Raw genomic sequence first — 288,358 nt, forward strand, 5'->3', positions numbered from 1 at the left:
TGAACCCTAGATATCAAGGGATGAACAGCATTGGGTAAGGAGAAAAAGGGAGGCCCATGGCAGATATTGAGGGCTCAAAAGAGCAGAAGCCCTTGAGCCCATACAGAATGTGCAAAAGAGAACTTAAAAAGGAAATTAGGAGAACAAAAAGGGAGCATCAAAGGATACCAGTAGGTAAAACAAAGGAAAATCCTAAGTTGTTTTACAATTACATTAAGGGTAAAAGAATAACACTAGGGAAAGAGTAGGGCCCATTAAGGACCACAGCAGCAATTTGTGTGTGGAGGTGAAAGATGTAGGTAGGGTTCTAAATGAATACTTTGCGTCGGTGTTCACTTGTCAGAGGGACGGTGTGGGTATAGAAATCAGCAAGAAGGACTACAATAAAATTAAACAAATTAGCTTAGGCAGAGAGGAGGTTCTGAGTGGTCTAGCACACTTAAAAGTAGACAAACCTCCAGGGCCAGATGAAATGTATCCCCAGGCTTTTGAGTGAGGCTCTTGAGGGAGGAAGTAGCAGGGGCGCTGGCAATAATTTTCAATTCCTCTGGCCACAGGAGAATTAGAGGGTAGCCAATGTTGTACCTTTATTCAAGAAGGTAGGAAGAGATAAACCAGGAAATTACAGGCCAGTCAGTCGAACCTCAGCGGTGGGGAAACTATTGGAAGCAATTCTGAGAGTCAGAATTAAGCTGCATTTTGAGAGGCAGGGATTAATCAAGAACAGTCAGCATGGTTTTGTTAAGGGGCGGTCACTTCTGACCAACTTGATTGAATTTTTCGAAGAGGTGACCAGATGTATCGATGAGAGAATGCATTTGACATAGTCTATTTGGACTTCAGCAAAGCGTTTGATAATGTCCCCCATGGGAGACTGATAGCGAAGGCAAGAACCCATGGGATCCTAGGAAATTTGGCAAATTGAATCCAGAATTGGCTGAGTGGCAGGAAGCAGAGTGTGATTAATGGTCAAGGGGTGTTCTTCTGACTGGAACCCTGTGTCCAGTGGGGTGCAACAGGGATCTGTGTTGTGGCCCTTGCTGTTTGCGGTTTATATAAACGATTTTGACCTGAATGTAGGAGGGTTGATCAGTAAGTTTGCAAATGATACAAAAATTGGTGCAGTGGTAAATAGTGAGGAGGATAGCCTTAGATTACAGTGAGACATAGATGGGTTGGTCAGATGGGCTGATCAATGGCAAATGGGTTTCAATTCAGACAAGTATAATATGATGCACTTGGGCTGGACAAACAACGCAAGGGAATACATGATAAATGGCAAGGGCCAGGGAAGCACCGAGGATCAAAGGGACCTTGGTGTGCATGTACACCAGTCCCTTAAAGTCGCAGAGCAGGTGGATACAGTGGTTAAGAAGGCACATGATATACTTGTCTTTATTAGCCAAGGCATAGAGTTTAAGAGCAGGGAGGTTATGCTGGAATTGTATAAAATGTTCGGACACAGCTAGAGTATTGTGTGCAGTTCTGGAATTCACATTACCGGAGAGATGTGCTAGCACTGGAAAGGGTGCAAAGGAGATTTACCAGGATGTTGCCTGGGCTGGAGAGTTTTAGCTATGTAAAGAGATTGGATAGACCTGTGGTTGTTTTCCTTGGAGCAGAGGAGACTGAGGGGGGACATAATTGAGATGTATAAAATTATGAGGGGCATAGACAGAGTAGAGGAACAAACCTTTCCCCTTGGTGAAGGGATCAATGACCAGGGAGTCATAGCTTTAAGGTAAGGGGCAGGAGATTTACAGGGGATTTGAGGAAAAACCTTTTCACTCAGAGGGTGGTGGGAGTCTGGAACTCACTGCCTGAACGGGTGGCAGAGGCAGAGACCCTCATAACATTTAAGAAGTACTTACTATGCCGAGGCATACAAGACTATGGGCCAAGTGTTGGAAAATAGAATTAGAATAGTTCAGTGGTTATTTTTGACTAGCGCAAATGAGATGGGCCGAAAGGCCTTTTCTGTGCTGTAGACTTTTATGACTGTATGACAAGTAGCAGATAATAATTTATCTTCAATAAGCGAGAATCTAAGCACCTCCTCATCACTCAGTGGCATTACAATTGGCAAATACCCCATCAATCTTCCATGGGTCACTTTTGATCAGGAATTAAACTGAACAGACCATGTATATATGGTAGCTTTCCGAGGCCGTGTATTCTGCGACAGCTGACTCATCACCTGACTCCCCAAAGTTTCTCCACCACCTACAAGACCATGGGTGAGATTCTCCGGTCGCTGACGCTGAAATCGCCTTCGCCGATCATCCGGAGAATCAATGTTCACGCCTAAATCGGGGGCCTAAATCGGGGGCGGCGTTGCTTTTGCGATGCGGCGTCTCCTCCAAAGCGCCGTACTCCGCAGACCGTATTGATGGCCTTAGGACATTGCCTGAGGCCCTTCCCCCGATGCTCCGTTCCCCCACCAGCCGAGTTCCCGATGGCGTGGGTCTCTCATGGTATTACTTGTTGGGAACTCGGTGTGGCAGCTGTGGACTCAGTCCAGCCCCGCCATAGTCGGGGGACGGCAGGTGTGCGGGCAGGAGAGACTTTGGCAAGGGCTGGGGGCACTGTTGGGGGGGTGGTCTGAGGGCCACGAGCCAGCCAAAGGGCGCCACTATTTGGCAAGCCAGGTCCATGCGCGGCCGCTGCAGGCCGCCGCCTTGCGCACGTGCGACCACGGACCCGGCAATTCTCCGGCCATATCGGCAACTGGAGCCGGGTGCTCTACGCTGCCCGCATGCTAGCCCCCAGCCAAACAGAGGATTGGTGGCCGTTTTGCGCCGAATTGCCGGTCGTAAAAGGCCACCGTTCCCACACCGACGTCAGGACATAGCCTGAAAATCGGAGAATCCAGCCCCATGAGTCACAAGTGTAATTGAATACTCTCCAACTACTAGATGGATGAAGCTGCAACAACTCTGAAGATTGACACCATCTGGGACAAAGCAGTCGCTTGATCAGCAGCGCACCGCCACCTCAAATGTGCACCGGCCACAAGTAGCATCTTATAGATGCGGTATAATACCTACAAGGTACACTGTTGAATTGTGGCAATACATCTTAAACAACACCTCTCACCCAAGAGGAAAAGGGCAGCAAATGAATGGAAATGCCATCACCTAAGTTTCCATCCAAGCCATACTGTTATAACCCACACAGATCTTGCGGGGTAAGGATGATCCATTACCCGTGGAGCTTGCAGAATTCGAGCTCTCCCAATTAGTGGGTGGGTGACCCTTAACTAAGTTCATGTGCCTTTGTATAAATAGAGTCAGACAGTCAGGCACCGAGAAGTTCCAGTAGGTAATGACTGGAGCTGTATATAATAATTAACGTGTTAAATAAAATACATTTTGTTTTTCTCTACAACGTGGTGGGGACTCCTTTCGTTACCCCTTACAAAACATACCATCCTTATTTTGAGAGATTGTCATGAGAATGTCACTTTAAGAAATGTTTGTCTGCTCATGTTATTGCAGTGATGTCAGAGTGTGGTGGAGCTGGGCTGTCTGTCAGTTTCAAAGTTTCACTTTGAGTAAAGCTTGGGTGTGTCTGTGTTTTTTTGGTTTTGTTTCAGTGTTGGAGCTGCAGCCAGCCAGAGAAGGTGTAATATTGTTCTCTCTGCCATGTAAAGACTATCTCTTGATCATTTGGTGAATTCAGAGTGATAACTGCTCTCAGTAGTGAATTTAAACCAGATGTGCTTCTGTTAAACGTTTTTTTTAATGTCTTATGGATGTTAAAAGGAAAGTAAGGATTATTTAGTGTTCTATTCTTTGCGGGTTGTATTTGAATTGATGGTTGCTAAGATGTTCACTGTATGTTTTAAAAAAGGTCAACTTGAGTTCATAGAATAAACATTGATTTGCTTAAAAAAGTACTATTCGATTTCTACTGTACCACACCTGTAGAGTGGGCCGTGTACTCCCCATATCACAATCTAGTAAAGGTTGTGGGTCAAGTGAACTCCATGTTACACTTTGGCGTTGTCTAAACCCTGGCCCATAACAATATAGTGCCAATCCACTGTCATCATTGGGTCACAATCCTTGCCTTCCTTCCCTCAGTGCTATGGGTATACCACATGGACTACAGTGATTCAAGACAGGCATAGAAATGGGCAATAAATAGTGGCCTTGTGAACTATGTCCTGTCCAAATCAATCAATGTTATTGATTGTGAACTATTTCCTGTCCAAATCAATCAATGTTATTAAATAAATCCTACAGTGTCCATTTTGAGATGTGAGATACTGAGGAAAGTAGGAAGATTTCAAATCGTTAAACATTTCACATCAGTACTTGCACCAACGCAGTACAGGTAAAGTCCGGTGATTTGCATCTATTAGCTGATTCGGGCTGAGGAATATTCAAACCTAACTCATAAAGGTTCCAAAAGAGGATTCTGTCAAAAACGTGAATTAGGCACCTGCCCACCACTTTGACAATGACCTGGCTTCACTGCTGAAATTAAGGAAATATCTTGCCCCTGAACAGCGTGCACAGTACTTGCATACTAAAGTCAAATGTAGTAGAATCCAACTTCAGAAACCAAGAGTGTTGCTGGCTTTGCAATTGTGTTGTAAGAGTCCAGTGACCATACTTCTGCCTGGATCTTCCACCCGATTGAATGTACAGCCCTTTATCCCCTTGGAGTATGGTGACACTAGAAAGTCCACCATTTACTGCCCATCCCTAGTTGTCCTTGTGTATGTCCAGAATCCATGTGATGAATTTATCTCCATAATGTTGATATGGATTTTGGCATAACTGACATAGAAAGAACAACAATGTATTCCTAATTCAAGATGTTTGACTTTATAGGGAAGTGGTGGAATAGTGATATTATCACTGGGCTAGTAATCCAGAAATCAGAGCAGTGCTGAGTCGTAATATAAAGGCAGTGGATAGTAATATAGAATCAGTTTAGGTTGAAATCATGAATAGCAGGGGAAGGAAGTCAAGAGTAGGAGTAGTCTATAGACCCTCAGCATGTGGCCTCTCAAGAGGTCAGAGCATAAATGTGGAAATATCAAGAGCATGTTTGAAAGGAATTGCAATCATCATGGGAGATTTTAACCTGTACATTGATTGGAAAAACCAAACCGGCAAGGATAGCAAAGAAGAAAAAATTGTGGAGTGCATCAGGGATTGCTTTTTATGGGCAGCACAGTAGCACAGTGATTAACACAGTGGCTCTACAGCACCAGGGTCCCAGGTTCGATTCCCGGCTTGGGTCACTGCCTGTGCGGAGTCTGCACGTTCTCCCTGTGTGTGCATGGGTTTCCTCCGGGTGCTCTGGGTTCCTCTCACAAGTCCCGAAAGACATGCTGTTAGGTAATTTGGACATTCTGAAATTCCCCCTCCATGTACCTGAACAGGCACCAGAATGTGGCGACGAGGGGATTTTCACAGTAACTTCATTACAGTGTTAATGTAAGCCTACTTGTGACAATAAAGATTATTATAATTATTAGAGCAGTACTTTGTGGGGCCTACCCAGGAACGGGTTATTTTAGATTTGGTTTTGTGTAGTGAAGAAGGATTAATAAGGAATCTTGTGGTTAAGGATCGCCTAGGGGGTAGTGACCACAATATGATAGAATTCCAAATACAGTTTGAGGGTGAATGGATGTGTATCAAAACTTGTGGCTTACCCCTTTCCCACTGCAGGATATTTTGCACTCCCTCCATGATCTCCTTTATCCTGGCACAACAGAGGCAAAGTACTAAGAAGAAGAAAATGTCTTTCTTTCTTTCAAATTTAAATCATTATCCCTTTGGCAAGATTGTAATAAGAAATCTGGAATCTTACAAATCTACAAACAAGACTCTGAATTTATAATTCCCATGAAGTTATATCTCACATGAAAATCTAAGAAAACATCTGGTGATTAATATTGGAGACCAACATAGGGTTGCCAACCCTCCAGGATTGGCCTGGATGCTCCAGTGGTTGAGGATCAGTCTCCAGGACACTGCTGTTTGCAGCCCTGGAGAAAAATCATCAGGACATTAAAAGCTTTTTTGGCATTTTCTTCAAACATTTATTGGGCAGCATGGTAGCACAGTGGTTAGCACAATTGCTTCACAGCTCCAGGGTCCCAGGTTCGATTCCTGGCTTCGGTCACTGTCTGTGCGGAGTCTGAACATTCTCCCCATGTGTGCATGGGTTTCCTTCTGGTGCTCCGGTTTCCTCCCACAGTCCAAAGGTGTGCAGGTTAGGTGGATTGGCCGTGCCATATTGCTCTGAGTGTCCAAAATTGCCCTTAAGTGTTGGGTGGGGTGACTGGGTTATGGGGATAGGGTGGAGCTGTGGGCTTGGGTAGGGTGCTCGTTCCAAGAGCTGGTGCAAACTTGATGGGCCGAATGGCCTCCTTCTGCACTGTAAATTCTATGATCTTTTTCAGCTATAAAAATATGGAAAATTGGTGGTGGGTGGTGTTTCCAATGTGGCAATGAGTATTTTTAGGATGTTTTGTGGCACAAGCGGCCCTGCCTTGGAGCTAGGAGCCCTGAGTTCGAATCTCATCCCAGGACTTGATGGGCAAGGAAGGTAACGCAGGCAAACAGGTTGAGGGTGACAACTTGCAAATCCTCCTGAATACACCAACGGCTGATGGTAAGAGCAGAGGAACACCTGGTCAGCCACGCTTTATGTGGAGTGGCGCCCCTCAAGCTATAAGCCCCTGGTGACAGACTGGTGAAACAGGCAAAAGCCTGAGTGCAGCACTAGGTGTAGGATCATTGAAATTTGTAAGAGTCATTTTGGTTTCCAATTGGCTAAGCAAGGCAGCATTTCAGAAGGATGGCTGGAGCAGAGGAACAAGTCATGTGACGTAACCTCCAGGGATGCATTTAATTACAGTTGGCAACTCTAGTCCAACTAATCAAGTGAAAATAGTAAAAGATCAGTGGAGCCTAATGGGACAATCAGAATCTCTTACAAATGAGCAACAGGAACCGATGATTGTAGTGAGGCTAATGATATCCATCTTCATTAAGCACCAATTGAACATATCGAGAAGGTTATTGGAATAAGGAGACACAAGATGACCAATTAATTTTTTTTGGGGGGGGAGGAAAAACGATAAAGTAGCATGGTTCGTGTCATTTAGGTTGATCAGAGAAGGGAGGGAGGAAATACAAATTCCGCGTATTTGGCCATCCCGGAGCAGTTCCAGGTTTTGGATTGCCGCCTTGGCTCATGCTATGATTCCCTTCCATTTGATTGTGTTACTGTTCGCATTATGTTCGTATTCGCCCACCGATGTAAAGGGTGAGTAATGTGACTTTATGCTAAATATTAATTTACAAAAAATGAAAATAACTTCTGCGTGAACGCCACTGAATAAATGACGAAACTATGGGGCAAACGCTTTTTCATTGATTGTCCAAGTACACGGCTAACCGCAAGCGTTTACCCCTAGGCAGGGAGATTTTCTTACGAGACAGGCTGCTTTGAGTGAAGCTTGGTGCCTCTGTTTTCTAAGATAACCTGTTTGTGAAGTAGTTATACTTTTATTCATATTGATCACTTGATTCAGAATTATCTAAGCTTCCAGATGCCAGACAAGTGAGTAGAGTAGAGGGCTGATGGAGATAACGTCTCACACACCTTGCTTTTCTGATCTCTTGCAACAGAAACTATACTATATTTTTGTAACTGATATCATATTTTGGGAGGGTTGGACCAGCAAACGGCTTAACCCTTAAATAAGCCTGTTGCCTTTCGATTTGATCATGGCTAATTCCTGACCCTGTCTCAGATACTGTCCTATCGTTGGGATATCTTAACCACTGTGGCAATGTTGGCTGCAAGGGTGTCAACCCTCTCCCTGTTGCATGTAGGAATGTTTCCTAATTTCATTCCTTTGACTATTGTGAGATTCCCCAACCAGCTCCAATGTTGTTTTTCTCTATCTGCTCTTGAAGAGCTTTAATCCAACCCCCCTCTAATCTTCTAGGGACTACAGCCACCGTTTGTGTAATTTAACCTTGGGGTCGAGGTACCATTGTCATATGTGATGGGATGGCACAGTGGTCAGCACTGCTGCCTCCATAGTGCCAGTGACCTGAGTGCAATTCTCGCCTTGGATGTCATGTGGAGTTTGAACTTTCTCCCTGTGCCTGTGTGGGTTTCCTCCAGGTCTCTCTCTCTCTCTCTCTCCCTGAATGGCCTCCTTCTGCAATGTAAATATTCTATGATGCACTCCTTCCAAGCCCAATATAATCCAACATTGGATGTGCTGCCCAGACTTGCTTGCTGTATCCAGGTGTGGTTTAACCAAGGCTTTGTATATTTGAGGCATGGCTTCTACTCTTTTGCTTTCTAGTTGTCTGTAGTGTCATGTGAGAGTGCCTTTAAGAAATGGATGTTTAAGCAATGTACCTTTTAAGAAATGCAGTGGGGTGGAGCTGGGCTTTAGATCAGCCATTTTGCAGATTTTAGTTTTAGTTTGAAAAAGAGCTTGGTGTGTCTGTGTTTGCAGTGAGCTTGATCTGCTGTGATCTCTTTCATGAAAGACTCTGGATCATTTGGGTGATTTTAAACTCCTAATAATAAAGCCTTTAACCTGATATGTTTCTGTTTAAAGGTGTGAAGTCTCATGGATGTTGAAAGGAATAACTGAAGGATTATTTAGTGTTGTAATATTTTCGGGGTTATCTTTTGAAGTAAGGGGTGTTAAGTGATCCAATGTTTATTTGAGCGGTTAAGTTGAATTCATGGAATAAACATTGTTTTGTGTTTAAAAACCCACGTGTCCATAATTGTAATCCCATACCTAGGGAACAAGCTCTGTGCTCGGAAAAACAACAAATCCATTAAAGGGGGAGGTTGGTTTAACTCTATGATACATTTTGGGGTTCTGAAAACTCCTCTCCCATAACAGTAGCTGTAAATGCCAACATTCCTTTCGGTTTTCTGATTACTTTTCTTCCTCTTTGGGACTCCAATGTTTCTGGAACTTTATGTTTAGACAGGGTACTTCCATCCTTTTTCTACCAAAATTAGATTAACTAACTTGTCAAAGTTCCTGTGCCAGCCTTCCCGAACAGGTGCCGGAATGTGGTGACTAGGGGCTTTTCACAGTAACTTCATTTGAAGCCTACTTGTGACAATAAGTGATTTTCATTTCAAGTTTTCCCATTCATGCAATCCATTGATATCTCCACCTAGGCGGTGAAGAATTCTATGTACTCTTTGCATTTGGTGTACCCAGCCAAAAACTAGGCGAAGGATGGTATGGGTCAAGAAAGGGAGGAGCCTTGGATTAACAAACCGAAATATGAACAAGATCAACTGAGCAAGTTCTAAACCATGGTGATGCAACAGGCTGGTGTCATTCCTTGAGAATTGCTTTGTCATCGGAGCTCAATTTGCAATTCCGACGCAAACTAGATGGATAAAATGTAATGTCACTTCAGGGGGAAAAAATGACAAGTCATGCAGAAGTAGTGCTGCAAATAATCTTGGTTGTAACTCTTGTTTTCAGGCATGAACACTTGTCAAGCCAATGAAATACCTTGTAGTTCTGGAATTTTTCAATGTATTCCTGTCTCTTGGAGATGTGATGGTGTAAAAGACTGTCAAGATGGTGGTGATGAGGAGAACTGTGGTAGGTAGCTTGAGGACACCTGTTCAGTTTAACTAATAGTTGCCAAGACCTCATAGTTGTAAAATAAGGGCTGAACACTATAAACTTTGTTCATTTCCTTTGCCTGATATAGCTTGAGGAAAAACCACAACCTTTTACAAGAATAGAGAACATGGTCTGCCAGCAACCAGTAGGAGAGAACCAGTTAATGGTTTGAGTCCTTTGACTCTTCCTCCGAACTGGAGGGAGGGAGGATGTGCTAGAGCTGTAGACTGCAAAAAGAAAAGTAGCAAATTGAGGCAGGTGCCTGACGAGGGGCAGGGGTGCAGCACATGTATGGTACATATTTTTTTTAAAAGGGGGTTTAAGATGGAAAAAAAGTGGAAAATTAAGTTGCTGAACACGAGTCCTGGGGACTGCCCAACCAGAAGATGAGATGCTCCTTCCAGCTTGTGCCAAGCTTCACTGGAGCAATGCATCAGGCCAAGGTTGGATATGTGGGGTGGGCATGACTGCGCGGTGTTGATTGTAAAAACCTTTTACTTTGGTGTCAAATTAACTAGAATGCATTTTTTAAAAAAAACAGTAAGATCCTGATATTTGTATCTCATTTATTTTTCCCTTTGTGTTGGGCCCTTGTACTATTATGGAATTTCATGCAGGAGGGGCTCTACTTCAAAATCCTGGTGTCATTCTATGATCGTGAACTGTTTGTTTTATCACTAGTCCATGGTGACTGATCTTGAATTTACAAGGACTGAAAGGTACTTGGCCTCAAGTACCTGTGGTCCATAGTTTAAAGCACATGAATAGATAATGAGACTGTTTTTCTTTTTCAGGTAAACTTTCTTGTAATCCATTAGAATTTACTTGTGCCAGTGGTAGATGCATTTCCAAGAACTTTTTCTGCAATGGTGCAGATGATTGTGGGGATGGAAGTGATGAAAAGGACTGTGAGTCACATACCTGTGGCCCTCATGAGTTTCGGTGCAATAGTTCTGAATGCATCCCCTTGAATTGGCTGTGTGATGCCAATGCTGACTGTGCTGATAAATCTGATGAATCTCCAAGCCGATGTGGGGATACGCTTTCAACTGTGACCTGTTCTCCGAATGAGTTTTTGTGTAATTCTGGTGAATGCATTAACCATAACTGGTACTGTGACGGAGACAAGGACTGCAAAGATGAAAGTGATGAAGCCAAATGCTGTAAGTGTACAATTTCTTGTCTGTAGGATTTAATTTGATGATTTTTAGTTATCTATCTCCCTCACTGACTGTAGCCAAGCAGTGCTAAAATTCTGTACAGCCTCTAACCCAATAGACTGCTCTTGTATGGAGACATAATACCAGAATTGGTAATAGGATGCAATTGACAGTAGGAATCAATAAGCCAGTGATAACCAACATCTATCTATCCCATAACATCTATCAAGTGCACAAGAATGCTTGACACAACTTGTTCTTTGCATCCCCAAAATACAGTTTGTTGTGGCTGAGTGGGCACTCCAGGGACCTTGGGCAACCCAATCTAGGCAGACACACCTAAACTAAATTGATTCCATTCTACACCTTAATTTTCACTCTTCACTTTCCATGTTGGAGTTTCTAGCCTCTAGGATTGGTCAGGAGACTGCAGGTTTTGAAGATCGGGCTCCAGGACCCTGCTGTATAATTCTGGAGGACAATTATACAATTATTTAATTTTTGTTTGTAAATGTTTTGAAGATTTCTCTTGCTGTATATCAAATGGGCGGGGTGGGGTGGGGGGGGGCACTTTCCAATTCGGGAATGAGTCTTTTTCAACTTGGAAAGAAAAGGCAGTGTCTCAAAGGGATGGATGTGTTGGCTGAAATGGAGAATCATGCAATGACACCTTCAGAGGCACACTTATATTTTACATTATGATTGTGACCCTAAGTTGGTATTAGAACATTTTGGGTGTATTACAGTTACATTAACTGTTTGCATACATGATTCCTGTTTCTTAAATTTTGAATATCATTTTCAGCAGCTGAAGTATGCAAGTTTGGTCATTTCAAATGTGGCGATAATTGTATTCCTGAGAGCAAGAAATGTGATGGAGTTATTGATTGTACTGATGGTAGCGATGAGCACAACTGTAAAAGTAAGTACAAGTTTGAGTAACGTGAGGATATTTTTATTGAACTCCTTGGTTGACACTCTTGCAATGTTTTTTCTCTACCAGCTGTGGCATGTGCAGGGCCTTCTGTTTTCAAATGCCAAACTGGAGAATGTATCAACATGACCCAAGTGTGCAATCGGCAACAAGACTGCAAAGACTGGAGTGATGAACCCGTAAAAGAATGCTGTATGTATCTTGGCAATTCTATTTGTTCCATGAATCTGTACCTGTCTCAGAAGGATTAGTAAACAGAAAGCATTTTTTAAAAACAAGCTACTTTCTAAATCCCTTCAATAAGGGGGGGGGGGGGGGGGGTTTACGCTATTATCACAACCAGGGGCGTCATTCTCCGACCCCCCCCCCGGCCGGGTCGGAGAATGGCCGTTGGCCGTCGTGAATCCCACCCCCGCCGAAGTCTCCGGTACCGGAGATTGGGCGGGGGCAGGAATCGGGCCGCGCCGGTTGGCGGGACCCCCCCGCTCAATTCTCCGGCCTGAATGGGCCGAAGTCCCGCCCAGAAATTGCCTGTCCCGCTGGCGTAAATTAAACCTGGTATTTACCGGCGGGACAAGGCGGCGTGGGGGGAGGTGCGGGACGATCTGACCCCGGGGGGTGCCCCCACTGTGGCCTGGCCCGCGATCGGGGCCCACCAATCCACGGGCGGGCCTGTGCCATGGGGGCACTTTCCCTTCCGCCTCCACCATGGCGGAGGCGGAAGTGACTCTCCCAACTGCGCATGCGCGGGAAACTTTCAGTGGCCGCTGACGCTCCTGCGCATGCGCCGGGAAACTCAGTGGCTGCTGACGCTCCCGCGCATGCGCCGCATTTCCGTGCCAGCTGGCGGGGGAAAATCCCTCCGGCGCCGGCCTAGCCCCTCAATGTTGGGGCTAGGCCGCCAAAGATGTGGAGCATTCCGCACCTTTGGGGTGGCGCGATGCCTGTCTGATTGGCGCCAATTTGGGCGCCAGTCGGCGGACATCGCGCCGTTGGGGGAGAATTTCGCCCCTGGTTTTTCAATTGTGAAAATTTGAATTGTTTTGCTTGCAATAAAGTTCTCAACTCTTGATTTCCACCCTGGGCACTTTAACAGACTGTTCTTAATCACTTTCCTCCAATGTACCAGCAAATAATGTCATAATTGGCCTTGTAATCCAATAATTAGATTAGACCAAGTATCCAGAGAATATTGCTTATTAAAATTAGTTTGGTTAAATGTGGAATATAATGTAGGAAAGTGTGAATTTCACTTGGTAAGAATATACATTTTTAGTATAGAAATTGTGATCTGGGTGTTCTGGTGCAGGAGTCGTATGCAAGTGACTAGGAAGGCAATGCTTGCCTTTATTGCAAAGGGAATGGAATTTAAGTGGGTTTTTCTATGATTGGGGCATCGGTGAGACCACATCTAGAGCACTCTGTACAGTTTTGGTCATCTCTAGTTCTAGGTTAGATAATCTATCTGCTGGAGTTTAGAGAGGTCCTCTTACTGAAACAAGCTGGGTGGATGCTTTTTCCTTGCAGACTAAAATTCCCATCTGCAGAAGATGGTGCCCCAAAATGAAGGCCTTTAATCTTTAGTTATTTTCTACATAGGGAGCAGCACTACAGAGAGGGTCATTAAGGCAGAGTTCATAAGATATAGGAGCAGAAGTAGGCCATTTGTCTAATAGTCTTCTCTGCCATATGAACATGGCTGACCTCATCCTGGCATTAACTCCACTGCCCTACCCATTCTCCATAACCCTTCAACCCCTTGTTGCTAACTTTTGGTTGGTTCAATTGGCTCTGTTTTATAACCTTTGCTCTAGAGTCGCCAGGTATCTTAATGATACTGCCACGAGGTTCAAGTAATGATCAATAACTCAACACACCAATTAGTAAGGTTCAAATCAATACACCTTTATTATACATAGTAAATCGCTACTCGTGCATAAACTCTACTTTCTAGGCTATTTCTACAACTAACAGGCCTATACTTAGCTTCAGACTGGCCCACCAGGTCAGGGGAACAAATGGCCTTTGTTTGGGTTCTGAAACTGTGGGATTCAAAGCTGGTATGGACTGGTAGCTAGGAGCGCCTATCTTGTAGCGAGTGTTGACTTAAGACTTCGTTGGAGCGGCAGCTGGACAGGTCACTCGAGGGTTGTTTCGCGTTGCTGAGTGACCCTGTCAAGAAGGACGATTTGAACTTGGGGGCTGTACTTTTTAGTCCCAATGGGGGCTTCTCACCTTTCGGGGCGGACCCGTGCTTGGTTTCAAGTGATTGGACTTTGTTCCAATCGTTTGGTCCGATTTCTCCAATGCTGGAGCGGTTCCGTGATCGTTGGGCGGTCTTTAGGTGTCCGTTAACCTCTTTTGTGTTGGCTCCTGCTGGCGCCGAGGAGTCGGGCTTGGCCTTGTATACCTTAAATGTTTCGATTGTTCCTGGGGATCGCTCATTAGTATGTAGATGGCTGCTTGTATCAATGCTGTCTGGGCTTTTGCAGAGTCTAATACACAGTAAACTTACACCTGCTAGTTTTTGCCTGTGTTGGCTGAATTTCCCTTCAGCCTTTGCTGTTCTCCATTTTACGTCGGCAACTGGCCAACCCAGGTGGCTACACCCTTGCCAAATAAAAAATCTATCCACTCAAATTTATCGCTGTCCAGCATCCATAGCACTTGGGGTAGCGAATTCCACAGATTCACAACTCTTTGGAAGAAGTAGTTTCTCCTCTACCGTTTTAATTTTGCTACCCCATATCCTGAGACTATAACCTCCTGTTCTACAATGCCCCACAAGAGACCCCATATCCTGAGACTATAACCTCCTGTTCTACAATGCCCTACAAGAGGAAGCATCCACTGCATGTCTACTTTACTTTATCCATACCTTGCATAATTGGAAGCCTTGAGGGGCCAGGAAGTTAAGCCGCAATCTGATCAGCCATGACCTTATCAAATGGCGGAGAACGCTTGCGGAGCTGAAGGCCTACCTCCTGACGTGTGCACATTTGTACAAAGAACAAAAACGTATGCCACAGGAACAGGCCCTTCAGCCCTCTTAAGCCTGCCCTGACCATGCTGCCTGTCTAGCTTCACTTTCTACACTTCCAGGGTTTGTATTCTTCTATGTATGTATTTGTGAAGACCCCCCCCCCCCCCGCCCCTTAAAACATCTATCCTACCTGCTCCCACCATTCCCTCCAGCAGCAAGTTCCAGGCACCCACTACCCTCGTGTTTATTTTTTAAAAAAATGTCTTGCTCATCTCCTCAACTTTGCCCCTCACACCTTTTATGTTCTCTAGCAATTGTCTCTTCCACCTTGGGGTGGGGAAAAGGATCAATTATGACTATTAGACATGTCAAAGGTTTGAATGATCTCCCTGGTCATCCATGTATTATTCAATTGTACACTGCATATTGGAAATGACATCAATTGTCTAGTAATAACCTCAAACCAGAAGAATATCAATGTGAAATGCAAATTCCAATTTGTTTTACAGATATGAATGAATGCCTGGTGAACAATGGTGGTTGTTCTCATATCTGCAGGGATCTTGCCATTGGCTATGAATGTGAATGTCCACCTGGCTTTGAACTGGTCAGTGGGCAATTCTGTGCAGGCAAGTTTCAGTTAACTTTCTCCTTCAAAATATGCCCAGATCATGATTTTGAAGGAATATTTGTTTTTCTTTGCAGATATTGATGAATGTCAAAATCCAGGAACCTGTAGTCAAATTTGCTTCAATTTAAATGGAAGTTATCACTGCGACTGTCACAAAGGATATCATATTGACCCAATCAATGGGGAGTGCAAAGCTGTAGGCAAGTAAATATTTGAAAATACCTGTATTCAATTGGTGAGACTTGAACTAAATTGGTTATACACAACATGCACATAGTTATTTAACCTAACTTGTCCCTGAAGGTAAATTACAAAACCCTACAAATCTCCATAAATTAGTCCTGACTGATCTCTACATGCCACCTTTTGGCTAATAGCCTACTCCTCAGCAAAATTGGGCCTCTGCTTCCCACACCTAGTTGGAGGAAAGGGTGAGGTGGTGGTAGGAGGAAAATTGATCTGCTAACTGATGCAAAGCTTGTATATGTGGAGGATATTTATCGCTTACAACTTTTGGTCGATGAGCACTACTAGCTATGTAAAGTTTTAAATTTGGGCTGACACTTGGTAAAGGGTTACGGTCTGTTTTAGGTGAATTCATAGAATCATAGAATTTACAATGGGCCATTTGGCCCATCGAGTCGGCGCTGGCCCTCTGAAAGAGAGCCCTGCCTAAGCACATGCTTCTACCCTATCCCATAAGCCAGTAGCCCCACTAACCTTTTGGACATGGGCAATTTAGCATGGCCAATCCATCTAACCTGCATATCTTTGGACTGTGGGAGGAAACCCACACAGACACTGGGAGAAAGTGCCAGCTCCACACAGGCTGAAATTGAACCCGGGACCCTGGAGCTGTGAAGCAGCAGTGCTTGCCACTGTGCCACCCCTGTTAAAAATGTCACTGCCTGGTGCATTAAGCTGCATACAGACCTTGACTAGGGGCAGGGGGGCTGGATGCACTAGTTACAATATACTGAGTTGCATGAACATAGATTGAGAGGTGGTAGATCTATAATGGAGGTGAGGATGAACTACTTGAGGGTGGTGAATTTGTGGAACTCACTGCCCCATGGTGTGGTGGAATCAGTAATTAAGTAGTTTTAAGAAGGAGATAGATTTATTTCTGTCTGACTTTTTAAAAGATAGAATATGGAGAACAAGTGGGAAGGTGGATTTGAGACCAGGAAGTGATCAGCCATGATCTGATTAAATGGCAGAGAAGGCTCGAAGGGTAGAATTGCCTACTTCTGCTCCAAGTTCCTATGCATCTCTTGCACAGAAAGCTTGTAATGTCATGTTAGTACTTCATCTCCATAAACTGAAGTGTATCCCTTTTGTAAACTGGTATTTACTGTCACCATCCCCTCCCCCCTCAAAAACCTTTATCTCCTACCAACAAAGGGGAAGTGGGAGACATTTTTAGAAAGGAGATTCCATAAGGGGTCTTGTTCTGTGATTCCCGAGGTGACCATTGTTCATCAATTGGTTTTCTTCATACAGGAGAAGAGCCCTGTTTGATTTTCGCTAATCGTCACGATATTCGGAAAATTGGACTGCATCGCTTGGAATACACTCAGATAATTGATGAGCTAAGAAATGTTGTAGCACTTGATGCTGACATCACATTGCAGAAAATCTTCTGGGCTGACCTGGGACAACATGCAATTTTCAGGTATTCTGGAACCTCAACAAATTCCTGTACATAATTTAACCTCTTGCCTTCAGTTCCATATGGGGCTGGTTTAGCACACTGGGCTAAATCGCTGGCTTTTAAAGCAGGCCAGCAGCACTGTTCAATTCCTGTACCAGCCTCCCCGAACAGGTGCTGGAATGTGGCGACTAGGGGCTTTTCACAGTAACCTCATTGTGACAATAAGTGATTTTCATTCATTCATTTTCGTTTCAATATTTATTCGTACATTTTTTTTAAGCAACCTCTGAGTACAGCCAATATATCAAATAACTCTACTGGCTGGATTTTGCTCTTCTGGCAGGTTGCAAACCTCTTCGTTGGTCTCTAGATATAGGACTTCCAGGGGTTGAGGTTTTAATTGGCTTTGGAGACGGGTCTGTAGCTCAAATAAGTGTACCTGAGGTGGGCTGACTGTGGTGCAGGCAGGTTAAATGCCTGCCTCTGATGCATCCTGATTCCAGATGGGAGAATGCAGCAAGGTATCAAGTATTCGTACAGCATTAAAATTTGGAGATTGATGTAGCCTAGGAAGCAATTATTCAAATGCAAAAGATGGAGCAGGAGAAAGTGAAAGGATGGGATATCCTATATTTGGAAGGGAAATGAAAGGTTGAATGCTATAAAGCTTGTAGAGTCACAAGAAAGCATTTCTTTTGAATGGGATAACTGGGTGAAAATTTCAAACTAGTCCTGTGATCAAAAGGCCAAGTGCCATAAAAGGAGAATTGTGATGGGCCTATTTCCAAGTCGCCCCACAATTTCACCCAAAGAGAAAGGAATCTGGGCTGAGATAGTCAGTAGGATTTGAAGCTGTTAAATTGAAGTTTAAGAATGAATCTTTGGAGAACCTCCACTCCGCACCCCTCGGGTGAGCGTTTTGAGAATTGTAAATGGGAGTCAAAAGGTGTCAACCATATGGCTGAATTCCAGTGTCGGAAACCAAAGCTGGTTATACAACTACAGATAATAAAGTAAAAGACAGTAGATCCCATGTTTTCTTAATATTTCATAGAAAAGAGATACAGCTGTTTAAAGCATGGTTCTTGAAATAAATATTTTTTCCTGCTTCCATTGTTTTTGCCTCCATTCAGCTGATATGGTTGCTGTGGCAGCCAATGATCAATAGGCTTGTGTCGGGGCCTGCTCCCTCCAATAAGCGGGTGGAAACGGCCTGGACCTGGCCACATGGTTCAGTAGCCAATGTTTTCTCGCACTCTTGTTTCTGTCCAAATGGGGGCTGTAAAATCCCTATTCTTTCTGAAAACTATTTGAATTATCATACCAAATCAATTTTAATTGTATGGAGTGTTGGTGAGACCACATCTGGAGTATTTTCTAGTTTTGGTCTGCTTATTTGAGGAAGGATGTGGTGGCATTGCAGTGCTGGAGTTTGGAAGGATGCGGGGATCTGATCGAGGTATGTAAAATACTAAAAGGGTATATAAAATACTAAGGGATCGTAAAGTAAAAATAGACCAAATGTTCCCCTTGGGGAATCTAGAACGAGAGGTCACAGATATAGGTAGAGAGGCAGTAGATGTAGAACGGAGATGAGGAAGAACAACTTCTCGGAGGGTGGCAATTTGTGGAACCATAGTGCGGTGGAATCTAGCCATTAAATATTTTCAAGAAAGAGATAGATATATTTTTGTTAAAGGGTATGGGCAATAGGTGGGTGGTACATTTGAGACCAGGAAGAGATCAGCCATGATCTGAATGAATGTCAGAGCAGACTCAAAAGGGCTGAATTGCCGACTTCTGCTCCTAATTCCTATGTCCCAAATGAAATGTATACATTCTCTGAATTTTTAATATTTGTTTGCCACCTATGGGTGTTTCTGTAGCACTGCTACGAACCCAGTTGGTGGTGTTACTGGATGGCAAGGATGTTCTAATTTTAAAGAAAAAATGGAACAGTCACAGGACTGCTGATTTTTTTAAACCAGAAAAATAAAACATTCACTAAACACTAAATTTGATATTCTCCCACAAATGTATACCATTTTTAGCACTACTCTATCTTCCATGGATTTCTCCAAGATTGTCATGTGTTTGCTCCCATAAAAGGCATGCTTTAAAATCTTTCAACAATTCTTTCCATCAGATGTTGGTACAAATGTCTGCTCCAGATTGTCTAGCTACCTTGTCAAACATAGCTTCCTTTCCACTAAATAAGGAATTCAGTTCCAGGTTTTTCACTTCTCCTTTCATGCTTCCTTATCTTGAATTTCAACACCCATCCAATTCTACACACACTCGGGTGCTCTGTCCCCAAAAGAACACTCTTGCTTTAAAAACTGGAAGTAAGGACACCAAACCTTGCGGTTGCTTCTGCTATGCATTTGGCTGTAGCCAACCTCATCTACTCTCCATAAACCATATCATCTTCCAAAGGCAGTTCCTCTTCAATTTTCCTGAAGCTGCTTTTCCATTCCCTTTCCATAGAACTAACTGTCCTTTAGTTCCACTTGGGACTTGATTTTATGTACCCTGTGACATTGTGTTGTCTCTTCTACTTCTAGCACAGCTGCAAGCTGTTCAATCCTCTTGCTTCCTAATCCAGCTACTAAACTCAAAAGCCTTCCTACCCTAAAGGTGCCCCTGGTTGTTGAGCAACAATGCTGCTCTTGCACAGAACCACTAAATTAAACCCACTTAAATCTATCTTATTTCTAATATTTAATAATACAAAAAGTTCATCTAATACTACCTCTGCTTTCCTGATGGCACACATTTCTAATTGGTTTAAATGTCAAGGTTCTGGTTAAGGAGAAAATTCAATTGCATGCTCTTCATGACTACTTTTATGCTACAGTTTGTGAGCAAAGTTGGACTTTGGAGCTAAACATTGTTTGGTAGAGTTCTGAGGGCTGTAAGGGAATATACTAATGTAAACTCCAGTTCTGACTATTTTGTCATTTGCATTGAGAATATTTTGTATTAACGACTGACTTCATTGCAGTAAATCAATAGATGACCAAGTTGGTACAACGGAGATTGCCAGAGTCATCAATGATGTGTACCTTCCTTTGGGACTTGCAGTCGATTGGATCCACAAGAACATTTATTGGACAGATGCAGGCCCTAAAACACTTTCGGTGGGCAACTTCGATGGAACTAAAAGGAAGATCCTCTTTAATACCAATCTAAAGGAACCAGCATCAATAGTAGCTGATCCACTAACTGGGTATTAGTTTTTTTACTTAATCAGGTATCCGCATGCCAGCACTTGATTGTGGCAGACCTTTGGCAGTAATTCACAATACGTTCGTTGGCTTGGCAGCGGTCAGTTTAATAGCAAATACGTGAGATAATTGGGTAATTTTTATTTAATTGTCTATAATGAGCAAGACCATGAGCATTGAGTTATTATAAAGAGCCAAGAGTGGTCAGATTGCTATAATTAACTGTACACTTCTATTTTTCAGTAATTCTCATGACTGGCTAATATTGGGCACTATTCTCTTGGCCTTTTTGTGCTCCAGTGAGTGTGAGGCCAGTGAATAGCAGGAGAGGTCAAAAATTAAAACTCTGCTGGTGGGCAAACAGTTTGTGATGCAACTTGCCTGTCCCTGTAGCTGAAATCTGGATCCTGCTATAGTGTGGAAAGAAGCCATAATCATCACTTGAGCTCAATTTCCATACAATTAACAGGAGCCACCCTGTATTCAGTGGCCTCCCCAGCAAGTGGTCATGCTTGAACCGAACAGTACTCTTTTTGAAAAATGTGAACCTGGCGGAGGGAGCAGAGGTGATGAGTAGCCATCTTCGCTCACCGGCAAAGATCCCAGGAGCTTGCTGCCTCGAGGGGGGAGGGAGAGGGGTGGGGGGGGGGTGGGGGGGGGGGGGGGGGGAGGAGGAGGAGGAGGAGAAGAGGAGGAGAGAGAAAGTGGCTTGGCTGGGGTGCTCTGACATGGGAAGGGGGGGTGACTGCTGTGTGGATCTGCCATGCGAACCCCTGCATCATTTACCTGTTCCAAGGCAACTATCATTTCTGCCCTGCCAGCCACTTGTAACCCTCCATAACTGCTGAGGCCTCCAGCCATGTGGTTGAAGGCTGTTGCTGAATTGGCAATTGTAGTTCAGTGAGCACTTCACACAGGGTGGGTTAACAGGTGATGTAGCACAGTCATTGCCTAGCATTCCAATCACACCTTGATGCCTGAATACTGCGGGAGGCAACACTACATTCAGCAGCCAACATTTGAAGCTCTAGCTCCAGAAGGGAGATGAGCGCAACGGGGAGGGGGGACTGCCAGAGAGATGGGTCAAGGGCTTGGGGGTCGGTTCGCATTATTGAAGTCCGAGGCATCCTACTGGTTGTGGTGAAGGGTTTTAATGTTGAGTATCTAACAATGCCCCCTCTCCCAATGGTGCTGCCCCCATCTCCCCCTTGCCCACCCTCCTCTCTAGTGCCCTCAGTGATCCTCTACATGCTTGGCCTTCCTTTCTATGCATAGCAGTGTCCACAGGCAGCCAGCTGCTTAGCACATCCTGTGGCCTTTGATGCCACTGGCAGGCATCCTCTTGGTTAGGACTTGGTGGCACAGCTGTGCACATGCTACCAAGTCCCATGTGCTGACTGATGTGGCCAACATCCCCACAATGTATTGAGTCCAGGTTAGCACCCAGCAACCCCTTCTCCCAGTCGGTGCCCAAAGGGCCCTGGAATTAACAATCTGGATGGAGGGGTAGCCAGATGGAGCCCCTGTCATCTGGCTCTGCCAGCCCTCCTGGCTCCCCAATGTCTGCACCATGGTGTTGATGCCCTCAGTGATGCTCCTCTTGTGATTGAGCCATGCTCTGCAACACTTTTTGGCAATACCCTCCTGTGATTGGGATAAGCTTCACTGCATCTCGGCCATTCCCATCTGAGACTGGGACATGTCCTGCATCACCAAGGTCAGCCTGGTACTGGGTCATGTTCCCCATTGTTAGTCATTCTGCCAAGGCCCTTGGCCATGGCTGTCACTGACTGTGCCACACCTTGGACACCTCCACTAAAGCTGCAGATGTTGTGCAGCAGGCTCTCCACTGCAATCGCCACCCTAGCAGTGTTGGCCATGGTGCCACAGCTGGTGACACTGTGCCCATAGCCTCTGGCACTCTTCCAATTGGCTATGGACCTGCTGGATGTCACTGGCATCTCCCTCTGAATGGCCTGGCTGCCCACTAATGTCTCCATCAGCTCCAGGTATACTTTGTTCATAGGCTTGGCATCTGGCTGGAATCCAGCAGATCTCAGACTGCTGACTTGCCTGGGCATTACACCCTCCTCCTGATGTGCATCAACTGTGGTGCTCACCAGATTGTGTCCCAGATGCCTGTCCACTAACGTTGCCCACCAAGGTGTGAGTCTCTGTACTTGTGGAGGGTGGGATGACAGCTGTGATATTGACTGTGGCATCATCTGAGCTCTCCGAAGTGGTCTCCTGGAGGGCAGGGGAGGGGGGCACCTCCGATGGGCTGGTACTGTCAGCTGGAGGACCTTGGGGAGAATGGACATGTGGTCAGTGAGGGGGATGGGTCAGTCTGTTATGACCTGGAACGACTCCTGTTTGACAGGCCGTCTGGATGGGGCCCGGTGGATCCTCACCTCTGCAGCATGTGCCAATCTCTGCATTGGTGACCACTCTATCGTCTACCACCCGTCACCTCCAGGGCCTGTTCCACAAAGGTCTTGAGGATTCTAGTGTCTGGCACCAGTCCACCAGTCTGGGCCTTCTCTTGGCGAATGTGGGAGAGCTTCTCCTGCGGAGACTGAGCGCATCGTTAACTACATGCATGGTGAAGGAAGGGGGGGTGGGTGGGGGGGTGGGGGGGGGGGGGGTTGTTGCTTGTGTGGGGGTAGGAAGGTTTCTGGGGCAGGTGTTGTCAACTCTCCCTTGCTGCTTGGTGAAGGTCGTTGACCTCCTTGCAGCACTGGAGGACAGTCCTCCTGGTCACATTGCCCGAGCTGACGGCTGCTGCCACTTCATCCAGGTGGCACTGGCTGCACTCTGGCTCCCATGCTCCTGGCCTCGACTGCATCTAGGAGCCTTCGAGGTTTGTGTCCCCAAACCTTGGGGCCGGGTGTCTCGCCGCCAATGCCTGTGAGCTGAGTGGGGTTGGCTATGCAAGTGCTGTAAGTACTGCTCGACTTTGTTAGCGGGGGCTGGTGAGTGTGGTCTCGGCAAATTAGTTGGCGAGCCTTCATTTGTGGTGTGAAGCTCATGGGGCCTCGCTCAGTGGACCAATTAACATTGTGTTGCCCTGCCAGGCTGAGTGCCAGGACTCTGCAGTTCCTGTTTGCTACCAGACTTGGACATTTTTGGAGAATCGCCCCCATTGTGTTGGCATATGATGTGATAACTTGTCAAACTGAAAGCAGTTTACTGGCATTATATGAAGTTGACTTTTTCTATTTTGGGTTGTTAGGTTTATATACTGGTCAGATTGGGGTGCGCCAGCAAAGATTGAAAAAGCAGGAATGAATGGTGCTGACCGCCAGCTTTTTGTTAGCAGAGAGATATATTGGCCAAATGGCATTGCACTCGGTAAGTGAACAGCTAAAACCTGTTTTGCAGCACTCTCATTAGGGTCTTATTTATTCATTACATTTATCATTACTTCAAATCTGTTCATAGATCTTGTGAAAAGCCGCCTCTATTGGGTTGATTCAAAACTGCACACACTGTCAAGTATAGATCTAAATGGTCAGGACAGGAGAACGGTATTACAGTCAGAAGAATTCCTTGCTCATCCCCTTGCCGTGTCCATGTTTGAGGTAAGATGCATTGCTAAATATTGACAGCATTGCTTAATGCAAGTAGAGCTGAACTAAGCAACTGTTTGTGAACTTGTTTAACTAAATTAGTGCTATTTGAAGTTTCGATGTATGAGTTTGATCTAATGTTCTAAATGGTGAACTTGCAAGCAATGGAGTGGTAACATTGTCTAAAAGCTGCTAATGGCTAGGCCATGTTGAATAGGACTCCCAGTAGACTTGGGTTTGCTGCCTCCAGAATATGCAAGGAGCAAATTTATTTGATCTATGATCTTCTCTAGTGTGCAGAACTTGAATGAGCATACTTTTTATTATGGCTGTTGACTAAAACATACAAATAACTGGCAGGTGCTAGTAAAGAAGTTCAGCTGAGGTTGAGGAGAAAAGTATCCATATGTTGACTGCACAAAAGGCATTGTTCATGACTGATTGCATTATGTAATTTGTAACTTTATTTTGTGATACTTGCCAAGTGGTACTTGCAATCCTTTTGCTAAAAGTCAAGGTAGCAGTGGTTAGCACTGTGGCCTCAGTGCCAGGATCCCAGGTTTGATTCCTGGCTGGGTCACTGTCTGTGCGGAGTCTGTACATTCTCCCCGTGTCTGTGGGTTTCCTCCGGGTGCTCCGGTTTCCTCGCTCTCGTCACGAAAGACATGCTGTTACGTAATTTGGATATTCTGAATTCTCCCTCGGTGTACCTGAACCGGTGCTGGAATGTGGCGACTAGGGGCTTGTCACAGTAACTTCATTGCAATGAAAGCCTACTTGTGACAATAAAGATTATAATTCTTATTGGTCAGTGTCAAGTAAAGTTTACCAAGAATGGCATCAACTATGTATTTCCCTGTCTGTCTGACATCAAGTCTGAGACTAAAGGGTGTTTGTTGAACTATGCATTCGAGTGAGAGATCATGGTGTAGCTTTCGAGTGAGAGATCATGGTGTAGCTGTGTTAGCATCAAAAATAATTTGGGTGAATGCCTAAATTGAATTATATAATTTTGTTGAAGGATCATATCTTTTGGATTGATGCCGAGAACGATATAATTTATAGTGCCAATAAGTTCACAGGAGCCAATGTGGTGACCTTGGCCTCCAATCTCGATGAACCTCATGATCTTATTGCTTATCACAAATTGTTACAGCCATCAGGTAGGAAGTCTGTTCTTTTCGAGGTAAGACTTTCCAATTATGAAATCATTTACTGCACTTCACTATGGATACACTGCAGTTCTCATGAGCTGTACAACCAAGCAATTACTTCCTTGCTGAAATATTTTTCTGTAACTGGTGCGAAGATGTTCTTTCTATTGTCTGATTGCAGTAATGATAAGTTTACCCTAAGCTACTTCCTCGTCACCCCATGAGAACAATTTGTTCTTTGGCTAAAGTTGACTGACATGATATCAATTACCAACTTTATTTTTCATCACTTGATTGCAAGAACTATTTTGGCGACTAATGTTGACATTTTTGAAATTTAGCTACTGAATTGACAAATCTGTAATCTTGAATGATCATGTTTTTAAATTTTCAACAGGCAAAAACTGGTGTAATAAGAGTTTGAATGGAGGCTGTGAATTCATGTGTCTTCCTGCTCCTCGAATAGCCATTCATTCACTAACACACACTTGCGTCTGTCCAGCTGGCATGGAACTGAATAAAGATGGAAAGTGCATGACAAGTAAGAACAATTTACTTGTCCGAGATTCATATTTCATGCTATAGCCTGAAGTTAGTCTAGGTGCATAATCAGGATGGCAAAATTGAGCTACATTGCTGCCCAACTCTGTTTACACAAGCTCAATAACCCATGGATCACTGACTGTTGACTGATCAAAATTGCTGCAATTGAAGTAGTCTGAGTTCAGTCGATTGGTCATTGCACTGAGTAATTCATTTCAAAGTACCATCCACATGAAAAATTCCTGAGGAGTCTTGGTTGACTGGTTGTTGTAGGTCATTAACAATGGGTTAGTGTCACCACCGGTTGCATGTGTGACTAAATTTCTAGCCACTATTTTTCATGATGTGGGAGTCCCTGGTTAGGCCAGCAACTATTGCCCACCCCTAGTTGCCCTTCAGAAGGTGGTGATGAATTGCCTTGAACCAATACAGTCCCTGAGGTGTAGGTACACCCACAGTGCTCTTGGGGATGGAGTACCAGGATTTTGACCAGCGATGGTGGTGATATTAAAGGGGCTGTTTAGCGCAGGGCTAAATCGCTGGCTTTGAAAGCAGACTGAGGCAGGCCAGCAGCACGGTTCAATTCCTGTAACAGCCTCCCCGAACAGGCGCCGGAATGTGGCGACTAGGGGCTTTTCACAGTAACTTCATTGAAGCCTACGACAATAAGCGATTTTCATTTCATTAAGTGACTTGGAGGTATTGGCTGCTCTTTTGTCCTTCCAGACAGTAGTGGCCATGGGTTTGGAAGGCGCTGCCTAAGAAATCTTGGTGAGTTCCTGCAGTGCATTTGTAAATGGTATACACTGCTGTTATTGTGCTGTTGTTGGGAGGAATATTTGTGGAAGGGATGCCAATCGAGTGGGCTGCTTTGTCTTGGATTCTGATGGTAATGCCATTGAATGTCAAGGGGCAATGGTTAGATCCTCCTTGAGATGGTGATGCAAATGTGCTTCGCCACTTGTCGGCCCAAGCATTCGGACATGGGCTGCTACATTATCCGAGGAGTCGCGAATGATGTTGAACATAGTGTAGTCACCTGCGAACATCCCCATTTCTGACCTATGATGGGAGGGAGGTCGAGGCAGCTGAAGATGGTTGGGCCTGAGGAACTTCCGCAGTGATGTCCTGGAGCGGAGATGATTGACTGCCAACCATCTTCCTTTGTGCCAGGCATGACTCCAACGAGCAGAGTTTTCCCCCTGATTCCCACTGACTCATTTTGGCTAGGGTTCCTTGATGCCATACTCCATCAAATGCTGCCTTGGATGTCAAGGGCAGTCACCCTCACATCTGGCATTCTGATCTCATGTCCATGTTGAACCAAGGCCATAGCTGAGTCACCGTGACAGAACCCAAACTGAGCATCTGGGAGCAGGTTATTGCCCCATAGCCTTTGCAGTATCCAGTGCCTGTGTCTTGATATCACACTGAAGACTGACACCTGTGATGCTGGGGACCACCTGGAGCAGACCAGGATGGATCATCCACTCACCACTTCTGGCAGAAGATTGCTGTGAATACTTCAGCCTCTTTTGTAATGTGCTGGGCTCCTCAATCATTGATGGGGATATTTGTGGAGCTGATGGGGATATTTGTGGAGCTGCCTCCTCCAGTGAGTTGTCCACCATTCACGGCTGGATGTGGCAGGACTCCTTCGATCTGGTGCACTCATGGAATTGCTTAGCTCTGTCTATTACTTGCTGCTTATGCAGTTTGACAGAAATCCTGCATTGTAGTTTCATCAGGTTGACACTTCCATTTAGGTATGCCTGATGTTGCTCCTGGCATGCTCTTCTGTACATTCATTGAACCAGGGTTGATTCCCTGGCTTGATGGTAGTGGTAGAATGGGAGATTTTTCAGACTGAGGTTGCAGATTGTGGTAGAGTACAATTCTGCTGCAGATGGCCCACAGTGCCTCATGAATGGCTTGTCCTCTAGTTGATAGATCTGTTTGAAAGTCTATTCCATTTAGCATGGGTGGTAGTCCCACAAGACCAGTCATCCTCCATGTGAAGATGGGACTTCATCTCCCCAGGGACTGTGTGGTGGTCACTGTGATGGACAGATGCATCTGCAGCGAGCAAGTTGGTGAGGATGGGTGGCAGCCATTCATTGACTTCAAGGAAAACTGACAGTCAGCAGAAGGGAGAGGGGAAATGGTGGAGCAGAAAGGAGGGGGAATGGGGGGGGTGGAAGGGGGACATCATGGAAGATAAGGGCAGGGAATCTAATATATGGATAGCTAGGAGTTGGGGCAAGTTGGGTATGTTACTGGGGGGGTTTGTGTGTGTCGGACCGTTCTGTTATTCAGAATGTTAAAATTATAAATGCCTCAATAAAATGTTTCCTGAAAAGAAAATGTTGGTCAGGATGAGGTCAAATATGTTTTCCCTCGCTGGAGTCCCAGTTTAGCAGCTATATTCCTTGGGACCCGGCCACAGCCAGCTTGGTCTGTGGTGATACTACAGAGCTGCCCTTGATGATCATGGAAGTCCCCCACCCAAATGTATATTCTGCACCCATGCCACCCTCAGTGCTTCCTCCCAGGTGGTGTTCGACCAAGAGTATTTATTCAGCTGATGGACAGTACAAGGTTTCCTTGCACATGTTTAACCTGAAGCCATGAGTTGATATTTTGAAGACTCAAGACTACTTCCTCACTACTATACCACTGTGCTGCCACCACCTCTGCTGGGTCTGTCCTGCAGGTGACACAGGACATACCAAGAATAGTGATTGTGGTTGATCAGTATGACTGGCTGTTGGTTGACTAGTTGAGACCACTCTTCCCAACTTGGCATAAAGTTAGTAAGGAGGACTTTGTGGGGTCTGTGGGGGTAGGTTTGGTCGATGTCTGTCTGGTTTCATTTTATTTTTTTGTGAATTTGTAGTGGTTGAATACAATAGTGGCTTGCTAGGGCATTTGAGTCAACCATACTGGAGCCACATGTAGTCCAGGCCAGGTTTCCTTCTCCAGTATTTGCTTTTAAATGCTTTTCATTTACCATGATTGCATAATATCTTACTCCATCACGTAGGGAAGCTAAACTGAGATCTGAAATACTTTGGTATCTGGAAACAGACTGAGGTCCCCATATGGTATTCTGATCCCTGGTTGCAGGATAGTTTGTAGGACTCCTTCCTGTTTCTCAAGAATAGATTGTCATTGATCAGTGTTGGAATGTGAATTTGGAACTACAATTAAGACCGCCATGACGTATATAAACTTCCAAAGACCTCTTGGGGAAATGTTCCTTGCACAGTATCCCTATTGCAAGTTCAGGAAAAATGGCGAGCAAACTATGATGGAAAGGCAAAAATCCAGTGACCCACCAGTGCCGATAGAAAGATTTGGGATGTTCCATTAGAAAGCCAGAACTTATGCAATTGGAAGTCTTGACCTTTCAAAGCGCAGCAAATAGTGAATTACCAATTTTCTTTCCTAAACTGTGATGTTGCAATCAAATTCTAATGTTTGATTTTTCTTGGTCAGTTCAATCTTGACTTCCTTTCTAGGTTGCTCAGAATAGGGCATACTGGACTATTGATCCACTCTTGTCTTAAAGTTGAGGTGGACTAAGAGCAAAGGAATAAATCTCTGGTAGGATGGCCCATGTTGGCCAGGTACACCTAGCTGGAGCTAATGCAACTAGGTGTAGTGCAGCTGCATATGAATCTTTGGCAGCTTAAACCATTGTTTCTTACTGGATTGCCCATTGTCTCACTGGGCTGTATGATCGTAATACTGCGAGTGGAACTTATTTTAATTGGCTGCTTCATTTGGTAGTTAACGCAACAGCCTGTGAAGCATCGAACTTTGTGTGCCACAATGGACAATGCATACCCAGTAAACTGAAATGTGATGGCCATGCTGACTGTGAAGATGGATCTGATGAAAACTTAAAACTGTGCTGTAAGTATTTACTCTTGCATATAAATGTTCAGTTTTGTCACCCTTGAATAGGTGATTTTTATTTGTGGTGGAAGATGTTTGCAAAGAACCTATCCCTCTAGCAAGTGTAAATTAACTGTTATGAACTCTTAAATTGGTGGTTCATGTCACACTATTTAGCACTTTGTTCAAGTGCTGCCCAATTGTGGAATCGCAGTATAAAATAGTTGAGTACAGTCTGTACTGTGCATTCAAAATATCATCTCACAACATTGAATTTGTCTGTGTTTGTCGAGCCCATCTCTCCACTCCCCTGATGAAGGAGCAGTGCTCCAAAAGCTAGTGATTCAAAACAAACCTGTTGGGGTATTGTAAAACTTCTTCCTGTGCCCACACCAGTCCAATGCTGGCACCTCCATCTTGTATAGTAGCAGCATGAAACTGGTTCCTTAACCTGTTCAAATTGTTTTGATTTTCTAGGGTTTCAAATTGTTTGATTTTCTAGGGTAAGTGAGGTAGACTGCAGTTTTTTCAGGTCAGAAAGTGGCAGCCTTTATTCCAAGAATTTGAGATAGTAAACAATTATCAGATCAGGAGGCCTGCAGGGCAGCTGTGCTCCATTGTGTCAAGCTTGCAAGGGAAGTAAATGGCTAGGCTTTTTACAGGATTGCTGGAGAGGCCATCTTCAATCCTCTACATTTGAGAAGCTTATTTATAAATTTGCTGAAGGAGACCATTGACATTATTAAAGGAACTTATGCAGTTACCTTAACTCCTAGCTGTTATGCTTGCCAACATGGTTCTACTTCTGATGGAATGAGTCCATCCACACCATTCCCAGTACATAGATAATTCATCTCGATCTTTGACTCTGCAGCCACAGTGTAAGGATTCCCTAATTTTTGAGATTGAGCAGTCTAATGTGTAGTTGAGAAATCTGGAAAAGGTTGAACATGGGTTCTCCACTCCTGTCTATTGCAATATATGTACACAATTGTTAGCAAGATTGATCGGATTGGCAAATTTATGAATGGGCATATCGGGTGAAGAACAAGGCTATCCTAGATCCGGGTTGTGCTGTGTATTGTGTATAAAACTCATTTCCACCAAGGATGTCACTTTCTGACCCAAGGGCCTGATCTACCTCCAACGCAAAATTGAGTAATAGATGGAATCGGTTTCTTGCTGTTGCTGTACAATGGTTAGCTGTGGGGTATTTTCTCTTGGGGTGCTGTTTTTCTGGCTACCACACAGCGGTCATATATGAATTTCGGTGCTGGTGCAATGTCTGGTACGCAATCACATTTGCTGCTCTAATTCGCCTCTACACTGCCCAAAATCAGGGTCTTCATTTATTTATTCTGCCCTAATGTTGGTACGTAATGACTTGTTTTGCATATAGGTAGGTTTAATGTCTTTTTCTTTCAGACATGAGCACCTGTGCTTTTGATGAAATAAGCTGTGGCCCTGGGTCACTAAAATGTGTTCCAGTTTTTTGGAAATGTGATGGAGTAGAGGACTGTGATACTGGCAATGATGAGGATGATTGTGGTAAGTAGATGCCAGGCTCATTATTTGAAAGCTGTTGAAGTGTTACAGAATGGTTTGCTTCATATCCTGATGAAATATTTTCCTTTTAAACTATTGTGGATTATGCTACCACCATAGAATGTCTTCCGAATACTAACTTAATGTCAACCTCATTTGGAATCTATGATCTTATGTCTCTGTAGTCTCTGATCCCTCTATTTTCTGGTATCTTCCTGTCACTTCTAAAATAAAATGCAATGTTCTAATTCTGGCATAACAAGATTTTGATTAACGTTTTTGCAATGAATTGCCCCTCAAAGAAATTCAGCTGTTGAATTTGCTTGCCTCTAGGTTTGCCAAAATATTGAAAGCTTGTTTGTAATAATAACCTTATTTTTCCAGAGAACCTTGTTTGCAGTGCAGAAGAGTTTACCTGTGCCAATGCCAGATGCATTTCCATGGCATTTGTTTGTAATGGTGATGATGATTGCGGTGATGCAAGTGATGAGAGAAACTGTGCACCAGCCTCCTGTGGCCCTCATGAGTTTCGGTGTAATAACTCTGAATGTATCCCTTTGAGCTGGGTATGTGACACTAATGTTGACTGTACTGACCGATCAGATGAATCTCCAGGACGCTGTGGACATATGCTTCCATCTGCCACCTGTTCACCTAATGAAATGCAGTGCAACTCTGGTGAATGCATCCATGGTCAATGGTACTGTGATGGAGATACTGACTGTAAAGATGGAAGTGATGAAGCCAACTGCCGTAAGTGGTCTATGCTTTTTTAAATTAGTACCACCGATTTTAGTTAAGTGCCTTTAAAATTTATATAAAGTAAATGGTGTACAATGGACAAAACCTAGTGGTGACATATTTTAGACTACCACAGGCAGTCCTTTCAATTTACACCGGTTGTCAAATGGGCCTTCTATTTCAATTTTTGCATGTAACTGAAATCCAATGACATTATATGGTGATGTTTGACCACTAATAAGATGGGAATTGAGGGATATATGGACCGGAGAAGTGGAGAAGGTTTAGTTTAGACAGATTTTTATTGAAGCATACTGTACAGGAAATGATTGAAACAGTTATTGTTCACAATTTACATGCTGTTCCTTTTCAATGTGGCACCCCCTCCACTTTCCTACTCTTTTTGGGCCATGTATTTAGGCTCTTCCTCTGTCATAGATGGATTATGTATCACTCTTTTGCTCTTGTATCTGTGAGGCCCCCTTGTCAGTGTCTCTCTGGGTACCCTTCTATCATTTCCTTGGGTGTCACCCCTGTTCCTGTCTACTTTCTGTGGCCCTGGTATATGTCCTCCTGCCCCCCCCTTTGCTATCCATTATTGGCTTCAAACGGGTCCCGGAACAGGCTAATGAATAGCTTTGTGGAAGCAGACGTCCAACCCTCTGAAGGTATATTTGATCTTTTCCAGAGGGAGCAATTGTGACAGGTCTGCAGCTGTGGGTGGTGCCGTTGATCGCCGTTGATCGCCAGCTGAGCAAAATTCTCCAGCGGATGATTAGAAGCAAGGGCGTCGGCCATCTCTTCCCAAGTTCTGGCTGGTCCGATACCCTGAAGACTGCCACTCTTGGCACAACTCCACACTCGCCCCCACAACAAATGACATTGCCTCGAAGGAGACTGTCTGAAACCCACCAAGCCTGGGGCATGCCAGAACATGTGGATGTGGTTGGCTGGGCCTTGCTGGCACTGATCACACTTGTCCTCTACTCCTGGGAAGAACCTGTTCATTTGGCTTCTGGTTTGTGTGCTCTGCACCACTTTAAAGTGCATTAGGCTTAGCCTTGCTCAAGAGGTGGTGGAGTTGGCCCTACTTGGTTCTTTGCTCGAGTCCCCACCTACTTCCATCCCTAGTTCATCCTCCCACTTCAGCTTGTTCCATTCAGTGGTTCTCTCGCCCTTTCCAAGTCATCCCTATCCGTCCATGCAGTTCCCTCTTTCCATTGTCAATGTTCGGTAGCTAACATTGTCTCTCTCCTGGCTCGAAAGTTTTTGACTTATAAATGTCGAAGTTCCTGTCCGTTCAGTAGTTCCAGGCTCTTCCCCCATGTAGAAGTCCCTGATTGCTAGCGGTTTCTTCTCTCTCCTTTACTGTCCACTGCGTAAATGTGGTGTCTAGCGTGGCTGGTGGGAAGATATGGTTTCCACAGATGGGGGCCATGGTGGACGCCTCTGTTAACCTGTTGTCTCCTCTGGTTCCAGTTTCTTCGCGTTTCTAACATCCCTGGGCTGGATGTGTGTTTTGCAGGTGGGGATGGGAGTGCTGTAAGAGCTCAGAGGGTCGTTCCATGCAAGATGACCCCAACATCGCCATTCAGTGTTCGGTTCAGTGCATGTTCATCCCCTCACTCTCTCTGCTGTGGCTGCCCAGTGGTAGTATTGCAAGTTCAGGAGGGCCAGGTGCCCATGCTGCTGCTTCTCTGCAATGTTGTCTTTGGGATTTGTGGATTCTTCCCCCACCCCCATACATACGGCATTATCATTTTACTTATTCTTTGGAAAAAGCCCTGATGAAGATCAGTATGGATCTGAACAGGATCCTTGGCATTGCGTGCATCTCATCTGCACCAGTGGGAGTGCATCCCATCTCTGCAGGTCCTTTTTAACTATCTCTGCCAGACTGCTCGGATCCCACTGGTGGATCAGTGTCCAGTCGTGGGCTTTCTGGATTCCCAGGTAGCACAATTTGTTTCAGGCTATTGTAAATGTGAGACCATCCAGCTCTGCCCCTCCCCTGTTCACGTTCATCAGGAAAACCTCATTTTTCCCAGGTTTGTAGCCCGAGAAGGCCCCGAACTCTTCCAGGAGCTTCATGATTTCTTTCAAGCTGTTGTGCATGTCCAAGATGTAGAGGAGCAGCTCATCCACATAGTGAGGCTCTCTGCCTCCTCTTTGGGTACCCTTCCAGAGCCTTGTCTTACAGGGCAATTGCCAGGGTGAACGGGAGTAGGATCAGTGGGCATCCTTGCCTGCTGCCTCTGTGCAACTGGAAGTATTCCGAGTTGGTGGTGTTGGTCTGAGTGCGTGCCTTGAGGTCATCGTACAGGAGTTTTACCCACCAGGTGAACCCTGTCCCCAGCCCAACTGTTCCAGTACCTTGGAGGTACTTCCATTCAACTCTGTCAAAGGCCTTTTCTGTGAGCAGGGAGACCATCACCTCTGGTGTTCTCACCCTAGGTAAGGTCAGGATCACATTCAGCCACTGTCTACAATTGACAATGCCCATCTAGTCCTGTGTGACCATCTGGGTCTGTCTTTTTTGTGTCAGCGATATGGTGGCCTGTGTTGGCGTTGGTGGCAGGGTGCTTTTTGGCCGTCTGCTGGGAGCTTGCACCTTCCTCTGCCTGCATGGAGTTGATGCACTCTATGACCTCACCTAGTCCTTTTGGTGCTTTCAGTTCCCTCCGTCCATCGTCCCCAATAACTGGCATGTCCAATCCATTTAGGAACCGTTTCATCTAAGTCCCCGTCGGGGAGCTCTAGAGGTGTACAGTCCCCAGTAGAAGGCCTCCAATGTTTTGTTGACCATTTTTCGTTCAGCTACTGGTCCACTTCTGCTGTCCTTGACTTTTTTTTTCTCTTGTGGCTGCTTGCTTTCTCAGCTGGTGAGCCAGCAGGTGGCTAGCCATGCTTCCATGCTCATAGAAGGTCCCCTGTGTTGGTGCACTGCCTTCCCTGTGGATAGCAAGTTAAAGTCCATTTGTAGCTTTTATGTTCTCTCCCTCCTCTCCACGCCCCCCCCCCCCCCGGGGCAGAAGTTCTACAATCGAGGCCTCGGAATATCTTCTCTCAACCTCTCCTCCGCCCTGGAGGTCATCAGTTGCTGCCTAGCCACCTTCTCTCCTCTTGTCTGTTATAATCTCTCAATCACCACCTTCAGTGCCTCCCAGAACATGGAAGGTGAGAGTGCACTGTCCTATGGCCTGTGACGTTTTCTGGCAGAAGACCTTGTGGGCCAAGTGTCCAATCTCCACCTGAGGTGTATAGCGAGGCCTGTCTTCAACCTCCTATCCATGTCATGTGATGACTATTCTGCTCTGACTATCTGTGGAAACACTGATTTTCCCCAGTGCAAAGAAGCCGATACAGATGTATACCTTGTGTACCCAGTGAGGAGACCAAGAATTCCTTCTCACCTGGATATAGGAACTAGTCATGGGTCCACTGCCCCCACATGCTCCATGAACGTTCCCAGTTCCCTTGTCATGCCTGTCTGTCTTCACTGTTCTGGGATCTGATCGATCTGTCAATAGGTCCCGTACGCAGTTAGTGTTTTTCCCCCCTCCCCCGAACTCCCATATGCTCAGTGTGTCGCTGTGTGGGATTTCCGGCATGATCTTCTCTGTAAATCCATGTCGGCCCAGTTGGTCGTGTAAATGTTTACCAGGATTACCAGAGCCTGGTCTGGGACACTGCTCATCATGACGCACCATCCCAGTTTGTCAGTAACAGTCTTTGGTGCTGTAAACACTGTCCTCTTATCAAAGTAGCTACACCCACCCCAGCCCTTGTGGTAGGTCTGTCCCATCCAGCCCTTCCCACAGTCTGTACTATCCCCTCAGACACATCTCTTGGAGGAATACTGTTGGCTTTCAAACTTCTCAGATGAGCGAAGATTCTGACCTTTTTCACTAGGCTGAGTCCCCTGCTTTTCCAGGTGATAATCCTGGTGGGGGGGCTTTTGGTTTCTTCCCACCCTTCCTCTGGGTTCAACCATACCTATGTGGTGGATGTGCCCCTGCACTCCAGGGTTTCCCTCTGTTTGGGGGGCCATCCAAAATGGCCACTGTCACTGTTCTCACCATGAGGCCGGGCCTCTGCACTCTAGGGTTTCCCTTTGTCTAGGGAACACCCAACATGACCACCATTGCGTGTACATCACATGGGTGTGCCCCTGCACTCTGGGGGTTCCCTTTGTTCAGGGACCCTCAAGTGGCTGCTTACGGTGCCATTTTGCTCCTTCAACCTGATCCTTACCTGCTGAAGCCAATCTGAAACCATTGTTATCATTGTGGCACCTCGCCTTGCCAGATGCTCCCCCTCCATTGGGAGGTGTGCTGCGGTTCCCCTTTCATGCTTCCTTGTGCTAGCTTTCCCTGCTAATGCGGTGGCCGCACTCCTGGGCGGATCTTGCCCATTCAATAGCTGTTCCCTCTGTTGCTTCTTGCCCCTTCCTGTGCTCTGCTGTCCTCTTCCTTTCCTGTGAGCTGGTGCTTTTGCTCACAGTGAAGCAACATTGTCCCGTGTAAATGCTGTTCATCACTTTCTCTCTTCTGCCTCTTCCTCAATGCTGCTTTGGCTGCCCCTTGTCCAGGCTGTTCATCCGCACAAACCCATCTGCCTCTGCTGGGGTGTTTAAAATTTTCCTTCGCTTTGGAATGTTGCTCCTAGCCTGGCTGGGAATAGCATTCCAAAATTTACTCCACTTTGTACAGGGCCAATTTCACATGGTTACACTTGGCCCTGTGCTTCGCCAGGTCTGCCCCAATGTCCTGTGTCCTTCCCAGCTACTCACGTTTGTCTGTCTTGCAGGTTCTTCTCCTGATCCTGGTATCTGTGCAGTTTAGCGATTATCACCCTTCGTTGCTGTCTGGTCTGGGTTTCCTTGGCTGACCTGTTGATGCATGATCAATTAAACTCTCAGACGAGGAAGGCTTTAATAGACTAGATCTGTTCCCCAGCAGCTTCGGTACAGAATGAGGGCTGATGGGACGGCACCTGTTCTTATACCCTGTCTGTCAGGGCAGAGCCACATACCAAACAGCCAATGGTAAGCTGCCAAGCTTACCCAATGGTCTACAGCCTCTCGGGTACTGCAATACCTGACACTACCACACCTGTGTGCCCTGTCAATCTCTGGCTTGGAAGCTGTCCCTCCCGCCTAGGTGCCTAGCATCTGGGCAACATGGTCTGTCGGGTCGCTGCCCTCGATCCCCTCGGTCAGGCCCACGGTTTAATGTTTCGGCACCAAGACCGATTCTCCTGATATCGTCTTTCTCCTCCAGGCTCCCTGGGTTGCCACCAACCTCTTTTTGGCCTCCAGAGCAACAATCCTGTCGCTCTTCTCCGCTAATGCCTTTTCAAGCTCTAATCTTGTGTCTCCAATTCCGTCAATCGTCGTCTGCATGGTGACCAGCATCTCTGTCACCACCACCTTGACTGCCCTATGGATCTCTACTTTGATCGCCTCCTTCATCAGGAATACCTTACTTCCATCTCTAGATGGAGGGAGGCTGTTGTTCGGGTCATCTGTCTCCCCCTCTCAGTGGTGGCTGGGGATGCCTCGTTCTGCTGATTCGCTTGCTCCTGACCTTTTTTCTTATTCGTCTTGCTCTGTGGCCTCTTGAGCTCCCATTTGCTGGCACACTGCACCTTTCCTCTTCCTTTCTTGTTTGGGGTAAGTCTGAATTTTCAGGCAACATTTCATCCAAAAGTGCCTTGTATTCTGCTTTTATCTTGCTTGTTTATGTTAATTTGTGTATACTGTAGCTTTTCAGTAAATCCAGATGGTCATTGATTTTTTTTCCAGCTCCTCGAGCATGTCAACCAGATTACTTCCCATGTGGCAATGGTAGTTGCATTCCAGCAAGTAAGCAATGTAATGGGTTTAAAGACTGCACGGATGGCCGTGATGAGTTTAACTGCAAGAATGGTAAGTGTCCATGTTCACCGGATCAGAATTAAGTCACCATTTCAAAGTTGCTAACCTGGTTTGTTCCTTCCCTAGAGTGTGCAGGACTAAACGACTTCAAATGTCAAAGTGGAGAGTGCATAGCTAAAGTCCAAGTATGTGATCGGCACCAGGATTGTAAGGACTGGAGTGATGAGCCCATCAAATATTGCCGTAAGTGGCTTTGTATTTTATAGCCAAATTATTTTGAGAACTTAATTTCTAATTGTTGCCTGTTCATCCCAACCATGATGATGTTTAAATCTCTCCTCCCTCGCTCCCTCTTTTTTTTCCCTCGCTCCCTCTTTTTTTTCCCTCGCTCTTTTTTCCCTCGCTCCCTCTTTTTTTTCCCTCGCTCTTTTTTCCCTCGCTCTTTTTTCCCTCGCTCCCCCTCTTTTTTTTCCCTCGCTCCCTCTCTTTCCCCCCCCCCCCCCCCCCCCAACTGAGTTTGTATCCTCAGCAATGTATTTTGTTCTGTCCCTGCCATTGGGAATATCTGAAATGGAAAAGCTCAGATTACTGCCCTTTGTTTTTTTTTTTCTGATGAAGCCCCTCGCTGCCTTGTGCAACTCTCTTGTGACATGCAATCTGGGATGAACTGAAATCTTCATGTGAGACCTTTTTTAAGCTTCTGCCACAATCTGTACCTGTTTTACTGCTGTCCTCTGATATTGCCTCAAGTTCACAACTTCTGCATCCTATTAACCCTAAGCTGCATTTCTGGCCCAACATCCTTTCCATCACCTGAGCACTTTTTTGCCTTAAACATTTGATCACCTCTGCCCTGCTTCAACCCATCTGCAAATATCATCCAGTTACAATATTTGCTTGATCAACTTCTTGTCTTCGTCCCTTTTTGGAGCATCCAGAACCTGCACAAATCTCTTCCTGCTGTAGTGATATCATGATGTGGAGATGCCGGCGTTGGACTGGGGTGAGCACAGTACGAAGTCTTACAACACCAGGTTAAAGTCCAACAGGTTTGTTTCGATGTCACTAGCTTTCGGAGCGCTGCTCCTTCCTCAGGTGAATGAAGAGGTCTGTTCCAGAAACACATATATAGACAAATTCAAAGATGCCAAACAATGCTTGGAATGCGAGCATTAGCAGGTGATTAAATCTTTACAGATCCAGAGATGGGGTAACCCCAGGTTAAAGAGGTGTGAATTGTACCAAGCCAGGACAGTTGGTAGGATTTCGCAGACCAGATGGTGGGGGATGTCCCGAAGCGTGGTACATTGGCGAGACCATGCAGACGCTGCGACAACGAATGAACGGACATCGCGCAACAATCACCAGGCAGGAATGTTCCCTTCCAGTTGGGGAACACTTCAGCAGTCAAGGGCATTCAGCCTCTGATCTCCGGGTAAGCGTTCTCCAAGGCGGCCTTCAGGACCCGCGACAACGCAGAATCGCCGAGCAGAAACTTATAGCCAAGTTCCGCACACATGAGTGCAGCCTCAACCGGGACCTGGGATTCATGTCACATTACATTCATCCCCCACCATCTGGCCTGCGACATCCTACCAACTGTCCTGGCTAGTGACATCGAAACAAACCTGTTGGACTTTAACCTGGTGTTGTAAGACTTCGTACTGTAGTGATATCATGGTTGTGTTGTAATTCACCGACTGACCACTAGGAGTCTCATTAGTATATAAGTGAATGTTAGTCAGGTGACCGCAGACTGACCAGGAAGCTGGCGAGAAGTTGCTTATGCTTGATATTGTTCATCTGTTTTATATATAGTTTACCCAGTTAATGTTAATAAATTGTTTATAGCTTTAAAAGTTTTTGTAATATAAATCAGGCCATCTGACAATATTGTTGTTCTCACTGATTTGCTTTCTCAAAACCTTGATTCATTTTTTTGCCTCTATATAACCACTTATTCCCTTTACCCTCTAGCCCTCTCCCTCTCCCTCTCCCTCTCCCTCTCCCTCTCCCTCTCCCTCTCCCTCTCCCTCTCCCTCTCCCTCTCCCTCTCCCTCTCCCTCTCCCTCTCCCTCTCCCTCTCCCTCTCCCTCTCCCTCTCCCTCTCCCTCTCCCTCTCCCTCTCCCTCTCCCTCTCCCTCTCCCTCTCCCTCTCCCTCTCCCTCTCCCTCTCCCTCTCTGATCACTGACCCCTCTCCCTCTCCCTCTCTGATCACTGACCCCTCTCCCTCTCTGATCACTGACCCCTCTCCCTCTCTGATCACTGACCCCTCTCCCTCTCTGATCACTGACCCCTCTCCCTCTCTGATCACTGACCCCTCTCCCTCTCTGATCACTGACCCCTCTACATAATCGTCCTCTTTTGTACAAGTAGCTGGAACTGATTTTTGGTGGTAAATCTAAATATAGCTAGTGATATATCTAGCGACACCTTCTACAAAAATTTTCTAGTTTTAAATTTCTAAAGGGAAAGGTTAGCCTGGGAGATTCAATTATTCTTTCTCTCTGCAGATCTAAATGAATGCCGAGTGAACAATGGAGGTTGTTCTCACATCTGCCGGGATCTTGCCATTGGTTATGAATGTGACTGTCCTGCTGGCTTTGAGTTGATCAATGTGACAACTTGTGAAGGTAATTGAGTTGTTGACGTAATACAGGCTTTGTTGACATAACGTAGGCTTTTTTTGGGAGGTGGGGGAAGGGAGAGATGATGGGCGAAGAGTGCTCTGACTCCCAAATGCCAGGCAATGGTCTACATTTCGATGGTTGATTGATCTTCCACCAATGACCAACTGCAGCAAGTAAAGTTTTAAGACAGATAAGATATTTCTTCTGGGGATTGTATCTGTGGAATTTTTGCTCCTGAGGCCAGGGTGGTGAGTGGTCGAAGTTACAGATTTTTAACCAATAAGAGAATTGAGGGTTATATTGGGCATAGCATGGGATTGAGGATTGTCAGATCAGTCATGGTCTTATCAAATGGTGAATTAGACTCTGGTGGCCTATGTCCTGCTGGGGTACAACAGCGAATGACTGACTTTCCAAGGCCTCCACCACAGCTTGTAGTTGTAAGACACAGTAGCTACTTGCCGAGGCTTCTTGGGCAGTAGTTGCAAACTTATTTTTTTACTCTGGGATCAAGCCAACAGGGAAATGTAATAGATTTTGCCAATGTACAATTCTGACTTGGACACTGCTTCACTGGTCAAAATTCTGGAACTTCCTACCTATTTAACATTATTGGAAGTGTACCTTCTGCAGTGATTCAAGAAAGTTGGGCACCAATATTTTGCCAAAGTTAGTCACAATTGGGACATGTCCAACTATGTAGGTTGCAGTTTCATTGATCTCTGGGTAATCTTTATTGTCACAAGTAAGCTTACATTAACACTGCAATTCAGTTAGTGAAAAGCCCCTAGTCGCCACATTCCGGCGCCTGTTTGGGTACACTATCACTCGAGTAAAAACATAGAAATGATCTGAATATGTTGGGAGGTAGCGACAGTCACTTTCTGAAACCATGTATTGGTTGGATACCCAGATTCACTAGTTAGAAATCTGCTGGTCAAAATCTTTGCCTCATTTGCACAAATAAGAACCTTGATTTTTAATTGTTTTAGATACTGATGAGTGTCAGAATCCTGGTGCCTGCAGTCAAATTTGCATTAATATAAAAGGAAGCTTTAAATGTGAGTGCTTTGCAGGATATCGTATGGATGCAACCAATCACGCCTGCAAAGCAGTAGGAGGTAAGTAGAACAAAAATGACTTCCCAACATTTGGGGTGCAGCTTTCTAACAGTAGATTAATTTGATGTCCAAGTAGGAAATTTACAAGTCTTGAGATGTGGGAGTAAATTATTTTGATGCTAAGTAAGCTTTTGTTCCTTCAAATTGGTAACTTTGGATGTGAGATTACCGAAGGTTGATGGTCCAGCTACCCTCTGTTTATACATTTTAGAAAAATGTAGGGGGGGGGGGGGGGGGGGTGGTTCAATCCCTACAAACAAGAAATGCCCCACCAATCCAGATATTTTTGATTTCATGGGTTAACTAGACTAAGAAGCTGGGATTTGAGATCCAAGAGCAGAATGTGTTGATGTCTCTAAAATGCACTAAACAAATCTACGTGTTGGCAATCTTGTCATTTGGGGCATGCATGGAAACCAGATCTCACTATGGAATTTAGTCTGAATTTGGGACTCCCAAGTAAAAGCTGTTACGAGTTGATTTCATAAATGTTTGACTGATTTTGTCCTCTAATATAAATGCGATATTTGTCCTCTAATGCAAATGTCATACTTTCTAGGCAAAGAGCCTTATTTGATCTTCACAAATCGCCATGATATCCGGAAGCTAGGACTGCATCACCAAGAGTATACCCAGGTAGTTGCACAGCTGAGAAATGCTGTAGCACTGGATGCAGATATTGCAGAGCAGAGAATATTCTGGGCTGACTTGGGTCAGCAAGCAATTTTCAGGTAATGAATAGTGAAGTAATTTTAATGTATTTTATTCCAAACTTCTAAACAATTCGGGGAAATAAACTTTTAAACGCAACTATACTGTTTGTAGAATTTTTTTCTCCCTTTTTTCGCCCCCCCCCCCCCCCCCCCGTCCTCCCGAGATAAACAACTCCTCAAACACAAGAACATACCCCACCTTGGCCTTGCAACCCTCTGCTGAACCCCTTAACTCTTATTTGATCTTTTCCAGCGGCTACCCCCGCTGGCGTTGTTGACTGCCACTCCAATAAAATTCGGCACCGGCCAATCCGAGACTAAGGCCACAACGTCTGCCTTCCTCCCCTCCATCAGCTCTGGCTTCTCCAAATATCCCAAATATTGCTACCAAAGGGTTCAACACAACTGCCTCCCCCACTATCCTTGCTCGTGCCACAAACACCTGCCCAGAATCTCCAGCCCCTGAACATGTGCGTATTCACTGGTCCCTGCCCACACTTCTCTCATTTGTCTGCCGCCCCTGAAAGAACCCACTCATTCATTTTTTTTTTAATAAATATTTTATTGAAATTTTTGGTCAACCAACACAGTACATTGTGCATCCTTTACACAACATTATAACAACACCGATAACAATGACCTATTTTATATAAACAAAAAACAAAAAATAAATAAATATTAAATAACAAAAATGAAAACTAGCCCTAATTGGCAACTGCCTTGTCACAGGCTACACCCCCCCCCCCCCCCCCCCCCAAAATCCTGGGCTGCTGCTGCTGCCTTCTTTTTCCCCCCCATCTATCTATCCGCAAGATATTCGACGAACGGTTGCCACCGCCTGGTGAACCCTTGAGCCGACCCCCTTAGGACGAACTTAATCCGCTCTAGCTTTATGAACCCCGCCATGTCATTTATCCAGGTCTCCACCCCCGGGGGCTTGGCTTCTTTCCACATTAATAATATCCTGCGCCGGGCTACTAGGGACGCAAAGGCCAAAACATCGGCCTCTCTCGCCTCCTGCACTCCCGGCTCTTGTGCAACCCCAAATATAGCCAACCCCCAGCTTGGTTCGACCCGGACTCTTACTACTTTTGAAAGCGCCTTTGTCACCCCCATCCAAAACCCCTGTAGTGCCGGGCATGACCAAAACATATGGGTATGATTCGCTGGGCTTCTCGAGCACCTCGCACACCTATCCTCCACCCCAAAAAAGTTACTGATCCGTGTTCCAGTCATATGTGCCCTGTGTAATACCTTAAACTGAATTAGGCTTAGCCTGGCACACGAGGACGACGAGTTTACCCTGCTTAGGGCATCTGCCCACAGCCCCTCCCCCAGCTCTTCTTCCCATTTCCCTTTTAGTTCATCCACCATAGTCTCCCCTTCGTCCCTCATTTCCCTATATATATCTGACACCTTACCATCCCCCACCCATTTCTTTGAGATCACTCTGTCCTGCACCTCTTGTGTCGGGAGCTGCGGAAATTCCCTCACCTGTTGCCTCGCAAAAGCCCTCAATTGCATATACCTGAATGCATTCCCTTGGGGCAACCCGTATTTCTCGGTCAGCGCTCCCAGACTCGCGAACTTCCCATCCACAAACAGATCTTTCAGTTGCGTTATTCCTGCTCTTTGCCATATTCCATATCCCCCATCCATTCCCCCCGGGGCAAACCTATGGTTGTTTCTTATCGGGGACCCCCCCAATGCTCCAGTCTTTCCCCTGTGTCGTCTCCACTGTCCCTAAATCTTCAGTGTAGCTACCACCACCGGGCTTGTGGCGTAGTTCCTCGGTGAGAACGGCAATGGGGCTGTCACCATAGCCTGCAGGCTAGTCCCCCTCCAGGACGCCCTCTCTAATCTCTTCCACGCCGCTCCCTCCTCCTCTCCCATCCACTTACTCACCATTGAAATATTAGCGGCCCAGTAGTACTCACTTAGGCTCGGTAGTGCCAGCCCCCCCCTATCCCTACTGCGCTGTAAGAATCCCTTCCTCACTCTCGGAGTCTTCCCGGCCCAAACAAAACCCATGATGCTCTTTTCTATCCTTTTTAAAAAAAGCCTTCGTGATCACCACCGGGAGGCACTGAAACACAAAGAGGAATCTCGGGAGGACCACCATCGAAACCGCCTGCACCCTCCCTGCCATTGACAGGGCTACCATATCCCATCTCTTGAAATCCTCCTCCATCTGTTCCACCAACCGCGTTAAATTTAGCCTGTGCAATGTGCCCCAATTCTTAGCTATCTGGATCCCCAGGTAACGAAAGTCTCTTGTTACCTTCCTCAACGGTAGGTCCTCTATTTCTCTACTCTGCTCCCCTGGATGCACCACAAACAGCTCACTCTTCCCCATGTTCAATTTATACCCTGAGAAATCCCCAAACTCCCCAAGTATCCGCATTATTTCTGGCATCCCCTCCGCCGGATCCGCCACATATAGTAGCAAATCATCCGCATACAAAGATACCCGGTGTTCCTCTCCTCCCCTAAGTACTCCCCTCCATCTCTTGGAACCCCTCGGCGCTATCGCCAGGGGCTCAATCGCCAGTGCAAACAGTAATGGGGACAGAGAACATCCCTGCCTTGTCCCTCTATGGAGCCGAAAATATGCCGATCCCCGTCCATTCGTGACCACACTCGCCACTGGGGCCCTAAACAATAGCTACACCCATCTAACATGCCCCTCTCCAAAACCAAATCTACTCAACACCTCCCACAAATAATCCCATTCCACTCTATCGAATGCTTTCTCTGCATCCATCGCCACTACTATCTCCGTTTCACCCTCTGGTGGGGCCATCATCATTACCCCTAACAGCCTCCGTATATTAGTGTTCAGCTGTCTCCCCTTCACAAACCCAGTTTGGTCCTCGTGAACCACCCCCGGGACACATTCCTCTATTCTCATTGCCATTACCTTGGCCAGGACCTTGGCATCCACATTTAGGAGGGAAATTGGTCTGTAGGACCTGCATTGTAGCGGGTCCTTTTCCTTCTTTAAGAGAAGCGATATCGTTGCTTCAGACATAGTCGGGGGCAGTTGTCCCCTTTCCTTTGCCTCGTTAAAGGTCCTCGTCAGTACCGGGGCGAGCAAGTCCAAATATTTTCTGTTGAATTCAACTGGGAATCCGTCCGGTCCCGGGGCCTTTCCCGTCTGCATATTCCTAATTCCTTTCACCACTTCTTCTACCTCGATCTGTGCTCCCAGTCCCACCCTTTCCTGCTCTTTCACCTTGGGAATTTCCAGCCGATCCAAAAAGTCCATCATTCTCTCCCTCCCATCCGGGGGTTGAGCTTCATATAATTTTTTATAAAATGTCTTGAACACTTCATTCACTCTCTCCGCTCCCCGCTCCATCTCTCCTTCCTCGTCCCTCACTCCCCCTATTTCCCTCGCTGCTCCCCTTTTCCTCAATTGGTGTGCCAGCAATCTGCTCGCCTTCTCCCCATATTCATACTGTACACCCTGCGCCTTCCTCCATTGTGCCTCTGCAGTGCCTGTAGTCAGCAAGTCAAATTCCACATGCAGCCTTTGCCTTTCCCTGTACAGTCCCTCCTCCGGTGCTTCCGCATATTGTCTGTCCACCCTCAAGTTCTTGCAGCAACCGCTCCTGTTCCTTACACTCCTGCTTCCCTTTATGTGCCCTTATTGATATCAGCTCCCCCCTAACCACCGCCTTCAATGCCTCCCAGACCACTCCCACCTGGACCTCCCCATTGTCATTGAGTTCCAAGTACTTTTCAATACATCCCCTCACCCTTAGACACACCCCCTCATCCGCCATTAGTCCCATGTCCATTCTCCAGGGTGGGCGCCCTCCTGCTTCCTCCCCTATCTCCAAGTCCACCCAATGTGGGGCATGATCCGAAATGGCTATAGCCGTATATTCCGTTCCCCTCACCTTCGGGATCAATGCCCTACCCAGCACAAAAAAGTCTATGCGCGAATAGACTTTATGGACATAGGAGAAAAACGAGAACTCCTTACTCCTAGGTCTACTGAATCTCCACGGGTCCACCCCTCCCATCTGCTCCATAAAATCTTTAAGCACCTTGGCTGCTGCCGGCCTCCTACCAGTCCTGGACTTCGACCTATCCAGCCCTGGTTCCAACACCGTGTTAAAGTCTCCCCCCATTATCAGCTTTCCCGTCACTAGGTCCGGAATGCGTCCTAGCATTCGCCTCATAAAATTGGCATCATCCCAGTTCGGGGCATACACGTTTACCAAAACCACCATCTCTCCCTGTAGTTTGCCACTCACCATCACGTATCTGCCCCCGCTATCCGCCACTATAGTCTTTGCCTCGAACATTACCCGCTTCCCCACTAATATAGCCACCCCCCTGTTTTTCGCATCCAGCCCCGAATGGAACACCTGCCCCACCCATCCTTTGCGCAGCCTAACCTGGTCTATCAGTTTCAGGTGCGTTTCCTGTAACATAACCACATCTGCTTTAAGTTTCTTAAGGTGTGCGAGTACCCGTGCCCTCTTTATCGGCCCGTTGAGCCCTCTCACGTTCCACGTGATCAGCCGAGTTGGGGGGCTTCCCACCCCCCCCCCCCTTGCCGATTAGCCATCATCTTTTTCCAGCTTCTCACCCAGTTCCCACACAGCTGTATCTCCCCCAGGCGGTGCCCCCCCCGCCCATCTTCTCCCGTACCCACTCCCCCCTTTCCCCAGCAGCAGCAACCCAGTTATTCCCCCCTCCCACCCCCCCGCCAGACCCCCCGCTAGCGTAATTACTCCCCCCATGTTGCTCCCAGAAGTCAGCAAACTCTGGCTGACCTCGGCTTCCCCCCGTGACCACGGCTCGCACCGTGCGACGCCCCCTCCTTCCTGCTTCTCTATTCCCGCCATAATTATCATAGCGCGGGCACCAAGCCCGCGCTTCTCCGTTGGCCCCGCCCCCCATGGCCAACGCCCCATCTCCTCTCCCTCCCCACCTCCCCCCATCACCACCTGTGGGAGAGAGAAAAGTTACCATACCGCAGGATTAGAACATAAAACCCCTCTTCGCCCCCCACATTCGCCCCACCACTTTGTCCAAACGTTCTTTTTAATAATCCACTCATTCCAGTTTTTCTTCTACAATAAAAGTCCACGCTTCATCCGCCGTCTCAAAGTAGTGGTGCCTCCCTCGATATGTGACCCATAGTCTTGCCGGTTGCAGCATTCCAAATTTTATCTTCCTTTTATGAAGCACCGCCTTGGCCCGATTAAAGCTCGCCCTCCTTCTCGCCACCTCCGCACTCCAGTCTTGATAAACGCGGATCACAGTGTTCTCCCATTTACTGCTCTGAGTTTTCTTTGCCCATCTAAGGACCATTTCTCTATCCTTGAAACGGAGGAATCTCACCACTATAGCTCTGGGAGTTTCTCCTGCTCTCGATCCTCGCGCCATAACTCGGTACGCTCCCTCCACCTCCAACGGACCCGTCGGGGCCTCCGCTCCCATTACCGAGTGCAGCATCGTGCTCACATATGCCCCGACGTCCGCCCCCTCCACACCTTCAGGAAGACCAAGAATCCTCAGGTTGTTCCTCCTTGCGTTGTTTTCCAGTGCCTCCAACCTCTCCACACATCGTTTCTGATGTGCCTCCTGTATCCCCGTCTTCACCACCAGGCCCTGTATATCGTCCTCATTCTCGGCTGCCTTCGCCTTCACGACCCGAAGCTCCTGCTCCTGGGTCTTTTGTTCCTCCTTTAGCCCTTCGATCGCCTGTAGTATCGGGGCCAACAGTTCTTTCTTCTTTTCCTTTTTTATCTCCTCCACGCAGCATTTCAAGAACTCTTGTTGTTCAGGGCCCCATATGAAACTGCCACCTTCCGACGCCATCTTGGTTTTAGCTTGCCTTCCTTGCCGCTGTTCCAAAGGATCCACTGCAATCCGGCCACTTTCCGCTCCTTTTTCCATCCGTGTCCAGGGGGCATTCCCTTCTGGTTTACCGCACGGTGTTTTTTGCCGTTAAAATTGCTGTTGGGGCTCCTGTCAAGAGCCCAAAAGTCCGTTCCACCGGGAGCTGCCGAAACGTGCGACTTAGCTGGTCATCGCCGCACCCGGAAGTCGAAACCCACTCATTCTTGCCCATGTCATATGTACCCTGTGTATGACCTTGAACTGCATCAGGCTCATCCTTGCACACGTGTAGGTCGCATTTGCCTTTGTAGCGCCACACTCCAGTTTATCTCCCTTTCCCACTTCTCCACCTGCTCACCTCTGTTCTCCCAGCCACCTGTATATATGTCTCTGATCCTGCTTGCCCTTCCACATCCAGAACTAACAGTTGCTCCAACAGGGTATACCTGGTGAATTCTTTCCAAACCTCTTGCGTGAAGCTGCTTACCTGCAGGTACCTAAACTCCATTCCTCTCAAGCTCCCCTCTCCTTCAATTCATCTATACTGGAAAACCCTTCTTCCAGATAAAAATTAATTAGCTTAACCAGCTCCACTTCCTATACATGCCATCTATCATCTTTCTCTTTCTCCGCCTCCCCCACCCAACCACCTGGCACAAAACTGTGGTTTTCACAACTGCATTAAACTTGACCCTCCTACTCTAGTGCCTCCTCAGCTGGTTCCGGATCTTCACCGAGGACTGCACCACTTGGCTCTTATCTGCTTGGTGCCATTGGCAGCCCTTAAGCTGGACCCCCTACAGGATTTCTACCTCCTCTTCCCACCATCGCCTCGCCACAATGTTTGCTGCCCAATAGTAATGTAGCAGATTTGACACCTCCCTGTTTGCTGCCCAATAGTAATGTAGCAGATTTGAAAATGCCAACTCTCCCTGCTGCCTCTAACGGGGTTCTCTTAACCCTTGGCACCTTCTCTGCCCATACAATGTCTGAGATAATTGTATCCAGTTTCTGATGGAAGGCCTTCGCTACAAAGATCAGGAGTATCTCGAATATGAACAAGAACCTCGAGAGAATGTTCATCTTCACCACTTGGACCCGCCCTGCCAAAGTCAAGTGCAGTGTGTCCCACCTCTTGAGATCCTCCCTAACCACCTCCACCAGTTTTGTTAAATTCCATTTGTGAAGCATCGCCCATTCCCTTGCTACCTGACTCCCCCAGTATCTAAACCTGTCTCTAGCCACCTCAAATGACATTGCCCCTAAATTGGCTCGCCAACCCAACTCATTCACCAGGAACACTTCACACTTTCCCTACATTTAACTTTATCCTGAGTGCGCCCTGAACTTCCCCAACCGACCCATGATCTTCTTCTTGCTCTCCAGCGGGTCCAAAACATACAATAGTAGGTCGTCAGCATAAAGTGACACCCGATTATCCCTTTGTCCCTCATAATCCCTCGTCACTCTGCTGACCCCCTAAGCCATTGCCAGCGCAAACCGCAGTGGTGACAGTGGGCACCTCTGCCTTCCCCTGTGTAGTTCAAAGGTCTGTGAACTCATTGTCATTGGTTTGCACACTCTCCCTCAGTGCCACATATATAACGGGTGCACCCATGCCACAAACTTCGGCCCAAACCAGAACCTTCCCAGGACCTCAACAGGTACCCCGCCACTCTACCCGGTCGAATAACTTCTCCACATCCATGGACAGCACTACCTCTAATCATCCCAAAATCTTAATTTATCTTCCCTAGCTCCGACACCACATTCCCAGTCCGTATCTTCAATATTTCCCTGGATGCAACTTGCCTCCGAAGCTGATGCGCTAGCATTCGACTCTGCTTCTGTCCGTATTTGTACTGCACCCCTCTTGCCCTGTGCAGCTGTCCTACTGCCCCCCTGTTGTCAAGCCTATCAAATTTTCTCTTCGCCAATCCCTCCTTAATAGGCACCCTAGAGTACTCCCTATCTACTTCCACTATCTCATTCATTAGCCACTCTTATTCCTCCCTCCTTTGCTTATCCACATGTTCCTTGAACGAGAATGTCCTCTTGGACCACTGCTTTTAGCACTTCCCAAAAAGTGGCAACTGACACCTCTCCATTTTGGTTCAATTCTACATTACCTTAATCACTGCTCGCACTTTGTCACAAAAGCCTCGATCTGCCAACAACCCTGAATCGAGCCTCCACCGTGGCTCAATCTAAGTCAAATCTTCAGCCAATTGTGCGCGTGGTCAAAGATTATTTCCCCCCCCCCCTCTCCCCAACCAAAATCATCAATTCTGGAATATACCCTGTACAGAGATTACTATTCTCTCCCCCGCCCCACCACCACCACGAGTTATTGAAGTGCCAAAGGTCCGCCATGCCCATCTTTTCCATAAACCAAACCAGCTCCTTTGTTATTCGTATCTTACACATTGACCTGGGGCTCGATCTATCTACCCTCAGCTCTTGGACACAATTACAATCTCCCATCAACTGTGCATGGCCAAGTCTAGGATTGCTGCCAGCAACCCCCTCTCAAAACCTACATCGTCCCGGTGTCTCTTCTAATACCCCACTCACAATCACATCTCCTGCCCCGGGTCCTTCACTTCCCTCGCACTCCTAAACCCCGTTTTCTTGCTCATCAGAATTGCCACTGCCTACAACTTTGCATCAAACCCTGAGTGGAAGACCTGACCCACCCACCCCTTCCTTGGCCTAACCTTGTCCTTCACGCTGAGGTGTGTCACCTGCAGAAAGACCACCTCCACTGTCGAGCTCCAGGTGCGCAAAGACCCTGCGGATCTTTATCTTTTGACTGGTCCATTAAGCCTTCGCATGTTCCACATTGAGTCTTATCAGGGGTTTATGCCTCCATTTCCTTCAACGTGCTCCATCCTCCCCTTTTTGGCCCTGTTAATTTCACCCTTCCCCTGGCCCATCCAAGATGGCCCCTTTATCCGCTCCGACCATGTTTCTTCTCTAACCTGTTGCATCAACACCCCCACCCCAGCCACTGCTCTTGGCCTTCTCTCACACCTCATTTCCATTCGCCAGCATTACCTGCCAGTGTGGCAACTCCTGCCCAAAGGCTTCTCCCACTGACACCTGCCCTCTTTCCTTTACTGTGAAGAAGGCTCCCTGCTGACCTCTCCCTCCTACCCAAACAAAGACTCTTCTCAAACCACAGGTCACCTTCCCAAGAACAAACGGGGAGCAAAAACAGCCCCAAGGCAGCAGGAGGGGTGATGGGGACAGCTGCCCCCTTACAAACTTTTCACCCGTACTACCCTTTGTCAATCCAACAGTTTAAAAAAAAAAAAAAAGAATCTCCACATCGGAAGAATAGGACCCCCCCCCCTCCAACACTCCCTCCAACCCCTACTCAATTACAAGTGCCAGCACCTCCATCTTCCAGAATTGTTCAGTTCTCCCCCAGTTTATGCTCCTTGATAAAGTCATTGGCTGCTTCTGGGGTCTCCATATTCTTCCCGGTCTTCATACGTCACGCAAAGCTTTGCTGGGTAGAGCATCCCAAACCTTATCTGATGTCTATACTGCACTGCCTTGGCTTTGTTGAACCCTGCATGCTGTTTGCTGTCTCTGCTCCATTTGCTGTCTCTGCTCCAATGTATAGTCGGACCTTGTTCCACTCCCATTCGCAGTCCCTGGCCCACTGAAGAATCTTCTCTTTCTCCGCAAACTTATAGAGCCTCCCGATAATGGCCTGTGGCAGCTCTCCTGTTCTAGACTTCTGCCTAGAGGCCGGTGTGCTCTGCTCACTTCTGCAGGGGCCTTATCCAACATTCCACCACAAGCATCCTCAGATGTACCTTGTGGCACCTGGCACCTTCCACTCCTTCAGGCAGACTCACTAGCTGCAGATTCCGCCTTATCTATTTTTCTGCTCCTTCACCTTTACACAATGTTTTGCAAAGGCCACCTCCTTTACACTCAACGTCTTGCAAAGGTCTCCCAAGAGGCACACCTCTGCCTCCAATGCCACCACTCGATCGCTGAGGTCCGACATCACCACCCCCTCCATATCTCTGGTTTGCAACCCCTGCACCTCCAGACATTTCTCCCCTCCATTGAGCCTTTCTGAGGTGCCACAGCCCCTTCGATGGCCTTAGAGTGATCCTCTTGCATCTCATTCCTCTGCTGGCAGAACACTTCTTTGATGGCCATCAATTGTTCCACCTTGGGCTTTGTTACTTGCACTAGCCCTTCCCCCTCCACCATCCTTCCACTGGCTGCTGCACCACTGGTTTCTTCCAACTCCTTGGCCAGGTCTTTCATCTTCCGCCAGGTTTGATGACCAGCGGACATACACTGGGGGAACTTCTCCCCCGACCTTCAGCTACACTTTTCTGTCGAAGTTGCACCCAATTTCGGGTAAAAAGAGCTGATTTCTACGCCTTCCAAGCAGGAGCTGCCCTGGGTGTGACCACTCAACATGGTTGCCACCGGAAGTTCCATGAATAGTGAAGTAATAATTTGATACAGCACTGAAGGTTTTGCCTTTCAGAAATCCTTTTTTGTTGATGCTAGACTGGCCCTGCTTTAAATGTTCATGTTGACCATAGCAAGAACCTGATGGCAGTCATTCTAAGAACTATATTCAGCTGCTTCAACGCTTTGCTGAACTGCATGATTTTTTTTTTTTGTCTAGGTCCTGTGAAATCCTTCACTCTTCAGTGCATTCAGCATATCTGCCTGCTGTATTTAATTTCAGATGCCCTTACAATATTTCACCCCTTTTATGCATGTTGAAGGGAGTTTGTTAAATAAGGGTACATTTTGGTAGTAAGCATTTCCAAGTGCTAAGGCTCATTTAGTACAGTTCATGTAACCACATTTGGCATTGTGTTCTCTCCTTAGTTTATTAATGTTTCAAAAGAAAAGCAAAACTGGCGTATCTAGAGTTCTTAAAGATATAGATGCTCCTATGGGGATTGCTGTGGATTGGATCTACAAGCATATTTACTGGACGGATCGTGGTACTAAAACTATCTCTGTGGCTACGTATAATGGATCTGAAAGGAAGACCCTGTTTGACCTTGACTTGAGGGAACCAGCTTCTGTGGCAGTTGATCCACTAAATGGGTACTGAACTTTTTTCACTGATGTTGCTGTAAAATAATTCACTCGTATTGTTCAAATCTGTCTTATTTTGGGATGGCTGAGTGATGTATGAAATTGAGGTAGCTAGCTTCTCAAGCAGAGATGTACAAAAGTTTTTTAACGTGTTGTTTACAGGATGTGGACTCTGCCTTTGGTGCCTTTCCCTAATTTTCCTTTGAGGTGATGGTGAGCTGCTGCCTTAAACCATTGCAGTCCCCGAGGTGTAATGGTGTAGGTACACCCTAGTGCTGTTGGGGAGGGAGTTCTGGGAATTTGACTTGACTGTGACAGAACGGTGATCTAGTCGTCAAGGTGGTGAGTGACTTGGAGGTGAACTTCCAGATTGTGCTGTTCCCAGGTACCTGCTGTCTTCTAGATGGTGGTAGTTGTGGGTTTGGAAGGTGCTGCCTAAGGAGCCTTGGTGAGTTCCTGCAGTGTAATCTTGTAGATGGTATACACTGCTATGGTGCATCGGTAGTGGAGGGAGTGAATTTTTGTGTGAGGGATGCCAATAAAATGCACTACTTTTGTCCTGGGTGGCATTGGTGCTGCACTCATCCAGGCAAGTGGGAGTATTCGATCACACTCCTTGTGCCTTGTAGGTGGTGGACAGGCTTCAGAGAGAGGTGAGCTACTTGCGTCAGGATTCCTAGCCTCTGATCTGCACTGTAGCCACAGTATTTGTATGACTATCCAGTTTGTTTCTGATCAATGGTAACCACCAGGATGTTGGAAGGATCTTTCCTATTGGTTCCCTTAGTCCCCTTCTGCTGTTTTCATTTTGGTCCATAGATGCTTAATGGATCTGTATCTTTAAGTCAAGCCATATGGTGCTGGCTTTTCAAACAGGGCAACTTCGACTTCTTGGCAGGTGAGATGGGGTGGAACCGGTTGGTTGGTGGCCAATGAATTGGCTAGAAGGTTGCCTTCTGCCTAATAGCTGGGTGGTGATTGGGTCCTACTCTAGTGGAATATATTTCAGAGACCCGAAAGAGCTCAGTTTAAATCCTGGACACAGGCTCTCAATTGGCTATAAGTTGCTGTATTCCTGCACCTTCGGTGACCTGAATGAATCCAGTGAAAACCTTGAAGCAAAGCAACAGGAAAAAGGTGCTTGAAACACCACCCAACAATATTTTTACTTTTCATCTTTCTTTTCTCCCCACTGTCTGTCTGTGCACTCACTCTGTCATAAACACTGTGCACATTGAGGGGTGGGGGCAAGTCAAAGGGATTAAGAATTGGATGATTTATTCCAAAATTGTTTACATTTACAAACCTGGTGACTGGCCTAATTATTGGGCAGCCAAGGACCAAAGACTTTGGGTACTTTCTAAAAATTATTGGTTAATTCAATTGTGTTGCAACTTCAGGTCAAGTGGGGTTGGAGTTGACCATGAACTAGCCCAGGGTGTAGTGTCAAAAGTGAGGGATTTGGTGGTGTTGCCATTGAAGGGGCAGTGCTTTGATTCTCTTTATTGGCGATGGTCACTGTTCAGTTACCTTCAAATTGAGGACCAGAATTGGCCATACAGTGCACCAGCCATTTCTAAGATAAAGGGGATTCCAGAGGATCTGTGTAACTTCGACCAATGGGAGTAGAGCTAGGCAGGTTCTAGAGAAGTACATCTTGAGTAGGAGCTGCTGTCTGATGCGAACTAATGGTTAATTCCTTGAAGAAATGGAGCTGTAATTCTACCTGAGGGAATTAATTGTCTTGAGGATTAAGTGAGCTGTCTGAAGAACACAATTTTTGTATCTATTAATTTAATTTCTAATGCCTAATTTGCCTGTTTGTTCATGTTTAATACTATTTTTAGTTGAATAGAATACTGTTTAGTTGAAGTAATAAATGTAAAGTTGCAAGCTTGTCTGGATTTTTTAGGTTGGCAAATTCAGTTCTTTTGGTTTGATCTCCACGGTTTGTAAAATCTCCAAGAAATATTGAATAGAGTCTAAAAGATCAGTGTGTTTGAGATTCTTGAGCTGCCTTTTTAACTAATTGATATCCTTCCATGTTTCCAAGGTTAATTTACTGGTCAGATCTGGGTGAACCTGCCATGATAGGAAAAGCAGGAATGAATGGTGCCAACAGGCAACCTCTAGTTAACACAGAGATTCCGTCACCAAATGGCATTGCACTTGGTAAGTGGGCTTGTAAAATCTTGTCCCCTTTTTGTTTAACCCCCCCAAATTGAGCTTGGTTAATCCTTCAATTTTGTTCACAGATCTTGTGAAGAGCCGGCTCTATTGGGTTGATTCGAAACTGCATATGTTGTCCAGTGTAGACTTCAGTGGACAAGACAGGAGAACAGTCCTTTTTTCACATGAATTCCTTGCTCATCCTTGTGCTGTCTCGATATTTGAGGTAGTGAAACCACAATATATTTTGCTTGGAGCGCACGGTTGGGATTTGAACGTGCTCTGCAATTTGGTTGAATCACTGCTTCTCGAAAGCATTGTTTTTTGTTTCTTGAGTGGTTGTCACAGCAACCCAGCCATATTTGAAAAATCTACCCAGGCAATGGTCAATTCCTCTACATAGGTTTTAGGAAAAAAAAAATCAAATGTAACATTGACTTGAGTTTTGCATTCCTACTGAAGTATTCAAGTTCTAGAAGTTAAAATTGCCACAGTCTCAGATACCATAGGCTACTTTCCCCTTTGAGGGGGAGAGTGGACTGGCGGTGATTTTAACCTGAGGATCACCACACCTGGGGCAAGGTTGAGAAGGCAGGGCCTTCATGAATATACTTAGTCGGTACGGGAATTGAACCAGTGCTGCTGGCCTTGCCCTGCATCATGAACCAATTGTCTAGCCAAGTGAGTTAAACCAGCCCCTGAAGATTAAAGTTCTGTATTTTGAATCTGTCTTTGTTTTTAAAAAAAAAAAAACAATGCCCCAATGCTATTTTGCATGATCTATTTTGGACATGAAGTTTCAGTAGTAAATGAGCTAGCTTTTAATACTTTGAAAATTTGGGTCTGACAGTCGAGGGGGGTGGGAGGGAAGGAGGGGGGGAAAAAAAGGTGAATGGGTCTGTATCCTTGGCCCAGTCCCAAGAACTCCTTTATGGGATAAAAGTGTGAGTAGGACCCTACACCCTGATCTAGCCCTAGAGTCTTGGCTGACAGCTTGACTCCCATAAAATGTTTTACTTTGACACACTGGTGATTCATGGTTGTGTTGTAATTCATTAACTTGACTGCTCCAAATCTCATAGTGTATATAAGTAAATGTTAGTCAGGTGACCTCAGACTGGCTGAAGGGAGCTGGAGAGAGGTTGCATGTGCTTGACCATACCGTTCATCTGTTTTGTATATAGTTTACACATAGTAAATGTTAAAAATCATTTATAGCTTTAGCTACAAGTATTCTTGTAATATAAATCAGGCCATCTGACAAGAACATTGCTGCTAATTGACACTTATGGTATAATCTATTTTTATATAATCTGTTTTGTCAATGGCTCAATTCTTTGTTTGTGCAAGATAGAGGTGTCAAGTGCTTGTAGCTTCTGTTTTTAGCACTTCAACTTGGTTGATTGACACAGGGCTCGATGTAGTGGATGGGCATGAATTGTGGAGTTACCAATCTCCATTCCAAGGCAAGTGGGCAGGTGAATGATGGGGCGTATTGAGGTGTGAGGGAAAGAGCATAAGATATAAGCAAACAGTTGGGTCACAACCTGCCTCCTGCTCTACTGCCTTCATCTGCTTCGAGGGGTGGTCCACTTGACTCCATCCAGCTGTTGCTCCTGAAGCCAAAATTGGGTCTGACTTGGCACTTTCTAATCCGATTGATCTATTTCTTGACTGACACAAATTTGCTGGATTATGACCTAAAGCTGTGTTCTACAGTGGCTGGCTAATGGTGATTTAGTAGCAGAGCCTTTGGTATACAAGTATCCCCCTAAAGGACTGAACAGTGGATAAGAAATAAATAAGATTTAGTACCTGTAGGTTTGAAGTATAGTGGGTAGAAATATGGACCAGGTTGGAATGGTGATTAGGAACTCTTGAGAGCCAAGTTCCTCCTTGGACAAAAATGGTTTGGGGGAATAAAAATGGGTAAGTATGAGGCAGATCAGGCAGAATATCAGCCATGTGCATACCACAATGGTTTTTGTTTCCATTATCTGCAACTAAGGGGATACTTCTGGATTTTTTATTGCAGTAAGCATGAAACATCTTGCAAAGATTATAAGTTATTTATGCCTTTATGGTCACAAATTATTTTGTTCCCATTATTTCAGGATCATGTATTCTGGTCAGATGAAATGAGCAAAGCCATTTATGCAGCCAACAAGTATACTGGATCAGATGTGATTGCCTTAGTTTCCAATCTTCATCAACCTAAAGATGTTATTATTTATCACACTTTAATGCAGCCATTGGGTAGGAAATTTGAAATTTGATATTTGGAATTATTATTGGCTTTGTGTTTCTCTTTCTAACAATAGACTGTAGGGTGGTGCTACCATGCAGGCTATTAAGTCAGTACATTCAGTGCTATTGAACTATGTTCAGAGTATGCCAATATATAGAATGAATATTTTTCTTTTTTAAGCAATTATTCTTGTCTAGTTTTATTTGACAATCCAGATAGTGACTCAGTTGCAAATGCTTTTAGTCCTAAGATAGCTGACAATTGTTGACTTTAACCACACTGGTAAAGTTTTGAATGCTATACCTCTTGCAGTAAATAATTTGAGGGCCACTAACCTGTCTTTTTCCTTTTTCAATCTGGATAATGACTTTGAAACTTTATTTGGTCTCAAAACAGGCACAAACTGGTGCAATGAGAAGCTGAAAAATGGCGGCTGTACATACCTATGCCTCCCTAGCCCTCCGATTGATCAGTTGCCAAGATATACCTGCGTTTGTCCATCTGGAATGAAACTGAAGGATGGAAGACACTGTGAATTGGGTAAATATTGCCTCTGAAGTTTGTTCAATGAGGGCCCTATGGAGGTGAGGATATAACCAGCTAAGAGATCGTGGCAGGTTTTACCAAGTAGATCAAAATAGGCAAGCTTTGCATGAAAGATTGGAAACTTTACTGCGCAATTTGGGAATGTGCAGCAATCTGATGACTTAACGGTTCAGTGATCACTTCGAATATTGTTCCATTCATCTCACTGGTTATCCTTGCTTTATATAGAGCCTTCATTGCATTAGTTACAGTAGTTTATTGTGGTATTTACTGTTGGCTTTGAATGCTGCAAGTAGGTGATTGACATGGTGACCAGATTCCAAGTGGGATGTATCTGAGTAGTTGGATATATGGAAAACCTCCCAGAAAATGTGCAATAGTTTCATGTAAGAGTTGCTTGGGGGATAGGGGGAGAAATAATAATCATAAATTGGGGAAAATGCATATTAAGTAAATAGCCTGTTTGGGCAGGGGGCATCGCAATGCAAATTCCCCCAAAGGGATTCACTACTTTTTTGAGGATATAGTATCAAAAAAATGCCAAAGGTTTACGAAGTAGAAGTGATGGGCTTTGAATCTCAAATTGTGGATACTATTGAGGAATGAGTTGCATGTTGTGCCAATCTGAAGGTGGGTGTAGTGTTTTGGATTTGTCAGGAAGTCAGCAGTTTCATCAGATGGACTATAGAACCATGTAAAATCCTATCAGCTGAGAAACCGTTTGAAGCTCAGGTTTTGCATAATCCCGGCTAAATTGTTGCCATCAGCAGCTAACCCACTGAGAACTAGATCCACTCACCACCAAAATCTGATATGTTGGAGTAACTTGTATAGATGACCAGATTTTTAAAAAATTAATTTGAGATGTGGGTGTTGCTGGTTGGCCAGCATTGCCATCCCTAGTTGCCCTTCAGAAGATGGTGGTGAGTTGCCTTCTTGAACTGCTTCAGTCCTTCAGGTGTAGGTACATCCATTGTGCTGTTGCGGAGGGAGTTTGAGGATTTTGTCCCAGCGACAGCAAAGGAATGGTGATATATTTCCCTGTGATATATTTCCAAGTCAGGGTGGTGAATGACTTGGGAGGGGAACTTCCAGGTGGTGGGGCTCCCAGGTATCTGCTGCTCTTGTCCTTCTAGAAGGTTGTGGTTATGAGTTTGGAAGGTGCTGTCTAAGCAACCTTGGTGAGTTATTGCAGTGCATTTTGTAAATGGTACACGAGGCTGCCACTGTTTGTCGGTGGCGGAGGGTTTGAATGTTTGTGAAAGGAGGAGTAATCAAACTGGCTGCTTTGTCCTGGATAGTGTCAAGCTTCCTGAGTGTTGGAGCTGCACTCATCCAGGGTGTTGGAGCTGCACTCAACCAGGCAAGTGGAGAGTATTCCATTACACTGCTGACTTATGCCTAGTAGATGGTGGACAAACTTTGCGAGGTCAGAAGGTGAGTTACCTGCTGTAGGATTCCTAGCCTTTGACCTGCCCTGGTAGCCACAGTATAAAAATGACTAGTTCAGTTTCTGATCAATGTTAACCCCCAGGATGTTGATTGTGGGGGATTCAGCGATGATAATGCCATTGAATGTCAAGGGGCGATGGTTAGATCCTCTAGTAGGAGATGGTCATTGCCTGACACTTGTGTGGCGTGAATGTAACTTGCCACTTGTGAGCCCAAGCCTGGATATTGTCCAGGTCTTGCTGCATTTGGACACTGCTTCCTTATCTGCGGAGTTGTGAATGGTGCTGAACATTGTGCAGTCATCTGCAAAGATCCCCACTTCTGACCACCTGATGGAAGGCAGGTCTTGAAGCAGCTGAAGATGGTTAGGCATAGAGTACTAGCCTGAGGAACTCCTGCAGTGATGTCTTGGAGCTGAGCTGATTGACCTCCAACCACCACAAACATCTTCCTTTGTGCCAGGTATGACGCCAACCAGCAGAGTTTTTCGCCTGATTCCCATTGACTCCAGTGTAGCTAGGGCTCCTTGATTCCATACTTGGTCAAATGCTGCCTTAATGTTGAGGGCAGTCACTGTCTCCTCACCTCTGGCATTCAGTGCTTTTGTCCATGTTTGAACCAAAGCTGTCACGAAGTCAAGTGCTGAGTGACCCTGGCAGAATCCATCCTGACTGGACATGCTCATTGTTGTTTAAATTAATTTTCTAGGGATTATACGACTTCAAAAACTAATCTCTGGATATTTACACAATACAAAACATCAACTGACTCTTCCCTTTAGGCTTGACTAGTTAAACTTTGGAATACTGGTTAAATAGAGGGGGTAAGAGTTCTTGGGGATCTTCCTCAAAGATAAATGTTCAACTTGGCCCTGCATCTTTAACTACAGTCAACAGTAATTGAACATTATCGCTTGTTAACTTATGGCAAACATGTTTATTTTTCCTGCTAGCTAATGCTACCTGTCTAGCGTCAGACTTTATCTGTCATGATGGACAATGTGTGCCTAGTAAGTGGCAGTGTGATGGTAAGGCTGACTGCAAAGATGGATAGATGGATCTGATGAAGCGCCAGATGTCTGTCGTAAGTACCTTCCACTTGAGCTGGGTGAGATTTAAAGTTCAGTACTGTTGTGGGCTTAACTGCAAAGGTCAATCACTGTTCATCAATAAATATCAGTATGACTTTATCTGGTTTTCTTTCTACAAAATATTATATTGGAGACACCATTTCAAACTTGGTCTACTTTAATCTGTTGTGAAAGGGCATTTCTGCTCTAGGTGGAATCTATTGATTTGCACTGAATTTTACCTACTGGACTTCTTGCTGTTCAACTAGCTTTAACATTAGCACACTTCTAATTTGATCAATAATGGGCAGAAAGATGGATGTGAGTATTTTGCTATTTAAAAAAACAACTTCCGATGCGACAGAAGAGGGATGAGCCATCTCAATGTTTCATTTAATTTGGAATGGATGGGAACTAAAACTGAAAAGTGTATAAAACACAAACTGATTCACTACCTATTTTACGTCTGGCAGCAAATCAACAGTCATGATGCTGGGATCCAAGGCTTTTAAGGGTGCATGATCAAAGTTAAATGGATGGACTTTCTGGTGGAAACCTGGGTCCATACCGGTTGAGCACTTTGTACAAATCTTTTTACTGGAGGTCTTAATCTCAATTGTTTTAATAAACCATTACTGTAGTTGTATTTCTGCAACAAATATGGAATAGCTGTTTAATAGTAATTTTAAAACCTTTCTATTTCAGACACAAAAATCTGTCACATGAATGAAATCAGCTGTGGGTCTGGATCTCTTCAGTGTATTCCTGTAAATTGGAAATGTGATGGAGAAAAGGATTGTATTACTGGCAGTGATGAAGAGAACTGTGGTAGGTTAATATGTAACTAAGGTTTAAACTTGTCTAAGCAGTCAAACATTCCAGCAAGGTGGGGAAGTTTAGACTAAGAAAATGCATTATACGAGTTGAGATATTGGAGATTTTAAACTGCAGGTAGGCTTCACCCGATACCGGCGTTATGTAGTTACATTGTGTACCTTGTGTTGCCCTATTATGTATTTTCTTTTCATGTACTTAATGATCTGTTGAGCTGCTTGCAGAAAAACACTTTTCACTGTACCTCTGTACACGTGACAAACCAAATCCAATCCAAGATCTCCAGCTAACCATAGCCCAGGCTCTTGCTTGGTTCTGCACATGCTTAATTAACTAGGATTTTAAAATTGGTATTTTAGTTACTGTAATGTGGTGCTGACCATTTTGTCACCAGCTCTAGCTCCTACTCAACATAGCACTAACTAGTTTCATCTGCTGTCAGATCCTCTTGGTAAAGCATCACCTTGCTGAATAACCCATTGTCTGAAATATGTAGAGCAAATTTGTTTACTTGGACAAAGTTGATTTTTAGGCTGACTTGTGTTCCACCATTGTGGAGAATCTGCAATGAAAACAGAAATCTGGAAATACTCCTAGTCTGCGGCCTTTGAAGTGAAACTGCAGGCCAGAACTGAGGAAATCACCTGAAACTCTTGGCATCTGTGGACCTGCTGACTGTTTCTAGCATCTGCAGTATTTTGCTTTTGGATTAGTTGAGAATTTCTGGGTGCATTATCGAATGAGTGGCCATGATCCCCATTCATCCAAATAATTGGTACTGTCACCATTGGGTGGTGGGGTGTAGTGTTGTTTTTAAGAAATGTAATGTGGAAAAATTAGTAACTTAATAGTGGTTCAGTGTGCTAAGCAAAACTTCAATAGCCTTACTGTTCATAGTATTTTGATCAATGAGATAAGTCAAGGGTATAGACATTTAACAGTCCATTTGAATAAAATATTTTTCAGGCAACCTCACTTGCAGTTCCAGAGAGTTTACCTGCTCCAGTGGTAATTGTATTTCCAGAGCATTTATGTGCAATGGGGAAGATGACTGTGGTGATGGAAGTGATGAAAGGGATTGTGCTCCACCTATCTGTCACCCACATGAGTTTCAGTGCAATAATTCTAGATGCATTCCTATGGATTGGGTGTGTGACGCCAATGCTGATTGTGCTGACCAGTCTGATGAATTGCCAGACCGCTGTGGACATATCATTCCTCCTCCTGTGACTTGTTCTCCTGGTGATGTTCCATGTGATTCTGGTGAATGCATTCACAGTAAATGGTACTGTGATGGTGATACCGACTGTAAAGATGGAAGTGATGAAGTTAATTGTCGTAAGTAGTTGTCTGTCTTTGCTCTGTACTTTCCATAAATTTGCCAGCCAATTGTGACCGGCGCTCTGGCGGAGGAAAATGTAACCCCAATCACCCAAGGATAACAGTCGGCTAAAATATATTTGTCACCGTTTGCAGTGCAATCTGCCAAACTCCTCTTAATTTGCATGCTCCCCTTAATGTTTAAAATTATGGTAACTATCCTAAATTGTACTTGATTTTAGAGTTGAGGGGTGCAGCTTTTGAAAGGTAAAGCTAATTTTCTTTTAATGATCTCAATCCATCTACCTGCAGAATCGCTAATACACTTTCTCAGGTTTAATAGGTAATTCTGTCCATCTGTATGACCTCTAAATACCTGCAGAATTGCCAATATTTTCCCCTCTATTTAATAGGTAATTCTATCCCTTTGTATGATCTCTATATAAATAGCTTTCTGGTACTTGAGCTGTAATATACAGCTGTAATATTTTCCAATGCCCACAATTTTTGGGGTTGATAACAAAAACTATTTTAATTTTTGGCTTTCTCCAAAAACTATTCTAGATTCTTTTGGAACCTTTTATTTTCCCGTACGTAAATGAGATTTGGATTGTGCTTTTGTGTACCTAACTACCCTTGTAACAATCGAGTTTTAAATTGGAACACTATCTCTCTCCAGCTCAGCTCAATTAGCTGGCTGTTACAATTGCTGGTTCAGGTTACATAATAGTCTCTTATTTTAGCCCAGTTCTCTGAAATCCAAACCCTCAACTTAGTTGCATGAGCCTATACAATGCCTATAACCGAAGTAAAATTAATCTTTTTCTAATAAGCTGCCTTTGTTTGTTAATTCCGAGAATTCACCTGAACCACTGGATGTGGCACTTGTGTACGGTATTTCCAATATTCAGTCATGTGTCAAGGGCAGCACATTAGCACAGTGGTTAGCACTCTAGCTTCACAGCACCAGGGACCTGGGTTCAATTCCCTGATTGGGTTACTGTCTGTGCAGAGTTAGCAGTTCTGCCCGGTCTGTGGTTTTCTTCCAGTTGCTCTTCCTCCCATGTCCTGAAAGACGTGTGTTAGGTGAATTTGACATTCTGAATTCTCCCTTTGTATACCTGGCACTGTAATGTGGCGACTGGGGATTTTCACTAACTTCTTTGCAGTGTTAATGTCAGCCTACTTGTGACTAATTATTTATAGTGGAAACCCAAATTGAGCCTTTTTTCACATCTGCAAGAGACTGTGGCTCTGGCATTCTCTGCTAAGTGGAGAGCTCTTGGATTTAGGGCAAGTTCTCTTCGCTCCTGTTAACAGGGTACATAAGAACATGAGAACTAGGAGCAGGCCATCTGGCCCCTCGAACCTGCTCCGCCATTCAATGAGATCATGGCTGATCTTTTGTGGACTCGGCTCCACTTTCCGGCCCGAACACCATAACTTTTAATCCCTTTATTCTTCAAAAAACTATCTACCTTTATCTTAAAAACATTTAATGAAGGAGCCTCTACTGCTTCACTGGGCAAGGAATTCCATAGATTCACAACCCTTTGGGTGAAGAAGTTCCTCCTAAACTCTGTCCTAAATCTACTTCCCCTTATTTTGAGGCTATGCCCCCTAGTTCTGCTTTCACCCGCCAGTGGAAACAACCTGCCCACATCTATCCTATCTATTCCCTTCATAATCTTATGTTTCTATAAGATCTCCCCCCCCCCCCCCCTCATTCTTCTAAATTCCAACGAGTACAGTCCCAGTCTACTCAACCTCTCCTTGTAAACAAACCCCTTCAGCTCTGGGATTAACCTAGTGAATCTCCGCTACACCCCCTCCAGTAAGGAGACCAAAACTGAATACAATACTCCAGGTGTGGCCTCACTAACACCTTATACAATTGCAGCATAACCTCCCTAGTCTTAAACTCCATCCCTCTAGCAATGAAGGACAACATTCCATTCGCTGCCTTAATCACCTGTTGCACCTGTAAACCAACTTTTTGTGACTCGTGCACTAGCACACCCAGGTCTCTCTGCACAGCAGCATGTTTTAATATTTTATCATTTAAATAATTTCTTTAGCTGCTATTCCTACCAAAAATGGATAACCTCACATTTGTCAACATTGTATTCCATCTTCCAGACCCTAGCCCATTCACTTAGCCTATCCAAATCCCTCTGCAGACTTCCAGTATCCTCTGCACTTTTTGCTTTACCACTTATCTTAGTGTCGTCTGCAAACTTGGACACATTGCCCTTGGTCCCCAACTCCAAATCATAAATTGTGGGCCCAACACTGATCCCTGAGGGACACTACTAGCTGCTGATTGCCAACCAGAGAAACACCCATTAATCCCCACTCTTTGCTTTCTATTAATTAACCAATCCTCTATCGATGCTACTACTGTCTCCTTAATGCCATGCATCTTTATTTTATGCAGCAACCTTTTGTGTGGCACCTTGTCAAAGGCTTTCTGGAAATCCAGATATACCACATCCATTGGCTCCCTGTTATCTACCGCACTGTTAATGTCCTCAAAACAATTCCACTAAATTAGTTAGGCACAACCTGCCCTTTATGAACCCATGCTGCGTCTGCAGCTCTTTCTTCCTTGATAGATTCCAGCATCTTCCCTACTACCGAAGTTAAGCTCACTGGCCTATAATTACCTGCTTTCTGCCTACCTCTCTTTTTAAACAGTGGCGTCACGTTTGCTAATTTCCAATCCACCAGGACCACCCCAGAGTCTAGTGAATGTTGGTAAATTATCACTAGTGCATTTGCAATTCTCCATGCCATCTCTTTTAGCACTCTGGGATGCATTCCATCAGGGCCAGGAGACTTGTCTACCTTAAGCCCCATTAGCTTGCCCATCACTACCTCCTTAGTGATAACAATCCTCTCCAGGTCCTCTCCTGTCATAGAATTGAGGCTATCAGTCACTGGCATATTATTTGTGTCTTCCACTGTGAAGACCGACCCAAAAAACCTGTTCAGTTCCTCCGCCATTTCCTTATCTCCCATTATTAAATCTCCCTTCTCATCCTCTAAAGGACCAATATTTACCTTAGCCACTCTTTTTTGTTTCATATTTGTAGAACCTTTTACTATCTGTTTTTATATTCTGAGCAAGTTTACTCTCATAATCTATCTTACTCTTCTTTGTAGCTTTTTTAGGAGCTTTCTGTTGCCCCTAAAGATTCCCCAGTCCTCTAGTCTCCCACTAATCTTTGCCACTTTGTATGCTTTTTCCTTCAATTTGATGCTCTCCCTTATTTCCTGAGATATCCACAGTCTATTTTCCTTCTTTCTACCGTCCTTTTTTTGTTGGTATAAATCTTTGCTGAGCACTGAAAAATTGCTTGGAAGGTTCTCTACTGTTCAACTGTTTCACCATAAAGTCTTTGCTCCCAGTCTACCGTAGCTAGTTCTTCTCTCATCCCAGTGTTAGTTCCCCTCTCATCCCATTGTAATCTCCTTTATTTAAGCACAAAACGCTAGTGTTTGATTTTACCTTCTCTCCCTCCATCTGTATTTTAAATTCCACCATAATGATCACTCCTACCGAGAGGATCCCTAACTATGAGATCCTGAATCAATCCTGTCTCATTACACAGGACCAGATCTAGGACCGCTTGTTCCCTCGTAGGTTCCATTACATACTGTTCTAGGAAACTATCGCGGATACATTCTATAAACTCCTCCTCAAGGCTGCCTTGACCGACCTGGTTAAACCAATCGACATGTAGATTAAAATCCCCCATGATAACTGCTGTACCATTTCTAAATGCATCAGTTATTTCTTTGTTTATTGCCTGCCCCACCATAATGTTACTATTTGGTGGCCTACAGACTACCCCTATCAGTGACTTTTTCACCTCGTTATTCCTGATTTCCACCCGAATGGATTCCACCTTATCCTCCATAGCACCGATGTCATCCCTTGCTATTGCCCGGATGTCATCCTTAAATAACACAACCACACCACCTCCCTTTCCATTCACTGTCCTTCCGAATAGTTTGATACCCTTGGATATTAACTCTCAGTCGTGACCATCCTTTAACAATGTTTCAGTAATGGCCACTAAATCATAGTCATTCACGATTTGCGCCATCAACTCGTTTACCTTATTCAGAATACTGTGAGCATTCAGGTAAAGTACACTTATGTTGGCTTTTTTAACCTTCGTTTTGAATCTTAACACCTCGATCAGTAACCTCCCCCCAAGTTATATTTCCTCATAACTTTTCTAATTTTCCTTGTCGTTGAACCCATATCTTCATGACCTGCCGCGTCGCTTACCATTAATGTTTTTACTTCCAGTTTTATTCCTTTTAGTATTACTAGACCTATTCACTGAACTCTCCTCAGTCACTGTGCCTTGTACTGTCGCCCTTTTTTGATTTTTGACTACGGCTTCTCTACCTTACACTTTCCCCCTTACTACCTTTCATTTCTGTCCCTGTTTTACTATCTTCCAACTTCCTGCATCGGTTCCCATCCCCCTGCCACATTATTTTAAACCCTCCCCAACAGCTCTAGCAAACCCCCCCCCCCCCCCAAACAAGGACATCGGTTCCAGTCCTGCCCAGGTGCAGACCGTCTGGTTTGCACTGGTCCCACCTCCCCCAGAACCGGTTCCGATGCCACAGGAATTTGAATCCCTCCCTCTTGCACCATCTCGAGCCACGCATTCATCCTAATCTATCCTGACATTCCTACTCTGACTAGCTTGTGGCACTGGTAGCAATCCTGAGATTACTACCTTTTTTGAGGACCTACTTTTTATTTAACTCATAACTCGTTGAATTCAGCTTGTAGGACCCCGTCCTGTTTTTTACCTACATCGTTGCCTATGTGCACCATGACAGCTGGCTGTTTTTTCCCCCCCTCTCCCAAATGTTCTGCAGCTGCTCTGAAACATCCTTCACCCTTGCACCAGGGAGGCAACATACCATCCTGGAGTCTCAATTGCGTCCGCAGAACCACCTGTCTATTCCCCTTCTGATTGAATTCCCTATCACTATAGCCCTGCCATTCTTCTTCCTGCCCAGCTGCGCAACAGAGCCAGCCACAGTGCCATGAACCTGGCGGCTGCTGCTGCCTTCCCCTGGTGAGCCATCTCGCTCAACAGTATCCAAAGCGGTATATCTGTTTTGCAGGGAGATGACCGCAGGGAACACCTGCACTGCCTTCCTACTCTTGCTCTGTCTTTTGGTCACCAATTTTCTATCTCCCTTAGTAACTTTCACCTGCGGTGTGACCAACGCGCTAAACTTGCTATCCACGACGTCCTCCGCATCGTGGATGCTCCAAAGTGAGTATCTGCAGCTCCTGTTAGACCGCTTGACGGCTCTGCAGCTCCAGAGCTGTCAAGCGGTCCAACAGGAATGAAGCTTCGACATTTCATGATGCTATGCATGGTCAATTCCAGCCCCACTTGTCCTGGGGTTACAAATTCCCAAGTCTTTGGCCCTTGGCTGCCCAATAATTACAATCACCAAGTTTATAAGTTGAAACACAATTGCTGTTTGCTTTTAACCAGAATAATTTAATATGCAGTAAATACAACTGGCTAACAAGCCACTACACACTTTACTGTCCACAGCACCACAAACCTGGGTGGAAAGGAGTAAAGTCCAAAATGCTTGTCTCTGATTTACAGCTGATGATCAACTTTGCAGAGTTTTGTTCATCATTCAGAATCCTGGTAGTTTAGAAAGAGAATGCAGTACTCTCCTTATCGAACTGGGCCTTCAGCTTGAGGTACACCTCGAGGTGCACATTCAGGCCTGGCCTATGTGGTGATGTGCATCAATGTAAATGCATGTAGGCTAGCTAGACACTAGAGGGAGCACGAGACATCACACACACACATACACTACACCAATAGATCAAGTAGATAGGACACGACCAATAGACATTCACAATACACGAGGTGACACGGCCACGGGGGCATTACACCAACCCATATATAAAGGACACCACACACGATCTGCCTCTTTCCAGTGGAGACAGTCGGTGAGTACAGAGACAGGGTTGATTCAATATTACACCCACCACGTGGATTGCAGCAACTGGTTAGTCAGTCTGGGTAGCTATAGTAGGATTAGCAGTAGTGTCTAACCCGAATAATAGAAGTGTAAATAGTTTAATAAACGTGTTATCTCCACGTCTGAAGCTTCCTTTGTCAAGTGTACCACAAGGAAGCCTCTTGTGTTACACCTACAACATAAATCAGCCTATATCTTTCTGGCAGGACACTTTATTTCACATTAAATCTTCCTTTCAGCTCTTTGACATCTGGCTTCTGCAGACTTGAGGGAATGGCCCCAAGACCTGCTGGGGGAGTTGGCCTTCGGTGTCCTTCTGAAGAGGATGTGCTGGATCTTTTTGGATAGTTAGTTAGAACTCCATCCAGTCTGTCGGAATCAAAAGTGAAATCAAGCTGGAACCTCAACATTCCAGTAGGATCAGACCCAATCACCACCTGTTACCCAGCAGAGCACGGTCTTTTGGGTCAATTCATTAGCCATCAGCCAAGTCGATGATGATAATCACTTATTGTCACAAGTAGGCTTCAATGAAGTTACTGTGAAAAGCCCCTAGCCTGTTCGGGGAGGCCGGTATGGGAGTTGAACCCACGCTGCTGGCCTTGTCCTGCATTACAAGCCAGCTGTTTAGCCAACTGCTAAACCAGTCCCTATCAACAGTCATCACTAATGGTGGCCAGTCTGCAATCAACAGTCTAAACCAGCAACTTTCCGGATTCTTCCTGGTTAATTAAAGGCACAGGCCATTGATTCCTTCTGCTTGAATTGAGGGTACAGGCTGCCTTGACGACATCCATAAATCATCTGCAGATCAAAAAACGAGGGGAAATAAGGGAGTAAACAGCAAGAACCCTTACAATATCTACAAATGTCAACATTCTGGTGGTATGAATAACTTGAACCTCTTTTTTTATTTCAGCACCACGAAAATGTAATCCAGGTAATTTCCAGTGTGGTGATGGCTCCTGTATTCCTGGCAATAAAATATGTAATGGATTTTGGGACTGTACTGATGGCAGTGATGAAGGCATTTGCAAAAGTGGTAGGTTTATAATTTGCTGAAATAACTGCCAATGTTTCAGGTAATTCAAAGCTTTTTTACATTGTTCTCTTTTACAATTAGAATGCACAGGACTCAACGATTTCAAATGCCAAAGTGGGGAATGCATAAATGTGTCTCTAGTGTGTAATCGGCATCCAGACTGCATGGACCAGAGCGATGAATCCCTTAAAGAATGCAGTAAGTTTAATTGTTTGCAGGCTTCACACTTTGGTGGTGATGATTCCTAAATCTAATTAGTCAGTGTACACAGGCCATGCTCCTCGCCCTTCTAACAAAGCCTTGCACAAGTCCAGTATGTGTGATGACTGTTGTGATGTCGGAAATGTTGCAGCCAACTTACACAGCAAGCTCTCACAAATGGCAAAGACCAAATTATGTGTAAAGTAATTCTGATCTGGGGAGGGGGGGGGGGGAGAAAGAGGGTGGAGGTGGAAAGCAATGACCAGGATATTTTGAGGGATGCTTTTGCTCTTTGAAATAGTTTCATGGGACCTTCACACCACACCTACCGAGAGCACAGATGGACCCCTAGACCCTGAATATAGGCCTTGACTCTGGTGATCGGAAATGGTCTTAAGATGCAACTGTCTCCATTCCTATATTGTTTCGTGATTAAGCTCATTGTCACTCTAGACCTAAGTGACATTTTCGTGTCGGAATTGTGCGTTTAGCAATTCCTTTAATTCAAATGAGGCACTGATAATCAAGGGAGAGCTCTTACTCAAAATCTCAGAATTTTAGAACTCATAGAATTCCAACAGTGCAGAAGGAGGGCATTCAGCCCATAGTCTGCACCAACCCTTGAAGAGCACCCTACCTCGGCCCACTTCCCTGTCCTATCCCCACCTAACCGTTGGACACTTAAGGGGCAGTTTACCATGGCCAATCCACCTAACCTGCACATCTTTGGACTGTGCGGGGAAAACTGAGCATGGGGTGGACTGTGCGGGGAAAACGGAGCATGGGGAGAAATTAACTCCAGTCACCCAAGGTCAGAATTGAACCCAGTTCCCTCTTGTTGAGGCAGCAGTACTAACCACTTGACGCTGTATATGCTCTTGGTGCTCATCCTTTCCCAAGATTGAAAGTTAATTTAAAAAGCCTTCAAGTGCTGATGGCTGAAATTGAGGCTTTCCACAGTAAATTAAATGATCCAATCTATTGAAGAGTACTGTGCTTTGAATTATTTGGTCTCTATGCAGGTTGTAGTCTGAATCCTGAATTGGATTGTGAAGCTACTTGCTCTAACTTCAAGGAACACCCTGCTCCCTTCTAATTTTCAGTTGTCCACTGGACTGGGACATTAAGCAGTTTTTATGTTAAATACCTGTGCCATTTCCTAGATTGCATTGAAGACTTGAGTGAATTTTGTTTTGAGTATGCCTCAAGACTGTTCTAATATACACGTTCCATACACAGGAACATGAAACATAGAGTAGGCCATTTGGCCCCTTTGAATCTGCTCTGCATTCCAGTCTCCCAGGGTAGAGAATTCCAAAGATGCACCACCTTCTCACTGAAGCAATTTTGCCTTCTCTCAGTCCTACTTAAATGGTCTACTTTTGAGATTATGCCCACTGGTTCTAGGACGCCCAGCTAGAGGAAACATCCTTTCTGTATCTAGCTTGTTTTTAACTTTTTAAAAAATGGTATACTGAGGTTACTTCCCATTCTTTTCTCTCTCGCAAACACTGGTCCTGTCTCTTCAGTGTCTCCTCACTGGAAAATTCCAGTGAACCTTCATCAAACTGCCTGAAGGGCAGATCTCTCTTTTGGTAAGATCTCTTTTTGGTGAGGAGACCAAAATGTTTACACAACACTTGGGTGCAGTCTCACCTAAGCTCCATACAACTGCAGCGAGACCACTCTACTCCACTACCACTACTCAAAATCGTCTTGCGATAAAGACCAACATACCGCTTGCCTTCCTAATTGTTTAATGCACCTGCATATCAGCTGACTCATGAAAACCAAGATGTCTCTTTCAATCTCATTTTAACAAATACTGTTTCTCTGACAAGTGGGTAATCGTTTCCACATTCCATCTGCTGTGTTCTTGCCCACTCACTAAGGCTAGATCAAAGCCTCTTTGCAGTAAACTCTCATTCTCTCAATTTTTATCAGAAAATTTGAAAATATTACATTTGGTTCTCCCATTCAAATCATTGATCTAGATTGTGAATAAGCACTGGCCATTGCAGCATCCCACTAGTCACCGCTTGGCAGCCTGCGAATGACCTATTTATTCCTACTGTATAAACAGTCTCCAATCCATGCCAGTGTACCCCCCCTGGCCAACCCCATGTGCTCTAATTTTGCTTACTACCCTATTGGGGATCTGCTAGCTCAGTTGGCTGAACAGTCACTCAACAGCATAGGTTGAATCCCTGTACTGAGGTTATTCATGAAGGCTTCTCAAACTTACCCCTTGCCTGAGCTGACCCTCTGGTTAAATCACCACCCTTGCAACCTATGGTCCTCTGGGACTGTGGTTACATTTACATTTTTAATCTGTGGGACTTTGTGCATTTGGATTTTAAGGCCTTGATTTTTTTTTAAAAAACACCCATTTCTCATCTGTTCTAAACTCGCAACTGTTTTTTATAACCTTTCCCTTAATGTTAACAACTTATATCATTTTTGAAATGTTGTGGTAGCATATCCTTTAAGAGATTCTGCTAGCATGTCTGTGTATTTCCCCTCTTCCTTTGATTTAATGGGATTACATTTGCTGCCTTCTAATCAGTAGAAACAATTCCAGAATAGATTTGGAAAATGATTGCTAATGTATCACATCTCTAAAGCCACCTCCTTCACCCTGGGATGGAGATCATCAGGTCCAGTCCCATTGTCTCTAGTACACTAACACTACAGGTCCTCAATCTTGCTGGTCCTTGGTTCTGTCACATTTGAGGGAGGCTTTGTCTTCCTCCATGAAGATGAGGCTTGAGGGACCAAATGGCCTACTCCTATTTTTGTTAACTCCAGTTTTTTAAAAATCCTTTACAATTTGTTTATTGACCACCAACTGGAATATTGGATGATCACAGACTGCATTCTTCCCTATTCGAGCCTTAAACACTTGTGATTTGCATTGTCTGTGCTAGTTCATTGTATCTTGTAATATGTAAATTCAGTGTAGAGAGGCATCCCTCAAACTTGAGCCTACTGATTCTTCTAGACAACCTCCAATTTTAACCATTTGGGCTTCTTGCAATTTCCACAGCTCTGAATGCCTGACCTTATCCTTTTTACAATTGGCTTAATGTTGGAAGCGTTCCAGGCATCCATGTGATCCTGAAATTGATGGCAGAACACACTTTTGTGGTTGCAGATATGGTTGTGTTTGAGTAGCTATCCATATTGGACAACTAGAATTGAGACTGATAAATGCTGAAGTCTTGACTATCATTCAAACCTGTTTGGCATTGAATTACAGTAATCCTTAACCATATTTATTATTGTAAAGTCCTGTTTTATTTTATTCTGAACATTTAAATTGTTGTGGTTGGATTTCCTGTCTTGCATTAGTTATTTAAGAAAATCCTGACCTCCACGGATATGACTGTCATGACTGTCATTAACTTGCCTTGCATTTTGACTGCACATATACATTTAAAAACTAGTAATGAAGCTAAAGGTTTGAATTTGTATCTATTTCGTATAATTCTCCAATTCAATTCTGACATGTTTCGACTGGGGAGGTGGTGATTTGACATCTGTATTTTTGTCTTTGCAGATGTGAATGAATGTTTAATGAACAATGGAGGATGTTCTCACATCTGCACTGATCTTCTTATTGGTTACAAATGTGGATGTCCAACAGGCTTTCACTTGTCTACAAGGACTTGTGTAGGTAAGAAACCTTTTTTTAAAGAAGAAAAGAAACAACGGCTTATGGAAAATGGTCACCTTCAATGATTGTCATGAAATTGCTTATTTCTTTTCCAGACATTGATGAATGTCAAACATCTGAAACCTGCAGTCAAATTTGTATCAATTTAGAAGGGAGCTACAAATGTGAATGCCACCAAGGATATCATATGGATCCAGTGAATGGAGTGTGCAAAGCAGTTGGTAAGTACAACAAAGTTTCTTAAACTGGAGATTAATAGAGATCTTCAATCTCTATATGTATAGCCTGGCACTTGGGTGCATAAACTTAAGACTGGATAAGTTTCAGGACATCCTTTTTTAAAAAATCTGTGGGTTGGAGCGGAATTGACCACACTTTACAGCTACATGTAGGGTAGAATGTCTGCAAGGGTTCTGGAGAGCAGTTGGGAATATTGGAATAATATTTTTGGACTTTTAAAATGCTGTTCCTAAACCAATTTAGAATGTGAAGGTTTTGAGTTGCTTTTGGCTCTTTATGCTGGTTCTTATAGTTATTAATGTGCATAGGAAAAGAGCCTTATTTGATCTTCACAAATCGCCATGACATCCGGAAGCTTGGACTGCAGCATCGTGAGTACACTCAGGTGGCAATGCAACTGAGAAATGTTGTAGCACTGGATGCTGATATTGCTGAACAGACCATATTCTGGGCTGACTTGGACCAGCAGGCAATTTTCAGGTAATGAAGTGTTGTGTATAATCCTAGCTTACTGAAAAATTATTCTGAGGTTTTACAGTGTCCTGAACTAAAATATCTCCTCATCTGGATTTCCTTTTGTTTGACACATGTGGGAAATTGAATCAAGATCCCACCTTTTTTTCAAATTCATTTTACAATAATACGATCCCAGATCAGAGACTAAACACCAATTGCCAAGATACTGGACAGGAACGCTATTTACATTTTTTTAAAAATTTGTAACTTGAAAGGATACTTCACTTCTGGAGTAATTCTGACAAGGCTATGGGAGAACTTCATTAACACAGTATTAAACTGCCTCAACATCATGACCAATGTTTAACAATAAAATGAAAGGGAACAACTTCTAGCTGTAGCTTCTCTATCTCCAATCAAGCAAACCCCATCACCACTTTAGGACTGCTGCCTAGTGGTGCCGAGGACCTGGGTTCGATGCCGGGTCACTGTCTGTGTGGAGTTTGCACATTCTCCCAGTGTCTGAGTGGGCTTCTCTCCCATAACTGAAAGATATGCAGGATAGGTGGATTGGCCATGCTTAATTGCCCCTTAATTGGATTTTTAAAAAAAAACCTCACTGGTCAAAAACCACAAGTTAGTAAACACAGAATTATTTGCCAGCCTCTGGATATTTTCAAAGCCTGCTTTAAGAGGGAGAGGTGTCTGAAGTGTTGGGTGCTCTGAGATACAGACGAACCAACACGGTTGCGATTGGTACAATGCAGTTTTATTCCTTTAAACTATTTATATAACAAACTTGGTACTCTGCACGTGGTGACTGAGTGTGTCTGGCTCGGAGGTCCTTGCCCTGTGCCGTCTCCTGATGGACTGCCCAGGAAGTGTTGTGTTTCTTGTTTTGTACTGTGTATGTTCTTGTCTGTGATTGGCTGTCGTGTTGTGTGTGCTAATTGGTCCGTTGCTCTGTCTGTCATTATGTAGGTGCTGTGATGTTCACTTGAGTATCATGACCGTGTCCTGTCCAGACATTCTGCAGATTCTTAAATGTGTCGGGCTACTGCCTAACTTTTTTTTAAAATAATATTTTATTGAAAATTTTTGGTCAACCAACACAGTACATTGTGCATCCTTTACACAACATTGTAACAATACAGATAATAATGACCTTGTTAAAATTTAAACAAAAACAACCACAAATAAATAAATATTAAATAACAAAAAAAAAAAAACTAGCCCTAATTGGCAACTGCCTTGTCTCAGGCCACCCCCCCCCCCCCCCCCCCAAGTCCTGGGCCGCTGCTGCTGCCTTCTTTGTTCTCCCCTATCTATCTTTCCGCAAGATATTCGACGAACGGTTGCCACCGCCTAGTAAACCCTTGAGCCGACCCCCTTAGGACGAACTTAATCCGCTCTAACTTTATGAACCCCGCCATATCATTTATCCAGGTCTCCACCCCCGGGGGCTTGGCTTCTTTCCACATTAGCAATATTCTGCGCCGGGCTACTAGGGACGCAAAGGCCAAAACATCGGCCTCTTTCGCCTCCTGCACTCCCGGCTCTTGTGCAACCCCAAATATAGCCAACCCCCAGCTTGGTTCGACCCGGACTCCTACTACTTTCGAAAGCACCTTTGTCACCCCCATCCAAAACCCCTGTAGTGCCGGGCATGACCAAAACATATGGGTATGATTCGCTGGGCTTCTCGAGCACCTCGCACACCTATCCTCCACCCCAAAAAATTTACTGAGCCGTGTTCCAGTCATATGTGCCCTGTGTAATACCTTAAACTGAATCAGGCTTAGCCTGGTGCACGAGGACGACGAGTTTACCCTGTTTAGGGCATCTGCCCACATCCCCTCCTCAATCTCCTCCCCTAGCTCTTCTTCCCATTTCCCTTTTAGTTCGTCCATCATAGTCTCCCCTTCGTCTCTCATTTCATATATATATCCGACACCTTACCGTCCCCCACCCATTTCTTTGAGATGACTCTGTCCTGCACCTCTTGTGTCGGGAGCTGCGGGAATTCCCTCACCTGCTGCCTCGCAAAAGCCCTCAATTGCATGTACCTGAATGCATTCCCTTGGGGCAACCCATATTTCTCGGTCAGCGCTCCCAGACTCGCAAACTTCCCATCCACAAATAGATCTTTCAATTGTGTTATACCTGCTCTTTGCCACATTCCATATCCCCCATCCATTCCCCCCGGGGCAAACCTATGGTTGTTTCTTATCGGGGACCCCCCCAGTGCTCCGGTCTTTCCCCTATGTCGTCTCCACTGTCCCCAAATCTTCAGTGTAGCTACCACCACCGGACTCGTGGTATAGTTCCTTGGTGAGAACGGCAATGGGGCTGTCACCATAGCCTGCAGGCTAGTCCCCCTACAGGACGCCCTCTCTAATCTCTTCCACGCCGCTCCTTCCTCCTCTCCCATCCACTTACTCACCATTGAAATATTAGCGGCCCAATAATACTCACTTAGGCTCGGTAGTGCCAGCCCCCCCCCTATCCCTACTACGCTGTAAGAATCCCTTCATCACTCTGAGTCTTCCCGGCCCAAACAAAACCCATGATACTCTTTTCTATCCTTTTGAAAAAAGCCTTCGTGATCACCACCGGGAGACACTGAAACACAAAAAGGAATCTCGGGAGGACCACCATCTTAACCGCCTGCACCCTCCCTGCCATTGACAATGCTACCATATCCCATCTCTTGAAATCTTCCTCCATCTGTTCCACCAACCGCGTCAAATTTAGCCTGTGCAATGTGCCCCAATTCTTAGCTATCTGGATCCCCAGGTAACGAAAGTCTCTTGTTACCTTCCTCAACGGTAGGTCTTCTATTTCTCTACTCTGCTCCCCTGGATGCACCACAAACAGCTCACTCTTTCCCATGTTCAATTTATACCCTGAAAAATCCCCAAACTCCCCAAGTATCCGCATTATTTCTGGCATCCCCTCCGCTGGATCCGCCACATATAGTAGCAGATCATCCGCATATAAAGATACCCGGTGTTCTTCTCCTCCCCTAAGTATTCCCCTCCATCCCTTGGAACCTCTCAGCGCTATCGCCAGGGGCTCAATCGCCAGTGCAAACAGTAATGGGGACAGAGGACATCCCTGCCTTGTCCCTCTATGGAGCTGAAAATATGCCGATCCCCGTCCATTCGTGACCACACTCTCCACTGGGGCCCTATACAACAGCTGCACCCATCTAACATACCCCTCTCCGAACCCAAATCTCCTCAACACCTCCCACAGATAATCCCACTCCACTCTATCAAATGCTTTCTCGGCATCCATCGCCACTACTATCTCCGTTTCACCCTCTGGTGGGGCCATCATCATTACCCCTCCGTATGTTCGTGTTCAGCTGTCTCCCCTTCACAAACCCAGTTTGGTCCTCATGAACCACCCCGGGACACATTCCTCTATTCTCATTGCCATTACCTTGGCCAAGACCTTGGCATCTACATTGAGGAGGGAGATTGGTCTGTAGGACCCGCATTGTAGCGGGTCCTTTTCCTTCTTTAAGAGAAGCGATATCGTTGCTTCTGACATAGTCGGGGGCAGTTGTCCCCTTTCCTTTGCCTCGTTGAAGGTCCTCGTCAGTAGCGGGGCGAGCAAGTCCAAATATTTTCTGTAAAATTCAACTGGGAATCCGTCCGGTCCCGGGGCCTTTCCCGTCTGCATGTTCCTAATTCCTTTCACCACTTCTTCTACCGTGATCTGTGCTCCCAATCCCATCCTTTCCTGCTCTTCCACCTTGGGAATTTCCAGCCGATCCAAAAACTCCATCATTCTCTCCCTCCCGTCCGGGGGTTGAGCTTCATACAATTTTTTATAAAATGTCTTAAACACTTCATTCACTCTCTCCGCTCCCCGCTCCGTCTCTCCATCTTCGTCTCTCACCCCCCCTATTTCCCTCGCTGCTCCCCTTTTCCTCAATTGGTGTGCCAGCAATCTGCTCGCCTTCTCTCCATATTCATACTGTACACCCTGCGCCTTCCTCCATTGTGCCTCTGCAGTGCCTGTGGTCAGCAAGTCAAATTCCACATGCAGCCTTTGCCTTTCCCTATACAGTCCCTCCTCCAGTGCTTCCGCATACTGTCTGTCCACCCTCAAAAGTTCTTGCAACAACCGCTCCCGTTCCTTACTCTCCTGCTTCCCTTTATGTGTCCTTATTGATATCAGCTCCCCCCTAACCACCGCCTTCAATGCCTCCCAGACCACTCCCACCTGAACCTCCCCATTGTCATTGAGTTCCAAGTACTTTTCAATGCATCCCCTCACCCTTAAGCACACTCCCTCATCCGCCATTAGTCCCATATCCATTCTCCAGGGTGTTTCCTCCCCTATCTCCAAGTCTACCCAGTGTGGGGCATGATCCGAAATGGCTATAGCCGTATATTCCGTTCCCCTCACCCTCGGGATCAATGCCCTACCCAACACAAAAGTCTATGCGTGAATAGACTTTATGGACATAGGAGAAAAACGAGAACTCCTTACTCCTAGGTCTACTGAATCTCCACGGGTCCACCCCTCCCATCTGCTCCATAAAATCCTTAAGCACCTTGGCTGCTGCCGGCCTCCTACCAGTCCTGGACTTCGACCTATCCAGCCTTGGTTCCAACACAGTGTTAAAGTCTCCCCCCATTATCAGCTTTCCGGTCTCTAGGTCTGGGATGCGTCCTAGCATTCGCCTCATAAAATTGGCATCGTCCCAATTCGGGGCATACACGTTTACCAACACCACCATCTCTCCCTGTAATTTGCCACTCACCATCACGTATCTGCCCCCGTTATCCGCCACTATAGTCTTTGCCTCGAACATTACCCGCTTCCCCACTAATATAGCCACCCCCCTGTTTTTCGCATCCAGCCCCGAATGGAACACCTGCCCTACCCATCCTTTGCGCAACCTAACCTGATCTATCAGTTTCAGGTGCGTTTCCTGTAACATGACCACATCTGCTTTAAGTTTCTTAAGGTGTGTGAGTACTCGTGCCCTCTTTATCGGCCCGTTAAGCCCCCTCACGTTCCACGTGATCAGCCGAGTTGGGGGGCTTCCCACCCCCCCCCCTTGCCGGTTAGCCATCTTTTTCCAGCTTCTCGCCCAGTTCCCACGCGGCTGTATTTCTCCCAGACGGTGCCCCCCCGCCCATCCTTTCCCGCACCCACTCCCCCCTTTCCCCAGCAGCAGCAACCCAGTAATTCCCCCCTTCCCCCCCCCCCCCCCCCCGCTAGACCCCCCCCGCTAGCGTAATTACTCCCCCCCATGTTGCTCCCAGAAGTCAGCAAACTCTGGCTGACCTCTGCTTCCCCCCGTGATCACGGCTCGCCCCGTGCAGCGCCCCCTCTTTCCTGCTTCTCTATTCCCGCCATAATTATCATAGCGCGGGAACCAAGCCCGCGCCTCTCCCTCGGCCCCGCCTCCCATGGCCAACGCCCCATCTCCTCTCCCTCCCCACCTCCCCCCATCACCTGTGGGAGAAAGAAAAGTTACCATACCGCAGGATTAATCATACAATCCCTCTTCGCCCCCCCCCCCCCCCCCCCCCCACTCGTCCCACCACTTTGTCCAAACGTTCATTTTCGTAGTCCAATCATTCCAATTTTTCTTCTACAATAAAAGTCCACGCTTCATCCGCCGTCTCAAAGTAGTGGTGCCTCCCTTGATATGTGACCCACAGTCTTGCCGGTTGCAGCATTCCAAACTTTATCTTTTTTTTGTGAAGTACCGCTTTGGCCCGATTAAAGCTCGCCCTCCTTCTCGCCACCTCCGCACTCCAATCTTGATAGACGCGGATCACCGCGTTCTCCCATTTACTACACCGAGTTTTCTTCGCCCATCTAAGGACCATTTCTCTATCCTTAAAACGGAGAAATCTCACCACTATGGCTCTGGGAGCTTCTCCTGCTCTCGATCCTCGCACCATAACTCGGTATGCTCCCTCCACCTCCAACGGACCCGTCGGGGCCTCCACTCCCATTAACGAGTGCAGCATCGTGCTCACATATGCCCCGACGTCCGCCCCCTCCACACCTTCAGGAAGGCCAAGAATCCTCAAGTTGTTCCTCCTTGCGTTATTTTCCAGTGCCTCCAACCTCTCCACAGATCGTTTCTGGTGTGCCTCCTGTATCTCCGACTTCACCACCAGGCCCTGTATGTCGTTTTCATTCTCTGCTGCTTTCGCCTTCACGACCCGAAGCTCCTGCTCCTGGGTCTTTTGTTCCTCTTTCAGCCCTTCAATCGCCTGTAATATCGGGGCCAACAACTCTTTCTTCATTTCCTTTCTTATCTCCTCCACGCAGCGTTTCAAAAACTCTTGTTGTTCAGGGCCCCATATGAAACTGCCACCTTCCGACGCCATCTTGGTTTCTGCTTGCCTTCCTTGCCGTTGTTCCAAAGGATCCGCTGCAATCCGGCCACTTTCCTCTCCTTTTTCCATCCGTGTCCAGGGGGAACACCCTTCTGGTTTACCGCACGGTGTTTTCAGCCGTTAAAATTGCCGTTGGGGCTCCTATCAAGAGCCCAAAAGTCCGTTTCACAGGGAGCTGCCGAAACGTGCGACTCAGCTGGTCATCGCCGCACCCGGAAGTCTGCTACTGCCTAACTTGACAGCATTTTGCAAAAGTTGTTGTTAGCTACCAGCTCCCAGAAACTGACTGCTACAGACTTGGTTCCTCATCAATTACATGCCCTGTCCATTCCAATCCAATGATGTACAAATTTAAATACTCTATCTAATCCCCAGAAATCCAAAAACCCTTTCTGCCCCTCCTTGCAAACATGAGCATGGCTTGAAAGAATAATCTCTCGCTTACAGTATATTGATTGCATCTCCCACAGGCACCAAGTCTGTCTTTTAAACCAAGATTTTTTAAAAAAATTACTGCAACATGCATGCCTTTAACCTTTTTTATTTAATAAATTTTATTGAGAATTTTTGGTCAACCAACACAGTACATTGTGCATCCTTTACACAATATTATAACAACACAAATAACAATGACCTATTTTATAAACAAAATGAATAAATAATAAATAACAAATGAAAACTAACCCTAATTGGCAACTGCCTTATCACAAGTAACACTCTCCAAAAATATAATTTAACAGTCCAATATATAATTATCTGTCGCAACGAACTATACATATTATACAGTATATATTAACAACCCTGAGAGTCCTTCTGGTTCCTCCTTCTCTCCCCCCCCCCCCCCCCCCCCCCCCGCGGATCCTGGGCTGCTGCTGCTGCCTTCTTTTTTCCATTCCATCTATCTTTCTGCGAGGTATTCGACGAACGGTTGCCACCGCCTGGTGAACCCCTGAGCCGACCCCCTTAGAACGAACTTAATCCGCTCTAGCTTTATAAACCCTAACATGTCATTTATCCAGGTCTCCACCCCCGGGGGCTTGGCTTCTTTCCACATTAACAATATCCTGCGCTGGGCTACTAGGGACGCAAAGGCCAAAACATCGGCCTCTCTCGCTTCCTGCACTCCCGGCTCTTGTGCAACCCCAAATATAGCCGACCCCCACTACTTTTGAAAGCACCTTTGTCACCCCCATCCAAAACCCCTGTAGTGCCGGGCATGACCAAAACATATGGGTATGATTCGCTGGGCTTCTCGAGCACCTCGCACACCTATCCTCCACCCCAAAAAATTTACTGAGCCGTGCTCCAGTCATATGTGCCCTGTGTAATACCTTAAACTGAATCAGGCTTAGCCAGGCACACGAGGACGACTGGTTTACCCTGCTTAGGGCATCTGCCCACAGCCCCTCCTCGATCTCTTCCCCCAGCTCTTCTTCCCATTTCCCTTTTAGTTCATCTACCATAGTCTCCCCTTCGTCCCTCATTTCCCTATATATATCTGACACCTTACCATCCCCCACCCATGTCTTTGAGATCACTCTGTCCTGCACCCCTTGTGTCGGGAGCTGCGGGAATTCCCTCACCTGTTGCCCCGCAAAAGCCCTCCATTGCATATAACCTGAATGCATTCCCTTGGGGCAACCCATATTTCTCGGTCAGCGCTCCCAGACTCGTGAACTTCCCATCCACAAACCGATCTTTCAGTTGCGTTATTCCTGCTCTTTGCCACATTCCATATCCCCCATCCATTCCCCCCGGGGCAAACCTATGGTTGTTTCTTATCGGGGACCCCCCCAAGGCTCCAGTCTTTCCCCTATGCCATCTCCACTGTCCCCAAATCTTGTGTAGCCACCACCACCGGGCTTGTGGTGTAGTTCCTCGGTGAGAACGGCAATGGGGCTGTCACCATAGCCTGTAGGCTAGTCCCCCTACAGGACGCCCTCTCTAATCTCTTCCACGCCGCTCCCTCCTCCTCTCCCATCCACTTACTCACCATTGAAATATTAGCGGCCCAATAATACTCACTTAGGCTCGGTAGTGCCAGCCCCCCCCTATCCCTGCTACGCTGTAAGAATCCCTTCCTCACTCTCGGTCTTCCCGGCCCCCACAAAACCCATGATGCTCTTTTCAATCCTTTTTATAAAAAAAAAAAAAAGCCTTCGTGATCACCACCGGGAGGCACTGAAACACAGAGGAATCTCGGGAGGACCACCATCTTAACCGCCTGCACCCTCCCTGCCAGTGACCGGGATACCATATCCCATCTCTTGAAATCCTCCTCTATTTGTTCCACCAACCGCGTTAAATTTAACCTATGCAATGTGCCCCAATTCTTGGCTATCTGGATCCCCAGGTAACGAAAGTCCCTGGTTACCTTCCTCAACGGTAGGTCCTCTATTTCTCTACTCTGCTCCCCTGGATGCACCACAAACAACTCATTTTTCCCCATGTTCAATTTATACCCTGAAAAATCCCCAAACTCCCCAAGTATCCGCATTATTTCTGGCATCCCCTCCGCCGGGTCTGCCACGTATAGTAGCAAATCGTCCGCATACAAATATACCCGGTGTTCTTCTCCTCCTCTAAGTACTCCCCTCCACTTCTTGGAACCCCTCAACGCTATCACCAGGGGCTCAATCGCCAGTGCAAACAATAATGGGGACAGAGGGCATCCCTGCCTTGTCCCTCTATGGAGCCGAAAATATGCAGATCCCCGTCCATTCGTGACCACGCTCGCCATCGGGGCCTTATACAACAGCTGCACCCATCTAACATACCCCTCTCCAAAACCAAATCTCCTCAACACCTCCCACAAATAATCCCACTCCACTCTATCAAATGCTGTCTCGGCATCCATCGCCACTACTATCTCCGTTTTCCCCCTCTGGTGGGGCCATCATCATTACCCCTAACAGCCTCCGTATATTCGTGTTCAGCTGTCTCCCCTTCACAAACCCAGTTTGGTCCTCGTGGACCACCCCTGGGACACATTCCTCTATTCTCATTGCCATTACCTTGGCCAGGATCTTGGCATCTACATTTAGGAGGGAAATGGGTCTATAGGACCCGCATTGTCGCGGGTCCTATTCCTTCTTTAAGAGAAGCGATATCGTTGCTTCAGACATAGTCTGAGGCAGTTGTCCCCTTTCCTTTGCCTCCATTAAAGGTCCTCGTCAATACCGGGGCGAGCAAGTCCACATATTTTCTATAGAATTCGACTGGGAATCCATCCGGTCCCGGGGCCTTTCCCGCCTGCATGCTCCTAATTCCTTTCACCACTTCTTCTACCTCGATCTGTGCTCCCAGTCCCACCCTTTCCTGCTCTTCCACCTTGGGAAATTCCAGCCGATCCAAAAAGCCCATCATTCTCTCCCTCCCACCTGGGGGTTGAGCTTTGTATAATTTTTTATAAAATGCCTTGAACACTCCATTCACTCTCTCCGCTCCCTGCTCCATCTCTCCTTCCTCATCCCTCACTCCCCCTATTTCCCTCGCTGCTCCCCTTTTCCTCAATTGGTGTGCCAGCAACCTGCTCGCCTTCTCCCCATATTCGTACTGTACACCCTGTGCCTGTCTCCATTGTGCCTCTGCAGTGCCCGTAGTCAGCAAGTCAAATTCTACATGTAGCCGTTGCCTTTCCCTGTACAGTCCCTCCTCCGGTGCTTCCGCATATTGTCTGTCCACCCTCAAGTTCTTGCCGCAACCGCTCCCGTTCCTTACACTCCTGCTTCCCTTTGTGCCCTTATTGATATCGGCTCCCCTCTAACCACCGCCTTCAGCGCCTCCCAGACCACTCTCACCTGGACCTCCCCATTATCATTGAGTTCCAAGTACTTTTCAATGCACCCCCTCACCCTTAGACACACCCCCTCATCTGCCATTAGTCCCATGTCCATTCTCCAGGGTGGGCGCCCTCCTGTTTCCTCCCCTATCTCTAAGTCTACCCAGTGTGGAGTGTAATCCGAAATGGCTATAGCCGTATACTCCGTTCCCCTCACCTTTTGGGATCAACGCCCTTCCCAGCACAAAGTCTATTCGCGAGTAGACTTTATGGACATAGGAGAAAAACGAGAACTCCTTACTCCTAGGTCTGCTAAATCTCCACGGGTCTACACCTCCCATCTGCTCCATAAAATCTTTAAGTACCTTGGCTGCTGCTGGACTTCGACCTATCCAGCCCTGGTTCCAACACCGTATTAAAATCTCCCCCCATTATCAGCTTTCCCATCTCTAGGTCCGGAATACGTCCTAGCATCCGCCTCATAAAATTGGCATCATCCCAGTTCGGGGCATATACGTTTACCAAAACGACCGTCTCCCCCTGTAGTTTGCCACTCACCATCACGTATCTGCCCCCGTTATCCGCCACTATAGTCTTTGCCTTGAACATTACCCGCTTCCCCACTAATATAGCCACCCCCCTGTTTTTCGCATCTAACCCCGAATGAAACACCTGCCCCACCCATCCTTTGCATAGCCTAACCTGGTCTATCAGTTTCAGGTGCGTTTCCTGTAACATAACCACATCTGCTTTAAGTTTCTTAAGGTGTGCGAGTACCCGTGCCCTCTATCGGCCCGTTCAGCCCTCTCTCGTTCCACGTGATCAGCCAGGTTGGGGGGCTTCCTACCCCCCCCTTGTCGATTAGCCATCCCCCTTTTTCCAGCTCCTCACCTGGTTCCCACGCAGCTGTATCTCCCCCAGGCGGTGCCCCCCCGCCCATCCCCTCCCATACCAGCTTCCCCCCCATGTTGCTCCCAGAAGTCGGCAAACTCTGGCCGACCTCTGCTTCCCCCCGTGACCTCGGCTCGCACCGTGCGACGCCCCCTCCTTCCTGCTTCTCTATTCCCGCCATGATTATCATAGCGCGAGAACCAAGCCCGCGCTTCTCCCTTGGCCCCGCCCCCAATGGCCAACGCCCCATCTCCTCCACCTCCCCTCCTCCCCCCATCACCACCTGTGGAAGAGAGAAAAGTTACCACATCGCAGGATTAGTACATAAAACTCCTCTTTCCCCCCTTTTAACCCCCCTCTTCGCCCCCCACATTCGCCCCACCACTTTGTTCAAATGTTCTTTTTAATAACCCGCTCATTCCAGTTTTTCTTCCACAATAAAAGTCCACGCTTCATCCGCCGTCTCAAAGTAGTGGTGCCTCCCACGATATGTGACCCACAGTCTTGCCGGTTGCAGCATTCCAAATTTTATCATCTTTTTATGAAGCACCGCCTTGGCCCGATTAAAGCTCGCCCTCCTTCTCGCCACCTCCGCACTCCAGTCTTGATAAACGTGGATCACAGTGTTCTCCCATTTACTGCTCCGAGTTTTCTTTGCCCATCTAAGGACCATTTCTCTATCCTTAAAACGGAGGAATCTCACCACTATGGCTCTGGGAATTTCTCCTGCTCTCGGTCCTCGCGCCATCACTCGGTATGCTCCCTCCACCTCCAACGGACCCGCCGGGTCCTCCGCTCCCATTAACGAGTGCAGCATCGTGCTCACATATGCCCCGACGTCCGCTCCCTCCGCACCTTCAGGAAGACCAAGAATCCTCAGGTTGTTCCTCCTTGCGTTGTTCTCCAGTGCCTCCAACCTTTCCACACATCGTTTCTGATGTGCCTCATGCGTCTCCGTCTTCACCACCAGGCCCTGTATGTCGTCCTCCTTCTCGGCTGCCTTTGCCTTCACGACCCGAAGCTCCCGCTCCTGGGTCTTTTGTTCCTCCTTTAGCCCTTCGATCGCCTGTAGTATCGGGGCCAACAGCTCTTTCTTCTTTTCCTTTTTGAGCTCTTCCACACAGCATTTCAAGAACTCTTGTTGTTCAGGGCCCCATGTTAAACTGCCACCTTCCGACGCCATCTTGGTTTTTGCTTGCCTTCCTTGCCGCTGTTCTAAAGGATCCACTGCAATTCGGCCACTTTCTCCTTTTTCCATCCGTATCCAGGGGGGATTCCCTTCTGGTTTACCGCACAGTGTTTTTAGCCATCAAAATTGCCGTTGGGGCTCCTGTCAAGAGCCCAAAAGTCCGTTTCACCGGGAGCTGCCGAAACGTACGACTCAGCTGGTCATCGCTGCACCCGGAAGTCGCCTTTAACCTTTTAACCATTACTGCCCCAGATTCATATAATGCAATATATAGCAATCTTGCAACAGGGGTGTTTGCTGGCTGGGCCAGCATTTATTATCTGTCCCTAACTGCCCTCCATTTCAGAGGGTATTTGAGTCACCCATATAGCTGTGAATCTGGAGTCGTGCAAAAGCCAGATCGAGTAAGTATGGCATTAGTGAAGCAAGTGGGATTTTTTTTATCTAAGTTTTGAACCCTGATCCCCAGATCTTGCTCTGTGTCTCTAATACTATTCCAGTGACAATGCCACTGTCTTTCCACCAACTACAGACAATGTGGTTCTCTTGGAGAAATTAAGTGATTTTATTTGATGCAGTACTTGGATAACTGACTGATTATTCCATCCTGTTTAGCATGTCTATTAAGAGGGAAGACCGAGCTGGTTATTCCATAGTGTTCAAGGATGTGGGCATCCCTGTGGGAATTGCTGTTGATTGGGTTTACAAGCATCTCTACTGGACTGATCGTGGTACTAAAACCATATCCATTGCAACATTTGATGGAGCCAAAAGGACTATCCTCTTTGACACAGACCTAAAGGAACCAGGTTCAATTGAAGTCGATCCACTATCTGGGTATAGTAGTTCTACCTTCTGTAATTTTAGTAGTGTTCTGTTTTGGTGCTGAGATTGTAGTTTGGGGCCAACACGTACAGGGATTTATGGCAATGTTATCCCACCAAACTGGGTACAAATTAAATGTTAACCCTGGCCCTTCAGCCATCCATGTATGCTGAAAGTAGTGATGTGGAATTGAAAATGAACACCTGGAGGAAATGGATAGTAATATAGTCGAGGGGTGTAATGAACATGAGGGAATACAGACTTTAGTAGTTGAAGGCTGGATACACTGCCTTGAAAATGGTTGTAATAGCTTTTACAAGGTGGTAATCATCCTTCTGAAATGGCTCATTGGCCAGGGATATGGTTTAATGCTCATTTTTGCAGCACAAGCTGATGTGCTTGTCTAATTTAACTGATTTTGTAAAACGCTAAATGCTGTCAGCAATGTAAATTTTAAATTTGAGGAATTACATAGTTGGCAACAAAAACCATTGTACTGCAATGTAGACTTTTCTTGACTTTTTTTTAATAGGTTTGTTTACTGGTCAGACTGTGGTGAACCAGCAAAGATAGAAAAATCAGGAATGAATGGTGTGGGTCGGCAGCTCCTTGTTACCAGAGGGATTCAGTGGCCAAATGGCATTACACTTGGTATGACTCTTATTGAAACCTGCTTTATGCCTTCTACTGAAACCTGACTTAACCCTTACTTTTTGCCCCCAGATCTAGTGAAAAGCCGCCTCTATTGGGTTGACTCCAAGTTGCACACCTTATCGAGCGTAGATCTAAATGGTCAGGATAGAAGAACTGTGCTGCAGTCAAGAGAATTCCTTGCCCATCCACTTGCTGTCTCAGTATTTCAGGTGAGACGAGAATGTTGGAAATATTTTTATAATCAGACTGCTGCACGACATGTACAGCATATTTGATATTCCAATTATGTTGAATCCTCTGCCCAACACTCTTGCCAAATCCCACAGTGATGTTGCATGTATTCTGATCCAAAAATTAGAGCAGAAGTGAATCTGCAAAATTTTCAATTCTCGAGTGTACACAAGGCCCCTGTTGCTTGACTACTAAGAAATCCTACAATAGTTATACCCTATTTGAAAATCAGGCTGGAAAATATTTGCATAGAGCATTTTACTGGAAAGAACCCTGCCCTGGTGCTTTTGAAAGCTATTGCTACTCCATATACTGACTTGGGTGTATTCTCCTTAGCCATTTTGTTCCCTGTTGGTTGTACTTGCTGCTTGGGTTAGATTGTTGGAGATTCTGCTAACCATTTTGGATTCAAATCCTTTTGAAGATAAATGAATGCTTTGATTTAGATATGAAAATGATCCAAATGTAAAAGGGCTGCTTGGGTACAGTGTGGGTTAATAAAACCATTTCTGTTCCAGGATAGTGTCTTCTGGATTGATCAGGAGAATGAAGCCATTCATGAAGCCAACAAGTTCACTGGTCAACATCTGGTAACTGTGGTCTCTAATCTGAATGGACCGCAAGATGCCATTATTTATCATCAGTTAATTCAGCCGTCGGGTAAGTTTGTACTCTTTTATTTGTCAAATAAAAATCAACTGTGCTGATTATGCAACATAAAAGGTTAAGGCAGTCACTATTGAAGTGATGTTTTGACAGACCTGCAACCTTGGGTTTTCAGTTTTGGGCTGCAGACCTACATGGTCAAAAATACCAACCAGTTTCCCCAAGTGGAAACAAATACAAGCAATGCTGGTAAATCTCAGCAGGTCTGGCAGCCTCTGGAAGTGTCTGAGCTAGGCTAGAGAAATATGATAGTTCTTGGGTAGTAGAACAAAACCTGTCCAGGATAGGTAGGCGCTACTAAAGATCGTATGGGCATAAGGCAAAAGTATTATTGTTAGTGTTGAAGACTAAAGGTGCAGATACTGATTTATTTAGGGGCAGGAGGAATTGATATCAGTGTTATATTAAGGAACAGAATTTGTGGAATTGTTACAACTGTATTATGCAAAATGTAATTAAGTTGGAAAGAATTGGTGATTAAAATGTCACACTGGAAGCTACATCTCCTCTATCTTAACTGCGATTCAACTATGTCATAGCCAGTATCTGAAATTTTCAAGTGAGCTTGCTAAGTATACAACCTTTTTTTTTTGGGGGGGGGGGGTATTGGCAATTCACCATGTGCTTCAATACTAATTATTTTTATAATTATTTTATCTTTTGCAGGAAGAAACTGGTGCAGTGTGAATGGAGGCTGCGAATATATGTGTGTGCCTGCACCTCAAATTAACAGTTATTCAGAGAAATCGACCTGTCTGTGTCCCCATGGAATGATACTTGAGGATGGACAATATTGTGTGGCAGGTACATACCAGCAGTTTTCTTGCACATCTTCCTGCCAAATCATCTCTTCATAGAAATAACCAAACAGATTGGCTTGTACTGTGAAGAGCGGGTGATAACTTATTGAAAGATGTATTTCTGAAGGTTAATCTGCATTCATTCCCAGCATAAAGAATAACCTAATTGTTTGTAAAGTAATAGTCTTTTAGTGAATTGATAGCTTTACTCTGAAGAAATTAAATCTTAAATGTAAACATGTAGGCCTTCAGCCTCGGCCTCCGTATGACTTAGCTAATGAAGTACAAGATGGAGCAAGCTAGTATTTAGTGTTCCTTGAATTTCCACCTTTGCTCATCCTTTATGATTACATTCTTTTCTCCTCCCTTTTTAGCTTGGGGTGACAGAAACATGCTAAATTATTTGTACAAAAGGAGCTGTTCAATACTGAATACCTGCATGGTTTTAACATTTACTTCCATTTGCTAGCTAATGTGACCTGTACGGCAGCAGACTTTGTGTGCCAGAACAGACAATGCATACCTAGTAGATGGCTGTGTGATGGTAATGTGGACTGTAAAGATGGATCTGATGAAAGTCCAGAAATATGTCGTAAGCATCTGCTTTATCACTCTTGTAATGGAAAGACTTTTTCATTGTTTATAGCTTCTAGCCTCTGGATAGGAATATGTATTTGGCTTTTATTCATGTGCACAAATTGATATTTTAAGGGGCAATACTTCAACCCATGGCGTTTTTGCATATGGATGTAACATAATAGCTGCAGCAGGTGAGATAATGGAGAACTTTCAAATGACTGACAAGTTCAATTCTAGTCGTGGAAACCAATTCACTTCTGTTGTGGAAATACACGGATCAATCAATGATTGGAGTCTGCACATTCTCTGTGTGGATTTCCTCTGGGTGCTCTGGTTTCCTCCCACAGTTGAGTTGTGCAGGTTAGGTGAATTGGCCATGCTAAATTGCTCTGTCTGAAGGGTTGGGTGGGGTTACTGGTTTGTGGGGCTAGGATGGAGTGTTCTTTCCAACGGCAGGTGGGGACTCAATGGGCCGGGTGGCCTCCTGCACTGTTGATTCTCTGATTGAAAAATAAACTTGCACTAGGAACTTGACTGTAAGCAGTCGTACAAAGCAAACTGCTTCTATTTGTGCATTTCTAAACTAACCTGACCTTTTGGATTGTTGTTTCAGACATGAAAACTTGTCCCATCCATAAAATCAGCTGTGGCCCTGGATCTTCACAATGTATTCCTACCTCTTGGAAATGTGATGGTGAAAAGGACTGTGATAATGGTGGTGATGAGACGAACTGTGGTAACGTGGCACCAAACAAACTTTTTTTAATGAGCTCCAATATGATCACTGATATTTGTCAGGGTGAATATTGAGCGCATGTCAATACCCACCATGTACTGTGCATAACCTATGCTGATGGAAAAAAGCTTTGCTTGATGAGGGTGCTAAATGTTTCCGTTTTTCCCCCTCAGTTGTTGGGCACCAGCCTAAACATTAAGGCTGGTGGCCAGTGACCACTAAAGAGCCTTAATGGCAATTAAAAGTATCATTCAGATCTGAAACTAGCAGAGACTAAACTAAGCAATTTACAAGATTTGAAGAATCACATGATCTTTGTTCTCATTAAGATTGCTATGAAACCTTTAAAGTAATTCGAAATGCTGAAATGTCACAGGGACACATTGCCGCTTCAGTGTAGCAGGACACTATATTTGTACCTACTCCACTAAGACATCATTCCTAGGCCTCTAGTGCATATGATTTTCCAGTGGCTATTTAACTATGGCTGGGGTGCCAATCAAGTGGGTTGCTTGTCGTGGATGGTGTCCAGCTTTTTGCAACACAAATAGGATGTTGATGCTGGACATTTGGCTGTAGGAATGCCAAGGACAGATGATTATGTATTTGGAGGTGGTCTTTGCCTGGTACTAAACCAGATGTTGTCTCGGTCTTTCTGCATATAGGCATGAGCAGGTTGTCTTTCTGCATGTAAGCATGAATAGCTTCAGCATTGTTATGGAAGGAAGGTAATTATGAAACAACTGAAGATGGTTGGGCCTGGGACGTTAACCTGAGAAACCTCTGCAATTAAGTCCTGGTACTGAGATCCTACCATTAACATCTTGTGATAGCTTTAACTCCAGCCAATAATTCCTGTCCTTCTGAGGGTTCTTTTGCAGCCAGTCCAGATGAAATGATTAGTCGAACACCTTGTTACTTTAACATGTTTATTTCTCGGCCGGGGCTAAAACCACTATCTCTAGAGTTACACCAGCAAGCCAAAGTCAATACATCTAACAGCAGTTCTTATACAGTTTTTGGCTCATTTCTGAGGGCAGCTCCCTCGCATTCCTATCTGTGCTCTCAGCTCAATTATAATTCAGCCCCGCTCAATTATAATTATCTTTAAGCCTAGTCACCCATTCCCAAGGCCGTTACTGCAATTTGTCTGGTTCAAAAACAATCTTGTTATCAGAAGCCTGTGACAGCCTGTCCTGACATTTCTTCACACAAAGCTTTACCTAACATTTTGTTGTTCCCATAAAGTTCCAATCCATCTTGAGCCAAACTCTCATTTATCGATCATCAGCCAAACTCTCTTCCATTGCTTTTTTTTTTTTTGATAGACTAGCATGGTAATTGGGTAAGTTGGATTTGTCCTTTTGTACACTACCTGGACAATTCTCCAAGCTGCTGGGTAGCTGTACTCTTTGGTTAAGGGTGCATAAGTCAGTACTATTGCTGGAATGTTGTCGGGGCTCCATAGCCCTTGCCGTGTGCAGTACTGTCAACTGTTAATGTGGAGTGAATTGAATGGGCTGCAGACTGGTATCGGTGATGCTGGGGAGATGGATCATCCATTCTGCACTTCTGGCATTGTGGCAAATGCTTCATCCCTGTCTTTTGCACTGAAATGCTAGGCTCCCCCATCATTGAGGATGGGGATACTTGTGGCATTGTCCCCAGTGTGTTTAGTTGACCGTCATTCAAAAGCTGGATGTGGCAGGACTAATCTGATCCATCGATTGTGGAATCATTTAGTTCTGTATCATGTGTTTCTTTGCTATTTGTCCTGTGGTAGCTTCACCAGGTGGTCATCTCTTTTGGATATACCTGATGCTGCTCCTGGCATGCACTCCTGCACCCTTGTTTGATCTCTTCATCTTCGCAATACTCTGGCAGCATCGGAGATTCAGATCTGTGGCCCTTGGGTAGAATATAGCTGTTTAGTTCCTATTTTAAATAGGGAAAGAAATCTATATGTAAAACTGAATTTGGGATGTGAACTCTTAATTAATGTAAGCGAATTACTTGGGTGTTAAGACATTTGTAGTAATCTTTCCAATGCCACATTCTCAGTATGGGGGGGGGGGGAAGCCTGAGTTTTGGGCAACATCTGTTGGAGTAGTGTCCGTAGCACATTCAACTTTCAGCTGAATTGTGACCCAGCCTGATCATCTTTGAGCTGTAATTAATGTAATAATGTCTGAAATGTGGTTATATAAAGGTTTTAATTAAGTTCCACATGAGATTGAAGATCATGGCATTGAGGGGTAAACTGGCTGTACAAATTGGAAGTAGGAATAATTAGCAGGATATATTCAGCAAAGTTCTGGAGGTCTCCACTGTTCACATTTATTCTTGGGGCAGAATGGAGCTCCTATTATGTTTCTTGAGGCTAAGTTAAGCAGAATAGAGAGCAGTGTAGATGGAAGTGTAAAATGACAAAGGGAGGTCAATAGATCTACCTTGTGATCAAACTGGAAAAGGATTGCAATAGGGAAGTCTGAGTCACCCACTTTGGACCACAAAACAGTAAATTAGAAGTTGTGGACATCCACAGACACAATCCATTATGTAGACATTATTCTCAGCACATATTCTGACATTTTAATGTTGGAATGCTGGGATTGGATTGGATTTGTTTATTGTCACATGTACTGAGGTACAATGAAAGGTATTTTTCTGCAAGCAGTTCAAAAGATCATTAAGTACATGGGAAGAAAAGAAAATACATAGGGCAACACAAGGTATAAATTATAAAAGAGAGGTTAGTAATGTTAGTCTTAGAATTAAATTTGAAAAGATTAGAACGGGTAAAAAGTGGATCTGTTGGGGGGAGCTCACAGTTGCCTCGCTCCAGTGCCATCTTGGTACTTTGTATAGTTGAAGCACTTCATCCAGGCCTCAAGTCTTCCTTGGACCACATCTAGAGCACTGAGCAACTTATTGGGCACCACATTTCAGGAAGGATATTGGTGTTGGAGGAAGTCCATCCTTTTTATATCTAAACTGGAATTGGAAGGTTGAGATTTGTTTTAAATGAAAGCTGAAGATAGATACTAGCTGAGAATCATTTTAAAATGAAGATGTCACCAGCTAGGCCAGCATTTATTGCTCATGCCTTGTTTTTGAGGACTGTGGAACATGGCTCTGGCTCTAATTTATAGGCTTTCAGGAGTGATATGACTTTTGTTCCAAGGTGATGGGCGTTTCCTGCAAATGTCTGATTGGTAGTACCATATCCCTTCAATTCTTATAGAACAATGATCTCCTTTGACAAACACGGGTTCAAAGGAATAAGTGGATGGATACTGCTCCAAATTATTTTAGTTCTTCAGATATAATGCTAGAAGTTGTGGCAACTGAGTCTGGACTACTTCAAAACACTTACAAAATTTGTGCATAAACCTATTTATGAAGTTCTGTTATGGGAAGTACTTTTCAGACATGTCGGCTAGAGATTTCATTTTCCCCTTGCATACAGGCTTGATCATGTAGGTGAAAATAGTTTTTGATCTTTAGTTCAAATAGGAAATCTAATTCAAATAGAACATTTTATTCAACTCTTCTTTCCTGTAAGTGATTATATATCCTACTGGTGTTTAAGGAGGCTTAAGTGGCAATATTAATACTTTATTGTCTGCCTGTCCATCATATTGAACTGTCCTTTGAAATTACTCCAGATGATATACTTTTTTCAAGCACACTAACTAACTTTTGATCATTTTCCAGGAACTTTTACTTGTGACCAAACAGAATTTACCTGCTCCACTGGCAGATGCATTTCTATGGTATTTGTCTGCAATAGTGAGGATGACTGTGGTGATGGAAGTGATGAAAAAGACTGTGCAAAAACTTCTTGTAGCCCACATGAGTTTCAGTGCAAAAGTTCTGAATGCATCCCCTTGAGTTGGGTGTGTGATACAAATGCGGATTGTGTGGACCAATCTGATGAATTGCCAGACCGCTGTGGGCACATCCATCCTCTGACATGTTCACCAAATGCCATTCGGTGTGTCTCTGGTGAATGCATCCATAGCTACTGGTACTGTGATGGAGATGCTGACTGTAGAGATGGGAGTGATGAAACCAACTGCTGTAAGTAGTCCAAGCTTTTCTGCTTTAGGTATTTGGGTGACCATTTCGGTGTTGTCATCTAGTTGTGGGAGCATATTGAGTAAGGCCATTTGGCCTGTCTGCCCTGTCTGCAATCGGTTAATTCACAGATGTAGGTCGTATTAGTTTTTGCCATCTTTAGCCAAATTCAAAACTGTTCATTGTTGCTCCAGAATCCACAGCCCTATAGAGAAAGAGGATTCCATTGTCACCATTGTGGTGTGCTTGTGTACACTGCACATCCATTTGCGTGTGTACACTGCACATCCCATTAGCTATTAACAACTTTTCACAGTGAATTCATTGCAGTGTTAATGTAAGCCTACTTGTGACGTGTGCATTTGGGGCAGCCAAATGTGTTTGGTCACACTTAACCTTGTTGCATATTAAAATTTTCAAGGACCACACAAATGGCTGTGAAACTAGGTTGAAGAGGATTGTTAAGACCATCCAATTCTTCCACTCCATTCCTTAATCTCTTCCATTCTGATTTTTCTCCATATCCAAAGTGTGATTTGATCTTCCCATCTATGGAATCCTTCCTGTTTACTTCGGCATAACTCATTATACCTCCATCTATAACTTTGGGCATACACTCTTTGTTTCATTGAAATAATAATCTTTATTGTCACAAGTAGGCTTACATTAACACTGCAATGAAGTTACTGTGAAAAGCCCCTAGTCGCCACATTCTGGCACCTATTCGGGTACACGGAGAATTCAGAATGTCCAAATTACTTAACAGTGCGTATTTCAGGACATGTGGGAGGAAGCAGGAGCATCCATATAACATAAAAAGATGTTGTCCTAGATCATTAGGATAAATGTTGCAGCACATATATTCTATTCAATTCTGCTTTTATTTTTGCTGATTTTATGTAAAACTTGCTTTCTGGAAGTCCATGTCACAACTTCTGTGAAACTCTCTATAAATGGGAGTTGGATTAGACCTCACCAGACCTCACACATTCATGCTGTCTTTTTGGTGCTCAAATTACATTCCATAAACAATATGGGGCAAGAGGTACTAAAATGATTTGAGATTTTTGTACGCTTATTCCAATAAGTGAATTTTTAAAAGCTGCCTGGAAGAGAAACTGATCTTTGGATAAGCAGCTGTTGTAAGACATTAACCGTTTGTTTTAAAACTGGATGGGTCACCTACATGTGACATGATGTTGTTCTAACCTGCAGCTTACCACGCGTGTCGACCGGATCACTTCAGATGTGGTGATGGTGCCTGTATCCATAATGACAGGAAATGTAATGGACTGAGTGACTGTCTTGATGCCAGTGATGAATCTGGCTGCGTAAATGGTAAGTGCATGGTGTCACCTAGAACAACTGGCTGACTGAAGTACTTTATTATAAATGTATTTCCTATCTTTCTGCAGCAACAGATTGCATGGGACCCACAAACTTTAAGTGTGGCAGTGGCGAATGCATTGATGTAACAAAAGTCTGTAACCAGCATCAAGACTGCAAGGATTGGAGTGATGAACCATCCACAGAGTGTAGTAAGTAGTAAATTAGTTACGTTGCAGGCATTTGGAGTTTTAATTCTTGGTTTACTGATTTGAACCCATTTCCTCTTGCAAAACAAAAACTTCTATACAATACTTGGCTAGAGTTACATAGATTTTAATTGTACTGAGTGTTCTAATCCAGTATATTGCAGTGTGATTCCGGAAATGGTTTTTGGTGAAAACAATGCTTTAAATCGAAAGACTGATTCTGTGTCATGCAGTGAATTGTGACTTGTATTACACTTTTATTCAAAAAATAACAAATTGGAATAAAACAGTGGACTACATGGCACGGTGGTACAGTGGTTAGCACTGCTGTCTCACAGGTCCAGGGTTCAATTACAACCACTGGTGTCTGTCTGGGTGGAGTTGCACGTTTTCCCAGTGTCTGTGTGGGTTTGCTCCTGTTTTCTCCCACAGTCCAAAGATGTGGCGATTAGGTGGATTACCATGCTAAATTGCCCCTTGGTGTCCAAAAGGTTGGGTGGGGTTGCTGGGTTATGGGGATAGTGGAGGCATGGATTGGGTGGGGTGCTCTTTCCAGGGGCTGGTGCAGACCCGATGGGCCAAGTGGCCTCCTTCTGCACTGTAGATGCTATTATTCTATACTAGTTGGCATGGAATGAATTCACTTTCCACAACCATGTTTTTACAAGCTGTCACGATCCCATTGTGGATCCATAAGTCAAAAGAACCACACAAACCCCCAAATAAAGACATTTCAGATACAAGGTTTCACTCTGTGAAATGTATAGTTCAAATGAAACATTATTAGTTGGTTTGAGGTAGTAGGCAGTGCCTTTAGCCCAATTTCTGCTGCAGTTCCTAAGTATTCCAGTCCCCCTCAAGGACTTAACCAATTCTCTGCAGGCACTGGGTTATGGCCATGCAATCCTCCCCTATGGGCATTTGTTTTTCTGGAACCTCCCCAGCTTACAGCTTCTCCTTCCTTTTTTATCTGTTCTGGAGCCTGTGTCCCACCAGCCACTATTAAACTTGGCAACTTCAGGATTACCATTATCCAAAAACTACTAAGGGATATAAAGCCCCTCTAAACTGAAATGTTTGGGGAATCTAAATTTTTAAGGCCAATTTTCCTTGGCTTCTAGCTGGAGCATGAATTATGCAACTAAGCCTTGTGGTGAAATATTTCTGGGGCGGAATTCTCAGCCCCCCCGCCCAACTGGGTCAGAAACGGTGCGGCGCCGCGCGAATCTCACCGTGCCATCCCGACGCCGGGACACAATTATCCGCAGTGCGGAGAATTGGTGCCAGCGTGGCGCCGGTCGGGGTATACAGCGATTCTCCGGCCTGAATGGGCTGAGTGGCCGTCATCAAAAATCAGAGTCCCGCTGGCGCCATTACAACATCCTCTGAACCGGCGGGACCTCGGCGTTGAAGGGTCCGGGAGCAGCCTGTGGAGGGGGGGGTCCGAGGGGGGGCTCTGTAGTGGCCTGGCCTGCAATCCGGGCCCACCGATCGGCGGGCCGGCCTCTCTGCCCCCCGCCCCCCCCCCCCGGCCTTTCCTCCACATCGTCTCCTGGAGCCCTGCGCCATTTGGATCGGCAGCTGGAGCAGCATAGGCCGTGGGTGTCCTAGCTCCCGGTGGGCCGCAAAATGGGGTCCCGGAACTGGCACCGACGCCGGAGTAAAATACTCCCCGTTTTTACTCCGGCGTCGGCACATAGCCACCCGATGGGAGAATCCCGCCCCTCATCTGTTTGTGGAGTAGCTCACCCCACTCCGACATGGGCATCTCCATTAGAGTACAAGCATATGGAGCTGGTAGCATCAACTTAAGCTTGTAGAATATTGTATTGAAATTACATCAGATTGAGTCAAACTTGCCTCTTTAATGCGATAAGTCAGCTTTGATATTGTAGCTTATTAACTAAATTGTATGCATTAAAAATTGGGAAGTTATTTTATTGGGAGAAGTGTTCTAAAATGATTTCATTATTTTCTCCAGATGTGAATGAGTGCTTGGATAACAATGGCGGCTGCTCTCAAATCTGTAAAGATCTGATCGTTGGCTATGAATGTGTTTGTCCCACTGGTTTTAAGTTGATTAATGAAACTTGTGATGGTAAGTTTACCTCTATTATTCTACAAGGAAATAATAAATCCTTTGATGAAACTCTGAAGGATATTGGTGCTTTATTTGCAGATATTGATGAATGCAAAATTGCTGGGACCTGCAGTCAAACTTGCATTAATTTAGAAGGAAGCTATATGTGCAAATGCCAAACTGGATATCAAATGGACCCAGCTAAAGGAGTTTGCAAGGCTGTAGGCAAGTGTTTTTTCAGTTGAACATCCAAGGGGATTGCATGTTTAATAGATTAATACACTTTTATCCAGGAAGAGAACCCAGACTGCTTTTTCTCCAAGCGGGACCGGTAAAATGATCACTAAATTCTTGAGCAAGTGACCGACTTGCTCACAACTTGGGAATTTAGTAATTGGAATGAAAGGGGAATTTAGTAATTGGAATGAAAGGAAGACTTCCATGGAATTGGGAAAACTTTTATTTGTGGAGTAGAAGCCTGCTTTTCTAATCTTGGCTACCAAACTTTCAATTATAATAGCGATATACCTGACTACTTTCCAATAGTTTTCTACTCCGTTTCTATTAGGACTTTTAAAACAACTGATCCATCAAGCTCCACACCTTGGTATCCCATACTGGATGACATAATCATTGAGAGGAAGTACTATGATTGAAATCGTTAATTAAGTCGCGAGGGCCAGATAGATGGTTTCCGAAGCTAGTGAAAGAGGTTAGGGAGGAGATGGCTGATGTTGATGACTTTCCAATCCTCACTCGACACAGGAGGTACAGAGGACTGGAGAAATGCAAATGTGGTTCCATTGTTTAAAAAGGGATTGAAGGAAAAGCCAAAGAATTATAGGTCTTGAGTCAGTGGTCATCAAATTAGCAGAATCCATCCTGAGAGATTGGATTAACTGTCACAAAGGCATGGACCAGTCGGGGATAGCCAGCATGGATTTGTTAAAGGAAACTCTTGCCTCACAAATTTGATTGAATTGAGGAAGTAACAAGAAGGGTGGCTGAAGGTAGTGCCGTGGCTGAAGGTAGTGCCGTGGCTGAAGGTAGTGCCGTGGCTGAAGGTAGTGCCGTGGCTGAAGGTAGTGCCGTGGCTGAAGGTAGTGCCGTGGCTGAAGGTAGTGCCGTGGCTGAAGGTAGTGCCGTGGCTGAAGGTAGTGCCGTGGCTGAAGGTAGTGCCGTGGCTGAAGGTAGTGCCGTGGCTGAAGGTAGTGCCGTGGCTGAAGGTAGTGCCGTGGCTGAAGGTAGTGCCGTGGCTGAAGGTAGTGCCGTGGCTGAAGGTAGTGCCGTGGCTGAAGGTAGTGCCGTGGCTGAAGGTAGTGCCGTGGCTGAAGGTAGTGCCGTGGCTGAAGGTAGTGCCGTGGCTGAAGGTAGTGCCGTGGCTGAAGGTAGTGCCGTGGCTGAAGGTAGTGCCGTGGCTGAAGGTAGTGCCGTGGCTTTTAGCAAGGCGATTGACAATATCACATGGCAGATTGGTCAAGAAAGTGAATGCCCATGGGATAAAGGCAATGTGGCAAACTGGATTTAAAAACTTGGCTTAGCAACGGGAAAAAGGGTGTGGTTGATGGCTACCCTTGCAATTGAAAGATGTTTCAATTGGTGTTCCACAAAGTGTTAGTGTTGGGACCCTTGCTGTTTCGTTTAATGATTTGGATGTGATAGTAGGGAGAATGCTTGGGAAATTGCAGATGACAAATATTGATGATGGACAGCGAAGAGGCTAACTAACTTTCCAAATGATCTAGATGGTTTGGTGAAGTAGGCGATAAAGTAGAAGAAGGAATTTAACAGTGAATTTGAGGTCCTGCATTTAGGGAGGTCAAACAGGACACAACAAATGGGAATATGAATGTCCGAAGACCGGTAGATGAAGTGAGGTCTTGGCGTCCAGGTACACTGGTCGCTAAACGTAGAAGTTCAAGTAGACCAGGTTGTTAAAAGCATATGGAATGCTGGCAGAGATATAGAATATAAAAGTAAGGATATAATGTTAGAATTGTGTAAAACACTGGTGATGCCACAAGTAGAATAGTGTGCCGTTACCAGGAAGGATGTTATTGCTCTGGAGAGAGTGCAGCGGATATTTTCAAGAATTTTGCCAGGGCTAGAAAAGTGTGGCTGAGGAGAAATTGGATTGGTTGTGTTTTTTCCCCCCTTGGAACAAAAGGCTGAGGGGTGAATTAATTGAGGTGGACAGGATAAAATTGTTTCCCCAGTGCAGAATTCTAGAAACGGGGACAAGGATTCGAGAGAAGTGGCAGAAAGTGTAGAGCGCACAGTTTTGTTTTGTTTTATACAGACGGTAGTTGGAGTCTGGAATTTGCTGCCATGGAAGGTAGTGGAGGCAGAGACACTAAACTCTTCTAAATGGTACCTGGATCTGCACCTTAAGTGCTCTAAGATACAGCGCTATGGACCGGTTGCAGGAAGGTGCGATTAGAAAGGGCACCTGGGTGTCCTAGGGCTGGCATGGATAAGATTGGCCAAATGGCTTCCTTCCGTGCTGTCACTTTTTTATGATTCTATTTTACTTTAAACTGAAATAAACAACCTATACAGTTCAGTCTGTCATGTTTATACACATCACCTAGGCAATCTAGGCATAAGCTGTGTTGATGTAATTTGGTCAGGTTGAGCCTATGAGGAACTGAGGCGCTTTTAAACTTCTAGCTGCTCCTCTGAACCTTTTTCAAGGTCACTTTCTCTGAGGGAATTCTCTGGGTCTAGTGCTGATGTTCATTCTGCAAGTGACAATTGTCCTTTGATTTATACCAAATCTATCAATATAACCTGCATTTTAACTACAGTTTCCCTGCATTTGTCATGAACCTTGAATAATTATCTCATGCAACTACTGCAAGTATTGCTGGACCGGGGTGGGACAGCGGTTATAATTCCTGCCTCAATGCCAGGGACCTGGGTTCAATTCCAGCCTTGGGTAACTAACTGTGAAGTTTGTACTTTCCGCCTGTATCTGCGTGGGTTTCCTCCTGGGTGTTCTGGTTTCTCCCACAGTTCAAAGATGTGCAGGTTAGTGGATTGGCCATGGTAAATTGCCTTTAGTGCTCAAGGGTTAGGTGCATTTATAAGAGTGGGCAGAGGGTTGATGCTGACTTGATGAGTTGAATGGCTTCCTTCTGCACTGTAGGAATTCTGATTCTATAACATGAATAACACAAATGGAATCTAAATCTAAGTTTAAGTGCAATTTGCCACTGGCCCACTCCCTTGGTATTTATCAAAGTTTTCTGAAAGCCCATATCTACCAAGTTTCCACATTTCCCTACCCTTGTGACTTCCAAGGTTTTGCCAGGGACTGTTTATGATAAAGGGTATCCTGTCTCTAAACAATTACACCCCTTAGTAACTTTGGTATAGTCTAGAAACTACTTGTAGCCATTGAATAATGACCCCCATCTCTGGATCTGTAAAGATTTAATCACCTGCTAATGCTCGCATTCCAAGCATTGTCTGGCAGCTTTGAATTTGTCTATATTTGTTTCTGGAACATACCTCTTCGTTCACCTGAGGAAGGAGCAGCGCTCCGAAAGCTAGTGACATCAAAACAAACCTGTTGGACTTTAACCTGGTGTTGTAAGACTTCGTATTGTGCTCACCCCAGTGCAATGCCGGCATCTCCACATCATTGAATAATGAGTTGGCATTGGGCGCAAGTCCTGTTTTGGGTGGGGAATGCCCAGTCGCATTTCCTGAGGAGCTCCATTTGCTTTTACAGGTAGATGGGGATCCTCAAGCCTGCCTGCACCACCTCCTAGGGCAGGGCACCCTGTCCCAATTCCTAGTGTGGGAAAAATGCCACCTGGACACCATGGGACTGTCTGGTGGTGCCCCTGCCAGGCTGGCATTTCAGTAGCAGTGCCACTGGTGGCATCAGCATTGCCAGGGTGCCAATCTCCATCAGCCAACCCTGTCCCAGCCAACCATGTCCCACTTGTGGAGACCGGTGCTAAATGGTGCCCAGCTTTTTGTGTGTGGGGGGGGGGGGGGGCAGGGTTCTTGGTAACGCCAATAGATCCGAGGGGCTGATTAGATCTCCGATCATGACCTATAGCTAGATCTCTCATGGGGTGGGTGTAACGACCGTGTGGATTTCCAGAAGAGACCTTTGGGATTTACTGGCTGCATCCTGTCATGACTCTGGTGGGATGCGGCTCTAAGTAAACCTCACCCAATGTTTCTAGTTGACCTCTCCAAATCAATTTCTCACCACAGATGCTGACTGATCTGAATTTCTAACTTTCTGATTTTCAGCATCTGCAGTACTTTGTTTTCTTCATGTGACCTGTCTGTCTTTTTCTTCCCTTCCCATCTGTTGTGTTATGCTGCTTCGGATAACACAGGCTGCTACTTGATGAGTCTTAACTAAAGGATGCTCCAGACTCTGAAATGAGTTCAACGTGTTTATTGAACTATTAACGCAGTTCTTAAATGAGTTTGACTCTGCTAATCTAACTGTAGTAACTCAGTCTAACTGTACCAGCTTGCTCTAAGCCACATGCTGGGGTGTGATGCTGCTGATCAACCCTGTCTAACTCTCTAGATGTCTGCCTGTGGAAAGAGGCAGGGTGAGTGCCTCATTTCTTTTTTAGTGTTTGTCATGCCCCCTTGTGGTGATGCCACCTGAGTGTCTTGACTGCCCATTGGTTGTGTTCTATTCTGATTGGTTGCATCTTTGCATATCATGACACCATCCCATGCAAAATGTTAGGCATTGCTTCTAACTAATATGCTTTCATTGGCAAACTAGTCCTTGTAGACTTAATGCAATTTATGTCATCGTAATGCCAGAGAAAGCAATGGTTACACTTGCCTTGAAATCATGCTGACCTTCGTGTAGGAACTATATACACCAGAGACAGGAGACCAGCTAATCTCTGTTCCAGTCAGATATTAACTTGCGAGCAGCAATATCCAGGAAGCAACAAGATACCATTATCTGTTTGAGGGAAAAATTGAGAAACTTGATGAAACCTTGACCTTTGGGGATCTTGATGGGCTGGATGTGTTTCCTCTTGTGGGTGAATGCCAAACTAGTGGTCACTGTTCGTTTTTTAAAAAGGGGCTCACCCAGAGGGAAATGAGTCTTTGGAACCTGCTTCCTAAAAAAGACAGTGGAAGCAAAGTCTGCTTTTAAAAACCGAAGTAAATTATATGATGAACAAAGGGTTACAATCAAATGGCTGTAAACTTATTGAATGGCCCGAGGGACAGAGTGGCATATTCCTAAAATTAATGTTTTTCTGTATTGCTCTTTGAAGCAATCTGGTGAGCCCCAGGAGGCTAGTTGGACTCTGTTCACCCAATTCATTTTTAACTGACTTCTGGTTGCAACAATCTTCCTCATGCCTGTTGGACACATCTGCAATCTATTGAAGATTAATTTTCTGAAGTACTGTCTAGCATCTTATTGCTTGTCTAGCTCTGCTAGATGATCAGTATGGGCTAACTTGCCAGTCTTTCCTGCCTTGGATATTAAAATGCCAGTGCTCTGCTCACATCTTTTCTCATTTATAGCACAATCTTTGACTATATTAAATTATCTAAATTGTTCAATTAGACCAAGGCAGATATCGGGATTTGCCAACCACCCCGCCACGTGTTTTTCCATGGCAAGTCAATGCACTCGGGATTCTACTGACCCCTGTTGATGGGATTTCCTGGTAACAGCATTCCTCATCTCCAGGAAACCTGTGCACGGGTGTGGGACTGGAATTTCCTGCCAGTGTGAACAGCTGGCAAATCCTGCCCTTAACGGTCAAAGAGGTGACTGAGTCTCCTTTTACAATATGTAATTTGTGTTTCCAGAAAATGCAAGTAATACTACTGAGCTGAATGTGTCAACAATCATGTGGAGATGCTGACACTGGGGTGGGCACAATAAGAAGTCTCAACATCAGGTTCCAACAGGCTTATTTGAAATCACAAGCTTTCGGAGCACTGTTCCTTCATTAGGTGACGTGGACAAATGGTATCTTGCTTCGTCCAGGATATTGCTGCTCGCATGTTTCAATGAGACTGAACAGATAGATTAGCTCGTCTCCGCTCATTGCGTGTAGCTATTTTTAAAGAAAAATGTTTATTCAAATTTTCCAACAATTTTTAACAAACCCCCCACCCCCCATAACAAAAAAAGAAACACACAACAGTCAAAAATTATACAAAACTTATACATTGGGTTTCCCCATATACTGTAACCCCCCCATATACAGTAACCCCCCCATATGACATTCAAAGGTACCCGTAGGGAAGCCCCCCCCACCCACCCAAATTCCCCCCCTGAAAGAGACCCCACCCCCACCCTTGGGTTGCTGCTGCTGACCTTCTAACGCTCCGCATGATAGTCTAGGAACGGTTGCCACTGCCTGAAGAACCCCTGCACAGACCCTCGTAAGGCAAACTTTATCTTCTCCAGCTTAATGAACCCTGCCATGTCATTTATCCAGGCTTCCACACTGGGGGGGGGGGCTTTGCGTCCTTCCATAATAGCAAGATCCTCTGCCGGGCTACCAGGGACGCAAAGGCCAGGATACCGGCCTCTTTCGCCTCCTGCACTCCCGGCTCGTCCGTTACCCCAAGTAATGCCAACCCCCAACTCGACTTGACCTGGACTTTCACCACCTTGGACATAGTCCTCGTGAAACCCCTCCAAAACCCATCCAGTGCCGGGCACGACCAGAACATGTGGACGTGATTTGCCGGGCTTCCCGAGCACCTCCCACATCTGTCTTCCACCCCAAAGAACCTACTCAACCTCTCCCCTGTCATATGTGCTCTGTGAGTACCCTTGAATTGTATTAGGCTGAGCCTGGCGCAAGAGGTGGAAGAATTAACCCTACTCGGGGCATCAGCCCACAGACCCTCATCTATCTCCTCCCCAAGCTCCTCCTCCCACTTGCCCTTTAGCTCCTCTTCCTCGGCCTCCTCCTCTTTCAGCTCCTGGTAGATCGCTGAGACCCTGGCTACCCCAACCCATACACCCGAAATCACCCTGCCCTGGGTCCCCTGTGCCCGGGAGCAGCGGGAATTCCCTCACCTGCCACCTCTCAAACGCCCTCATCTGCATATACCTGAAAGCATTTCCCGGGAGTAACCCAAACTTCTCCTCCAGCGCCCCTATGCTCGCAAACGTCCCATCTCTAAACAGGTCCCCCATTCTTCTAATCCCTGCCCGATGCCAGCTCCGAAACCCCCCATCCATCCTTCCCAGGACGAACCGATGGTTCTCCCGAATCAGGGACCAAACCGAAACTCTCACCTCGCCCCTGTCATCTCCACTGCCCCCAGATCTTCAATGTCGCCGCCACCACTGGACTCGTGGTGTACCTTGTCGGCGAGAGCGGCAGTGGTGCCGTTGCCAGCACCCTCCGGCTCGTGCCCACACAGGACGCCATCTCCAACCTCTTCTACACCACCCCCTCTCCCTCCATTACCCACTTACAGATCATCGCCACATTGGCAGCCCAATAATAGCTGCACAAATTCGGCAGAGCCAGCCCTCCCTGTCCCTACTACGCTCCAGAATCACCCTCTCTACCCTCTGGATCTTATTTGCCCACACAACCCATAATGCTCCTACCTACCCGTTTGAAAAAGTCCTTGGGAATCATAACGGGAAGGCACAGGAACACAAAGAGAAACCTCGGGAGGACCATCATTTTAACCGACTGCACCCTGCCCGCTAGCGAGTGGCAGCACATCCCATCTTTTGAAATCCTCCTCCATCTGCTCCACCAACCACATCAAATTGAGTTTGTGCAGGGCCCCCCAACTCCCAGCCACCTGGATCCCTAAGTACCGAAAGCTCCTTTCTGCCCTCTTCAACAGCAGGTCGTCTATTCCCTTTACCTGGTCCCCTGGATGCACTACAAAGAGCTCACTTTTTCCTACATTGAGCTTATACCACGAAGTTCCCAACCTCCCTTAAGATCTGCATGACCTCCACCATCCCCTCCACTGGATCTGCCAGATACAGCAAAAGGTCGTCTGCATACAGCGACACTCGACGCTCCTCTTTCTCTTTTCTCCCCCCCCCCCCCCCCCTGACCACCCCCCCCCTCCATTTCCTGGACTCCCTTAATGCCATGGCCAGAGGCTCAATTGCCAGTGCAAACAACAAGGGGGATAGGGGGCACCCCTGCCTCGTCCCCCCGGTACAGCCGAAAGTACTCCGACCTCCGCCGATTCGTAGCCACACTCTCCACCGGGGCTCTATCTACCAACCTGACCCAGCTGATGAACCCCTCCCCGAACCCAAACCTCCGCAGCACTTCCCAAAGATACTCCCACTCCACCCGGTCGAAGGCCTTCTCCGCGTCCATAGCTGCCACTACCTCCGCTTCTCCCTCCACTGAGGGCATCATAATCACGTTGAGGAGCCTCCGCACGTTAGTATTTAGCTGCCTGCCCTTTACAAATCCCGTCTGGTCCTCATGAATCACTCCCGGGACACTGTCCTCCATTCTCATACCCAGCACTTTTGCCAGCAACTTGGCATCCACATTTGAGGAGTGAGATCGGTCTATACGACCCACATTGCAGTGGGTCCTTGTCCCGCTCCAGAATCAGGGAGATCAGTGCCCCAGACATTGTTGGGGGCAAGGTCCCCCCTCCCGTGCCTTATTGAAAGTCCTCACTAGCAACGGGCCCAGCAGGTCCACGTATTTCCTGTAAAACTCGACCGGGAACCCATCTGGCCCCTGGGGCCTTCCCTGCCTGCACGCTCCTCCAGCCCAATTGGCGCCCCTAAACCAGCCACCTCCTGCTCCTCCACCCTCTGGAACCTCAGCTGATCCAAAAATCGTCGCATCCCCTCTTTTTCTCCCTCTCTCTCTCCTTTCCCCCCCCTCCCGCGGGGGGCTCAGATCTGTACAGATCCCCATAGAAGTCCCTAAATACCTTGTTTATTCTCCCCGCACTCCGCACCGTATTCCCCCCCGCTATCCTTAACTCCACCTATCTCCCTCGCTGCCTCTCTTACAAAGCTGGTGTGCCAGCACCCGACTCGCCTTCTCCCCTTACTCGTACGTCGCCCCCTGTACTTTCCTCCACTGTGCCTCTGCTTTCCCTGTGGTCAACAGGTTGAACTCCGTCTGGAGGTTCCGCCGCTCCCTGAGTAGTCCCTCCTCGGGGGGGCCTCTACATATCTCCTGTCCACCCTTAGATCTCCCTCACCAACCGCTCCCTCTCCCTGCCCTCTCTTCTCCCTGTGGGCCCTGATGGAAATAAACTCTCTCCCCTGACCACCGCCTTCAGTGCCTCCCAGACTACCCTCACCTGCACCTCTCCGTTGTCATTGGCCTCCAAGTATCTCTCAATGCACCTGCCTGCACACCACCTCATCTGCCAATAATCCCACATCTAGATACCACAGCGGGCACTGGTCCCTCTCCTCCGCTAACTCCAGCTCCACCCAGTGCGGGGCGTGGTCTGAGACGGCTATGGCCGAATACTCTGTTCCCTCCACTTTCGGGATTAGCGCCCTACTCAAAATAAAAAAATCTACCCGGGAGTAGGCTCTATGGACGTGGGAAAAGAATGAAAATTCCCTGGCCTGGGGCCTGACAAACCTCCATGGATCCACTCCTTCCCCCCCCCCCCCCCCCCCAAAAAAAAAAATCTGGTCCATGAACCCCCTAAGCACCTTGGCCGCAGCCGGCCTCTTACCTGTCCTGGACCTAGAGCGATTCAGTGCTGTGTTCAGCCCGTTCAGGCCCCTCACATTCCAAGTTATCAGCCGGATTGGGGGGCTACTTGCCCCCCCCCCCCCCCACCAGCCGACTAGCCATCTCCTTTTTCTAGGCCAGCCACGTGCCCGCACCTCCCGCACCCTCCAGTCCCCCAGGTGGCAGACCCCTGCCCCGACCACCTCTCCTACTTCAAGCTCCCCTTTGGCCAATGCAGCAGCAACCCTATCTTCTCTTCTCTTCTTCTCCCCCCCCCCCCCCCCCCCCCCCCCCCCCCCCCGGGCGCAGGATGGCCCCCATCCTTCCCTAGCGCGGGAAAAAGCCCGCGCTTTCCTGAGCCTGCCCCCCCCCCCGGCGCAGCTCCTTTTGCGGCCTTACCCCAATTCCCCGGGCCTCCACTCCCCCTCTTACTTCGTGGGGGTCTGCCCCTCCAACACCGACGCCCACACACTCCCCATCAAATCCCTTCACCCATCCCCATCCAGCACCCAAACCAAAGGAACATTCCCTAAACATAATAAACACCATATACACAGTAAACATCCCCCCCCCCCCCCCCCCCCCACAACACACCCTCAATTTGAGTCCAACTTTTCAGTCCGTATAAAGTTCCATGCCACATCAGGCGTTTCAAAATAGTGATGCCGATCCTGGAACGTGACCCACAATCGTGCTGGCTGCAGCATACCGAACTTCACCCCCTTCCGATGGAGCACCGCCTTAGCCCGATTGAAACCAGCTCTCTTCTTAGCCACCTCTGCACTCCAGTCCTGGTAGATTCGGATCTCTGTGTTCTCCCACCTGCTGCTCCGCTCGTTCTTGGCCCACCTCAGGACACACACTCTGTCCATAAAGCGGTGAAACCTCACCACTACAGCCCTTGGCGGCTCGTTGGCCTTGGGTCTCCTTGCTAGAACCCGGTGAGCCCCTTCTAGCTCCAGAGGCCTCTGGAAAGCTCCCGCGCCCATCAGTGAATTGAGCATCGTGCTCATATGTGCCCCTCCACTCCTTCGGGGAGACCCAGAATCCGAAGATTCTTCCTACTCTACCTATTCTCCAGGTCCTCAAATCTTTCCACCCACCTCTTGTGCAGCGCCTCCACCTTCACTGCCAAGCCCAAGATCTTGTCCTCGTTCTCCGAGGCTGTTTGCCGCACCTCCCGGATCGCCGCCCCTTGGGCCTTCTGGGTCTCCACTAGCTTCTCAATCGCCGCCTTCATTAGCGCCAGCATTTCGGTTTTCAGCTCCTCAAAAGCAGCGTTTAAGAAACCCCCGCTGCTCCTGCGACCACTGCACCCATGCTGCTTGATCTCCACCCGTTGTCATTGTTTTTTCTCCCTCTTTCCGCTGCTCCAAGATCACTTTTCACCGCTCCACACCTGGTCCAATCCATATACTGCCGGGGGGGGGCCTTGCTGTCACCTTCCCACACTGGAAGCCGTTGAACAATTGCCATTGGGGCCCCTCTAGAGAGCCCAAAAGTCCGTTCCCGGCGGGAGCTGCCGAACGTGCGACCTACCTAGGTATAGCCGCAACCGGAAGTCTTGCGTGTAGTTATTACACAAGGTCAGCGTGGTTTCAAGGCAAATGTAAACCATTGCTTACGAGGACATACTTCACCTGATGAAGGAGCAGCACTCCCAAAAGCTTATGATTTCAAATAAACCTGCTACACTTTAACCTGATGTTGAGACTTTTGTAGGGCATGGGTTAAGTGTTTAGTGTAGACATTCTTTTTAGTACCAAGCGAGTAAGAGGAATGGATATGGCTTGAACAATATGCACTCATTCTCTTCAGGGCAAGCTATTGAACTCTAGCTTTGTTCACCTAATTTTCTAACCGTGAGGACTTTGGAACAAACTAATAAAACTGGTTGATTTTAAAAGCAAATCACTGCAGATACTGGAATTGAAGCAAAAACAGAAAATACTGGACAATCTAAGCAGATCTGACAGCATCTATGGAGGGAGCACTCTGCTCCCTCCTTTTTCCACAGATACTGTCAGACCTGCTTAGATTGTCCTGTATTTTTGGTTTTTGCTTCAGATTCCTTTGATTCCACTATCTGCAGTGATTTGCTTTAATCTCCATGTTTAATTCACTGCCACTTCCAGGGATGCCTGCCCTGAAATACTGCTGTTCTCTCCAACAGGGTTTGCCACTCTATGAATTCAGGCTCGACAATTCTGAACTCTTTTTTTTTTTTTTTTTTTCTGCTGCCTCCATCCATGCTCATTTCTTCAGGCAGGAGTCTTCCCCTTGATTTATGTTCTAGTTGTAACATAAGCGGCTTCCTTGTGGTGCACTTGACAAAGGAAGGTTCAGACGTGGAGATAACTTCATGTTTATTAAACTATTTACACTTCTATTATTCGGGTTCGACACGACTGCTAATCCTACTATAGCTACCCAGACGGACTAACCAGTTGCTGCAATCCACGTGGTGGGTGTAATATTGAATCAGCACTGTGTCTCTACTCACTGACTGTCTCCACTGGAAAGAGGCAGATCATGTGTCTGGTGTCCTTTATATATGGGTTGGTGCAATGCCCTCCTGTGGCCGTGGCACCTCCTTGTGTATCGTGAATGTCCATTGGTCGTGTCCTATCTACCTGATCTATTGGTTGAGTGTGTGATGTCTTTGGTGCTCCCTCTAGTGTCTAGCCAGCCTACGTGCATTTACATTGATGCACATCACCACACCCCTCTTTGCTTCACACCCCACTCTCCCATTTCCTTGCCTTCAGTATTCTCCCTCTACCTGGACCCCTCTCTGGTCTCTTACCTGCTCTCTCTTTTCATTGGCTGTCTCAATTTCTCTGCTCCTCTCACCCACTTGAACCTGTCTCCTGAACTTGCAGCATTCCACTCTCTGGTCAAACCCAGACTTTGCCATCAAAGCTGTCACTGACCTCTACTTTGCTGAAGCCCAACTCTCAGACACTTCCTCCTACCTCTCCCTGGGCCATGACCCCAGAACACAGACTATCACTTGTTTCCAGGGCTGTCACTGACCTCATCTCCTCCAGAGATTCCTCCACAACTTTCATCCTCAGTCTCTCAACCTCCGCTCACTTCAACCTCCCCAAAATCCACGGACTGGTATGCCTGTGTCAGCCTGTTCTGCCCCATCAAACTAATCCCTTCCTAAATTGACTATATTCTCTCCTCCTTGTCCAGTCACTTCCCACCTACATCTACAATTCCTCTGACACCCCAGGTCCTATCCACAACTTCCAGTTCCCCAGCTCTAACCTCCTCCTTTACCATGGACATCCAATCCCCCTCTATCTCTTTTGACGAGCACCCAATTATTTTTTCCAATTAAGGGGCAATTTAGCATGGCCAATCCACCTAACCAGCATATCTTTTGGGCTGTGGGGGTGGAGCCCATGCAGACATGGGGAGAATGTGCTAACTCCACACTGACAGTGGCCCTGGGCTGGGATTCAAACCCGGGTCCTTGGCGCCTCAGTCCCAGTGCTAACTACCTCGGTTACTTGAACAGAGGCCTGAAACAATCCCCTCCATCTGGCTGAACTTGTCCTCTCTTTGAACAATTTCTCCTTTTAACTGTCTCTCTTCCTCCAAATCGGAGGTGTGGCTATAGGTACCCACATGGGCCCCAGTCTCTGGGGAAATTGGAACATTTTCAGTCCTACTCTGGCCTCCTACCACAACTCCAAAAGTGTTTTGGTGCTGTTCTGTGTTCCTGTCTGGACCTGGAAAATTGTTATAATATTGCATCCAACTTGCATCCCTCTATCACCTTCAGTTGGTCCATCTCTGACACTTCCTTCTCTGACCCCTCTTTCCATTTCTGGGGATAGACTTGTCACCTCGTATCCATTTGAAAGCCCAGACTTCCACCGCTACCTCAACTGCAGCTCTTCACGCGCCACATTCTGTAAGGACTCCATCCCATTCTCCCAGTTCCTTTGACTCCATCGTGTCTGTTCCTATGCCACCTTCCAATAAAAAAAGTGTTGTTGACATGCTGTCTTTCCATCTTCAATCATGGTTTCCCACCATTGTGGTTGACCCATTTCCTGCATCTTGCTCTCACCACGCCTCCCTCCCAGAACCAGGCCAGGTCCCCCTTATCTTCATTTTTCACTGCACCAACCTTTGTATGACAAGAGTCATCCCCTGCCAGTTCCACAACTTCAGCATGATGCCACTATCAAACATGCCCTGCCAGCATTCTGCAGGCACTGTTACTCTGGAATACCCTGGTCCACTCCTCCATCTCCCACTGCACCTTCCCATGCAATCGCAGAAGGTGCCACATCTGCCCCTTTACCACCTCCCGGTTCACTATCCAAAGGCAATTGCACTTGTCAGGTGAGTCAGCACCTCCATCTCCTTCAATCTGGTCTATTTGGTGCTCCCAATGGAATCTAATCTACTTTGAAGAGACTAAATGCAGATCAGTGACCGTTTTGCAAAACTCCTTCAGACTGTCTGCAAGCAGGACTTGGACCTTCCTGATACTTGCCATTTCAACTCTGTCCTGCTCTTCTGTCCACATGTCTGTCTTTTGCCTGCTGCAATGTTCCAGTGAAGCCCAATGCATACTGGAAGAACATCACCTCTTCAGATTAGGCATATTACAGCCTCCTGGATGTAACAAATATAGTTCGACTTCAGACTATGAACACTCCTCCACCGTCACCCTATTTTTATTTATCAATTTGTTTTCAGTTCTTCCATCGTCACCATTGACCCCCAACCCCGTCCAATTTGGGTCATCTGTTCCGTTATAAGTTCTTTGACACATTGCTTACCCATTGCTTCCCCATTTTCTGCCATTAACATATTCTGATCTCTTAATGTGCCACTATCCGCACCCTTCTTAGCCTTGATCACCACTTTCCAAGACATAGTCAATCTCTACCTATACTGGCCCTCTATCCAGCCCCACTGTTCCACACCCCCCTCAACCGTATAAATACAATCCTATGTTCCCCTCTAGCGTTGACAGTCATCCAGACGTGTAAGGTTGTCTCCCTTCTCTCCACAGATGCTGTCAGACATGTTGAGAGTCCACTACTTTTTGTTTGTAATGGAACCCGTCATAGAAACATAAAATTTACAGTGCACAAGGAGGCCATTCAGTCCATAGTCTGCACCGGCTCCTGGAAAGAGCACCCTCACTTAAGCCCATACCTCCATCCTATCCCTGTAAACCAGTAACCCCACCTAAACCAATTTAACATGGCCAATCCACCTAACCTGCACGTCTTTGGACTGTGGGAGGAAACCAGAGAACCCGGAGGAAACCCATACTGACATTGGGAGAACGTGCAGACTCCGTTGGGACCCTATGAAGTAACTGTTGACCACTGTGCTACCCATAGGTTGATCGGGCTGAGTTGCCAGTGCCTTGGTCGATGTGGGTGGTCAGGCTTCTTTCCTTTTTTATTGGCTTTGTAGCGGTTTGGTACAACTGAGTGGCTTGCTTGGCCATTTCAGAGTGAACTACATTGCTGTGGATTTGGAGTCGCATGTAGGCCAGCCAGACCAGGTGAGGACGACAATAGCAGGTTTCTTTCCCTAAAGTGTGTTTATGACAATTGTTCCATGGTCTACATTAGACTTTAAACTCAACATTTAGAATTATTGGATTCAATCTGCAATGGTGGGATTCGAACCCGGGTCCCCAGAGTACCCTGGGTCTCTAGATCACCAGTCCAGTGACAATACCACTATGCTGCCACCTCTGTTGAGAATTCAGAATGTCGAAATTACCTAACAGCAAATCTCTCGGGACTTCTGGGAAGAAACCAGAGCACCCGGAGGAAACCCACGCAGACATGGGTAGAACATCTCTGCACAGACAGTGACCCAAGCCGAGAATCGAACTTGGGACCCTGGTGCTGTGAAACGAGTGCTAACCACTGCTACTGTGCCGCCACATGTGTACTTTGAATAACGTTCTGCATAAATGTCTTGGGCTTGAGGTAAATCTCAGCTGGTCAAGTAAACTTTGAGGGACGCTAAGTTTCCTCTCTTTATTAGGAGAGGAACCATACTTGATCTTCACTAATCGCCATGATATCAGAAAATTGGGATTACACCACAAAGAGTACAGTCAGGTCGTCGCACAATTGAGAAATGCTGTCGCGCTGGATATTGATGTGGCAGAGCAGCTGATCTTCTGGGCTGACTTGGGACAGCAGTCGATTTTCAGGTAATTCAAGTTCTAATTTATTGTCTTGCATCTTGTAGCTGACCTTGTCCAAAACTGCCCTAGCTAGCTCCAGTATCCAATTTTGGACAAGTTTACAAGTGACTCTGTCTCCTTTGAACACTTGTAGCTGATTTCATTTTATTTCCAGCAATGTTTAGTTGATCTACAGGTGGGTTTTTCATACTTTTAAATGAAACCAATAATCACGAAGACATTTACCTGTCAAATTGTCTTATTTTGTTTAAACCTCCTCTTCAAATCATGATCATTACTTACAACATGATCCAGGGAGCCATTCAATTACTTAATGTCAAATATGCCAAACCTTTTTGACTCCACACCAAAAATAGAAGTGTTTCGGAAGCATGTCAAGGTGCAGCCTACATGGTGACTTGAAATCAATTGTAATCATACAGTATTGTGGCGCTTAATCCATATGTAAGTTTGTTTTGACATTTGCATGCAAGAATAAATGGTTGGGGTTTGTTTACTTGATTTTTTTTTTTCTCTGCAGTATGGTGATGGAGAAGCACAAAGGCAGCACTGGTATTTCCAGGATTGTTAACAATGTACAAATTCATGTGGGAATTGCTGTTGACTGGATCTACAACAATATTTACTGGACTGATATGGGTGCTAAGACCATATCTGTTGCAAGCTTTGATGGATTCCGAAGGAAAACCCTCTTTGACCGCAACCTGAGGGAACCAGCTTCTGTAGCAGTTGATCCACTACTGGGGTATGAGCCTTGCCTTGAATCTACTATAGGGCATTGAATTAATTCGCTTTAGCTGGTGTTTTCAAATCTTTTGTGACCAAAGGTTTTTTGGATGATCCGGTACCCAACCAGATGACCCGGTAACTACAGATGCTCACTTATAGTTTGTATTTTGTATTACAAAATGATTTGGGCACAAGTTATTTTTTTCGTGTGCTGATATTTTTAGATTTGAGTTGACTACAACGATTTCATTCATTTTTTTTTTTACATTTCTCATCAAATATTTAACCAGTTCAATGATTTATTATTTGCCTCAGCCATTTGTAGTAAATGTATTGTCCTAACTCCCTTGAAGTTAATTCTGTTCTAACCCCACTGCCACCCCTCACAGCCCTGTTTTTCTGAATCACTAACCCAAAGCTACTACCCAATTTTATTAACTTGCATTTCCCTTGTTTAAATGCATGAAAACCCCCATATTTTTAGGCTTCACATCTGAAGCATGTTAATGCATACTCTGAATCTTTTTATGCATGTTTCATACTTCAAATCATTCCTAAACTGATTACCGACCCTAAACCGTATCTGCTCATTCATCATCACTTGTTTATATATTCATTGCATTAATGGCACTTCTCTGTCTGCTTGTCTATGCTTCTGTATCCAATCAATTTTATATTTGACTTCTGATGTATGCAAGTCTGCACGCTGCATATGGTTCAAGCATTTTTATGATTTGCTGGAAGGGCTGCTTGCATGTGCAAGATTGGAGCTTTTAAATTATCGTAACAGTAGTTCATTTGTATTTCAAATCACACCTAACAGACAAAGTCGGATATTAACTTTTTAAAAGCTATTTTCTTAACGCTTTCACATATTGCTGGACAACACCATATGATATGTACCCGTGCAATTCCTTCATTGGCTGCAACCTTCCGGCCATTCCGGCTGACAGGATCTTCCTGTCCTGCGAACGATGCACCCTTGCCATGTGTTTCTTGGCATCAAGGGGTGCATTCAACCGAACTGGACCAGAAGATCCTGCTGCTGGTCAGTGGTGGGATATGTGGAAAATCCCATCCATTGTGTACAAATGTGTTGGAACCTTGCAGTTGGAATTGAAATTTTGCTGTGTTTTTTTTGGTTCACCTGAATAACATAGTGACTTTAACATGTGGAACCATTTGTTAGTGAAGAATAGTAATTAGCTACTTTGTAAATTCAAAATAACTGCATTGGAGCCTTCATTAGTATTGTGCCTAAAGGAACAGTTCACTTTTTTTCCAGTCTCTGGCAATCCTGCAAAGAAATGCAGCTACCCGGAACTCTGTGATGGTAGCTTTATTCTAGGGTCAGATTTCAGAGTATTACATTTTCTAAAAGTGCAAAAGATTGTAGAAATGCAAGACTGGGAAAGAAACTAAAGCATCTACCCCCAAATATTTTGCTTCAAGAGGCAATCCGACCACAAAGTTGGAAGATGCAAGAGTAATTAATTGATTTATTGGCCAAATGTACAGCATCACTTTGCAAAAGCAACTGCACTTTTATCCAATATTACACCTGTACTTTTATTAATATTAATTAAACCAAGTCATTGGTGTCCAATTTCAGAAATTGGGGAACTTGTAAAGTAGGAATTCTGTTACATGCCCCAATTGTTGTTTAGCCACTGCCACGTGCCTCACTCTGACAAAGCAGCTATTTTGAGCCTATATTTGGAGCAATTGGCATGCTTAAAATTGTCTGGTGTTCTAATTGGCAACCAGGTATGGGGAAACTCTGTTCATATTACATTTGTGTTGACTTGATCTATGTTCTGCTGAGTTACCATACCAGTAGCAATGATATAGTGGAGAAATAGAAGATAGGGGGTGGGTTGGGGGCAGTTCTTGGTGCCTCTGCGCCCTCTTTATCTGCTGCCAGGCATCTTGGCGTTGAGGGTGAGGAGATATTTGTCTTTTTTTGCAGGCTAAATTCTGTAAAAGGTACCTGTTTTTCTGTCTTGCGGAGGAGAGCCACCTAATATGTGACTACTCGGCACATCTAACAAGAACATGGTTGACTCGTAACTATATAACTACTCAAGCATTTGGGGATGGGCAACTGGCCTTGTCATTGACACCATGTCCCATGAATGAATAATGGCCCACAATATCTTAAGTTTATAGATAAGCTATGCAAAGTCTTCTGCAGTTCAATTTTCAATCTTGTAGTAATCTCAGACCTGATTTGCGAATAGTTGGTAGGAATCTAAAATTGGGTGTGCTACCATTTCAGCATAACATAACTAGCCTTTTTGGAGAAAATGCTGTCCCATACAGCTGGGATCTCTAGGTGAAATAGCAGTGATATTTCATGTTGTATTTGCTGAAGCTTGAATTTTTTAACCTCATTTAAAGGTATATTTATTGGTCAGACTGGGGTGAACCTGCAGTGATTGAAAAAGCCGGAATGAATGGTGTTGATCGCAAGCTCCTCGTGACCAAAAACATTGAATGGCCAAATGCCATTGCACTTGGTGAGTAGACTTGTATAAAAGCAGATTTATTTTTATTGTCAGTTTCTGCTTCTACAACATAGTTTATTTGGTTCAATTTTCTCATAGATCTTGTGAACAAACGTCTATATTGGGTTGACTCTAAGCTGCACACATTGTCAAGTGTGAACATGACTGGACAGGATAGAAGAACTGTGCTTTCCTCACATGAATTACTTGCTCATCCTTTTGGTGTATCAATATTTGAGGTAAGGTTTGATATGACAAGTGTGAAGTTGTATAAACATTGTTAAATGGTTTTGGAAAAAGTGACTGACACAAGTGTTATGAAGAGTTTTGGAAGATTCTTAGATTTTATGGAAACTCCAGAACTTGTATTAGATCCATCTGATATCTGCTCCTCATGCCCATCTACTTGCAGTCAAGGGGCAGATGGTCAATTTAAGATTGTTTATGCAGCATAAGGAAGACTACAGCTTATGCTGTTCAGGAGAACATCTAACCCCTGGTCAGTATTTCTGACCAATTATAATAGCTATTCATTATGCTAGATTTGTACTACTTTTGTGTATATTGTGTGGTAAATATTTATAGAAAAGCAAAATACTGCCGTGCTGCAAATCTGACCCAGTACAACGCATGTAAAGTTACTTCCACCCGCGAGTGGGTAGATTTGCAGCTAATATTGGCTTTCTTTGTCTGGAATGAACTTTGGAAGTGGTCTTATTTCAGGATCATGTCTTCTGGACTGACTGGAAATATAACACGATCTATCGTGCTGATAAATACACTGGAGAGGATCCGATCACTTTAATCTCCAATCTTAAGGAAGCTCAGGACATCATTGTCTATCATGAGCTTGTACAGCCAACAGGTAGGAAGTCTTATTTAATATCAATTAGCAAACCCTTTTTTACTAGTGGTGGTTTACTGTTTGGTTCCTACGGATCAATGACTTAAATCTATGCAATTCTGATGTAGCTAAAAATGAAACTAGCTGAAGTCCTTGATTGCCTTAATGTCAATTTTGGATCTCCAAATTGAGTTCACTTTTTTCAAATGTTGCAACAAAAAAAATTAACTTTTCAAAATGCAAATGCACTAATTTGGATGCTTACCTTGCCTATAGTGCACCTGAATTGACTGTTTATTGCACAAAATAATGGGGCAAGTTTGCTTCGTTTCAGGCTGTCTTCCACTTCAACTACTGACTCAATGATCATCAGGAGATGTAGGTGTCACTGGCTGGGCCAGCATTTATTGACCATCTCTAATTTGTCATTGAATGGAATGGTGCGTTCAAGCACATTGCTGTGGGCCTGAGCCACATGTAGGCCAGACCAAGTAAGGGTGGCAGATGGTTTATATGGGGATTGGCAATGGTTTCATGGTCATCATTAAAATTCCTAGTTTTAAAAATATATATTTATTGAATTCCAATCTCACCATCTGCCATAGTGGGATTCTAACCCCAATCCACTGCGCATTACCCTGGGTCTCTGGATTATTAGTCCAGTGACAACACCATTACACCTGGAGGGGGACCAATATTCTACAATGCAGATTTTCTAGTGCTACAAGGGAGGATTTAAACTAGATTGGCAGGGAGATGGGATCCTCAGCAGCAGGGAAGCAAATGAGGGGCTGAAAGGAGATGGAGTACTCAGCAGCGGCAAGCTAAATAGACATGATAGGCAGGGAGCAGGGAAAACCTGTTAGATTAAATTGCATCTATTTCAGTGCAAGAGGGCTGATGGGTAAGGCTGATGAACTAAGGGCATGGATCGGTACGTGGGACTGGGATATTATAACCTTAACTGAAACATGGCTAAGAGAAGGACAGGACTGGCAGCTTAATGTTCCAGGGTACAGGTGCTTAGAGGAGGGGAAGTTGCATTTTTGATTTAAGGGGGGGGGGGCATTACGGCAGTAGTCAGATTAAATAAGCGAGGGATCATTCAGTGAGTCTTTGTGGGTTGAACTAAGAAATAAGGGACTGCTGATATTATTGGGGTTGTACTGTAGGCCCACAAATAATTAGAACAAATATGCAGAGAAATTGGGGAGACCTGCAGGAGTAATGAGGTTGCCATAGTAGGGGATTTTAATTTTCCTAACGTTGCCATAGTGGGAAGATCTTGGATAGAAGTGTTCAGGAAAGTTTCATTGGGCAGTGTGTGTAGGGTCTGACTCTTAACGAGGGCAAAATTTGATCACCTTGTGGGAAATAGGGCAGGGCAAGTGACTGAGGTGATGGTTGGGGACCAGTGACCATAGTTCTGTTAATTTTTAAATAGTTATGGAAAGGGACAAAACTGGTCCACCAGTGCAAGTTCTAAATTGGGGCAAGGCAAATTTTGATGGATGAGTTCAGGGTCTATATTCCTGTTCGGGTGAAGGGCAAGGCTGGCAGAAGTAGGGAACTCTGGATGACACAACCTATTGAGGTTTTGGCCAGGAAAAAGGAGGAGGCATGGCTTGGGCATAAGCAGCTGGAATCAAGAATTCCCTGGTGGTGTACAGGGGATACAAGTAGGAGTGCGAAAAGGGGGCATTAGGTGGCTTTGGCTGAGGATTAAAGTTAATCCAAAGGGACTCTTCAAATATATTAAAGGAAAAAGAATAACTAGAGAGAATGGGACCCCTCAAGGACTGTAGTGGACATGTGTGAAATCGCAGGAGATGGGTGAGGTTCTTAATGAATAGTTCTCCTGTTTACTGTGGAGAAAGACACTAAGACTTGGGAACCTGGGAAGGTTAGTGGTGATATATTAGGGACAGTTTGCATTAGAGGTGATGGGATGTATTATGTATGAAGGTGGATAAATCTGGCCCTGACCAGATATATCCAAGAACACTTGAGGCTGGAGAAGAAATTGTGGGAGCCCTGGCTGAGATTTTCATTATTGTTAGCCACGGATGAGGTACCAGAAGACTGGAGGATAGCAAATGTTGTACCCTTATTTAAGAAGGGCTGCAAAGAAAAACCTGTGAATTATAAATTGGTAAGCAAGTTACTAGAGATGATTCTGAGGGATAAGATGTACAGGCATTTGGAAAGACTGGGTTTGATTAAGAACAGTCAGCACTGCTTTGTGCATGGGAGATCATGTCTTAAAACATTATAGTGACCAGGTAGGCTTGAGGGCAAGGCGGTAGACTTAGTCTATATGGACTTCAGTAAGGCCTTTGATAAAGTTCCACATGGTATGCTGCTCTGGAAGGTTAGATCACATGGACTCCAGGGAGAGCTGGAAAATTGGATATATAATTGGCTTAAAGATGGAAAGCAGAGGGTAATGGTGGAAGGATGCCTGTCGGACTAAGAGGCCTGTGACTAATGGTGTGCCTCGGGAGGTGGGGGGGGGTGGGGTCCGTGCTGGGCCCGTTGCTGTTTGTTATCTAATCTAGATTTGGATGAGAATTTAAAAGGCATGATCAGCAAGTTTGCAAATGACACTGGCATTGTAGACAGCGAGGAAGGTTATCAAAAATTGCAGCAGTATCTTGATCAGCTGGGGAAGTGGGCTGAGAAATGGCAAATGGTTCAATACAGATAAGTGTGAAATGTTACATTTTGGAAGGTCAATCAAAATAGGAGTTTCACGGTGAATGGTGGAACCTTGGAATATCGTGGAGCAGAGGGACCTTGGAGTTCAGGTGCACGGCTCTGAGGGTCAAGTCACAAGTAGGTAGGGCAGTGAAGAATGCTTTTGGCATGCTTGCCTTCATCAGTCAGTGCATTTGAGTATGGAAGTTGTGCTGCAATTGTACAGGACATTGGTTAGGCTGCATCTGGAGTATTGTGGTGTTTGGTTGACTTGCTATAGGAAAGATGTTAAACTGGACAGCGTGCAGAAGAGATTTGCAAGGATGTTGCCAATACTCCAGGGACTGAGTTTAGGGAGAGATTGGACAGGCTAGCACTTTTTTCTTTGGAGTGCAGGAGGGGTGATCTAGGAGGTGTATAAGATCATGTGAGGCATGGATAGGGGGAATGCACTCAGTCTTTTTCCCAGAGTTGGGGAATCGAGAATAGAGAACTGGAGGGCATAGGTTGGGAAAGAATTAACGGAAACCTAAGGAGCTACTCTTTCACACAGGGTGGTATGTATGTGGAATGACTATGTGGCATGCCCCTTTTGGGGGCAGCACGGTAGCACAGTGGTTAGCACTGTGGCTTCACAGCTCCAGGGTCCCAGGTTCGATTCCGGCTTGGGTCACTGTCTGTGCGGAGTCTGCACGTTCTCCCCGTGTCTGCGTGGGTTTCCTCCGGGTGCTCCGGGTTCCTCCCACAGTCCAAAGATGTGCAGGTTAGGTGGATTGGTCATGCTAAAATTGTCCTTAGTGTCCACAAAATGTTAGGTGGGGTTTGGGGGATAGGGTGGAAGTGAGGGCTTAAGTGGGTCGGTGCAGACTCGATGGGCCAAATGGCCTCCTTCTGCATTGTATGTTCTATGTCTATGTCTATGACCTGCCGGAGGAAGTGGTTGAGGCGATTATATTGGACAGATACATAAATAGGAAAGGTTAGAGGGATGTAGGGTTAGCTTAGATGGGTTTTTTGGTTGGCATGGACTGTCATGATATCCACATCAGCATATCATGGTGCAATCACGCACACATTGATGGACAGGCAGTTGGACCAACCAGCACACACATAACATCGCAGCCAATCACCAGTGAGAGCACACGCACTATAAAACCAGGAACACCACAGTTCCCGCTCATTCAACAGGAGATAGCACAGAGCTTGCAGTGTAACACTCAGCCATAGTCCATGTGCTGAGTGCCTCACTAAGATAGAGTGATAGGGCTGGATCCACAGGTTAGCTGGTGAAGCCAGAAGTTAGTTGTAACCATTGTTAAGACAATAAAACAGTTGTACCATCTACAGCCGTGTTGGATCATTTGTGCAGCAGAATACCCAACACGACATGGACCAGTTTGGGCAGAAGGACTTGTCTCTGTGCTATAGATTCTATGATACAAGATGATCTTTCAACAAGATGTGCTTAGATTGTGGTTTCCTTCTCATTCCACTTTAAGCTAGATGTGTTGTGATATGGGGCGGCATTCTTTGGACTAGCCTGTGGCAGGACCCGTTGTGAGTGAGAATGGAAAATTTGGAATTCCAGCCAATACTCCCTTAACCTTCAGCAGCTCTGGAAATCACAGCTGCAAATCAGAATGGAACATTTTGCCCACATGTAAAATATAGAATCTGGCAACATTTTTGGTTAAATTCTTGTTGCGGTTCATCAAATCCAGTAAAACTAAAATTAAAAGTTGATCCCAAACTCTGGCAGGAGAATTTAACAATGCACCCCCTCAACCCACTTGTACCACCCAGGTTTGTGTTGGCAGCCACAGATATCTGACATAGCGATAGCCATTGGCCAGTAACAGTCTGTTGAAAGCAATACTTCATCTGACAACATGTAGAAATTCTACTTCATTGTGTCTGTGTTGGTTCTGTCTGTGCAATTTGTCCAGTGTAACAAATCATGATTTTAAGCACAGATCCAATTTCCCCAATATTTACACTAGTTTGAAGAGATTGTTGTGGGGACTGACCCTGCATGAACCCAGGATGAATTAATGTTCAATCTCTGCTAATTGCACTCGCAGCGGGCCTTAAATGCTAGATTAAGCTGGTTCTTGGCACAAAACACATTATATTCAAAAATGTTTTAATATGCTTCCCCCTCTTTCTGTACACTGTCTCTGACTGCACGTGGTATTTATAATCTATTCCACTAGCTCCCTTTATCCATATTAAATTATCATTTTGCACATATCAAATTTTCAAAAGATGTTTTAAACCAGTGTAAATGGGCTATGTTTTATGGTCAATATTGCAATATGCAAATGAGCAGAACTGCTGTCCACAATGTAAACTGTATCGCATTAAGTGAGTAGCTATTTCTGCTGGTTTAAGTTCTTCGCAGTTCCTTAGTCACCTGTCCTTGCAGATTTGCATAACAGCAGTTTGCATTGGAAATATTTGAAATATATTTGGAGGTAATTGCCATTGTATTGGAGTAGAAGTTAATGTTAGATTTATTTAAAGAACCATTCGAACATCTTGCAATACTAAAGCCAGCTGTATTTTAGAGCACATTGTATTGATTTGGCCACAATAGGATGCATGAAAATTGAAAGGTGGCTTGGTTTAAACTGCATATTTTTCTATTGGTTCTCAAGACATGCTTTTGCTCGTCAGGTTGGTTTTGCCATACACTGCTAGTAGCAGTAATCCCACTGAGAAGGCAAATCTCTTCTTGCGATGTTTTGGACTGTTGGCTAAAAGTTTGAACTGTCATACATGAGGATATTGGCTGTGATCAACTTTTTTGATTGCCTTTTATTGAAAACTTCTTTCTAGGCAAAGACTGGTGCAATGAAAATCTGAAGAATGGAGGATGTAAATATATGTGTCTTCCAGCTCCTCTGATCAACAGTTACACTCCAAAATACACATGTGTATGTCCACCTGGAATGGAGTTGCACAAGGATGGACAGAACTGCAGAGCAGGTATGAGAATGAAATGCAAAAGCACTGCAGGTGCCGGAACTACAGAAATTCTGGAAATACTCATGGGTCAGGTAGCATTTAATGGGGCAAGTTACATTTTCTGTCGCCTGCAACATTAGCTCTCTTTCTCTCTTTCCTCCACCCCCACATGCAGACGCCCCCCTCCCCTGTTGGAGGGAGCAGATAGCACACTGGCTGTAAATAATAGTTAAACTTAGTAACTCCAACTTGCAAGAGTGTTATTAATGGACTGGTGAGGCAGTTGTTGGTAACCATTTACAAACTATTTAAATTTCAATTTGTAGATCACTCCACTCCAAATTGGGGACAGCGTAAGGAGGGAAGACTGACAATCAGACATGTAAAATGAGTAATTTCAATTTGGTGACTGAGCAAAATGGGTTATGTATGGGACAAAGCAAGAGGTTACGATTGAAGAGAGCTCGCATGGACCTTGGTTAAATTTATGAAGTACTGTGTATAGTTCTGGTCTCAATTATGCAAAAATGATGGCACAAAATTCCAAGCATGATTGGAGGTTGGGGGCAGCACGGTAGCCTTGTGGATAGCACAATTGCTTCACAGCTCCAGGGTCCCAGGTTCGATTCTGGCTTGAGTCACTGTCTGTGCGGAGTCTGCACATCCTCCCAGTGTGTGCGTGGGTTTCCTCCGGGTGCTCCGGTTTCCTCCCACAGTCCAAAGATGTGCGGGTTAGGTGGATTGGCCATGATAAATTGCCCTTAGTGTCCAAAATTGCCCGTGGGGTTACTGGGTTATGGGGATAGGGTGGCGGTGTTGACCTTGGGTCGGGTGCTCTTTCCAAGAACCGGTGCAGACTCGATGGGCTGAATGGCCTCCTTCTGCTCTGTAAATTCTATGATAATGATCTATGATAACAAAGGCAGGTATTTGCATCAAATAGTAGTTGAGGCGAATAAGATTCCTTTTAAGGGAAGCAAGTCATGAGGGTGAAAGCAACAAAATGCTGATGGGATTTAGATGAAGTAGGTGAGAAGAGATTTGTATGGAGCATAATCACCACGTTGGGCTGAATGACCTCTTTGTGCTGTAAATCCAATGTATTGTCATCAACTTTCTCATGTGGCGCGCTCTCGCTCTCGCTCTCGCTCTCGCTCTCGCTCTCGCTCTCGCTCTCGCTCTCGCTCTCGCTCCCCCCCTCCTTTCTCTCCCCCCTCCTTTCTCTCCCCCCTCCTTTCTCTCCCCCCTCCTTTCTCTCCCCCCTCCTTTCTCTCCCCCTCCTTTCTCTCCCCCTCCTTTCTCTCCCCCTCCTTTCTCTCCCCCTCCTTTCTCTCCCCCTCCTTTCTCTCCCCCCTCCTTTCTCTCCCCCCTCCTTTCTCTCCCCCCTCCTTTCTCTCCCCCCTCCTTTCTCTCCCCCCTCCTTTCTCTCCCCCCTCCTTTCTCTCCCCCCTCCTTTCTCTCCCCCCTCCTTTCTCTCCCCCCTCCTTTCTCTCTCCCCCCCTCCTTTCTCTCTCCCCCCCTCCTTTCTCTCTCCCCCCCTCCTTTCTCTCTCCCCCCCTCCTTTCTCTCTCCCCCCCTCCTTTCTCTCTCCCCCCCTCCTTTCTCTCTCCCCCCCTCCTTTCTCTCTCCCCCCCTCCTTTCTCTCTCCCCCCCCCCTCCTTTCTCTCTCCCCCCCCCTCCTTTCTCTCTCCCCCCCCCTCCTTTCTCTCTCCCCCCCCCTCCTTTCTCTCTCCCCCCTCCTCCTTTCTCTTCCCCCCCCTCCTCCTTTCTCTTCCCCCCCCCCCTCCTTTCTCTCCCCCCCCTCCTCCTTTCTCCCCCCCTTTCTTTCTTTCCCCCCCCCCCCCCCCAACACTTCGGCTGTCCAGCTCTAGCAATTAACCCCATTTGATCTCCAGGGTTGGCTTTTCTTCCTGACCTTGCACTGTTACCACCTGCAGTTCAATTTCCAGTCCACTGGTGGCAGCATCCTGAAATTCTGTGTCTCTCCTTCATTTTAATTTTCCTCGTCCACTGAGGAGGCTGTGGTGTTGTCGCTGTGCTAGTAATTCAGAGACCCAGAGTAATGCTCTGCAGACCTTGGTTCGAATCCCAGTTTAAAAAATCTGGAAGTAAAAGTCTACACGTGACCTTGATTGTTGAAAAAATCCATCTGGTTCAATAATGCCCTTTAGGGACTGAAATCTGTTGCCTAGTCTGGCCAACATGTGATTCCATATGAAATATGTGATTGACTCTTAAATGCCCTCAGGGGTAGGCAATAAATACGGGGCTAGCCAGCAATGCCTTAAATGCCTAATTGAATCGAAAGTGACAAGACATTTTAGTCCGTTCATAAGGCTGCCTTTTAAGTGAAATATAGTGAGCCTTCTGTGGTAATGTGCATCAATGTAAATGCACGTAGGCTGGCTAGACACTAGAGGGAGCACCAGAAACATCTCACACACAACCAATAGATCAGGTAGATAGGACACGACCAATGGACATTCACGATACACAAGGAGGTGCCACGGCCACAGGAGGGCATTGCACCAACCCATATATAAAGGACACCACACATGACCTGCCTCTTTCCAGTGGAGACGGTCAGTGAGTACAGAGACACGGTTGATTCAATATTACACCCACCACGTGGATTGCAGCAACTGGTTAGTCCGTCTGGGTAGCTATAGTAGGATTAGCAGTAGTGTCTAACCCGAATAATAGAAGTGTAAATAGTTTAATAAACGTGTTATCTCCACGTCTGAACCTTCCTTTGTCAAGTGCACCACAAGGAAGCCGCTTATGTTACACCTACAACATAACAAATCACCTTCAACATGGTAAATCGATATTTCAGGCATGTCTATCACAGTTTAGGTTAAAGATCCCCTAACTACTAGGTTAACTATCCCCTAACTATTCATCTTGAGCCAATAAGATCCTGTTTAAACAGTCAAAAATTCAACTCCAGATTAGTTGGGAATGTTCAATTTATATATAAATTGGCACCATGTGATGTTTCATGCTTTTCATGCCTTGGCCCCTATGTACTAGCCTGTGTAACACTGGATTTTATTTGGACATTACATATTCCAGCTACAATTCTGAGCCGAATATCAAACTTAGTCAAAAATTGGGAAGGTTATTCATTTTTGCAAACAATTGTGCTCTAGATTTAGTACAGTTTGAATACTAGAATGAGTTTTGCTTCACCCATTTACATCCTTTCTGTAGTACCGGTGTGAGCTGAAGGGTTGATCCCTGGCTGGGACAGACATGTCCTGATAAATCATTAAAAGCCAGTGATGTACTAGCTTCAGGAGGAAACCATTTCATGCAAAATTGTCGATTGCCTAGTCTTTAAAAGGAATTGGAGGATATTTGCTAATAAAGCAAATGCTTCTGCATTTGATCATCAGCAATTGGCTGTAGACCTAAAGATAGTAGTTTGATTCTTGGTCTGTATTTGTGGCCATGGTTCGTTTCAGCCCATAGCAGATGCTACAATTGAATTCAATGTAGCTTGTGGTGATCTCTGTAGGTGCATGCACACAAGGGGTTAATGGGTAGATAGCAGCACCACATGATCACCAGAGGGCTGGACCAACGGGTATGAAGGGCAGCCACACGGGGTCTCTGTGTCTCTCTCTCTCGGGTGTGCTGTGAACAGGGAAACATCAGAATCACATAGTGGAGTTACATTTAGTTACAATTGTTAAATCTTGTTATCCAATTCCTAGTTCCCATGTCAAGGTAAAGAACTTGCGCATTAATAGTTATAATTACTCAATAAACCTTTGTTACTGGACGAGTTTGAGTCTTCAACAAGATCCAGAGGACCTCGCCATCAGCCAAGGATTGAGTAACACATGTTATCGACCACGCAGGTAACACTATATAGCTCAGTTAGGTCTGGGAGGGAGGGGTAGGGAATAGATTCTGCTTGTGATCACCTGTTCTTGCTGTGCATGTGGAAGGACTGGGTCAAGCCTGGTTGTAGCCCAGTAGTTTTTTTTTCTGTTACACAAGCGGAGTTGACCTACCACAAGATTTTGACAGCAAGGCCGAATTGAATACTACTTGTTAATTTCCAATTTGATGCAATCTTTTGCAACTTCAATTTTGCATTGAAAACATTTCTCTATTTAACTACTTGTGGAATAAATAAACTGGACTAAGGGTGCAGTAGATGATTTCAATTGAATGTTTCATCCGAAGAGAACACTCATTCCTTAAACTGCTCATCAGTGAGAATATTAATTTTCAATCAATGCATGTTTCTAACTATAAATATTTTGTTTTAACCAGTTAAAACTACCTGTGGAGTGATAGAATTCAAGTGCAATGATGGGCAATGTATACCTAAGAGGTGGCAATGTGATGGTGAAGCTGACTGCAGTGATGGATCAGATGAAAGTGAAGAAGTTTGCTGTAAGTGCTTGGTCGTAGAGGGACTTGCCTATTGTAAGAACCAAATGAGATTTTGCTGCTTGTGAACATGGGAGTGTGCATGGATTAAGCAAGCTTCAAGTGTGTATTTGAACAAGGCTAACCTGCGCCTCTACATCTAACGTGCTTCCCTTCACTATGTTGCTTGTGCTTCCTCCTCCTCTTTCTCTCTCTCTCTCTCTCTCTCTCTCTCTCTCTCTCTCTCTCCTCTCCTCTCCCTCCCTCTTTCCTCACCCTCCCCCGCCCCCCAAACCACCTGCAACCAGTTAACGGCCATAGATGGTACAATCTGTCATTCTCTCTAAAACCCATTCGGCTAAAGTTGCGATTACTGATTTAAAATTCTACAGCTTGGTTTTCCTTGATTGTCTAAAAGTGTTAGTCAGGGCTTGTGGGACGGGTGCGGGGTGATCAGTTGTGACTTTCCAGTGTGGTCCTGATTGCAGAAGCACCCAATGCCCGCTATTGATACATTTGTTGAGAATGGCGTGGTTGCTGCCTTTCGTGAGCAGGAAAGGAGGCGGTGTGCAGTTTTCCGAAGCAGCTGTGTGCAGGTCACATGCCCTGCATGTTGTGACAACTGTCCTGTATGTATGTGCTTTTGGTGCCAAATCACCATGGAGAGCTGCTTCCATTTTCAAGCTACTATGCAGATAAATCATTTTCATACAAGAGACAGAAGGCCAGAGACACACGCACTGGATCTTCTGGCGAGGATCTCATAACTGAATCTGCTGAAGAGAGCTGCTCGGGAGAGCCCAGGGCAGGACAAAGCAGTGCTAGTGTTGGGTCTGTACAGAGCTGAGGGTGTCTGATTAACAGCCTACAAAGAAGAAAGTTGACTTGGGAGGTTTGGTTTTGTCAATTGTGCAAACGCAAAGCCCATGTGTTGCAAGTCGGGATGTACTGGCAAATAAGAAATTTCAGATTGAAAGAAATGAGGGGTGAAAAATTCACTTTTTTTTTTGAGACTGAGACCCCAGGGTTAGTTATTAACTTGCAGCTGACTCTAAATGAAAAGAATCTGCTGCTATACCTGTTCTGTGCTAGCTCATTAAAAATACACAAATCAAACTAAGCTGTCAGCATTCTGGAGAAGCATGTCCCAGGAGAATACAGTCCTGAATAAAGTGTTTTATTGCTATTGCCCTTCACAACAATGCTGTGCGAGGTTGGATTTTCTGTTGGCACTAAGATGGAGACTGCACAAAGGAGCTGGCTGAAGTCTGCACCTGAGACCTGGACCCTAAAAGGGGCTTTTCACTAACTTCATTTGAAGCCTACTTGTGACAATAAGTGATTTTCATTCAAATGTGCATTGCCCTCATGTGAAGTGCAATTGAAGACCAAGCGGGCTCCCCTTTCGCATTAAAGATAAGTGACCAGGGTGTGGGTTGTGAAGGTCAGTCAGCTGGCATAAGTGGATCCTGGGAAAGTTTGGAAAACACTGCTATATAATGCTAATATTGGGCACGATTTAATAACTTTCACCCCCTCTCTCCCGCACCTCCCTAGCGTGCATCTGGGTGTGCCGGTTAAATAGCTAGAAAGGCCAAAAGTGAAATCCACACCAGGTGTGTTTGCTGTCTAACTCGCATGCTCCTGATGGAGAGATCTGCATCACTCTCAAAATATGATGAGCATATTTGACTCCATTTCCATCTTGTTTGTAAGATTAAATACCAGATTGAGGTAGATTGTGATGGCCTTCTGGGAATTAACCAGCTCCCCAGCATGAATTCACACTGGTGTGTTTAGTCTGTTTTAAAAACATTAATGGTGTTTAGTCTGTTTTAAAAACATAAAGCTGGCACAATGGCTGCTGAGGGAAATTGAGGAGGTGAGTAGGTGTTTCCATTTCTCCAGCATGCAGCTCAGGGGCACTGAAGCTACTGCCTCAGTGCTCTGGGGGGGAGGGGGGGGGGGTGCAGTTGGGAGGGAGGATGAGGTGTTGGACCTGGTAGGCAGGGACTGAAGCATTAAAGGTTGGGATCTCTCCTGGGGTTGGTGGGGGGTGCTTTTCTGAGGCCTTCAAGCCATCTTTAAATATTGTGGATACCCATAATGGGACAACTATAGCTGCAGCCTGTCTGTCCTACACAAAATTCCTTGAAACCTGAACAGCACTGCTGCCTCCAGAAAGGCAGACCGCACACCTCCCACCCAGGCTTTGCCCTCTTCCAGACCCATCAGGCAGAAGATACAGAAGTCTGAAGATGCGCACATGCAGACTTAGGAACAGCTTCCTTGCAGTTACTAGACTCATCAACGACTCTCCCTCGGACTGATCTGTTCCCTGTAAGAACACTATTCACGACGCCCTATGCTGCTCTTGTTTGGCCTTGTTCCACACTAACCACTCACTTTGTTGATGTACCACTCAAATGTACTCTGTCGATTATTCTTTTGTCTACTATGTATGCACTGTGCACGTTCCCTTGGCCGCAGAAAAATACTTTTCACTGTACTTTGGTACATGTACCAATCAGGACTGAGCCCTGTTCTTAGTTATATGCTGATGGTCACTTTTTTTTGACTGAGCAGCTTTGAGCTTCACAGCTGGGCACTTCACAGTGACTTCTCGTAGGAACACGTGCTATGTCTCAGACTATGATCATTGCATTTTAATCAAACTTTGAAAACTGAACTCTAGGAAGCGTTCAGCACCATTGCTAACAATCCAAACACTTGTGGGCTTCAGCACTGGCGATATCCTCGTGGCCATTGGGGGACTGTGGATCAGGGAAGGGCACCTGAGCATGGTCTCCTAAAGTTCCCATGTGGGGTGTAGGAGCTCCTGATGTGGCTAGGGGGCATGTGCAGAGTGAGGTTCTCCAGCACAGCTGGCTGGCTGGCACTGAGAAGGCAGGACATTTGGGGATTTGAGGGTCCTGGGGTGGAAGCCCTAACTGATTGTCAGGGCTCTCCTCTAATTCCTTGCAGATATAACAATATGGCTGATTTGTCAGTCCCACAAGGTTGAGAGGTCATGTATCCCAGGGCTGCAGGATTCTCTGCCATCACCAGGATGTGCCAGATCCAGGGGCAATTTGATGGCACACATGCCACCTTGCATGCATCAGGGAGTGCCCTTCATTAACACGAGGGTTCCACTCCCTGAATGTTGAACCTGGTATGTGATGAGCACATCCAATCGTGCACATGTCCCTGGGAGCACTGACCGCTACATCCTGGGACACTTAGATCGTTGGCATCTTCACTCCAGGATGACTGGTTCCTGTGGATGGGTACCTGCTGAGGTCCTGGCAGTTGATGCCAGTAAAGGAGTCTAATGTGCTGAGGACCAGTGGGGCCCTCATCCTTGCATGCTTATCATTGGAAAAGGCCTTGTCTGTTCTCTTGCCACCTTTACCACTCCTAGGATCAGTATAACACACCCCAGGGTGATGGGCCTGTCGGCAGGTCATTATACACGGCAGGGGAGCGGTGGTAACTCGCTTAAGGTAAGCTCTGGTGCTCCTCCCCAAGCTTAAGTCTGACTCCTTTGATAGCATACTCACACCCATCCTCCTTGAGCATTGTCTGCATTGGGGATATTTGATCTCCGACCACTGTCCTGAGGCAATGGGTTCAGGCAGGCAGGCCTGCTCTGAAGATGTAAGACTACATGTGCCTCCAGTGTAACGTTTTTAAAGTGTAATGTTTTAATGTACATTTGCATTGGACATTTCCATTTTTCCTAACTAGTGATTTTCCCCTGTCCCAACCAGTGCCCACTTGTGTTCCTGTTCCTCGTTTTACTAGATATTTCTTGGTCTACTGCATCTAGGTGCGTTGATGGGATACACAGGTGGAGGCAGCCTGCTGCTTTCTGTGCCCTATGGTCTTTGATGCCTTGGCAGATGTCCTGTGGGGAAAGGCACTGGCCACCTTACTGCTGTCACAGGCTTTGTGCCACCCTGTTCTGCCCACTGCCCATGAGATGCAGCAGTGGCAGGAGGCGATTTGGAAGAACTGGAATCTTTTCATCGCCTTGGTGGCAGGCCCTGGTTTGACCTCCAGTGATTCCTCCTCCCTGATGTACCTATAGGGCCTTGGGATGGAGGAGCAGCTGGAGTGAGCGCCAGCAGTTGGTCATTTGGCTCTGCTGGTCCTGGTGCCTACCCATCTGCACCATGGTATTGAAGCTCCTCAGTAACTGGTCCCATGCTCTGCAGTACCTCCGCAATGTCCCCTTGCATATGGGACATGTTCCTCAATGACTGGGACATGATATAGACGTGCTGACTTGGACAATGCACAAGATGTTAACCTTGTTAACCTTCCTGACTTTCCACTCTGGTTGCCACTCCTAGCAGTGTTGGCCTGTGCCATGCATAGTTGGCATCTGCTGTGTCCGTAGACTTTGGGACTCCAATTGGCTATGCACGCACCCACTGAAATGTCGCTGACATCCCCTCCTGGATCTCATGGCCCTGTCCTAGCATCTTCAGCTCTGGGATAACCTTGTTCAGAGGCTCGCCATCTGACTGGGACCCAGCTGAGTCTTGGGACCCAACAGCCCTCCCGACTGCGGACTCCCTTGGATGTTCCTGCCTCCACCTGATGTGCAACAGCAACTATGGGGCTCTAACAGATTGTGCCCCAGAAGCCTGTCCACTCGTATTGTCCACTGAGGTGTATCCCTGTGTGCTGGTGGAAGGTTTGGGTGATAGCTGTTACACATCGATGGTGGTCTCCTTGGCGAGCTCCTCTGCAGTGGTGGTGGTGGTCTCTTGGAGTGGGGGGGGGGGGGGTGGGTGGGGTGGATTGACTCCAGATGGCCTGACCCCATTGGGTGGGGATCCTGTGAACGTGGTTAGTGAGTTTGTCTGACGTGAACAACTCCCCACAGAAGGGGCCCTGGTTCCCCACCTCTACGTCGCTGTCAGTGACCGCTCTCCTCCGCCAACCCTGCTATTTCCAGGGCCTGTTCCTCCTAGGGGGTGAGAACTTTAATCTCTGGTCCGCCCCCCAATCTTAGCCCATAATAAGCAGGAACAGGCCATCTTCTCCAGGGACAAAGAGGGCTTTGTGAGTGACATGCTTGATGGATTGGTGGGGGTCTATGGAAGGTGGCATGTGGACATCACAATTGGACATAGAAGGGGTTGTGCTGGTGGGTGGCGGGGGGTTCTAAGGAACAAGCAGTCGGATTGGTTGCGGGGTGGGTGGGAGGTCTCTGCCAGTGATTTGTGGGACGGGGATAACTTGCCCTTGCAGCTCAATGCTGGAGGCCTTGGGTTGTCTTCTGACACTGGTCCTCCTGGTCATGCTGGCTGCAGCAACCAGCTCCAAGGCGGTATTGGTGATCCTCCGACCCTCCTCTAGGAGCAGGATGTCTTGTCCAGCATCCACAGTGTTGAAGCCTGGTCAGGTTGGTGTCCCCAAAGCAAGGGGCAGGTTTACATGTTGCCATGCTTGTGTTGACTGGAGTGAGTGGTGAGGGAGTGTTTAAAAGTAGTACCCCCCCCCCCCCCCCCCCTTAGCAGTGAGATACTGAGGTGCATGAATCAGGTGGTGATGCAGCCAGTAATGGTGGTGATCATGGGTGCTCACTTCCAGCACTAGATGTCTTAAATATAGGTTGCGATCATGCCAATGTGGCTGTCGAGGAACCCACTGCCAATTGGCATGTAGACATTTTTCTGTTAAATTGCAGCCATCATCTGCAGTTGTAGCTGTACCAAATATTTCCTTGCACTTAACAAGAAACCACATCTGCAATTTTGAGATGTTAAAATAAGGAGGGGTGAGAATGAATTAAGAGATCTGGCATCAGATATTTTCTAAACCTGCTGACTAGTTTGTTACTGCAGAAACTATAAATGTGTAGTGGGAAAAAGGTCAAAGCACAACTGGGATTGGGATGAATAAATGGGAACAAATGGATGTGAAAAATTCAAAGCTTGTACAACACTTTAGGTAGGAAAGAATGGGATCAATGCTGACTTTCAAGAATAGCATCATACCGACATTGTTTTTTCATTTTGTCTGAATTTCCTATAATTTTGTCCATAGTGAATCAGGCCTACCCTGTCGGCAAGTAAGCTGATCACTTTTAACTGAGACTTGGTTACTCATTTCAGACCTGAGAATCTGCCCCATTGGTGAAGTTAAATGTGGCTCTGGATCTCTCCAGTGTATTCCAGATTCTTGGAAATGCAATGGAGTACGGGACTGCGATGATGGTGATGATGAAGAAAACTGTGGTAAGTTTAGCAGGAAATGACCCAAGAGATCAATCTCGATCTCTCTCTCTCTCTCTCTCTCTCTCTCTCGCTCCTGCTGGCCCTTGTGTTCCCTCCAACTCTTCCCTGGCCCCGCCCCTTTTCAAAGTTCCAGGTTGCAACAAAGATGTATTTCTTGAGAGATTTTCTTTTTGTCAAAATGGCTTCCCACTTCAACCACCCTGGCTGCCCATCCCCATTGTCTTAACTGCATGACTTGATAGGTCAATAGAGAGTGCTGCTGCTACTGATTTTGATGCGACTTGGTAGGTCATTTTAGAGAAATTAGAGCCAACCAGTTGCATCTGTATTGTCAGGGTTTCTTCCTCCTAAAGGACATTTTCAAGAACTCAGCAGCTTCATGGTCTTTTGTTTAGAACAATTCTGTTTGAACATTTTAATTCTGTCTGGATTTATTAGTCCACTAATGCAACCTCTAAACTATAGGATTACAAAATTACAGTTAAGGATACTGTTATCTGAGAACAAAGAACATTACAGCACAGGAACAGACCCTTCAGCCCACAAGCCTGCACCAATCTAGGTGCCCCAAATGATCTGTATCCTTCCATTGCCATTCCTGTTCAAGGTGCATCTTAAATCTCGTGCCTGCCTCCACCACTCCACTAGAAATCTCTGCCAGGCACCCACCACCCTCTTGCACGAAAAACTTTCCCCGCACATCTCCCTGAAGTTTCCCCTCACCTTGAACCTGTGCCCCCTTGTCTTCCACCCTGGGAAAAAGCTGCTGACTATTCACCCTGTCTGTACCTCGTAATTTTATATACCTCAATCGGATCACGCCTCTGCCTCTGCCTTTCCAACTTTCCAAAGAAAATATCCGAGTTTATTCAACCTCACTTCCTAGCTAACACACTCCAGACCAGGCAACATCCTAGTAAAGCTTCTTTGCGAACCTCCAAAGTACCTATTTTCTTCTGGTAGTGTGGTGACCAGAACTACATGTAATATTCCAAATGTGGCCTAACTAGTTTTATACAACTGTAAAATGACCTGCCAATTCTTGTACTCGATGCACCAGCCAATAAGGCAAGCATGCTGCATGGCTTCTTGACCATCTTGTCCACCTGCATTGCCACTTATGGAACTATGGACTATAGACCCTGAATGTCAGTATTCTTGAGGGTTCTGCCATTTACTGTGTAATTCAAGCCTGAATTTGGTCTTCCAAAATGCATCACCTCGCATTTGGATTAAACTGCATCTGCCATTTTCCTGCCCATCTCTCCAATCTACCTATATTCTGCTTTATTCTCTGACTGTGCCCTTTACTATCTGAAACTCCACTTACCTTCGTATCATCGGTAAACTTACTATTCAGATCATCTACCTTTTCCTCCAGATCATTTATATTATTACTAACAACTGATCCTTGTGAACACCAATAGTTACAGATCTCCATTCTGAAAAACTCCCATCCACTGCTTCTCTATCGTGTTGGCAAGCCAGTTCTTTATCCATCCAGCTCGTACACCCTGAATCCCATGCGACTTTACATTTATAGAATGGAATTTACAGTGCAGAAGGGTGCCATTCGGCCCATCGAGTGCACCAGCCCTTGGAAAGAGCACCCTACCTAAGCCCACACCTCCACCCTACCCCTGTAACCCAATAACATTTTGGACACTAAGGACAATTTAGCATGGCCAATCCACCTAACCGGCACATCTTTGGACTGTGGGAGGAAACCGGAGCACCCGGGGGGAAACCCACGCAAACACTGGGAGAAAGTGCAAACTCCGCACAGTGACCCAAGCTGGGAATTGAACTTTGGACCCTGGAGCTGTGAAGCAACTGTGCTAATCACTGTGCTACCGTGCCCAGTACCTGTGTGCCATGAGGGACTTTTAAAGTCCATGTAGACAACATTCACAGCCTTTCCGTCATCAATTAATTTTGTCACCTAAATTCTCATCAATTTGGTAAGATATAGTTAGTGTTACATAGCATTTTAAATTTTCATGGAATGCGGAGTGTGGCATATACTATGGCGATATTGCTTGGTAGATAGGTCTTGGATAACTTGGTTGGTTAAAGTTATCTTTCTATCTTCCCATGAAATAGTGGCGATAAAGAATTTTGATTTAGACTTGCCACTGTCTCCTGACTGACACTGTTTCACCATTGTCTTGTATCCTGAACCTGTGTAAACACACTTTACCCAGAGTGTAAAATTATTCTCCGCACTCACAACTGTGGTTAATAGTAAAATGGTTCCGTATATTTAAACTGGATTTTTCTGTTGGGGAATGAAATTTAACACTTGAATTTCAGTCATGGTTCTGCAATTGGAAAGGTTTGTGCCTTAGAAATGTCTGTTTTAATTTGTCTTTTTTTTTTTCAGGTCATGTTACTTGTAGTCTGGCTACGTTCACTTGCACCAGTGGCAGATGCATTTCCAAGAAATTTATCTGCAATGGTGATGATGACTGTGGTGATGGAAGTGATGAGAAAAACTGTGCTCCCCTTTCCTGTGGCCCACATGAGTTTCAGTGCAGTAATTCTTCAGAGTGTATATCCTCGAGTTGGGTGTGTGACCACAATGTAGACTGCACTGATCAATCTGATGAAGCTCTGGACAGATGTGGGATCACGACCACTCCACTTGTCACTTGCTCCCCAAGTGATCTTCGTTGTGGTTCAGGTGAATGTATCCACCACAAATGGTACTGTGATGGCGATATTGACTGTAAAGATGGAAGTGATGAAGCCAACTGCCGTAAGTTATTTTCAATAATAGAACTCCTGTGCTGATTTTTTTTGTTCATCTTTTAAGCACCATATAAAGGAACTTGGTGCTATTGGCACTCCCTGATCCTGCACCACTTAAGCTGCCAGTATTGTAAAGTTTGCTTCATCTGACTCTAGACTCGAGCAATGTACTTGCTTTGAATTTTTGTTTCACATAACCTATTTCCCAAATGGATATTGTGGATGTGGCAAGATTTCTCAAGTCGCCGTAGTAATTCCCAACCCGGTGCTACCTGTTGCAATGTGTATGGTTTATGTACCAAAAAGAACGGAGCAAATGATCATGGTAGTACAATACAAATGTGTACATTGTCTACAGTTTTCTCTTCGGTCAGTATTTACACCTTGCCACATGCCTCCAAGGTCAAGTTTAAAGTTGGAACAAGAGGTAACAAATGCATGGATGAAGGCTTGGCAGCAGATGAGCGGAGTAGGGATGGATAAAAGCAAATTACTGTGGATTCTGTAATCTGAAGCAAAAACAGTAATGGACAATTGCAGCAGGTCTGAAAGCATCTATGGAGAGAGAAAGGAGCTAACGTTTCAAGTCAGGATGACTGTAGGATCACCAAGTCGGGATGGAGTTGAGTGACACTAGTTGCAAGTTGTCTTGGTGAAAGTATTCCTCCATGGAACTCTTAGTCAAAAATGACAAGGTTGTAAACGGTCTAGCTCAGTCGCAGACAATTGGTATGAATGAGTTTGTTGTGGGGACCATAAGCATACAGTATTGGATGAGACATCTGTGAATCAGTCTGGATGATTTTTGATATTGGAGGGGTTTTGAGTTCATGTGAAGAAGCTGGGAGTCATCAGTGTTTGTGTCAAAAGCAACACTTTTTTTCTTTTCCAATGCTACTGAGGGGCAACGTTGGGGACACCCAGAGATAACTGGACAAATGAATCATTGGAGGTGATTTTCAGACTGCAACTAGGAGACCAGTGTTGTGGAACAACTCTGCCATCAAAAAGTGTTGCTGTTTCATAATTTAGTAAATCAAACTAGTTTGATCGTTGAATGCAGTAGCAATTGAAAGTTGGATACTAGCTTCACAAACTACATCAAACAGTGCAGAATTCTGCTATACATTCTTGATTGCTAACCATGCATTGGGTTAGATTTATTCAGACAACCATTGCATAAATTTGGGCCATTCTGCAGAACATAAATCTGACTTATCCACTACAAGCTATCTTTTTGGTCCATATTTGATCCCATGAACTCTGATTATAACCTGTAGCTTCCTCTGTACCCCTGCAAAGCCAACTGATCTGTCATTATATATGCTGCTTGAGGGAAAACATTGAAGGACACAGTGAATAGTTTGGATTTGATCAGGTGACTTGTGGCTGTACTGTAGCATTGTCCACAAATTTGCTTTATAATGTACTTATGAAAGACCTAATTAAAATTGTAATGTGCATGTTTGTTTTTGTTTTAGCACCTCTGACATGTAGGCCAGATCATTTTAGATGCAGTGATGGCAGCTGTATCCCTGAACGTAATCAATGTAATGGAATTGGTGATTGCTCAGATGGTAGTGATGAAATCTACTGCAAGAAGAGTAAGTAAACAATTATCATGTATTCGAAACTCACTTCATGATTAATTTTGGCACAAGTGCGGTGGTGGTGGGTAGAGTGGGTTAGGATGGAGGAGGAATCTTGTAAGGGGTCTAGTTTGAGGACTTATGGTGATGGCAGCATTGCCAATGGCTGAGTAGGTATTCGGGGAGCCTAGTGTTGCAGTCCACGGTGAAGATATGGAATCGGCTGAGGAGGCATTTTAGGATGGAAGGGATGTGGGTGCTAACGCCACTGAGAATCATGGGTTTGAGCCAGGGGGGATGGATGGTGTATTTAGGAGGTGGAGGGAAGTGGGGCTGGTCAAGGTGAGGGATTTGTATTTGGAGGAAGGGTTTGCCTGTCTGGAGGAGCTAAGGGAGCGAGTAAAGCTGCCGGGGGGTAGGGAGTTCGGGTATCTGCAGGTTACGGATTTTGCACAAAAGGTCTGGAGGGGGTTCCCTCGGTTGCTGGGATACACCCTGCTGGAGTGACTGCTGCTTCCGGATGTGGAAGGGGAGGGAAGAATTGGGGATGTATACAAGTGGCTGGGGGAGCAGAGAGGTGAGCGGGTGGTGAAGAGGGAGGGGAGATCATTGGGGAGTATGGAGTGAGGCATTGCGAAAGGTAAACGGGACCTCTCATGCAAGGATGAGCCTGATACAGTTTAAGGTGGTGCACAGGGTGCATATGACTCTGGCGAATGGGTGGGTTCTTTCAGGGGATAGCAGATGAGTGAAAGGTGTGGGCAGGGGCCAGCGAATCTCACGCACATGTTTTGGGGTTGCGAAGAATTGGGAAGATTCAGGGCGGGAGTGTTCGCAGTCTTTGCCAAGATAGTAGAGGTGGACCCGGAACCTTTGGTGGCGATATTTGGGGTTTCGGAAAAGCCTCGGCTCGTGGAGAGAGGAAGTCCAATGTCGTGGCCTTCGCCTCTGATTGCATGGTGGTGAATTTTGCTGGAGTGGCAGTCGGCATTGCCACTAGGGGTAGTAGCATGGTTGGGTGACCTGTACGACTTCCTGTGGTTAAGAGAGAGAAAGTATGAGTTAAGGGGCTCAGCAGGGATGTGAAAAGGTGGGGGATGTTTGTGACCGTGTTCATTGCGGGGGAGGGGGTATAGTTAGTTGATTGTTGGAAGTATGTTTCCCAGGGTGTTTATTTGCTATAACCTGTTTTGATACATGTTTGTAATAAAATGATTTAATTTTGGCAGTTGCTGAGTGTGCAGGACCCATGGACTTCAAGTGTCAAAGTGGTGAATGCATAAACATTTCTCAAGTCTGTAACTATAAAAAAGATTGCAAGGACTGGAGTGACGAACTTGTGGGCAAATGTAGTAAGTATTTTAGGGCTAAAGGTAAAGTTGATCTGAAACTCTGGCCCCACTTGTATGACTTCTCATGGCTTAAATGTTCTAGATAATTGTAAATGTAAATGTGAGCTTGACATGTCAAATTGAACTATCTCTTTGGTGCACTGGTTTGGCAATTTGAGAAGAATCTTGCTGATATCAGTTAGCTCTGAACTAATTTGAATGCAATACACATATATTCATTTCCCATTCTGATTCTGTTGCTAAACATCCTCTCGTATTAAATGGGCTTCAGCATTTAACTTGTATCTTAGTATGACAAGTACTGATTAGTAAATCTTCTGAAATATATCTTTGCTTCTGGTCCTCACCACTACTCCACTAGGCTTCCCCCTCCTTAATAGGCCATCTAATACCCTTGTGTGATCACCTATTAAGCATGTCGTTGCTCATTTATCCTTTTTCCATTCCTGCCAGGGCTTCAAAAGACCAATTCCACCTGTTTATTTCAGTGATGTTTACAGATGTTATACTAATTTCAGAACATTCTCAACGTTTTATTAATTGCCGTACTCTAACTTTCAAATTTTAGTTGCAAAATTAGCAATTTTGAAGTTGGGCATTGATAAGTAAACTCCCATCAAATGGTAGACCTGGTGAAAATTGTACTTTGGTTACATTTTGTTTTAGAAATCAACTTGTAAATGTTGACTATTAAAAACAGCGAGGTTGGAAACACTCCAGGTCTGTCGGTATCAGTGGAAAAGTGAATTAATGTTTTTTTTCTCTCAAGACATGGTTCCAGACCTGAGTATTTATTAGCATCCCTGTAGCATTTTTGCTTTTGTAAATGTTCGTGTGTATTGAGAATTGGAATGGGCTTCTACATGTAAACTTTATTTAAATTGTTAGCAGTTGACTGACATTGGCTTTTTCAGCTAGTCACTGGTGTACAGAAGCCATCACCATTCCTCAACCATAAATTAATAATTTTTGCACTAATGTAACACAGTAATGCAAACTTTTTTTTGTGGACTGGAACGAGTAGGATGCTCACTTTCATTTGTTTGCTTTTGCAGGTGTGAATGAATGCTTGATGAATAATGGAGGTTGTTCCCACATCTGTCAGGACCTCGTCATTGGCTATGAATGCGACTGCCCTGACGGTTTTAAATTGGTTGACAAGACATGTGAAGGCAAGTTGAACCATTGAATTTTGCAGATCAGAAAAAATGTCCGTTAATGAATCTAAAGATATTGTCACCTTGATTTTAGATGTTGATGAATGCCAAAATCCTGGAACCTGCAGCCAAATTTGTGTCAATTTAGAAGGAAGCTACAAGTGTGAATGTCACACAGGATATCACATGGATCTAACTCATTCGGTCTGCAAGGCAGTAGGTAAGTTCAATTTTAAAAGGAATAATTGAACTGTCCTTGAAAGATATAATTCCTTTGGGTAGTTTGAGAAGTTAAATGTGAGACACTAGTATGTGTATCTTCAGCAGCAGCTTCCTTTTAAAAATCTATCCTTCATACCCTTGAGTAGATTTGGGTGTTATAGAATTTACAGTACAGAAGGAGGCCATTCAGCCCATCGAGTCTGCACCGGCTCTTGGAAAGAGCACCCTACCCAAGGTCAACACTGCCACCCTATCCCATAACCCAGTAACCCCACCCAACGCTAAGGACAATTTTGGACACCAAGGGCAATTTATCATGACCAATCCACCTAGCCTGCACATCTTTGGACTGTGGGAGGAAACCGGAGCACCGGGAGGAAACCCACGCACACACTGGGAGGATGTGCAAACTCCGCACACAGTGACCCAAGCCAGAATCGAACCTGGGACCCTGGAGCTGTGAAGCAATTGTGCTATCCACAAGGCTACCGTGCTGCCCAAATTGGCAGACTTTGTAGTAAGGTACTGTCCAAGGGTGTATTGAGATATTGGTTACACTATAGAAGAATAAAAGCTGACCCTTTGATTTCCACAGGAGCTTCTTGTAACCTTGCGCATACCTTTGTTTTTCAGCTAATCCTTTTGCACCATTCTCTGTTCCCAGTAATCAGTCTCAACTCCCTTGAATATCATTCTGCCTTCAAGGCTACTTTTGGGGCCCTTCATATTTACCCGTGTTTTTCTTCGACTGTTCATACAGCTTATTAATTTGTAATAGCTAGCCAGTCTAACCATTTTGTTTTCTTCTCCAATTATTGAACCATGAGATAATTGTGCTCCTATTCTATTTATATACACTAATGTCCATATTCCTGCAAGCCTCCTTGATTAAGATTTAACAAACCAAATACTTCGCTCCCACTATTGCAGAATCCTCATGTGATCATGACCCCTTTTTGGGCTATCTGACTATGGCCCTGCTTTCAGGCTAGCTATAACTGTCCTTATGAAGAATAATTTTTTTAAATAATCTTTATCGTCACAAGTAGGCTTGCATTAACACTGCAATGTTACTGTGAAAAGCCCCTCCATCAGCTTTGCTTCTGGATAAATTAAACCTTTAATATAATGCTTCCCAGTTCACTCTTCTTCTGTGGCAACAGTTTAATGCTTCACACTGACCCCAGTGAAACTGGGGGTGGGGATGGATGGGTGTTTGAGCCCCAGGGATACTGGTACAAAAAGCAATTAAGGCACCTACAATTTGTTTTCTTTTTGCAGCCTCTGCTCATTTGGTCAGGCCTCTGCTCATTGAACATGGAACATAGAACATAGAAAATACAGCACAGAACAGGCCCTTTGGCCCACGATGTTGTGCCGAACCTTTGTCCTAGATTAATAATAGATTATCATTGAATTTACAGTGCAGAAGGAGGCCATTCGGCCCTTTGAGTCTGCACCGGCTCTTGGAAAGAGCCCCCTACCTGTCATGATATTCAAACACACATCATGATAGACACACCAACAGACAAATCAGAACACACAACACCACAACCAATCACAAAGATATAAAAGCACAAATACGACACCTGGTGGTCAGTATTAGCTGGAGAGGAGGACCAGGACAGACCTGCTACACGACACACTCAGGGAGACAGCACGTGCAGAGTATCCAGAACGAACTGTACATAAGAGTTAAAATAAAATAGAGTTGTACTACATACAACTGTGTTGGCTCATCTGTGCACCAGAGAACCCAACACCACACTACCCAAACTCAACACCTCCACCCAACACCAAGGGCAATTTTGGACACTAAGGACAATTTATCATGGCCAATCCACCTAACCTGCACATCTTTGGAATGTGGGAGGAAACCGGAGCACCCGGAGGAAACCCACGCAGACGTGGGGAGGATGTGCAGACTCCGCACAGCCAGTGATCCAAGCCGGAATCGAACCTGGGACCCTGGAGCTGTGAAGCAATTGTGCTATCCACAATGCTACCGTGCTGCCCTTGAGAACAAATAAATCTACACTATATCATTTTACCGTAATCCATGTACCTATCCAATAGCTGCTTGAAGGTCCCTAATGTTTCTGACTCCACTACTTCCACAGGCAGTGCATTCCATGCCCCCACTACTCTCTGGGTAAAGAACCTACCTCTGATATCCCTCCTATATCTTCCACCTTTCACCTTAAATTTATGTCCCCTTGTAATGGTTTGTTCCACCCGGGGAAAACGTCTCTGACTGTCTACTCTACCTATTCCCCTGATCATCTTATAAACCTCTATCAAGTCGCCCCTCATCCTTCTCCGTTCTAATGAGAAAAGGCCTAGCACCCTCAACCTTTCCTCGTAAGATCTACTCTCCATTCCAGGCAACATCCTGGTAAATCTCCTTTGCACCTTTTCCAGAGCTTCCACATCCTTCCTAAAATGAGGCGGCCAGAACTGTACACAGTACTCCAAATGTGGCCTTACCAAAGTTTTGTACAGCTGCATCATCACCTCACAGCTCTTAAATTCAATCCCTCTGTTAATGAACGCAAGCACACCATAGGCCTTCTTCACAACTCTATCCACTTGAGTGGCAACTTTCAAAGATGTATAACGTAGACCCCAAGATCTCTGCTCCTCCACATTGCCACGAACTCTTACCGTTAACCCTGTATTCCGCATTCATATTTGTCCTTCCAAAATGGACAACCTCACACTTTTCAGGGTTAAACTCCATCTGCCACTTCTCAGACCAGCTCTGCATCCTATCTATGTCTCTTTGCAGCCGACAACAGCCCTCCTCGCTATCCACAACTCCACCAATCTTCGTATTGTCTGCAAATTTACTGACCCACCCTTCAACTCCCTCATCCAAGTCATTAATGAAAATCACAAACAGCAGAGGACCCAGAACTGATCCCTGCGGTACGCCACTGGTAACTGGGATCCAGGCTGAATATTTGCCATCCACCACCACTCTCTGACTTCTATCGGTTAGCCAGTTCGTTATCCAACTGGCCAAATTTCCCACTATCCCATGCCTCCTTACTTTCTTTATAAGCCTACCATGGGGAACTTTATCAAATGCCTTACTAAAATCCATGTACACTACATCCACTGCTTTACCTTCATCCACATGCTTGGTCACCTCCTCAAAGAATTCAATAAGACTTGTAAGGCAAGACCTACCCCTCACACATCCATGCTGACTATCCCTAATCAAGCAGTCTTTCCAGATGCTCAGAAATCCTATCCTTCAGTACCCTTTCCATTACTTTGCCTACCACCAAAGTAAGACTAACTGGCCTGTAATTCCCAGGGTTACCCCTAGTCCGTTTTCTGAACAGGGGCATGACATTCGCCACTCTCCAATCCCCTGGTACCACCCCTGTTGACAGTGAGGACGAAAAGATCATTGCCAACGGCTCTGCAATTTCATCTCTTGCTTCCCATAGAATCCTTGGATATATCCCGTCAGGCCCGGGGGACTTGTCTATCCTCAAGTTTTTCAAAATGCCCAACACATCTTCCTTCCTGACAAGTATTTCCTCGAGCTTACCAATCTGTTTCACACTGTCCTCTCCAACAATATTGCCCCTCATTTGTAAATACAGAAGAAAAGTACTCGTTCAAGACCTCTCCTATCTCTTCAGACTCCATACACAATCTCCCGCTACTGTCCTTGATCGGACCTACCCTTGCTCTACTCATTCTCATATTTCTCACGTGTAAAAGGCCTTGGGGTTTTCCTTGATCCTACCCGCCAAAGATTGTTCATGCCCTCTCTTAGCTCTCCTAATCCCTTTCTTCAGTTCCGTCCTGGCTATCTTGTATCCCTCCAATGCCCTGTCTGAACCTTGTTTCCTCAGCCTTACATAAGTCTCCTTTTTCCTCTTAACAAGACATTCAACCCCTCGTCAACCATGGTTCCCTCACTCGACCATCTCTTCCCTGCCTGACAGGGACATACATATCAAGGACACGTAGCACCTGTTCCTTGAACAAGTTCCACATTTCACTTGTGTCCTTCCCTGACAGCCTATGTTCCCAACTTATGCACTTCAATTCTTGTCTGACAACATCGTATTTACCCTTTTCCCCCAATTGTAAACCTTGCCCTGTTGCACGCACCTATCCCTCTCCATTACTAAAGTGAAAGTCACAGAATTGTGGTCACTATCTCCAAAATGCTCCCCCACTAACAAATCTATCACTTGCCCTGGTTCATTACCCAGTACTAAATCCAATATTGCCTCTCCTCTGGTCGGACAATCTACATACTGTTCGAAAAGCTTCCTGGACACACTGCACAAACACCACCCCATCCAAACTATTTGATCTAAAGAGTTTCCACTCAAATATTTGGTAAGTTAAAGTCACCCATGACTACTACCCTGTGACTTCTGCACCTTTCCAAATTCTGTTTCCCAATCTGTTCCTCCACATCTCTGCTACTATTGGGGGGCCTATAGAAAACTCCTACCCAGGTGACTGCTCCTTTCCTATTTCTGACTTCAACCCACACTACCTCAGGGTGATACTCCTCGAACTGCCTTTCTGCAGCTGTTATACTATCTCTAATTAACAATGCCACCCCCCCACCTCTTTTACCACCCTCTCTAATCTTATTGAAACATCTATAACCAGGGACCTCGAACAACCATTTCTGCCCCTCTTCTATCCAAGTTTCCGTGATGGCCACCACATCGTAGTCCCAAGTACCGATCCATGCCTTAAGTTCACCCACCTTATTCCTGATGCTGCTTGCGTTGAAGTATACACACTTCAACCCATCTCCGTGCCTGCAAGTACTCTCCTTTGTCAGTGTTCCCTTCCCCACTGCCTCATTACACGCTTTGGCGTCCTGAATATCGGCTTCCTTAGTTGCTGGACTACAAATCCGGTTCCCATTCCCCTGCCAAATTAGTTTAAACCCTCCCGAAGAGTATTAGAAAACCTCCCTCCCAGGATATTGGTGCCCCTCTGGTTCAGATGCAACCCGTCCTGCTTGTACAGGTCCCACCTTCCCCAGAATGCGCTCCAATTATCCAAATACCTGAAGCCCTCCCTCCTACACCATTCCTGCAGCCACGTGTTCAGCTGCACTCTCTCCCTATTCCTCGCCTCGCTATCACGTGGCACCGGCAACAAACCAGAGATGACAACTCTGTCTGTCCTGGCTTTTAACTTCCAGCCTAACTCTCTAAACTTGTTTATTACCTCCACACCCCTTTTCCTACCTATGTCGTTGGTACCAATGTGCACCACTACTTCTGGCTGCTCCCCCTCCCCCTTAAGGATCCTGAAGACACGATCCGAGACATCCCTGGCACCCGGGAGGCAACATACCTTCTGGGAGTCTCGCTTGCGACCACAGAATCTCCTATCTATTCCCCTAACCATTGAATCTCCTACAACTATTGCTTTTCTATTCTCCCCCCTTCCCTTCTCAGTGCCAGAGACCTGGCCGCTAGGGCCTCCCCCCCCCCCCCCCCAAACAGCATCCAAAACGGTATACTTGTTTTGAAGGGGAACGGCCATGAGTGGTCCCTGCACTGTCTGCCTGTTTGTTTTTTTTCCCCCTGACTGTAACCCAGCTATTCTTGTCCTGTACCTTGGGTGTGGTTACCTCCTTGTAACTCTTCTCAATCACCCCCTCTGCCTCCCGGATGATCCGAAGTTCATCCAGCTTCAGCTCCAGTTCCCTAACACGGTCTTTGAGGAGCTGAAGTTGGGTGCACTTCCCGCAGGTATAGTCAGCGGGGACACCGGTGGTATCCCTCACCGCCCACATCCTACAGGAGGAGCATGCAACTGGCCAAGCCTCCATCCCCTCTTACCTTACAGAATATAGCTGCCCTGTGGACTAACGAGATCTCCGACTCTGCTCCCAGTCAGCTGCACTCTCTGTAACCTCCTTGATTGATTTATTCCTAAATTGATTGATTTAGGTTACGCCTACAGGACCAGAAAAGTAGAGCAGATTTATAGGTGCATCCCAGGACTATGAAATCTGAATCTCTGCTCCATTGTTGCCTTCAAGTTCATGACCGCAATGGCTTGTCCTGCAAGCCCACTGGGAGTCGTGACCCATGCTTTCAGAATCCTGTCTGAAGCTGCAACTTTAACAATCTATTTTCAAGCTGAATAAATATATTCTTGGCATTTTTCTAATTAACAGATTGGGAACACAAGATATGCTTCAGGGACTTGCATTTTCATTTTCCTGCATAAATTTTAATTCGCTGATCTGCTTTCCTCCATAACACTTTCTGTTCATTGCTTTCATTTACAAAATGTAAACCATGCAGCCAGGATACATGCAAAGGAATCGGGAGGAGACTATAACTAGGGAGCACCGTTTGTGGTCTCTCTCGTTTTGAGGGTCGCAAGTCTTTGGAACTCCCTTGAGAGTGAGGCTGGGTCATTGAATATTTTTCAGGCATAGGTCTATTCTTCACTTTTAAATCTCCATGAATTGGTAGTCATTGGAGGTCGGCGGAATGTGGAGTTGAGGCCACAATCTGATCAGCCAGGATCTGTGCAGGGGGTTAATTTTAATTCCAATTCCAATTGAGCCACTACAGTGTGTATCCAGAAGTTCTATCCTTATTTTGCAGGTAACTACATTGATTTCTGACCAAATGTACACTTTCATAGCATTTTTGTGTGTTCCATTGATTTGTTTATGCCTACAGTAGAATTGTAACTAATTCCAAGGATAAGCTACATGAATCTTGATGCAGAGTATTGGTCTTTCTGGACATGGTAGCAATAAATAATGTGGGAGCATTTTGCAATAAACAAGTGCTATTAAGTGGCTCAGGCCAGATGAAAAAGCCTATTGTAATTGTACACTTTCCATTCAGTTTCATACACTGGTTGTAGTTGCATTTTGTTATAATTGGGTTTATAGAAGTTGTTGTTAACATACAGTGCAAATCTTAGAACAAAGGTGATTTCTTGGCAGCAAAGGCCTCGTAGATTTATTGAAATGTGTGGATAATTTCTTAAACTTTTATAAATCCTGCACAGGAAAAGAGCCTTATTTGATCTTCACTAATCGACATGACATCCGGAAACTTGGACTGCATCGCCTTGAATACACCCAGATAGCTGTGCAGCTGAGAAATGCGGTCTCTCTGGATGCTGATATTGCTGAACAGAGACTCTTTTGGGCTGACTTGGGCCAGCAGGCAATTTTCAGGTAGCTCTTTAACTGATTGATATAAACCTTAGTTTACTATTTGCTGCAGCTGAGGTGCTTGCCCAGTGTCCTGTTTTGGTTTATTGCATATGCAACTGGACTCCAAAGAAAATGTGGCCTTGTATTGAATTTCTCAGATGGTCACAATTAATTGTGGTCTCTAAGCGAGTTAACTTTCTTTTCAGCATGTCCATGAATGAATGGGAACACTCGTCTGGGGTTTCCAAAATTGAGGATCTAGAAATCCCAGGAGGAATTGCAGTGGATTGGATCTACAAGCACATCTATTGGACTGATCGGGGTACTAAGACGATATCTGTGGCCACATTTGATGGAACCAAAAGGAAGACTCTCTTTACTGAATTGAAGGAACCAGCTTCTCTTGCAGTTGATCCAATAACTGGGTACTGAGAAAATGTGCATTTCAATGTGTAAATGTGTCTGGTTTGGCACACGGCTTCTAGAGAAATATTTGGATTGATAAAGACAATTCTGCCAAGGTTGGGTAGCATTTTTTTGATTTTTAAAAAAGTAGATTTTGTCATGGGTGAGTTAGCTTTAGCAAATGCCAAAGCTTTAAGTCTTCTTCGTTATATTATAATGGCAATGCATTTGGTTAGAGTAGAAAGGAGAATTGTCCTGCTGTTGAGTATATCCTGCACAAAAGCAACTTTGGAAAAGCTGGTGTTCTGTCCCACTGAAGAACAAATGAAAAATGGTAATAAATGAGGTCCAAATCATTTTTGCAAATACTTACAACGTGAAATTAGTTTTGTTAGTTTCTTGGCTTTATGCGCATACTTAAATCATTCGCATACCGAATCATCTTCGCAAACGTTGGAGGAAATTAATGTTCGGATTGTAATAAGCTAATTTTAGGCCCATAAAATTCAACCTTTCTGATTTGTGGCTCATGCTTTGACCTTTGCAGGTTTATTTACTGGTCAGACTGTGGTGAACCAGCAGTGATTGAAAAAGCAGGAATGAATGGTGCTGACCGCCAGCAACTTGTTGCCAGAGAGATTCAGTGGCCAAGTGGCATTACACTTGGTAAGGATGGAGATTTTTATTCAAGGAGTTGGAAAATGTGCCTTTTGGCAAATGGTTTAGCCCTTTTTAAAATCTTTATCCACAGATCTTGTGAAAAGTTACCTGTATTGGGTTGATTCAAAGTTGCACACACTATCAAGTGTAAGTCTAAATGGCCAGGATAGAAGAACAGTGCTGTGGTCACTGGAATTCCTCATTCATCCTTCTGCTGTCTCTGTCTTTGAGGTAATGTTGTATGTCCCCTTATTTTGATGTGTTATCAATTCTTGGAATGCTTGTTCACTGACTGTGTTGAATGTCATTCTAGTACAATAGAAAGGTAGCTGCTAGGGCCACGAGCTAAACTTTGATCTTTGTTCCACCATGGAACAAACCAGAATGGAACATAGCTGATTTTCTCCCCTCATTCTTCTTAATTGCGTAGTTTGGAGTGTACTAGTTGAACTAGATATTGAGTCATTTGCTATATTTCTAGAATAAAAATGGTCTTGTTTTAGGATCGTGTCTTCTGGACTGATGTGGCGAACAAAGCAATCTATGGAGCCAACAAGTATACAGGCAAAGATGTGGTGGTTTTGGCTTCTGACCTTCATGAGCCTCGAGACATCATTATCTACAATGAACTGTTGCAAACATTTGGTAGGGTTTGTAATTGGATCAGATGTTGCATCTTGCTCTACCATTCAGTTAAAGCCTTGGCGGAAATTCTAAACACATTTTCTTGCCTAGCACCATAATGCTACTGCTTATTTAGTTAAATTCTTTTGGTCAACCACACTTCCATTTCACCGAAATGAATGTTAAATGATGTCAAAACACGTGGTGTTTAAATATGATTTAATTACATCCCATCTGCAGTGTTTTCTTCCCTCTTGCAACATCATTGAATGAGAGCTACAATAGGGTGAGTTCCACCTCTTCACTTCCCTATTCCTAAAAGGTAGTGAGTATTCCAGCTCCACCCCCTTTTCACTTTCCTATTCCCAGCAAGAAAAACAAACATCTAGAAAATGGGGTGATAAAACTAACCCAATATCGAAACAATGCTTAACCTTACTCTGACTTGGATTTGAATAAATGATGACACTAACAAATAGAAGTTTTACAAATTCCTGAACTAAATTTATTGAACGACACTTCAAAACCACAAGCATAATAATAGTTGAACGATGCTTCAAAACCACAAGCATAATAATAGTATACTTGTCATTAAACAGTTAAGTATCTGCACAAGAACCTGTGCAGGCTAATCTCTCTCCTCGTCCATGGCTTCAATTAATTCCCCCATTAAACCCCAAAACTGACCTTTGTTAGTTGTCCATGCTGTAACCCAACCACAAAACTAGTCTTGTGCTCTTTCCAACACTATTGGTTTTAAACCACAGACTGACTTTTTCTTACCCAGTTGCTAAGCATGATTCCACAGCTTTTCTCTTGTCCAGCTTCCAAGCTCTTACCTTTATTGTCAAAAGTAGGCTTACATTATCACTGCAATGAAGTTACTGTGAAAAGCCCCTAGTCGCCACATTCCGGCACCTGTTGGGTACACAGGAAGAATTCAATGTCCAATTCCCCTAACAGCGTGTCTTTTGGGACTTGTGGGTGGAAACAGGAGCACCCGGAGGAAACCCGAGCAGACGCTGGGAGAGCGTGCAGACTCTGCACGGGCAGTGACCCAAGCCGGGAATCGAACCTGGGACCCTGGTGCTGTGAAGCAACAGTGCTGCCCATTTTAGCACTGCTACTGTGCTGTCCAATTTTTGTTCTGATTCTTGCTTATGCTGATCAGATATTCCAAGTTGTTGCCTGAAACATTGTCAAACAGTTGAACAGCATAGCAATGAATCCGTTCCAGGAACTTTAATGTTTCCTGTAAATATTCCTATTCCTGCATCCAGGATGTCTATTCATTTTTTTAAGATAAATTTAGAGTACACATTTCATTTTTTTTTTCTAATTACGAGGCAATTTAACGTGGCCAATCCACCTAACCTGCACATCTTTGGGTTGTGGGGGCAAAACCCACGCAAACATGGGGAGAACGTGCAAACTCCACACTGACCGTGACCCAGAGCCGGAATCAAACCCGTGACCTCGGCACCGTGAGGCAGCAGTGCTATCAACTGCACTACCGTGCTGCCCTCAGGATGTCTATTCATGATTATTTTAACCATTATTGGTAATCACTAGTGTCTGGACTGAATGTTTGGTAAAACAAGTCTCCAGATACTGTGAACATGTATCCAAACGAAGAATTTCCTGTGACGAAGGGTTTGGCCAGGCATGATGTTTCCTTCCTCTATACACAAGTTCCACAACATGGCATGGTTTAAAAAGAGTGACTTGAGTGACTCTGAATTTATCCTCCATGTTACTTCAACATCATACAACCTTTTGCAATTCTGGTATTGCACAACAACATTTTGATCTCTCTTTTGAGGGAAAATGTGCATGTCGTTTTTTTGTTGCATGAATTGAAGATCTATACTATATTCGCAGGTAAAAACTGGTGTGCCAAAAGCTTGCAGAACAGAGGTTGTGAATTCATGTGTCTTCCTGCTCCTTGGTTTAATAGTCAGTCACCTAAATACACCTGTGTGTGTCCATCTGGAAAAGAACTAGAGCCAAATGGACAACACTGCAGAATGGGTACGTGTGAAATTTATTTGGTGCATATATTTAACACCAGCTGTATAGATTCTCCAAATAACAATGAAAATGTATTGACAACATTGTTTCTTTAATCTAAAATTCAATAGGAATGAAGTCTTAAAACTTTTTGTCACTTAAAGTTGGGTTAACGGGCCAGAAGTCTGAGTGGTGCCTGCTATGGGGACAAGTCCAATTACCAGATTGGAAGTTGCTGGGATTTGAACAGAAGTAACTATGGATCATAACTGAAGTATTGTGCCCTCGTCAGTAAGAGTATCAGTAGTTTGGTTAGTGAATTCAATGTCTACAGTTAAAAGCCAAAGGATTGAGACTCCACCCTTGCAATTGGTGTCAGAGGATGCTTGACAGTAATTTTGTTGGCCATTCCAGGGTATGTTCATTAAAATGGATGCAGTGCAGGAGGATATTTGGTCCATTCTGTTCTAGCTCCTGATGTGTTGGGTACTCCTGGATCTGTGGAGACTGTGTTTACCTTAGCAGTAACATAGACAGGCTACCAACACTTGTAATAGTACAACTCTATTATATTTTACTAAGAGCTGTTAAACATACTTGCACTGTGGGTCGACACTATGCCAGATTGACTGAAGACCTATGCCGAACCTGACCAGCCTATACTGATAGCACATGGTGGATGTTTGTGCTACTGACTGCGGGCTCTGTCTGCCTCAGAGGCTGCATCCCGAATGAGCGGGAAAACGAGTGCCCTCTGTCTTTATAGTTACCGTGCCCTAACTGGTGATTGGCTGCTGTGTTGTGTGTTGATTGGTCTTGCAGTGTGTCAGTCAGTGTGTGTCTCTGCACCATCATATACTGATGTGTATATTATGACCGCTCCATAATCTGTTTCAATGTTTCCCATAGGAAAGTCGTCTAGGCAGTTGTATGTAGGAGGAAGGAAACTGAAGAGGGGGAGAAGCAATTTGATTTTTAATCTCCTCCTTGAAGATGGAGAAGTTGGATTGCTGAGAGATAATAAGGGTTTGAGACCAACATGATTCTGGTAATAGAAGTTTGAAACCAGCTCAGTTGTCTGCCATACCTGTCACCTAAATGAGATGAGCAGGTTTATGACTGTGCTGAGCACCCAGACTGGCTCACTTCCACCTGGAAGATTAGACCACGCTGCTGAAGTTCTTTCTACTTGGCTCCTGTTACAACAGGGAGCTATTGGGAACTTGGGTTCAGAAATGGGATCCAAGATGTAGGAGGCAATTTGGGGGTTACCAGATTGAGGGCTAACATTAGAGTCCGAGGCATATGCCTACACCTGTCCTGAGTTGTCCTGTCCCATTCAGACTTAAACTAGTTAGTGAGAATACACTGGATGATCCACCTGAAATCCATTGTCTTTCAGGACACTGTTGACCAGCCATTAGAGTCTGATGGCCATGGGAGGTTAGTTGCATATCGATAGCATGGCTGTGTTCTTTATAAATGGGAAATCAGACAGCCAAGATGGATGGGTTCGAGATGGATGGAGAGGACCTTTTTTGTTAGAAGGGTTGGGCAGAGCTCTGAGGAAGAATCCTGTTTGACCAAGTAATGACAGAGGATTTGAAATGCCAGAGGTCATGGAAAGCTATTCCAGAGGCAGAGTTTTAAAAGGATTCTGAAACAACTTCACGAACAAAAGAAAAGTTGCTTCATAAATACAAGTATCACCTTTGCCTGCCTGTGTGAATCATAGATTATCATAGAATTTACAGTGCAGAAGGAGATCATTCAGCCCATCAAGTCTGCACCAGCCCTTGGAAAGCACATTCTACCTAAGCCCATACCTCTACTCCATCCCAGTAACCCCACCTAACCTTCCTTTTGGACACTAAGGATAATTTACCATGGCCAATCCACCTAACCCGCACATCGTTGGACTGTGGGAGGAAACTAGAGCACCCGGAGAAAACCCACACAGACATGGGGAGGAAGTGCAAACTCGCACAGTGACCCGAGAATCTAACCTGGGACCCTGGAGCTGCGAAGCAACTGTGTTCCAGCCACTGTGCCCCCCCCACCCCACGGTAGTGGCGTGAAAGCAGAACATTCCTTTTGAAGTGCTTTTAATGGGAACTTGTGTGTTAGCGTTAAGAAATTACATGTAATCTGTTTTATTAAGTTTATTTTAATATTTTTGTTAACAAAATAACTAAGCCATATTTCATATGTCATTACTCCTGGAATGAATATCTTTCCCTGCTGCATTAAAACTTAACGTTGTGGCTCTGGTCTAGTATCTTAGCTACTGATGAGCTGACCAGGTGTCCATAACACTCCAAATAAGAGTTACTTGTGCTTTGTGGTTACTCGTGCTTTGTGCTGCAATGTTCCATGACCAAGTCCCCAGGAACCTTGTGTGCACAAAGGTATTTGAAAGATGATTTGTGTCTTATTGGGCAAACTGCATACTTGTGGATTTAATTGTTTGGGTTGAAGACTCTTGCACATATTTTGCTGTGCCAGATACTAGGTTGAGTCAAAGGAGAATCCATAGAAACTCTTTCAGAGGTACTGGGTCATGAGATTTTATTCCCTTTTTCAGCAACAGTACATACAACTATTGCAACTGCTGTGACAACTATTGCAACTGCTGCGACACCAGAGTCTACTTTGTCCTCTGTTACTGCAAAATACCGGTCTACTGAACTTCATGCAACAATTGTGCCTCCTAATGGCAAGTGCATCTTTGAGTAATTATTTAAAAAAATATTCATAGCAGCATGAACGCCTTTAAAATTTATCTCCTTACAAAAGTTTGACTTTACAGATTATTACTGTAATTGGTTATTACTCCCATGATTATCAGCTGTATGTAATGGTGCACTATTCAAAGTTATAAAACCTAAATCTTGTGCTTACTAGTTTTTCAGTTGGATTGAAGCTTAAAAGGTTTTTTCCAGTCACATTCAAATATCACATCCATTCCCATACAGAAAGAAATGCCAATGCTACTCTTGATAAAGAGAACAAACCTGAGGGAGGTTCTGGAGCAGGTTGGGCTGCCCTTGCTATTTGTAAGTATTTCTGTACAAATAAACATCATTTTAAACCTGTTAATTTTTGTCTAGAATGACTGGTTATAGTTCTAAAGGCTCACTAATTCTTAAATTGATTCAGTTAATGATTTGGAAGGTAAAGCTATGAGAATTCCTTTGCCTAATAAGGGACTTCTTTATTTCAGTACTCTTGACCATGGCTGGTGTAGCTGCTTACGTTAAATGGCAAGACTGGAAGAGGAAGACTCGGCAAAGCCTGTATTTTGAGAACCCGGCCTTTGAATGTGATTGATTGTGGACAGCAAATAAAGCTCATTTTAAAGTATTTTCATTCTTTGTTTGAATTATGGCATATTGACAACATGAAAATGTGGCCCCACTAGATTTTCCATCTGAGGGTGGAATTTTCATGATCTATGAATGGATGTGTTCAAATGCTTTTGGTTTGAGCTTAAAAGTTGCAAGTAACATTTGTACCAGGAAATTACATGTCCAACAAAATCATATTTTCCCTTGAAGCTCCACCATTGGCATCCTGGCATCACCACTGATCAGAAACACAGCTGGTGGCTGGGAAGTTGGAGGTCAGTAATATCTTGACTCCCAAAACCTGTCCACCATGGTGTGATTGAATTCTCTCCACTTGCAACTCCACGATACGAACCATCCAGGACAAAATTATGTGCATTATAGCCCTCCATCCATAACCTTAAATATTCATTCCCTCCACCGCTGATGTAGAACAAGCGATGTAAGCCATCTACAAGATGTACTGCAGCTCTGCAAGTTTCTTTCAAAAGCATGCCCTGTCCAGGTGGGCTAAAATCATGAAACTTAGGAATATCTAGTTTACAAACCCAGGACAGGCATTCCAGTAGTACCGTCATTTAAGGAGGACAACAAATAAGCTGTGGTGAGGATTCTTTATGACAGTGGTAACCCTTTGACGTTCGAATCCCACCAACAACCCCTAACCTCCTTGATCCGAGGAGACCTTGGAGCATTCCCAGCTATTCATTCCTTACCTTGGTTCGTTGATTACCTATTTTCCTTTCATTTCACTTCTCATCCTTTAATGGGGGTGATGGAACAAGGTTTAAATTTATGGATCCGTTCAATTGCCAGTCATTATTGCTGCTTGTCTAGCAGTCTTCACCGTTTGCTCTTCTTCATGAAGGTAAGGAATTCTTGGAGAATGCCTCTCTGAACCTCAAGGGAGTTTCAACTCCAATTTCAGACTCTAATAAAAGTGTTCTACTTAACTCTTTCGAAATTCAAATTGGCATAGATCTGTCCTAGCTCCCTCCTGAAATTCCGAAACTTTTGCTTGTATGCTGCTTGTATGCTTCGGCAACCAATTCTATGCACCCAGAACAGCCTTTTTTTTTAACCTAGTCATAATCCTTAGACACCCCCTCTGATGGAAGTATAAACTTCCTGTGCCTGCCCTGTCAATTTACTTGTATGGACAATGTCCACTTTTTTTCGACCACTCCTTTTGGGTCTCTATTTTCTCAGATGCCGTAAAACAAGGTTTCCACTTCCTTTTCAAACAAGAGTGCCTGGATAAATTTAGATGGACACTGGTTCCATTCTAGGACCTAGCTCCTGGCAGGTCCCTTTAATTTCCAGTGATGGCACAAAAAAGGGAAATAAAGAAATCATCAGGAAGGATCCCCACAAAGTGTAATTATTTCTTTTGCTTTTGCCATTTGAAGCTATTGACAGTTTGAATTATTTAAGCATTTAATAATTTATATTAGTGTCACAAGTAGGCTAACATTATACACTGCAATAAAGTTACTCTGAAAATCCCCCAAGTCGCCACACTCGCATGCCAGTTCAGGTACACGGAGGGAGAATTCAGAATGTCCAATTGTCTAACGAGCTCGTCTTTCGGGACTTGTGGGAGAGCGAACGTGCTGACACTGCACAGACAACAACCCAAGCTGGGAATCTAACCAAGGTCCCTGGCACTGTGAAGCAACAGTGCTAGCTGCTAATATTTTTTAAATTCCATCTTATTTATAGGATCATTAGTCAACAAACCTAATTTCAATCCTCTGGCCCACTCCCTAACCTAAGTTGCCCCTCATGGGTAGCACAGTGGTTAGCACAGTTGCTCCACAGCTCCAGGGTCCCAGGTTCGATTCCCGGCTTGGGTCACTGACTGGAGTTTGCATTTTCTCCGTGTCTGCGGGGTTTCCTCCAGGTGCTCCGGTTTCCTTCCACAGTCCAAAGATGTGCAGGTTAGGTGGATTGGCCATGCTAAATTGCCCTTGGTGGCAATAAAGGTTGCGTGCGGTTACTGGGTTATGGGGTAACGGTGATAGGGTGGAGGTGTGGGGTGCTCTTTCCAAGGGCCAGTGCAGACTTGTGCAGGTGGCCTCCTGTACTGTAAATTCTATTCTCTGATCACTGCTTTAAATTCTGCCACCAGAATCCTTCCCCAAAATTGTTTAAACTTTACGTACACTCCATCACCTGTCAAACAATCTCCAGCAAATTCCAAAATGGTTTGATTTGGTTTTCTTTTAAAATTTGGCTTCCAGTACTTGTCATGATATCCACATTAGCATATCATGGTGCAATCACACACACACTGATGGACAGGTAGTTGGACCAACCAACACACACAACATCGCAGCCAATCACCAGTGAGAGCACATGCACTATAAAATAGGGAACACCACCGTTCCCGCTCATTCTACCAGGAGATAGCTCCGAGCACAGAGCTCACAGCGTGCCACTCAGACATACACCATGTGCTGAGTGCCTCACCAAGATAGTGAAAGGGCTGGGTCCACAGGTTGGCTGGTGAAGCACAAACCTCAGCCAGCAGTTATTAGTTATTATTGTACAAGACAAAACAGTTGTACCATCTACAACCATGTTGGTTCATTTGTGTATCGGAACACCCAACATGACGACTAACTGCTTTTTAAAAAAAAAAAAAAAAAAAAAAAATCTTTTTGCTCTGTTATAAGTCACCCCATGCATGCATCTCAAAAGCTTTTGCAACAAACATTAGGAGCAGAATCCATTCTTCAGGCCAGTCATTTTGTAGTAACTTCCTTAAATGATGCCAGGTACATTTTTACATGTCCTTGTCAAATTTTGTCTCTGGGCCCTTCTCACTATTCCCCTCCAATACATGGGCTTTAAACTTGTAAGGACTTTCCAATTCCCTACCTTTCCTTGCCCCTTTCCTCTTTCTAACTTCTCCATTTCTGATTCTGGCTTTCCATTGCTCTTTTTCAAATCAATTTTTCTTCCTTTTTTGTTCTCTCAATTCCGTTTTTGCTACTTTGACCAAATTAATGGAGTTACCCTTTGTCCCGGAGTTCCCAAGTGCTGAGCCACTACAATCTTTACTAGCTCCTGATTTAAGTCCACCCTTAATTCCTCTACCACAGGCTTCAAATTAACCTAGGTTATCCATGCCAAGGCATTAAGATAAAACCTGTTCTCTCCAGAAAGGTCTCTAAGCATTTAAAAGTAGCCACCGCGAAAGTAAATCTGAAACTCTAGAAAACCATTTTCCTATCTCAGCGTGTTAGGAATCCCCATGGTCCCTGTGGCACTGAACTACAGACTGATCAGGTCAACCCAATGGAGTGTTAACTTCCCTAGGTCCATGATTTGGTTTTCCTGCCATCATTCCCACAGGCACATTGCTGTCTTTGAGCAGCCTGTCAGTTTAAAGAAAAAAGGCAGCACAGTAGTTGGCACTGCTGCTTCAGGGCCAGGGACCTGCATTCAATTCCAGCCTTGTGTGACTGTCTGTGAAGTCACGCATGTTCTCCCAGTGTCTGTAGCTTTCCTTCAGGTGCTCATTTTCTCCCACAATCCAAAGATGTGCAGGTTGGGTGGATTGACCATGCTAAATTGCCCCCAGTATGGGGTTGTGGGGATAGGTTGGGAGAGGGGGCTTGATATGGGGTTGCGGGGAGTGGGCTTAGGTGGGGTCCTCTTTCGGAGGGTCAATGCAGACTTATGTGCTGAAGGGGGGGGGCCACCTCCACTGTAGGGCTTCTATGAAGCCATCTTTGAACATTTACAGCCTGTTCCCCTCTGCTTATGCTGAAGCCCTAGGGCTGCTGGGAGTTGTGGTCTTTTGTCTCAAAGTACAGTGAACTTAAAAATATACATTCTTGCACCAGAGTTTCCATCTTACGGAGGAGCCTCTAGGCCAATCTACATCCAACAACCTGCTCCGAAAACTCTGTCCACATTTGAAGAATTTTAACACCGCTGAGACCATCTACAATACTCAGAAACATTTAATAACATTCTAAATAAAACAATCCACAACATTCTAATAAAGTCTATTTGTCCTCTCTTACAAAGATGATGGACCTTCTGATGATGGATCTTTAAACAAGTCTTTGGATCTGCAACCTTGGCTAAAGAAGCTCTATACTAAGCTTTGTTAAACCTGTCGATTGTTTTTTGAGATAGATGGTTTACAGGAGCAATTATACTACCCACTTTTAGGGGCAGAGGTAATTGAAACTAAGAGCAATACTATTTACAGCCATTGAATTGCAGCCTAGATATCCTAGCCTTGGGTGATAAACAATGATACACCTAATGCAGACATTCGGCATTTGATTGGTTCCCCTTTTTTCCCCCCCTCCATTAATTCACCACTGGATAACAGCATCAGAAACTTCAACCATCCATGTGGACCATTAACTGGAGATGTAATTGAAAAGATGGACAGGCAAATAATATAAAAATGGATTTTGTCACAAGTTCAATTATTAACAGAGCTTTTTGAAAAAGCAGACTTTTAGGGCAGCACGATGGTGCAGTGGTTAGCACTGCTGCCTCACGGCACCGCGGTCCCAGGTCCGATCCCGGCTCTGCGTCACTGTCCATGTGGAGTTTGCACATTCTCCCCGTGTTAGCGTGTGTTTCGTCCCCACAACCCAAAGATGTGCAGGGTAGGTGGATTGGCCAAGCTAAATTGCTCCTTAATTGGAAAAAATGAATTGGGTACTCTAAATTTTTTTAAAAGCAGACTTTTGAAAGTACCAGAAGGTTCCACCCTTCTACATAGCTAATAATTCACCTGATTATTGCAATCAACGTTCTGACATTTGATGCGATAAGTAAACATTCCACCTTAACAAGGATCTGATTATTGTCAAAAGGTCAGCTTGAATAATAATAGTTGTTCATTAGCAATTTAAGTGCTGTTTAAATGTTTGTCCAACCTTCAGAGCATCCTTTGGACAAACAGAACTTCATCACACTCTGCAACATTATCGCTGTTTGCAGTAATCACGGGGGAAAAAGTCTGGGACTGTAAGAAGTCAAAAATAAACCCTGTACTTTAATGGCCAAAAACAAACTGACCAGAGCTTGCAATTCAGGTCAATCATTGTCAACAGTAAACTGATCTCCTAGTTATATTGCAGTGAAAATTGGGGTGTGTGGGTGGACTCAGCATGCAGACACATGCTCTAATTCTGCGAGACACTGCACTTGCTCCTGGTGCCAAGCTGACCCCCCTCAGCCAAATATCCTCCTGCTTCAAGATGGATGGCTGGGGAAGAAAGGTCTCACGGTGACTTCATTGCAGTGTTAATGTAAGCCTACTTTATCATAGAATTTACAGTGCAGAAGGAGGCCATTCGGCCCATCGGGTCTGCACCGGCTCTTGGAAAGAGCACCCTACGCAAGGTCAACACCTCCACCCTATCCCCATAACCCAGTAACCCCACCCAACACCAAGGGCAATTTTGAACACTCAGGGCAATTTAGCATAGCCAATCCACCTAACCTGTACATCTTTGGACTGTGGGAGGAAACCGGAGCACCCGGAGGAAACCCACGCACACACTGGGAGGATGTGCAGACTCCGCACAGACAGTGACCCAAGCCGGAATCGAACCTGGGACCCTGGAGCTGTGAAGCAATTGTGCTATCCACAATGCTACCGTGCTACAATAAAGATTATTATTAAAGTTCTGCCTTCCTGAGTGTCAGCAATAACTGTCACTTGCAATGGGACCAATAATGTCATACCAGTGTTGGATCTGCAGTCCCCGGTAGCTGGTGAATGGTTAATGCTATGACTGCAGCCACATTCTGAAGGTTGTGACTGACTCCAGAGTTGAAGATTGCAGGATACGATTCACCATGGTCTCTAATCTGTTGTGTGGGCTGTGGTAGACCCCATAATGTTGATGTGAGCTGATTGACTACATCCCTCAAGTGGAAAGAATTGCATGCAATTGTCCCAGAACACTACCTTGGGGGCAGGCCCCGGAATTCTGCCCCTTTGCTCCTTGGTCATTTACCCTGCCTCAATATCTATGCTGGCGCATTATTTCCTGCCTGCCTGATGTTTTGACTCATCCTGGTCATCCAAATGATCAGTCAGCCAGGTTCTTTACTTGACTTTGTTGACAAAGCAAGTTAATGGTTCTGAGACATTGACCAAAAGGAGGGAAGGGAGTAATGCTCCAGACAAGGTAAGAGAACAGATGCAGTTGTTCCTCCACATCACCTGCACTCTGGCTTTTTCTGCCCTTCAAGCAGCCCCTTAATTTTCTCGCCATTGTCATCCTATCTCATTTTCCATCTTCTCTTTGTCCCATTCTTCTATGGGTCTTACTCCTGCCATGAATTTACCTAGCAACAGCAGTAAAATAAGTGAACAAACCCTAATACAATGCGAGGTGTCCACCAACAGGTAGAAATCTACCAAGAGACAGCAGTAGATGGTATTCAAAAGGCTCCACTGATCTCCCAATGTTAAGAATGGAAAGCTGTTAGGGCAGCACGGTGGCACAATGGGTTAGCCCTGCTGCCTCACGGCGCCGAGGTCCCAGGTTCGATCCTGGTTCTGGGTCACTGTCCATGTGGAGTTTGCACATTCTCCCTGTATTTGCATGGGTTTCGCCCCCACAACCCAAAGACGTGCAGGGTAGGTGGATTGCCCACGTTAAATTGCCCCTTAATTGGAAAAAATGAATTGGGTGCTCTTAATTTTATTTTATTTTTAAATGGAAGGCTGTTTAGGTAAGAATTGGGTGTGAATAGCTTATGAGGAGGAACAGCTCATACATGATTGGGAAGGTCAAAGAGGTATACATGTGTTTATAAATACTCCAGGAAGTTGATGGGGACAGACAGCCAAATACACACAAGGCATAATCAAAGAGGAACAATGGCATAATTGGCGCAATGATCAGAAGCCAGAAAGGTAATTAACATGTAGCAGTCTCAGAAAGCACACAAGCCAGTCTCCAGGCACCAAGCCTGAAAGCCAAAGTATTGCAGTTAGCAGTCTAAACATGAAACAAGCCTCTAAGCCTTAGAGCAAAGGCTGTGCAGAAAACCTTCGTAACAGCAATTTTTAATATCTTCGCTGGACCAGGAAAAGATATTTCCCAGACTTTTTAAATAATCTTTATTGTCACAAGAAGGCTTACATTAACACTGCAACAAAGTTACTGTGAAAAGCCCCTAGTCGCCATATTCCAGTGCCTGTTCGGGTACACAGAGGGAGAATTCAGAATGTCCAAATTACCTAACAGCACATCTTTCGGAACTTGTGGGAGGAAACCGGAGCACCCGGAGGAAACCCACGCAGACCTGGAGAGAACGTGCAGACTCCGCACAGGCAGTGACCCAAGCTGGGAATCGAACCTGGGACCCTGGCGCTGTGAAGCAACAATGCTAACCACCGTGCTGCTGTGCCGCCCTTGAGTATCATCCCTGTATTGTGCGGCAACTATAAGCCGGTTATTTAATTTGGATGTTGTTTGGGGAAATGTGGAAGTCTTGTGCCATTCAGGTATCCTAGATATATTTTGGAACAAGGGGTATGTTCTATATAAACTGTGTGCATTCCATAATTCATACATTTTAATTGCATTAGAGTAGAGTAGCCCTGTTCATGTGTATTTGTCTTCAATAAATAGTCTTTAATAATTGTTACACGATGCCTGGGCTGTTTATCCTCATTGGGATTGCACTTCTCTCCTCACACCAAAACAAAATAAACCCCCCCTTCTCCCCAAGAACCGATGTTCCAAGTTGGGATACCCTTGCTGATAACATTAATGTGCTTCATGACACTCCATCCAGGACTAATTGTTTGGGTTTTGCAGGACACAAGGTTGGCAGATTTGAGTATTGCCCTTCTGTGAAGCAGTCTCTGTTTCGGGGGGATACACGCTCGGGTTTATGTTCTGGTGTGGAGTGCTACAACAAAGAGCAAGTCCAGGAATGCACCTCCCCACCTGGGTCTTGATGCCACTGAACTTGGCTCATGTTACAGACAATATGCTGCAGAAGCCTGGGAGCTGGAGGACATACGATGATGGAAATTGGTTTTTAGATATGGGGTCCAACCAGGTCCTCACAATGCGTTTCCTCTCTTATATCTTTGGGTTATGGACACAATGAAAGAATTTTGGTGAAGCTTCTTGGTCACTCACCCTGTGTACCAGGAGTGCAAGTGTTATGGCACCTATTTGTTTGGAGGTTGTGCAAGTCAGTTCCTGTGTTATAAGTGTTTTACAGGTGAATGTATTACATGTTGCGAACTTCAAAATTGCTAATGTCCAACTCTATCTGCCAAATTAGGGAGAATATGATGAGTGTTTTTAGCTGGCAAGCTCTGGTTGGGTTGTTAAATTTCTTGCAACATTTCAGGGATTCATGGGGGTTGCACAAATTGCACCATGGATCAAACTTGAGAATAAATGGAACTATTGAGCAGAATCGCCTATACATACTGTATATATTGAAATGTTTCTTCTGGTACCCCTCTAGAATACTGAAAATGAAACTAACAAAGCTTACTTTGGAATAGGTAGTCTTTATATTTATCTCTAGTGTCACAGAGCCATTATGGCACAGACAGAAGAAACAAGGCAGGTGCTGGGAGGTGCGAAGTGTTTCCACACCCCAGGAGGAGAAACAGCTTATACCTGATTGGGAAGAGACACAGGGTGATGCTCCGGGGACCTGGGTTCAAATCCCACCGGGATAGATGGTGAAATTTGAATTCAATTTTTAAAAATCGGGAATTAAAAGTGTGATGACCATGTCATCATTGTCAATTGTCATAAAAACCCATCCAGTTCACTAATATCCTTTAGGGAAGGAAATCTGTCATCCTAATCTGGTCTGCCCTACATGTGACCCCAGATCCACAGCAGTGTGGTTGACTCTTAAATGCCCTCAGGGATGGGCAATAAATATGCCATAGCCAGCGACGCCCCCATCCCGTGAATGAATAAAAGAAAAATACACTGATCTCCTCATGAAATGTGATCTCACCTTGTACCATACTCGGATCTTCCTCCTGGATCATGGACTCCCACTCCCTTTCCCTCCTGCTCCGTTACTCAGCTACAGATTTCAATTACAGACCTTCTTGCTGACAGCCAGACAGCCTCGCAATGCTACTGGTTGCAAGCCAGGATGTGGAGGGAACAAAAAAGGTCCCTGCTGTCAAACCCATTTTCTGAGTGATCAGGATCCAACTGCAAGTCTAACACAGGGGATAACTTTAGCTGCCAGTGTGGGTGGGTTTAGGAGGCTAAAATGTTTAAAAATCCAAAAAAGGAATGCAAAACACCTCGAGATGTCGAGCTCATGGTTTTAACAGAGGTGGAACACGACTAATCTGCTCTCCGTTAGAGACAGGTCAGTCACTGAAACGTTCCCAGGAGGCTGCTTCCTATTTTAACCCCGTGTTGTCTGAATTTGCTGGCCTCGAGAAACATGGCCAGCAAATTCGAGAAACATCTCAAAGAGATGAGAAGAGCCAGAGTTATGGGGTTACCCTTATGAGGTAAGGATCAGGAGAAGCAGGAGTATTGCTTGTTTGTCGAGCTAGCACAGATACAACAAGTCAAATGGTCTCCTGCGCTGCAACAATTGAGATTCTGTAAAAATACAGTTTCCATCTTGACAGCACCTAGCAATCATTGACTTCCGCCCTCAATCTCCAATCTTCCTGACCGCCTGCAATCTTCTCTGTGCCGTTGGAGGTGGAGGGAGCTTATCGAGTTCTGGCGCGAAGACCGAGGGCTGGAGAAATTCCTCGAGCCATAGTGGTGAGATTTCTCCGATATAAGGACAGAGAGATGGTCCTCAGATGGGCAAAGAAAACCCGGAGCAGTAGGTGGGAGAACGCGGTGATCCGCGTATATCAAGATTGGAGTGCGGAGGTGGCGAGAAGGAGGGCAAGCTTTAATCGGGCCAAGGCGGTGCTGCACAAAAGGAAGGTTAAATTTGGAATGCTGCAGCCGGCAAGACTGTGGGTCACACATCAAGGGAAACACCACTACTTTGAAACGGCAGAAGAGGCGTGGACATTTATTGTCGAGGAGAAACTGGAATAAACGGGTTAGAAAAAGAACGTTTGGGACAAAGTGGTGGGGTGATTACGTGGGGTGAAGGGGGGGGGGGGAATGGGGGAAGAGATGATTTCCGAAGTTGTTAATCCTGCGACCCTGTAACTTTTCTCTCTTCCCCGTGTCGTGGGGGAGGGGGGGAGGGAGGATGTGGAGCTGGGGGCGCCGGCCATTGGGGGCGGGGCCAAATGGCTTTTTCCCCGCGCTATGGTAATCATGGCGGGAACAGGGAAGCAGGAAGGAGGGGGCCTCGCACAGTGGGGGCCGAGGTCACGGGGGGAAGCCGAGGTCGGCCAGAGTTTGCTGACTTCTGGGAGCAACATGGGGGGTGCAATTACGCTAGAAAGGGATCTAGCGGGGGGGGGGGTTAACTGGGTTGCTGCTGCTGGGGAGAAGGGGGAGCTGGTATGGGGTGGGGTGGTCGGGGCGGGAGGGCGCCGTTGGGGGGAGATACGGCTACATGGGAACCGGGAGAGGAGCTGGATTGAAAAAGGAGATGGCTAGTCGACAAGGGGGGGGGGGGTAAAGAGCTCCCCAACTCGGCTGATCACGTGGAATGTGAGAGGGCTGAACGGGCCGATTAAGAGGGCACGGGTACTCGCACACCTAAAAGAACTTAAGGCAGATGTGGTTATGCTGCAGGAGACGCATCTGAAACTGATAGACCAGGTCAGACTTCGCAAAGGATGGGTGGGGCAGGTGTTTCATTCGGGACTAGACGCAAAAAACAGGGGGGTGGCTATATTAGTGGGGAAGCGGGTAATGTTTGAGGCAAAGACCATAGTGGCGGATAGTGGGGGCAGATACGTGATGGTGAGTGGCAGATTGCAAGGGGAGGCGGTGGTTTTAGTGAACGTATATGCCCCGAACTGGGATGATGCCAATTTTATGAGGCGTATGTTGGGACGCATCCCGGACCTAGAGGCGGGAAAGTTGGTAATGGGTGGAGATTTTAATACGGTGCTGGACCCAGGGCTGGACAGATCGAGGTCCAGGACTGGAAGGAGGCCGGCTGCAGCTAGGGTGCTCAAGGACTTTATGGAGCAGATGGGAGGAGTAGACCGCTGGAGATTTGGTAGACCTAGGAGTAAGGAGTTTTCGTTTTTCTCCTATGTCCACAAAGTCTATTCACGGATAGACTTTTTTGTTTTGGGAAGGGCACTAATCCCGAAGGTGACGGGGACGGAGTATACGGCTATAGCTATTTCGGACCACGCTCCACATTGGGTGGACCTGGAGATAGGGGAGGAAAAAGAACAGCACCCACCCTGGAGAATGGACATGGGATTATTGGCAGATGAGGGGGGTGTTTAAGGGTGAGGGGGTGTATTGAAAGGTACTTGGAACTCAATGACAATGGGGAGGTTCAGGTGGGAGTGGTCTGGGAGGCGCTGAAGGCAGTGGTTAGAGGGGAGCTGATATCTATCAGGACACATAAAGGAAAGCAGGAGGGTAGGGAAAGGGAGCGGTTGTTGAAAGAACTTTTGAGGGTGGACAGGCAATATGCGGAGGCACCGGAGGAGGGACTGTACAGGGAAAGGCAAAGGCTACATGTAGAATTTGACTTGTTGACTACGGATAAGGCAGAGGCACAATGGAGGAAGGCACAGGGTGTACAGTACGAATATAGGGAGAAGGCGAGTAGGTTGCTGGCCCACCAACTGAGGAAAAGGGGAGCAGCGAGGGAGATAGGGGGGGTGAGAGATGAGGAGGGAGAGATGGAGCGGAGAGCGGAGAGAGTGAATGGAGTGTTCAAGGCATTTTATGAAAGATTATATGAAGCTCAGCCCCCGGAAGGGAAGGAGAGAATGATGTGTTTTCTGGATCAGCTGGAATTTCCTACGGTGGAGGAGCAGGAGAGGGTGGGACTGGGAGCACAGATTGAGACGGAGGAAGTAGTGAAAGGGATTGGAAGCATGCAGGCGGGGAAGGCCCTGGGACCAGACGGATTCCCAGTTGAATTCTATAGGAAATATATGGACTTGCTGGCCCTGCTACTGATGAGAACCTTTAATGAGGCGAGGGAAAGGGGGCAGCTGCCCCCGACTATGTCAGAGGCAACGATATCGCTCCTCCTAAAGAAGGAAAAAGACCCGCTGCAATGCGGGTCCTATAGACCTATTTCTATTTCCCTCCTAAATGTAGACGCTAAGATTCTGGCCAAGGTAATGGCAACAAGGATAGAGGATTGTGTCCCGGGGGTGGTTCATGAGGACCAAACTGGGTTTGTGAAGGGGAGACAGCCGAACACAAATATACGGAGGCTGCTAGGGGTAGGCGGAGATAGTGGTGGCGATGGATGCCGAGAAAGCATTTGATAGAGTGGAGTGGGATTATTTGTGGGAGGTGCTGAGGAGATTTGGCTTTGGAGATGGGTATATCAGATGGGTACAGTTGCTGTATAGGGCTCCGATGGCGAGTGTGGTCACGAATGGACGGGGGTCTGATTACTTTCGGCTCCATAGAGGGACGAGGCAGGGATGTCCTCTGTCCCCGTTATTGTTTGCACTGGCGATTGAACCCCTGGCCATAGCATTGAGGGGTTCCAGGAAGTGGAGGGGAGTACTCAGGGGAGGAGAAGAACACCGGGTATCTTTATATGCGGATGATTTGTTGTTGTATGTGGCGGACCCGGCGGAGGGGATGCCAGAGATAATGCGGATACTTGGGGAGTTTGGGGATTTTTCAGGGTATAAATTGAACATGGGGAAAAGTGAGTTGTTCGTGGTGCATCCAGGGGAGCAGAGCAGGGAAATAGAGGATTTACCGTTGACGAAGGTAACAAGGGACTTCCGGTACTTGGGGATCCAGATAGCCAAGAATTGGGGTACATTACACAGGCTTAATTTAACGCGGTTGGTGGAACAGATGGAGGAGGACTTTAAGAGATGGGACACGGTGTCTCTGTCACTGGCAGGTAGGGTGCAGGCGGTTAAAATGGTGGTCCTCCCGAGATTCCTTTTTGTGTTTCAGTGCCTCCCGGTGGTGGTCACGAAGTCTTTTTTCAAGAGAATCGAGAAGAGTATTATGAGTTTTGTGTGGGCCGGGAAGACCCCGAGAGTGAGGAGGGGATTTTTGCAGTGTAGTAGGGACAGGGGGGGGGTTGGCACTACCGAGCCTAAACGACTATTACTGGGCCGCCAATGTTTCAATGGTGTGTAAGTGGATGGGAGAAGGGGAGGGAGCGGCTGGAAGAGATTGGAGAGGGCGTCCTACAGGGGGACTAGCCTACAAGCAATGGTGACGGCGCCGTTGCCGTTCTCACCGAAGAAATACACCACAAGCCCGGTGGTGGTGGCTACATTGAAAATTTGGGGGCAGTGGAGACGGCATAGGGGAAGGACGGGAGCCTCGGAGCGGTCCCCGATAAGAAATAACCATAGGTTTGTTCCGGGGAGAATGGATGGGGGATTTAGAGCATGGCAAAGAGCTGGGGTAGTACAATTGAGAGATCTGTTCGTAGATGGGACGTTTGCGAGTCTGGATGCGCTGACGGAAAAATATGGGTTGCCCCAACGGAATGCATTTCGGTATATGCAACTGAGGGCTTTCGCGAGGCAACAGGTGAGGGAATTCCCGCAGCTCCCGACGCAGGGGGTGCAGGATAGAGTGATCTCAGAGACATGGGTGGGGGATGGTAAGGTGTCGGACATATATAGGGAAATGAGGGACGAGGGGGAGATCATGGTAGATGAGCTGAAAGGGAAATGGGAAGAAGAGCTGGGGGAGGAGATTGAGGAGGGGCTGTGGGCTGATGCCCTACGTAGGGTAAACTCGTCGTCCTCGTGTGCCAGGCTAAGCCTGATACAATTCAAGGTTCTACACAGGGCGCATATGACTGGAGCACGGCTCAGTAAATTTTTGGGGGTAGAGGATAGGTGTGGGAGGTGCTCGAGAAGCCCAGCGAATCACACCCACATGTTCTGGTCATGCCCGGCACTACAGGGGTTCTGGGTGGGGGTGGCAAAGGTGCTTTCGAAGGTGATGGGGGTCCAGGTCGAACCAAGCTGGGGGTTGGCTATATTCGGGGTTGCAGAAGAGCCGGGAGTGCAGGAGGCGAGAGAGGCTGATGTTTTGGCCTTTGCGTCCCTAGTAGCCCGGCGCAGGATATTGTTAATGTGGAAGGAAGCCAAACCCCCGGGTGTGGAGACCTGGATAAACGACATGGCAGGGTTTATAAAGTTAGAACGGATCAAGTTCGTATTAAGGGGTTCGGCTCAAGGGTTCACTAGGCGGTGGCAACCGTTCGTCGACTACCTCACAGAAAGATAGAGGGAATGGAAAAGAAGAAAACAACAGCAGCAACCCAGGGGGGAGGGGGGGGGGGGGCGGGGGAGGAACCGGACGGACTCTCAGGGATGTCATTGTATATGTATAGACACTTGTTATAGGTAATGTATATTGGATTGTTGGATTGTATCTTTGAAGAGTAATTAATTTTGACAAGGCAGTTGCCACTCAGTTTTGTTTATGTTTCTATTTATATATTATTTATTTATTTGTTTAAAATTGGCCACGGTTATTTATATTGCTTTGTTGTTGTTCAAAAGAAAAACTATGTACTGTTATGTTTGGCCACAAAATTCTGAATAAAATATATATTTTTTAAAAAATAGATGAGAGCTGCTTTAAAAAGACTTCCTTAAAAAAAAGCATAGTCACTAATTTAAGATGGCTGACATAGGTCACCTGACATGTCTGGTCAGCTTCTGGACATTTCCAATGTGGATTACAATTAAGATTCGTCAAGGCAATCTCCTATGGAACGTTATACCTGCTGATGCCAAGAATTACTTTGTGGAGGAACTAAACTGCACTGGTTCTCACACTTTGCAATTCTATAAAACTACATTTAAGGCAGAGAAAGAAAATCTACTGCGACGATGGTGCAAAGGAAGTAGGCTTCCTAGTTCATCACAAGAAAGAATGATCCATTCAGAATTGATGATTCAATTGTTAAAGAATCTAATCACCTATAGCACAAAATAATAGCCAAGGTCTACCGAGACGTGAGATAACCAATTACATCCTGCAGAATACACAACTCACTATGGGGAAAGAGGTCATATGACCAGGATAATCGTTTTGAAATGTCTTTAATTACAACATGCAAACTACTAAAAACAATGTCGAAGAAATCTGCAAGTAGAACAGTAACACTACCTCTCTCTCTCCCCTTCGCTCAAGTTCAATGCCTTGGGCACGATCGTCCGGCCATGCTGTGCCAGAAAAGCATCTCGCATCAGCGCAGCGTGGCTGGTGACAGCCAGGAGACCCTGCTTCCAGGATCCACCCAGCTCGTAATGGCTCACGAGAGTCAACACAATCTCACGAGACGTGGCAAGGAGAATCCCACTCACAATGGACGGGATAAGATTTTGGTAAATCTGCATATTAGAGCGAGACAGCTAGCCTCACTCTGATGTGCAGATTCCTGACTTACCCGAGGCTTTGGGATTCAATCCTTTCACAAACAGGGTCCAGATGGAACGTCACTCGCAGGGTCTCCAAGGAGATCAGAGGTCCTCAGCTGCATGCCCTTTGGGAAGGGTGGTGCCCTGGCATTGTGAGTGCCACCTAGGCACCCTGACAGTGCCACTTGGGTGCTAGCCTGGCACTGCCAAGGTGCCATGATGGCATTTTTTGCACATGCATGATTGGGCTGGGGTTGGTCACCATGGGGGTTGGAGGGTGCGGAGACCCTCCCATATTGCGTTTGGGCTGGAAGGAGGTTGGGGATTTTTTTTCTGGGTCTCAGAGATCAGGATGTCATTTAAAAATGACGTCCCAATCTCTAGCTACAATGGGGAGTGCCGGTGAGCAGGGCTTACCGTTGTAAAAAATGGGGCTATGTGAGGCCTTTGCTTTGCGTTCCCCGTTTAGGTCCATTATTCAACGCGCTTAACGTTGAATAGCCATGTGTTTCTTGGCACTAAGAGTGTCGGGAAACACTAGGCTAAACGCGCTCGCTAGGGGACTTTGTTGCCTTTTGGGAAGATTGCGCCCTCTATCTCTGATATATTTTGGAATTCATCACAGAGATACAAAATTTCAAGAGAACTTTAGGTACAGTTACATCACCTTTTGGAACAGACAGATTTCATTTAAAAAAGAGACAGTCTAAATAAATTGCAGTTTACATCGCCCTCAATTCCACTGGAATTTCAAGACCAGCATGAAGAAAATCTGCTTCAGCCATGGATGCCAGCGAAGGCCTCATAAACAGCGAATTTTTGTAACCTTTCTTCAAATATTAATTTGGCCATATAAGTAACTTCCTACTCTGTAACTTGTAATTTTGCATACCTGTGTCTGTGGGTGCTGCAAAGGTCAGGACGTATGTTTACCTTTTTAAATATCTTTATAATGTTACTTGGGTGGATTTTGAGCTCAATAAAAATGAACCCCTTTGTATTTAAACTCCAAAAAGCCTGCTGAACTGAGTTCTTTGCAATCAGTATGTAAATGGTTAAGTGCATTCGCTGAATTCAGACCATCATCCTTCTAAATTGCAACAAACCCTGTTACAATCAATCAAGGAGTGGGAAAGAAAGGTCAAGTGCTGGCATGTGTCTTCACCAGTCATGACACCTTTTATAGCTTTATGACTACTAAGTTATCAGTTCACTCTGGGAATAAGAACCTAATTCTTCAGAATGTAATTTCTTTCACTCTTTCTCTCCCCAGATATAAATGGTACTATGATATGCTGGAATTTTAGTATCATCTACTTTTGATGCTTAAAACAATATTTTATAATATTCGAGATTACCCAGATAAAGTAAGCTTAACAGGTAACTGCTGTAACATATGTTGTGGGCAAAATGTCACGTTGTTTGGTTATCTTGCACACAATTTACTTGTGAAAGCAAACATTGCCCCACCCTCATTAAAACGCCTCAGTTAGTTTTAAGTACATCTTCGACTGCAATAATCAAAGTTGATATTTTAAATTGCTTTTTAGTAGATGTTCATTGCTAATTTAATCCTTTCATCATTGCTTATTTATCACACACTTTCATATTCATCTAAGTATACACACAAACTGTAATGCATATATAAATCATCAAACACATGCATTATGTCACAATACCCTGGACTAATGTGCAGTCAACTCCAGCCCCACTTCATCCAGAGTTGCAACACAGGTGAAATAAGATTTAATTTAAAATTCCCGAGGTCCTCCTGCAAGAGACTAAGTCAAGAGAACCACCACGGGCAATAATCGCGAAACTGCACAAGTTTCAAGATAAAGAGTGAGTGCTGAACTAGACGAGGAGCAAGCGCTTGTGTAGGTTGGAAGGACACACAATCTGCATTACCAGGACATAGGAGCCGACCTGGCCAAGCAGCGGGTGGAGTTTAACAGGACCAAAGTGGCTTTATTCAAAAGTAAGGTGCGTTTGTAACCAGTGAGACTATGGGTCACGTTCAACAGCAAAGAACATTATTTTAACGCACCGGAAGAAGCAAACAAGTACATCCGAAAGAATGGACACAGAAGGCAACAATAAGAGAAAATCTGAAGCTTAAAATTTTAACCTTGACTTTCTTTTTTGTTCCCTCGAAACCTACATGATCAGGGTGGGGGGGGGGGGCAAACATAATCGGAAACGAGAAAGAAGGGGGAGAAGAAATCAAGCGAGCTGCGTACATAAAGAGCTGCTCACAGGGGGAGCCATCTCACTGGCAAGCAGGCTAGTGTGCGGGAATAAAAAGGGGGGGGGGGTGGTTCTACGACGCATCTCCCGAAAGGGAGGGAACGTCTGGCAGAAGGAGGGTGCAAAATAGCAATCCAGGGCCAGCAGGGGACGAGGGGCAAGGGTGGACAGATCAGAGGGAGAGGCAATAGGAGTACGGGGAAAGGAAAGAGGGTACGGGGCAAGGGCAAATGGTCTCGGGGGAGGGGGTGGCTCAGGGATTAGGTGGGGCAGAGGAGGGAGATGGGTAGAATGCTGGTTACACAGGTCGCCCATGGAGACAGCTAGAAAGAGGAAGACAATGGTGGCCATCTTGGATGTCCCACAAACAAAGGGAAACCCCTGCTTTCAGGGACATGTCCACGAGGTAAGTATAGCTGACCTCACAGGAGGGGGGAGACCAGAAACCCCCCCATCAGAGTAGTCACCTGGAATGTAAGGGGAGTTAACAGGGCAATGAAAAGACCCAAAATCTTTGCCCATCTAAAAAGCCTGAGAGGCGACATAATCTTCCTCCAAGAGGACACTTGAGGGAGAAGGACTGACTGAGGGCAAGAAAAAGCTGGAAAGTACGGACTTTGTCACGAGGACAAGGGGATCAGCGATATCGATGTTGCTTAGCAAGAGGACAGCCTTCACAGTGACAAACACGGTGACGGTGCCAAGGGGATAATGCATGATGGTTAGCAGTGGCTGTCCCACAGGGATGATATGTGATGGTCAGCATTGTCCTGGAAGGAACACTGGTGGAGCTTGTAAATATACACATCCTTAACTGGGACGACACCAACTTCATTAAAAAAACAATGGTGGAGATCCCCGACCTCGACTCCCAGCAGTTCACCATACGAGGAGACTTGAACTGTGTACAGGACCCAATGTCGGACAAGTCCAGCCCCAGATCAGGGAAAAAAATCGGGAATGGCAAAGTAAACGGACATCATTATGGAGCGGGGGGGTGGACCCGTGGAGGTTCAACCATCTGAGGGAGAAGGAGTTCTCCATCTTCTCCCATGTTCACAAAATCTATTCCCATATTAAATTCTTTGTAGTTGGTAAGCTAGCTGCCTGCTGGCTCACCAGCTGAGGAAGCAGGCAGCCTCCAGGGGTAGTAAGGGTGGAATACTCGGCAATAGTAATCTCAGACGATGCGCCACACTACATGGACGTGAGGTTGGAGACGGACTGGGCCTAGTGCCTCCCATGGAGGTTGGACACAGCCCTCCTCTCTGAGAAGACGTTCTGCAAGAAAATATCACAAGCCATCGACGGATATGTAACCTGCAGCCAAAATGGGGAGATCTCACCCGCCACATGCTGGGAGGCACTGAAGGCAGTGATAAGAGAGAATGGCATAGAGAGCTCTGAAGGACAGGAAGAAAAGGATGGTTAGGCAACGGCTGATTTATTCCATATTGGAGGAGGATCTACGGTCGCCACTGACATGACCATGGAGCTGCTGACAGAGAGGAAAAATCTACAAATGGAATTTGACCTGCTTTCCAGCTTGCCAGACACGGAGGCATGGAGAAAAAGCTAGCTGCCTGCTGGCTCACCAGCTGAGGAAGCAGGCAGCCAGAAGGGAAATAGCTCAGGTGGGGAGCAGGATTGGCAGGCTAGTCACAGCAACAAATAAAATTAACAAGGCCTTTGCAACCTTCTACCAGGAGCTGTGCACGTCTGAGCCCCTGGAGACGGTCTCGAAGATTAAACGGTTTCTCGACAGGCTGGCCACACCAGTCGTGTGGGAGGAAAAGAAGCAGGGACTGGAAGCATCGCTAGGACAGGGGGAGGTCATGGAGAGCATCAACTTCATGCAGTTGGGGAAGGGTCCAGATAGATTCCTGGTGGACTTCTATAAAAATGATTGTGACAGTATTGGTCCTGCACCTCAATGATTTGCTGTCACACAGGGATCTGTTGTCCACGCTAGCACAGGCATCGATATCGCTGATCCCAAAAGAAAACAATTACCTGACAGACTGTGACCCATCTCACTCCTGAACACTAACACAAAAGTCCTGGCGAAGGCCCTGGCAAGGCAACTGGAGAGTTGAATGCTAAAAGTAAATACAGAAGATCAGACTGGCTTTGTCAAGGGCAGACAGTTAATGATGAACATCAGGCATCTGCTTAACGTGATTATGACCTCACCCACGGAGGAGACACCAGACGTGAGAAACTCCCTGGACGCAGAAAAGGCCTTCAACAGAATTGAATGGAGTACCTCATGGAGGTCCTGGAACGGTTTGGGTTTGGGACAGGGTTCACCTCATGGGTGAAATTACTGTACAGCACTCCCATGGCGAGCATACAGACAAATGCTACCAGCTCTGAATACCTCTGGCTGCAAAGAGAAATAAGGCAGGGATGCCCACTGTACCTGCTGGCAATTGAGCCACTGGCTATTGTCCTCAGGTCATTGAAAGGGTGGAAGGGCATCCAAAGGGGAAACAGAAAGCACAGAGTCTCATTTTATGAAGATGACCTACCCGTCTACATCTCAAACCCCCTAGCCATCATGGAAGAAATAATGGAACTCCCAAGCCTTCTCAGGTTACAAACCTAACCTGAGCAAGAGTAAAATCTTCCCCGTAAACCCCAGAGGGTAGGGTCAGAGCTTGGGAAGCTGTCGTTAAAACTGGCCCAAACCAAATTTCAATACCTGGGGATTTAGAAAGCTCAAGACTGGTCACAGATCCATAAATGGAACCTATCGAGCCGCGTGGAAGAATCTGGGGGACTTGACTCTGGCAAATCTCCAAAACTACAACTGAGAAGCAAACGCAGGAAGAGTACGAGAGTGTGTGAAAGAGCCGGAGGCGGAATGGGTGGGAATGGAGGAGACCTCCTGCACAGGGACACCCCTCCAAGCACTGGCCACGGCCCCACTCCCATTTCCCCCAGCCAAGTACTCAAGAAACCTGGCGCTGGTGGCCACACTAAAGACTTGTTATCAGCTCAGGCACCACTGCAATCTTGGTGCAATGTCCGCTATGACCCTCATCAGCAAAAAACATAAATTCACCTCGGCAACAATAGACGCCTCCTTTAAGATGTGGAAACAGGTTGAAGGGGTGCTGACAGTAGGGGATCTGGTCATAGACAGCAAAGTAGCGGCACTGGGGGAACCTAGCAGAAAAGCTCCAGCTTCCAAAAGGGAACAAGCATCAATACCTGCAACTGAGGAACTTCCTCTGCAAGGAGCCCGCAATGTTCCCCCAGCTACCCGGACACGCCCTATTGGACAGACTGCTAGCATCGGGAGCGTTAGGGGATAGTAACAGCGCCGACATGTACGGATGATTGCTAGAGAAGGTAAGGGCCCTGCTGGACGAGACACGGGAAAAGTGGGAGAAAGAGCTGGGCCTGGAGATGGGGAAGGACTCTGGATCGAAGCACTGCACAGGGTGAACTCCACCTCCTCATGTGCAGGGCTGAGCCTAACACAGCCAAAGGTAGTGCACAGGGCGCACTTGACCAGAACACGCATGAGCGGGATCTTCCTGGAGGTGGAAGACAAATGTGAATGGTGCCAGGGAGACCCGGCCAACCATACCCACATGTTCTGGGCTGCCCCAAACTTGTTGGGTACTGGACCGCCTTTTTTGTAGCCATGTCCAGGATTGTGGGAGTGAGGGTGGAGCCATGCCCACTGGTGGCTGTCTTCAGGATGTCAGGAGCTCCTTGCAGAGAGAAGGGCAGATGCCCTAGCCTTTGCCTCCCTGATCACCCGCCAGAGACTCCTGCCCAGCTGGAGATCAGCCGCGCCACCCAAGGCCGAAGACCGGCTGTCCAACTTGGTGGAAATTCTCAAATTGGAGAAAATAAAATGCACCATCATGGATGCAATTCACCAGCCTCTTCAAGGATCTGTTCATGAGTAAAGCAGCAGGGCGTGATTCACGCATGAGGGAAATCTAAACTTAGCAGGGCCATTTGAATACAGCGCTGAGTTCAAACGTTCCTCATTTTGGCTGTTGCAAAGAGCTTTAACCCACAGTGTGGAAGTCAGAAATTTATGGAGTGGACACAAGCCTTCTTGAAGGCCGGGTAAGGTCTGTTTAACTGTCATGGGGTTGTTGCATGAAAATATTCACAAGTAGACCGTAACATGAGCAAAAGAAGCATTTTATTGTTGCAGAGCTCTGAGGGAAAGGTCCTAGATTCCTAGGTCTTGCTAGCACACTTTCTCTCTGAGCTGTGGCTTAAAATGGGTTATAGACACTTTGAAAAGCGGAATTAGTGCGCATTTTCATTTACATACAGCCAATCAATTCTTTTAGCATCGTAGTTCATTCCATATATAGTTATCAATTCTTTACACAGTATGTTATATTCGTCCAATCAATGTGTTGCGCATGTGATTACATAAGGTCATAAGGTTATGAGCTGCTAGTCATACGGTCATGAGTTGCCAGTGATAGTTGTGGATTTAGAAGCCCCCTTTCCTCTCGCAGCTGTTTTGACAGCTTAGAACAACAGCTCTTGCAGTCCGTGAAGCACTCTTCACCACTGACCCATTGGGCTGGATACCCCGAGCCTTCGCATCGAAATTGCGTTCTGCGCGGGGTGGAGAATGGGTGTTCGTACAGGATTCTTGGCCGGCGCCGCTGAAGCGATTCTCCAGTCCTCGGAGAATCGCTTGCGATTCGCTCACGTGCGGTCTACAAAGCACGGGTAGGGGGCTATTGACAGAGTTCCCGACTGCGTGGTTCTAACCACCTATTGGCCATCTGGAACCTCGGGTGGCAGCTGCATACTCAATCCACAGCTGCCCTGGTGGGGGGCGGGGAGATCCTTCAGTGGGGGGGGGGGGTCCTCATGGACGGCCAGGCAAGCGATCTGGCGGCACCGATCCACGGGCGCGCGCAATATCGGGGGGACCTACTTCTTCCATCACGGTCTGCGGTGCGTGTCTGCCATGTCGCACGGGGCGGCCGCCGAAAGCCACTACCGTACGCGTGCGCGGTCTCCCGACCGGAAGTGTGGGGCCCTGTTTCTACAGCCAGAGCTGCGAGAAGCACTCTGGGGCCCTGCTAACCCCCTGCGGGTAGGAGAATCGCTCTGGACTGAAAGTCGGGAGTGAAACGCCAGTTTTTACACTGGCGTGGGGACATAGCCCCATTCTTGGAGAATCTAGCCCATTGTCTTTGGAGGATACATCTGTTAGAGTCACTCTTAGTCCAAAGTTCATTGTCTCAGCAGAAAACACCATCTAGCAACTTAAGAAGCTATTGATCCTCTTGCCTCTGTATTATCACAAGGGCTCAAACAGACACGGATCAAATACTCTACACTGAACGTATGATTCATCACAGTTTATTCACTAAACTTGCATCAAATACACCAGCTATTCAAATCATACTATGCAACTGATCACAATTTGTCTCACTCACAGCTACAGACATATGTAGATATTACCCCTTTGAACTGATGTGGCCAAATTTTTCTCGGAGGTCTGTTTTGTTCTCTGAGCCTTCACTCAGGGTCCTGCATGTGGTTGGTCCTAGGTCATTGCTTTTTAAAAAATATATATATTTATTAAAGTTTTTTAACAACACAATTTTTTCCCCTTACAAACAATAACCCCCCCGCCCCCGTGACAAAATAACACGAAATCGCACTGAGCAAGATATATACATGGCAAAATGGTGTATTTACATAGCTTTATACACTGGCTCTCTCCCGCACTTGCCAGTTTCCCCCACCCTTCATGTTATCTCCTGCTCATCCATCCCCCCAAGCAATCCCCCCCGCCTTCCCAAGACGTCCCCCCCCCTGCCCCCCAGGGTTGCTGCTGCTGCTGACCGACCTTCCTCTAACGCTCCGCGAGATAATCTAGGAACGGTTGCCACCGCCTGTAGAACCCCTGCGCAGACCCTCTCAAGGCAAACTTAATCCTCTCCAGCTTTATGAACCCAGCCATGTTGTTTATCCAGGCCTCCACGCTAGGGGGCTTCGCCTCCTTCCACATTAGCAAGATCCTTCGCCGGGCTACTAGGGACGCAAAGGCCAGAATGCTGGCCTCTTTCGCCTCCTGCACTCCCGGCTCGTCCACTGCTCCAAATATTGCTAGCCCCCAGCTTGGCTTGACCCGGACTTTCACCACCTGAGATATTGCTCCCGCCACTCCTCTCCAGAACCCCTCCAGTGCCGGGCATGACCAAAACATATGGACATGGTTCGCCGGGCTCCCAGAGCACCTTCCACATCTGTCCTCTACCCCAAAGAACCTACTCAATCTCGCCCCCGTCAAGTGCGCTCTGTGAACCACCTTAAATTGTATCAGGCTGAGCCTGGCACACAAGGAGGAGGAATTAATCCTACCCAGGGCATCATCCCACAGACCTTCCTCAATCTCCTCCCCCAGCTCCTCCTCCCATTTACCCTTCAACTCTTCTACTAGCGCTTTCCCCTCTTCTTTCATCTCCTGGTGTATTTCCGACATCTTGCCCTCCCCGACCCATACACCCGAGATCACCCTGTCTTGAATTTCTTGTGCCGGGAGCAACGGGAATTCCCTGACCTGTCGCCTCACAAAAGCCCTCACCTGCATATATCTAAAAGCATTTCCCGGGGGTAACTCAAACTTCTCCTCCAGTGCCCCTAGGTTCGCAAATGTCCCGTCAATGAACAGGTCCGCCATTCTTCTAATTCTCGCCCGATGGTTACCCCTGATCGGGGACCACACCGAGGCTCCCACTGCACCCCCGTGCCATCTCCCCTGGCCCCAGATCCTTAACGTTGCCGCCACCACCGGGCTCGTGGTATACTTTGACGGCGAGAACGGCAGCGGTGCCGTCACCAACGCCCCCAAGCTCGTTCCTTTACAGGACGCCATCTCCATCCTCTTCCATGTCGCCCCCTCTCCCTCCATAACCCACTTGCGGATCATCGCCACATTTGCTGCCGAGTAGTAGCTCCCTAGGTTTGGCAGCGCCAACCCTCCTCGGTCCCTACTGCGTTCCAGGAACCCTCTCCTTACCCTTGGGGTCTTATTCACCCACACAAACCCAATAATGCTCCTACCTACTCTCTTAAAAAAGCCCTTGGTGATCACGATGGGAAGGCACTGAAACACAAACAAAAACCTCGGAAGGACCACCATTTTGACCGACTGCACTCTATCCGCCAGCGAGAGCGGTAACACGGCCCATCTTTTGAAGTCCTCCTCCATTTGGTCCACCAACCTCATCAGATTCAGTTTATGTAGGGCCCCCCCAAGCCCTGGCTATCTGGATACCCAGATACCGAAAACTCCCCACCGCCCTCCTCAGCGGTAGGTCCCCTATCCCTCTTTCTTGGTCCCCTGCCTGTAATACAAAGGGCTCACTCTTCCCTACATTCAGCTTATAGCCCGAAAACTCCCCAAACTCCCTTAGAGCTTGCATGACCTCCACCATCCCCTCCATTGGGTCCGCCACGTACAGCAACAGGTCATCCACGTATAGCGACACCCGATGCTCTTCTCCCCCTCGGACTACCCCCCTCCATTTATTAGACTCCCTCAGTGCAATGGCCAAGGGTTCGATCGCCAATGCAAACAACAGGGGGGACAGGGGGCACCCCTGCCTCGTTCCTCGGTACAGCCGAAAGTACTCCGACCTCCGCCGGTTCGTCACTACACTCGCCACCGGGGCTCTGTAAAGGAGCTTAACCCAGCTGATAAACCCTCCCCCGAATCCAAACCAACGCAGCACCTCCCAGAGGTACTCTCACTCTACTCGGTCAAAGGCCTTTTCGGCGTCCATAGCTGCCACTATCTCCGCCTCTCCCTCCTCCGATGGCATCATTATCACGTTTAAGAGCTGCCGCACATTAGTGTTTAATTGCCTGCCCTTTATGAATCCCGTCTGGTCCTCGTGGATCACCCCCGGGACACAGTCCTCAATCCTCGTGGCCAGTACTTTTGCCAATAACTTAGCGTCCACATTGAGGAGTGAAATCGGCCTGTACGATCCACATTGCAGTGAGTCCTTGTCCCGCTTTAGAATCAAGGAAATTGTCGCTTCCGACATTGTCGGGGGCAGGGTCCCCTCCTCTCTTGCATCGTTAAAGGTTCTCACAAGTAGCGGGGCCAACAGGTCTACGTACTTTCTGTAGAACTCCACCGGCAACCCGTCCGGCCCCGGGGCCTTCCCCGCCTGCATACTCGCCAAACTCTTGCTCAGCTCCTCCAACCCGATTGGTGCCTACAAACCAGCCACCTCTTGCTCCTCCACCCTCGGGAATCTCAGTTGGTCTAGGAATCGTCTCATCCCCTCTTCCCCCACTGGGGGCTGGGATCTGTACAGCTCTTCATAGAAGGTCTTGAATACCTTGTTTATTTTCGTTACACTCCGAACCGTGGCTCCCCTTCCATCTTTGATTCCCCCATTTCCCTCGCTGCCGTCCTCTTACGGAGCTGGTGTGCCAGCATCCGACTAGCCTTTTCCCCGTACTCGTAGGTCACCCACTGCGCCTTCCTCCACTGTGCCTCCGCCTTCCCTGTGGTCAACAGGTCAAACTCCGTCTGGAGCCGTCGTCTTTCCCCAAATAATCTTTCCTCCGGGGCCTCTGCGTATCTCCTGTCCACTCTCAAAATCTCCCCCACTAACCTCTCCCTTTTCATGCCCTCTGTCTTCTCCCTATGAGCCCTGATGGAGATTAGCTCTCCCCTGATCACCGCCTTCAACGCCTCCCATACCACTCCCACTCGCACCTCCCCGTTGTCGTTGGCCTCCAAGTACCTTTCGATACACACCCTCACCTTCCCACACACCACCTCATCTGCCATCCAGCCGCCATAGCGGGCGTTGGTCCCTCTCCTCTCCCAGTCCCATTTCCACCCAGTGCGGGGCGTGGTCCGAAACGGCTATGGCCAAATACTCCGTCCCCTCCACCCTCGGGATGAGCGCCCTGCCCAGAACAAAAAAATCTATCCGGGAGTAGGCTTTGTGCACGTGGGAGAAGAAAGAAAATTCCCTGGTCTGCGGTCTTGCAAACCTCCATGGGTCAACTCCCCCCATCTGATCCATAAACCCCCTGAGCACCTTGGCCGCCGCCAGCCTCTTTCATGTCCTTGATCTGGAGCGGTCCAGTGCTGGGTCCAGCACTGTATTGAAGTCCCCTCCCATTATCAGGCCTCCTCCTCCAGGTCCGGAATGCGCCCCAACATGCGCTTCATGAATCCTGCATCATCCCAGTTCGGGGCGTATACGTTTACCAACACCACCCACGTCCCTTGCAACCTACCGCTCACCATCACATATCTCCCTCCATTATCCACTACGATAGTCTTGGCCTCAAATGACACATGCTTTCCCACCAAAATTGCCACCCCTCTATTCTTCGCGTCCAGTCCCGAGTGAAATACCTGTCCTACCCATCCCCTTCTTAACCTGACCTGGTCTGCCACCTTCAGGTGTGTCTCTTGGAGCATAGCCACGTCTGCCTTCAGTCCCTTCAGGTGCGCGAACACTCGAGCCCCCTTCACTGACCCATTCAGGCCCCTCACGTTCCACGTTATCAGCCGGATTGGAGGGGCTCCCCCCCCCCCCCCCCCCCCCCCCCCCCCGGGCCGACTAGCCATCTCCTTTTCTGGGCCAGTCCCGTGTCCGCGTTTCCCTCACCCTCCAGTCCCCCAGCCGGGGGACCTCCGTCCCGACCACCTCTTCTGTGTCCCATTCCCTTTCAGCCAGTGCAGCAGCAACCCTTCCCCCCCCCCCCCCCCCGCTAGACCCCTGTCTAGCTTTTCTGCTCCCCCATATCACTCCCGTAAGTCAGCTGACACCTGCGGACGCCGGCTTCCCCCGCCGTCCCTTTTGACCCCCCCATGTGGGAGTCTCCCAATCAATATACGTTCCTTCGTTCCCCTTACCGCCATTCTTCCCACGCGCAGGAAAAAACCCCGCGCTTTCCAAAGCTTGGCCCGCCCCCTCTGGCGCAGCTCCTGTCTCTCCGCCTTGTCTCTCACCCCCAGCCCATATAACATTTCCTGCGCGTGATTGACCCCCTATATACAACCATCACACATCAACCCTCAAACACCCCCCACCCTCACAAACCCTCAGTTAGAGTCCAACTTATCAGTTTGTATAAAGGTCCATGCCTCTTCAGGCGTTTCGAAGTAGTAATGTTGGTCCTTGTGTGTAACCCACAGTCGCGCTGGCTGCAGCATTCCGAATTTCACTCCTTTCCGATGCAGCACCGCTTTGGCCCGGTTGAAACCCGCTCTCTGCTTAGCGACCACCGTGCTCCAGTCGGGTTCGGATCCAGTTCGGATCTCTGCATTGTCCCACTTGCTGCCCCGCTCCTTCTTGGCCCATTTCAGGAACCTCTCTCTGTCCGTGAACCGGTGAAATCTCACCACCATCCCTTGGCGGCTCATTTGCTTTGGGCTTCCTCGCCAGCACCCGGTGTGCCCCATCCAGCTCCAGCGACCTCGAAGGGGCCTCCGCGCCCATCATCGCCCCGATCATCGTGCCCACGTATGCCGCGGCATCGGCCCCCTCCACTCCTTATGGGAGACCCAGGATCCGCAGATTATTTCTCCTCGACCTGTTCTCCAGGTCTTCGAGTCTTCCCACCCACTTCTTGTGTAGCGCCTCGTGCCGCTCCACTCTCACCGCCAGGCCCAAGAGCTCGTCCTCATTCTCACTCACTCTTTTCTGCACCTCCTGGATCTTCACCTCGTGGGCCTTCTGGGTTATCCCTAGTCCTTCAATTACCGCCAGCATAGGCGCCAGCATCTCCTTGCGCAGCTCCTCGAAGCAGCGCTTGATGAATTCCTGCAGCTCCGGCCCGCACTCTGCTTTGTCCCCGGCTGCCGCCATTTTGATTTTTTTCCCTCGCTTCTCACGCTGCGCCAATGCCGCTTTTTTGGCTGTTGCACTTCTGGTCCGGTCCATAAAAGTTGGAGGGGGACCTCTCTCTTCACTTCCCCACGGGTGTCGTCAAAAGAATTCCGTTGGGGCTCCTCCAATGAGCCCGTAAGTCCGTAGTAGCGGGAGCTGCCGAATCGTGCGGCTTAGCTCCGCATAGCCGCAACCGGAAGTCGTCCTAGGTCATTGCTGAAGCAAAATGTTTGACGTTGGTTCTTTATACTCTTCCGCCCTGTGTCATAGACAGGTCAAATATGTGTCCTATTTCGAGCTGTTCTTTCCTCTAACCACACATCCATTCTTCAGACATTGGTCCAGCCATTGTGGTTAAAGATGTCAGCTCAAGTTCTGCTTTGTATTTCACAAACTTTCCATCTGTGCATTGTAAACTCTCCATTAAATAGGCCATTGGCCTAAAGGTAATATGTGTCATTTCACGTTGACCAAACACTTCCCATCATGCCTGCAATGAGTCATGTTAGCACAAACAGGGCACAAACAGGTTTCATCTCCTGTGCTTGCATGGAAAGGTGTCACAGGGAAGGGAGGGGATGTTGGGGGTGACTGATGGTTGAACCAGGGTGTTGTGCAGGTAATGGTCCCTTCAGTATACTGAAAGGAAAGGGGAGAAGATGTGTTTGGTGGCACCATGCTGGCGGAAATGGCAGTGGATGATCTTTTGAACATGAGGCTGGTGGGGTGGAAGGTGAGGACAAGGGGAACCGTATCATGGTTTCTAGGAGGGAGGGGTAGGAGTGAGAGCAGATGTCTGTGAAATAGAGGTGAAGGTGTGAGATGGGTTAAAATTGAGAACAAAGACAATAACATTTTGCGGTCCAAGGCGAGAAGCAAAATATGAAGGTGGTGAAACATAAATTATGTTTATTTTTAAACACATAACGTCTCATTTTGTGGATTTACTTTCTTTCTAACCAACTCAAAACAAAGAAGCAAGCTCTCAAGATATTTGAGAAATTAAATTTGAGTTATTTCAACCTCGACCTACTTGGAAATGTGTTTCGTTCAAAGCTGAATTTTCCAACTTAGAGTTGCCCCTCTTTGCGCCCTCCCCCCTCCATAAACGAATCAGGGTGCTCTTTCAGAGGATAAGTGCACACTTGATTGGCCGAATAGCCTCTGTAGTGATTCTATGATTCGAGTGACTGTAACGTTCTCTTTCATCTAGAAAATAAAAAAAAAGGCAATTGCATGTAATAATGTGAAACAATTGGTGAGATCGGTTAGCTGATAGAGATAACAACATTCAGCTGATCACCGTTAGCCTGCTCCAATTCACCCTGCAGTTAGTTGATGGGGTAATTGGATTCGGAAACACTCATTATGAAATCGGTTGTTTGGGACTACGAAGGACACGTGCTATAAAAACAAGTCGCGGCAGTGGCTCCACATATGTTTTTGTTCGACTTAGTCTCGTTAGGTTAGCGAGTAAAGGGATAAAGCCGTTATTGGAGAAAGCAAACTCTCTATTCCTGATTTTCCTTAAGGAGTGATATGATTCCTTTTCGAGTAGCCTTGTTGCTACACTTAGTAGTATGTTTAAATCCGAACAGATTCGTAAATGGTGAGTAGCTATTGTTTTCCGGCCGTGGCTTTAGTCTATCTATGGAAGTTGCAGTTTAGAACTTTAAACCTTCGCTATTTGGGTAATGGGGTGAGCATAATTTATAAACATTATGTTCTTTTAAACACCATTCAAAAAGCGACATTTATAAAGATTAATTCGTTTTCCTTCTGTAAAACCCCTAATGCAGATATTAAAACCATTTTTTTTTTTTTACATCTTCACCTCCACAATTCCAGAAACTAATTCCAAGCTCTAATAGCCCTAATAGCTGCAGATCAAAACGTGTTTTTTTTTTTTGCAGTTAATGTTTAGAAGAAGCTGTTTTAGTTCGCCCACTTCTCCCATTCAGCCAACTTTTTATTATAGATGAGTGCATTTTAGCTATACCCTTTCACGGGAGCAATTTAGCATAGCCTACCCTGCCCATCATGGATTGTGGGAGTGAGACCCATGCAGACAGGAGGAGACTGTACAAACTCCACATGGACAGTGACCCCAATGCTGGGATTGAACCTGGGTGCTGTAATGCAGCAGTGCTAACCACTGTTAGTGTTGTGCCCTCTAGCCTTATTTTTGATCCCGTTGTTATGCTGGTCTTCAATACTGTGTTTCTGCAGTCGATAGTTGCCAGGGAATAGGTCACGTGAGTCGGTTTCTGAAATGGTGTTGGCCTGGCCTGTGTGGCAGTGGTATAAGACTTTAAATTTGGGATGAAGTAAGTACCCATTTGTCAATTTACCTGAAGCTCATGGCACTTGCCATATTACTAGTCCAACAGCAAACTTGAGGGTACAGGTTGTAATTAAAGCTGTTATTGGTCTTGCTTTCTGAAGTCGGGCAGTGCAGTGGTTAGCATGGAGGACCCAGGTTTGATCCCAGCCTGGGTCACTGTGGCGTTTGCACGTTTCTCTGTGTCGGTCTCATCCCCATAACCCAAACATGTATAGGGATCTCATCCGCATAACCCAAAGATGTATAGGGTAAGTGGATTGGCCACGCTAAACGGCCCCTTAATTGGGGGGAGAAAAAATAATGTGGTACTCAATATAATTTTTTAAAGAAAAAAAATAAGCCGACCTTGGCTTAATGGTACTACTGAGGCAGAAGGATTCCAGTTCCCATCCACTGATCCTGCAATTTAGATTGGTACCACAGGAGTGTTGTACTGTCACTGGAGTGTGATGCTGAATCTCTGGCCCCATAGTGTTGCTCAGAGGGGAGTGAACAGTTGCTGTCCTAGCCAACTCTTCTGTCTTGGCCAGGACCACCTTAAACATGTGAGCATTTCCTATTACTGTTGGTGGGCCTTTTCTCTATGGAAGCCTGGAGGTTCATTTTCTTTATTGGTGGCCACTATACTTTATGCATAAAATGCCTTGGTATAGACTCTAGTTTTTGAAAAAAAAACACTAAACATTTATTTGGGTCATATTTTAAAACATATATAGATGGCTTACCTGTGGCTCAATTGGTATCTATTTTCTACTTCAGGAAGTAGTTCAATCTATTGTGTAAAACCAAATACAAATAACTGGCTGCCAATCAAGCAGATCCTGGATAGCGATACTTGTGGAGCTACAGAACCCCGCTTTTGTAAGTGGTGCAAGCACAAGATTACTAATGGCAGAATATCTAGCTTCCCCTCGTTCTTGTGCCCACAATATTCATGTGGTTGGTCCAGCTGTTTCTGGTGGTTGCTGGGGTAGTTAGCAACAGGAATGGCTTTTGCCCAGCACTTTCGTTGCACCCATGATCAGCCAAAACCTGAGTGTTGTCCAGATCTTGTTGCATGCAAGTACAGATTACTTCAGTGCCTGAGAAATTTTGAATGGAACTGAACACTTGGACAATTTGTCAGTGGACATGTCACTTCTGGCTTATGATGGAGGGAAAATTGAAGTTGGTTGGACTGAGGGCATTCCGTATCGCCTCCTGCTGCAAATGTTCTAGGGCTGAAGTGACGGCCATAGTCATCTTTGTTTTTCTACTACGTAGAATTGGGTTGCACGGTAGAACAGTGGTTGGCATGTTGCTCCACAGCGCCAGGATCCCAGGTTTGATTCCCGGCTTGAGTCACTCTGGCATCTGCGTGGGTTTCCTCCCACAAGTTCTGAGAAGATGTGCTGTTGGGTAATTTGGACATTCTGAATTTTCCCTCCCGTGTACCTGAACAGGCTCTGGAATGTGGTGACTCGGGGCTTTACACTAACTTCATTGCAGTGTTAATGTAAGCCTATTTGTGAAATTATTATTATTGGTTCTGACAAGCCAGTGGCGAGTTGCATCCTGACCTCCCCAGTTTCCAAGTATTTTTTAAAGAAGTTTGTGATGCCACAGTCACTTGCCTCCCCTATGATTAACTCTTGTGAAATCATCTTTGACGAGTGTGTAACATTTGGAGGTTGCCATAATGAAGAAATAAATGACCAATAATAGCTAACATGGCTTTCTGACTATCTTTTGACTAATCTTTTGCTTTATGGTTTAACACGTTTGTTTGTTTCTTTTGAAGGCTCAAAAGCTTCCTGTGATGCACCATGGTTCCAGTGCAGGAATGGGCGCTGTGTGCCATCACTGTGGAAATGTGATGGAGATGATGACTGTACTGATGGCAGTGATGAAGATAACTGTGGTAAATAACTGAATCATGTTCTGGATAGTGCTGTGGGTCAGCACACTTGAGACCTGTGTTCGGGTGGGGGTGGGGGGGTGAGAAAGAGGGACCGTTGGCCAATTTAATTGGGGATTGATGTTCCACCTCTGTGACCTAGAGGACTTTTGCAGTCACATTTAACCTGAGTAAATTGCCAAATTACTGTAACTGAAGATTCAAATGATCAATTTCCAAAATCTCCCTGTTCTCTTTGGCTATGTCTGTCCAATGAAAAAACACTACAGCGCATGTTCTCTGACCAGTGTGCATGCAGCACAATTGATCTGCCGCACACTTACATTTTGTATTGAAACGTCAGCCTCGCAGACTGTAGTATCCCATATTGATGCAGGTCCAAAAGCAATTTCTACTCTTTTAAAATTGGCAGGTCTATGGTGCAGAAACAGAGGTACATAACACTTGCATGTAGAGCAATGTAGGTAAATTAATATATTTGTTAAAGCTATCACAGATCAATTACAATGCTAAGGGTTTGTAGAAATGTAGCTACAACAAGATGTTACCAAAATGACTGGGGAATATTTGAGGTATTGGAAGTAAGTCACCAGGACTGCATCAGATGCATCTGAGGATATGAGAAGTAAGGGTAGAAATCACTAACATTGTCCACAGTCTTCCAATCTTCCTTGGAAGCAGGGGATGTTCTGAGGATTGGAGAATGGCCAGTGTTATGCCCTGATTCAAAATAGCAAGAATGACCCAACAACTTGTGACGTCAGTTTAACTTTGTGGCTTTTTAGAGACAGAAAAACAATGCAGAAAGATAGCTCTTGGAAGTGGGATGAACTTCATTGCCCATCCCTAGTTTGCCTTGAGAAGATGGTGGCGAGCTGTTTCTTCTGCTTTTGGGAGTTTCAGGATTTTGAAATGGGTGACAGTGCAATGGGGGGAGAAAGAGATTAGCATCCTTTGCTAAGGAAGATGTTACCAAAATGGCTGAGGTATTAGAAGTGGGGGGGGGGGGGGGGTTGGGAGACAGTCACAGGACTGTATCAGAGAAGTAAGGGTGAAAATTACAGATGCTGGCCACAGTCTACAAAATCCTCCTTGGGGTCTGGGGTTGTATCAATGACAGAAACTGCAAATGTTATGCCCTGATTCAAAATGGTGAGGATAACCCAACGACTACTGTAGTCAGTTTAACTTTGGCTGTTTAGAAACAAAAATCCACAGTCACTGTATAGTGCAGACTGGATGAATACATGGCAGATAAATTTCTTGCACTGACATGCAAACTTAATACTATTTGTACAATGAGAGGCAACATAAAGAATATGATTCCAAGGGGATGTTGGCACAAAGGGACTTTGAACCTGTGGAAAAATTGCTCGTGAGTGGGCATATTGAGAAGCAGCATATGATGCCCTTAACAATCAAAGCATTCAGGAGTACAAAAGTAAATAGGTGCTGGTGAAACAATCCTGAGTATATCCCATTCGGGGCACCTTCCTGTAGATCCGTGTAGTGTGATAAAATGTTCTGGGAAGATGGGGAGAAACTTTCTGTTGGTGAGAAGAGGACATTGTGAGGTGACTGGCAAGGAACTGACATGTGACATGAAGAAACCTCCTTGCATTGGATGGTTAGGATCACTGCCAGAGTCTGGAGCCATATTCATTTGTCTTTCGAATTGAATTGGATAAATTATTGAAGGAATTTTTTCATGCGTGTGCAGATAACTGCATGGATGCAAATGGCCTCAAACTAAACCATTCTGATACTAGAGATGAATAACTTCCGTCACTGTCTAAATGACTCCAGGCGTAATTAAAGAAAGCTGACTCTTCAAATTCCAAAACCTTGGCATAATTGAAGCTGGGCAACATAAATTTTAAATGTAGCAATTCTACCAATGAACCGAGAATATCCTGGAGTACTTTGTACACCTGTGAATCGGTTAATAACTGTGCCCTCGTGATTGTTAGAATTGCTTGAAATAGACCAGGAGCTGAAAGTAATAATATCTTCTCTTTCCCCAGGTAAAATCACCTGTGGAACTTTAGACTTTGTATGCCAAAGTGGACATTGTGTGCCAAGTAAATGGCAGTGTGATGGCAGATCTGATTGTGAGGATGGATCAGATGAAAATCCAGACATCTGTCGTAAGTATTACTTGGAAGGAATGAGAAATCTTGGATCCTGTTGTTGATTCCGTTCTGGATCGCTTAGTTCAGTTAGTTGGACAAGAATGCGGAGCGAGGCCAACAGCACAAGTTCAATTCCCGTACCAGCTGTGATTTTTATTCATGAAGGCCCTGTCGTGACCTTCCCCTAACCTGAGCTGTTGGTGATCCTAGGGTTAAATCGCCACCAGTCAGCTCTTTCCTTTTTTCCTGCACCCCCACTCAGCCAATGGCAGCTACTTTACCTTTATAATTCTCTTGTCTATGCTGCATTTTGTAATGATCCCTGATTTGTCATAACATAAGTAGGACAACAGCTATGTATGTTTGACCTCCTTGTCTCATGGACCTCTATTTAGAAGCAGCATACAATGTTGTAGTGAACGTCTGGTTGTTTTTAAAATAACTGATGTGCAGCTATAGCCTTATTACACATGCATGATCTTGGTGCTTATACAGTGGGAAATTCTATTCAAAACTTTTAAATATTTTCAAGGACACTAAATTGGTGGTTAGCATTTATAGAAATGCAGCATCTGCTTCGTTTCATCGGTTTACTTGCCCATCTTAACTGTACTGGGTCGGTGTGTGATCTTTAATCCACATTAGGAGTTTTGTCAGCATACTTTTCCTTAACTAGTGTTAAATGCCTCTTTCAGATGCAAGAACATGTCATTTACATGAAATAAGCTGTGGTCCTGGGTCTCTTCAGTGTATTCCTGCTTCCTGGAAATGTGATGGAGGAAAGGACTGTGACAATGGTAGTGATGAAGAGAACTGTGGTAGGTTAATTCTAACGTCATTTAGACTCTACTTTTGACTAAAGACCAAAAAAAGATGGTGTTGTGCAAATTGAATTGCACATTGTGCCCAGCTTTTGAGTCATTAGTACTTCGGTTTGTTAACTTTGAAATAATTGGCTGAATTTTTATGAAAAACATTAGCTTGACTTGCTGCTCCTATTTGAAAACTTATCTTGGATTCCTTTCCAACTAACACCCATTTTCCTTTAAACTTGTTTTCTGCGATGAAGCTTGCTGGATTCCCAGTGGTTTTTTTTTTTTTTTTTTTTTTTGCCTTCTGGTAGTGCAGTCAGTATCTTTTTTTCTTCCCTTTTCCTTCTCTCCATCCTTGGGCTTTAGGCATTGATGGCTTGACGGGCTGTTAGTCATAAGCCTGGAGTCAAATGGGTGGCCTATTTCCTTCCCTGAACATTTTTATAAACCATAAATATCAGAATGCTGGATAAACTCAGCTCTGGGAGCATCTGTGGAAAGGGAAGAGAAAATGTTTATGAAAAATTGATTGTTACATGGTCCCAATTACTGAGACTAGCTTTAAATTCAAATCACCAGCTGCCATAGTGGGATTTTCTCCTGATTGCTAATCTAGCAGCATTACCACTGCTACCATCTACTTTTTATGTTGCCTCATTGAAAACCTAATGACTTGTCATGTGTTCATTTGACATTTTTCTTTTTGAATTTTGGACTTTGTTAAACTTTCATGGTGTTGCTGTCACTGGCTAAGCCAGCATTTAATGCAAATTGCCTTGTGGTGTTGGATCTGAAGAGGGGTGGGGAGAAACAATTGACTGCGGTAGACCTGTTTTCTATTCTATGATCTTGCTGCTGCTGATATCCCAGAGCAGATCGTACTGAAAAGTAAGCCTGGATTTGGAAGCATTGACCTGCTGCTGTTAATCATCAGAATAATGCGTGTGTCTACTGAATACAAACCCATCAGCGTTAGTACAACTGCCAGCTTCCAGTAAGAACAGTTGACAGAGGGGCTGAGGTTCCAGACCCTTCCATATTGCTGCCCTGGATGTTTGTCATCCTCCCCAGAGCAACCTGAACGTTTATCTGAGTTTCAACTCTTGTTGTGTTACTGTTTTTGGTGCAATTTTCCCAAATCCACATAACCAAAAGATTGCAGGGGCTGGTTTAGCACACTGGGCTAAATAGCTGGCTTTTAAAGCAGACCATGGCAGGCCAGCAGCTTTTCACAGTAACTTCATTTGAAGCCTACTTGTGCCAATAAGTCATTTCATTAATTTCATTGTGCTGAATGTAACTTGCCCTCTTTTCCACAGCCCTAACTTGCCCTCTTATCCACAGCCCTAAGTGCTGTAAGCTGACCATTGTCACAAATCGCCATGAACTTGGATGGACTAAAATTACCACTAATTGCAGTCCTTTTATGGACGTTCCTTTTTGAATGCAAAGATTTTAGTTTTTTTAACTACCATACTCTAATATGTAAATTGTTGTTTTACTGAACAATTAACTTTAAAATACTACTTTGCAAATATTTCCCCAGATACTCGCTGGGGGTGACAACTCTTTCAATATTTTTGCCGAAATCACTTTTTCTAAAACAGCAACTCTATCTCATTTGTCCCACTATGAATAAGTTCCATGCTGAATGGTATTCTCCTTTTTCTATAATGGTGCACATTGCAATGTACCATGGTTTTGACATATTTGACTGCCTTGGATACTTGTGGATTGGATTTGGAGCAGGATTGCTCTAAACTGGGTGATTCCACCTCTAATTCTCTGTAGGTCTGAGATAGAACTTCCATACATATGCAGGTTTCCATCTGTAGGTGAATATATATTTAACAACATCTGATGAATGATATCAGGAACACTTGGTTTCTGCATTCAAATCTGAGTTTTTAATTGATATTTCTGCTACCAGTCCTAAAATTGGTTTCTTCTTTCAGGTACTATTATTTGCAGTATACTGGAGTTTACTTGCGGCAATGGTAGATGCATTACCAAAACCTTTCTCTGCAATGGTGAAGATGATTGCGGTGATGGAAGTGATGAAAAAGGTTGTGCTCCATCGATTTGTCACTTGCATGAGTTTCAGTGCAATAGTTCTGAATGTATCCCTTCAAATTGGGTGTGTGATAACAATGCTGACTGTGCTGATCAATCTGATGAAACTCCAGAACGTTGTGGACGCTCCCTTCCTCCTGTGACCTGCTCTCCTAATGAGTTCCTATGTAATTCTGGTGAATGCATCAATCAACGCTGGTACTGTGATGGCGATGATGATTGCAAAGATGGGAGTGATGAAATTAACTGCTGTAAGTAATCTATTTTCTTAGTTGGGTGCTGGGCTAAAGTTCAAATTTGCTAAATGGAATAGCTTCCTATTTGAGATGGATGAATTGCTCAAATGGTCTATCTAGCTTTCTGGACAGGTTTTGCATGACTAGTCTATATCTGGGACTGTGGTGACTTTACTTATGACTAAGGACATGCAAGCATATTCAGCTGCTCCAATGGGCCTCCTAGCCAGCCATTTTGAAATGTTGCCTCAACACTATGCAACTGTCCTGATCTTTAAACCATGCAGGAGGAACAAATATCTTCTCCCCTCCCCCCACATGTCTTTGCCTCTATTCTAGACCACCTCTGGAATAAATGGTCAAACTGCAGAATGCTTTGCACTAATACTTTTAGGGGGAGAAATTCCCATCTTGAATGAAGGGCTAAAAGATTATCTTCCAGGGCTAAAAAAAAATGTGATTGCAAAATGAAATAGTTTTGTTTCTCCAGTGCAATGTTTAATTTGTATGTTGAAATCAGTAAGGACTAAACTTGATCCTGATCTGACTGTTTAATACAAGCAGTCCAAATGTATGACTTACTTAGTCTGGACACTACAAAAGATACCTATTTGGGGAAAACTTGCATGCTAAACATGGGTCTTTGTGACCCATATTTTAACTAGACTACCAGTTTCTTGTCTTGCAGTAACCACATGAGTAGTGTGAAAATTTGGACTAAGCTAGCTTTGGCATGGGAACTATTCTGAACAATTTGATCACGTTAAATTAAGTATACTGTAGTGGGATAGCATTTTAATTATTAGGTTCCATATTACATTTTGACTTGAATGGTTATTCATGCTATTTTTAATGGATTTAAAACTTTAGCTCCTCGAACATGTAGACCAGATCACTTCCAATGTGGCAATAGTAACTGCATCCCTCGGAGCAAGATATGTGATGAATTTGCAGACTGCTCTGATGCAAGTGATGAAGCCAACTGCAAGACCGGTAGGTGCATAATTCCCACTAGTGCAATTGAATTTGAAAGCACTTTATATAAAAAAAAAAAAAAAAAAAAAAAAATTGTATATTAAACAGCTTTTTCAATTTTAGAATGCGCAAGTCCAACTGACTTCAAATGCCGAAGTGGAGAATGCATATCTATAACTCAAGTGTGTAACCACAAATGGGACTGTAGAGATCGGAGTGATGAACCCTTCCGATGTGGTAAGTAGTTCCAATAGCACTTCAACTTGGATTTGTGGTTTTTTTTTTTTTTTTTTTTTTCACCTCCTGCTGTGTTTGCACTTTATTCTCAGCCACTCGTGGATCTCCAGTATGACATGGCCACCCCCTCACTGATGTTCAAAGCTACCTTTTTCTTTTTTTTTTTTTGCATGGAGTCACATTCTCAAATTTATCTTATTGTGCAACACTGCAGCCCAGTCAGATTTACTCCATTAATCTACAATCTGGAAAACTAATTGTTAATCTGGGGAATGAAAGACTTCAACCTGAAACACAGCTGGATTGTGCCCATGACTGGTTGTTGTTGTTTCAGAGGGCAGGTGACCCCCTCCTTCCCACCACCTCCATAACGCAGTAGGTGAACATGCCCCCATTCCAAATTGACAACCTTAGTCGGCAATCTTTGCTGCACTGCACATTTCAATGAAGTTAACAAGTTTTCTCCATCTGGAGCTATTTGGCTCCTTTCTTGCAACATTCACCACCATGGAAAGATTATAGCCCAGAAGGACAGCCCATCTTGTCCATGCTGGCCTGAGGGCACCAAGGTGCCCTTTTTAGTTCCATAGCCCTGTAGTTTAGAGCACTTGAGGTGCAGATCCAGGTTACTTAAGAGTTTAGGATCTTTGTTTCCACCAATTTAGGCAGTGAATTACACCCACTTGCTTCTGCATTTAAAAGAAAATAAAAGGTTTCCCAGTATCCCCTCTACACTGTCTTCATACACTGGCAGCTATGTTCCCTGATTCTAGAATTCACCATCAAAGGGAACCCATTTCATCCTGCCCCATAAATTTTGTGCACGTCAAATAAGTCAACCCTCTGCCTTCTTTGTTCTAAAGTAAATAAACCCAACCTCTCTCCACTTTTCTAGCCCTGGCAACATTCTTCACACTCCGTGAGCAATTACATCCTTCCTGTAATGTACCAATAGTCCAGTTGTGGCCTCACCAGCATTTTATTACAATCCCAACAATGGTCTATGCCTCTACAAATGGAGGGAATTCCATATGCTTATAACCTTGTATCTTTGAACTGCTGCCTCTAGTGACCTGTGTATTTGTATGCCAAGATCTCTCCTCCCTTCACTTACCCCTCCTTGATTTGTGCCCCCTATGACTATGACCTTGTGTTAAATTCCATAATCTTTTGGAGATTCTAGATATCCTCTACACTGTTCACCACTCAGCCAATGTTTGGAAATTTCACAATCGTGGGGTCTGCCCCCCCCACCCTGTGCAAATTGTTTACTGTACAACATAAGGGTTCCAACACCTAAGCCCTGTGGAACACCACTTGAAACAACTTGCCATTTGCAAGAGCAGCCATTGACTATTGCCCTTTGTTTCCTGTTACTAAGCCAACTTTTTATCCAGTTTGCTACATGTTTGTCTCCCATTGGGGATGGGGGGAATGTAATCTGCCACATGTGAATTACCCACTGCATTACCTTCATCAACCCTTGTCACTTCCTCAGAATACAATCTAATGTGAGGCAAGACCTTCCTTCCCATGCTGATTATCCCAGAGTAATCCATTTCATTGGTTACTGATTCTTTGCCCACCACCAACCTGAGACTAACTGGCCTATAATTGTTTGACATTTCCTTCAATCCATTTTTTAAACAATAGAACAACATTTGCATTTTTCCAGTACCTCCCCTGGATCTAGTGGGGATTGGAAAATCATCCTCTACATCTGCTATCTCCTCCCTGACCTCCTTCATTAACCTCCGAAACAATCCATCTGGACCTGGTGACTTGTCAACTTTCAAGGATTCCAACCCTTACTTCCCCTCTTTATGATGATCCCATCCACTGTTCCTCCTGCACTACTACATCTGCATCATCCGTTTTCTTTGTAAACACCACGCATTTTTATAACCTTCCAGCCTCTGCATCTACCCTTTTCCTTTATTAACCTTTTTACCATTAATATATTGGTCAAACGTCTTGGATTTTATAACTTGCTAATCTATTTTTCATATCCTCTTTTGATTGTTTTCCCTTTTTGACTTGTTCCTACCTCATTTAGAATATCTGCAGTGCTTATTTTGTGCCTATTGTACATTTCTTTTTGTTTAATCTACCTAGTATGTCTAGAGGAAATCAGGGGTTGACAATACCACACTTTTTTGTTTTTGGAGGGGATGTCTAATTTGGTGTCCCTCAGTTACTCCCTGAAAATAGCTTGGAACCTGGTTTCCAACGAGCATTAATTTATAATTGTACAGTACTATTCTATACTTTTTTTTTAGCCCCCTGCCACACCACTCCTCCTGGATCACCTTGGCAATAAAGTCTGCAAAATAACAAGTCTAAAATCAAACCGTTAATTGGGGTGAGGCATGTTCTATCCCAAGCCTCTTCTCACATTCATCTCCACTTAAAGTTTATGGCAGTTGATCACAAAGATTTGCAGTGACAAATGGGGGTGGGGAAGGGAAGAGACTATTGATTTCAGTACTAGAGGATGTGCAATGACAATCCCAATGAGGTTCCATCTTGGGTTAGTAGATCTTTGATAACTTGCATTTTACCACTTTTATGACTCTCAAGGTTGTACCATATAGCTACTTGCTACAAGATCTTGTTGAATAATACCTTGTAACTGTGACCTAAAACCTAGCCAATCCTAACCGGATACTCTTTGGTGGAAATAATATATATTTTTTTCTCTACCAGGGTTAAATGAATGCTTGGTGAACAATGGAGGTTGCTCTCACATTTGCAGGGACCTTCTTATTGACTATGAATGTGATTGTCCTGCGGGTTTTGAACTAATTGATGGGAGAGCCTGTGATGGTAAGTCTCTGTCCCATTTATTGTGAGAATTGAATTTTTGCAGCTTATTACTTATTAATATGGAAATTTGATATTGCATTTGCAGATATTGACGAGTGTCAAAGTCCTAGAATCTGCAGCCAAATTTGTATTAATTTGAAAGGAAGCTACAAATGTGAATGTTATGAAGGTTATCACCTGGATCCTGCTAATGGAGTTTGCAAGGCTATAGGCAAGTACCCAATACTCCCTAGATGGTCTTTCAAAAGGGTGGCAATTTAACAGGGTTAGAACCAGCATGGGTGTACCATAACTAACCAGCTTCTGTGCATATCGATCTGTTTTTTTTTTTTACACTGTGCACCCATGAAGTTAAATGTGATTATAATACTAGAGGGGGGAAAATGTGCAGAATTTGATAGATAAATTTCCATACCCTAACATTTTAATAGAGTAAATTCAATATGTAAGTGCATTTTTCAGGATTCTTTATTTTTGACACTTAGGCAAAGAGCCTTATTTGATCTTCACAAATCGCCATGATATCCGGAAGCTAGGACTACATCACCAAGAGTATACCCAGGTAGTTGTGCAGCTGAGAAATGCTATCGCACTAGATGCTGACATTGCAGAGCAGAGAATCTTCTGGGCTGATGCAGGCCAGCAAGCAATTTTCAGGTAAGTACATTGACTTTCGTCACCAATCATTCATTAGTTATCATTAACATTTTGGAAATCCGTATTGCCTCTAATTGCCCTCTGGAAAAATGTAGCACTGGTCCTGGAAGATTTGCTTATCTTGATACAGATGCTCTAATTTCTGATTGTGACATTTATGAAGTGACTTCAGTTTGGAAGCTTGCCTTCATCTGGAGAACTAATTGCATTTTCTATCTGTACCAAATGGAAGTTGAGGGGCAGGAAATGGAAGTTGAGGGGCAGGGTCTTCCATTTGAATGCAATGGAGCAAACTTGGTCATTGATACAAATATGATTGTGCCCCATTTTATTCTGCTTTTGTTTTGTGGCAATTGATGACATTTCTTCTTTTTTTTTTTTTTTTTTTTTTTTAGCACATCTGTGAATAGATATAAAGGCACGGCTGGTCAGTCGGTCCTTGCTATGGATCTGGGCATTCCTGTGGGAATTGCTGTGGATTGGATTTACAAGCATATCTACTGGACTGATCGTGGTTCCAAAACGCTCTCTGTGGCTGCATTAGATGGATCTAGAAGAACCATTCTCTTTGACACCAATCTAACAGAACCAGCTTCTGTAGCTGTTGATCCACCATCTGGGTGGGTACCAAGTTTTTTACTTTAGTGTACCCAATTAATTTTTCCCAATAAGGGGCAATTTAGCATAACCAATCCACCTACCCTGCACATCTTTGGGTTGTGGGGGCGAAGCCCACGGAGATTGTGCAAACTCCACATGGACAGTATCCCAGAGCTGGGATTGAACCTGGGACCTCTGTGCTGTGAGGCAGCAATGCTAACCACTGTGCCACCGTGCTGACTGGTACCAAGTATTAATACTTTGCACCATGCAATTCCGAATGACTTTTTCAATATCCCAACATTGGGAGTTTTCATTAAAATTTGGCATTTTGGCAAGAAAGCCCTATATAATCAGTTGGTAATGGGCCTTCCCATGAAGGGATGAAGAGGCAAATCCATGAATTTGACTCCCTAATGCAGGTAAAATGGCTTATTCCATCATTCTTTGGCATTAAATTGGAGCTTGAATAAAAGGAAGTAAACCTAACTTGATGTACATTAATTGATTAAAACAAAAATGAGGTTCATGGGCAAAATCCAAACTGGGGGAGGGAGGAAGATGAGGATAGTTAGTTGCATAGATCACAAAGATTTGTTCAGTAACACTTGCAATCCAGGAGTAACTCTGTATTGGGTCTTAAACTGTTGTGAAGCGTAACCACTTTCCAATGTCACTTTAGGTTTATTTACTGGTCAGACTGGGGTGAGCCTGCAAAGATAGAAAAGGCAGGGATGAATGGTATTGATCGACAAATCCTGGTTAATAGAGGGATCCAGTGGCCAAATGGTATTGCACTTGGTAAGTTGTCTACACTATTTGCTTCCAAAGTATCTTTTTGGGGGGTTCCTAAACTTCAATTATACCGTACTTCAAATTTCTCCACAGACCTTATGAAACGCAGCCTCTACTGGGTTGACTCAAAATTGCACATGTTGTCCAGTATAGGCCTGAATGGGCAGGATCAAAGAATAGTGCTTGTGTCACTAGATTTCCTTTCTCGCCCCTATGGTATTGCAGTTTTTGAGGTAAGGCAGCATTTGAAAATCATACCATTATTACGTTATGCATGAAGTGTAGCATGATGGGAGTCGTAAATATGATCTGCATTCCCTTGTAAAAAGAATAAGGATTTGGGACTTGCATGTTCTGTAAAGGTGCTCCCTAAAAATGTTTTTACTAATCTCTCAAGAAACATCCACATGCTCCCTGTTAAGACCTTGCAGAATTGTTTCAATCAAGTCACCTCTTGCTCCCCAACTCTAGTGAATACAAGTCTAGTTGAACTTTCCTCCTATTACAACCCTCAATCCAGGTAATTAGTAGTCTTTTGTGAACTGAATCCAGGTAAATTGGTAGTCCTCTCAACTGCTCCCAATCTATTTACATCTTGAATAAGAACAATACTGTACACCATACAGAGTCTCTAACATCTTGTTAGCTTTGCTGATTACTACTTGTAGCTTCATTTTTTGTAATTACTGGAACACCAGATCTCTCTGCATCTTAACTCTGTAACATGGAAACATAAATAGGTGCACGCATAGGCCATTCAGCCTTCAAGCCTGCAACATCACTCAATAAGATTATGGCTGATCATGCAAATTCAGTATCTTGGTCCTGCTTTCTCTTCTTTCCCTTTGATCCCTTTAGCCACAGGGGCCACATCCAGCTCCCTCCTTGAATATCAATATATCCAACAAACTGGCATAGCTTTTGTGGTCGTGAATTCCACAGGTTCACAACTGATGTTCTTACTTCTCAGTCCTGAATGGCTTACCCCTTATTCTTAGTAAGAATATGACTCCCTAGTTCTGGACATCCCCAACATATGCTTCTAAGATCCCCCTCCTTCTTCTAAATGCCAGTGAATACAATCTCAGTTGATCCCATCTTGAGTCCTGGGGAACCTTCACTGGACACCCTCCATAGCAAGCATGTCCCTTCTCCAACTAGGAGATCGCAGCTGCACACGGTGTCCCTGCTTTCCAAACCAATTTTGTCCCTAATAGTTGACTCCAGCATTTTTCCTCACCACTGTCGGGCTAACCTCGTTTTTTTTTTCTCTTTTTCTGACAAAACTGGGCATTCACATTTTTCTACTATACCTCTTTGTCCACTCTCTCTCACTCCATCGATATCACTTTATAGCTTGGTCTTCACAATTGCCTACCTATTTTTGTATCATTTCTGAATAAACTGTATTCTGGTACAGCACTCATATTACATCCTGCTTGAGACCCATTCATTCGTCCCATTAGCTTGCCAGTCATATCCATACCAATTTCTTGTCCATTACCAGGAACTCCTCCTTTGGCACCTAGCAAATGCCTTCTGGAAATCTGTACATCCACTGGTTTCCCCTTTAGCTACAGTATATTATTTCCAACTCTGGTAAATTAGTTAAATCACTCCCTCTCTTCTACACCCTGGCTTATAATGGAGGTGATCACATTTGTTTGCTAATGCCATCGCCACTAATTAACCTCTCTTTTCCTATCCTTCCTAAATGTCATGTACCCTTTGATATTGGGTTCCAATCTGTCAGCTGCTTCCAATCTGTCATCTGCATCTTTTGAGACCACTGAACATCGCAATGTATTGCCGTCATTGTAATATAGGATGCACAACAAATATTCCAAAAGGCAGCATGTGATAAGTACTGATCAGGACACTACTGCCTACCTGAGCAGATGGGACCATTCACCTAAAATCTTTAATGCAAGCCGCAGAACTCATTTTGTGGGTAAAGATGAAGTAAGTATTTTGTGCACTTGGCCCCATACCAGCCACCTGCCTGGGTCCTCCTGCATGTTTATGTAGTAGCCACCAAATATTGGTTGACTTCCTAATTGTGGTGGTATTTTGTGTACTGGCAACTTTCTGGTCCAGTTTTACACACCCTGCAAGAATTGGAACAACTTCTAATTATAAAACTATCTTTCAGGATCGTGTTTTCTGGACTGATGAAGAAACAGAAGCAATCTATGGGGCCAACAAGTTTACAGGCGAAGATCTAGAGGCACTTGCTTCTAATCTCCAGGAAGCACGGGATCTCTTGATTTATCATGAGCTAATTCAAATGCCTGGTAATTCTGAGACAATAGCTGGTTTTATCTTGTCTAATTTTAGCTGTGTCTTGTGTAATTTACTACTTTGCCTCAATGGCAGATTTCATGCACTGACACCAAGTCTAATTAACCTGCTCCAGTGAACCTTGCAAGCATTGGTTCTGTGCATGCTGAATGATCCAGCTCTCACCATAACACCCAATTTGAAACTATTGATGACTAACCTAACCATGGCTGTGGATTCCCCCAAACATCCACAAATCCATCTTAGTCCCATGTTAGAATCTGACTTTTAAGCTGAAGAATCCAGTGGTGGACAAGAATTTCTGTCTCTTACTATAAATCTAACTTTGTAAGGTGCAAGGTAGTGACTGTTTGAAATTCCTTACAGGCAAGAACTGGTGCAGTGAGAGTGGAAGCTGTGAATACATGTGTCTCCCTGCTCCTCAGACAGATGCTTCCTCTCCAAAGTACACGTGTTTGTGCCCACCTGGAATAGAACTAGAGCATGGAAAAATGTGCAGAAAAGGTACACTTTTTTTTTTCATTTTTGGAAAACATTTAACATTTTAAACAAGAGATCCAACACGAATACAAATACCATAACAACATTACTAATACCCCACCATAACATACCCAACTAACCCAGCCCTAGACCCTAACTATCCGGACATTGGATTCTCTGCTCTTACTCATCACGTCCATGCCTCCTCCCTCCCCTTTCCTGCTGACTGTCAATTCTCCTTTAAGAAGATGATGAATGGCTGCCACCTCCAAGCAAACTCCTGTAACTTTTTAAGGCAAACTTAATTTTCTCCAACCCTGCCATGTTACTGACCCAAACCCCTGAAATTGGAGGCTCCAAGTCCCTCCATCCCAGCAAACTCTGCTTCTGGGTCACCAAGGAGGCAAGGCCAGAGCATTTGCACCTCTCTCCCGCTGGGCTCCTGGATCTTCCGACATCCCAAATATTGCCACCTCTGGACTCGTTACCCTCTTCCAGGACATGTATGACATCTGAAAATCCCCTCTGCTTTGGACATGCCCAGAACATATGCACATGATTTGCAGGACACCTCCCACAGTGCTCACACCTGTCTTCTACCTCGGTCTGCTCAACTGGGCCACAGTCATGTGAAGCCTGGCACATTACAAGGGTGCATTGACTCCTTGGGGCCTTCTCCCATAACCTGACTTCCAACTCTCCTCCCACTTCCTCTTCACCTTTCTAATTAGAACACCTTCCCACCACTCCATCAGTTCCTTGTATATTTCCAAGACCCTCCCCAACCTCTTATTTTTGACATCACCTTATCCTGTTGCCTGCTAAGTGGGAGGTGAAGGAAGCCTGGGACCTGCCTCCAGACAAAATCCTGCATTACAGGTACTGGAACCCATTCGTCTCTTTTCTTTCTTTTTTTTTTCTCCTCCTCCTCTCCCAGCAACTCCTCCAATCTTGGGGAAACCCTCAATGAGAGATCCCCAAATCTCTCAATCCCTGCCTGCTGCCACCTCTTGAAGCCCCTGACCAGCTCCCCTCCCAGAGCGAACTGGTGATTGTCACAGATCAGTGACCACACCAGCACCCACTCCAGTCTCGTGTGCTACCTCCATTGCCCCCACACTCGGGGCTGCCACTACCACTTGTGGTGTACTGAACTGGCAAGAACAGCAGAGGTGCCTTTGCAAGATGCCACCTCCACTCACTCCCACACTGACTCCTCTACCGCTACCCATTGCTTAACCATTGCTATATTAGCTGCCCAGTAGTAATTAATAAAGTTTGGAAGGGCCAAGTCCCCTCCCTGCACCTGCTCAAGAAGGACCTTCACCCTCTGGCGATTCCCTGATCCATATAATACCCAAATTCATATGCCTAAAAAAAAATGCCTTGGATGATGATTGGAAGACACTGAAACACTACCAGAAATCTTGGGAGGACTGTCATTTTCAGTCTGTACCCTCCTTGCCAATGACAGCAGAGCACATTGTACCTATGGAAGTCTCCTTTCATTTGCTCAATCAACCTGTCAATTACATTTATGAAGCTGACCCCAGTCCCTTGCCACTTGAATCCCCAGGTACCTAAAACTCCTCCCCCCCCCCCCCCCACTTTGAATGGCATCTCCCTCTGTCTCCTCTCCTGCATCATTGCCTGGATTGCATAAACCTCACTCTTGTCCATATTCAGTTTGTAGCCTGGGAACCGGCCAAATTTCTCTTGTATTTCTTTCCCCCCCCCCCCCCCCCAAAAAAAAACAAAACACTAGTCTGTTATATGAAGGAGAAATCATCTGCATAGAGTGAGACCATGTGTTCCACCCCCCCACCCCCACTTGCTCTCCCCTGCCAAACGTTTGATGCTTGCAGTGCCATTGCCAGAGACTCTATGGCCAGGGCAAACAGTGAGGAGAGTGGGTGGCCACCTCTGCCTAGTCTCCTGACACAGACTTAAGATATTCTAATCAAACCCAGTTTGTCCTTGCATTCACCACTGGTGCCTGATAACAGCAGCTAGACCCAATCCACAAATCCCCACCCAAACCTTTCCAGGACATCCCACAAATAATTCTACTCCACCCGATCAAAGATCTTGTCTGTGTCCAGGACTGCCACCATCTTTATCTCCTTGCCAGTCAGCAGGCATCATTATAACGTTAAGGAGCTGCCAAATTTTGGATGCCAGATGTCGCCCCTTGACAAATCCCATCTGGTCCTCCCTTGTTACTCCCAGAAAACTATCTATACGTATGGCCAATTTGCATCCACATTTAGCAGGGAGATTGGCCTATATGACCCACAGCTCTTGGGATCCTTATCCTGCTTCAAAATAAGGGAAATCTATGCCTGCGATGTTGGGGGAGCGCTCCCAGCTCCTTTGGCTCATTAAAGGCCTTTACCAGAAGTGGCCCCAACAGCCTGGAAACCGTTTGAACTGAACTGGGTAGGAGGCTGGTCCTGGGGCTTTGCCTGATTGCGTCGCACTTCCCCAAGACCAATTGGGGCTCCCAACTCCTCATCTATCCTTGAACTCCAGCCCCACCCCCATAACTTCATCCCCTCCCTGGCTGAGGTTCCAATTTATACAATTTATTATAAAACTCCCGAAACAAATCATTCACCCCTGCCAGATCCAGAAACACCCCCTGTATCCCTGACTTTCCCAATCTCTCGCAGCCTCCGGTTTCCTCCGCTGATGTGCCAGCATCCTACTAGCTGACTCTCCATATTCATACACAGCCCCCTTTACCCTCTGCTGTCCCACCACTTTACTTGTGGACAGAGCCCAAATTCTACCTGCTGTCTCTGACGCTCCTTCAAACGCCTGTCATCTGGAGATTTTTCATACCTCCTGTCCATCTGTAAAATTTTTGCCTGCCTACCTACCAATCTAACCAACTCACTGGTAGTACCAGGTATTGCGGTACCTAAGAGGCTGATGACCATTGGTTAGACCCAGGAGTCTACCATTGGCTGTTGTTACATAGCTCTGCCCTAACGGGCAGAGTATAAGAAATGGTGCTGTCCCAGCAGCCTTCACTTTCTGTACCAAAGCTGCTGGGGAACAAGTTCTAGTAGATTAAAGCTTTCAGTTATGAAGTCACTTTTTGTCTTGAGTGTAATTGATCACGCAACACTCACCCTCTCAGCCTTCTCTTTATGGGCCTGAATTGAGATGAATTCCTCCTTTTTCCCCCTCCCCACAACTGCCTTCAGTGCCTCCCAAACCACCCCCACCGAAACATCACCCTGTCATTGATTCTTGTATATTTCTGAATGGCCTCCCCCTCTCCCTTGCACGCCTCCGCTTGCAGTCCCACATCCAACCTCTGGTGCAGGCACTGGGCCTTTCCTTTGCTGACTTGCAAGTCCACCCAGTGAGGGGTGTAGTCTGACACTACTGCTGAATATTCAGCATCTACCACCTCAGCCAATAGTGTCTTATCCATAACACAAGTCATCCGGGAATACCTTATGCACGATTGAGTACTCCTCGGCCTGCCAAATCTCCATGGATCGACCCCCCCCCCCCCCCAAATGTGCTCCATGAACTCCCGGAGCTCCTTCACCAAAGCTAATACCTTCCCAGACCTAGCACTCGACCAGTCCAACCTTGGATCCAGGACTATATTGAAATCTTGCCCCCCCTCAGTCACAGTCCATGTGAGTCTGGGATCTTCCCCAGTACCTGTCTAAACTCCATGTCATCCTAGTTCAGGGCATATATATATATTCACCAATACTACAGCCATTCCCTCCAACTTCCCACTAACCATAACATATCTACCCCTGGTCTGCTTCTATATTCCCAGCCATGAATGCCACCTACTTGTTAAACAAGATTGCCCCCCCCCCCTGCCAAACCTTCAATGAGTCTCCTGCAACATGGCCATGTTTGCCTTCAGTTGCTGTCCCACCCATCCCTGAATGTTCTACGTGACCAACTTGGTCAGGGGGGCACCCTGCCCCCCTCTCCTACTGATCAACCATAATCCTAGGCCAGTCTTTGGGCCATGCCCCACGCCTGCCCTTGGGCAACTACCATCGTCAACCCTCTTCTTCCTCCACTTTTGAAAGTTTGAAAGTCCCCTCCCTGTCAGCAGTATAATTCTCCTCCTCCTTGTTTTCTCCCCCCCCCCCCCCCCCCCCCCCCCCCACCAAAAGGAAACTGCAGTTCTGTAAATTTCCATGCCCTCTATACAATCAAAGCATGGTTTGTAGTAGTTTGGTAACAATTGAATAAATGTCATTTTAATAGTCTGAAACAGCAGAAACATTTCTATAGCTGCTCCTCCTTTAGCTGCTCCTTTAGTATGGATCTGTTCAAACGAAAACATTCACAACTGTGCATGAAAATATTAGACTACTCAAACCTCAAACTTTTGGGGTATTGAACTTCTGCATTTCATCTAAATAGCATTTATTAGCTTTAGATTGTGTTTATTAGTATTTAATTAAACCCCTATTTCTTCCCCCTCTTGCAGACCTAGCCTGTGGTATTTATGAAGTCAGTTGTGGACCTGGATCTCTTCAATGTATTCCTTTATCCTGGAAATGTGATGGAGTGAAGGATTGCACTAATGGTGGTGATGAGGAGAACTGTAGTAAGTTGCTTGTTTGCTACGTAATAGTTGCTGAAATTGAGTTAACACCAACTTGTCTTTTATTGTATTATGATCTCCATCTACTTCCACCAAAAGAGTGCTACACATTTACAATTTCAGCACCTGAAGATTTGGGTGGAAAACATTGATCACTATTTCCAATTTGGCAAATTGATGAATGTCACCAAGTACTGTAATATGAATTGCAAACAAAATCTGGTTTCTTTGTTCACTAAGAGGGGGAGCTCTTGTAACCATGGTGCTAATGCATTCTGTACTTTCCCACCACCTTCCTCTAGTAATACAATTGGCCATTTCCAGTGACCTATTTCCCATCTTGCTCTGGCATGTGTTCCTTTTTCACTTTTGTAGAAAAGTGGGAACATAAGAAAATGTCAATGGTTTGATTTTTGGATTAAAAATGTTAAGCACTTTCTGCTGCAGTCTTTAAAACTGTATTTGCATGCCTATATTAAAGGATAATGAGATTGATCATGTCTGGAGTAATTGTTTTCTTAAATTTCCTGCCTCTTGTATTAGATATCCAAGATGGTCTTATTTGAAACATTGAAGCCCTTCTTTACTTTGTCTTCAGGCATCCTTACTTGCAGCATGCTAGAATTTACATGTTCCAGTGGCAGATGCATTTCCAAGTCCTTTGTTTGTAATGGTGAAGATGACTGTGGTGATGGAAGTGATGAAAAAGGATGCACTCCATCTATCTGTGGCTTCCATGAATTTCAATGCAATAGTTTAGAGTGCATTCCTTCAAGCTGGGTGTGTGACAATAACATTGACTGTACAGATAAGTCTGATGAATCTACCAAACAATGTGGACATCCTGCACCCCTTGCAACCTGTTTCAGCAATGAGATACGCTGTCATTCAGGTGAATGTATCCACCGCCAGTGGTACTGTGATGGGGATAGTGATTGTAAAGATGGAAGTGATGAAATAAATTGCCGTAAGTAAAAATTTATTTTGTTCTTGAGCTTGAGTGTATCTTGCAGTTGAGAATTAAGATGAAATGTAAGCTGGCTTCCAAGAGTTACATTAGGCTGATTTTGATATTAGACTGAAGCTCTAAGCTCTTGGTATTCAATTTTCAAATTAATAACCAAGCTGTATTTTTCAGCTCCTCGCACTTGTCGACCAGATGAATTCCGATGTGGCGATGGTTCCTGTATCCGAGAGAGTGTGAAATGTAATGGATATAAGGATTGCAATGATGGAAGTGATGAAGTTAACTGTAAAAATGGTAAGAATATGCAATCATCGGACTCTGCCATCAACATGCTGCCCAGTGGGTTTAAATGTGAATTTTACTGCAGTTTTAAATTACTAAACACTTGAATATGAAGAAAATCGATATGCAAGTTGGTCACTTGATCTTGGGCTGCTTCACCTCGACAGCAGAAACTGCAAGTGTATATGGGATTGATGTGAATAAATGTTCTTCTGTTTGAAGAAAAACTTGTTAAGTATTGGGTTCTTGCTTTACCCTAACTCTGGCAATACTGGCAACAAAACACATTTCTGAACTCTCCTGTCACTAGTAGGTGACATTTCAAATTTTCCCTTGCAGGTACAGAATGTGTAATGCCAACTGACTTCAGATGTCAAAGTGGAGAATGCATAGACATTACCAAAGTATGTAACCACTGGCAAGACTGCAAGGATCGAAGTGATGAGCCTCGTGAATGTAGTAAGTTGAGAATTTCTGGCTACCAATACAAAACTTGTTAATGCTGTACTCTTCCTAGATTTAACTTTTGTATTGGCAATGGGGAAACGTTTTTTTTTTTTAAGTGTTTGTGACCATCCTTTGTAACTTTCCAGCAACTTGAGCCAGATCTTTCAATTAACATGGATCTGCCCCCTTTTCAATGTTCAACCCCCTTTTTCAATGTAAGTGTTTTATCATCCATTCTCTTATTTAATTATGCTTTGACTCTATTTCAGTCTGGTCTGCTGTGTCCACATAGCTTTTAAACCTTGGCCTGAAGTCCATTACACTTGAGGTGCAATGCCCCAAACTGACTTGCTACTCCAGACAGTATTCTAAACGGCTATTGCATAACCTCTGAAGTAAAGACTTAACATCTCATTAATGCTTGGGTGCAAACAATCCTCCTGGTTTGTAATTACAAAAGGGAATGATGACTCCTTCCAATTGCCAAGGGTGGCACGATAGCACAGTGGTTAGCATAGTTGCTTCACTGCTCCAGGGTCCCAGGTTCGATTCCTGGCTTGTCACTGTCTGTGCGGAGTCTGCACGTTCTCCCCGTGTGTGCGTGGGTTTCCTCCTGGGTGCTCCCACAGCCCAAAGATATGCCGATTAGGTGGATTGGCCATGTTAAATTGCCCTCCAGGTTAGGTGGGGATTACTTGGTTATGGGGTAGGGTGGATGTGTGGGCATAATTAGGGTGTCCTTTCCCAGGGCCAGTGCAGATTCTTGTGGGCTGAATGGCCCCCTTCAGCATTGATTCTAAGAATGGGAAGAGGTCTGCTCTACAACTGACATTGGAATCATGCTTGCAAGTTCTATGCCTTAATAGTGGCATGATATGAGCAATTTTCCAACTGGGAGATTGCATTATAAGAAACATTGTCACTGATATCTTGGGCATTTTCAATGCTCTGCTCCTTTAATTGCTTTCCCCATTTTTTTTTTTTAGTGGCAAGCCCTCAGTCCACTTTGTTTTACCAACTTTGGGGCCTATTGCACATGAACCCTGACCAATAGGAACACTGACCAATAGGGGGAAAGTGTATGGCCCTGGCAGAATGGACCCTGGAGCTAGAGTTGAGACTTGTTCAGTGACTGTCTTGTGTATAGTTTACCTTGCTATCAATAAAAACCCTTTTTATTGAGTTTATTTTGGAATCTGCCTAGTATTTCCTCAAGCCACTGTGCTAATGGCAATACCAATATCATGGCCAAGAGTGAAGTGGTCATGTGTCCTTGCAATTGGTTCCTGCAAGATGTTTTACATGGTTGTCCCTTAAATTTAAAAAAACATTGCTCTGGCATTTTGAAGTTTCAATTTGTCTTTGGCTGCTTTGTAGATGAATGAAGTGGCTTTAGTTGTGTTTATTTAAATAGCAATAAATGTTCAATACATTGGGTTGAGGGGGAAAAGTCTTTCAGCAAATTTTCTATACTGACTCAGCTATTCCACATTGCAGTGCAATAAACAATATCCATCCTTGTGGACCAAGGGGTGTCACTTGACATGGGTTCAAGTGTTTAGATCTGTTTTCAACATTGGCATGGAAGCAATTGGTTTTGGCCATAATCTCAACTTGGTGCAGTAGTAGGGGAGCAGGCACCAGCTTACTGAAAAATACATCGCTTAGTTGATTCCTTCAGTTCCACAGAATTACAAGATTATCTTCCAGCATTGGACTCCTACATTTTACATTTAGTGGTGTGGTGCTAGATCCTTGGATATAAAGGTGCTACTGTGTGTAGTATCTGCAAGATTGGTTTTAAAAAAAAAAAAAAAAAAAATATTTAGGAAGTAAATAGTGAACTTTTTGGGGGAGATTGACATTGGCCTGTAATGTCCTGGCTCCACCTGGTTTGGGGTACCCCCAAAATGCACTGGGATCCCTCATGGGTCCCAGGTAAGGATTTAAACAACCATTGTTCAGAATGTGCCAACTTCCACTGGATTGTACTGCATTGGGAACCATCTGACAAGTGACTTAAAAATTACTAACTTCCGATGGTTCTGCCAGTTTTGAACTTTATAGCTTGAGTTGGAAGGAATAAAAGCTAAAAGCACTCAGAATAATTTTAAAGACCCAGACTTAGTCCCACACAGGATGGTGTAACCTTGCATCCCAGTCATTTAATGACTTAACTAAATTTCTCCCTTAGAATTAAGTCAGCGCAGAGTGACACACTGCAATCTGCCACTGATTGTCACCTGTAAGTTGTGGTTGTGACTTTATTATCAGTTAAACTTTTGGCTATATTCACTTGTCAGTATTTATTGCTGATCTCCATTTCTAAGCCTCTGATATAGGCATATCTGCTATATTACTGCAATGAGTTCCAGAATTTCTATCCTGCATTGATTAAAAAATTATGCTATTTCAAGTGCGGACAGTGATTTGAAGGGGAAATTGATGCACTTGCTACCGACCTGAGGTAGTAGAATTGGAAATTGCTGGAATGGACCTTCATGGTATTGTTGTCGTTTTCGGAACCCTCTAATGTATTATTGCTTTTCCGAGCGCACAGCTTGTTCCCTAGGTATGGGATTACAATTATGGACACATGGCTTTTTAAACACAAAACACTGTATTCCATGAACTCAACTTAACCTCTTAAATAAACATTGGATCTCTTAACCCCATTACTTCAAAGATAACCCCAAAAATAATACACCACTAAATAATCCCTCATGTCCCTTCAAACATCCAAAAAGACTTACACTTTTAAACAGAAACACATCAGGTTAAAGGTATTACTTTTGAGTTTAAATCACCCAAATTATCCAGAGATAGTCTTGCATGGCAGAGATCACAGCAAATCCAGCTCACTGCAAACACAGACACACTCGAGCCCTTTTCAAACAAACTCAAAAACTGCAAAATGGCTGATCTAAAGCCCAGCTCCACCCACTGACATCACTGCATTTCTTAAAGGTACATTGCTTAAACATCCATTTCTTTAAAGGCAGTCTCTCATGACCGTATACCTTGCAACCACACTGCAAGATGGCAGAAAGGGGTTTTATCAAATGTGATGCTTTGCTCTGGATTGTGTGTAACGTTAATGCTGGTGCACTCAATGCTTTGGTCTTTTAACCTAAAATACTTGATCTGAGTCTCTCATTGTGGCTTGTTGGTTACTGGCCAATGGTGGGGATTCAGCAGTGCCATTAAATGTCAAGGAGGTAGTACCAATTCTGAGACAAGTTGGGATGTCGAGGCCTGTTGACTGAATTTGTGGTAGGAATTTTGGGATATAGGTGAAGATGGATCATCCAATTAGCACTTCCAGCCAAAGAGGGTGGCAACCCATTGAGTGCTCTGTCACCTTAAATGTAAAAATGCATGCAGCAGCCTCTGAAAGAATACAATGAATAAATGCAATGCTCTGTGTAGAGTGCCCAATTTTATTTTTTTATCCCCCCCAGGGTCTATTTTAACATTTGCACATCTCTTTGGATTGTGAGTGGGACACACCTATTGTGCAAACTCCACATGGACAGTGACTCAGGGCTGGGATCAAACCTGGGCCTTGGCACTGAGGCAGCAGTGTTGACCACTGTGCCACCATGCTGCCCTGATTCTTGTTCTTGTCTGGGTCACTCAGTGGTGTCTGGTGCTGCCCCTGTTGTGGTGCATGGAGCCTGGCATGATGATGATTATCTTTATTGTCGCAAGTAGGCTTACATTAACAGTGCAATGAAGTTACTGTGAAAAGCCCCAGTTGCCCCATTCCAGCGTGTGCCTGGATACACTGGATATACCGCTAGAGGGGAGATGTCCAAATTACCTAACGCCTGTCTTTTAGGACTTGGGGGAGGAAACCGCAGCACCTGGAGGAAACCCACGCAGACATGGAGAACGTGCAGACGCCACACACTCTAGCTGGGCTGCTGTTCCCTCCTGCGGTTGAAGTGGAGTGCACATTAGCTGAGAAACTAGTCTGCAGGTGGTTAGCTTGGCCTAATTTTCTGGGTCTACCCTACAATTGGGGCAGGGCATTTGAAATGGTGATGGAGTCTGAAATTAGCCAGTTGCATTAGGTGAGAAAATAAATTGCACTCCAAACCAGTTGCCCAACTCTATTCCAGATGTTTAGCAACTAATTGAGCACATGTAAAAAGGTGTTTCCACTTATTGGTCAGTTTTAATTCAAATTGGAAACTACCACAGTCATTGGCTTTTTGCTATTAGGGATTTTTCTACACTCTCCATCTACATTGTATACAATACTCCAGACCGCCACAGCTCTACCTCAACAGCTAGTTGATCAACGTCAGCTAGTGGCTGCTTTGCATATTTATCCTAAACCTACTGAAATAGCTTTTGGTTTTGCAGATTTGAATGAATGTCGGGTGAACAATGGTGGCTGCATTCACCTGTGTCAGGATCTTGTTATTGGCTACAAATGTGGATGCTCTCCTGGTTTTGAGTTGGTTGATGACACAAATTGTGGAGGTAATTTTTTTTTTTTTTTTTTTTTTTGTTTCGTCTGCAAGTTTGTAATAGCTTCATGACACTGAGGAATATTTTAAACTTTCCACAGATATTGATGAATGTCAAAATCCTAGAACATGCAGTCAAATTTGTATCAACGTAATGGGAAGCTTTGAGTGTGACTGTCACAAAGGATATCATAAGGACCCCATGCATGGTGTTTGCAAGGCAATGGGTAAGTAGAGACCTTTAGTACAATGCTAAAGGAAGGGAAAAATCTACCTTCAGATGGTAAGCCAGAACACTCCTTGAGTGGCAGCCAAGTGTGTTGTGTAATATTCATAGACCCTGTGGGGTGTTCCCTATAATGAGTGGTGGGGGAAAACTTTCCTACAGTGAAGTGGGGATTTGTAGTTTGATGCAACAGGCTGATTGGCTCCATATATCACCATCTTTTTTCCCTTGGGCACCCACATTGGTCATCGGATAGCTTTTAATCAAACCACTGTCCCAAGTGTCTGGTGTTTGTATCAGCAACTAATTTTAATCTGTATTGCAGAAGTAGGCTATTCAGCCCATTGTCTGCACCGGCTCTACAAATGAGCATAAACATGGTGGCTTGCCCCATATCCCTGCACATATAATGCCCTCTTGAATGCCTCTATTTTGGGAGGTATACCCAAATCACTTGCTAAGATTTGTGTAATAGGGTCTTGTTCTTGTTATAGTTGCATACTCAGCGCACACTGTCCCGTCAGATGTTTCTGTACCCACTTTTAATGACTATTTCAAATGCCTTGAGTAACTGTTTACTGCTTTGAACTATTATCCAGTCAGCTTCTAGAATTAGATTTTGAACTAGGCTTGCAATTGTCATGTAATGGTGGGCTACTGCCTGTGAACAAGTAATCTTGTGAATTAGGAGAAAATGTTTCTGCATTCTATATATTAATAGGGAAAGAGCCCCATTTGGTCTTCACCAATCGCCATGATATTCGGAAAATTGGATTGGGTCATATGGAATATACCCAAGTTGTTTGGCAGCTGAGAAATGCTGTAGCCCTTGATGCTGATGTTGCAGCACAAAGGATCTTCTGGGCTGATTTGCAAGAGCAAGCAATTTTTAGGTATGCATTCTTCACTGAGCTGTAACAACATACTTGCATTTTGCTTTGCCAGTGACTTTTTTGGGGTTGCTAAGATCTATGACCTGCATGATATCCTTAACTTGCAATAAGGCACTTGTTTAACAGATGTTTAATTGTGCCATTTGAAAAGCTAGATCCAAAGCCTTGGTGCTTAGCTGGGGGCAGTTATTTAATTCCTATCTCTGCCTTTGTACTCTGCTGACGATCACGTCAGGAAACCCACTTGTGCATTAATCACATTCTCTTACCCTGTCTGCACGTGGGCTTTTATCCCTTTTGTATTCGAGTTAACACTTTTTTTTTTTTTTTTTTTAATTAACATTTTTCTGTAATAGTTCACAGCTAGCTAGATCATGGCATGTACTTTCGAACTACTGTTTGGTCTTCTATACCTTGCAAAGGAATCCATCAAACACCTCGACTTGCCCAAACCAGGATGTTTATTAAATCACTGAATCACAGGAGATAGTGATCTGTTACAGAGCAATTTATCATAAATTTCTTGTACTCCTCTGGAACTACACCTAGCACGACTGTTCACCCGTATGTCTTGCAACCATCTGGTGATGGCCAGATGCAAGTCCACATAGAAATGGGAAGGTCCCTGGCACAAGACTGGTCATATGACCAGGGACCTCCCCGTATATATGTGGACTTGCATCTGGCCATCACCAGATGGTGCATCTACACTACCACCTGCTGGTTGTGGAGGTCACCCACCCTCCCTCCATCTATGATATTGCCTACAGGCATATCACCACACTGTAGGAAGTCAGCAGTACAATTCCCATGACCTATAATCATGTCCGACAACAGTGCAGCCAAATGAACATTTTCACCTCTGACTTGGTGCCCATGTTCCTTTTCATGTATTTTCCTTATGTAATGTCGATTTGGTGCTTGAGTGGAACATTAGCTTCTTATCTCTTATTTGTACACTTCTAAAGTCGCAAGCTCGTGAAAATTCAGCTGTGCTGCAGTAATTTTCTATTTAGATTTTCTGAAATTTTCATTATGGTCTGACTATCTGGTTTGCAGTGTGCCCATGGATAAACTGGGAAATGCAGCTCAGAAGTCCAATGTTGTCAAAGATCTTGGAAACCCTGTGGGAATCGCTGTGGACTGGATCTACAAACACCTTTATTGGACTGATCGTGGCACCAAAACCATATCTGTTGCTAACTTTGATGGAACCAAAAGGAAAATCCTTTTTGATACTGAACTGATGGAACCGGCTTTGTTAGCTATTGACCCCCTATCAGGGTATGGAATCACTTTTATTGTTGTGCAGAGTTTTTTTCCACATTTAGCCAAGTAGCAATTGCTCTTAGGGGCTGGTTTAGCACAAGTGGGCTGACCGCTAGCTTTTAATGCAGAACAAGGCCAGCAGCATAGGTTCAATTCCTGTACCAGCCTCCCTGAACAGGTGCTGGAATGTGGCGACTAGGGGCTTTTCACAGTAACTTCATTGAAGCCTACTTGTAACAAGTGGTGATTATTATTATGTTAATTTCAAAGTCCTTCATAGCAATTTTGGTTAGAATACTCCAGTCATAACTCCACAGATGCTGCCAGACTGAAGGGTTGCCCAGCATTTTCTGCTATTTCAAATTTCCAGTGTTCTGCTTGTATGTAGTTTTTGGTCAATGAGCACAGATTAGCGCAGATTGCATTGTGCCAGACTATTGCAAACATTTTGAAAGCACTGCATTTCAATGATTGTTGGATTTTTTTTTTAATATAGATTTCTGTACTGGTCGGATTGGGGTGAGCCAGCAAAGATTGAAAAAGCCGGAATGAATGGCAATAACCGTAACCTTCTAGTAGCTAGGGATGTTCAATGGGCCATATGGCATTGCTCTTGGTAGGTGGACTATTGATCAAAAAACCAAAGGGCCCAGCTTTCTGTTTGGCATTTTTATACAATGCTGCTTTTATCCACAGATCTTGTGAAAAGCCGTCTCTATTGGGTTGATTTGAAGCTGCACATGTTGTCAAGCGTAGACTTAAATGGAAAACGACAGAAGAACTGTACTGCAATCCAAAGAATTCCTCGTTCATGCTTTTGCAATTTGCTATATTTGAGGCAAGTTGATTGTGTTCCACGTCTAAACTAGCAGATGTGAACCCAATACTAGCTGTTCATAGATTATCATAGAACTTGGTGCAGAAGGAGGCCATTCGGCCCATCGGGTCTGCACCGGCTCTTGGAAAGAGCACCTTACCCAAGGTCCTAACCTCCACCCTATCCCCGTAACCCCACCCAACACGAAGGGCAATTTTATCATGGCCAATCCACCTAACCTGCACATCTTTGGACTGGGAGGAAACCGGAGCACCCGGAGGAAACCGACGCGCACACTGGGAGGATGTGCAGAATCCGCACAGTGACCCCAAGCTGGAATTGAAAACTGGGATCCTGGAGCTGTGAAGCAATTGTGCTATCCACAATGCTACCGTTGCTGCCCATTGCCTGTTCTTTCTCATTGCCTGCGTTCCCATATCAATGCTGTCGTGTTTGGGTGCCCTGCTACACAGCCGAACCAACACGGTTGCAGATGGTACAACTGTTTTATTACTATCCATAACATCTGTAAACTTGTAACTGTGGTTCATTCATTACCCTTTAACCTGTGGGGCCCAGCCCTAAACACTATCTTGGAGAGGCACTCAGCACATGTCTGAGTGGCTTGCTGTGAGCTCTGTGCCCTGAGCTGTCCTCCTGCTGGAATGAGTGGGAACTGTAGTGTTCCCCGTTTTTATAGTGCGTGTGCCCTTGCTTGTGATTGGCTGTGAAGTTGCGTGTGTGTTGATGGTCCGTTGATCTGTCCATCAGTGTGTGTGTGTTTGCACCATGATGTTTATCTGAATATCATGACAAATGCTTTTATTCTCTATTTGCAATAAGGAAAGTTGCAGTAAGCAGAAATGGAGGAGGCCATTCCATCCTGACCTCCAACCTATTTGTGCTGACTTCAACTAGTATACGTGGGACAGTGTTTGCTGGCAAAACAAAAATGTTGGAAAAAGTTAGCATTAACTAGGTTATCAAGTTTCTACAGCAATCTTTCACTTTATTCATCCTGTTAACTCTTATTAAATTCTTTTAGTGTCTCCTATGCATTGCCAGCCGAAGAGAGTCTTTACACTTCAATTGTGTCTTTGTTGACTCTCCTGTTGTCAGACCTGTCCATGGAGCCCTGGAAAAAGGACCAAGGGAAGCCTCATTCTGCAAATGCTCCTGCTAAAGCAACAGCTCTTACTAAAATGCACCCTGAGCAGGGGCATGTAGGGGGGGGGGGGGGGGGGGGGGGGGGGGGGGGGGGGGGGGGGGGGGGGGGGGAGAAAGAGAAATGGGATCTAAGCAATTTCCCTGATGGTGGGGAAAATCGGCGCTGGCAGAATTCTGGAGGTGGAAGATGTGCTGTTTTCCAAAACTAAGCTCCCCAATGTGCGATTGTTCTAACACTAGCACAAGCATCTTAGTGGCACAAAGTTGATAGGAGTATTCTGTACTGACATGGATTGAAAGGAGTATTCTCTACTGAGCGGGGAAGGGAAAAACTTTCTGACCAGTATCTTTTACTTTTTTCCTTCTGTCAAGCCATCCTTGGCTATGCTTTTTTGGGTTTGTGATCATGTTAGTTTGTTTGCAATTGCTGAGCTTTATGTCAAAAGTTGTGCATAAGCTGTCGATTTGGCAGTCATAAAGGAACTGGTGTAGTGATATCATGGTAATTTAACTGTTTGCCTGTTCCAGGATCGTGTGTTCTGGGTTGATGGGAGAAAAGAAAGCTGTGTTGGAACCAACAAATATACAGGCTTGCGTGTAGAGCTTTTGGCTGCCAATCTTACTGAACCTCGAGACATCATTATTTATCATGCACTGACACAACCAAAAGGTGAGCAATCTGGCTCTACACTTGCACATTTGGTCTAATGAATGGTATGAATGGTAGTTGGTCAGTCGTTACCTTAGAGGCTAGATATGAATGGACATTCCTACAGTAGCATTCAGGATGGAACAGTTAATAGAACCGGTGCACCCCCTGCGGGATTCTCCATTCCTGCAGCCAGCCAATGGTTTCCTGCTGTGGCCATACGGAGAATTCCACTGGTGTTGGTTCTTCATGGCTGCTATATCATAACTAATATTTCAACTTTAAATATCCCTCAACACTTTCTCTTTGGTCTTGATGGTTTAAATTGATTGAAACAAAAGATGAAATTTTTCCAACACTAGTCTATTCGGAGCCCCACCTTCTCAACAATCACCAGTCAGCTCTTCCCCTCTTGAGGAAAGCAAACTATATGGCAACTTTAATTCATTGTGCTGCTACTGTCTCAACCTTGCTAGCATCTTGCCTAACAATCTTAGCTACTTAAACTTCTGGACCATACAATATAATGCAAGGTTCACCAGTTAAGGGAATGAAAAGCAAGTAACTTCGCTGGAAACCTTCATCACTTCATCACTTCCAGACAATAACCTGGACTTTGCTGTAATAAAGACTGCCAGATTGGCGCTCAAAGTTGAACCTAGAAATCCAAAGTTCCTATGACAGACTGCTTCTATGTTGAGCTGTTGGGAAGTATTTTGCTGAGTAACATTGAAATCGCTATGGTGTGAACTTTCCCTTTGCTGGGGCATAGTTCTCCACTATCACTGAACAGCTCTGTCCTTTAACTTTGTGAAGTTCTTCTATGGCCCAATCTTTATTTTGCCTTTTTATTTGTTTGTATCTCCTAGATGCAATGGCCTGAACCTTCTGAAATGGCCTGGCAAACTGTCACATGATACCACCTTGAACCCTGAAGTCCCAGTGTAAACTTCCAATTGCCAATTTCCTCCTGTCCAGATTGTGATTACCTAATGACTCCACAGATGTGGGCTGTTCCCCACCAATTTTAAACAACCAATTTACCTGGAGTTTTCCTAGTGGCTGTAAAGCCTGCTAAGCAATGTACCTCGTTGAGGCACTCTAGCACCACTAACGATCTCTTTCTCTTCCCTCTTTCTCCCCCCCCCCCCCCCCCCCCCCTCCAGATAGGAGCTAGGAATTGAGGGAGTCAGCATTGTTAGGAGCTGAATTTGTACATGCATAGCTTTGGAATAGTGCTCGCTTGCTGGATTCAACCTAGATCCGGAATAGACTTCAGTTGACTGGAAGATCTGGGTCAATCCGAGAGCCTCACTGTTTGCCATGTTCAGACTAAATCTGTACAGGGTACTCTGCTGAGGAGAGAACCTGCAACAGCAGTCTGGGTAGATGTTGGTGCATAACTAATACTACTTTTGCAACAGAACAAAATTAGTTAGTTTTGCACAATGGCCTCCTATCCACTATCTAAAATGGCTACATTTCCTATATGCAAGTTCTGCTCTCCAATTACCAATTTGTCAGATTGCCAGTTTTATTAAAGATTGGTAACATTTTCAGGTTGGCTTTGGTCATTTTAATATTCAAAATTAACTAGATTTGGAAATTATTCTGTTAAGATCCAAGTTATGAACCAGACTCTCTTGCAGGCAAAAACTGGTGTGCTGAGAATCTGAAGACCAGAAGCTGTGAATACATGTGTCTCCCAGCTCCTCAGACAAATAGTCACAATCCAAAATACACTTGTGTGTGTCCATCTGGACTGAAATTACAGAAGGATGGGTGGCAATGCCAAATGGGTGAGTGTTAAACGAGATTGCAAACTCTTGATTCCATGGACAATTTATCTCTGCTGAAAGACCTGTTCCAGACTAACTGTAGCAGAGGCATCTGAAGAGGCAAGATTTGTGCGTTTAATTCCTGAATTTGGATAAAACAACCTGCTTAGAATTGGTGTTGTATTAATGTTGTGTTGCTATGTTGCTGCAGTGTGCTTTTGGCTAGCCACCAGGGTTGAACAACTGATTCTCGGGAATGGGAGAAAATGAAGGACTACTTAAACAGCTAATTTCTTAGCCCTTGATAAATGGGACAACCTATTCAATATATTGCACAATTCCTTGCAGCAGCAAAATATCCTTTCCATTAACTTTCACTTTCAATGTTGTGGTCTTATTGTGCTTTTCCATTTAGTTGCTGCATGTGGAACATCCGACTTTGTGTGCAACAACAGGCAATGCATTCCTAGAAGATGGTTGTGTGATGGCAAAGCTGATTGTGAAGATGGATCTGATGAAAGTGCCGAAGCCTGCCGTAAGTACTTTTCCACTAATTTATATGCTCTGCCTCCACCGATTGGATTTCCATTCTTTTGTCCTAATCTGACTTGAATGCTTAACAGCTGTGGGGATATTTTTAATTAAATCAGATGATGCACCTGTTCTCAAACTCTATCCTCCTAGTTCATCTCCCTAACTTGGGGCACTGTTCAACTGACCAATGAATCCAGTGCTGGAATGTTGATGCTGCATCTATCATCTGAAATATGTAGCAAGTTTAAAACCCAATTTTAAGAAACTTTGGTCTTCCCTACATAGAATTCTCATTGCAGATTTTCTAAATTAACCACTTTGCATTGCCAAGTGCTGGCAGTCTCTGCCTTGCTCTGCAAACGTCAGAAATTAACACTTGTGAACTGCCTGTCAACCAGCATCCAAGATTTCTCCACTACCTGATGTGACACCGCTTGTCTGGCAGAAAAGTGGTCTACATCTGAGTAGATGTGGTTCTGGCAAGTCACTGCTGTCATAGTCCATTAATTGCCTGTGTAATATGTCCAGCAGACCAGTTTGGTGTATGAAATGCTGTTAACCATTCACAAAATGCTTTTGAAAACTGCTAATTTTTCCTACAAAGGGTGATAGAATTATCAAGCCACAGGAGGGCATTCTGCCTCTTGTGCAAAGTTATCCAGTCAAATAACAGTTTTGGTCCACTTCTCAAATGACTGCCTTTGCTGAAAACAACCTGAATCTCTATCTCTCAGTTGCTCCCATGGCACAATACCTCCCATTTGATTTTTTAAAATCTACTATTGGGTCCTGGAAAAGGTGGACCATAAGCTGCCTCTTGAAGGCAAACCAGGGACAGGCTAGGCACCAGGATCTCAAACTCGACTAAGAGCTTGGCTTAGTGGGAAGCTGCGATCCTGGTGTCCCTTTCTTTTTTTAATGACTTGGGACAGCCTATCAATGTGCTGGGGCATGCCACCGAGCAGAAACTGAATTGGGCCAAATACTGCTGCTACCAGAGTGGGGATACTGCAGTTAGTATCTTGCCACCTGACTCTCCCAAAACATCTTGTGTACCCACCAGAATCCTACAGAAAACTCCAAGATGGTAAAATATGTTGAGACCCAAGACAGCTATGAAACTTGGCACCCCCCCCACCCCTTGGATTTGGAATTATTATAGCCAAATGTTTCACCTTAATCTGCCCCTTTGAAAGGTGTAATTTTGGAACAACTTTTCTTTTCAGATACAATAACTTGTCTTGTCCATGAGATGAGCTGTGGCCCTGGATCTCTTCAATGTATCCCTGTTGCTTGGCAGTGTGATGGAGAAAAGGACTGTAATAATGGTGGAGATGAAGTTGGCTGTGGTAAGTTGAAGAAATGGCCTTTCTTTGCCTTCACACACGGCAAAGGCTTGGTGAGGGTCCAAATGGACTTGGCCACTAAGTGCTTGTAGCCACGCCTTTCATTTCTCACTAACCCTAATAGACTGCAGCAGTGGCAGCATAGACTAGTATTTTGCACTAAATTTCTCTGAACCCATGCTAGATGAGCTTTTTTAAAATTAAATATTTTATTGAATTTTTGGTCAACCAACACAGTACATTGTGCATCCTTTACACAATATTATAACAATGACCTATTTTATAAACAAAAAATGAATAAATAATAAATAACAAATGAAAACTAGCCCTAATTGGCAACTGCCTTGTCACAAGTAACACTCTCCCAAAATATAATTTAACAGTCCAATATATAATTATCTGTAGCAACAACCTATACATACTATACAGTATATATTAACAACCCTGAGAGTCCTTCTGGTTCCTCCTCTTCCCCCCTTCTCCCCCCCCCCCCCCCCCCCCTGATCCTGGGCTGCTGCTGCCTTTTTCCCATTCCGTCTACCTTTCTGCGAGGTATTCGACGAACGGTTGCCACCGCCTGGTGAACCCTTGAGCCGACCCCCTTAGGACGAACTTAATCCGCTCTAGCTTTATAAACCCCGCCATGTCATTTATCCAGGTCTCCACCCCCAGGGGCTTGGCTTCTTTCCACATTAGCAATATCCTGCGCCGGGCTACTAGGGACGCAAAGGCCAAAACATCAGCCTCTCTCGCCTCCTGCTCTCCCGGCTCTTCTGCAACCCCAAATATAGCTAACCCCCAGCTTGGTTCGACCCGGACTCCTACTACTTTTGAAAGCACCTTTGTCACCCCCATCCAAAACCCCTGTAGTGCCGGGCATGACCAAAACATATGGGTATGATTCGCTGGGCTTCTCGAGCACCTCGCACACCTATCCTCCACCCCAAAAAATTTACTGAGCCGTGCTCCAGTCATATGTGCCCTGTGTAATACCTTAAACTGAATCAGGCTTAGCCTGGCACACGAGGACGACGTGTTTACCCTGCTTAGGGCATCTGCCCACAGCCCCTCCTCGATCTCCTCCCCCAGCTCTTCTTCCCATTTCCCTTTTTAGTTCATCTACCATAGTCTCCCATTCGTCCCTCATTTCCCTATATATATCTGACACCTTACCATCCCCCACCCATGTCTTTGAGATCACTCTGTCCTGCACCTCTTGTGTCGGGAGCTGCGGGAATTCCCTCACCTGTTGCCTCGCAAAAGCCCTCAGTTGCATATACCTGAATGCATTCCCTTGGGGCAACCCGTATTTCTCGGTCAGCGCTCCCAGACTCGCGAACTTCCCATCCACAAACAGATCTTTCAGTTGCTTTATTCCTGCTCTTTGCCACATTCCATATCCCCCATCCATTCCCCCCCGGGGCAAACCTATGGTTGTTTCTTATCGGGGACACCCCCCCCCCCCCCCCCCCCCCCCCAGGCTCCAGTCTTTCCCCTATGCCGTCTCCACTGTCCCCAAATCTTCAGTGTAGCCACCACCACCGGGCTTGTGGTGTAGTTCCTCGGTGAGAACAGCAATGGGGCTGTCACCATAGCCTGTAGGCTAGTCCCCCTACAGGATGCCCTCTCTAATCTCTTCCACGCCGCTCCCTCCTCCTCCCATCCACTTACTCACCATTGAAATATTAGCGGCCCAATAATACTCACTTAGGCTCGGTAGTGCCAGCCCCCCCCCCCCCCTATCCCTGCTATGCTGTAAGAATCCCTTCCTCACACTCGGGGTCTTCCCAGCCCACACACAACCCATGATGCTCTTTTCAATCCTTTTATTTAAAAAAAAAAAAGCCTTCGTGATCACCACCGGGAGGCACTGAAACACAACACAAAGAGGAATCTCGGGAGGACCACCATCTTAACCGCCTGCACCCTCCCTGCCATTGACAGGGATACCATATCCCATCTCTTGAAATCCTCCCATCTGTTCCACCAACAGTGTTAAATTTAACCTATGCAATGTGCCCCAATTCTTAGCTATCTGGATCCCCAGGTAACGAAAGTCCCTTGTTACCTTCCTGAACGGTAGGTCCTCTATTTCTCTACTCTGCTCCCCTGGATGCACCACACACAACTCACTTTTCCCCATGTTCAATTTATACCCTGAGAAATCCCCAAACTCCCCAAGTATCCGCATTATTTCTGGCATCCCCTCCGCCGGGTCCGCCACGTATAGTAGCAAATCGTCCGCATACAAAGATACCCGGTGCTCTTCTCCTCCCCTAAGTACTCCCCTCCACTTCTTGGAACCCCTCAACACTATCGCCAGGGGCTCAATCGCCAGTGCAAACAATAATGGGGACAGAGGGCATCCCTGCCTTGTCTCTCTATGGAGCCGAAAATATGCAGATCCCCGTCCATTCGTGACCACGCTCGCCACTGGGGCCCTATACAACAGCTGCACCCATCTAACATACCCCTCTCGAAAACCAAATCTCCTCAACACCTCCCACAAATCCCACTCCACTCTATCAAATGCTTTGTCGGCATCCATCGCCACTACTATCTCCGTTTCTCCCTCTGGTGGGGCCATCATCATTGCCCCTAACAACCTCCGTATATTAGTGTTCAGCAGTCTCTCCTTCACAAACCCAGTTTGGTCCTCGTGGACCACCCCCGGGACACATTCCTCTATTCTCATTGCCATTACCTTGGCCAGGACCTTGGCATCTACATTTAGGAGGGAAATAGGTCTATAGGACCTGCATTGTAGCGGGTCCTTTTCCTTTAAGAGAAGCGATATTGTTGCTTCAGACATAGTCGGGGGCAGTTGTCCCCTTTGCCTCATTTAAAGGTCCTCGTCAATACCGGGGCGAGCAATTCCACATATTTTCTAGAGAATTCAACTGGGAATCCATCCGGTCCCGGGGCCTTTCCCGCCTGCATGCTCCTAATTCCTTTCACCACTTCTTCTACCTCGATCTGTGCTCCCAGTCCCACCCTTTCCTGCTCTTCCACCTTGGGAAATTCCAGCCGATCCAAGAAGCCCATCATTCTCTCCCTCCCATCTGGGGGTTGAGCTTCATATAATTTTTTATAAAATGTCTTGAACACTCCATTCACTCTCTCTGCTCCCCGCTCCATCTCTCCTTCCTCATCCCTCACTCTCCCTATTTCCCTCGCTGCTCCCCTTTTCCTCAATTGGTGTGCCAGCAACCTGCTAGCCTTCTCCCCATATTCGTACTGTACACCCTGTGCCTTCCTCCATTGTGCCTCTGCAGTGCCTGTAGTCAGCAAGTCAAATTCTACATGTAGCCGTTGCCTTTCCCTGTACAGTCCCTCCTCCGGTGCCTCCGCATATTGTCTGTCCACCCTCAAGTTCTTGCAGCAACCGCTCCCGTTCCTTACACTCCTGCTTCCCTTTATGTGCCCTTATTGATATCAGCTCCCCTCTAACCACTGCCTTCAACGCCTCCCAGACCACTCTCACCTGGACCTCCCCATTATCATTGAGTTCCAAGTACTTTTCAATGCACCCCCTCACCCTTAGACACACCCCCTCATCTGCCATTAGTCCCATGTCCATTCTCCAGGGTGGGCGCCCTCCTGTTTCCTCCCCTATCTCCAAGTCCACCCAGTGTGGAGCGTGATCTGAAATGGCTATAGCTGTATACTCCGTTCCCCTCACCTTCGGGATCAATGCCCTACCCAGCACAAGTCTATTTGCGAGTAGACTTTATGGACATAGGAGAAAAACGAGAACTCCTTACTCCTAGGTCTGCTAAATCTCCACGGGTCTACACCTCCCATCTGCTCCATAAAATCTTTAAGTACCTTGGCTGCTGCCGGCCTCCTTCCAGTCCTGGACTTCGACCTATCCAGCCCTGGTTCCAACACCGTATTAAAATCTCCCCCCATTATCAGCTTTCCCATCTCTAGGTCCGGAATGCGTCCTAGCATCCGCCTCATAAAATTGGCATCATCCCAGTTCAGGGCATATACGTTTACCAAAACCACCGTCTCCCCCTGTAGTTTGCCACTCACCATCGCATATCTGCCCCCGTTATCCGCCACTATAGTCTTTGCCTCAAACATTACCCGCTTCCCCACTAATATAGCCACCCCCCTGTTTTTCGCATCTAGCCCCGAATGGAACACGTGCCCCACCCATCCTTTGCGTAGCCTAACCTGGTCTATCAGTTTCAGGTGCGTTTCCTGTAACATAACCACATCTGCCTTAAGTTTCTTAAGGTGTGCGAGTACCCGTGCCCCCTTTATCGGCCCGTTGAGCCCTCTCACGTTCCACGTGATCAGCCGAGTTGAGGGGCTTCCTACCCCCCCCCTTGTCGATTAGCCATCACCTTTTTCCAGCTCCTCACCCGGTTCCCACGCAGCTGTATCTCCCCCAGGCGGTGCCCCCCCGCCCATCCTCTCCCATACCAGCTCCCCCCTCTCCCCAGCAGCAGCAACCCAGTAATTCCCCCCCCCCCCCCCCCCGCTAGCGTAATTACTCCCCCCATGTTGCTCCCAGAAGTCAGCAAACTCTGGCTGACCTCGGCTTCCCCCCCCCCGTGACCTCGGCTCGCACCGTGCGACGCCCCCTCCTTCCTGCTTCTCTATTCCCGCCATGATTATCATAGCGCGGGAACCAAGCCCGTGCTTCTCCCTTGGCCCCGCCCCCAATGGCCAACGCCCCATCTCCTCCACCTCCCCTCCTCCCCCCATCACCACCTGTGGGAGAGAGAAAAGTTACCACATCGCAGGATTAGTACATAAAACCCCTCTTTGCCCCCCACATTCGCCCCACCACTTTGTTCAAACGTTCTTTTTAATAACCTGCTCATTCCAGTTTTTCTTCCACAATAAAAGTCCACGCTTCATCTGCCGTCTCAAAGTAGTGGTGCCTCCCTCGATATGTGACCCACAGTCTTGCTGGTTGCAGCATTCCAAATTTTATCATCTTTTTATGAAGCACCGCCTTGGCCCGATTAAAGCTCGCCCTCCTTCTCGCCACCTCCGCACTCCAGTCTTGATAAACGCGGATCACCGCGTTCTCCCATTTACTGCTCCGAGTTTTCTTCGCCCATCTAAGGACCATTTCTCTATCCTTAAAACGGAGGAATCTCACCACTATGGCTCTGGGAATTTCTCCTGCTCTCGGTCCTTGCGCCATCACTCGGTATGCTCCCTCCACCTCCAACGGACCCGCCGGGGCCTCCGCTCCCATTAACGAGTGCAGCATCGTGCTCACATATGCCCCGACGTCCGCTCCCTCCACACCTTCAGGAAGACCAAGAATCCTCAGGTTGTTCCTCCTTGTGTTGTTTTCCAGTGCCTCCAACCTTTCCACATCGTTTCTGATGTGCCTCCTGCGTCTCCGTCTTCACCACCAGGCCCTGTATATCGTCCTCATTCTCGGCTGCCTTTGCCTTCACGACCCGAAGCTCCCGCTCCTGGGTCTTTTGTTCCTCCTTTAGCCCTTCGATCGCCTGTAGTATCGGGGCCAACAGCTCTTTCTTTTCCTTTTTGATCTCTTCCACACAGCATTTCAAGAACTCTTGTTGTTCAGGGCCCCATGTTAAACTGCCACCTTCCGACGCCATCTTGGTTTTTGCTTGCCTTCCTTGCCGCTGTTCTAAAGGATCCACTGCAATCTGGCCACTCTCTCCTCCTTTTTCCATCCGTATCCAGGGGGGATTCCCTTCTGGTTTACCGCACAGTGTTTTTAGCCGTCAAAATTGCCGTTGGGGCTCCTATCAAGAGCCCAAAAGTCCGTTTCACAAGGAGCTGCCGAAACGTGCGACTCAGCTGGTCATCGCCGCACCCGGAAGTCCCCTAGATGAGCTTTATAACGATAGAAAAATCAAACAAATTGGCCATTGGGGCCAAACCATCAAGTATTTGTTCTCTTAAATAAACCACTCACCTTGTTCCCATATTCTGCCACCGTATGTTTTCCTTGAATGCTAATTTGCAAATACTGCAACCTCAGCTGAAATTTCTCCTGCCTTATGTTCTAACTATAATGCATTGAAACTGACATGTTCTATTTCCTTTTCACTCGTTTTGTATAATATAGATGCCACTCTAACAACCCCATTAGTCTATTTTCTCATACCAGGCCATGAACTGAATCTGCATTGTGCCTTTTCCAAAACCAGTTTTTCTCTAGTGCCATCCATAGTGCTGTCCATATTACTCTTGGGAGTTGGTCTTTATTGATAGCTTCTCAAATGTATTGGAATTTTTCAGCAGGATCAAACTAGCATGCTACATCCACTTATGCCAAGCCCCAGCACCGTGTTGGGGTTTCATGTATGAACAATGGGTTTACAATGCCACAATATAATCCATTTTTGGAGCTTGACATGCCATAAAATATTCAATTATTTTCCGAAGTACCTTCACCTTCACCAAAGTATGTGAATCTGAATTGCTTACCTAATCTATAGCTGTAAACCTACGAGTGTGGCATATACTCTACTCATTTGAAATTGGTGTTTTATTATCTTCCAGGTAAAATAACTTGCAGCTCTGTAGAGTTTACTTGCTCAAGTGGTAGATGCATTTCCAAGGCATTTGTTTGCAATGGTGAAGATGATTGCAGTGATGGAAGTGATGAAAAAGGTTGTGCTTCAATTACCTGTGGCACTCATGAGTTTCAGTGCAATAGCTTGGAGTGTATACCTTTGAATTGGCTATGTGATAACAATGTGGATTGCATTGATCAATCTGATGAGTATCCAGAACGCTGTGGGCATACATTTGCCCCTCCTGTGGCCTGCTCTCTTGGAGAGTTCCTGTGCGATTCAGGCGAATGTATCCATCGTCGATGGCACTGTGATGGTGATGCTGACTGCAAAGATGCAAGTGATGAGGCTAACTGCCGTAAGTAGATTATTTGTCCTCCCTTTGACTCATTTGTCCTCCCTTTGACTCATTTGCAGTTTGGGTGTGATGTCGTCAAACTTTCATTCAATGCAACTAATGCCAACTGCAGCACAGTTCAATTTGTCCAAACCAATTGTATAATTGGAAGCTGTACAAAATGGCTAGATTCTAAACTTGTCTTGCTTCAAGATAAGTTGAGCAATTGTTCTGCAGGTCTTGGGTAAAGATGCTGTTCTTTAGGGAGAACTGTCCAACCTTTTCAGAACTGTCTGACTTGCTTTCTTTCTAGAACTGTTCATCTTTCTTTCCAGAATTGTCCACTGCATGTGCAGGATTGTGAATGGAGTGTGTGCCAAAACACTATTGTAGGCCTATCTTCAAAATGCAGAACTATATTGCTATTGTAAATATAGTTCAACGTAACAGGCCAGGGTGCATCCTCCAAGCACGTTTAAAATAGAGTGAAACCTGAAACTGCATGTTGACATTGTCGGACAATGCTCTATAGTTTTAGCCCAGCATTTGAATCTGGCACAAGTCTCTGATGTAATCTCTGCAAACTAAATTTGAGGCAATAACATTCTGAACATGTGGTTACACGGTTGCATGAATGTAATTGTGTAGCTAGAACAGTGTGATATTTGCAAACCGTACTAGTTAGTCTGCCAAGCCATGAATGACCAGTTTATTCTTTCTGATAAACTATGCTATTACCTGATTCTGAGTACTTGTCACTTGTATTGAATGCATTTTGAAAATCTGTCTTTTTGCTTTGTATCTGCAACATGCTTATTTTATATTTGCAACATACCAGGGCAATTGATATTTGCACACCTTGCGATCCGCTTCCGAAGTTTTATCTGATTTTTTTTTTTTCAGCTCCCCTAACATGTAGACCTGGTGACTTCAGATGTAGTGATGGTAATTGCATATCTGGGAATAAGAAATGCAATCTATTTAGGGACTGTAATGATGGTAGTGATGAAGTCAACTGCAAGAAAAGTAAGTTAATGTAATTATTATCTTGATGGCGAACAAACTTATTTCCGTACTCACACCACATTGCTTTATAGTTTCAGAGTGCACTGGACCAACTGACTTCAAATGTCAAAGTGGCGAATGCATAAATATCTCTCTAGTGTGTGACCACAAGCAAGACTGCAAGGATTGGAGTGATGAATTTGATGGATGTAGTAAGTTTATAGATCGTTGCTCTGCAATAGTGGTGAAAACCCATAAAGACATGCAGTCCACCTCTTACTGGTGTGATTTGTGCACAAAATTAAAACTTACTGCTCTACATGAAGGTGTTGCTTCTATAAATGAGTCATTGAGGTTGTGTAGAATCAAAGTTGGCCTGTGACTTCCTCTGTACTCATCATCTTGCCGAGTATTCTGTTACATGTTGTGAAATTTGACCATGTTTTATTCTTCAGACCAAAATGAGTGTTTGAAGAAGAATGGAGGTTGCTCTCACTTCTGCCAGGACCTTGTCATTGGTTATGAATGTGAATGCCCCACTGGTTTTGAATTGATTGATCAGACAACCTGTAAGGGTAAGTGACTGATTTTTAACCAAATAAAACTACCTTTTTTTTTTTCTTTCAAATCTCAAAGTTTTGATTTTGTTTTCCTCCAGACATCAATGAATGCCACAATCCTGGATCCTGCAGTCAAATTTGTACGAATACTGAAGGCAGCTACAACTGTGAATGTCACGCAGGGTATCTTGTGGATCCAGTTAATGGGGCTTGCAAGGCAGTAGGCAAGTATGAAGCTTGTGGCACAATCTGAATAACTAGCAATATCCAGTCAAATGTTCCAGGATTCCAATACTTGTAATTTGTCTAGATAATGGTAGTAATAAATTTGATCAGGATCAGTAATTTGGCTGTCTCTTCAGGGATTTGCTTGGTCCCTTGGGTTTGTTTTCCTTGTCTGAATATTTACTGCTGCCCAATGAGTGGGTGTGAAGAACCTTTTTTGGGAGTAACAGGGGTTGCAGATTTGACTGGCACTTGATATTTAGCAGGTCAATAGCTGCAGATGAGATCCATTATTTGATGCTTTAAATCTTTGGCAACATCTAGAATTTGGATGACTGATCTTTTATAGGAAAAGAACCATATTTGATCTTCACAAATCACCATGACATTAGGAAGCTAGGACTACGTCACCAAGAATACACGCAAGTAGCCACACAGCTAAGAAAAACTGGAGCACTGGATGCTGACATTGCAGAACAGAGAATCTTTTGGACTGACTTGGGGCAGCAAGCAATTTTCAGGTAATATACACTTCTTGCAACTAGTTTTTCTATATATCACTTGTTTTGCATTAATTAATAACTTGATTTGAAATAGACCTGTAAGTTAACGACTCTGTTTTATCTCTTTCAGTATGCTCATCAATAAAACTAGGACGGCTGGTATTTCCAAAATCATTGTTGATTTGCAAATCCCTGGAGGAATAGCAGTGGATTGGATCTCCAAGCACATCTACTGGACTGACCGTGGGACCAAAACTCTATCTGTGGCTACATTTGACGGAACCAAAAAGAAGACCCTCTTTAACACTAAACTGGGGGAGCCAGCTTCTGTAGCAGTTGATCCACTTTCTGGGTACTAATGTATATCTGCAATGTCTCAATGTTTCAAAACTGTACACTAGACTAGTCTTGAATGGAGATTGCACTCATCTGTCAGGGCCTTATCATTGGCTATGATTTCAAATTCAGCTTTTAGCTTAACATCGCTAGGACCAGTTCTTGGAGAAATGCTGCTGATATTCAAACCATTCAAAATATAGAAGGTTTCATTTGATCCTTGACATGCCATTCAATGGCAGGGATCTGGGGTCCAAACTTAAAACCATAACCTGGGTGTGGGAGGTGGGTAATTGCCAAATAAACTTTATCAAATGGTGTTTTGAACAAATTGGAGGAGGAGGATTAGAAAATTGTTGTTGGAATTGGCCAAATTAAATTACTGAGCAATAGGTTGGCTTCTGTAAGAAATTGTAAATGACATGACACCATCTGACAATGCTGGTTATTAGTCTTCTATCTTCCAAAACAAATATTGCACTTGTTATCTAGTTTGTTTGGTTCCAATTTACAATACAATTTTAAGGCACCAGTTGGTATTTCATTGGACACTTGAGCATATTTTTAATTATGACATCTTGGCTTTAAAGGTATATTTACTGGTCCGATTGGGGTGTCCCCGCAAAGATTGAGAAAGCAGGCATGAATGGTGTGAATCGCCAACTCTTAGTTGCTACAAAGATTCAGTGGCCAAATGGCATTGCACTTGGTAAGTGAGGCTTTTTTAAAAGTAAAAAAAAAAGTGGACTTCTAGTATCAGGCTTTGTTTCTAAATTGGGCATCACTGTGGTGGTTAGCACAGCTGCCTCACAGCACCAGGGACCCGGGTTCAATTCTGACCTCGCGTGTCTCTGGAGTTTGCACTTTTTTCCTGTGTCTGCGTGGGTTTCCTCCAGGTCCAAAGGTGTGCCGGTTAGCTGAATCGGCCATGCTAAATTGCCCTAAAAGGTGGGGTTAAGGAGATAGGAGCAGGTGATTGAGCCTGGGTGGGGTTACAGGGATGGGACCATGGGATTGGGCCTAGATGGGGTGCTCTGGTGGGGTTATAGGGGTTGGGCCGAGGTGGGTGCTCTATTGGAGCAAAGGCTGGTGCAGACTTGTGAGCCAAATGGCCTCCTGCACTGTAGGGACTCTATTCTAATGCTTCAATTTCTCCACAGATCTTGTGAAGAGCCGTCTCTATTGGGTTGATGCAAAATTGCATGTGTTATCGAGTGTGGACTTAAATGGTCAGAATAGAAGAACAGTATTACAGTCCCAAGAATTTCTTGCACATCCCAGTGCAGTTGCTTTATTTGAGGTAAGGTAGTGTAATAATCTACACACTGGCTTGTTACAATCCCAGCTAATGCCTCCGGGCAGTCTGACCCCAGAGTGGAACTCTAGTTTGATCATAACCTTAATTTTTGTTTTAGAGGTGGGCAACAGGACTAACACTACCTCTGCTATACCTTTACAACTATACACTAGGATTACACAATACCAAAATAGGTCTTGTATGTACATATTCTCTCATGCAGTCCATGTAACTTGTGAGCTGATGCATACTGCCCCAATACATTTCCCATATGTTTGTCACTCCTGAGCTAACTAGTCTCATTGGGGATTCACTTATTTCCCCACAAATGTTTCCAAAATCTCTTGTCTTCCAAACAGCGCTTAACCACTTCCAGGATTTGTTCCTCTGCCTTGGATTTCTGCATGCAATCCTGGGTGCCCAGCCATGCCAACAGAACACTCTGGTTTCTCACTGCAGCTGACTTTAAACCTGGTTCTTGTAGCAGTCTCTAACTTGGCATATCTCTTTTACATAAATTCTCTTGAGCAGGATCTTCAATGTGGTGTTTTTTGTCTTGGTTTGTTTAGGAGGTCTGCTCCATGCAATTCCTGTCCAGCTTTAGTTTTAAGGCCCCTTGACCACTTATCCTTGTAAACCTGAATACCATACAAGTTCCTGAATCCAGCTGAAATCATTAACCCTTTCAAATGCAGAACCACAGAATTTATCTTGGGAAGATTATGCCTTCCAATAACCACAAATACATAATTTTTTAAACTACCTTGTATCTCTTTCATATTATTTTATCATTGCTTTGAGATGGATGGTAACTGAACATTCTAGTTCCATGGGTTGTGCACCATTTTTCTCTTTATTAAATATGCAGCTCTTAAAAAAAAATTCTAATTAATACAGATTAGAGTTGTTTGGACATGCTGAATGTAAAGGCAAATGTAGAATTTCTGCTTCACATAGCACAAGTAGAGTGGAAATTCCAATTCATGATCTTGGTGTTGGAAGTGTTCATGCAAGTAGGCAAATCAATTTTTTAGAATTTATGCAACTGAATGGTAAGGTTCAAATTGGGTCTCTGTCCCACTTATGCTCAAACTTTGCAATCTAATTGCCTTAATTGTATATGCAAAAATAACATCCAGTTCATTAAACTTCACCTTCAAAACCTAAACTGTGTATTTCCAGGACCATGCATTCTGGGTTGATGTGGAAAGCCAAACAGTTTATGGAGCCAATAAGTACACTGGAAATAATGTGAAGGTTTTGGCTTCAAATGTTGAAGCTGAAGGCATCATTGTTTATCACGAGTTACTGCAGGCACCTGGTAAGAAACCTAGAACCTCCTATGCCTTGTGTAGGGCAAAATGGGACTGGCATTTCATGCTTTCCTTCTACATTTTTATGCTCTTGACAATTTTTTGCTTTTGAGGTGGAGCCCCAGCAGCATGATTTTTCATAATGTGGGCTGTGCCTGAGTCAAGCACGTTGTATTCTGTATGCAGGGGTGAACAGGATAGCAGTTTTCCCAGGAGTCTATCTTTCAATTATGTACCCATATTTAGGAGATGGTGCAGGTCAACATTCAACTAATTGAAATGGTACAAATTGGCACTTGTTCATTGCCAATTTATCCCCAATCAATGAGTCCTCCTGCAGACACATCCTGCAGACTGTGCCGAAAAACATTAATGTATGATGAATACACAATCAATTTAGTGGAACCATAGCTCCAAATATAGCAACTGTGCATTGCAGACTTGCAAGTTTAAAATGTTTAACATGCAACTTTATTCCCAGGGAAAAACTGGTGTGGTCAGTATGGAGCTTGTGACTACATGTGTCTTCCTGCTCCCCAAATTAACAGCCACTCAGCAAAATACACTTGTGTGTGTCCATCTGGAATGGAGTTGAGCAGTGATGAGCAGCAGTGTCAAAAAGGTAGGATATCTTGACTCGGGAACTGTTTTCAGTGTTTTAACGTGTAACTTTGTCAACCAGAATCTCTACAATACTGCCTTCCTTTCAATTGACTTATACTGGGTAGACACTGCCTTCCTTTCAATTGACTTGTACTGGGCAGTCACCAATATTCATTTTCCACAGCATTGAATGGGAGTTGTGGTCACTATTCTGTATCTTTGCAGTATCTTTGCATTGTTGAACTTGCAATTGGTCTGGTTCTTTTACAGTGACTGCTCACCCTTCACCAACAAATGTGTCTGCAATGCCTTCAGATCTCGCCTCCAAAGTTTCTTTCCGTTCACTTACCGCATTGCCAACAATCTTGACTACTTCCAAAGGTAATACAGAATTAACTAGCAGTCCTAATTCATTTGACACAACATTGTGCTAATCTTATTTAATCTTATTTAATTTTGCTGTGATTGAAGGACAGAAGGCAAGTTTCGATTGCTGTCTAATTTCAGGATAGATTGAACCATTAACCCAAGATCTAGTTTTCACGAGATTGCTCCAGCATTTGGCTCTGCTCAAAATCTATTGGTACAAATTGCCCATGATCAGTTAGGCTCCCATTGTGCTCTCTGATGCTTTTCAGAAATTGTGTAGTGCTTTGAACTCCTACTTTTTTTTTTTTTTTTTTTTTTTTTTTGAGCCTCGCCACGGGCATATTGGAAAATATTTCATTCTTTTCCCAGGTGTAAATTCAAGTGTTTCTCTTGAAACCAAGTCAAAAAGAGGATCTACTGCTATTTGGGTCATCTTTGTTATTGGTAAGAGCATGTTTTGTGCTGTCCAGTTGACCACATCTATCATGAACCTTTTTTGGATTGCCTAATACTCTTTTTTTTCTTTCAATTTCAGCACTTCTGACGATTGCTGGTTTCGGCGGCTACTTTATTTGGCAATACTGGCAGAAGAGCAAAATGCAATACACTAGTTTTGAGAATCCAGTCTTTCAGCATAAAATATCTGACGAAACGAAATAAAATAAGTATTTAAATATTGAGCTGCTTAGTAATTCGGTGTCCATGGTTGGGAATGAAATTCTTCAATTGATTACTGCAACATCCATGCCCAATATAACTCCACACTATAACTCCACACTATACAGAGTATAATGCCTGGCTAGTCTGTAGTACTCGGCAGCTGAATAACCTTTTTGGATATGAGCTGCTGCAACAGGCCCCCAAAATGTGAATGAATGGTGATTGTTTTTGCAATCACCTAAACGGGTTAATTCTCAAATGCTGGTGGGAGGGAGGAAATAAGTCAAATTCCATGGTTATAAGATTTATCTGTAGCTTGGTGCCTCAGCTGGCAAACTGTCTTATTTCTGCATTAGCTAAAGCATCTTTTTCAATAACTAGCTTTTAAGAAAGTTGGCAGGACAATTAATAAAAAATAAAAAAAATTAAATTTTTTTTGCTTCCCTGTGAATTGGAAATGTTAAGAATCTTGTTGCCGAGGCATTTATTATGGCTCAGATGTGATGGTAATCTCTATTTTTGTGACATAACTGTTGTGATCTTGCCTCCCCATGCGCTTGGAATTGGTTTGAATCCAGCATGCAGAATCAGTTGCTGCACCACTTTCAGTAACAATTCAAAAGTTTTTAAAGCATCAGGTTCTTGTGAACATTATTATTGAATCTTGGTTTCATAATGTGCACTAAGAAAATGTAAACATGGTTCTTAAAATTCCTTTCATGCCTGTACACAAGTAGTGGAGATGGCATGTATATAACATTACTAGTCCTGAAAATTGTATAAGCTAATTTTCAAAATTTCCCAAGTTTCCACTGGCAGAGGAGCTACTAACAGGAATTAACTAAACCACATGAATTCCAGGTAAAAGTTGCATTCCAGGTGATGGCAATAGATTAAATAAGGGACTTGGATGCATTGGGAGGATGGGATGAACTAATAGGATTGCTCAAGGCAGCACAGGCATTCGGTGCTGTAACTTTTTTATCAAAGGCTGCGCACAACAGCATTTTCTATTTCAGATTGTACTTTGCCTACAAGCTGGCTTTCTCAAAGGTACTGTCGGTCTGGGGTGACTTTGAGGCAGCAGTAGTTAATAACCCCTCCAGTTTTGTCTGAACAAGCTAAAGATCACAAACATTGCATGTCCACACTATTTCTCCCCAAGTATTTAAAAAGAAAAAAAAAAAACTTGCTTCTGCTTTTCTCTATGTAATATCTTTCATGTTTTGCTCAAGGAATCTGGAATGCAAATGTGCCTTGTCACCCTGAACTCCCTCTGAAATTCAAATGAAAAGTTTTCTATTTGTCTAAATCTTTGCTTTGAGAACTTGATTATAACCATAACATAATTCAAATGCACTTTTTGTCAACCGTTCATCTTTGACCTCCCATACAAACTGTCTCTAATCTTCCCCTGTTTAAATTACCCACTAACATCACCTACACAATCCCAAATCTTCCTGAAAGCAAAAGTCATCCCTGTTCCATTAGTTTGGGAAATTACAATGGGAATGGTACATGGATCAACTAAAATATTTTAAAATTCCACTGGAGGCAATTTAGCATGGCCAATTCACTTGATGTGCACATATCTGGGTTGTCTGGTGAAGCCCACACTTACTGCGAACTCTACATGGACAGTAACCTCAGACTGGGATTTAATCTGGGTCTGCAGTGCTAACCACTGCTACCATGCCACCCTGATCAACAATAAATACATAACTTGAACTGGATTTTATTATCCGGTTTCATTTTCTGTCCTTTGAATTTAAGCTCTTAATGTCTGCAATTCTCCCATCTAGCTTTAAATCTAACTTTTGTTTTTATCCTGAAACTTTGATTTTCAATATGCAGCCATCTTTGTAGAGTTACTTCAGGCATACAATTGAAAAATGCCACTAGTTTCTCCTACCCACATCAGCTATTTTTAATTGTTTGCAGGTGCTGTTAGCACAGGTGTAGTAATCAATACCGCTTTCTATTCGTCTGATTTTTGCATGTCCTCCTACTATCCTCTTGTGGAGTAGCCACACTGCTGAAATTTAGCACAAATTTTCATCAAATCCACTTGCACCAATAAATCTCCTTTCCAATTATCTTTCCATTTAAAATGGAATGTGTTCTGTGGGCCACTTAACCATGTCTGGTGTGGCTTTTGTTTGAGTATACAGGTGAAACCGGTGAGAATAAAGTAGCCCAGTTGTCTGGTAGCTTATTAAAGACAAGTAGTCCACTGGATTATTGTCCCTTTGTTACAAAATATCTGATGCCCAACTTCCCCATTCTCCAAGCAACATTCAAATTGAGTAACAGACTAGGAAATTGCCACAATACAAGGATGATACTCCAATTGAGGAACCATCTTTTCCTGGTCCACTGACTATGCTTTAACTTTCGTGACCATAACCAATTTGTCTTCTGGTCAGTCAGTTCCTTCAAATGTTGTGGATGGTTATCCAGTTTGGTACTACTGTCATCCATAGATTGTCAAGGAACAGCCCATTTGACCCAACCAGTCTTTGCAGGTGTTTATCATCCACCTCTCCTTCACAATAGGGCAACCAGAACAACACTGCTCAACCAAGGTTTGTGAAAAGTTTCACCCCTTTATTGCCTTGCTAATCTCTGGCACAATGCATTTGTATTCTGAAAACCCTTTTCTCTACCATACCTAAACTTGACTTTCTTTCCATGCGATCTTCCTGTTTTAATAATGACACCCTGTAATTTGCAATGATCCTTTGGAATTAAATATTCCCCATAATTTGTCATCAAATTTAGAAATCACTCTTACCCAAATTTAGAAATCTCTGAATGGCAGTGGCCCCAGCACTAAAGATCAGAGTCAAGGGATGTTTGTTTGTTACAGAGCACTTTGCTGCCCAAAGCCCAATTTAAACCAACCCCCAATGGGCTGGTTTAGCACAGTGGGCTAAACAGCTGGCTTGTAATGCAGACCAATGCCAGCAGTGTGGGTTCTATTCCTGTACTGGCCTCTCTGAACAGGTGCCACAATATGGTGACTAGGGGCTTTTTGCTAACTTCATTGAAGCCTACTTGTGGCAATAAAACAACCATGCCATTGACTTTAGTCAAGATGACACTTACAGGAAAAGGTTTGGAAGTTCTCTTTTGGGTGCTCTTCTATTCTCTCCTATTCTCTTAATCTTTTTTTTTTTTTTTTCTCTTGCACCCTTCTCCCTACCCCTTCCAACTTCCAGTCCCCTGGCATTTCACAAAACTATTGTAGGAGTAGCATGCCTCTATAATTCCCTACATCAAGCTCTGTTTTAAATGCACTCATGATTCAATATCATTTCTCCCTCTTCTTTCTCATTGGTTAAATAATGAAGGCAACACCATTGTGATATTTCTGCCATGTTTAGTCCTACCTAGCCCTTGATAGTCCTTTGCTGTGAAATATATAGTTTCTTGGTTCCTCTCTGCTTGCAATCTTTACTGTCATCTCCTGCATCCATCTGCTCTCTCCTGCACTAAAGTGTTGTCTGTAATCAATTGAAGATTGGGAAGAGGCATATTTTGTTTTATTCCTTTGTCTTAATCCCTGTTGTATATTTGTCCCTTCGCTTTCTTGCATATTTCTCGCAGCAGAGCTCTTCAGTGAGCTAATGTGATGTAGAGTAGGAAACCAAAGCGGCAGGTATAAGAGATCACAATACAGCAGAATAAACTTACATTCATCTATCAAAACATTTCATCTCTGCAGTTTTGTGCAATATAATGAACCAGGTATTAAAACATTTTATAAGTGCTCTTTTCACCTAACCTCCCCCAGCCCCAGTGATTGCAAAGTGCTTAAAAAAAACAAGAAGGTGGGAAAGCCACTTGCACTTTGTCAGAGTTGCAAACTTTTGTGAACCTGGAGACTTGCATAATGGCATCATTTGCCATACACTTTGGTCTATGTGGGGTGACCTAAATGGGCAATCTCATGGGTGAGTTGTGGGAGTAGGGATCAGAAGCAAGGCTAGCGACAAAGCAAACTTGAACAACACAACATTTTTTAAAAAACATCGCTGCTGTACAAGGTCATGAAGAACTAAGTGAGTCCGAGGGAGTTATCACGATATGTTAGCCATTACCAGCTGCTACACATGGATACAGGGTCAATCCACTGCTGGAAGGACTGCAGTAGTGAATAAACTTTACATTGGTGCAGCAGTCTCCCTACTGCCATGAGAAGCTCAACATATTCCTTGAAGGCCATCAAGGACAGTAATGATGACATGCACTGGAAAAATAGTTCTGCTAAAGGGCCCCTTTGAAGTAGCTGTGCAACTCCATGGACAATTGCAGACCTGCCTCTACAGGTAGTGAAGTGAAACTATCCAGTGTTGATGGGTAATGCATGCAGGCGGAGACTTGATTCAACTGGGCTGAGGTCCATGTCATGACCAATGGAGAATTGGGCCTCCTGAAAATGCTTTTAAAGAAACACCATTGTTTTCAATGGAAAATTAGGAAGCATGAAGGACAATACAGTCAAACTAAAAACAAAACATATTTTGACAAAGGGTCATCTGGACTCGCAACATTAGCTTTTTTCTTTTGCAGATGCTGCCAGACCTGCATTTTCCAGAATTTTCTCTTTTGGTAATAAAACATGGAAACCAAGCAAAATGTTTGAGGCAAAGCCTATACTACATGCTATTAGGCCAAAGGCGAAATGTTATATGCTGATTAGTACCCATTACCTCACATTGAGGACCTGTCTGCCTGAGTTAGGCTTATTTGCAGCTGAATGTGGACAAGAAGTCACAGGAACACCGGACAATCGTTTGATTTCAACCATTTGCTTTTTTAGAGATGACTAATGGAATATTGTTGATGTTCAGGGGGTTCCCTGAGGTGTAGATTATTTATGAAGAATTGTGTTTAGTTCTAGCTAAGGTCATGGGACATCTTAGTGGAAGAAGAATGGAGAATATCTTCTGCTTGGGATATGGATTAGGTAATTAATGGGCAGAGCCATGTTTGTCTAGTTGGGCAGCAGTTTGCTATTGGATTTGAGTCGAACAAGAAGAACTTTCAGGTTGTTCCAGAAAGGGTCTCTCTTTCTCCAGAAGTCTGCACAGAAGCAAGTATGCTTGATTATGAACTTTATTAATAAATGGTATTTGAACTGTGTTGGGTTGTTTAATTAGAATATGTAGTGGCAGTGTAGATATGGAGTTAGTTTTATTTTTCCTTTTATTGAAGAACTGTTCCGTGGAAAGCTATTACTGTTGCTAATCTGTTGATTCTGTGTTTAAATAAAATTTGTTTTAACAGAAGATACTTTTTGGTATCATGCCTTGGGTTTAGTAGTCTTCCTCGGTCTTACAATTTGCAATTGTTGGAATTCTTGTACGGGAGACTGGTCTGAGAGTCCAAGGATAAGTGTGAGTTCTTCCAATCCTCTTGAGTTCCCAAAACATGTATTGACACCACTGGCCTTCACAAATCTTTTTCTAAAGTTAGACTATCACAGAGGCATCTGCTAACTTCATAGGCATCAAAAATGTCATACCTGTTAGACAGAAGATATGTTCCTTCCTGGGATTGTTGAATTATTATGGAAGATTTGTGCCAAACTTGGCAACAATTATGAAACCATTACTTAATCTCTTGTGCCGGAACAAGATGGGGAAGTGGTCATGCCATAACATCTTCAGGTGGGTCACAGCCACGTTACTTGAGTCACGTACTTTGACCCTACACTTGTGATCTCCTTATGGTCTCCCACGCCAAGCCATCAGGGGAAGAATGATCTAAATGCTTTTCCTTCTCTAACCTTAAGCAAAGGTGGGAACAACTATGCCCATATTGAAAGGGAAGCATTGGGGATCATCTTTGGCATTAATAAATTCCATCAATTCCTGTATGAGTTTACATTGCTGATGGACCATCGTCCACTCACTACCGTTTTTGGACTACACATGGGAATTCTGTCATTTGCTGCAAAGATGGGCATTGCTCCTGTCTGCATACAATATACACTATTAAATACCGGCAGTCTAGTTTACATGATAACACGTGTACTTTCAAGATTGTCATTCCCTGTCAGTTCTTCACATTGCTCAAAAGGGAATATTTTCTACATTAAGCAAGTAGACAGCACACCAGTAATGTCTATGCAAGTGAGAAAACTTACTCAGAATGACCCTGTGCTCTCAGAACTGATGGACATGGTTTTACAAGGAAATTCTTCACAATTAACACCTAGCCTGAAACCCTACTAATTCAGTGACTCTCTTCACTGCGCAACATAGAAGAGGGAGAAAGGTTTCTGGAACAGTCAGATCAGAGGGTGGTAACTCCACATGTTGATAGGCAAGCAAGGAAGAGTGTAGGGATGGTAGGAGAATGGGTGACCATTCGTTGAAAGGAAAAGAGACAGGTCCAGGAAATTCAGGACTCTTTGGAGCTGTCTAACCGATATGAAATTTTAGGTGCCTATGAAGGTAGCAACACGACTTGATCAGACATAACTGACTCGAAGGAAAACCATAGTACCATGGTACATGCGGCTATTCTGAGAAAAGAGAGGGAGGCTGGTAGCCAGATTAGAAAGGTGGTAGTAGTGGATGACTCAATAGTTCGAGGGATAGACAGTCGAGTTGCAGCAGAGACCGCGAGTCCCGTATGGCCTGTTGCTTCCCATGTACAAGGATTCGGGACATAATGGATTGGCTGGACAAACTTCTGGAAAATGAGGGTGAACAACCAGAGATTGTCGTTCATGCGGGAACCAACAATATAGGGAGGGACAGTTTCAGGAGTTCTGGAGTAGGTTGAAACGTAGTACTTCTATGGTAGTAATCTCAAAATACTACCTGTGCCACAAGCTTCATTACTTAAGCAAAAGCAGATCAGGGAGGCTTGAGGGATAGTGTCGAAGGGCAGGGTTTAAATTTGGGGGTCATTGGGATTAGTTTTGGGAAAGGAAAAAGCTGTTTAGAAGAGACAGACTTCATCTGAGCCAAAATGGAACAATCTCCTGGCAGAGAGAGTAAATAGTGCAGTGGGGGTGGATTTAAACTTGTCGGCAAGGGGTGGGTTGACGCATGGGCCTAGTTTTAGAAGTACCAGTGAGGGCAAAAGAGAGGAGTTGGGGAATAGGGAAAAGGAAGTGAGAGAAGGCTCGAGTGTTGACCGTGAACAAAGAAAGGGTCGCCTCCTAAAAGGCATGAAAGACATAAGGGCAGGGTTAAATTGTATGTTGTGTCAACGGAGTATAGTTAAAAAAACTGGGGAACTGGAAGCAGACATTGCTCCAGGGGTATATGACATAGTAGCATTGACAGAAACATGGCTCAAGCCAGAACAGGACCGGATACTTAACATCCCGGGTTACAAGGTTTTTAGCAGGAACAGGGTGGGTAAAAAGGGAGGTGGTGTAGCAGTCTTGGTCAAGGATAGTATCATAGCTCTTGAATGAGATGCAGTTCCTGAATTAGAATGGTTGGGGGTGAGAAACAGGAAGGGAGTAGTGACCCTGTTTGGTATTTACTATAGAGCTCCAAAAAGTGGGGAGGAAATGAAAGAGAGCATTTGTAGGCAGATTATGGAAACCTGCAGGGAAAGTAGAGTTGTGATAGTTTGGGATTTGAATTACCCTCAGGTAGACTGGGAAACTGAGTGTGGAGAACGAAGGGATGAATTTCCTGCAGTGTGTGCAGGAGAACTTTCTGGAACATTACATTTCCAGTTCTACCAGGGAATATGCTGTGCTGGATCTGTTCCTAGGAAATGAGGCAGGGCAGATGGAGAACGTCAGAGTGGGGGAGCCATTGGGAAGTAACAATCATAAAATATAATACGATTCAATATTAAATTGGAAAAGATGGGACTAGTTTAGCACAGGGCTAAATCGTTGGCTTTGAAAGCAGACCAAGGCAGGCCAGCAGCACGGTTCAATTCCCGTACCAGCCTCCCCGAACAGACGCTGGAATGTGGCGACTAGGGGCTTTTCACAGTAACTTCATTTGAAGCCTACTTGTGACAATAAGCGATTTTCACTTAATTTGAAAAGGATAAAGATCCCAGACTGGAAATGGGCAAATTTTTAGGGGTCTAAAAGTTGAACATGAGCAGGTTAATTAGAAAAGCATTTTGGTGGATAAAACAGTGGATAAAAAAAATGGGAGACTTTCAAAAGAGAGATGAATGGGGTGCAAGTTAGGTACATAGCCATGAAAAATAAATACGGGTGCCGGGATTCTCCGCTATCCGGCGGGGTGGGCCATACTGGCACCGAGGAGTGGCGTGAATCACTCCGCACCTTCAGGAGCTAGGCTGGCACCGGAAGGCTTGGCGCCGTGCCAACCGGTGCCAAAGGGCCTCCACCGGCTGGCGCGAGTTGGCGCATGTGCAGGAGCACCAGTGTGTTCTGGCATGATCCCAGCACCTGCGCAGGGGGGTTCTTCTCCACGCCGGCCATGGCGGACCGCTACAGTGGCCGGCAGAGAGGGAAAGAGTGCCCCCATGGCACATGCCCGCCCCGCAGATCGGTGGGCCCAGATCGTGGGCCAGGCCACTGTGGGGCCCTCCCCTGGGGCCAGATCCCCATCAGGACTTTGCAGGCTGCCCGCAGAGCCACGTCTCACCGGTAAGGACCTTGTTTGATTTACGCTGGCCGAAGACGGGCGGCCACTCGGCCCATCGTGGAGCGGAGAATCGCCGGGGGGGGGGGGGGCACTGCCAATGGCCCCCAACCGGCGCGACGTGATTCCCGCCCCTGCCAAAAAACCGGCGCCAGAGAATCCGGCATCGGGGCGACTCTCCAGGCCGGGGGGGGATCAGAGAATCCCACCAGGGGTATCCAAAGCTAGAGTACCTTGGATGACTAAGGATATTGATGATAAAATAAGGAAGAAAAAAAGAGGCATATGATGCATGCTGGAATAATAATGTCAATATAAATCAGGAAGAGCATGTCAAATGCAGGCGAGAGGCTAAGGCTGGAATAAGGAAGGCTGAGAGGAAGCATGAGGAAAGGATTGCAGGCTGTGCTAAAACAAATAGCAAAATGTTCTTTCAACATATTAATGGTAAAAGATTAGTGAAGGATAAAGTGGAGCCCATAAGGGACAAGCAGGGTAAACTGCTCACTGAAGTGGAGGGTATAACAGTGGTACGAAGTGAGTACTTTGCTTTTGTCTTTACCAAATTAGATGATTGTGACAATGGCCCAGTTGAAAATGTGGGTGTTGAGCAACTGAGCAGTATAGTGATAGATAAAGAAAAGGTGCTAAAGAGGCTGGCAGCACTCCAGGTAGAGACATCGCCAGGCTTGGATGGGATGCATACTAGATTGCTGAGAGGCGTAAGAGAGCATATTGTGGAGGCAGTGACAGAAATTTTCCAGGCCTCTCTAAACACAGGATTAATCGCGGGGGACTGGAGGATTGCAAATGAGACGCCGTTGTTTAAGAATGGGGCAAAGGATAACCTAGGAAACTACAGACCTGTCAGCTTGACATCAATAGTGGAAAAACTGATAAGAGGCCATAATACGGGATGAGATAAATATACACTTAGAGAAAAATAAGTTAATACTAGACCGTCGACATGGCTTTGACAAGGGAAGGTCATATCTGACAAATTTAATTGAGCTCTTTGATAAGGTGACACAGGCAATAGTGTGTAGCCATCTCAGCTGGCCACCTGAAAAGGACCATGGGAATTATGGCCAACCCAGGACTCAGACACACTCAGAGTTTGTGTGTGTATTTTCAACCCAGATAACTAGATGCGATCGAAACTCCCGCTCGTTTGCAGTCTAATGCCATTTCCCCAGAACAAAAGAACTGTACTCAGGTAACCAATACAGATGCAGACTAACCGGCGCCACTCCCTTTTCTAAGAAAGCCCAAACAGCCAAGGTCAATGACCGCTCAAGACACGCCCAGCCATCAAGGCACCTGCCCCTTTATTGGCCAAAATCAAAGGCAGTGATCGAAGCCTGTCGAATTATTGGGTCCAAGTTAAGGACCGCCCCAAAGAGCGTGAATTCCCAGAGGGATAAGAAGAGACACAGCCATGTGCTCAGTCTCTCTTGGATCCGGCCTACGCCAACCCAAGTGCAGCATAACGATCAGACAGACAAGTTCAAGATGAACGGTCACTACCAGACAGATGGGACCAGCAGAAACAGAGCCACTTCTTCCATCCAGCCACACAAGATCCGGACAAAGGCCTTGTCCATCCGCATAGAACCGGTTGCCCGGAAGTTAAGGATAGGTTATTGTAGTTGTTAGGTGTAGTTTAACTTGTAATGTTTTGTGTTGCATGTTGAAGCAATCCTTGTGTGTAAATAAACCATCTTTGAACTTGAACTGACTAACTGGTTGTGTGGTCCTTTGATCGATATCTGGTAAAGCCTTGTGGCGGTATCATTTGATACCTGGCGACTCTGAAAAGCAATATTATCATTAATAACTGCCATATCTAGTTAATTTGGCAACATTATTGGTGACGCTGGTGGGATAGTATTCCACTCATTAAAAAGAGCAACAAATGAAGGTAGTGCCGTGGATGTTGTATATTTGGACTTTCAGAAAGCATTTGATCCAGTGCCACATGGCAGGTTGGTTAGCAAATAAAAAATGTTTGAGGATTGATGGATGTTTGGCAGTATGGATTAGAAGTTGGCGAAGAGATAAGTAGCAGATGGGCATTTCTCAGACTGGAGATGAGTTGAAAGTGGTGTGCCCCAGGCTCAGCATTGGGACACTTGCTTTTTCTGATTTATATAATTGATTTAGAAGTGGGTGTTGAGGGCAAGATCTCTAAATTTGCAGATGATACTAAGCTATGGAGAATAATGAATTGTGAAGATGACACTGAGCGACTTCAGAGGAACATTGAAAAGTCGGCCAAATGGGCAGACACCTGGCAGATGAATTACAATGCAGTGAAATGTGAGGTAATGCATTTTGGTGGAAGAAACATGGGGAGACAATATAGGCTCAATGGTACAACTTTGAGGGGGATACAGGAGCAGAGGGACCTCGGGGTTCAAGTACATAATTCTCTGAAGGTGGCCAGGCAAGTTGAAACAGTTGTTAAAAAGGCTTATAGGATCCGTGGGTTTATAAACAGAGGCATTAGAGTGGAAAAACAAGGAAGTTATGCTACATCTCTACAATTCATTGGTCAGACCACATTTGGAGCATCAACAATAAGCACAAGTGAAACTGTGTGAAAGCAAGGCAAAGCTCAGAGCTTTCCGTCAGGAGTTAGGGGCCTTGACTCAAAATTACTCCTCAGGAGGAATGGCTTCCTGCCGCAGGCCTTGCGCAAACTGGACCTGCCTTACACTGTCCAGACCTCGGATTTCATTATCCAGAGGAGACATGAAAACCAGTTACTGGCTGGAAAAACATATGCGCTAAAATTGGTGCCTGTTGAGAATTCAGGTTCAGCCTGCCCAAGTCAGGATGTTCCTGTGAGCCCTTCACCACCAAGCACCTTTGGAAAAGTCGCCACCTCCCCCTCTGTTCAGCTGCAGCGAAAGCCTCCAGTTTCCATGTCAATGGCGGTTAAACGAACCACCCACCACAGATGTAATGTGAAGATAAAAACTGCAGAGGTTCACCGCCAACCGTTCCAACAGCGACAACCTCCAGACCACCTGAATTTATAGTAGTAACTAATGTTACGACACCCTAAGCTAGTGCATGGTCAGCTCCGGCCCCACTTGACCCAGAGTCGCAACACAATTGGATTAACCAATAATTCTTAGAAATGCCCAAAGTCGACTTCCGGTGACGGCGGGCGGGAGGCGGCCGCACAATGGAGAGCTCCCGCTCAGGAACGACATTTTCGGGGCTATAAGCCCGGTCCCAAGGTCCATGGAGGCGGCAGAAGCAGGGAGAAGGCACGGAGGAGGCACTGTGAAGACACAGGAGGGAAAAAAAACCAAAGGAAAATGTCAAGGGTGAGCAAAAAAACGGCCGAAAAAAAAACAGCTGGAGGTCCGTCGGGGAGTGGAAAGGTCACCGCGTGGTCACCAGGAAAAATGGAGGCTGGAGCACCAGAGAAGGCCGCACTGCTTACGGCTGAAGAAATAACCAAGGTGATGGCTGCGGAATTTGAAAAGCAGTTGGCGCAGATTGCGAAATGCATGGAGACGGTGAGGAAGGAGATGAGGGAGGTTTTGAGTGTGCTAGTGGAGGAGGCGGTTTCCCCAGTGAGGACGGAGGTGGCGAGTGCAGTGGCGGAGGTGCGAGAGCAAGGGGAGGCGCTAAAGGAAGTGAAGGAGACGTTATTGCAGCACGGTGATCAACTTGCCTCGATGGGGAAAGAGATGCGGAAGGTGATGGATACTAACAAGGATCTGCGAGGAAAAATGGAAGACCTGGAAAATAAATTCAGGCGACAGAACCTGAGGATTGTGGGGCTGCCCGAAGGAGTTGAAGGACCGAAGCCGATTGAGTATTTTGCCGCGATGCTGGCAAAACTATTGGGGGAGGATCCCTCCCGATATGAAATGGATTGGGCTCATCGGTCGTGGAGGCCTGTACCAAAGGCGAGTGAGCCGCCAAGGGCAGTGACTCTGTGCTTCTGTAGGTACAGGGTGAAGGAGAAGGTCCTGAGCTGGGCCAAGCAGAAGCGGGTGGTGCAGTGGGCTGGAGCTGGTATACGTGTATACTAGGACTTTACGGTGGAGCTGGCAAGGAGGTGGGCTGCCTTCAACCGGGTGAAGAGGGCACTGTACATTAGCAAGGTGCGGTGCGGCATTGTATATCCAGCGAAGCTGAGGGTGACTTACAAGCTCAGGGACTTTTATTTTGGAACGGCGGAAGCAGCGGAGGAGTTTGCGAAAGCAGAAGGACTGTGGCAGAACTGACAAATTGAGGAATGGCCATGTGCCGATGTAACCTCAGGACTGTATTTTCTTCTTTTTTGTATCACTGCGCGCGGATGTAGAGATCAAAGGAGCCAGGGTGGTATATATTTGGACAAGGGAAGGGACGGGACTTTCACTCGAAATGAGGGTTCTTTGGGGTGTGTGTGCTAAAAGGAGATCTTTGGGCTTTCCTGGGGCCAGGCAAGTGGGAAAGGGACCCGGGCGGGGGCCTCCACGCTGGCCGGTTTGTGCCGGCCAGTGAACGGGAGTGAGGTGGGGGGAGGGGCTGCGGCCATCGGAGCCTGGCAGAACAGGGTCCGAGTGGTCTAGCCGGGGTGGAATGTTGGGGGGGAAGGAACCGAGGTTGGGGGGAGGAGTTTTACAAGAGGCAGTGGACGGGAGGAGCTGGAGACCTGGGGTGGGGGGGGTGGGGGGTGGGAGCTGTGTAAGATTAAGGGTGACTACAGGTAATCCCTGATTCCTTTTTGTCATTTGTTTATGTAAACATGCGGGTTGAGGTTTGGGGGTTGGTGGGTAGATGGGATCGTTGTTATTATGGGAACTGACATATCTTGCTGATTATTGTTTATTGTTGATGGATGTAAATGTGGGAGAAAATGTGAAAATGGAGGAGAATAAATAAATAAATAAATAAATAAATGCCCAAAGTCTTTGACCCTTGGCTGTCCAATAATTACAGTCACGGGTTTGTAAATTTAAATGCACTTACTTTTTTATTTATAACAAGAACTATAATGAAATATGCAGCAAATACAACTGGTTAACTATTATCTAATTCCTAATTCCTCACTCTAATTTACCCCCACCCCCCACACATATACACACACATACAAGAGAGGCAAATGGAGAGGTGGGGGTGAAAATCATAAGTAAAACAAAGAGAAATCTTTGTTTCAGATGGTTGTCTTAAGCTGATCACCCTTCAAAGTAAGCTTTCAGATCAAGGTCTCTGTTTGCAGCCTGTAATGGGTTCACTGTAGATTCATTCAAGTCTCTGCAGTTTTAAAAATACCGCAACTCAAAGTATTTCTGTGGAGAGAGAGAGAGGAGAGGGAGCAGGTCCTTATCCCTGAATATCCTGGATTCAAACTGAGCTCCTTGCGTTTCTGAAAATCATTCCACTGGAGTAGGACACAATCACCACCTGTTACCAGGCAGAATACAGCCAATCAATCAATTGAACCGAGCCCCACCCCATCTATTGGGTGCCAAAATGTCTGGGTCTTGCTGTCCAAAGCTAGCAGCACTATATACAATGTTGTGACTTCTTGAATTTCTCCTTCTCTCTGCCACTTGACTTAAAGTTACATGTCCATTAAGCATCCATGGATCAAAAATGATAATGGCAAAAATAAAGAAAGGGGAAATAACAGAATCAGCAGGAAGACCCTTACACTAACCTATTGATGATTGTTCATGTTGAACTACTTTTGGGGACGTTTAAATTAAGGAGAGAGGAAATGTTATATATTTGTCCATTTGGCTCACCGACTAGCCCTGCTACCGTAATGTATACAAGGAAGTGATGTAGAAAAGGAAGCGGAGAAGCATCAGGTATGAGAGAGAACACACCACAACTAAGTTACATTCGTTTATCGAGTGTTCCTGAGTATCATTCTCCAAATATGCATCAGTCCCACTAATGTTTAGTTTGTTCTTTTCTTTTAGCGGAATACATTTTTCCTGTACTAAATACCATTTGAATAGTTTCCCATTGTTGCTCTTCAACATTGTTTGCCTATATAGTTGCCCATTTTATTTTCTCAAGTTGTACTCTCAACCTCTCAATAGTTTTTCCCTATTCGATTAGCTTGGTTTTTGTCACACTTTCGTGATCACTATTGTCACTCTACACTAATGTATTACCCCCAATCCCATGAGCACTGATTTATTGTAATAAATCTTAATTGACAGCTTACCAAACTGATTTTTGAAAATGCAATACATTCCATTTATTGGTTCCCTCTTGACCTTGTTAGTTACATCATATGCAGGATGTGAGGCTCAGGGCGCAGTTGATGAAATGTCCTTGAATTTCTCCTGGCACTACATTCCGATCCTTAGCTACACATCTGACATTGATCTACACAATTTTCTGATAACATTTACTTCAGAGTTTGCCTGCTGGGCCACTGCCCTCTGGCCCAGCTCCTGCATCGAGGCCTGCACTATGTTTGAAAACCCTGGGGATGGCTTTCTGCCATATCACCCCATTCTTGTGACTTTCCCAGGTGTAAATCACTCCTCTTGTTGAAACAAAAATGTACCTCCCCTTGCGACGCAGGCTAGCTTGAACTCATGCTGACCTCGAAAGACTTTGTGTCCTCTCGTCAGCTGTGCAGCCACTCAACAGAAAATATGCTGGTGTCATGTAAATGAACATAGGAATTAGGAGCAGAAGTAGGCAATTCAGCCCTTCAAGCCTGCTCTGCCATTCAAATCAGATCATCTCTTCCTGGTCTCAAATCCACCTCCCTACCTGTTGGCCAAATCCCTTTAACCTGTTTTTATTATCGGAAATATCTCTATCTCCATCCTGAAACCATTTAATGACTCTGATTCCACCACACTATGGGCACAGAGTTCCACAAATTCACCACCCTCTGCGATTCAGTTCTAAATCTACCATCTCTCAACCTCAATCCTTGACTTCTCATTCTACATTCCCCCACAAGGGGGAACATTTAGTCTATGCTTACTTTATCAATCCCATTTCGGATTTTATCCACCTCGATTAGATCCCCTCAGATCCTTCTAAACTCCAGTGAGTAGAAGCCCAAACTGTCTAATCTCTTCTCATATGTCAACACTTTCATTCCCGGAACTTCCTCTGAACTGCCTCCAATGCCATCACATCCTTCCTTAAATAAGGAGACCAAAACTGAACACAATACTCCAGATGTGCTCTCACCAACACCCTATACAATTACAACAACACTTTTCTACTTTTATATTCCAGTCCTTTTGCAATAGACGCTAGCATTCAATTTGCCTTTTTAATTACATACTGTACCTGAATGCCGATGTTCTACGATGCGAGAACAAAGACACCCAGGTCCCACTGCACAGGCGCATCCTGAATCTGCTTTCCATTTAGACAATAATTTGCCTTTCTATTTTTTCGGCCAAAATGGATAACCTCACATTTATCTACATTAAACTCCATTTGCCAAATAACGAATGGGCCAATCTATAATCTGTCTGTAAAATCTTTATCTCCTCTTCACTGCCTGCTTTCCCACCTATTTTAGTATCATCTGCAAATTTTGTTATGTTACATTCTGTCCCAGCTTGCAGATCATTTATATAAATTGTAAACAGTTGAGGTTCGATGACTGCACCCTGCAGCACCCCACTAGTTACAGTTCGCCAGCCAGAAAAGGAGCCATATATCCTGACCCTCTGCTTTCCGTCAATCAGCCAATCCTTAATCCAATCTAGTACACTACCCACAACCGCCTGCGATCTCACCTACTGGATCAGTCTTTTATGCAACATCTTAACAAATGACTTCTATTCACATCCACAGGTCCCCCATTATCAACCTTGCTGGTTACGTCCTCAAAGAACCCAAGCAAGTTTGTCAAGCATGACTTACCCTTCATAAAACCATGCTGACAATGGTGGCTTGAGCTTTCCAAATGTTCAGTCATCTCCTCCTTAATGATTGATTCCAGGAACTTCCCCACCACAGAGGTCAAGCTAACCGGCCTACAGTTTCCTACTTTTTGTCTCTCTCTCCCATTTTACATAGGGGCATCACATTGGCATATTTCCAATCCACCAGGACCCTTCCAGAATCCAGGGAATTCTGAAATATCATAGCCAATGCATCCACTATCTCTGCTGCCACCTCTCTTAATACCCTAGGATGCAGGCCATCAGGTACCAGAGACTTATCTGCCTTTAATCCCAAAGTTTATTCAATACCATCTCCTTCATGATGGTTATTGCGCCAAGATCCTCTGCATAAACTGTAGCTTTTGGAAAATTTTTATTATCTTCTACCGTGAAGACAGAGGCAAAATATTGGTTAAGCATCTCCGCGATCTCTATGTTCCCATTATTACCTCACCAGTGTCATCCTCTAAAGGGCCAACATTTACTTTCGCTTTTCTATTCCTCTTTATATACTTACAGAAGCTTTTGGTATCAGTGTTTATGTTTTTTGCTAGTTTCCTTCATAGTTCATGTTAACTCTTTTGATATAAGTTTTAGTATCCTTTTGCTGAACCTTAAATTTCTCCCAATCCTCCAGCTTACAATTAGCCTTTGCAGTATGCTGTACCCTAGTTTTTGCCTTTATGCTTTCCTTGACTTCCTTGCTTAGCCATGAAACATTTTCCTCCCTGTTACAATTCTTCTTGCTCTCAGGAATATACTTTAATCGAGTGGCATTTAATATCTCCCTGAAAGGGCTGCACGGTGGCCTCACAGCATTGAGGACCAGACCGTGGATCACTGTCTGTGTGGAATTTGCACATTCTCCCCCTTTCTGCGTGGGTCTCACCCCCACAACCAAAAATGTGTAGGGTAGGTAGCTAGGCCATGCAAAATTGCCCCTTAATTGGAAAAAAAATTTGGGTAGTTTAAATTTATTTAAAAATAATAATATCTCCCAGAACATCCACCATTGTTCCTCAACTGTCCTACCCTTAATTATTTGTTCCCAGTCTACTTGAGCCAACTCTTTCCTCAGGCCTGTATAATTACCTCTCGCCGACGCTAAAACTCTAGTATGGCACTCTGTCTTTTCTCGCTCAATCTGAATTTGAAATTCTAGCATGCTGTGATCACTCCTTCCAAGAGGATCTTTAACAACAAGACTGTTTATTAAACCTTCTTTGTTACATAATACTAAATCTAAAATAGCCTACTCCCTGGTTGGGCCCCTAACACATTGTGCTGAGAAATTATCCCTCATACACTCTATGAAATCTCCCTCAAGGCTACCCTTGCCAATGTTTAATCCAGTCAATATGCATGTTAAAATCACTCATAATTATTGTTTTGCCCTTCTCACAAGCCCTCATTATTTCTTGGTTTATACTGTGTCCCACTTTGGAAGTGTTGCTCTGGGGCCAGTAAATTATTCCTCCCAACAAGTCGTTTCTCTTGTTTTTTATATCCACCCAGATCCATTCAACAATTTGGCGATTAATGCCAATATCAATTCTTAATACAGCCTTGGTGCCATCTTTAACCAATAAAGCAACTCCACTTCCTGTTCCATCTTGTCTACCCTTTCAGAATACTGAGTACCCTTCGACATTCAACTCCCAGTCCTGATTCTCCTGCAAGCATGTTTCACTAATCCCCACCAAATCATACCCATTTGTCTCTATTTATGCTGTTAGCTCATTGACCTTATTCCGAATACTGCGTCTATTTAGGGACAAGGTTTTTAAATATGTCCTACAGATTTGTCTGTCCCTTGCAGGATTTTCTTGTGAACTACGCTTTTCACACATTTTGACCTCCTTTATTAAACTCTGATAACACTGAGCCCCATTCCCACTGTAACCTAACGCTTTGATTTTTTACGTTTCCTTTCCCTTCCGCAGTCGGTAGACTGGCCCTGCCTGTTCAAATTAATAACCTCTACCTTCTCCTCACATGCTGACCTGCCGCTTTGGTTTCTATTAATCATTATACTTCGTGTAGCATATTTATTTATTTCATTTTTCTCATGCTTCCCATTGTCTCATGCTATTTACTTCTACTAATTAACTACTTCCTATTTCTACTTAAACACTTTATAAGTTATTCTATTTCCATTCCCATGTATGATTGCTTGCTTGTTCTTTTTGCCCAATCTTGTTATTCACTTTCTGTAATGTTACGACCAGTTGAGGAGGCATTGAATGGCTCCCCTCTTTCCCCACTCCTTGTTTTAGTGCAGCAGGTTTTTCTTTAAATGAAGCACATGCCGATTCAATGAGTTTTTATTTGTAACGTGCTGTAACCTTAAGGACATCACACCAAATATACTTTGACAGCACCTTCCAACCTGTGACCACTACCACTTAGAAGGACAAAGGCAGCAGATGCATGGAAAGATCACCACTTGCAAGTTCGCCTCCAACTCACACATCACGCTGAGTTGGAACTATGTCACTATTCCTTCACAGTTGCCAGCTCAAAATCTCGTAACTCCTATATGGACTGCAGTGGTTCAAGATGGTGGCTCACTACCAGCTTCTCGAGGACTATTAAGGATGGGCAATTAAGGATGGCCTAGCCAGCAGCAACCACTTCCCATGAATTAATAAATTTTTAAAAACACAAGCAGCTTTGCTTAAGCTTTAAGGCTAGATTAAGTGATATTTAAAATTCCAGTAAAGATTAAAGCATATGGTTCTTGTAGGTTGATAGCTTTGGTGGATCTAGGCTGTGCGCAGTAGTCCTTCTGGCTTTGGCGTCGAGGCAGTTTAAAGATGTAGATGGACAATTTATCTGTTCTTCTGGAGAAAGCAGCTGCCGGATTGAACACTTTAAAATCTCATTCTGCAGCACGCAGAGAATCAAAGAGCAGACAGGTTTTAAACTTGCAAGGTGAGCGGGGAGAGAGAGAGAGGATACTCGTCTCACACAGAAGTCTTCTCACTTCGGCATCTTTTCTGTGACCGTCTCTCTTCTGGAGAAAACTGTTTCTTAAACACAAAAGAGTTGTCAGATCATCATATCTCTCCCCAACTAACCAGCGAACCAAATATGTTTATGGCTAGTCGATTCAAGTGTGATTTAATTTGATTATGTGGCTGGAAATTCTTCTCTCTGCCTGGCTCCGATTGTCTGAAGTGATTCACATCCAGTTCTGGTTCCCCACCCAGTTGAGTCTGGCTGTCTTGGAAATGGGGACAGGAGATGTGGTTTATTCACATTCCCCGGGCTCTTTGCAGACAGGCTGGCTCTGTTGAATGGCTTTATCATGTACAGTGATGCAAATTTTCAGTCATCTTAAAAGTTGTGGTTTTAAATTGCTGGAATGTAGCTTCAGTCTTTTAAAAATCCAATCAGTAGTTTGCAGCCAGTAAATTAATTGAGACATTTTTTATAAAGCATGACTTCGGAACAGTAATATGCTCCTGTTCTGAGGAAGGTCCACATTAAAATGGTCCCCCCAGTGCCGTCCTTATGAATGCTGCCAAATCTAGACCTTTTGAGTATCTTGTGTTTTTGTTTTGGACCTCTAGTTTTCTTTTAGTTTATTCTCATTACATGGTAAACAAACTGTGGCCACTTATATTTCCAGGGTATATTGCAAACCTTTAACTGGCATGAACCCTACCTTCCAAATTTTACAGGTTTCTTTTGTGACGCATTTTGGCCTGGTACTTAATTCAAGCTGGCAAACAGAGTCGTAGGCCTGAATTTTGATCTTCAATGTGGGCAAGAGGGGTAAGGAAATATCTTAACCTTGTACGCCTGTTGCTGGACAAATTGTTAGGCCCCATTTAGAATACTGTGAGCAATTTTGGGCCCCACACCTCAGGAAGGACATACTGGCACTGGAGCGGGTCCAGCGGAGATTCACACGGATGATCCCAGGAATGGTAGGCCTAACATACGATGAATGTCTGAGGATCCTGGGATTATATTCATTGGAGTTTAGGAGGTTGAGGGGAGATCTAATAGAAACTTACAAGATAATGAATGGCTTAGATAGGGTGGACGTAGGGAAGTTGTTTCCATTAGCAGGGGAGACTAGGACCCGGGGGCACAGCCTTAGAATAAAAGGGAGTCACTTTAGAACAGAGATGAGGAGAAATTTCTTCAGCCAGAGAGTGGTGGGTCTGTGGAATTCATTGCCACAGAGAGCGGTAGAGGCCGGGACGTTGAGTGTCTTTAAGACAGAAGTTGATAAATTCTTGATTTCTCGAGGAATTAAGGGCTATGGAGAGAGAGCGGGTAAATGGAGTTGAAATCAGCCATGATTGAATGGTGGAGTGGACTCGATGGGCCGAATGGCCTTACTTCCGCTCCTATGTCTTATGGTCTTATGGTCTAATTAAATATCAGAGAACCTGAGCTGTCGATCAAGCAATGTTTTCCCAGGAGCTCAGGTGTGTCAATGGGCTAATGGATTTCTGGGCTCTCAGTCATGAATGCATAATTATATCCTCTTGGGCAGCGAGTACCAGATCATTGCCATTTGCTACATAAAAAAGTACTTACTCAAATTTCTAATTCGCTGACGGTACAAAGGCAAGGGGACACAGATTTAAGAATTTGGGCAAGAGATGCAAATGGAAGAGTGTTTCCTTGTCTACCTTATCTAAGCCTCTCAAAATTTTATACACTGCTCCATAGAGCAGCCTTTCAAACCTAACCTTGTAACTAAACCCCACCATCTATGGAACCATGCTGGTAAATTTTCTCTCAAGGACCTTTTCTATCGTTCCTAAATTGGTGATGTAGAGAATTGGACACAAACATCTAATCAGGGCTTAACCAAAGCATTATGTTTTGGCATAACGTCCATGATTTTATACCCAATGTCTCTATTTATGAAGCCCAAGATCCCAGATGCTTTGTGAATCACTCTCTCAATGCCACCTGCCACTTTGGACTGATACACATGCACCTCCCATGTCCCGCTGTTCCTGAACACTATTTAGAATTGTGCCATTAAGTCTGTGGACTGGGTTTGACTGGGCACTGTGGTCCTTGCTTCACTGGCTAAAAGTTTGTCGGCCATTCGGACAACTGTCCTACTGCACTTTAACACTGGGAAAACTGTTAATTGCTTCAATGTGTGTGGGCGGTGCGGTGGAGCACTGCTGCCTCACGGCGTCGAGGATCTGGGTTCGATCCCGGCCCCGAATCACTGTCGTGTGGAGTTTGCACATTTTCCTGGTGTCTGCGTGGGTCCCACCCCCACAACCCAAAAAGATGTGCAGCGTAGGTGGATTGGCCATGCTAAATTGCCCCTTAATTGGAAAAAAATAATTGGGTACTCTAAATTTACTTTTTAAAAATTGATTTAATGTGAGACTTCTGCCCCTATCTCAAGAGGAAGTCTTGCCTTGAGTGCTGCCAGACAATCAGATGATAAGCAGCTCTGAATTGCCTCAGTATTTAATGGAAGCACTAGTATCTGCCACAGCTACAGGCTGTCTCACCACATCAAGAAGCCCAAGTGAAATGAAACTTGCTTATTGTCACAAGTAGGCTTCAAATGAAGTTACTGTGAAAAGCCCCTAGTCGCCACATTCCGGCACCTGTTCAGGGAGGCTGGTACAGGAATTGAACCGTGCTGCTGGCCTGCCTTGGTCTGCTTTAAAAGCCAGCTTTTTAGCCCAGTGCGCTAAACCAGCCCCTGTAGTGTACAGGGCACACCTCACAAAATCAAGGATGAGCCGGCTGTTTGAGGGGGTGGCTGATGTCTGTGAGCGATGTGTGATGGTCCCCATGAACCATGTTCATATGCTTTAGTCCTGCCCGAAGCTGGGTAGGTTTTGGAGGATGGTGTTCAGTACAATCTCGGGGCATGTGGATGTGGAGCCCGGTCTCCTAGAAGCCATATTCGGGGTGTCGGACTGTGCTGAGCTACAGGCGGGCGCAGGGGCAGAGGTCTTAGCCTTTACCTCGCTGATCACTTGTAGGAGGGTCTTGTTGGGGCGGAGGTCAGTTTCTCCACCCTGTGCCTTGGCGTGGCGGGTGACCCGCTTGGAGTTTCTGACCCTGGAAACGATGAAGTCCGAGGTGAGGGGGGTGAAGGAGGGTTTCTACAATTGTTGGAGTTTGTTCATCATGCATTTTCGGGAGTTGGTTCCTGTTAATTGTTGAGGGGGGTGGTTCGTCGGGGGGAGGTTTGTTTGGTTCGGGTTGTTTTTGGTTTTATATTGTGAAAATGGGTAAATCTGTTGAGTATAAATACTTTTTTAAAAAAATTCAAGACTGAATTTGATTCCATTTAAAGTGGTATATAAGGATCATATGATCAGTCGGGCATGAGTGGGTTCTTTCCAGGTGTAGAGGATAGATGTGAGCACTGTTCAGGGGGGGGGGCAGTGAACTACTCACACATGTTTTGGTTCTACCCTAATTTGGTTAAGTTCTGGACTTCCTTCTTCGAAACAATGTCGGAGATTTTTGGAGTGAGAGTAGAGCCATGTCCAAGGGTGGTGTTCATTGGGGTGTCGGATTTGCTGGAGCTGCAGGAGGGGAAGAAGATTGACATCTTGGCCTTCGCCTCTCTGATAGCCAGTAGGCGGATTTTGCTCCGATGGAAGGCATCGGCATTGCCTCAGTATAGCTTGGGGATATGTAGGAATTTCTGCATATGGAAAAAAATAAGTACGCCATTGGCAGATCGGAGGAAGGGTTCTACTTAAGGTGGATGCCGTTCATTACCTTGTTTAAAGAACTAGTTGTTGTCAGCAAATAGGGGGAGAGTGGTTAGGTGGCTGTGTAGGAGGGCTGGGGTTCTGGATAAATTGGGGAAAGGTGGTGGGTGGTGGGGGTAGTTTCATAAAAAATGTATAAACCTGTTTGATCTTTTTGTATGTTGTAAAATGGAAAACTTCTTATAACAAACATTATCCTTAACATTGTAAAATAATGTCTGTATATTGTTATGCGCCAGGGCTTAGGAACTCCAAATGTATTATGAAGCTCACCTGACCTATAACGTTTATGTTGAATTTGGCTAGGATGAGTAGAAGAGCCTTCACTTCAGGTGTGATTCATCAGACTTCCTAGGTGCTTTTATCAAATCAAAGTTTATTATAAGAATGTAGTTAACATATATGAAACACCTATCAAGAACTTGTTATCAATTACAAACATGTAAAAAAATACAACAGCTACAGTAATCTATGTATGTAACTCTCAATGAATCCCCCTTAGTAACTGTTCCAATTCAATACAAAATCCAATAAACCAAAACCCCTTTCAAGGACGTGGCCCAGTGCACTGTAATCTCACTTGAATGGGACGGGTCCTTTTCCTGCGATTCTGGTCCAGCCTCCAACCATCAGATTCAAAACTCCTTCAAGAAAGCAACTCTATCTTTAAAGTTACCAAGGCAGCTTGCCACACGCAATGTGCTTTCAGTTTACTGGAACAGCTTTAAAATGAAAACAGGGAAACACTGTTTATTTCTTCTGCAGTCCAAAGCAACAAACCGAAACTGAAACCCAAACACTAACCCCCGCCCACCCCCCTCACCTGACAGCCACAGCCCAGCTCAACCCACAAATTACATCACTGAAGCCGTGCTACAAGTCATGTGGTAAGACCAAACCTTTTTTTTTTAATATATTTTATTCAAATTTTTTTCGGCCAAACAAAACAATGCAAAGGTTTTCCTTTTTACAACAATAAAACAATATAAATAACAGTGACCGTTTAAACAAATAAATAAATAATATATAAACTAAATGGCAACTGCCATAACAAAATAATAACTCTCTAGAAATAAAATCAAACAATCCAATATACATAACCAAGTACAAATATCTATACAAAAACACCCCTGAGGACCCACCCGAGCCCTCCCCCCGCCCCCCCCCCCCCTCCCCCCTGGGTTGCTGCTGTTACCTTCCCATTTCCTTTATCGTTCTGCGAGGTAGTCAATGAATGGTTGCCACCGCCTGGTGAACCCTTGAGCCGAACCCCTGAGTGCAAACTTTATCCGTTCTAGTTTTATAAACCCTGCCATGTCATTTATCCAGGTCTCCACGCCCGGGGGTTTGGCTTCCTTCCACATAAGCAATATCCTTCGCCAGGCTACTAGGGACGCAAAGGCCAAGACATCAGCCTCTTTCGCCTCCTGCACTCCCGGCTCTTCTGCAACCCCGAATATAGCCAACCCCCAGCCTGGCTCGACCCGGACCCCCACCACCTTCGAAAGCACTTTTGCCACCCCCACCCAGAACCCCTGCAGTGCCGGGCATGACCAAAACATGTGGGTGTGGTTTGCTGGGCTTCTCGAGCATCTCCCACACCTATCCTCTACCCCGAAAAATTTACTGAGCCTTGCTCCGGTCATATGCGCCCAGTGCAAAACCTTGAATTGTATCAGGCTTAGCCTGACGCACGAGGACGACGAGTTTACCCTATGTAGGGCATCAGCCCACAACCCCTCCTCAATCTCTTTCCCCAGCTCTTCTTCCCATTTCCCCTTCAGCTCATCCACCATGATCTCCCCCTCGTCCCTCATTTCCCTGTATATATCCGACACCCTACCATCCCCCACCCATGTCCCTGAGATCACTCTGTCTTGAATCTCCTGCATCGGGAGCTGCGGGAATTCCCTCACCTGTTGCCTCGCAAATGCCCTCAGTTGCATGTACCGAAATGCATTCCCTTGGGGCAACCCATATTTTTCCGTCAGCGCTCCCAGACTCGCAAACGTCCCGTCTACGAACAGATCCCTCAGTTGCACAACCCCAGCTCTCTGCCATGCTCCGAATCCCCCATCTATTCTCCCCGGGACAAACCTATGATTATTTCTTATCGGGGACCGCACCGAGGCTCCCGTCCTTCCCTATGTCGTCTCCACTGCCCCCAAATTTTTAGCGTTGCCACCACCACTGGACTTGTGGTGTATTTCTTTGGGGAGAACGGCAACGGCGCCGTCACCAGTGCTTGTAGGCTGGTTCCTTTGCAGGACGCCATCTCCAATCTCTTCCACGCCGCTCCCTCCCCTTCTCCTATCCACTTACACACCATTGAGATATTGGCGGCCCAATAGTATTCACTTAGGCTCGGTAGTGCCAGCCCCCCCCTATCCCTGCTACGCTGCAAGAACCCCCTCCTCACTCTCGGAGTCTTCCCGGCCCACACAAAACTCATGACACTTTTCTCAATTTTCTTGAAAAAAGCCTTCGTGACCATCACCGGAAGGCACTGAAACACAAAAAGGAATCTCGGGAGGACTACCATTTTGACCGCCTGCACCCTACCCACCAGTGACAGGGGCACCATGTCCCATCTCTTAAAATCCTCCTCCATCTGTTCCACCAATCTTGTTAAATTAAGCCTATGTAAGGTTCCCCAACTCCTGGCTATCTGAATCCCTAAGTACCGGAAATCTCTTGTTACCTTCCTCAGCGGTAAATCATCTATTCCCCTGCTCTGCTCCCCCGGATGCACCACAAACAACTCACTCTTCCCCATATTCAATTTATACCCCGAAAATTCCCCAAACTCCCTAAGTGTCTGCATTATCTCAGGCATCCCCTCCACTGGGTCCGCAACATACAGCAATAAGTCATCTGCATACAGAGATACCCGGTGTTCTTTTCCTCCCCTGAGTACTCCCCTCCACTTCCTGGAGCCCCTCAGTGCTATGGCCAGGGGCTCAATCGCCAATGCAAACAATAACGGAGACCGGGGACACCCCTGCCTCGTCCCTCTATGAAGACGGAAGTAGTCAGACCTCTGCCTGTTCGTGACCACACTCGCCACCAGGGCCCTATACAGCAGCTGTACCCATCCAATAAACCCTTCTCCAAAACCAAATCTCCTCAGCACCTCCCACAGATAATCCCACTCCACTCTGTCGAATGCTTTCTTGGCGTCCATCGCCACCACTATCTCCGCCTCCCCCTCTGGTGGGGGCATCATCATTACCCCTAGCAACCTCCGTATGTTCGTGTTCAGCTGTCTCCCCTTAACGAACCCAGTTTGATCCTCGTGGACCACCCCCGGGACACAGTCCTCTATCCTCGTCGCCATCACCTTGGCCAGGAGCTTAGCATCTACATTTAAAAGGGAAATGGGCCTGTAGGACCCACACTGCAGCGGGTCTTTTTCCTTCTTCAAAAGGAGCGATATCGTCGCCTCCGACACAGTCGGGGGCAACTGCCCCCTTTCCCTGGCCTTATTAAAGGTTCTCGTCAAAAGCGGGGCCAGTAGGTCCATATATTTCCCATAAAATTCCACCGGGAATCCGTCCGGTCCCGGGGTCTTCCCCGCCTGCATGCTCCCAATCCCTTTTACCACCTCCTCCATCTCAATCTGTGCTCCCAGTCCCGCCCTCTCCTGCTCCTCCACCTTCGGGAATTCCAGCTGATCCAGGAAACACCTCATTCCCTCCTTCCCTTCCGGGGGCTGAGCCTTATATAGCCTCTCATAGAATGCCTTGAACACCCCGTTCACTCTCTCCGCTCCCCGTTCCATCTCTCCCTCCTCATCTCTCACCCCACCTATCTCCCTCTCTGCTCCCCTCTTGTAGGCGACTTGCCTTCTCTCCATACTCATACTGTACACCATTGTGCCCTCCTCCACTGTGCCTCTGCCTTACCCGTGGTCAGCAGGTCAAACTCCACATGTAACCTTTGTCTTTCCCTGTACAGTCCCTTCTCCGGTGCCTCTGCATATTGCCTGTCCACCCTCAAAAGTTCTTTCAACAATTGCTTCCTTTCTTTACCCTCTTGCTTCCCTTTATGTGCCCTTATGGATATCAGTTCCCCTCTGACCACTGCCTTCAACGCCTCCCAGACCACTCCCACCTGAACCTCTCCATTGTCATTAAGCTCCAAGTACCTTTGAATACACTCCCTCACCCTTAAACATACCCCCTCATCCGCCAATAAGCCCATATCCATTCTCCAGAGTGGGTGTTGTTCTTTTTCCTCTCCTACCTCCAGGTCTACCCAATGTGGAGCGTGGTCCGAAATGGCTATGGCCATATATTCCGTCCCTGTCACCTTCGGAATCAGTGCCCTTTCCAAGACAAAAAAGTCTATCCGTGAGTATACTTTGTGAACATGGGAGAAAAATGAGAACTCTTTACTCCTAGGCCTACTAAATCTCCAAGGGTCTACCCCTCCCATCTGCTCCATGAAGTCCTTGAGCACCCTGGCCGCTGCCGGCCTCCTCCCGGTCCAGCCCTGGATCAAGCACCGTATTGAAGTCTCCCCCCATTACCAACTTTCCCGCCTCCAGGACCAGGATACGTCCCAACATATGCCTCATAAAATTTGCATCATCCCAGTTCGGGGCATATACATTCACCAGAACCACCGCCTCCCCTTGCAATCTGCCACTCACCATCACATATCTACCCCCACTATCCGCCACTATGGTCTTTGCCTCAAACAGTACCCATTTCCCCACTAAGATAGCCACCCCCCTATTCTTCGCATCTAAACCCGAATGAAACACCTGTCCCACCCATCCTTTACGTAGTCTGACCTGATCTATCAGTTTCAGATGCGTCTCCTGCAACATAACCACATCTGCCTTTAATTTCTTTAGGTGTGCGAGTACCCGTGCTCTTTTAATCGGCCCGTTCAGCCCTCTCACGTTCCACGTGATCAGCCGTGTTTGGGGGCTCTTTACCCCCCCCTTGTCGACTAGCCATTCCCTTTTTTAACCCAGCTCCTCACCCAGTTCTCACGTACCCGTATATCCCCCCGACGGTGCCCTCCCGCCTCGACCACCCCATCCCATAACAGCTCCCCCTTCTCCTTAGCAGCAGCAACCCAGTTAACCCCCCTCCGCAAGATCCCCCTCTAGCGTAGTTGCACCCCCCATGTTGCTCCCAGAAGTCAGCAAACTCTGGCTGACCTCGGCTTCCCCCCTTGTCCTCGGCTCCCACTGTGCGAGGCCCCCTCCTTCCTGCGTCCCCGTTCCCGCCATAATTACCATAGCGCGGGAACAAAGCCACTTGGCCCCGCCCCTAATGGCCGGCGCCCACAGTTCCTCATGCTCCCCCCCCCCCCCCCCCCAACATGGGGAAGAGAGAAAAGTTACAGGATCACAAAATTAACAAATTGAAAAATCATCCCCCCCCCCCCCCTCTTCCCCTTCCTCGCCCCACACAATCACCCCACCACTTTGTCCCAAAAGCTCTTTCTCTCGCCAGACTATTCCAGCTTCTCGTCCACAATGAATGTCCACGCCTCTTCTGCCGTCTCAAAGTAGTGGTGCTTCCCTTGGTGTGTGACCCACAATCTCGCCGGTTGCAACATTCCAAACTGGACCTTCATTTTGTGAAGCACCGCCTTAGCCCGATTGAAACTTGCCCTCCTTCTCGCCACCTCCACACTCCAATCCTGGTATACGCGGATCCCACCTACAGCTCCGAGTTTTCTTCGCCCATCTGAGAACCATCTCTCTGTCATTGTAGCGGAGAAACCTCACCACTATAGCTCGAGGTATTTCTCCAGCCTTTGGTCTTCGCGCCAGAACTCGATAAGCTCCCTCCACCTCCAAAGGGCCCATCGGGGCCTCCGATCCCATTAGCGAGTGAAGCATCGTGCTCACATATGTCCCGACGTCCGCCCCTTCTGCGCCTTTGGGAAGACCCAGGATTCTTAAATTCTTCCTCCTCGAGTTATTCTCCAGTGCTTCCAACCTCTCCACACACCTTTTGTGCTGTGCCTCGTGCGTTTCTGCCTTCACCACCAGGCCCTGTATTTCATCCTCGTTTTCGGCAGTCTTTGCCTTCACGACCCGAAGCTCCAGCTCTTGGGTCCTCTGCTCCTCCTTTAGTCCTTCAATCGCCTGCAATATCGGGGCCAACAGCTCCGTCTTCAACTCCTTCTTCAGCTCTTACACACAGCGCCGCAGGAACTCTTGTTGCTCCGGGCCCCATAACAAACGACCACCTTCCGACGCCATCTTGCTTTGAGCTTCCCTTCCTTGCCGCTGCTCCAGAGGATCCTCCGCAATCCGGCCGCTATCCTCTCCCTTTTCCATGCGTGTCCGGGGGGATTCCCTTCTGGTTTACCGCACAGTGTTTTTGCCGTTTAAATTGCCGTTGGGGCTCCTATCAAGAGCCCAAAAGTCCGTTTCAATGGGAGCTGCCGAAACGTGCGACCTAGCTGGTCATCGCCGCACCCGGAAGCGACCAAACCTTTCTTAAAGGGTGTGGCGCACAAAGACTCCGTGAGACAAATAGAGTGAAGTCGATGAGGCTTTATTAAGCGTGTCTGTTCCCCAGCAGCCCGATAGTAAACTGGCCTGCGGGGGAAGGCACCGGCTTCTTATACTTCGCCTTCAGGGCGGAGTATGAGGTCAACGGCCAACCAGGACCCGGGATCTGTCAGCCAATGACATTAGGGCTTCCAGTCCCACATGACCCCCAATACATACTACCACAAAGGGACACTCACATGACAATACACTACCATCAGCATCGGATAGGGAGGATGGGGAAATTAAATAATCTTGGAGAACTACCAGCTTACTTTGGGGTTGCCTCTTCGGAAGCTGGGCAATTTTGTGCGAGCAAGTTATTTGTTTGTGATTTCTGCCTGTAAGAAGAGGGACCTTGGTGAGCTCAATCTCCCCAATCAAAGATCTAGGGCGGGATTCTCTGTCGGGCGACACCAAAATCGGGAAATAGAATTGGGCAGAGAATCAGTTCCAACGCCGAAATTGAGGCGCTCCAAATTGACGGCAAATCTCAATTCTCCGTCGCCTCGACAGCAGCACCGGAACGCACGTACATTAAACACCATCTGATATCATTAGTGAGCCTGACCCAGTATTCTCCGGCACCTCGGCAATTCTCCGCCTCCGACGGGCTGAGTTCCCGACGGTGCAGTTCACTTGTGCTTTTAAAAATCAGGAAATTGGCATCGTGGTTGATGAGGGTGAGAGAGGAGGCAGGACACAGAGAGACGCGACTATGGGCTGCCAGTCCGGACACTGACCGGACTGGCTGGGATGGAGGGGGGGGGCCCCAGCTAGGACCGGGGAGGGGTCACGGGGGAATGGGCCGAGTGGCTGGGGTGACCCCCCACGGGGCTGGGGCGGTGACCAGGTGTGGACCGCCATTACAGCAGTCTGAAAGGCAGCCATTTGCTGCATACCCCACTAACCATCCACCTTGGCCCCCGGTTTTGCAGAGTGACACCAGCCCACTGTAGCCCCGATGGGACGCTGGGCGGGGCAGTGGAGCGTACGGCTGGCAAGGGCAGCACCAGCCGAAGGTACCCCTTGCAATCAGAGATGGGCACCAGGGCCAGAGGCCCCCATGATGCTGGGTACCGATGGGGCCTGGAGTGCGGAGATGGGGGGGCATGCGGGGGCAGTGCCCACCGTGTAGCCCATTGGACCTGGTTGGACACAGGGGTACGTATCATGCTAACATGTCGGCCTTTCACCCCCTGCAGACAATTCAACCAGTGATGGTGGCCTTCCTGCCAGTCACTGCAGCCCTGGGAGATGCCCTGCAGCTGTAGGAACTGGTGCTACTCGAGGAGGAGGAAGCTACAGCAGCAGAGTGTGCCCCAGAGGAACAGGAGGCAGCCACCCAGGATGGAGAGCCAGCTGCCCAATAGGCCAAGGAGGAGGTGCCGCATGAGGCCTTTGTGGTGAATGTATTACGGCAACCATTCACCACTGTGTTGCATTGTACTATGTTGTTGCCCTTGTGGGCTCTACCTATGGACCATTGTATTGTATTACACCGCATTGTATCATGTTGGTGCCCTTGTGGGCTCCGCCCCTGGCTCTGCCCCCTTGGGGGAGGTATATAGAGCTGCTGCCCTGCAGGCGGCTCTCAGTGCAGAGCAGACGCAGGCAGGCACAATTCTAGCTGATTAAAACCACTGTTCACTTCAACTCTCCGTCTTGTGTGAATTGATGGTCGCATCAATTTAATCAGCTACAACATCGCGATGGAAGCAGCCTTCAAACCTGACCCCCTGGCCGCTGAAGCCAAAGGCTTTTTTTTGGCATTGGCCCAGCTGTTTTGAGGCCTACCTCGCCGCCTCCTCCTCGCCCTCCGTCACAGAGGAACAGAAACTTAGCCTCCTCCACGCCCGGGTAGCCACAGAATCTCCACGCAGATCGAGGAAGCGACCACGTACGCAGATGCGGTAGCGATCCTGAAAAGGCAATATGTGAGGCCGGTGAACGAAGTGTTCGCGCGGCATCTCCTCACCACTCGCTGCCAACGCCTGGGGGAATCGCTGGAGGAGGACCTACACGACCTGAAAGTACTCGTGCGAAGCTGCAACTGCAAGGCCGTCACGGCCCCACAACACATGGAACTCGCCATCCGGGACGTCTACGTGGCTGGAGTCCGGTCCAACTACGTCAGACAGCGTCTGCTCGAGAAGGGCACCCTCGACCTAGAAGAGACGGTAAAACTATCTACCTCCCTAGAAGTAGCGTTCCAGAGCCTCAACGCTTTCCCCTCTGACCACGCGACCCCCTCATGAACACCCGACCAGAGGGTGCCCCAGGCCTGTGCCGTGGGGCTGCCCTACTATTTCTGCGGCCAGCACCCCAGGCAGCGTTGTCCGGCTCGGAAAGCGACCTGTAGCGACTGCAGCAAGAAAGGTCACTTTGCCAAAGTTTGCCTGGCCTGATTCAAAACCTCTAAACCACAGGCCCGACCTTCAGACTCACAGGCCTGCAGACCCCGCAGCGTGGCTGCGTGCCTGCCGGCTCCGCCCCCTCCGGATGCGTCATCGGCCTCGTGCTGTCCGTGGGGGCAGCCATCTTTGACCCTACCCAACACGTGCGACTCACGGGGGCCGCCATCTTGGCCGCCATCTTCAACACCGCCCGACACATGTGACCAACGGGGGCCGCCATCTTGACTGCCATCTTCATCGCCACCCAACACGTGCGACCGACGGGGGCAGCCATCTTGGGACCATCCCACCACCTCCGACCACGCCGGCTACCCGCAACTCGCCGCGGTCACTCTCGACCAGTCATGCCCCAAGGACCTCAGGAACTCGATGATGAGCGTCCGGGTCAATGGGAATGAAACAACCTGTCTGTTTGACTCCGGGAGCATGGAGAGCTTCATACACCCAGACACGGTAAGGCGCTGTTCTCTCCGAATTTCCCCCGCATTCCAAACAATCTCCCTCGCTTCCGGATCACATTCAGTGCAGATCCGGGTGTACTGTGTCGCGAATCTCGCGATACAGGGCGCCGAGTACACCAATTTTAAACTATATGTTCTCCCTGATCTCTGCGCTCCTCTCGTTAGGACTGGATTTCCAGTGCGACCTCAGGAGCCTGACCCTGAAGTTTGCGGGCCCTTCCCCCTCTCACTGTATGTAGCCTCGCGACCCTAAAGGTCGACCCTCCCCCACTCTTCGCAAACCTCACTGCCGACTGTAAACCCGGCGCCACCAGGAGCAGGCGGTACAGTGCCCAGGACAGGACTTTTATCAAGCCCGAGGTCCAGCGGCTCTTGAAGGAGGGGATCATCAAGGCCAACAAGAGCCCCTGGAGAGCCCAGGTGGTGGTCGTCAGGACTGGGGAGAAGAACCGGATGGTTGTAGACTACAGCAAAACCATAAACCGGTACACGCATCTTGATACGTACCCCCTTCCCCGGATAGCGGACATGGTAAATCAGGGGCGAAATTCTCCGTTATCGGCGCAAAGTCCGCCGATCGGCGCAAATAATGGCGCAAATCTGACTTGTGTCACATCGGAAAAAAGGTTCGAAAGTCTCCGGCCCGAAATGGGCTAGCAGCGACGTGACGGGATCCGTGCTTGCGCAGTGGTTCACGCCGTGCAGCGCCATACGCGCTGCACGGCGTGACGGCTCATAAGGCCGCGCTGCTCCCCCTCACCCGACCGGAACACCCGACCGGAACACCCGACTGGATGGCTGGCCGCCGCTCAGCCCTGAGGTTCCAGTCACGCGATGTGGAGGCGCTCCTGGACGCAGTGGAGCAGAGGAGGGACGCCCTGTATCCCGGGCACGGCCGCAGAGTTGCCCCACGCCACAGCCGGCGTCTGTGGAGGGAGGTGGCAGAGGCCGTCACCGCTGCGGCCCTGACACCACAGACAGGCACCCAGTGCCACAAGAAGGTGAACGACCTCGTCAGAGCAGGCAGGGTGAGCCTCGCCCATATCCCCCTCCCCCATATCCCCCCTCCCCCATATCCCCCCTCCCCCATATCCCCATCCCCCCTTCCCCGTATCCGCCCTCCCCCATATCCCCCCTCCCCCATATCCCCCCTCTCCCATATCCCCCCTCCCCCATATCCCCCCTCCCCCATATCCCCCTCCCCCATATCCCCCCTCCCCATATCCCCCCTCCCCCATATCCCCAAGTGAATCCAGCCCTAATCTTACCCTCTGCAATGCACGTGCAACCGATGGCATGCATTCATATACCTGCCTAACACTGTTGCCTTTTACCCCTGCCACCACCCACACCCACCCCCCCGCCACAGGAGAAGCGCGCACACACAATAGGGAGCATGTGAGGACTGGAGGAGGCCCCGCTGATGAGAGGCCACTGACCGAACACGAGGAAAGGGCCCTGGAACTGGCTGGCGGACATGAGGACCGGGAGGTTGCTGATGCAGAGGCCGGGGGCGTACTAGCAAGTGAGCCACCGACAGCCCATCCCCATATCCCCCCTCCCCCATATCACCTGATCACTGCCTGCGTGTCCAACCATGCATGCTTCATTGTGTATCGCAGGAGCAAACGTCGAGGCACACATCCCCGCAGATGCAGACCGCCTGCAGGATGCCCCTCGGAGGCCACGGGAGACGGAGAGACCCGGACCCTCCGGCATGCGACGCCCGCAGGATGCCCCTCGCACACCACGGGAGACGGAGAGACCCGGACCCTCCGGCATGCGACGCCCGCAGGATGCCCCTCGTAGGCCACGGGAGATGGAGAGACCCGGACCCTCCAGCATACGATGCCCGCAGGATGCCCCTCGCACACCACGGGAGACGGAGAGACCCAGACCCTCTGGCATGTGACGCCCGCAGGATGCCCCTCGCACACCACAGGAGACGGAGAGACCCGGACCCTCCGGCATGCGACGCCCGCAGGATGCCCCTCGCACACCACGGGAGACGGAGAACCTGGAGCAACAGGGAGACGACATCCCCGTCACGTGCGGGAGCGACGACGCAGGCGTGTGCCACCCAGCGACGAGGGGGGCAGCCACAGGCCCCCGTCACATCAGAGCCAGGACACCACTACCCAGGACACCACTACCCAGGACACCACTACCCAGGACACCCCTACCCGGGACAGCACTACCCAGGACACCCTTACCCGGGACAGCACTACCCAGGAAGACGAAATACCGGACAGTGACTCAGAGTGGATGGGTGGAGACGAACCCCCACCCCAAAGTGCCATGGACTCAGAGGGGGACGAAGAGCACGATACAACGCCACTGCTGTCACCAACACCCTCCACCATCGCAGAAACACTCACCACGGTTGGGCACTTTAGTGATGAGGCGTCTGGTACACTCACTGGTGCGCACAACACAGCCATCCCGGTACAGCAGGTGGAGGTAGGAGCAGCAGAGAGGCCGGGCGGTCGGAGGGCAGCCCAGCCCAAGCGAACATCTGCCGCCCAGATGGATCCCGGGTTCCTGGAGTTACCACACCCACACATAGATGCGATGCAACCACCGACCCGGAGACGAGCGAAGAGGGTGACGGCCGGCTTGCGGCGGCTGCGGTCGCAGGTGGAGGAGTCCACCCACGTCCAGGAGCTGGGAGTGGTGCCGGTCATGCGTGCCACCCAGGCCGACACCGCACTGGTGGCGTCTGCGGTGGAGGCAATGGGTGCGACGGTGGCAGACATGGGGAACGGTTTGCGAGGCCTGGGGCTTTCCGTGCAGGCGGCGTCTGTGGCCCAGGACATGGCTGCCCTCTCACAGGAGGCCATGAGCCAGTGCCAGCGCCAGATGGCAGAGGCGCTCAACGCCATAGCCCAGTCTCTGCAGGCCATGGCCCAGTCTCTGCAGGCCATGGCCCAGTCTCAGCAGGCCATCGCTGAGGGCATCGGCGCCAGTGGGCATGTGCGAGCCGGCGTCGCACTGTCACAGACAGGGTTTGCCAACCCCCTGGGCTCCATGGCTGCAAACCTGCAGACCCCTGTCGATACCAGCACGGGCCTCCAGGACTGGCAGCGCCAGATGCCGGGGGGGCGTCGGATGGCCAGTCCGTTCGCATCCCCCACCCATGCAGAGGCCTGGAGGCCATTGGGCACCCCGAGGGAGGAGGAGGTTGTGTGGTCCGTCCCGGCTCCCCCTGTAGGGGAGGTCCCGGAACACCGCGACACCTCGGACTCCCCCCCCCTTCCATCCCAGGTGCATCGGGTGGGCAGCGGGCAGGACAGGTAGGCAGCTCGCCATCCCAGTCGCCCGGGCCGCAGCCTGGCCCATCTAGGCCAGGACGCCCCAGGAAATGGCCGCCAAAGGGATCCAGTGTCAGAGGGCAGGAATCACAGGAGTCCACCTCCAGTTCTGCTGTACCGTCTGGGGAACCACGTAGAAGTAGCCAAAGCGTGCGGGGGTGTCATGTACGTTGAGCGCAAGTGTGTGTGTGAGGGGTGGTCTTACCTCAGCCCCAGGTGAGTCTGCCCCCTTCCCCCTGGCCCGCCATCAACATCCCCCCGGGCAGAGGACGGGACCGTGCGCTGCAGTGTCACAGCCGCATGCAGGGATGGTCCGGGTGGATGGTGGTACTGTGACCATGGGTCAGACATAGTCCAACGATGTGGAGCCAGGAGCTCACCGCAGGGCGGGTTGTCATCATCCTCCATGGCCTGCAATAGACACGCGTCCACCCGCAACTGTGTGAGCCCAGCCGTTGTGCCGCAGGTGGATCGGCAATGGGAGGGGTGGTGTGCATGCGGGTGGGGTGGGTGGGGTTGGGGAGGGGGGTGAGTGTGCTGGGTGGGTGGATGGGTGGGCGGTGTGGGTGGTCGGCTGTTGCCATGGTGTGCGGTCTGTGGCCATACTACCCGATTCTCACGCCCATCTAGTCAGTGAAGCGGGCGGCTATCAGCCTGTCCCGTGCCCGCTGGACCAGCCGGTAACGGTGGACAGCCACCCGCCTGTGTCTAGCCCGTCTGCCCTGACCATTGCCCCCATCCCCCTCATCTGGGGAGGACTGCACCTCTTCCTGCTGCTCCTCCACTCCGCCCTCCTCTGCCTGCGGCACATCGCCCCTCTGTTGGGCTATGTTGTGCAGGACGCAGCACACCACAATGATGCGGCCGACCCTATCTGACCGATATTGGAGGGCGCCCCCAGAGAGGTCCAGGCAACTGAAACGCATCTTCAGCACGCCAAAGCACCTCTCTATCACTCCCCTTGTCGCTACATGGGCATCATTGTAGCGGTTCTCCGCCTCATTGTGTGGCCTCCGTATAGGCGTTATCAGCCACGATCGCAATGGGTAGCCCCTGTCGCCCAGCAACCAGCCCCTCAGCCGGGGATGGCGTCCCTCGTACATGCCGGGGATGGATGACCGCGACAACACGTATGAGTCGTGTACACTGCCTGGGTAACGGGCGCAGACGTGCAGGATCATCATGCGGTGGTCGCAGACCACCTGTATGTTCATCGAATAGGTCCCCTTCCTATTGGTGAACACGGCCCTGTTATCTGCAGGTGGCCGCACGGCGACGTGCATCCCATCGATCGCGCCCTGGACCACGGGGAACCCGGCCACGGCAGAGAAGCCCACGGCCCGGGCATCTTGGCTGGCCCGGTCCACAGGGAAGCGGATGTAGCGGTGCGCCATGGCATATAGGGCATCTGTCACTGTCCGGATGCACCGATGCACCGATGTCTGCGATATGCCGGACAGGTCCCCACTCGGTGCCTGGAATGACCCCGTTGCATAAAAGTTCAGGGCAACCGTAACCTTGACGGACACGGGGAGAGGGTGTCCCCCGCCAGTGCCACGCGGTGACAGGTGTGCCAGCAGGTGGCAGATGTGTGCCACGGTTTCCCACCTCATCCGGAGTCTCCTCCTGCATTCCAAGTCCGTGAGGTCCTGGTATAACTGCCGGGGCCGGTATACACGGGGCGCCCTCGGGTGCCTCCGTTGCCGTGGAACCGCGACGTCCTCCTCCCCCTCCTCGTCCTGTCGGTCAGGTGTCCCTCCAGCCTGGGCGGCTGCCGCCTGCCCCTCTGCGGCAGCCTGCACCGCCTCTCTGGCACGCTCCTCCTCCTCATCCAGGGCAACATGGACATTAGCGGCTGCCGCCACGGCGGCCAACATCGCTGGATGATCGGTAAACATGACGGCCTGGTTTGGGGGGGGGGGGGGGGAACGACGACATGTCATCATTGCCCATATCCCCTCCTTCCCCCCAGCCAGGTGGCATGGACCGCATGGGTCCAACTGTTGGAGGCTGGCACCTGGCCAGGTGGACCAACTCACTTGCCCCCCCCATCCTCCTCCCCGGCACGGACCCCCCATCCTCCTCCCCTGCACGGGCCCCCCCCCCCATCCTCCTCCCCGGCACGGACCCCACCCCCATCCTCCTCCCCGGCATGGACCCCCCCATCCTCCTCCCCGGCACGGACATCAACCTCCTCCCTGGCACGGACCCCCCTCCTGGCACCCCCCCCCCCCCCGCCCCCCCGCCGCACACACACACACACAACCCGAGACACACCTCTCCCCACACGTTCAGACTGCGGCCACGCCATCGCCTGCCCAGCGGCCAACCCCCCTGGCCGTCACTCACCTCCACGCTGGTCGGCGTGAACCTGGAGCACAGGTTCACGCTGATGAAAAGGAGGTTTGATTTACGTCGACATGAACGGTCATCACGTCGACGGGACTTCGGCCCATCCGGAAGGGAGAATATCGGCAGGCCCAAAATCGGCTGACCTGCGCAGACCCATGCCATTCTCCGACGTCAGCGGCGCCATTAAAGCCCCGCCGACTTTTCTCCCTTCGGAGACTTCGGCAACCGGCGGGGGCGGGTTTCACGGCGGCCAACGGCCATTCTCCGACCCTCTGGGGGGTCGGAGAATGACGCCCCAGATTGCACACTACCGGGTGTTCTCCACGGTAGATCTGAAGTCTGCGTACCACCAGCTCACAATCCGCCCAGCGGATCGCCTTTGAGGCAGACGGCCGCCTCTTCCACTTCCTCCGGGTCCCCTTCGGCGTCACCAAAGACACTCAGTCTTCCAAAGAACGATGGACCGAATGGTGGACCAATACGTGCTGTGGGCCACATTTCCGTACTTGGACAACTTCACCATCTGCGGCCACGACCAGCAGGACCACGACGCCAACCTTCAGAAGTTTCTCCAAACCGCCCAAGCCCTCAACCTCACTTATAACAAGGAGAAATGCGTTTTCCGCACAACCCGACTGGCCATCCTCAGCTATGTCGTGGAAAACGGAGTCCTAGGGCCCGACCCCGACCGCATGCGCCTCCTCCTGCAACTCCCCCTCCCCCACGGCCATTTTGTCCACCCCCGACCGCATGCGATCCATGGACGCCGCCATCTTAGCTGACAACAAAGGATCCCAGCATAGACGGCTCCACGGGGTCCAAAGAAAACGCCGTGACACTACTACCACGACTGGCTTCGGTGACCCTGGACCAATCGCGGCCCCGGACGCTCCAAACAACGACAACAACGGTGCTGGTCAACGGATACGAGACGCCATGCTTGATCGACTCCGGGAGCACGGAAAGTTTTATTCACCTAGATACGGTAAGACGCTGTTTTCTGTCCATTCATCCAAGCGCTCAAAAGATTTCCCTAGCTGCAGGATCCCATTCAGTAGAGATCAAAGGGTTCTGCATCGCGAACCTAACGGTGCAAGGGAGGGAGTTTAAGAACTATAGGCTCTATGTCCTTCCCCAACTCTGCGCGTCCACATTACTGGGGTTAGATTTCCAGTGTAACCTCCAGAGCCTAACATTCCAATTCGGCGGCCCAATACTTCCACTCACTATCTGCGGCTTCGCAACCCTCAAGGTTGAACCGCCTTCCTTGTTTGCGAACCTCACCCCGGATTGCAAACCCGTCGCCACCAGGAGCAGACGGTACAGCGCCCAGGACCGGACGTTTATCCGGTCTGAAGTCCAGCGGTTGCTGAAGGAAGGCATAATCCAGGCCAGCAGTAGTCCCTGGAGAGCCCTGGTGGTAGCCGTGAAGACCGGGAGAAGCAGAGGATGGTCGTAGACTATAGTCAGACCATCAATAGGTACACGCAGCTAGATGCGTACCCTCTCCCCCGCATATCCGACATGGTCAATCGGATTGCACAGTGCAAGGTCTTTTCCACCGTGGACCTCAAGTCCGCATACCACCAGCTCCCCATCCGCCCAGGTGACCGCAAGTACACAGCCTTCGAGGCAGACGGGCGGCTCTACCATTTCCTAAAGGTCCCATTTGGCGTCACGAACGGAGTCTCGGTCTTCCAACAGGAGATGGACCGAATGGTTGACCAGCACAGGTTGCAGGCCACGTTCCCGTATCTCGACAACATAACCATCTGCGGCCACAATCAGCAGGACCACGACGCCAACCTCCAAAATTTCCTCCAGACCGCTAACGCCCTGAACCTCACATATAACGAGGAAAAATGCATTTTTAGCACCAACCGTCTGGCCATCCTGGGATTCGTAGTGCGCAATGGAGTGATAGGCCCCAACCCCGAACGCATGCGCCCCCTTATGGAATTTCCCCTCCCCCACTGCTCCAAAGCCCTGAAACGGTGCCTGGGCTTCTTTTCATATTACACCCAGTGGGTTCCCCAGTACGCAGACAAGGCCCGCCCATTAATACAGTCCACTACCTTCCCCCTGTCGACAGAGGCCCGCCAGGCCTTCAGCCGCATCAAAGTGGATATCGCGAAGGCCACGATGCACGCGATCGACGAGTCCCTCCCCTTCCAGGTCGAGAGCAACGCATCCGATGTAGCTCTGGCGGCCACCCTCAACCAAACGGGCAGACCCGTGGCCTTTTACTCCCGGACCCTCCATGCCTCAGAAATCCGCCACCCCTCAGTGGAAAAGGAAACCCAAGCCATAGTGGAAGCTGTGCGACATTGGAGGCATTACCTGGCCGGCAGGAGATTCACTCTCCTCACTGACCAACGGTCGGTAGCCTTTATGTTTGATAATGCACAGCGGGGCAAAATTTTTTTTTTTTTTTAAATAATATTTTATTGAAAATTTTTGGTCAACCAACACAGTACATTGTGCATCCTTTACACAACATTGTAACAATACAGATAATAATGACCTTTTTAAATTTAAACAAAAACAACAACAAATAAATAAATATTAAATAACAAAAAATAAAAACTAGCCCTAATTGGCAACTGCCTTGTCTCAGGCCACACCCCCCCCCATCCCTCCCCCCCCCCCCCGCCCAAGTCCTGGGCCGCTGCTGCTGCCTTCTTTGTTCTCCCCTATCTATCTTTCCGCAAGATATTCGACGAACGGTTGCCACCGCCTAGTAAACCCTTGAGCCGACCCCCTTAGGACGAACTTAATCCGCTCTAACTTTATGAACCCCGCCATATCATTTATCCAGGTCTCCACCCCCGGGGGCTTGGCTTCTTTCCACATTAGCAATATTCTGCGCCGGGCTACTAGGGACGCAAAGGCCAAAACATCGGCCTCTTTCGCCTCCTGCACTCCTGGCTCTTGTGCAACCCCAAATATAGCCAACCCCCAGCTTGGTTCGACCCGGACTCCTACTACTTTCGAAAGCACCTTTGTCACCCCCATCCAAAACCCCTGTAGTGCCGGGCATGACCAAAACATATGGGTATGATTAACAGCGGGGCAAAATTAAGAATGACAAGATCTTGAGGTGGAGGATTGAGCTCTCCACCTATAACTATGAGATCATGTATCGTCCCGGAAAGCTGAACGAGCCGTCCGATGCCCTATCCCGCGGCACATGTGCCAACGCACAAATAGACCGCCTCCAAGCTCTCCACGAGGACCTCTGCCACCCGGGGGTCACTCGATTCTACCATTTTGTAAAGTCCCGCAACCTCCCCTACTCTGTACAGTCACCAGGAACTACCAAATCTTCGCAGAGTGCAACCCGCACTTTTTCAGGCTAGATAGAGCGCACCTGATAAAGGCTTCCCGCCCCTTTGAACGCCTCAGTTTGGATTTCAAAGGCCCCCTCCCCTCCATTGACCACAACGCATACTTCCTGAACGTGGTGGACGAGTACTCCCGTTTCCCCTTTGCCATCCCCTGCCCCGACATGACATCGGCCACAGTCATTAAAGCCCTTGGCACCATCTTTACACTGTTCGGTTTCCCCGCGTACATCCATAGCGACAGGCGGCCCAGTAGTAGTCGTTCAGGCTCGGCAGCGCCAGTCTCCCTCTATCCCTACTGCGCTGCAGGAACCCCCTCTTTACCCTCGGGGTCTTCCTTGCCCACACAAAGCTCATATTTTAAAAATGTATATTTTATTAAAGTTTTCAAACAAAATATTTCCGTTTTTACAAATCAACATAAAAATAATACAGTAACTGATAATAACATTATTTAAATAATATAGTGAACTAACAAAGTGACAAAAAAATAGTGCTCCCCCCCCACGTTTCCCCCCCCGGGTTGCTGCTGCTGACGATCTATTTTCCCTTAACGTTCCGCGAGATAGTCAAGGAACGGTTGCCACCGCCTGGAGAATCCCCTGAGCCGATCCTCTCAGCGCAAATTTCATTCGTTCCAGCTTTATGAACCCTGCCATGTCGTTTATCCAGGCCTCCACGCCGGGGGGTTTCGCTTCCTTCCACATAAGTAGGATCCTTCGCCGGGCTATCAGGGACGCAAAGGCCTCCTGCACTCCCGGTTCTTCCGCTACCCCAATAAATCGCTAACCCCCAGCCTGGCTTGACCCGGACCTTCACCACCTTTGAGATCACCTTTGCCACTCCCCTCCAGTACTCATCCAATGCCGGATACGACCAGAACATGCGTGTGTGGTTCACCGGGCTTCCCAAGCACCTCCCGCACCTGTCCTCCACTCCAAAGAACCTGCTCATTCTTGCTCCCGTCATATGTGCTCTATGTAGAACCTTAAATTGAATCAAGCTAAGCCTGGCACACGAAGACGAGGAATTTACCCTACTTAGCTCATCAGCTCACAGCCCCTCCTAAATCTCCTCCCCCAGCTCTTCTTCCCATTTTCCCTTCAGCTCCTCTACCAGCGCCTCCCCCTCGTCTCTCATCTCCTGATATATTTCGGACACTTTGCCCTCCCCGACCCATACCCCCAAAATCACTCTATCCTGGATCCCCTGTGTCGGGAGCTGCGGAAATTCCCTCACCTGTTGCCTCGTAAATGCCCTCACTTGCATATATCTGAAGATATTCCCCGGGGGCAACTCATATTTTTCCTCTAACGCTCCCAGGCTCTCAAACGTCCAGTCTATAAACAGGTCCCTCAGTCTCCTAATTCCTGCTCGTTGCCAACTCTGGAACCCCCCGTCCATCCTTCCTGGGACAAACCTGTGGTTATTCCTGATCGGGGACCACACCGAGGCACCCGTCACCCCCCTGTGTCGCCTCCACTGCCCCCAGATCCTCAAGGTTGCCACCACCACTGGGTTTGTGGTATACCTTTTCAGGGAGAACGGCAGCGGCGCCGTCACCAGCGCCTTTAGGCTCGTTCCTTTACAGGACGCCATCTCCAGCCTCTTCCATGCCGCCCCCTCTCCCTCCCTCATCCACTTACAAACCATCGCCACATTGGCGGCCCAGTAGTAGTCGTTCAGGCTCGGCAGCGCCAGTCTCCCTCTATCCCTACTGCGCTGCAGGAACCCCCTCTTTACCCTCGGGATCTTCCCTGCCCACACAAAGCTCATAATGCTCCTGTCTATTTTTTTGAAAAAGGCCTTTGTGATCAGAATGGGGAGACACTAAAACACGAAAAGAAACCTCGGGAGGACCATCATTTTACCGCCTGCACTCTGCCCGCCAATGAGAGCAGCAGCATATCCCACCTCTTGAAATCCTCCTCCATCTGCTCCACCAGTCGCGTCAGATTAAGTCTGTGTAGAGTTCCCCAGTTCCTAGCTACCTGGATCCCCAAGTATTGGAAGCTCCTTTCCACTCTCCTTAACGGCAGAGCGTCTATTCCTCTTCCCTGGTCCCCGGGGTGTATTACAAAAAGCTCGCTCTTCCCCATATTTAGCCTGTATCCCGAGAAATCTCCAAACTCCCTCAATATCTGCATAACCTCTGGCATTCCCTCTACAGGGTCCGCAACATATAGCAGTAAGTCATCAGCGTAGAGTGACACTCGATGCTCCTCTCCCCCTCTAACCACCCCCCTCCATTTCTTAGAGTCCCTCAACGCTATGGCCAGTGGTTCAATTGCCAATGCGAACAGTAATGGGGACAGGGGACACCCCTGTCTTGTTCCCCTGTGTAGCCGAAAATACTCCGATCTTTGCCGGTTTGTGACTACACTTGCCACTGGGGCCCCATATAGGAGTCTGATCCATCTGACAAACCCCTCCCCGAACTCAAACCTCCTCAGCACCTCCCACAAATACTCCCACTCCACCCTATCGAATGCCTTCTCCGCATCCATCGCCGCCACTATCTCTGCCTCCCCCTCCGCTGGGGGCGTCATCATCACTCCCAGCAGCCGTCAAACATTGACATTCAGTTGTCTTCCCTTTACAAACCCTGTCTGGTCTTCATGCACCACCCCCGGGATGCAATCCTCTATCCTTGTCGCCAGCACTTTTGCCAGCAGTTTGGCGTCTACATTTAGGAGTGAGATAGACCTATATGACCCGCATTGCAGCGGATCTTTATCCCGCTTCAGGATTAATGATATCGTTCCAATATTCAGGACGCCAAAGCATGTAATGAGGCAGTGGGGAAGGGAACACTGACAAAGGAGAGTATTTGCAGGCACGGAGATGGGTTGAAGTGTGTATACTTCAACGCAAGAAGCATCAGGAATAAGGTGGGTGAACTTAAGGCATGGATCGGTACTTGGGACTACGATGTGGTGGCCATCACGGAAACTTGGATAGAAGAGGGGCAGAAATGGTTGTTGGAGGTCCCTGGTTATAGATGTTTCAATAAGATTAGGGAGGGTGGTAAAAGAGGTGGGGGGGTGGCATTATTAATTAGAGATAGTATAACAGCTGCAGAAAGGCAGTTCGAGGAGTATCACCCTATTGAGGTAGTATGGGTTGAAGTCAGAAATAAGAAAGGAGCAGTCACCTTGTTAGGAGTTTTCTATAGGCCCCCCAATAGTAGCAGAGATGTGGAGGAACAGATTGGGAAACAGATTTTGGAAAGGTGCAGAAGTCATAGGGTAGTAGTCATGGGCGACTTTAACTTCCCAAATATTGAGTGGAAACTCTTTAGATCAAATAGTTTGGATGGGGTGGTGTTTGTGCAGTGTGTCCAGGAAGCTTTTCTAACACAGTATGTAGATTGTCCGACCAGAAGAGGGGCAATATTGGATTTAGTACTGGGTAATGAACCAGGGCAAGTGATAGATTTGTTAGTGGGGGAGCATTTTGGAGATAGTGACCACAATTCTGTGACTTTCACTTTAGTAATGGAGAGGGATAGGTACGTGCAACAGGGCAAGGTTTACAATTGGGGGAAGGGTAAATACGATGTTGTCAGACAAGAATTGAAGTGCATAAGTTGGGAACATAGGCTGGCAGGGAAGGACACAAGTGAAATGTGGAACTTGTTCAAGGAACAGGTGCTACGTGTCCTTGATATGTATGTCCCTGTCAGGCAGGGAAGAGATGGTCGAGTGAGGGAACCATGGTTGACAAGAGAGGTTGAATGTCTTGTTAAGAGAAAAAAGGTGACTTATGTAAGGCTGAAGAAACAAGGTTCAGACAGGGCATTGGAGGGATACAAGATAGCCAGGAGGGAACTGAAGAAAGGGATTAGGAGAGCTAAGAGAGGGCATGAACAATCTTTGGCGGGTAGGATCAAGGAAAACCCCAAGGCCTTTTACACATATGTGAGAAATATGAGAATGACTAGAGCGAGGGTAGGTCCGATCAAGGATAGTAGCGGGAGATTGTGTATTGAGTCTGAAGAGATAGGAGAGGTCTTGAATGAGTACTTTTCTTCTGTATTTACAAATGAGAGGGGCGATATTGTTGGAGAGGACAGTGTGAAACAGATTGGTAAGCTCGAGGAAATACTTGTTAGGAAGAAAGATGTGTTGGGCATTTTGAAAAACTTGAGGATAGACAAGTCCCCCGGGCCTGACGGGATATATCCAAGGATTCTATGGGAAGCAAGAGATGAAATTGCAGAGCCGTTGGCAATTATCTTTCGTCCTCACTGTCAACAGGGGTGGTACCAGGGGATTGGAGAGTGGCGAATGTCGTGCCCCTGTTCAAAAAAGGAACTAGGGATAACCCTGGGAATTACAGGCCAGTTAGTCTTACTTCGGTGGTAGGCAAAGTAATGGAAAGGGTACTGAAGGATAGGATTTCTGAGCATCTGGAAAGACACTGCTTGATTAGGGATAGTCAGCACGGATTTGTGAGGGGTAGGTCTTGCCTTACAAATCTTATTGAATTCTTTGAGGAGGTGACCAAGCATGTGGATGAAGGTAAAGCAGTGGATGTAGTGTACATGGATTTTAGTAAGGCATTTGATAAAGTTCCCCATGGTAGGCTTCTGCACAAAGTAAGGAGGCATGGGATAGTGGGAAATTTGGCCAGTTGGATAACGAACTGGCTAACCGATAGAAGTCAGAGAGTGGTGGTGGATGGCAAATATTCAGCCTGGATCCCAGTTACCAGTGGTGTACCGCAGGGATCAGTTCTGGGTCCTCTGCTGTTTGTGATTTTCATTAATGACTTGGATGAGGGAGTTGAAGGGTGGGTCAGTAAATTTGCAGACGATACGAAGATTGGTGGAGTTGTGGATAGTAAGGAGGGCTGTTGTCGGCTGCAAAGAGACATAGATAGGATGCAGAGCTGGGCTGAGAAGTGGCAGATGGAGTTTAACCCTGAAAAGTGTGAGGTTGTCCATTTTGGAAGGACAAATATGAATGCGGAATACAGGGTTAACGGTAGAGTTCTTGGCATTGTGGAGGAGCAGAGAGACCTTGGGGTCTATGTTCATACATCTTTGAAAGTTGCCACTCAAGTGGATAGAGCTGTGAAGAAGGCCTATGGTGTGCTCGCGTTCATTAACAGAGGGATTGAATTTAAGAGCCGTGAGGTGATGATGCAGCTGTACAAAACTTTGGTAAGGCCACATTTGGAGTACTGTGTACAGTTCTGGTCGCCTCATTTTAGGAAGGATGTGGAAGCTCTGGAAAAGGTGCAAAGAAGATTTACCAGGATGTTGCCTGGAATGGAGAGTAGGTCTTACGAGGAAAGGTTGAGGGTGCTAGGCCTTTTCTCATTAGAGCGGAGAAGGATGAGGGGCGACTTGATAGAGGTTTATAAGATGATCAGGGGAATAGATAGAGTAGACAGTCAGAGACTTTTTCCCCAGGTGGAACACACCATTACAAGGGGACATAAATTTAAGGTGAAAGGTGGAAGATATAGGAGGGATATCAGAGGTAGGTTCTTTATCCAGAGAGTAGTGGGGGCATGGAATGCACTGCCTGTGGAAGTAGTTGAGTCGGAAACATTAGGGACCTTCAAGCAGCTGTTGGATAGGTACATGGATTACGGGAAAATGATATAGTGTAGATTTATTTGTTCTTAAGGGCAGCACGGTAGCATTGTGGATAGCACAATTGCTTCACAGATCATTGGTCCCAGGTTCGATTCCGGCTTGGGTCATTGTCTGTGCGGAGTCTGCACGTCCTCCCCGTGTCTGCGTGGGTTTCCTCCGGGTGCTCCGGTTTCCTCCCACAGTCCAAAGATGTGCGGGTTAGGTGAATTGGCCAATGATAAATTGCCCTTAATGTCCAAATTGCCCTTGGTGTTGGGCGGAGGTGTTGAGTTTGGGTAGGGTGCTCTTTCCAAGAGCTGGTGCAGACTCAAAGGGCCGAATGGCCTCCTTCTGCACTGTAAATTCAATGATAATCTATGATTAATCTAGGACAAAGGTTCGGCACAACATCGTGGGCCGAAGGGCCTGTTCTGTGCTGTATTTTCTATGTTCTATGTTCTATGTTCTATCGTCGCCTCCGACATTGTCGGGGGTAGTATCCCCCCTTCCCTGGCCTCGTTAAAGGTTCTTGCCAACAGCGGGGCCAACAGGTCCACATATTTCCTGTAAAATTCCACCGGAAACCAGTCTGGTCCCGGGGCCTTCCCTGCCTGCATGTTCCCCAGTCCCTTAGTCACCTCGTCCACCTCGATTGGCGCCCCCAGACCTGCCACCTCTTGCTCCTCCGCCCTCGGGAAACTTAGTTGGTCCAGAAAATGTAGCATTCCATCTTTTCCCTCCGGGGGTTGGGACTTGTATAGCCTCTCATAAAAGGTCTTAAACACCTCATTTACCTTCCCTGCTCTCTGCTCCATAGTTCCCATTTCATCCCTAACTCCCCCAATCTCTCTCGCCGCTATCCTCTTACGAAGTTGGTGGGCCAGCAGCCGGCTCGCCTTTTCCCCATACTCATATCTCATCCCCTGTGCCTTCCTCCACTGTGCCTCTGCCTTTCCTGTGGTCAGCAGGTCAAACTCCGTCTGAAGTCTTCGCCTTTCTCTATATAGTCCTTCGGCTGGGGCCTCCGCATATCTTTTATCCACCCTCAAAATCTCCCCCATTAATCTCTCCCTTTCTTTGCCCTCTTGTTTCTCCTTGTGGGCTCTAATGGAGATCAACTCTCCCCTAACCACCGCCTTCAGCGCTTCCCATACTACCTCCACCTGGACCTCATCATCGTCATTGACCTCTAGGTATCTCTCAATACACCCCCGCACCCTTCCACAGACCCCCTCATCTGCCAATAGTCCCACATCCAGTCGCCAGAGTGGGCGCTGCTCCCTCTCCTCTCCTAGTTCCAGATCCACCCAGTGCGGGGCATGGTCTGAAACGGCTATGGCCGAGTACTCCGTTCCTGCCACCTTCGAGATCAGTGCCCTACTCATAACAAAGAAGTCTATTCGGGAATATGCCTTGTGGACATGGGAGAAAAAGGAGAACTCTTTGGCCAACAGCCTAGCAAACCTCCACGGATCCACTCCCCCCATTTGTTCCATAAATCCCCGAAGCACCTTGGCCGCTGCTGGCCTTCTTCCGGTCCTGGATCTAGACCGGTCTAGCACTGGATCCAGCACAGTATTAAAGTCCCCCCCCCATTACCTAGCTTCCCACCTCCAGGTCCGGGATACGTCCCAGCATCCGCTTCATAAATCCCGCATCATCCCTGTTCGTGGCATATACATTTACCAGCATGACCGCCTCTCCCTGCAATCTACCACTCACCATCACATATCTGCCCCCGTTATCCACCACTATATTCTTAGCCTCGAACAACACCCGTTTCCCCACCAGTATCGCCGCCCCCCCTGTTTTTCGCGTCCAACCCTGAGTGGAATACCTGTCCCACGAATCCTTTTCTTAACCTAACCTGATCCGCCACCTTTAGATGCGTCTCCTGGAGCATGACTACTTCCGCCTTCAGTCTTTTTAAGTGCGCGAACACCCGGGCCCTCTTAATCGGCCCATTTAGGCCTCTCACATTCCACGTGATCAGCCGTGACCCCCCCCCCCCCCCCCCACCCCCCGACTAGCTATCCCCTTTTCTGGGCCAGCCCCCCGTCCAGGCCACCTGTCCCCCAGGCGGCGCCTTCCCGTCCCGACTACCTCTTCTCTTGCCAGCTCCCCCAGCGCTAGATCCCCATCTAGCATGGTTACTCCCCCCATAATGCTTCCGAAAGTCAGCTAACTCTAGCTGACCCCGGCTTCCACCGTTCTCTCTTTGACCCCCCTGCATGTGGGGCTCTCTTCCTTCCTGCGCCTATCTTCCTGCCATCATCTCCATCGCGTGGGAAAAACCCCACGCTTTCCTATCGGCCCCGCCCCCTATGGCGCAGCTCCCTCATTCCCCATCCCCCCTCTCTGTCCCTTTTTCCACCGGCCCCCACATTTCTTCGTGTCCCCCCATCAAGGGGAGAGAAATTCCCCATCCAACGTTACTATATAATAAACCTCCCATTTCCCACTTTACATTTCTGTACCACAACCTCGTTGTTTCCCCCCCAACATCAAACTCTCAGTTCTAGTCCAGTTTTTCTTCTTGGATGAAGGTCCATGCCTCATCCGCCGTTTCGAAGTAGTTGTGCTTGCCCTGATGCGTGACCCACAATCGCGCCGGCTGCAACATCCCAAATTTTATTTTCTTCCTGTGAAGCACCGCCTTGGCCTGATTAAAGCTCGCCCTCCTTCTCGACACCTCCGCACTCCAGTCCTGATACACTCGTATCACCGCGTTCTCCCACTGTTCTTGGCCCAGCTCAGAACAGCCTCTCTGTCCATGAAGCGGTGAAATCTCACCACTATCGCCCTTGGTATTTCACACACCTTTGGTCTTCTCACAAGGACCCGGTGCGCTCCTTCCACCTCCAGGGGGCCCGTTGGGGCCTCAGCTCCCATTAGCGTATGGAGCATCGTGCTCACATAAGCCCCAACATCAGCTCCCTCTGTTCCTTCGGGGAGACCTAGAATCCGTAGGTTCTTCCTCCTCGAGCTGTTCTCCAGGGCTTCCAACCTTTCGATACACCTCTTATGTAGCGCCTCATGCGTCTCCGTTTTTACCACCAGGCCCTATATCTCATCCTCATTTTCGGCTGCCTTTGCCTTCACTTCATGGAGCTCTATCGCCTGGACCTTTTGTTTCCTTCAGTCCATCGATTGCCAATAGCATCGGCGCCAGCACCTCCTTCTTTAGTTCCTCCACACACCGTCGGAGGAATTCCTGCTAGTCCGGGCCCCATGTCGTCTGGGCTCCATCCACCGCCATCTTGCTTCTCCCTTCTCTTCTCTGCCACTGCTCCAAAGGATCCTTCGCAATCTGGCCACTGCCACTGGTCCTTTCCATACACCCCCGGGGGGACACCTTCCTTCGTCACCCCACACTGGGTTTGGTCTGAAAAAATTTCCGTTGGGGCTCCCGAAAAGAGCCCAAAAGCCCGTTAGAACGGGAGCTGCCGAAACGTGCGGCTTAGCAGTGCATCGCCGCAACCGGAACGGGGGTCCTCCTTCATGAGCGACGAGCTGCGTCAGTTCCTGCTCAGCAAGGGCATTGCCTCGAGCAAGACGACCAGCTACAACCCCCGGGGGAACAGTCAGGTAGAGAGGGAGAACGGTACGGTCTGGAAGACCGTCCTACTGGCCCTACGGTCCAGAGATCTCCCAGTTTCCCGGTGGCAGGAAGTCCTCCCGGTTGCTCTCCACGCCATAGTGTACCACCACTAACCAAACGCCTCACGAGCGCCTCCTTGTCTTCCCTAGGAAGTCCTCCTCCGGAACGTCGCTGCCAACCTGGCTGGCAGCCCCAGGACCCATCTTGCTCCGGAAACATGTGTGGGCGCACAAATCGGACCCGTTGGTTGAGAGGGTTCACCTTCTCCACGCAAACCCTCAGTACATGGCGTACCCCGACGGCCGACAGGACACGGTCTCCCTGCGAGACCTGGTGCCCGCCAGCAACACACACACACCCCCAACACCGATCACTCCCTCCCTGCCACCGGCGCACCCCACGACCGCCCCCTTCCCGGGTGGATCGGTCCTCCTCCCTTGCCCGCCCAGGAGTAAAGAAACAGGAACGAACAGCGCAATGCTCCCGGAGACGACAGTGTCCGAGCCAGCACCTGCACCACCACTGGGGCTGAGGCGATCAACGAGGATGACTAGGGCACCCGCTTGTCTCGTGGAATCCGCGTGACACCAAGAAAACAAGAATTCTGTTGTAAATAATTCTGTTGTTAATAATTCTGACACAAACTTGTACATAGCTAAATGTTGGGCTAAAAATGCATAGCCACTGTTCGAAATTTGTTCCAGGACCAGCCTTGTAAATCCCTACCAGCATGCAAACCACATGCGGGGTTCCTTTTTAACAAGGGGTGAATGTGGTGGTATGTATTCGGGGTAAAATGGTACCTGTGAAGCTGAGAGGCTATTGGCTGACAGGTCCCGGGTCCTGGTTGGATCTGCCGACTTCTGGCTCCGCCCTGAAGGCGGAGTATAAGAGCTCGAGTTCTCCCAGCAGCCGCATTCTGTAACTGAGCTGCTGGGGAACAAGTCTTGCTTAATAAAGCCTCGATAGACTTCATCACTCCTCGACTTGTGTAAGTCATTGTGCGCTACAGGGTTCTTTTCCTATTATGCCCTGTGGGTCCCCAACTATGCGGATAAA

The 288,358-nt window shown here is 46.1% G+C and overlaps 5 protein-coding genes and 1 long non-coding RNA gene across 6 annotated transcripts; all 6 read left to right on the forward strand.

Moving 5' to 3' along the window:
• The first annotated feature begins 6,560 nt into the window (after positions 1-6,560).
• On the forward strand, positions 6,561-60,496 carry LOC140430134 (very low-density lipoprotein receptor-like). The gene is made up of 27 exons (XM_072517645.1): positions 6,561-6,639; positions 9,515-9,637; positions 10,456-10,824; positions 11,627-11,743; positions 11,825-11,947; positions 15,248-15,367; positions 15,444-15,569; positions 16,873-17,044; positions 20,028-20,252; positions 23,483-23,601; positions 23,692-23,831; positions 24,841-24,982; positions 25,371-25,514; positions 29,309-29,434; positions 30,842-30,964; positions 31,346-31,714; positions 37,509-37,631; positions 37,707-37,823; positions 40,095-40,214; positions 41,204-41,332; positions 41,892-42,063; positions 52,783-53,007; positions 55,052-55,170; positions 55,254-55,393; positions 57,282-57,423; positions 57,812-57,955; positions 60,366-60,496. The coding sequence occupies exons 1-27, from the start codon at positions 6,561-6,563 to the stop codon at positions 60,464-60,466; spliced, it is 4,149 nt and encodes a 1,382-aa protein (XP_072373746.1). The 3' UTR covers positions 60,467-60,496.
• Positions 60,497-61,193: 697 nt separating this feature from the next.
• On the forward strand, positions 61,194-141,885 carry LOC140430135 (low-density lipoprotein receptor-related protein 2-like). Its single transcript, XM_072517646.1, is given in 30 exon segments — positions 61,194-61,310; positions 62,283-62,654; positions 69,607-69,927; positions 73,490-73,606; positions 73,702-73,827; positions 74,155-74,326; positions 87,159-87,380; positions 87,901-88,019; positions 88,092-88,231; positions 88,772-88,913; positions 89,586-89,723; positions 90,189-90,311; positions 90,912-91,034; positions 94,752-95,117; positions 96,330-96,452; positions 96,530-96,652; positions 98,631-98,747; positions 98,829-98,954; positions 114,455-114,626; positions 115,141-115,365; positions 117,750-117,868; positions 117,956-118,095; positions 118,580-118,721; positions 124,236-124,385; positions 128,652-128,774; positions 134,882-135,004; positions 137,388-137,762; positions 139,237-139,359; positions 140,574-140,696; positions 141,752-141,885. Coding segments are annotated over 30 exon segments (5,025 nt in total). The 5' UTR covers positions 61,194-61,204.
• Positions 141,886-141,904: 19 nt separating this feature from the next.
• On the forward strand, positions 141,905-155,699 carry LOC140430136 (very low-density lipoprotein receptor-like). The gene is made up of 8 exons (XM_072517647.1): positions 141,905-142,073; positions 149,114-149,285; positions 149,471-149,689; positions 150,217-150,335; positions 150,421-150,560; positions 150,833-150,974; positions 152,835-152,984; positions 155,548-155,699. The coding sequence occupies exons 1-8, from the start codon at positions 141,905-141,907 to the stop codon at positions 155,697-155,699; spliced, it is 1,263 nt and encodes a 420-aa protein (XP_072373748.1).
• A 238-nt stretch (positions 155,700-155,937) lies between these two features.
• Positions 155,938-156,326, forward strand: LOC140429635 (uncharacterized). The gene is made up of 2 exons (XR_011949148.1): positions 155,938-156,019; positions 156,187-156,326. It is a non-coding gene; the product is annotated as an uncharacterized lncRNA (long non-coding RNA).
• A 30,011-nt stretch (positions 156,327-186,337) lies between these two features.
• Positions 186,338-217,276, forward strand: LOC140429630 (very low-density lipoprotein receptor-like). Its single transcript, XM_072516887.1, has 25 exons — positions 186,338-186,536; positions 189,052-189,171; positions 191,193-191,315; positions 191,996-192,118; positions 194,068-194,436; positions 195,292-195,414; positions 195,520-195,633; positions 198,340-198,459; positions 198,545-198,670; positions 198,945-199,116; positions 199,512-199,736; positions 200,399-200,517; positions 200,605-200,744; positions 202,664-202,805; positions 203,179-203,316; positions 207,773-207,892; positions 208,488-208,856; positions 209,028-209,150; positions 209,478-209,597; positions 213,957-214,076; positions 214,165-214,290; positions 215,011-215,182; positions 216,242-216,466; positions 216,948-217,067; positions 217,148-217,276. Coding segments are annotated over exons 1-25 (3,720 nt in total). The 5' UTR covers positions 186,338-186,466; the 3' UTR covers positions 217,149-217,276.
• Positions 217,277-218,963: 1,687 nt separating this feature from the next.
• On the forward strand, positions 218,964-236,492 carry LOC140429632 (very low-density lipoprotein receptor-like). The gene is made up of 18 exons (XM_072516890.1): positions 218,964-219,105; positions 220,734-220,883; positions 221,278-221,397; positions 222,623-222,745; positions 229,253-229,624; positions 230,507-230,629; positions 230,701-230,820; positions 231,064-231,183; positions 231,267-231,392; positions 231,743-231,914; positions 232,027-232,248; positions 232,823-232,941; positions 233,393-233,532; positions 234,712-234,850; positions 235,324-235,464; positions 235,716-235,826; positions 236,184-236,258; positions 236,350-236,492. The coding sequence occupies exons 2-18, from the start codon at positions 220,781-220,783 to the stop codon at positions 236,472-236,474; spliced, it is 2,451 nt and encodes an 816-aa protein (XP_072372991.1). The 5' UTR covers positions 218,964-219,105; positions 220,734-220,780; the 3' UTR covers positions 236,475-236,492.
• The last annotated feature ends 51,866 nt before the right edge of the window (positions 236,493-288,358 follow it).

This window comes from Scyliorhinus torazame, chromosome 9 (assembly GCF_047496885.1).
Source record: "Scyliorhinus torazame isolate Kashiwa2021f chromosome 9, sScyTor2.1, whole genome shotgun sequence".
Classification (NCBI taxonomy): Eukaryota; Metazoa; Chordata; class Chondrichthyes; order Carcharhiniformes; family Scyliorhinidae; genus Scyliorhinus; species Scyliorhinus torazame.

Excerpts from the sequence above, each read along its gene's own strand:
- LOC140430134 (XM_072517645.1), top strand. The coding sequence starts at position 6,561 with ATGGGCAAGGAAGGTAACGCAGGCAAACAGGTTGAGGGTGACAACTTG. Across the intron at positions 15,368-15,443 it reads CAGTGGGCAATTCTGTGCAG|ATATTGATGAATGTCAAAAT; the intron begins GCAAGTTTCAGT and ends TTTTCTTTGCAG. Across the intron at positions 20,253-23,482 it reads GTAGCTGATCCACTAACTGG|GTTTATATACTGGTCAGATT; the intron begins GTATTAGTTTTT and ends TTGGGTTGTTAG.
- LOC140430136 (XM_072517647.1), top strand. The coding sequence starts at position 141,905 with ATGTCCGTTAATGAATCTAAAGATATTGTCACCTTGATTTTAGATGTT. Across the intron at positions 150,975-152,834 it reads TGAACTGTTGCAAACATTTG|GTAAAAACTGGTGTGCCAAA; the intron begins GTAGGGTTTGTA and ends CTATATTCGCAG. Across the intron at positions 152,985-155,547 it reads TGGACAACACTGCAGAATGG|CAACAGTACATACAACTATT; the intron begins GTACGTGTGAAA and ends TCCCTTTTTCAG.
- LOC140429630 (XM_072516887.1), top strand. The coding sequence starts at position 186,467 with ATGATTCCTTTTCGAGTAGCCTTGTTGCTACACTTAGTAGTATGTTTA. Across the intron at positions 207,893-208,487 it reads TGGTGATGAGGAGAACTGTA|GCATCCTTACTTGCAGCATG; the intron begins GTAAGTTGCTTG and ends CTTTGTCTTCAG. Across the intron at positions 208,857-209,027 it reads AAGTGATGAAATAAATTGCC|CTCCTCGCACTTGTCGACCA; the intron begins GTAAGTAAAAAT and ends TGTATTTTTCAG.
- LOC140429632 (XM_072516890.1), top strand. The coding sequence starts at position 220,781 with ATGTGTCTCCCAGCTCCTCAGACAAATAGTCACAATCCAAAATACACT. Across the intron at positions 221,398-222,622 it reads TGAAAGTGCCGAAGCCTGCC|ATACAATAACTTGTCTTGTC; the intron begins GTAAGTACTTTT and ends TTTTCTTTTCAG. Across the intron at positions 232,942-233,392 it reads GCCAAATGGCATTGCACTTG|ATCTTGTGAAGAGCCGTCTC; the intron begins GTAAGTGAGGCT and ends ATTTCTCCACAG.